The 288,358-nt window shown below is 26.5% G+C and overlaps 7 protein-coding genes, 2 long non-coding RNA genes and 1 pseudogene across 38 annotated transcripts; 4 read left to right on the top strand and 6 right to left on the bottom strand.

Annotated features, from left to right (window-relative positions):
• Positions 1 to 98: 98 nt before the first annotated feature.
• LOC114126462 (uncharacterized) lies at positions 99 to 108,172 on the bottom strand. 8 transcript variants are annotated; one of them, XR_007606296.1, is made up of 6 exons: positions 101,205 to 101,691; positions 100,934 to 101,115; positions 71,885 to 72,480; positions 71,729 to 71,796; positions 2,455 to 2,710; positions 99 to 1,414 (listed from the first exon to the last, which is right to left on the bottom strand). XR_007606296.1 is itself a non-coding variant. In XM_050207905.1 (3 exons), exon 3 carries the CDS (start codon positions 88,390 to 88,392, stop codon positions 86,290 to 86,292), a length of 2,103 nt encoding a protein of 700 aa, XP_050063862.1. In that variant the 5' UTR covers positions 88,393 to 88,732; positions 100,934 to 101,115; positions 101,205 to 101,493; the 3' UTR covers positions 81,045 to 86,289. The 8 variants fall into 8 exon arrangements, 1 of the variants encoding a protein (XP_050063862.1); XR_007606294.1 differs by lacking the exons at positions 71,729 to 71,796; positions 71,885 to 72,480 and adding an exon at positions 86,061 to 88,732 and having other exon boundaries at positions 1,000 to 1,414; positions 101,205 to 101,493; XR_007606297.1 differs by lacking the exons at positions 71,729 to 71,796; positions 71,885 to 72,480; positions 101,205 to 101,691 and adding an exon at positions 102,464 to 102,607.
• Positions 108,173 to 116,735: 8,563 nt separating this feature from the next.
• LOC114126450 (uncharacterized) lies at positions 116,736 to 119,811 on the bottom strand. The gene is made up of 2 exons (XM_027990402.2): positions 119,641 to 119,811; positions 116,736 to 119,320 (listed from the first exon to the last, which is right to left on the bottom strand). The coding sequence occupies exons 1-2, from the start codon at positions 119,800 to 119,802 to the stop codon at positions 117,029 to 117,031; spliced, it is 2,454 nt and encodes an 817-aa protein (XP_027846203.2). The 5' UTR covers positions 119,803 to 119,811; the 3' UTR covers positions 116,736 to 117,028.
• Positions 119,812 to 129,870: 10,059 nt separating this feature from the next.
• On the bottom strand, positions 129,871 to 131,920 carry LOC114126401 (uncharacterized). The gene is made up of 4 exons (XM_027990345.2): positions 131,537 to 131,920; positions 131,273 to 131,448; positions 131,144 to 131,191; positions 129,871 to 130,127 (listed from the first exon to the last, which is right to left on the bottom strand). Exons 1-4 carry the CDS (start codon positions 131,791 to 131,793, stop codon positions 129,958 to 129,960), a joined length of 651 nt encoding a protein of 216 aa, XP_027846146.1. The 5' UTR covers positions 131,794 to 131,920; the 3' UTR covers positions 129,871 to 129,957.
• A 1,820-nt stretch (positions 131,921 to 133,740) lies between these two features.
• On the top strand, positions 133,741 to 166,206 carry LOC114126471 (uncharacterized). 18 transcript variants are annotated; one of them, XM_050207889.1, is made up of 19 exons: positions 133,741 to 133,899; positions 135,960 to 136,116; positions 138,923 to 139,079; positions 142,441 to 142,597; positions 144,671 to 144,827; positions 148,172 to 148,328; positions 150,377 to 150,533; positions 156,880 to 157,039; positions 157,122 to 157,313; positions 162,852 to 162,959; positions 163,020 to 163,143; positions 163,206 to 163,341; positions 163,417 to 163,588; positions 163,651 to 163,905; positions 163,975 to 164,099; positions 164,181 to 164,341; positions 164,921 to 165,099; positions 165,194 to 165,350; positions 165,439 to 166,206. In XM_050207889.1, the coding sequence occupies exons 8-19, from the start codon at positions 156,902 to 156,904 to the stop codon at positions 165,687 to 165,689; spliced, it is 1,998 nt and encodes a 665-aa protein (XP_050063846.1). In that variant the 5' UTR covers positions 133,741 to 133,899; positions 135,960 to 136,116; positions 138,923 to 139,079; positions 142,441 to 142,597; positions 144,671 to 144,827; positions 148,172 to 148,328; positions 150,377 to 150,533; positions 156,880 to 156,901; the 3' UTR covers positions 165,690 to 166,206. The 18 variants fall into 18 exon arrangements, 16 of the variants coding, with proteins under 16 accessions (XP_050063846.1, XP_050063849.1, XP_050063850.1 ...); XM_050207892.1 differs by lacking the exon at positions 135,960 to 136,116; XM_050207893.1 differs by lacking the exon at positions 138,923 to 139,079.
• Positions 150,942 to 151,567, bottom strand: LOC114126469 (uncharacterized). Its single transcript, XM_027990424.2, has one exon. The coding sequence runs from the start codon at positions 151,560 to 151,562 to the stop codon at positions 150,942 to 150,944; it is 621 nt and encodes a 206-aa protein (XP_027846225.2). The 5' UTR covers positions 151,563 to 151,567.
• On the top strand, positions 166,055 to 171,236 carry LOC126548851 (mpv17-like protein 2; annotated as a pseudogene).
• A 3,233-nt stretch (positions 171,237 to 174,469) lies between these two features.
• Positions 174,470 to 176,238, top strand: LOC114126472 (uncharacterized). 2 transcript variants are annotated; one of them, XM_050206534.1, is made up of 5 exons: positions 174,470 to 174,705; positions 174,829 to 174,992; positions 175,060 to 175,289; positions 175,607 to 175,784; positions 175,890 to 176,238. In XM_050206534.1, exons 2-5 carry the CDS (start codon positions 174,917 to 174,919, stop codon positions 176,006 to 176,008), a joined length of 603 nt encoding a protein of 200 aa, XP_050062491.1. In that variant the 5' UTR covers positions 174,470 to 174,705; positions 174,829 to 174,916; the 3' UTR covers positions 176,009 to 176,238. The 2 variants fall into 2 exon arrangements, with proteins under 2 accessions (XP_050062491.1, XP_027846227.2); XM_027990426.2 differs by lacking the exon at positions 174,470 to 174,705 and having other exon boundaries at positions 174,808 to 174,992.
• Positions 176,239 to 177,598: 1,360 nt separating this feature from the next.
• LOC114126476 (uncharacterized) lies at positions 177,599 to 192,644 on the bottom strand. Of its 2 annotated transcripts, XR_007606356.1 has the most exons (4): positions 192,359 to 192,644; positions 187,058 to 187,146; positions 186,807 to 186,964; positions 177,599 to 177,613 (listed from the first exon to the last, which is right to left on the bottom strand). It is a non-coding gene; the product is annotated as an uncharacterized LOC114126476 (long non-coding RNA). The 2 variants fall into 2 exon arrangements; XR_003592595.2 differs by lacking the exon at positions 177,599 to 177,613 and having other exon boundaries at positions 182,847 to 186,964; positions 192,359 to 192,640.
• On the top strand, positions 188,551 to 285,401 carry LOC114126474 (glutamate decarboxylase). 4 transcript variants are annotated; one of them, XM_027990431.2, is made up of 11 exons: positions 188,551 to 188,671; positions 224,930 to 225,023; positions 251,712 to 251,948; positions 265,027 to 265,224; positions 265,394 to 265,512; positions 270,388 to 270,467; positions 271,452 to 271,691; positions 276,274 to 276,352; positions 278,663 to 278,812; positions 278,916 to 279,110; positions 280,422 to 285,401. In XM_027990431.2, exons 2-11 carry the CDS (start codon positions 224,951 to 224,953, stop codon positions 280,593 to 280,595), a joined length of 1,545 nt encoding a protein of 514 aa, XP_027846232.2. In that variant the 5' UTR covers positions 188,551 to 188,671; positions 224,930 to 224,950; the 3' UTR covers positions 280,596 to 285,401. The 4 variants fall into 4 exon arrangements, with proteins under 4 accessions (XP_027846232.2, XP_027846230.2, XP_027846229.2 ...); XM_027990429.2 differs by lacking the exon at positions 188,551 to 188,671 and adding an exon at positions 192,661 to 192,998; XM_027990428.2 differs by lacking the exon at positions 188,551 to 188,671 and adding an exon at positions 204,419 to 204,560.
• On the bottom strand, positions 208,368 to 218,044 carry LOC114126477 (uncharacterized). Its single transcript, XR_003592596.2, has 3 exons — positions 217,887 to 218,044; positions 212,561 to 212,639; positions 208,368 to 208,984 (listed from the first exon to the last, which is right to left on the bottom strand). It is a non-coding gene; the product is annotated as an uncharacterized LOC114126477 (long non-coding RNA).
• Positions 285,402 to 288,358: the final 2,957 nt, after the last annotated feature.

Below are 288,358 nucleotides of genomic sequence, written 5' to 3'. Positions count from 1 at the left end.
AATTGCATTGTATTCGACATAAAAATATAAATTGTATTATCAATAGGTAATTTAAATTGAATAAAAACAATTGTTTCATTATAGACGGAGTATGGAGATATTTAATATGATTCAATTTTGATAGCACCGATTTTATAAATATATTATATTATACAAATCGAATATGTAGTACCTAGGTATCTATAATGTCTGTACATTTATTTTTTAAAATTCATTTATAAACAAACATGTCTTTTAAAAATTGTACATTCATTAAATAAGTAAACCAAATTGTAAAAAAAAAAACTTTTAACAATGTTAATCATTCCTAAAGGTTTCACACTGCAATCGTTGGCCAACTACAGACCAACCAAATTATAATATGAATGCAGCCGAAACATTTTCTGTTGTGAGTTCAAACTGTATAACGAATTAATATAATATTATATATTTTCCTTGACGAAAACCATCGCGGATTTCATAAAGTAATTTAAACTTGGTATTCTTCGACTTTTCATTTCGTAACATTGTATTATAATAATGCGGTTGGAAAATGAATAGTAATATATTTTTTGAAACAAACCTTTTTCATATGGTAGATGTATAAACAACATTCCTCTTACAGTTTTTCTTTTTTAGTTTATTAAAACAATATTTTCCGGTACCTAAACTATGCTAAGCAAACTCTGAATAAAACAATCTAGGCTATTATTAACCAGTTTTTTTTTTCAGATCATTGTTTTTAATTTAATTTTTTGGATTCTGGATGAAATTTAAAATGTATTATTTTTTTATAAACACATTTTTATGCCATAGAACTACTTAGACACGTAATTGGACTCCTTAGTTTCATTGAACTTTAATGTGGCAAATTCATACCTAGATTGATTTTAATACGCCAATTGGTTAACTATGAATATAATAGATAATAATAATAAAACAATATTTTGAAAAAATGTATTGTTGAAAACAAATTTAATATCTAAAATTATATAAGTTAAAATAATTAAATTAAATTATAAAAATATATAATATGTACAAAATGACGTATTGTGTGTAACTACTAAAATAAACCGTGTATTTTGATTTGATTTTTATAATTATAAAAATTCTTCTAAAGCTGTTTTCATTTTTTAAACTAGGTATTGAAGCATAATGTCACGAGGTAATCAATATTTTGAACGTTTCTATGAAATTTTTATTCAATTATAACTTCAATGAGATAAAGCCGATTTACGTGGCCCGCGTACACGCCTATGCAGTGACGTAAATGAAATGGACAGGTAGGGAACATCATCGATCCGATATTTTCCCAGGTCATCGAAACCTAATTTTCCGAATTCCAATTCACTGACGTCCTAGTTCGTCGTTTTCCGATTTGGCGACTGCTAATTGAAATATTTTCAATTTTCCGATTCCCAATTCACAGAAATACCTGTTATACCCAAAAAAGATTATTATTATTAAACACAATAAGTCATAACAAAGTAACTAAATGTATCATAATATTTGTCAATATTAATAAGAAAAAAATTGAAGTACATTTATAATGTGCATAATTAACTAACTACTTGTAATATAATATTAAAAAAAAAATTTTGCTTGTATTTGTAAAGTGTTCGGTTATTTCCCGTACTCTATCAATTCGATGAATATAGTTATTTACTACTAGCATATTGTGATATTTTCAGATATAATTTTAAATCATTCTATTTTTGTATTTGTAGGCCGACTATAGGAATTTAAGACAATTTAGATTTATTGAAGTGGGTAAAACCATCGTCTCGAATAGAAATTTTTATGATAAATAATTGCTAAAATTCGGAAGGTTACAAATACCGACGGACATTCGAAAATTACACCATTGGAGACAAATTTTAAACAATACTTCTGTAATATGGAAATACTGAGCGTAGAAAATGTAAATTTCTAGTATTTTACAAGTAATTTTAACTAGGTACTTAAATTAATATTATTTATAGTACCCTATAATTCTTATACAAATTATAAGAAGTATTATATAATAAGACTCAAATTTCTTAAAAAAAAAATAATAAAATAATAAAATTTGTAGTTTATAAAAATATAATATCTATTTTTTATTTAAATTTATTTTATCAGTTAAAAAAAATATACCCTATTTACTATTTATTTATTTATTTTATGATATTTTAATTATTTATATACAATCTCTTAACTCTGTATCGACTTAAAATTAAAATATTCACAAAAACAAAGAAAGAAAATTTAAATAATTTAATACAATTTTCTCAAACAAATGCTTATTTTTATTTGTCATTTTCCGTTGAAATGTTTGTCTCTATTATATAACAATAAAAGTTTTATACTACAGATTAATGAAGATGCACAATTATTATGATAATAAAAATAATGAATTGTAGACTTTATAGAAACACAACGTCCATATTACTATATATTTATTATTATTATTAAAATTGTGTAGTCGCTACTCACTTGAGACTCTAGATGATAAGCTGGTCACTAAATTGATAAGGATAACCAATGAGCTCTGTAGACTGAGTCACAACTTTTTTTCAACGTTTCAATAAATTTGTTCCACAATCGTGTTATTTTTGGGTATAAAATTTTTCTTGGCTCATCTATTGGCAGTCCCCAATCGTGTTACAAAAATGATAAAGCCTCCAAAATTGTGTGTTTTACACGTTTAACTGGTAAATTCGGAAATTTAGGCATCGTTACTGTCCATAACCTGCAACCATAATCCATCGTCATTCGTCAGTAAAGATAAATTATAATATTTCCTTATCATATAACTATCGCTATTGTATACGAAAAATCAATATTTTTTTAATTATTGTTAATATTATATAATATATTTTATTTATAAAATATAATTACATTTTTGTTACCAACATGCACGTTTCTAAATTATTAATTTGATTACACCTCTCATTAATAGTGTCTATATTATAAAATGTTTTTAAAATATAAAATATAATCAATCAGATTACTGCTGGACAGTATATATTGCACTATAACTTAAAAATTAAAATTAACTATTGAATTTTTTGAATTTAGTGTATTATTAGGTACATAATATACTGGTTAATACTGGGTTGTTTTAATTTTTACTCATTTATTTTGTTATTGATGTTGGCAGTTGTATTTATGATTTTGGTATTAGATTGATATAATCTGATAATTGTTTAATAATATTATAAAAAAAAAGCACATTAAAATGATTGAAAACATAAAAATACGTGTGGTAACTTCTAGACAATTGCCAATGGAAATCATTTGATATTTCTATCAAAATCATAAATTATAGACAGTTATGGTGAAAAATCAAAATATTTAACATGGACCTGCCAAAGATCAAAATTTGAAAATTAAACATTAAAAAATTGAAAATTAAAATTAAACATTAAAATTATAACATTATTTAATATTGAATGTTGAGTACTTGTAAGTTATTGAACGATTTTCTTCTTAATAACTTTACCGTGCCATACAATTTGCATAAAACGGATCCGTTTCAAAACAAATCCAAAAAAGAAGATATAACTCTTCTGGAATCATTATGTATTAGATAGTATAGAAAGACCACACAAGTTTCAAGAATGTAATTACAAAATAAAATGTAAGATACAATATAAGTGTGTATATCGAAATGTCAATTATTGGCATGTAAAAATTAGTTTAAATAATAATTAATTTAGTTTGTAATAAAAACATTTTTATTTTCTCTTTATTATTACGTTGCTTAAAAAGCATTAGCTATTAATATTTTAATGTCAAGTAAATATTTATAATCTTAGACATTTGAGTATAATTTCTTAAATTTATAAGGCTTTGACGAAAATAACTAATAAATAATATCAATTTCCAAACATACTACATACAACTTGCAATATTTACGTATTACTTATAGTCATTTCTGATACCACCAATTTTTATCATCATTTCAGAACTTCAGGTATATTATAATTTGCTTTGTTTTAATTGCCTAAAATTATTTAGCTACATATTATAAATGAATATAAAATGCGCATGGTTGTACACCTCATAGACGATTTATTTCTCTAAATAACTAGTATTCGAATTTACTTTTATTGATAAAATGTAACATTTTTTTTTTTTTTTTGTATTAATAGTTTTATTTTAATTGGCTTGTGGTAATTGTAACCCAATATAGAACACGTACCAAAAGTGAAACAATGATTGAAGTTTAACGGCACTTAAAAATATGTTTGTTTACTTAATTGTTTAATAAAAATTTAATAAAAAAATAATAGTGTCGAAAGACTAATTCATATGTTTAAAAAATTCAGTTTTATTAATAAATTATAAAATGTCGAAAGTTTGGAACTCATTTCCAGGTATCTGGTGTATTATATTATGAGATAAATATGTACCATGAAAAAAATACTCAATACTACTTCATACTCTCAATATAATATTGAGAACAAAATGGCTGACATACAGTAATTGTTTTAAAAGTTAATTTTGTACGGTGAATTCAATCCAATCAAAACGAGACTGTATGAGTGCTCTCTGACGTGTTTCATTAAGAGTTATGATTAACTATCTTGATATTAAACAAATACACAAGTAACCATTGTTAAACTGGAACTACAGGAAGCGAGTAGAGAAGTTTTGTTGACAATTAAAATTGAGATAATTTATAAAATATTATGTTCTTTAATACTTGACGAACTCTTTTTGTCCGAGAAGCCAAAAATAAAAATAAAAATAATAAAAATGTATACGCAGATATAAAAGTGTTACTGGCACATAAAATTATTTTTTGAACTTAAGTATACGTCACTGGTACAGGTTTACCGGACTCTAAATATGGGTAAGAAGGCATCATTGAAAAATCTCGTAATATATGTGTTATATAATATGAAATTGTATGTACATAAAAACTTTAATTATATCTACCACACAGTTTTAAATTTTATGATAATATTGTGCAGTATTATAGGTATATTATTAGTGATTCTTTAAAATTAATATACACAAATTAGTGAAGCGGGCCAGTTTTAATAGCGTTGGTCAGATCTCTGTACTCGGCAGTACACTGTTTTGAGGGGGCCGAGGGGGTGCTTATGTTATATAATACCACGAACGCCATTATTGCAGAATTTGTGAAATGTTTCTGAACAAAAATTATATTCATCGTATCGTGTCTATGCAATTCTGTGCAATTCTCAAGACTTCAAGTACCCGGTTAGTAGAAACAAGTGCTTAAAAAAATAATTATATCTATGCATCTCGAGGTTTTTAAATGTTGTCGGAAATATAAATAATAAAATTCCTATAATTTTTTTCAATTTATTTTTAAAATGTATAAATATACGATTAAAACACAAAATGAATAATAAAATAAAAAGGAAATACTTTAAGAGATCGAGTCTGTTCATTTTTATGTTGAATAGGCTACCGTTCATGTAAATATCCAAACGATTTTTAATGAAATATAAAATAAAGAAATGTTAAATAATTTCATTTTAATAATAAAAAAAAAAAAATACTATGATTATCAAAAAAATAATCTTAATAATTTTTTTGAAAAGTATTTACACTAAAGTATTTGATTTTCAAATATAAAATATGTTCAAGACATACTTACCTAAACTTAAAATTATCTAACAAGTATACTATAAAAGTATTTAAATATGTTTACTTAAAAACTTTACAAAATTATGAATAACTGTCTATTTTTTTTACACGTATACCTACCTCACTGGTAATAATTAGTGATAAATTAATTTGTATTTTTAAGTATTAAAAACATTATGATCGTTTTAGATTTACGTTAAGAGGACACGATACACACATGCCCAGTCTTACTTACATTCAATATAACAAATTTTCATTTAATAGATCCTATTTATATGATGTTAATTTTAATATTAAAGTGAATTAACTTATAATTAAAGATAAAAATGAGTATGAGTCTTTTTTTTTTTTAATATTTTTAATTTTTAAACTAGGTATTAGTACGTAAAATATTAAGAAAATTCTCATATCAACTAGCTTAAAAATTAAAATATTTAAAAAATCAACTATTTATCACTGATATTGAACTTTAACTTCGACAACAGAGTATCAATTCACTTAATCGAATATAAGTAGTTAGGTACAAGTTTATTTTGTGGAAATATTTTTAAATAAATCTGAAAAAAAATTGTTTTTTTGAGGTAAATATTAAAAGCTTTTTAATATTTATTACGAAATTCCGACAAATACCCTTCGTAGTCCACACTCATAAAATACATTATACAATTATGTAATTTAATAAACATTATTATTTATTTTTATGCTATGATACGCCCAAAGTATGCTCTTGCTTCATGTCAATGGATTCGAAAAATCTAACGCCCATATTTTTATAACATGTAATATCCATAACAATAATATCATTTTACGCGATTATGAAATTCTAAACATTTTTGCTAAATTAACAACACTGAGTGTTTGAGATTAAAATGAATTGAAAAAAAAATAATAGTGACCAGAAACATTTAAAACATTACAAAGCGTTTAATCAGTTTAGTTATACAACAAAACGATATTATCTTTCTTCAGCAAGACACTAGTTTTATATACTCTTGTAGAACGTAATTATAACAATATGTAACATAAAGACCCGTAGGGTTAACATTCGTCAATTATACTTTTCTAAGAGGTAAACACTAATTTTCTTTAAAATTTTTAATGGTTTTGAATGTATTTTTTAAAATTCATATGTAATTATTGAAAACACATTTTTTTTTATTATTTTTCATCGTTTTTATATTTTAAATGTTTTATAAGGATTATATTAAAATGTTGAGCAAACCAAAATTTGTGGGGTAGTGAGTGGGGTATCGTTATAATCAAACGAATTTTTTATTAAAAAAAAAAAATAATATTTTCAAAAAAATGTAGACATCAAGAAAATTATTATTCTTACTTTATTAGAATAATCACTCTGTATACTTAATTGCGTATTTATTTATTTACTAACGTTACAGGTCTGAACACAAATAAAAAATCAATACAATAATGATGAACGCGTATTGATTAAAATATGTATAATATAAAATATAGAAAAATAATTAACATAAATAAAAATAAAGGTACACTATAACAATAGCAAGGTAATAATAAATAATATATAAATAAGAAAGAAAATGCAAAAATGAAACATGCTCAAAATCAGTTCCTTGTAAAAAAATAAATAAATTAAAGCTCAAAAGTAATGATTTCACTTGCTTTTTATGGGAATACAGGACTATTTGATAAGAAGTTAGATTCAGTTAAAAGAACAAAATAGGAAACTATAATAGAAATTATAGTGAGTGTAGTGATAGAACTTGAAAATTAATTTGAAATGATATAAAATGTGACACACGCGTGGCTAGGAATTTTCACGAATCTTACAACTCTTTACTTAAGATTCGGGAAAACCCTTTTTAGTTGATCACTACAGTTATTTTAAACAGTCGAACTTATTAATGGTTATTGAACAACGGTGCGTTTTTGCGCTTTTTTTGTACAGTGTCAAAAACAAACATAATGAAAATGTCGTTCATAATACTATTATGAAGCGTACAACGTCTAATAATCGTACCCGCAATAATTAATATCTACTCGTAAATCACAATAATATATTGGCAGACAGGCATTCGTTGCATAAATCACAATAATACAGTACAATAATATAGGTATACGGATTATTACGTTCAAGCAAAGATAATAATATTATCATTATGACATGAAAATACATAATAAATATTGTTATAACTGTATAGCCGGCTGTGAATTTGAAGAAAACGCGATTGTTTTTTTTATTTGTTTTATTTTTTTTGACTGTTGCATTATATATGGCTTTCACAGTACAAAGTCACTATCATAAATTATGTTTTATTATTATAACAGCAGTGTAGTACCTAGTACGATTTTGAGATTTTTATTTCAGCTTTTTCGAGATTTTCCTTGTTAGTTGTATCATTTTTCGTTTGTTTTCAAAGAATTTTACAGGAATTTTGTCACTCTATAGATGTCTGTAATTTCTATATCATGACCTTCATTGCGCAGTGTAGGGTGTAGCGTTCACGTGTTAGCCTACACGTTAATATTATAGCTAACGTGTGATATAATTTATGATGAATTTATATAATCAATGTAGTTGATTTTTACAAATATTATAACGATTGTTGTGCATAACATAATAATCGTTCAAACCCATTCAATTTTTTATTTCAAACCTACAGTACAATGGGGCTACCGTTAGATGTAGGTGAGGTTCTCAGGGCCCGATGGATTATAATTTTAACCGTAGCTGACAAGGAGCTTCGGCAAACTAATAATAACAGACACTGTTGAACTTGACACGGCATTTCGCGTATAGTAATAACTAATAGTGTTAACACAAGATATCATATTATATTATGTGTATAATATGTGCATACTGCAGATGTCTATGCGATAATAAGGGTTATTTCTTATTCGTCTATTAATGTTTATTGTTCGTAACGTTCGTGTCTCGTATTCGTGATCCATTACAGTATATAAAATCATATTTTTTATGCATTATTTTAAATTAATTTTATTGAGTCAATGGCATTATTTTGTTTACAGCACTACAGTTATAATACTAGTAGTTTTTAAAATTTCACAAAACTAGTGTCAAGTAAACATTGTCAATATCATGTTATTTTATTATTCGACATAATCATAGTATGTTTGACAATTTTTTAATGTTGATAATATATATTTTTATATTTTAAAGATAACAAAAAATATCCGTTTTGCAAAAAGTCATAATTTTATTGTTTTTATTATTTTACACAGAACACCAGTTGTTCATACAATACAGAATATTATAATATGTAGGTACAATATTAATTTTAAAATGACATTGAAATATTTCTTCCTTAAAAGTTAATACTCTGCGAGTAATATAATGCAAAACCACAGATATAATACTGTATCATACTACGAAGTTTAAATAATTTATACGGGCATATAGAATATTATAAACTGTAGAAATACGATTAATTGTATAAATTAAAGTGTTTAGTGTATATTATTCTAATGTATGTACAGTCGTAAGAATATAATACAAACATGAAACAATATTTTTTCTTCAAAAATAGTGATTACCCGAAATTGGATAATATGACATAAAATATTTTAAAATTAGTAATCATAAATACGTATGAAAAAAAATATACACACGAATATGAATATTATAATTCTTCAGTAATATAAATTTGAAAAATTGTAATATACTACAGTCGATTTAAAATTAATTATTTTAGAAACCAGAAACTCAAAGTCACAGCACCAACGCTTCAAACAAATATTATTATTACTGTTGTACGTATACTATTAGAATATTATTAGATTATTGTTTGATTTCATTTACTACCGTTTTCGAGTATTGGAAACCGCCTTTTAAATAACGCGATTGAAGGTCATAATAATATATAATATTAAATTCGATAAAAATAATTTTTGGGAAATCGATTAAATCAAACGATATTTTACAAAACCTTCCATTCAATTTTCTAATCTGAATTTTTTATTGGTACATACAATAACCACTATAGTAACTCCATTAAGCTCGTGAAATTTATATACTCTTACAATAATTTGCTATACGTTGTTCTATATTCATGCATTTTCACAAAATGTAGGACCTCTTATACTACGGATTTTTTTTTTTAGTTATTTTTACATACACAATTTTTTTCGAGTGAAACATGAAATCGATATTTGATAATAATAAAATTATTATGTAGGTACAAGTAACTAAAAATAATGTTGTTGACAGTGTGTTTTAAGTGTATTGCTTAATATTTACATGAAAGTGTCGTGTCATCAATGTAAATTATAACTCATGACGTTTACTGAAATTTAATTTTTATTGAACAGTTTTTACTAAGACAAATATTGATTAAATACAAAATATTACGTAGTTTCATAAAGGTTTTGCAATTGTGACATCGTTGTAAATTGTTCTACTGTCACATGAAGGCCTATCAAACGTAACAACATAATTTTCAAGGTTTGTTTATTTTATTTACTGAGACTATAATATTATACTATTTATACTTATAATAAACGAAATATTTATGAATTATGATCCAAATTAAAATAAAATATATATATATATATATATATATTTTTAATTTCAGTAGGTAGATCCTATCAATTTATATTTTCTATCGATACGTGAAACCACTGATGGACCACTTGAAACGTTTCAAGTTAAGACAAAATTACATATGGCATGCATTAATGCTGAAATTAAAGAAGTACCTACATAAATAAATAACTAATTTAATTAAATTCAACTTAATTGGTTAATTAAATACTCTATCATACAAAAGAGAGTCGGTGATGTAATATTTTATTATTTCTATTTCTAACATATTTATTAAAATATAATTGAATATGAATAATAGACCATTATAATAAATAGGTTCTTCATTTTAAATTATTCAAGTATATTTTTTTAATAGTTACTTACTCGGAACTAACCAATAATGATTTGTGATTGTGGAGCGATTGCGCTGAAATATTATAAGCTTTCCAATTACTATTATAAAAGTTACCGCTCAAGTCCAGATGGAAAATTAATATTTAAATATATACATTTTCAATACAATTAGTTATTTTCTTTTCTCATTACAGTAACAGTAAATCAACGAGTATTTCATCAATTTATTATAAAATATTAATTCCTCCATGTCTAACCTCGCCACTCTCGCAATTATCAGGAATCCATCCCCAGGAAAGCTTAAGAAGAATTGATGTCATCATGAGTTACTTAATGTTTAATGACTAAAACTTTAAATTAACAAAAAATATATCAGTTAATTGAGTGTCTATAATGTATTTTTAGTGAACATTTCATAAATAATTCAAAACTAAAATCAGAAATAATTACTTAACAAATTATAAATTAAACAAAAACGTTGGACTCCGAAAAAACAAAAAACAAACATGTTTTGTATAATAATATTTGTGTTTTAGTTAACTGAAAACGTAATTACAAAAAGAAAACACGATGAGTAAATATTTAACTTTATAGAACATAGGTATATATAATGTGTATATATATATATATTAATAGGTTTTAATTATGTCTTTGATAAAATGTATACAGCGCAACCGTTTCATGGAAAAGCGAATCGTTCAATTTTTCCCGTTTCATAAAATATCTTAAAATCTTTAGAATAACTACCTATTAAAATTGAAGCTGGAAATCCTTTTTACACAATTCTGAGGAATCGAATAAATAAAAACGGTAAATGAGAATTCGAGATAATAGTATATTTTTTGTCAAAGAAAATAAATTAATAATAACAATAAATGAACAAAACTGATGAAATTTTAATGTTAGATGTTATATTATAGTTAATAGAACTTCCAAAACTATTGGTCAAAAGTCAAAACTCAAAATATCAATTGGCTAAAAAGCATATTGACAGCAGAGTATAAGAACGATCTAGATACGGAAAATCGAGGGGCAGAATGATGTAGGTACATTATATTTTAGACTCTACCCATATCCATCAATCACGTTAAAAATAAATACTGTCATAACAGCCGCTGCGGCGATGTTTCATGTTAAAATACAATTTTTTTACTTTTTGTATAAATATAAGCAGTATATATTTTTAAACTATTATTAAAACGAATAATTATTATAATCCTCAATATGGGATCGAGTTAATGGCGCGTCAAACAATTTAAGAATAAGCCTTGAATTTGAAACAATACCTTTAGGTACATCATACTTATATAATATGTTTTTGCAGGGAAAAAAATTGCATAGGAAAAAAAACAGAAACCGGATGATTGGTTGTAAATGAGTGCGTATACGAATAATTTACTACAATAATATGTATATACTATATGAAATATAATAATTAATATTTGTATGTCCATGTAAATATGTGGTAATGCAATATTTTATTGGAATATAACTATAGTCCGTTAAAAATTATAATATTATGTGCTCGAGGTGCGGAGAAAAAAGTAAAATTTTCATTATAAAAAGAGGGTTGCGTAACATTTTAATGTAGATCCATGATTAGTTGTAACTAATTAACTACTGCAGATTCAATAATTGATTTTTGTAAATCAAAACTTTAGACTCGTAGACAGTGAGTCGTAGTATAAAACTAAAAAAATATTTTAATATTTAAAAAAAAAATTCAAGTTCAAATTTAAAAATTAATAATGATAAAAATATAAAAAGATAACACTGTATTGGATGTATTAAATTTAAATTCGACGATATACCAACTATTGTATAATAAAAATGATTCTGATGGCTTAAGTTTTTTTTAATCATGGTTACCAAAAAACTATTTTAATAATAATGTCGTATAATTTAAATTTAAACAAAATATACTTGTATATTTCTACCAATCGTTTTTTTATGTCTGCTGAAACATTAACTCTACCTAATATCCACCAAACATACAAAACTATATTTAATTTGCTATCAAAAACCTTCCTCGAAGTGAATGATCATAGTATTTTATTACTAATCAAAAAGTGTCAATTATAAAAATAAATAACAATTAAAAAATCAAATACACAAACCATTGTAAAGTCAATACATTATTCCTGTCTTTCAAAATGTAATATAATATGTTATAAATTCAAAATATTATTTACGAGCACTTCTAAAAAATTCATACGATGTATACTTCCTCTGTATTAAGTCAATTTGTGAAATAACAGATCATTTAAACGAAAACCCCGATCACGAAATAGTTATTAGAGTATAATATTATCCAATTAGAACATACTCCACGGCGGGCAATCTGTGTAGACCCCAGGCTAACACCATAATAATATATATAGGTAATCTTTTAATTAATAACGCGATAATTTATTAATGTTGTATTTTATAATATGCAATTACTCCGTTGTTTATAAATTTATTAAACACGCAAATTATACAATTATTTTAATAATCGGAAAATATTTTTTTATTGATAGGTATATTAAACTTAACGTCTAACAAATGTGCGCGCCCGATTACCTATATATTATGTATTATAATTGTATAAGACATTTTTAGAGGGCTTTTTGCACCGAGTGCTGATTATGGCAAGGATTATATTATTATTTTTATTTTTATTTTTTTTGCCTTTCAGGCCAACTTGAATTTATTTAATGTAATTTTAAAAGACCATTTTTAGTATAGGCTTATCATAATATATGTAAATTAAAAAGTCAAAATAAGAGTATAAGACGTTTTATGTTAAAATGTTAAATACATACAACCAAGCTTACGCAACTTAAAGATTGCTAACAATTAATATTTGTTTAGTTATTTGATATTTTAGTTTGGTTGCTATTAGTTACAATAATAATAATAATTAGCGCAAAAGAAATTATTATCCCTGAATGTGTTATTATTATTATTTATTATTTGTTTCCATGGGGATTGATGACTTAACACAATGTATCACATTGCCAATAAATTTCTGTAAAATAACAGCAAAGACTAGAGATAAGAGCTTAGTAAATTTAATTGGTAAATTTATGTAAGTTTTACCGATATTTTTTTTACACAGTAAATAGATGTGCCTTTCAAATTCAAACTTTGAAATTTTCAGTGCGAGTCGCCTTTGCAATGACCATCAACAAAGCACAAGTACAATCGCTAAAAGTGTGTGGACTGGATTTAGAAAATCCATGCTTCTCACATGGACAGCTGTATGTGGCATGCTCACCAGTTGGGAAACCTTCAGATTTATTTGTATACGCACCAGAAGGAAGAACAAAATATATTGTGTATCCAAAAGCACTTCAATAGATATCATTTAATTGAATACTTGAATTATTGTCAGATTTTACTCAATAAAACGAATAAAATTACATAATTATGTACTAAATTGAATATCGTTGTAAGATTATTATTTAGTATATTTTAACCGTTATATTATCCTCGATATGGATAAAAATATACTGCTAGCATAATCACAGGTAACGAATTTAACACACAGTTTGAGACATATAAGAGGTAGAATTTTTAAAGGGCCACGAAGTGCACGGGTTCAGCTTAAGTCATTAATAATTATATTAAATTATTATTAATTTATTAGTTAAAAGTCAATATAATGGATACTATAGAACGGTGTAATTAACAATATAAAATTATAGTATTGTATAATTTAAAAAATGGTAAAAGCATCAATTATTCAATTATTGCTATATAATAGATTTTTTTTTTTAACAACAACGTATAATTATCAAAATTATTTGAAGAAAAATCGTTATTTTTTTGTCTAAATGTACAATTTTCTAAAATTAAAATATCTATAAATGTGCACACCAATAACAAAATAATAGAATAATATTATATATAGTGTATAATACTGTAATAAGTCATCAGAACATATTTTCATTCAACAGTAGGTACAAGTTTAAGCTAATACGTATAATAAGGATTGGAAGTAAACAAAATATTAATATAGTCGTAAGTATTTAATGTATCTACTAAATAAAGGGCTTACAAATTATATTAATGGTTATTATTAAAATAGTAAAATAGTTTTTGCAATTGTATTAAATCATATTATAACTAAGTTGTTGAAAAAATAATAATCATTTTTGAAGTAATAAGTGTTTAACAATAAAAGAATCACCCTGAATATATATAGGTACTCGTATTTTACACACAGAATGACATTTTTAAATAAAAATTCCTTTAAATTTGCCGTAAGTACTTCTGATATTAAAATAAATTCCTTAATAGCAATATAAATATATCATATATAATATTGTTCTTAATAATATAGGCTGATTCGCCGCCTTTACTCAGAATTTTCGTTTTACGAATGTACCTAATTGAATTCTAATTTACAGACATATTATAATAACGACCCCAATCTACATCATAATATGTACAGTAGAGCGCTTATTTAATTTTCTAATTTTTTATTTTATCTTTGTACAAATATAATATTGCAACTTTTAATTTTTTTATCTTATTGTTTATCAAATGATATATCCAACTGTGAAAGTGTGAAATCATTCGTATAGCAGCTTAGTCTAGCGTAATATTATTCATGCCGTGAATACCTTTCGTGTAACGAAACGCTAAAATATCGTTTTAACCATATAGCTAGTACAGACACCTGATAATATTAGAACTTAATAAACTAAATAGCAAGCAACTTATAATATTTTGTATTGTTCAAATATGTCCCTCGCTAATATCTAATATATATATTATAATATATATAAACCAATAATAATAGTAGTTATATATAAAGCTTAAATAAAAATAAAAATCATAGAACCATATTATAAATTCTGGTAGGTAGTTATCATTTATTGTACACTTTGTACCTAGTTTATCACGTCACGCATTTTACGAGTAATTAAAACATAATACAATATATTGTTCATTTAGTTTTGTTATGGAGCTTTACTATGCCGATCTAGTTTGCCGTGCGCAATATTATATATTCGGTTAAAATGCGGTTAAATCGATCGAATGATAAATATAGGGATTATATTTTTTATACGTTTTATCGCATATAATATATATATACGATAGGTAGGCGTGGCTATTTTTAAAATCCACTAGTGCAGGCGTTCCAAACGGAAAATACAACATATTATGATACAGCTCGCGACAGCTCATTAAATAGTAATTATTATGGATAATCGTATGGGGTTTGTGACTGGAGCCTCAAATTACAGTCATATTACAGCCGTATTAGATAACACAATGTGTGTGTGGTTGGGTTAAGATAGCCATATTATTATATAGAAGTAAAGCCATGTGTCCATCTGTATTTGGCATTTTTTTTTTTTTTTGTGCAATTCGGTACACGATAAGGAAGGTTTTGTACGGTTGAGAATAACCGCATGTGCACTTCGGAGTGTATACGCACTATGTATACGTTAAATGTTAATGGCGGCGATGTTAACAAAAAAAAAAAAAAAACATATTTTTATTTTAATAGAATTTATACTGTTATTTAATAATAATATTATAATTGTATAGGAAATATTTGCCATGTACGTAAACCACGTCATTTATGTCAATCATTGTGATTGCAATATATATTATATTAGCGAAACAGATTTAGTCAAAAATGTGAGTTACACTAAATTGTGTTCTAATAATTACGTTGTATTACTGAGTTAATTATTTATTAAAATTGTTACTTGAACAACGAGTTATCAGTGATAATATAAAATAAAACAAAACAGAGAACGCGGAGCTATAAAGCGTACCTACCCTGTTTTAGATAAATCCACGTTATGGAGGTATTCAATTTAAATTCAATGATAAACTAATTACTCTGTTCAGCATCTATTTTTGAAAATAGTTGATTTTACTAGTTTTACATCTATAACATAATAATATATATAATTTATTATTTTAATTTCTGAACGGAGAGATAAATGTATTGATTTTACATTTATATGTATGTTTTTTATATTATGTATACGATACGAAATCAAAAAACGTTTTTATCATAAAAATTTCAAGAAATTCTAAGTACAAACGTACTTTTAAAAAAATAAAGGAAAACTAGAATTTTTACATGAATAAAATAAAATGTTTGAAAAAATCGATTTTTTTTTTTTTTTTAACTCGAGAACGAATATCCTAGATAATTAAAACGTTTACCCAATATTGATGTTATTATTCATCAAAATATTTTGACTGAATTGGAATTATTTATTGTAGGACTCTGAAAGTGGTTTTTATATCCATAAAGAAAATATATTAACAATGCGAAGGCCCAATTTTTTTTTATATATTTGAATTTTGAATTTTGTAGTTAAAAGTTCATATCAACTTTTATTTTTATGTCCAAGTTTTGAAAATTGAATATTCGTAATCAACTCATACTTAAGCTATAAAATATAATACAATAAATATATAAGGGCAATTATTTTTTATAGACATTTTAAGTTTAAATTTGGACGAAATTGTTTATTTAAACGATAAATATAATGATGCTAATTATTTTGTAATAATTTAAAAACATTATTTATGAGAACTTATAATATTTACGTATTTCTAATACTATTATGAATTTTACAAGACGAAATTACATTTTTAACTTATTTTATGATATTTTATTACCGATCTATTTAAACTATGAATCTATTTTTAAAGTTTTGAGGTGTTTACAGAAAGATAGTTTTAAATTTAGAGTTATAATATTTTTTTATAATATGGTATTATTGTATAATATTATAATACCTAGTTAAATGGTATGCTGGTACATTATCAAAGTAAAAACTATATCAATTTATCGTAATAATAATGTTTTATAGTTCTAAATTCACCAAGTGAGAAAAATGAACTTCAATCTAGTACCTATTTAAAATAAGCATACACGGCTATTATAATAAAGACGCGTGTAAATCAAGTTTTGTACAGAAACGTTTGACGACCAGCAACCGTTGGTAGACAAAATTTGTCTACATTATTTAATAATGTACTTTTTTTTTTTTAAAGTGAGTCTTTAGATTCAATATTGCAATGATGGTCAGTGCCCTCTGTATTATTATATAGATATAATATAACTATTATATATTAATAAAGGTAGTACAATGTATAAATGTATACTTGGTGCAATTTATTTTCTTAATAAATTGTACATCATATAACCACAAAAATAATCAAAAGTTCACGAATACATTAATATTAATTAAATTTTAAAATAAAAAATAAAATTTATTATTTGTTAAGGTATACTCTCGAGTAAATTACCATATTAATATTTTGTTCTATTATTAATAATTAATTTTTATTCGTTTGGTTTATTTTTATGCTTTGTCGAGTTACACCGTAAAACTAAGAACTAATTTAAATAATGTCTTGTAATTTTCTTTGATGTTTAAAGGAAAAGCAAATCAGACAGTAAAATTTGTTTTTATCCCCCGAAGGAGTAGCATATTATATACTGGCACGTGTATTATTTGGTATTTCGGTGCAGTTATTATATTATATGTTATAAAATTGAAAAGTCTGCGGAGAAACGTTGCGAGACGTTACTATTTACATAGCACAATTTCTTTTGAACATGTCTTAAGACATTAGTTCATAAGCAGATAAACATAAACGTATGTATAAAATAATAATATAATAAAGTAATAGGTATAAGTATTTATATGTATTATACAAATTTCACAAAAAACCGAAAACTCATATTTTCCTTGACGCGAAGATCATTGCGATTTATGTACGAATACAATCACGATAGTTGGCGAGACAGCACATACCATATAAATAATCACTATATTCGTTAATCAGTTTAAAAATATAAAAATAAATAAATTTTTAGTGTTTAATTTTATATTGATGTTATTCAATGTCAGCATTTATATTTGATCGGACAAAATACATAATTTTCGATTGCTGGCCACCATGTAATACATTTCATTGTTACTATTATTTATTATTACATGGCAAACTGACTACACAGTCAAATCTCGGTTACTTGAAGTCGAAGGAAAGGAGGGGGGGAAGAATTTGAGTTATTAAAAATGTTGAGATATCAAAACCATTCAAGTGTTATGTCATAATTTTTTTCAAATTCACGCGATACTGAGAATTTCGAAATACCAAGGTTCGAATGACGGCTGTATATCAAACTATTATGTAACGCATAATGTATATTATTACAATTTTACGACATAATTTGTGGGGTCCATATCGCGTTGTCTGTTATCTGTAAAACTCGACAAGCCTGATCGTCAACCATTTTTCTCCCAACATAAAATAATCGTATTCATTTTTCGACGTATCAGCCTTTATAATTTGTGATCAGTAAATTATGATTGAAAAAGAAAATCAAAAGATGCCCAAATATGTTCATCTTATTGTGATTAGTGACACATTGTTGTAGTAGAATATGATAAAAAAAAAATAATAATATTATTATGGCTGTTTGCAAATAATTTTCAAAGCAATCATTATTATAATATCTATACGGCATTATTTAAATGAGTTAATGCCTATTATAATACTAATCTAAGAATTAGGTACCTACTATATTTGTACTTAATATGTTCATCGACAGATTTTTGACAATATTTTATTCTTCTCAAAAATATCTATTATTTCAGATCTATTTGATTTATGATTTTGATAAACTATTTTATTAAAACTTCTTAGTTTTTTAAAGGTCTCTATAGACTCTCTATCAAGATTCAACAATTTAAAAAATAATCAACGTTTTCGACTCAACGTGTATCACAAATTGAAGTTAATATGGACCAGTTAGTACTTGGAAATTGGAATAATTATTTAAATTAAATGTTTTGAAAACAGTTACAATTTTAAGTTTATAAATTATAGTATTTTGTTATATAAGTACGATAAAATTCGATACGTACAATCTTTTGTACGATGAGCGATGGCTGATTATTATTACATATAATGACTATATTCGTCTGTATAAGTTATAAGACACGTGTCAGATGACAGACCACTGTTAATTTGCTGTATCGCCTGTATCGATAGAAATATTAAATACAATTTTCATTGTGAGGTATACTTCTAAAATTCTTCTTACTTTTTACATATACAAAAAAAAATTGATATTCAAGGTATTTTCTTTTTTTTTTTTTTAGGATGAAGTGAATTCATTTATTAATTTATTAATTTAACTTTGCATGATTTCGCCTATTTTGGAATTTTTATTTTTTATTGTACATTTTTGACATGAACCTATTTTTGAATGCTTTACGCGTTCATATTTTATGATTCCTATTATGATGAGTTGTATATTCACAGCACTGTTCATGATAATTAGAGATTACTATGCGAAGTACAAAGTCAATAATAATGTATCATTTTGATATAAATAGACTTTTTATTCTAAAAACCCGCATTGTTATTATCTGCTATGTTGGACAGTGCCTACATAGCGATTAAACCATATATTATATTTTTTGTAGTTTATGGTATACCTACGTATTATACACGCCCGAGTTCATTGCCTTTAATTTCATGCGTTTTTTTAAAATAAAATTTTACAAGTCAGTGAGCTTCAGTGTCGTTACGCTGATGGCCCCTGCACGGACTTTGCAGCACGGCCATTTTTTTCCATCGCACAAGGGTGGTCATTGTTATTATAAATTATAAACAACAAGTCAATGAGTTATACGTATATACAAGTTCAATGTACAGTTTAATTGTTTAAATTATTCAATACGTCTTGTGCATTTTTAAACTGGTTTCAATTTAATAAACACGAATATTTTTTTTGGTATCTGCATATTATTTTGAATATTTTTAGTGCCTATTGGAATGACTATATGTAAAAGTGCTTAAAATGCATACTCATACGCTGAACGTTTAAAGTACTTACAATTCAGGGCCTATGTAGTTAAAACACTTACAAATAATAATAGTCATAAACGGCAAAAGAAAGTATAATATAATAATATAGACGGAATAAAATAGTCACCTGTGGTTCATATGGGTATTATACGTTATATAGTTTCATATATAATATTACGTCTACTTAAATAGCGATTTTAATTTATAATATATTCGTTAACTGATGAACTATACACATTAGTTTATAATAATAATATAGTACCTATTTATATATTATGTTAGTTATTTTTCATCCGTAACGATAAATATAATAATGGCATACTCGTCTTATTGAAACTATGATTTTCATTCAACTTTAAAAGGTTTAGCGTGTTCTCGTTATACTCGTTGATGATTCTGGGCAGTGTCAGTCACTGCTATAATAATATTATTGTTTTCTCGTCATATTTTAGTGTATACACTTCATAGACTGCTTCTGTAGAGTCTAGAACGTGGATAAAAATTTAAAATTATTATTAGAAAAACAAAGACATAAATTCGATACAAAAAAAAAAAAACAGACGAACGCGGATAAACGATAGACAAAAATAATACGTTTTAATAAAATGTAAATCGTTGCATATGATATTATGCATTATATGACATTATTTTATTTTATTTCGAGTGACATTTATATTGCATTTTATAAACGACATTGTTCGCTGCGGGCTTCGTCACAACACCTGGAAACCTCATCGCAACTCACAATTTTATGATAATATAATAATATAATTTTTACGATAGTAAAATACATTTATACACAATGTAATACATTATAATGTGTATAGCAATAGCTGTTTCCCACAAACGTCAATGATATAATACGTATAATATAATATTTAAATACCGTATAGCCACAGGTATGGTTGATATGTAGATTGTAATATATTGCTGTCTGCGAATAAAATAATATTAATCGTCAATAGTTGTTTTATATTATTTTAAAAATTGTTTTCCCGTGCCGAGAACCAAGGCCGCTGCTTTATCGCGTCAGATAATGATATTTTATTTTAAAATAGGTACTTATTATACATACTATGATTTAATAAATTATAAGTAACGAATTCACACACGTTTTCGGCGATCATTGCGATAAATTTCCCAAACTGTAGAGCTGTATCTTGGTTGAAAAACACCGATATGACAAATACGATAATAATTATAAATTTTATATGCGTAATAGGCGGCCAATGCTTATTTCTTGTGTGTCTGAGGTATATATTACACAATGTGTAATGTATAACATAAATCATGGACAATACGAAAACAATAAAATGTATAATGACTATTATTATTTGTGAAAAACTGTTTTTTAATAATATGACGAGACAACAAATAGGTATCATAAATAATATTTTATAATATGTTAAGTTTTAATGTTTATTCGATGGTTATGGTATTTATTTATTGGTAAGTTATGAAATAATAGTTAAAGTTTAAGACAAAATTACGATATCCGATCATTTTTCATAGATAATAATATGTATATGTGCGTATAATATGCATTTCAATTATTCAAAAATACTAACCAGACTATATGGTTAGATTATATAATATGTATCATTTATATATATTATGGTGTATGGGTTAAAAAAAATATAGGTACTATACACTTATATATGATAATACTGTTTTATTTAAATAAATATATAGAGCATAAGCCCTAAAGCGTTTTTGTATAATACAATAACACACTAATACAGAATATGACCAAAAAAAAAAAATGGGATGTGTTTGTCGGCCCATTTTTCCATTATGTTTCATTGAATCTCAATTATACTTTAATACATCACAATATTGCTACTGGGTGATTGAAAATTCATAATATTATATGCAAAAGATTGAGGTCTCCACGAATAATGTTTTAAAATTATAACACAATAATGAACATCACTATATTCACGTTAAAATGTGTAATTTAATCCAAAATAGAACTTCAAACATCTACTAAAAAATAACAATGTTGTTCATATATTTTTTAGTTCCAGTGTGATCTATTTATATGAGGAACTTTATATTACATACTTTTTAATTACAAAGTAATTTGAAAATTTTTGTAATGTTGACAATTTTTTTAAAATTCAAACTTCGAGATCTTATATTTTGTTGTGGATTTACACTCAACTTTTTTTAAAACATTTTTTATTAATGAAAAGTTAAGAAGATTTTTGAAAAATAAACCTAAAAATTATACTATATTATAAAGAAAATTGTAGTATAAACATTTGATGAGTATCTCAAATTCTTAAGATAATGGTTAGGTTATTTTGATTGATTATTGATTTGTGGGCAACTTAAATGTTATGAATAATATCGCGATAGGTATAAATAAATGTAATTATTTATAATAATAATAATTATTATCAGTTTTAATAATAGTAACACCGCTAATTTTATTGTTTATTCTACATTATAATGTGATGCACTAAGTATCTAGTAATTTTATTATTATTTTTTTTTTATTTATAATTTTGTTATAAGTATCTTTACAGTATCCATGAAAAATAATTATGGCGAAATTAATGATAAAGTAAACCACTAATTTTCAAGGGTGTATCTGAGTTCTGTTTCAAATATAAAACATTAATTTAAAGATAAAGTATCTATTATAATATACTTTTATACTAAATAGAAATTTGAGTGTACTGTACTAGTAACAGCATATAATATTAGGTAATAAATAAAATGTATAACTTAATACTGTTGAAATTGATTTTAAAAATAATATATATTATTTATAATTATAAATATACATATAATACTGATTTCAGTTATCGTATCACTAAAATATAAGCTCCTGAGTTGTTATTTGTGCCTGTCCGTGTCCGATGAAATAATAATTTAATAAATCAAAAATGGATATAAAATGTATATTGAAAAAGGTAAAACTATAATTTATTATTGTTAAAAATTAATTTAAATTGTGTTTTCACAAAGAATTGAAAAGCAATATAAAACACTGGAAGTGTATTCAAAACAACGCAAAGCGCATATTATGTGAAAATCGGTATGATAACTAAATTTGTTAAAAATCGTAAATTATAATATATCAACGTTTTAATAATTAAGTGTGATGTATATGTATCTAGTTAAAATAAATAATAAAAAATATATTTAAGTAAAAATATTTTTACATCAGAAAAATATAGAAATAGTCTTTGAAAATTTAAACCACCACAACCATTATTGAACTATATATAAAATAATTTAAATCTTCAACAATTTAATGATAAATTAAAATTAAAATTCATGTTATTTGCGTGAAAAGCTAGCGAAACAATATTCCTCAAAGAACTTTTCAATTGTAATGTTAATACTGCTATTACCGTAAGGGTTTTAATTTATTCTTAAATATTATGAAATTATGAATAATATGAATTATGAATAATTAAACTATGAAAACGTACTAATATTTTAGTTTTAGTATATGTGAACAAAAAGGTTCTTAGGGTGGAACTCAGATGTAGCTCTCTTAAAGACGCTTCTTTTCTTAAAAGCGTTATTCCTCTAATTACGTTTAAATAATATTTAGATCCATACTTGTATAGGATATTCGAGATCAGATAACCGCGATATTATTCGCCGTTGGTCAATAAGTCTTAGGAAAACACAGCTATATTGGTCATTAATTTTCTTCGTGTCGTTCGACTGTTTCGAACGAATTGTTTTTGCATTGTCGTGCACCAATAATGAACAGAAATAGTTAGTTCCTGTTATACATAAAGTGATGATGTATAGTTAGACGAAATTATAGTGAATATAGATAGTTTATAGTATGCCGAATCATTTACTGCCCAATGAAACGCATTTTTGTTTGCCAAAGATTACGTGTAATAAGGTACGTAAGTATCAGGGTATAGTTATATCCACCATGATCCCGTGATGGCAATAATATACCACTTATATATTATTTATTATTCATTGCAAATTTTTCGGAGGTGAATAGACAGTTATTCGTAGGGTTCTATGGACTACGGCTGTTCTTTAAGATTAGAAAATAAGTGTTAAATAATAATTACCTTTTTTTTTCAAAAAAATCAACTCAGGTTAATAAAAACCTTCGTAAAAAAACCGACTTGTACAATACAATTTAACAAATATAATTGTATGATGCAGGTATGTATTGCATATTTATTTAATTAACGATTAGTATAAAATAATAGGATTGTTAATTTTACATATCTAATATGGTACATAATAATATTATGTACTACGATGTAAACCCAAAAACAATCTTTATTACTGGTGTTTTTTTTTTGTTCAATTAAAAAAAAAAATTTAAAAATAATAATAATCAACTTATACATATATTATTGTAATACAATATAATATCCTGAGTAATCACTCATAAAATGTATATATCCTAAATTTATCTCTTAAAAAATCTCGAAGTTTTAAATTAAAATTAAATTTTAATTATTTTTTTCTTTATGAAGAGTTAACACTCGGTATATATTTTGGACTATACTAGCAGTTGTTACCTGTTTATTTATTTTCCTCGAATTCCTGTAGGTTTTAGGAATTTATAACTAGTTGAAATTTTTCGTTTGATATTTGATTACGAGTTAAAACTTCGAAATAATAATAATTGTTTCGTACATAATGTTATGAACTGCCAAACATGGATAAAATATTTCTGTAGTTTCGGATAACTGTTTTCAATTTAAACGTTATTAAAATACCTACCTACCAAAGTGTCATAACATTTTCCAAAGTTCATTTACGATTTCCGGGAAAATACTTATTTTTATATTAAATTACGCGTTGGTAAAAAAAGCTGAGGCATAGACACAACTATTGATCTAAATTTCAGGGAGCGCTAAAATTGTTGATAGTCTGAAACTTAGATACAATAAGCTCCTGTTAGTAATGTTTAAATTGTATTATTTATACAAATATTTACTTTAAAATACATATTCGATTTTCCTGTTAACATATAAATACTATAAATTATAATATTATATCACATTAAATAATAACAAAAAGTAAAAATAAATACATCATGTTATGTACTTATGTAGGTACCTATACTAATATAATATATTATTAATTATTATTTAAATATTATTTTTCATGATTTTGTACTTTTTTACTGACTTTTTAAAATTATTCGTAATTAGATATTTCTAAACATTAACATAATTAATTAAAAAAATATTTACGTCAAACACAGAAAAACACAATGCAATTAAAATATAATACTAATGTAAACATTAAGAACTATAGCTTAAATTGTTGAAGGTATTTAAAAATTCAGTTCTTGCAGGTTTCCTCTTTCCCTAATTGAAATTATAACTGATGGAAACATTGTAACTAATAGTGTTTTACACACATTTTAGTATTAGCATTTTTCGCCACCACTAAACACATTTAAATGATTATATTGTAATCTGCTCCAAAACAAAAACAAAAAAGTCATGAATTTGAGTGGCCTTTAAACATTGATTTTTGTAATCTATACCACACTTTAAACTTCAATTATTAATTTGAAATTAGGTAATATTTTTATTTGAAGAATTAATTTTATAACTTTAAATTAAATTTATTTGTTTGAAATACAAAACATGTGAATAAAGTAACATGACGTAACTAACGAAAAAAAATTAACAGTAAAAGTTTTGATGGCTTAATGATTTTATCATCGACTAAAATATTACTTATTCATACACAAATTACATATTTAAAATACATATTGATCTCCTTAAAAAAATATGTATACTTAGTATTAACCATTTTAAAGTGGCACAAATTACAATTTTTATTTGTACACGCTTGCGCAGATTACAATATAACGCTCGATTATCTATAGTCTTATGCCGCGGTGGCACAAATTATAACCTTAACAATTAAATCGAATTACAAAAATTAATTTAGACGTGATGCAAATTGCATTAATTTTTTTATTTGTTTCGGATTTGATTTGAACACGCCTGGGGAGCGCACATCTAAATCTGGGGGGAAGTTCACACTCAGAGGTCGCACTAACTAAATTAATATTATTATTCTTTGATTTGGTGCACGGTTTATTTGGTTATTATAAAGATGAAAATATATAAAAATGCATTATTATTATTATTAGTACTAGTTGTAGTAATAGTTGTTGTAATGTATAGTAGTAACTGTTAATATTATTATTGTGCAGTATAGGTATATTATACTGTGCACACTCGCGTCGCGTTCAATTCAACACGGGCATGGCTAACAAACGATTTGTAAGTGTTAGAAAAAAAAAACGTGTCAAATCGCGTTTATACGGATGTAGCGCAGGCACACTATATAGGCGTATAAAATATATATACATTATACATACATAAATAATACAATATTATAGCATACTTGCAGTGTACATACATGTATTGTATGGTACTATAGCCTGTAATAAAATAAAATATATAATAACGTAGTAAAAAGCGTAACATCATAATAATAATATAATATGCGGGCGATTGCCAGCCGTCTCCTTATGATTTATTACGTCTGAATTGACACAGCACACGGCGAAACGTATGAAACAGCACTCCGGTGTTGTAGCACACACCACACAGAAACATTATAATAATATTGTACTTCATGATTATTATCATTATTTCACAGATATTACTTATAAACAGGCAATTTCGTGATAATAATTTATTATTATTATTATTACTGTCATTTGAAAACCCTAAACAGCACGCGGTTTGTCCTCGTCAATAAGTCATAAACGGTATAGTGGTATTTGGTAAAACGATTTTGGAAAATTCGTCATCCCGCTTTTAAGTTCTAATATTTTTTTTACCATGGTGTAATATATTATGGTAATAACAATTAATAATATTATTATGATTCGTACGACGAAGCTATAGACGATATAGGTATCTCCGTTGACTTGGCACCGCGAGCACTGCAGCTCGTGTTACTCTTAGTTGCTGTTGAGTGTGAAGTTGTAATAAACAGTGAAAATTGAAAGTAATTTTCACAAATAAGTTTTGAAAATTAATAATTTATGTATTTGGCTTATTTACCCTAGACCGTCCAATAAAAATTGAAATAGATTAATCCTAAACTTCCACTCATATACATAAAAATTAAAACATATATACGTAAAATAAATAATAAATATTAAATAGGTAATATTTTAATATACCTAAGTACTATTACAAATTATAATGAAATGAATTAATATAGTTTGCATTTGAAATATTACTTGAAGACCAACAATTTTGTTGCAACTCTTTAAACTCTATAAGCTCAAAAAGTGTTCTTAGATATCATTACTATTTCACATTTGTGATTACTGAAAATCAATTAAGTTTGATAAACTTTGTAGGGCATAGCGGGTTTCTGCCAAATTTATACCTTTCCTTTTCCCACCGTTTCACTTTTTTATCAGATGAAAATACTTATAGGATATCATATATATTCGATAATATTGAATAATTGTATAGCTGTTATAAACGAGAGGCGAATAAAATATTAATTAGACAAATAAATAGGTAAAAAATATAAAAGTTATTGAATTAATAGATCAATTTTCGATTTATGAATGATAAGTGATACAATTTTTGGTTAAAAGTAATAAGAATAAAAAATTGAATACAGTGTTAATATTTACTGACTGTCCTTTACATATAGCTATACAGAAATACATAGAAATTCGTTAATATTACGTTAATATATGTTAATTACGTATTTTTCCGTGCGCTATATAATGATAAATATTCTAGGAACCAACTAAAAAACTAATATTTATTATGTTTTTGACATAATGTCGATGTAACAAAAAAAATATATTACTATTTTTATTTCACATTAAATGTCACATTATTATTTATACTATTTTATTATTTATAAGTTATGTATATTGTATTTATATAATTTACTATATTTTATTAGCCATTTTTTTTAAAAACCAAATTCTATCCTAAAACAGAATTCAATTAATGATTTGGTGGAAAACTGGAAAAGCGAGAGGTATATTATTCGCGGAAACGGTTATAAAATGAAAAAAATAAATCATTTTTAACATCGTGGTAGGTAATGCATAAATTAAATTAAATAATATTTCTGTGAAACCTTATATATATTATGTAACAATAAATACGAATAGTAAATGGTTGTCAATTCAATCATTTTGGGACAAAAATTCGGTCTTGATAATAATAAAAAATAAATAAACAGTATTACGTTCAAAATACGTAAAATATAACAATTCATTTATTTATTTTTTGTTTATTGATTATGTATTATGATAAATATAAATTGAAGTGTATACATTATATTTTATTATATAGAATTTATGAAAAGAAACTAGTAACAGGGACATATTGTTGACTGTTGACACAACAAGCATAATAACTACTACTATAATAATAATAATAACAGAGGAAAAATGTAGAAACATTACACTGTTTTTGGAAGTTTGACAATGTAATATAATTTATTTTAACAGAATGTTTAAAATGAAGTTTAGCTTATCTATTTTTGCGTTTAAACCTATGTATTTGCCGCTCTTTGCTGCATTTCATGATGCGGGGAAGTATACATTAGCTACTAATGTATGCGTTATATTTTATTGACTATTAATAAACAAGCATAAGTTATGTTAAATTATTCAGTACGCACACTATATTAAACAAATTAGAATCAGCTATATAAATCAAAACAAATAAAATCGTAATCTATGGTGTACATATGACATATTGACATGATAAAATATTCGCGTTAATTATTCTTAACCATTAAACAAATGTATTTACGTGACGTATAATTGTAATTCAAGGACTAAAAATTGTTAATTTTATAATTTTATGTATCCAATAATAAATTATCAATGGTATGCTTTGGTAAATGATGCGTACAAATCTTGAATCTTGGTAACATATTGTATTCTGGAAATAATCTATTTCAAAAATATCTATTATATCCGATTTATTGTAAAAATAACTAATGGCTTTCTAGTTTGATTTCACATTGTTAATATAATTTTTAGATTATGCACTAGGCATTATAATTTTCGATTTTTTACATAATAAAAAAGTAATCAATATCACATGCAATAACAGTAAAAAGGTATACCTATACAATTTTCAAATATGTTTGTATATCAGAACAAACGATAAAACTATTATACATTTAAAAAACATGATATTGTTTACTATAGATTATGAAATGTTTGAAGAGGATGTATTTTAAGATAGATTTTTGCATTGAAAATTTGCAGCAAAAGCACTTTATTGAATATTCTCACAGTCATTATAGTATAGTTTAAAATAATTTAAATGTATTGTTTTTTTTTTAAGATGAATATAAATTTTAAAAAGTGTAGTCAATTGGGTACCACTCTTCTGTATATTAGATGCCGTATAGATCACTATAATTATACATAGGAGTATTTAATATGAATCCACTGATAGGTATCAATGTATATGAAAAACAATTCTAAACGGAGAAGATTTGTCAGCCTAGGATATTATATTTTTCAGTCGACGGTGAAAAAGTTGGTTTATATTTAAATCTCCTGAATACATAAAAATTTAAGTTCTTTTTTAATTATTGTAAGCCAAATTAATAGAAAATCTTCTATTAAATTTTAAATTTTTAGCTACTGATAAAAAATTTTTAAAAATTTTAATTACAAAATAATTTGCAAGTATTCATGATCTTGACGAATTTTTGTCAATTTTTGAACTTAAAATACTAATATAAAAAATTATTACTATGTATTCTTTTAACTTTTGAACCACTATAAAACTGATTTATGAAGAAATGTATTACATTTTCAAGTTTTTTGGGGTACCCAAATTTTTTTTATCGACACTTCTTTAGAAAAATCTAAAATTCTAGTTGTCTATAAATAACTCTTTGAAAATTTAATCGTGTATAGATAACGATAATATAAACATACAAAAATTTCAAGTATTTACAGTGATTAGTTTTTATTTTTACAATCATATACCTAAAAAAATAAATTTTGCCTAAAGATGGTTTTGCGTAAAAATTACTGTTTTTCAGTCACTTTTTATTTGTTTTCTCGATATTTTATAAAACTGTTGAAAATTCTTACATTTGACCTCTATATTGCGAAAAGAATATTCATTTTGACATCGGAAACCACCACTGAAGTTTAAAATTGAAGCATTATTTCGACAAGTTATACTGTACGCAGTCACAAAAAGAAAAAAAACACAAATCATTGTAAAATCAATACATTCATCACTTTGTTCAGAATCTAAAACTTGAATATTCCGATTAATAATTATTTGTTTTCAAATTTAAATAAAAAATAATTGGTCATTAACACCAATACTTTTATTTAATTTGGTTTTTGAACACTCTAATACATCCACATTCGAAATCCGAATAATGTTTCGGATGCAAAGTTCTAATTAATGATATATGTTTTTCATAATATGAAGAATCGTGTTTATTATAATTTATTTTTTATGTACATAATATAACATTATGTTCAACTCGAAAGTTAATCGTACCTATACATGTATAATAATGTTAGCCCTCTGGTTTGTTTTTAAAATGATAAGCAGATATGATGATATTAAAATTGTATACCTAATAAAATACAATATGTATTTTTATTATTTAAGTTAAATAGCTTATTAGTTTTTTTTTTTATATAGACTTTTCGTTCCAATTTAAAGAGAGATTAACATGAATATTCTATTTTAAATTCAGATTATTTTTGAGTGTTTACACTAAAAACAATTTTCAATTATTGATCGCCTGGATTCAAAAAGGTATCTTATGGTGTGTGCTGTTGGTAGTTATATTCATAATTTTAATTTTTGTTATAAGTACAGAGCAAATAAAATCAAATAGCTATTTCTAGAAATTGTCTTATCCTAATTTTTAATTGTGCAATTTTGTAAGGTCTCCAGGAAATAGCGTTTCTAGGTCATAGAAATTATGGAAGTACTTACAGTTAGTATTTATTTTAATTTAATTTCAATTTCACATTTGTAAATATTATATGTATATAATCATACGTGGTGTATGTAAAACCTAATATTATGTTATAACTCAACTTATTATAATTCAATTATATTACAGATTAAGATATAAATCAGGGTAATATATATATATATATTGAAGAATTATCTTGTATGCTGTACAGTGTACACAGACACAAAAAAAATTATAACACATATCATTGTAAAATCAATATATTCATCACTTGATTAAGAATCTAAAAATGCGAGTAACAATTGAATCGATACGTCAATACAATTTATTTTAGTCCTCTAAATCTATCTTAACAACTAAAATTATCGTTCATCTGACCGTAAGTGAGTAAATCAAAATATTAGTAAAAAAAACAATCATTAATTTTAAAATTTTAATTGAAAATAATACATCCATGTCTAATGAACATTTAATATAAAAATATTATTGAGTATTATAATTTATTTATTTGACATTAAAGTAGTTTGTAGCAGCGTGTCCGTTTTATAATTGGTATATACGTCATAAAACCTTAATAAAATAACGCCTACTTAAAGTAATAAGATTTATAATATTAGATCCTGTTCAAACATATTATGATTACATTTTAATTAATGCTATGTGGAAATTTGATTCTTTAAATTTATTTAGGTATTTAATAAAATGAAACAGTTATTCAACATCGAGTTTCACAATAATATAAAAATAAAAACAGAAGATATCAAATGTTACTACAGAAATAATATCCAATCAGTCTACTAATGAGTATCAGTATCATAAATATAATAGAGATAACTAGGTGTTAACTTGTCAGATTTTAAGGCCTAAATTAGTTCCTCAAACCTTACATTTTATATTATTGAATGCAGTGCGAAATGTGCTTACTCATGACAAATATGCGGTTAATATGTGCTTGTACCGATGGCAAGCTGAAAACCACACACGTTATGACAATTGCCTATCGAATACTCCTAGGAAAATGTATCACACTTTGTTTTAAGTTTCAACTCCGTCAATTGTAAAACTAAATGTTTATAACGATTTTTTTTTTATCATCGCTTTCATATTGATTTTACAAAGATCCGTGTATTTTTTTTTTTGTACGTGTACACGATAAGTAGTTGATAAAATGCTTTTATTTTCAAAAATGAGGGTAGTGTTGTGAGTATTAAATTGTATCTTGTTTGTACTTTAAACAGGTCTAAATAAAAAATGTCCAGTACTTCTTTTTAAATCACAACATAAAGAACGGATAAAATAAATATGCTTGAAAAAGCAATACAAAGCTCCTCATGAGTTGTTAACTTCCCAATTTAAAAAAAAAATAATCTAGGTATTGTCACAATATTTTACAAGATTTAAAACGAGGTTCTTTATAAGTTTTTTAACCTATTTATACAAAATTATACCAGGAAGACCAATCAATTTTTTATGAGTATTCGAAGTTAAAATATTTATTCATTCGTAAAATAATTATTCCTTTGAAACAATTTTTGATTTTTTGTTTTATTAAAAAAATTAATAACAGTAGATACTCGAAATTCTCTCCAATTGTCCATTCATACTATTTTCGTTATATGATAAAATTTAAAAAATAATATTTTAACTGTTTTTGGAGCTATTTATAGGCATAAAAAATTTTCAATATTTATTCTGTAAATGGCAATAAAAACTATTCACTGGGTCAAAATAGTCTTTTGTGCAGCGATGTCATCGCGTACACTATTCATTATAATTCTATCCGCGACTTATACGGACTACGTTGTTGGTCAAGTTTTTCCATGTCATACACCGAACACAATAAGTATACTATACTATTATTATGTGCTTCAATGCACTTTCAGAATGACCGTAGGAGTTACAGATGATGAAAGAGTGCAATACGTGGAGAGGGAAATTAACCAGTAGCGATCGATAGAAAATAAGGAGATAAATAGTATAATAATTTTTCGCTATACAGTATACAATATTATGTTAATCATTTATATTATTTAAAATATTATATAACACTAGGTATAAAATAAAAATACAAATAATGTAGATGGAATCGCTAAAATTTGTAATAATGTATTTGCAGGTATATTCACTTCCCATCATCATATATTTTAGTATACCTTCCAAACGACTTCTTTTACTCAAATTTTAATAAAATAATGTATGGGTGCTTGGTGCATACTAACATATTGTGTTTACCTGAAAATTAAGCTTTTCATGTTTCTATGAAATGCTTTATTAGTTATTTCTTAGGTACCCGGCGATCGGGCCATAAACAAATGACCAATTATATATAAAAATAATCGTTATATTTTTCTTCAAGGTTACTATATCGGTGCCTAACCTAATCATACCTTAAATTGGGCCACTCTTATGTATTATTTAGCTAAATAATAATACGAAATAGATTTTACATTAACAAAATTAATATTATGTTATACAGTGGAACCTTGATCCTCGATAACTCGAACCTCTTAAGTCGTATTTTCGATAATTCGCCCCCAACCGATTCAAGTTATCGAGGTTCCACTGTATAATATTATGTACCTAAATAATATGCATTATTGAATAATTTATTGTAGATTTATAACTCAATTTTAAATATTTTAGGTATACACAGCTAATGCACAGTATAAGTTAACTATATAATTATCTAAACGACGAAATTATATCATAAAATTGTCTAAAATTACATTTTAAAAATGACTATATTATAATAGTTGTAAACATAGTTAAGTGATAAAAATTGACAAATTTACAAATGGTTCATACAATCATATTTCATATTATAATTTCCTTTTACGTATCTATTTTGAAATTTTAACAGTCTTATTAACAATTAGTATAATTGTACGTGTTTAGCTTATTTTCAGTTAAAAATAGGTACATTTTGTATGTACATTTTTGCTAGGAACACTAGTATTCCCATAAAATACTTTTTAGAATAATAGTTTGATTTTTTTAGATAAAATAATGAATAACAAATTATTAATAATAAAAATAATAATTGTACAATATATTTTAATAATCAATAATCTTAAGTAGTTACCTACTATGTATTTAAAATTTAATAAAATCAAGAAAATGTTTTCCAGCCATGATGTAGATATGTGATCATTTTTTTAAATTTAAAACGCCTAGTGTTTTTACAGAATAAATTCTCTATTCTTTGTTACTATTTATTTTTTGAAATAATGTAATAAGATTTTCACAAAATTAAGTCTGAATTTTTTATCTTGTTCATATTTTTTTTATCTCAATAACTTTCTCGTGTTTTTTGATTTTTTATACTCCTGAAGTATATTATTTCTGCAGGAATTGGATTTGCAACGAAATTGTTAAATAATTATCGATGATTGGATAAGATATGTAAACAAAATTTTTTTAATGTATAAGAAAAGACTATATTCATACATAATTTAATAATTACAAATATAAATATTGGTTTTGTGACGAGTTATTAGTGTGTCGTAGTGGTAACTGTCACCTGTTTCTATAGCCAAATTTAGCATTCATAATTTTAGAATTTGATGGCCAGAATAAAACGATAGACCTTTTATAAAATATGTAATATTTGTGTTGCCTAATTATTAATTACCGTATTTCTGAACGGAAAATGTTCATTATTGTGAAGGACCAATATTTCCGACCGCTAAAATAAATAATTTACTCTAGAATGAACATGAAAAAATAACATGCTCAGTTATGAGCTCAATTATAATAGTATACCGTCTTAGGTATAACTTATCCCTTCAACTTTAAATAATCTATATAAATACCTACAACAGTTCGGGAAATACGAGAATAGAATATTATTTTGTGTCCAGCGGGACCGATCTGTTAAGGTATATCTAAAATATAAGTAACATATACAATGTATACACGTTTATGTATTATATACGTATTGTGTATTAGATTCGGTTGTAATCCAAAAACTATCGAGGGATTTACCTCAAAGGGGATTCTATGATTTTTTTTTCATTATATGTATAGTATAGAAAATGTTATATCCTGCAAGGAAATGGCCGATGGGACTGTCTGGGATTTTATTTATGGAATATTTTATAACTTCTCGGTAAAATCAATCACAAATGGCAGGAATAATGTGGGTACTTTAAACAGTACCTGTGTAGTAATTGGATAACGGAACTGTATCAAAGTCTCATAAAGTCATCACTAATACTGCACAACCAATACTAACCTGTTCCCATAGTAGAGGGGAGACAATTGAGTAATGTAATAAGTCTCACAAAGTTGTTTTCGTTTTTCTTAATACTCATAATTTTTTTTTATGTAACTCAACAATTTATTATAAACAACAATAATTATATTAATCTATACGAACAAATTAAATAATGAAATGTTACTATTAAATAGGCAATTAATAAACTGTTGTACCTATATATATAATATAATATATATGTACTTATTTATAAATACTATATTTCACTGTTTTAGGTATAATATGGTATTTATTTTAAAATGTATCCAAATACTAAAGTAGAAAAGTATTTTGTATTACTTATAAATTTTTATTGTTTTCAAAAAATATAACATAATAAATCAACAGACATATATTTCTATAAAAATCGTCAGGTTTCAAATGTATTTGCATATGCAATGATTCATTTATTAAAAAGTTTTGACTCTATCTAATAATATGTAATCAGTTTTACTACCAATCAAAAAAAATTTTAAATGTAACAAAATTATTTCTGCTATTTCAATTTTTCATTGTTTTCAATTAATAACAAATATTATAGGTGAAATAGTGAAATTCATTAAATAATTAAAATAATTAAATCTTTATCGTTAGATTTTATACTTAAATATCAAACAATAATCTCAATAAACATCATGGATAATATTATTATTAATCATAATATATTTTAAGTTAGGCAAGTTTTAAGTTAAAATTATTATAATTTAGGTAAATTATTGATGTTACGTAACTGTAAGACGGATGTGACAATATAGCGGGCGTGGCATATCCTTATAATTTTTATTTTTATTTTTTGTTTCAATTCGCTACTTGTTATCAACTGATAAGCTGTTAGTCATAACCAGAAACCACGAGGCGTGTCCTCAGCTATGGGTTGTATTTATCATCTACACTTTTATTTTCCGTGGTGGTCAAATTGATATGACACATGGTTATAACAAGACATATTAGATGTGCAATCGTAATTTAACAGATAAATCTAGCTATGGATTGCAATCTCAAAAATTGATTATTTTTTTATTTTTTAAATAAAAAAAAAAACAACTTGGAGAGAGAGTTACAACCCTCAAATTGGCAGAAATGATTGGCGATTACTCCACTAGAGACGTTCTCCTATATTATATTATATATCTCATATTATATAATATATATGCGATATATTAGTATAGAAAATTAAACTATTATATTGAAAAATAGAACTTAAATTTAGAATATCTAAATTTGACCACTGTGTGACAACTAGCTGTGTGGTTCTGTATCATAATAGTATACCACATTAATATTTTATCTTAATTTCTACGGACATTTTTGTTTTGTAATTTACCAGAAAAATGTGTAATCTCCTAGGTAAGATGACTGTGTAAAAAAAATTAAGGTAGGTATATATATAGTATTTTATGCTGAAAATCTGCAAGAAAAAATCATTTCATGATTAATAATATTTATAAATGCGTTTATTACCTAACCTTACTCTGATTAAAATATATAATAATATGTAGAATAGTAAAAATGTAACGAGAACCAAACATTGGCCAACTTTCCATAAACAAATCGACGTGCATTTTTAAAAAACAGGGGTGACGATCGGAGAGAAAAAAAATGTTATTTTAAATTATTTAACATCAACATTATAGGTAATATAATATATTGTCATCAGCACGGTGTTGCAAGTATATCCACGGTAAAAAAAAAAACCGTTTTAAAACCCCACTGACCCACCATTTTGCTGTCGTTTATTATTTTTTTGAAATACCTATACATATTATATAAGTACACCCGCCTATCTATAGTTATATATATATATATATATATATATGTACGCGTCTTGCATGCCGCATAAATAAAATCTACCGGAGCGTATAATATATTTTAAGAGGGTATCTGTGTTTTCGAAAGCATAATAATAATAATTATCATTATTTCCTACAGTTTATTATTATATAACTCGCGTGTGCATTCAGTCCACAGAAGCTCGAGTGTTAATATTCTTCTCGAGCCCTATTATTATAATATATTAAATATAATATAAGACTAGCCGATATACCTACAACGCTTGTACCTACGGCGCCGCGACGTTGTGACTCAGGCACTATCGTACACGACGCCGGAGATATGATATAGGTATGCATCAGCTCGTGTGTGTTGTAGGTTATAGGTATTATGCTAATATTATAACTATGAACGTACTTACGACGTCGTCGCCTAAGTGCGACACGGCGGTGAAATTGTATAACGTATAATCTAGTACTGCAGGTACTAGGAGGTAGATATAAACAATTTACCTTTATTATATATTGTGTACACTTGTAAATCGTAATTAATAACACGATAATAATTACGATATATATATATATTAATATCATTAACCCGTGATGTTTTCCACCCCTTATTGTATAATAACGCGAAGGTGTAAGTACACGATTACTGCGATGAGTGTCCGATATTTTGGGCGGTTTCGTGTAGGCGTCGTATTACCTGCAGCCCCCGTCCGCGTATCATTATTTTTAATATCGTATCGCTGTATTACACCTACCTCAAACGCGTGATGGACGTCAACAGGCCCGTCACGAATACGTTCGACGAGAAAAAAAAATATCCAATAATAATATACAGTAATGACGGTTTTCGTGAAAAACTTAACGCCGTGTGTGGAAAACCCCATTCATGTGTTTTTCCATTTTCGATTAGGTTCTAGAGGGAGAGGGGAAATACAACAAATCTGATATTCCGATTTGCTAACATTTGAAAAGTCGTTGTTGTACTATTACAATATCATACCATTATATACACATTTTATTTGTTTCTGTTTTTTTTCTCCGCCGTTATCGAAATATTTCAGGCAACAAATAACACGTTATATTAGATAATTTCTATAATAATCATATACGTCTAGACCGTACTAGAACTGTAACACAAGTTTAATTTGTAAGTGTATGATTTTTTTTTCGATTGAACGACAAAAAAAAAACAATTATATTTAATATAATATTGTATGGACTCTGTAATATTATATTATATCTCCCCTTTTTTTCTTTATATACAATTTATTATTAAACGATTCGCACAATATAGTTATTATTAATTCATATAAACTGATTTGGACCGTGTTATAAATATGACACACTTGTTATACAGCGTGTAGTCTTTTATAGAGCATATAAAATTACTAAATGGTAAAATATAACGATGACAGCTGCAGTAGTAGTAACAGAAATATATGGCCAGCGCGTAGCGTTTATAGAACCTTTGCAGGTTAACGCGAAACGCCCGATGCACAGAAAGTTAAATGTATTTTAGTATTCTCATAATATACGTAATATTTAAACTAACTAAACAAAAAAAAAGCTAACGGTTAAATTGTTTAAAACGCGGTTTTGATAATATAGTTTGTCATAGAAAACATTACGATTATTTTGTGCCGAGGTGTATGCACAGCGTTGCTCTCGTCATGATTTATTTGCTGGGGCTGAGTATTCTGTACGGTCATAATATCAGACAAAAGACCAATTTAATCCGTCATTTTCACCATGAAAAAATTGTCAGTTAGTTGCAGAACAAATTTATAAACGGTTTCAATAGAAAATCATTATGGCTCCATCTAAGCCCGCGGATTTAATACAGACTCACCCGATCCGATAGGTATTCAAAATAATTTCAATCAATTTATATTATTTAATAAAAAAATATAAATTAGAGATGTTGAGAGATTCATAAATAATTATAAAATTATAATAATTTTATAATAATTAATAATCTTTACTCGAAACGTTCAATATATGAATATAACATATTAACAAAAATTAAATTGTGTTTGACATAATATCCCTATGAATATGATTTTGGTCATACGCAAGTATCAAATATTTTTTTATTTTTTAAACACTCAAATATAATCATTAATCATTTATTCACAGACAGTCATATTATAATATACTATACACGTTAAAAAATATGAAACTTTAAGCTCCCGGTATCACCATTCACCGACTCGACTTATCTATACTGTGATCAGACGTCCAGCGTTAGTGGGGATTGTCCATATTTTGAAATTTTCGTCTCCTTTTTCAAATAGTTTACCTCTAGTCCAGAATTCACGAAAATACAATATTTTATTTTTTTTATTTAAATTCTATGTAAATAGCAATTATAACTATGAAGGTGCTCGTACTTAGGTACAATATGTTTTACAAAAATTAGAGTTCAAATTATATTTTAACATCTACTCTGTTATTCAGTAAATATTGGTTTTAAACAAAAGCAAAATGAAAATTAAGTTGGTAGTAATAACCGTTTTATAATTTTATTCAATAGGAAAGTCTAAAAATAATTCGTTAGGTTTAGAATCGTTCACACAAAGCTTTCTAAGTGTATAATATGCTTAATAAAATATTATGCTCTAAGGGAATATCGCATGTGGAGAGTGCGTATCGCCATAATTTTAACTGAATGCCAAACCACCACAACACTAAAACCAATTTACATCCTTCAGACTCACTCGCTGAAATACTGAACAACCGTCTTCAATAAATTTCAATCACCAAGAAATTTATTATAATTTCCACTCAACTACAACTAATGTATATAGAATTCGTTATTGTTTTTTTTTCGAGATTTTGAGATTGTTTGTTTAAGTATAATATAATGTTCGACCAGTATCGACGAGTGTTTAAAAATAATAATAAATATATATTATGTATACGTCTGTTATATTACACAGTTGTATTACACACGTCACACATCAAGGTACACATTATTATTTATTATATTGATACACGTGAGGTTTATAGTTTAAACACGCTGAACGACGTTCAAATTGTGTACGATCCGTCAATAAATGTGTGTAGGTTTGAGGTTTCTGTTTTACATATTATATTATATTATTATTACTATTGTCTGGATTATTGCCGTGAATAGACGTGCACTTCAACTTAATGTTTTCAATTGTTATTCGCTGAATACGATTTGTCAAACCTTACTATTTGCAGTGCGTTAGTACTCTGAGCGAATATCGTATTATAATATTGTATTGTACATTTATATTTATAGTCACGACAGTAGATACATACTCGAATAAAAATGAGACGAAGTAATCATTTTATATTATTATTATGTACGACTGCGGAGCGTCGTAAAATTTTACGATTTGTCTAAATACGAATTTGGAAATCGTATTTATATAATTTTTTTTCCTTTTACCTACAATAGTATCATGGACATTCTGGGCAAGAGGCCGTCGGGAATACCTCTGACCGTGTTCTGAAATTCAAGTTAAGTCGGGTAAAATGAATATTTTCTGAATAAACGTGCTTTGTGCACATACATACATACATACATACATAATATTATATATATATATATATATATAATACATTAATACTTGTAATAATGCTAAATGTAATTTTTACAATGTTTTTGAAGTTGGAAAATGTTTATAGTATTCATAAATGGTTGTAAAAATTTTAGAGTTCGTCGAGCTTCATATTAATAAGACTGTTAAGACTTAAGAATTATAAGGTATTATTCAAAGGGTATATTTTAATTAATTTCGTTTAAAATGTGAATAATATTATAAATATCAGAAAGTTAGTCTACCGTATATTAGATTTCAAGTGCACTTTGTCATCTTCATCATTGAGAAGTCTTTGAACGAATGTGTAAATGATAATTCAATTATGATAAATCATTGCAAAGGAAAAAATGATCCTGACTGATAACTGGAAATGGTGTGAACTTCTAAACTCATATTTTTATTATTTATTTAGCAATGAAATTATTTTTATATTTGTAGACGGTCTCTTAAACTATTTTTTGATAAAAATAGTACATAAATTGTATTATTATTAATTATTATTTTAGTACTAATTATAAACCATATTTTATATATTATTGTTATTAAATTATAAGTCAATGCCGACATACCGATACCGATGTACTGTAGGTACATAACTTGAGAATAGAAGATCTTGGTATAATTTAATAGCTTAAGTATAAATATTCTGACAGTTTTTTTGAAAATGTCGTTGTTTATATAAAATGGTAATCTAAGTAACCTAACAATGGAATGTTTCAATTTTCTATGATAAATCATTTTTGAGTAATAACAAAATAATGAAAATCGTTTGAACTTAAATTGTTACTATTTATTATGCGTTAAAATATTCAATATCATCAATATTTAAGTTAAAAACCTCCATAGATTTATATATTGTTGTTTTACACTAAACTACTTTTTATTTTAATAAAAAATGTATATATTATATTTTTTTTATTGATGTGAAAACAACTTATGAGAACTCTTATAATAAAACGTCGTAGTCAACATTTTTACAAGCAAATAAAAATTTAATCATAAAATTAAGTTGAAAAAAACTAAAAAAAAATTAGAATATTTTAAGTATTGATAAATAACGTAAAATACAAAATTTTTATAAAAAATATTGTATCATGTCTGGAAAATTAAAATATACATATTTGCAAAAAATGTCAAGTCTCTAAGGTTATTTAATTTAGATTTATAAAAAAAAAAAATCTAAATTGATTTTGTCAAAACTCTATTTTGTGTAACTATTCCCGTTTTCCATAACTTTTTTGATTTTTTCAGATTGAATAAAATACTGTATATACGAGTGTACGAGTAATAGATAAACAATACCGATAATATCTAATTTAATACCAGAAACCACACCATAAATTAAAGTTAAAAATTGAAGCATTTTTGCTAAAGTGACGTTTGATACATAACAATTAACCAAATTTAATATTTCACATGTTTATATTAGCTCTGCAGTATTCTTATTTTAAACATATATCTATGTCAAAATAAAATAAATATGAAAACTGTTGTCACGCACCTGTTGGATGTTGTATAACTGAAGTAGAAAAATTGTATAATAGATGTCATTCGTAGATATGCAATGTTAATAATCAGTTCGGAAAACATTTAAATAAATATTAAAATCATATGGAAATAACTTGTAATATAATATTATTATTATGCATATCTCTGCTAGACATCGTTGCATACACTTCGCAAAGTAAGATATGTACATAATATGTATATTGTATATAATTTAACATAATGTATTATGTAGATAATGATTTATAATTTTATTCATTATAGATTTTCATCTACAGCTTTTAGTTTTACACTATATTCAATTTTATTATGTTTGTTTAGAAAACATATTTTATTAATTAAATTTTTTTTATTTTGTTTTGAAGATCTGCCAAAAGTAAATAGGTTTTCATATAATCAATATACAAAATAACAATTGTTGTAATCAAATCTTTGAATAACTATAACCATTCCAAAATGTCTAGAAGTTTTTAAGAACATTGATTTTGTTAAAGAGTATCTACTAGTTTGACAAGACGAACTAATGAATACTTGAGTACTGCTGTCGTATTTTCTGATTTTTTTTACAAATATAAAATTATACCTTAAAGATATCTAATGATTATAAATTATAATTTACATTCACTCGTATAGGTATTATACAAAACGGCATTTTTACAAATTAATCAATAATACAAATTCATAAAATTATGCATTGAAAGTAATTAATTAAATTTAAAGAAGTCGTGTATCAAACAAGTGTTTTCATCTAACCAACAGAAAATGTATTAAATTATTTTGATATAAAGCTTGAAAAGTAGTATACCAAGTAAAAATCTTTAAATAATTTTATTCTTGTAACCATAATACTTAACTATTTTATATTTTTTACCAAAAAAATATTATGCATTTTCTGTATTAGTTAATTTTATTTTAATTGTGAAAATCTCAAAATAATTTTCATAATATTTTTACACTTTAAATTTTAATAATGAATAAATTAGTTTGTAATTATAAAATAAATTAATGAGTTTTTTTAAAACAGTTGTGCTGTAACATTTATGTTACCTATGTACACCGTTTTTCATTGTTGATAAAAATACGCTTTTAAAACTAATATAGGAAAAAATTCTTACATTTATATTAGAATTTATGATGTTTAACTTTAAATATATTTAATATTATATATGAGCTACAGTAGTGAAAAAAAAATGTGAACTTTGTATTATCTTAAAACTCAAAACGGTTTTCGAAATCAACATTTTACTATAAAACAAATAATATATCTCGTAATTCACTAAAAAACTAAAATCTGATTCAATGCAAATTTATGTTATATTATTTTAAACCTCAACATTTTTCATGTATGTTATGGTAATTTATTGAAACTTGTATATTTTAAGTAAGTTTATACACGCTAAAAAAAAAACTTACTGAATATTATTTTGTTATTTCCAAGTGTTTTGTATAATTTAAAATAATATTTCATTCATTAACTCTATATTTCTTGAACTTAACTTTTTTAACTATGTTTTTTTTTTTTTATCAAGTTACAGCAACTATGTAACTATTATACAATCTATAATGAAATAATCTCAAGAAATGTTAACATTTTACAAATAATTCATGCCGATTTTATTTATTATTATTTTGAATTTTTTATGATAAATTAAAATAAGTATCATATAATGGACTTTTTTACTAGTTATAATATCATATCAAATAATACTTTTCAACATCTTTTTTTTCTATATTTTATTAATTTTACAGTGGACCACATTCTTTTGTTATTTATTAGTAAATTACAATACCATTCACAACAATTTTCAACGTCCAATAGACATTTTTAATAAAAAAATATTAAACATATAAATAAGAATTATTATTTTAAACATATTGTAATATACGTGTTAGGTGAGGCTTAAAAAAGTATAAAAAAAAAATTGTCTACGTGATAATGAAATAAGAACACATATAAATCATGTATTATGAACACTTAAAGACAATATTAGCCAATGGTATCATTACGAAATTATTCTTATGTCAATAACAAACAATGAATTCAGACGAAAAGTTCATTTTTTTTTCATGGTTCTACAATGGCATATCTAGTAGATAAATATTAAACTCTTAGGCTTTAGACGCGGGCTGTTCGGTCGATGTGAAGTTATCTATATAACTACAATAGGTACAATAAGTGCATATTATTATATGCTATGGCAATATTGCAAGTATTTCTCCGTCGTATAATATTTATTTTATTGTAATAAAAGTATACAAAAACAATATTACATTTAATAAAGCATCATAATATAATAAGCTAATAATGTATTATTGTATACCGTCGTCATATGAATATTATGATAAAAATATTACCTGTATAGTGCATTTTATAATATAGGTAAATTACTATACTACCTACTATACCCTCAAGTATTAGTGTATATAATATTGACTTCGTGCACTGAAAAGATGAACTCGATTTCAGCGCGCACGTCTATAATAATATCATCTCGTAAAATATAAATTGTATTGCGGGTACGTATTTATACAGGATGAATTTCTTTATCTTTTTTTTTTATATTTAGCACACTTGACGCCTTATTTTCCATCTATCAATTCCAAAAAAAGAAAGAGAAATAACGTATTCGTATAAAACTTATAATCACGGCCTTCATATAGGTATAGTAATATTATTGCATGGGTACGAATATAATCGTTTATCGCCGTACGCGTTTTCATCTGCTTCGCTTACTTTCTTAATAAAATGTCGGTGTACCTATCTCAATATAAATACCAACAACCGTTTTCCAGTACGGCTTTTATGATTAAGTCAAAATTCCGTGCGTGCCTTGACAATAAAAACATTTTATAATTTGTTTTTTGTTTACTTCAACATAATCCTAGTACGTACATAAATATATTATTATGTGTTGTAAGTAAAAGCAAAAAAAGCAACTTTTATACACATATTATAAATACATTATATTAAAGCAAGCATATTATACTCGTAAGGCATGTATTAGGTTTGTGTGCACGTATTTAATATAAATATCAAACATATAATATTGTACGTGAAAATTTCTACAATAACAGTAATAATACGTAACATTTTACGCAACTATTAATATAATAGTATCATCTTGTCAATAACGTTAAGCTAATTCAAATAACTGTAACCGTAGGGCGTAGAGTGAATAGAATTTTAGTCCAATTAGGGGTTTTTACCTTAAGTAAACCAGTCCACCAGGGGGAAGGTTAGGTTAGTTGTCCTTATACCACCCATCACCCTTGACTTTACTAATAGCACCAATATTAATAATTCAAAAATTATTCGAAAAGTTTATTTCATTTTCTATTAAATTGATGAAATCATAATATTATGAAAAAACATTTACAAAACTTAAAAAGTTGATTCTAAAATTCAGAACGAAGCAAAATGTATGCATACAGTAATATTTTAATGTAATCACCTAGTTATAACTTAATTATTCACAAGCATTTTAACGAGTCAGAGAAGTTCTTAAAAAGTATCTTATGATTTATTTTAGTCTAGAAATAGATATAGATTATAATTTATAAGTGCAAGATGGTAAATATTTAAATTTGATAAGTTTTTTGTATTTTTTGATTGTCTAAAATGGAATTTATTTTTGTATTTATTATGTTTAAAATATTTCAATTTTATAACGAGATTGATAAATTGTTTATATTATACAAAGAGATTCACTAATCATGCTCACATTCATTCTCGTCTTTAATAAACAATTTATTCAAATCTCTATTTTTGGAATTTTTAAATTTACTTGACCATATTTTGTTTACTCGTTTGAATTTTGATTTTGATATGTCAAAATATTCATAAAAAGTATTCACTAACTAACAGTAAAAAAAGATCGGGGAGGGTGGTTAATTTGAAAAAAATTTCTTTCTACAAAAACACTTTTTAAATCTTAGAGCTAAAAATTTAAAAAAATTTAGGTACTTAGAAAGATATATTTAAAAAATTTGAAACCAGACTTTTAATAACTGCGTTATTAAAGAAAAAAAAGTGTGATCACGACATATGACGAATTATTCTGTAAATATTGTATAATATATAATATATAAATTACGAATATTTGAATTATTTTTTACGTATTATATGTTAATAAACAGTATTGATTTTACCAAGATATCTATATATTATTGAATTTATAAAATATGTGAGTATAAAAATAGTATTATGTGTTGAGTGCACATAATTATTTTACGTCAATATTATTTTTTTATGTGCATTGAAAACTCCATCAGTGGTCGTTAATTTTTTAAGAGAAGTCAAAAATTTCCGTTGAGAATTATTTTCCTGGACACCATGTTAGATTGTAATATAGTAACTACTTAGTGGCGCAACTGAAGGCCCGCAGACCCTGCATTGCGGGGGGGCATGGTAAATTGGGACCTATGGTTATAGAGTTATGCTTGGTATAACTATATTTTAAGGGGCCATTTTTTATTTTTGCAGGGGAGCTCACATTTTTTTGTTACGTCACTGTAACTACCGTTGATATCACGATACACCTGCGGTATCCTCCACCAAGGCAAGCGAAACGAAACGAGCATCCGACATACGTCATGCAACCCTTAAGTTTTTTTTTCGTTTTTTAGTTAACTGTCTAGTTTTTTCCAAAATGTAACAAAAACACTCATTTTTGAGTAGTCGATCTTTGAGTCGTACCCCGATCGACCTATTATAATTAATAAGTGCTTAATATCTATGCATATAGGACATACGAAGTGAAAATAATTATTCACGAACTTTCCTCCCCGTCGATCTAATAAAATAATTAATATACCTAATACCTATGTATATTATATACTACCTAGCATATCTAACCTAACCTAACTCGGGTAGTATATTATATCGTATGCAATAATAATATTAATAATATTTTTAAGTGAGTATTTTAACGGTACGGATGACGCCGCCGCCGCCGCCACAAAACTGATAATAATATAATAACACTGCAGACTGCAATAACGTTTTATATGCACGACGTAAGGTATAGGTGAGCGTGCAATATACATAATATATATATATATACTATATATATTATATATATTTGTGTGTAGGTATAAGTAGGTATAAGTTTTATTATCGTCGTGTGTAAGCAATACAGTCACGACGAAACCCTTTGGCTCGGTAAAATATTAATATCGCGTGTGGCAATGGGTGTGTGTGTGGTTGTGTGTAGGCATTATAATATGTATACAGTATAATATTGTGCTATAGTTATACCTTTATAATACCTATGTGGTAGACGATATACGCGAACTGTTAATATATATTATGATTATGCTGCGTCAATCGAACGGGTCTTCTGTTGAACGCCGCCGCCACAATCGTTAATCTATATAATATTTATATTTTCACATGAGCTTATAATAATAGACGTTTTGAAATTCCTGCATTTCTGCCAATAAACCGCGCACTCGGTATATATTATAGCTCTACGCCGACGCCGCGTGAATGTTTTAGCGTCGGCGGCGGTTTCGAGAGCGGATTTTTTGCGCGCTAAAAATCTTTTGGAAATCATGTTTTCGATACCGCCATACGTATAATTATTGTAATACGTACAATATATTATAATACATATAATATGGTTATAATATTATGTATACTGTGTGATGGAACAATTTTTTAAAACGTGTCATTTTAGTTTGGTCGTTTAATATTTTCATATTTATATTTTTTTTCCCACAACTATATAAATACCCACTACGATCTTCAACACTTACAGATAAGATGCCTCATCTTGGTAACTACCTATCGGTTTTTCGTTTGTTCAATACGCTCGTATAAAACTATATACACACCTACCTACGCGATATAAAATACGTCTTTCCGCACTGCTTTCCACTCTAAACCCGACGACATTGTGTAAACGAGAAAAAAACAGTAATTATTATTGATAAATTGAATTCTATACGTTTATTTCCACATTTACGAGCATCGCTGTACAAAAAGCGACCCCGTCGAGGTACTTTTTTATTCGTTTACCATTCGCCCACCACACGTAATCCTGTATTTTCCAGTTAGTGATATCATTGTTCGGTCGTTTCGATATTTTCAAATATACGCGACTTGTATTGTATAGTTTATTGAAAATAATGCTATATTTATATATTGTTTTTTACCTTTAGTCTTTACATAACATACTTAAAACGAAATTGGTCCCGTTTCGACAAGTACCTACGTCATACTCCGAGTTTCGTATTACCTATATAATAATAAATAATAATATAAGTATACGTGTATCGTGCATGTATACATTGTGTAAACTTGAGGTGTTTTCGTTAAAAATTGATGTATGTTATGTCGCTTATTATAATAAAACAATAGTATTTTTAACTACATATGTTTTTTTACAAAGTTAGTTAGGCTAAAATTAATATGCTTTGTACCATAGAACATAACAATGCGTAGTAGGTACCTATCTCTAAACAATTTATTTTTACATTTTTACATTAGTCACCAGTTAGACACATACGCCATACTCATTATGTAATCGCTAATATTATCCCATAACATTTATATGTAAAAAAAATTTAAAAATCATAACAGAACACTACACGGGAACGGTGATTTTAATAAATATTTTGATCCGGAGACTGAACAGTTAATTATTATTTAATATTTGTAAGATTTTTCGTGATAAAACATAATACTCACCATACTCATTTGGAAAATGAAAACGGTAAGTCTTAAAAACCTAAAAGAAAATCAATGTTATATTCGATTTAAACAAATTTAAATAGTTTAAACGGATGTAAAACAATTTCTTGACCAATAGTTCTCGAATCAAATTTAGAACAACACATGGCTTGTGCTTGTATTATGTATACATTACAAAGCATGTAATAAAAAAAATCTGGTACAGTACAGAGGCTGTGAGACTATAGTTGTGCTTAACTCGGCGAAATATATATAGCGTGTGTTCTGCTGTTATTCAATTTGAGACTAAAGATAATTATTGAAACGATAAAAACCAAAGAAGTGCTCTACTGTATAATAGGTATCAAGTATACCGTTAAGTAGTCCGTTGTAATGGAAGTGTTAAAATTGAATTTAACGATAAATCAATATTAACGTTGAATTTAATCATATATTTTGTATATTGATCTGATGTTATAGTAATATTAATCACTAATACAGTAAATTAAATGAATGTTTGCCAAAAATGAATTGAATTTTTCATTATTAAAATATTATTTCCTAATATAAAGTAATAATATTACTTCCTTGTTCGGTGTTGTAAGTTTGTGATCTAAGCTATTTGGCATAAATTAGTTTAATTATTTGGAAAATTTCAATTCCCTATAAATAATATTTTTTAAATAAAAACCAAAAATTAAAACCATTGTTTTTTATTTTAAAGTCCAAATTTGAACTTGAAATGACTATAAAAACAAATCGTGAATATTATCATGTATTTTTAATATTTTTTGGTTGTAAGAAAAACTTTTGAAAAAATTTATCAGAATTATTGAATTACCTACATTATCAAGTCTTCAGTATTCGAATTTAAAAATGTTATGAATCTTAAAAATTTGAGCTGTAAAATAATTTGCAAATTGTTGTGATTTTGCCATACTCTAAATGCTTATCAAAAATAAATGTAATTATATTATAAGTATAAAAATATTTTTTAATTGCTATGAAAACAACTTGTGATAATAACGTCATATTAACATTTCTATGTAATAGTACCTACTCATAAATAAAAATATTATACAGTTGATTAAAAAACAGAAACTGCCAACAACATTTAGTATCTGAGAAATTTACTTCAATAAAGTGTCTTCAGACCAAATATAATTCATCGCCCTGTTTAGAATTTTAAAATGAACAGAATTTGTTTTAAAGTTTGGGCTATACGGTTTCAATTTATTTAATGTATTATGCTCATAAAATTAATGTAAAAACTTAAAATAACATCTTCGTAGAATCTTAGTTAGACAATCATATTATATATAGATTACGATCGGAAAATAGGTTACGATGAACTTTATCTTCGACGGAAAGTTTTGCTATAAAAATAACTATATTAATAGAACCAATACACCTATACCTATTTTTTTTCTTCAAATTATCAAGTAAAAGTATAAATTTCAAGTACTATTATTAACAATGATTTCGAGTATGAAATTACACGAAAATAATGAATGAGTTAAATTTACTAATGACGGTGTGCTTAATTATTGTTCCATCATTTTCTTCAAGTCAGTAATTAGGTTTCCATATATTACTAATTCTGTAACCTTCTGTAATTCTATAGATGCATACTATTTTTCTGAAAATTTGAAAACAAAATAATAAGCATATAAAATAATTTAAACCTAACCGTGTTAGCACACTGAAAAATGAACTTAACTTTTTGAGAAAAATTATTTATAATTTAAAAACAATATTACATTGAATTATTCTCACTCATCTAAAAATGTAATGATATTAGAATGAAATAATAATAATAATATATTGTATGTTATAGTTTGTAATTGAATTTCTTCGAAAGAAATGTTTGAAGTTGTTTTTTTAACCGGGAAACTTAAATCAAATTTTTTCACACTTAAAAGGTCTCTTTTGGTGTATTTTGGAAATCCACGTCAAACGGCCCGTCGACTACATATTGTAATATTTTAATAACAATGATGACGACGAGTATTTCGGCGAGTACGACGACGAGTGATCTCTATCATCGCTTCGTGATCGAATATTAGAAAACGCGTGGAAAACAAACGTCGCGCAACCGTCTCGGCGGTGATAGAACGGTGGCAAACAATAATAATATTTAATCCGTCATATAATATAGTTCTGGTGGGAAAAAAAACTCGTACCCACAATAACCTCCACTGACTATTATTATTATTATTATTATATAGGTAGCAGGTATTCCTGTGGCTCGCCAACAAATTATTTCTGCAACGGTTGACGGCAGCATATAGGTAGGTATATTATATCGACGGCCTTAACGAACGTGCACCGGTCGTCCGGCAAATAATAAGTCTCATTTGAACGCCGCAACGAACCCACATGTGCAGCCTGCCCGCGGACGGGGCTGTCAGACGGCCGCAACAGGTTATATAAACAATAAGTTATAGGTACACGTAATATTGTATATTATTTGAACGAAACCTGAATAAAATAACGGGTGCTTTTCTTGCCGATCTCGTGATAATAGGCGTGACGACAGCACAAAGGAAACCGCGCACATGATCAACGTGATAGGTATATTTTGCTATTGTTTGGCGCTGCGAAGAAATATATACATAATATTAAATGGTAAATACAAAATGAAAAAAATAAAATTAATAATAATGATAATTAAACCGTAAGCACGTGTAACTTATTCGGTTTTTTTTTTTTTTTTGTAAAATGTCAAGTAGTTTGGAGACGAAACAATAATAATGATGATGATGATATTATTTTATAAACGAATATGGCCTCTGTAGCGAGCAACTGTCCGCTGTCGGTCCACTACAGTTCCCGTCGCTCCAAAGACCCGCGTACAGACGATTTCGTGTAATGTACGGTTTGTTTTTTTTTTTATGTTGACTAGACGTTCACGACAAATAAGTGAATTAAATGTGTGCGACTCGGATGAACGTTTACTTTGTGCACTATCTGCCGGCTGACGCTACCGAGCGTGAAAACTAAAAAATAAAAATAAAAAAGTCGTTGAAATGATGACATCCGCGAGGAGCCCCCCGGGAACACGAAAACAAACAACGCCCAACAACAAAAGTATCTTACAGATTTGCATAAAGATATCTATGTAATATAAATGTATATATAGATTAGGTACTTCAAAAACGTGAGAGAGTTAATAATCCGATATCAGCTCCTTTTATATATTATATTTGCGCTATACATAGAAATTGCAATTTCGTTATAGTGTACACAAATGTGCAAAGTTTCCACCGAATCGGAACGTAAATATTTAAACTATTGAATTTAAAAGATCGAGCTTAAAAAAAAAAGCAGAAAAAATGACTGTACTATTTACATAGAATACGCAAAGCGAATTGATTGAATTTTCTTATTATTAAATGTCTGTAGTTATTTAAACTTTTTTTTTATTATTATTCCTATTATCGTTAACTTTTATCATTATAAATAAATTGCGTCATAAGGATGCTCCTATAATAATAGAACGTGTAATACAATAAATAAATAAATAATAATAATATTCTAGCGAACAATAGTCATTTCTCATCCGTTTTCTCAGAATTTAATCAAAGTTAAATGATCATTATTTCACTTAATATTATGATAATAATAAAGTCGAAACGTCTTACGAAGTTTGGGAAAAACACTGGGAAAATAATATTATTTTAACTATAATTTGTTGCATATTATTATCATTTATAAATTATATTATACAGAACATCACTAAAAATTTTTTGAAATATTAAAATACTTACAAAATGTAGGTTAAATAAAAAATTAATATAGGAAAATATTAAAAATATTAATCATTACACCACCATAAAACGAATTCATAAACAAAAATAATGCTGAAGTTAATGCATTATAATATTATATATTATTTTTGATGTTCATTTTATAAAGAGCAAAGAACGCACAGTATAAGATACTGGCTATTTTACCACATTGACTGCCAAACCTATTTCAGTAATTAGGTCGCTGATGCTATCAGATAAAATTCATTTTGTAATTTTAACATAATTATAAACTGAGTTAATGTTAAATTATAATAGATTCATATTTAATATAGAGCTTATTGTTTCTTACGGTGGTTTTAATTTTATAGTCATGCACATAAGAACCTAATTTAAAGGTCCAGTTTAAACATTAAACACGAACACTGACAAAAGATTGAAATATTTTATGCCCCAAATTTCATATAATATTAAGCTGATTGAAAGGATACAACCAATATAATGATAATCATTGTTTAAATCATATTTTTATGTTATCACTGTTTTTTTTTACCAAAATATGTATATCGCTTTTTTTCAATATTTTTAACGAATATTAGCGATTTACTATTTTATATTAATCAATTTAAAGTATTACGCTATAGTTGCATTAATAGAGTAAGTAGGATACTAATTTTTCAATACAAAATATGTCTGTTTCACAGTTTTATCAACCGATTTTCTGATTTATTAACAACTATAAATAAAAAACACAATTATTTAATATACCATGAAAATTAAATAATACAGTGAAATTATTTAAAATGTTATTTAGTTTTAGAAAACCCACTGAGGTTTATATTATGTCTACGATAGTGTTATAATATCGATAATTCATTAGTTATAAAATTCATTTTTAGATTTTTAAGTTATTTTTTAATAGTCATCACAATCCCAGTCTTAACAATATACATACTTATGTTGTATAGAATATCTACACATTTTATGCCGTCATAAAAATATATATTATGGTTTATTTATACTCTATAACGTGGTGAACTTCAACATTGTCGGAGGCAAACATTTTTATACAATACTCGCCACCCGTAGCCCGCAACCTCGCTCAAAGTGCGATGTATAGAAATAGAATTTTGCTTACAATGACAATCTATGACAAAACCGAAAGGGTCCAACAAATAATATTATATTTTACCGATCTAGACGAACACGTCTTGTTTAAGTAAAATAAGTCTAATATCGAAAGAGAAAAACTGCAATCGTACTACCACATACATCACATTATATAGTTCAAGCAATTTCATACGCATGCGGCTTGATGACGTCTGCACGTGTAGCGGTTTGAAATATTATTAAAACAATTTTCGCTTAGCTACCCTAATATCAAATTTATTATATTTATGTGTGTGTATGATTTTCATACGTATCAAACAGCTGGTGCATAACTTGGCGCATGTATTCACAGCTATTTTTTGTAAAACGCTTTCTGGGCCGGTAGAAATCAAAACTAAATCACCAAAATGTGTTTTAAATCTGATTTTAAATAAGTATTACACATTTTGTTTTTACTTTTCAAATGTATATTTACTGTGATTCGACCATAATAATGACCAAGAGAAAATTGAACGAATAACAACAATAACAAAGTAATTTGTATACACAGCACAATGTCGTCGTTTCTATAATTAATTATACATATACGGAACACGAATTATAAGCTCATCTAATCGTAAAATCAAACATAATAACTAATAAGAAATAACGAAAGAGTACAATTTCTCTTTAAAATAGTTAAAAAATTACATTTCTAGTTGTTTATATTTTCCATCACCTACACACTACTACTATAATTCTTGCAGCTAACTATTAAGTATCTTGTACACTTGGCTTGGTAAAGATTTTAAAATAGCTTGCACGCGTTTTAGGCACCACAACGAGTAAAAAACTTAAATTACTCGCCCGCGGTACGATGTTATATTATATTCTGTTAAATATATTCTTATAAGTTAAAATTTCACGTGTAATTTTTAAACTAATATACTTATAAACGATCGATTGAATTTCAAGCGTGTGTGAATAGTTAAAGTTTTAAAAATAACATGCACTACGTGATAAAGTATAATTGGGAAAAAAATTTGTTAATAGGTATAAATATAATATAATATACTGCGAAATTCGCGATATTCTGACGTGATAAAATGTAGTAAACGAGCGTTGTGCGTGTCATTAACACCGGAGAATGACTTAAAAAGCTCTGGGACTTGACATTACGAAACAGAAATTTGCATTCGCATTTCACATCCATATAATATACGCTACAGTGTTGAGGAGACACGTGTAAGTGCGCGCGATAAACAGAGGTACCTATACGTGACTGATGCGAACGGTGCGCGTCGCATTATAATATTATTATCTATGTAGGTACGAGTATAATAATAATAATATATTATACGGCATGTTATAATACGAGTTTCTTTTCTATCCTCCCCTCGAGAAGAAAAAAAAACAAAACACTAAACTTTCATTAAAATAAGAGCTGCTGCAGTAGCGTTTCGTATACGTATTATTGTAAGTATACGTATGATACGCGTGTATTGTAAATAACGCACGCGATGATGGTTATTTTTAATAAATAAATACTAAACGATAATTGGTTTATAGCTCGCGGAGGAGTAGTACATCGCATCATATTATAATATATTATGCTGCTGTACCGCAAATACTGTGTACGCATAATGTACACTCGCACGAGCGTACTCCGCTAATGTGCGCACGTCATATTGTTTTGTATACGCGCGTGGACGTAAAAGCAGACCAGTCTTATAAGTCCAGACTTACAGTCGTAGAAACAGTGTGCAGTTGTACAGTTAACGTCCAGACTATGTGTTTTATCATATATGCGTATGTCTCGCCTCTGCGCAAGATTATTGTTGTCAGTATGCTGCGTATAGTGTATATACTCGCATAATTATATATTATGCACATTAGAAACATCACAAATCACATCAAATTCTAAAACGATTATACGGTGTGGAGTTCTATTAGTATGATTCCAGTAGAAGTATACTGAAAATTCGGTTTCGGCTACTGCGTAGGATTCATCAAAATATTGAAAATGTCCGTTTTCAAAAATTCGAAAATGTTGCCTCGATAATTTTTTATACAGGTCGGAATATAATTTATATGTACTTATAGAATATGATTAAAAAATAATAATAATATAAATCAAAACGATCAAACTCAAAGTTAAAAATTCTTAACATCATTTGGTGAATGCTGAATTTAGATTTATAGTCAAACAACAAATTTTATTTAAACAATAGAGTTTGGAAAAAGTATTTTTACCAATAAAATAAATTATTTGTAAAAAAATATTGTAGGTACCTATATTATAATAACCGTTTGGGTAATTATATTTTCAACTACAGCAAAAAAAAAGCTACAATAAATTTATTTTTAAGTTGCTTTTTTTCTGTTTGTCTTGTGAGTTTTTCATAATTGTCCGTAAAAAAGATTATTTATTATCTTAAAAATACATCTAAACTAATTTTATACTACAAAATTCCTTGCATCCAAATGCTGTGCTTTGTCAGCGTAAATAAAACATTAATTGCATCAACATTACTCATTAGAGTTGTATTATACAACAGTTTAGTCGACGGAAAAACGTTGCGTCTTAGATACTTATCTACAATAATATAAACATTTAACAATATAATGCATACGATAGTGATGATTGACTTCGCTGATTGGAAATAACTTCAATTTCAGTTCAACAAGATCAATAAATGATTGTAGGTATATGAAAAAAACAATTCCAAGGAAAGACATGGCTTATTTGAACTTGTTTTTTGATTAAACAAAATTGCACACATGATTTTTCGATATTTTAAAACTGCTGTAAGAAAAATTTTAAAAGTACATTTGTAGGTATTTAAATTTAAAATATTGGAATATTTTGAATAGGAAATTTGAAATTACTTATATATTTTCAAGATTTCGAACAAGTATAACTGCACAAATGCCATAATACCAAAAAAAAAAAACTAAATAATTTTGTAACATTATACACAATAAAAATGTTGTAAGGCAGTAGCTTAGGAAAAAATGACATTTTTTTTTCAATATATAATCCCATTTTTAGTCATAAGCCAATAGTATCATCAGATGACAACCTATGAATCGTTCAAATTGCTATGCACCGAATGCTATTATAGGTATACAGTGTATACTATTGAAATTATTATTTTTGTTATTACAGTGATTATTACGTCTGCGGCGACCGATTCGGCTAACAATTCGATCGGAATCCACCAGGGAAAAAAAGTTTATCCATAATAATAGTATGATATAAACAAATACAGGGTGAGCAATTCTGTTTTCCCATGATCCCATAAGGTCAACACCGTACGGAAAACACAGTTGCCCGTCTTGCGCATACGATCGTTTTTTAAGATTTACAACATGTTGTGGCTCGTGAAACGAAAATAATAATAAAATACCTAGTCGTGTTGTTGTATATTATTATTATATGGTCGTTTGCCGGCATCCGCAAGTCGACCGAACGGTTATCGAAATTTTTTATTTAACGCGTGAATGTACGACAAAATATTTAAAACAAAACACTTTAGCCACCGAATCCGTCGTACACCGCACAACAACAACAACAACAACAACAGCAAAAATAATATACCTATTATACATCCCTCGTCTCACCACACGAGGTACATATGTATATCTACATAATATAATAGTATATAATACGATACGCGCGTATCATAATTATTCTTATTCTACGTGCTCTTTTCGGTTTTTCGGGAATTATAAATAATTATTGTATGTGCGCAGAATAATATCAGCGTCACAGTATATTATGGTGTTGCAATATAATATAATACGAGTAGGTAGGTATATTATACGTTGGTCATAACCATGGGCCTGTGATTTAAAAACACTAAAACACCATGAAATATGCATGCACTTATGCACTCAAACGTAGGGAAAACGTGCATTGAAAGTATGCACCGAAAATTCCGAAATGTATTTGTTTTGTTGTAAATTAAATGCACCACTATTTTGTATACGGCTCGAATTATAGAAACCAATATGTTACGAGACAAAAATAAAATGATAATATTTTTTAAATACTTTATCATAAACAAAACTTGTTGTATTATTGAATCATCATACTATTATAAGTAATAAGTATTACAATAAATGATGGTATAAAACCAAAGACCTTCAAGAATATATATGTATAAAACGCAAAATTCTCAATTTCCGAAATAGTATTATGTAATGACTTTTTTATTTGAAATTAAACAATCTATACAATATATCTTGTACAATAATCTTAATTAATTACATGAAGATTCTTACTGAAGACTTGATAGGAGAACTGACGACACTCCTGGATATCAGCTATGGAGTTTAGATAAAGGAGCTTTTCGATGCACCATTTTGTTTTTAATCTTTTGAACGGTTTACCGGTAATTGGTTTGATTAGGATTTTTGCCAAAATATTTGAATGGTCAAAAAGTGAGTTGTGGTAACATGAACATGATTTGATACTAGTTTTAGACACTGTGCTTATTTTAAGGTCTTTGTATAACAGTGTTTGATTACCTACATAGAAGGAGACTTTTGTTATAAAACCAAATATTTTATTTTGAATTATTTGTGTTTTATTTAGGGTTGATATTTTGACAAAGGTTATGTTTGGATACCATTTACTATTTGGTTTCAAAAGAATTTTATAAAAATTTAATGTAATGCAGAGTTGAAGTTTTGATATTGTGATAAAAATATATTTTAGAATACGTAGTGGATGTTGAGTTTGATGTTATTTAATAGACTCGGTTTAATTAGTTTTCAAAATTTATTTCATGGTATTTTGTGTTTAATAAGATTAGAATTGTGATATTGTTGAATGTAATTTAGAGGCAAATTTATTGTTTGAGAGTAAAAATGAAATGGCTGGATTTACTTAAATTTATTTTAACTTTTTAGTTTTGACATCAAGTTTCTATACAATACAGGTGAGATTTTAATTAGTTAGATGCGGTGAATGTATTTTCATTAACTGAAAACAAAATCGTTAAAAGTTGTTCACGAAAAGTTTCTTCAAGTCTCAAATACCTTTAATTTATACTAAACATTTTGATTATTTTACTTTTAAATTAATTGTTTATAAATATTTATGATAATTCTATGTTTATATATGTTACCAAATATTTTGTACCTATATATTTCAAACTTACCTAATTAAAAAAAAAAAATTAAAATATTGTGAGTTCAAACGAATTTATGTTAAAAAAAAAGTTTTGAATTATTTATAATTTTATATTTAAATATAACTAAATTATTAAAGAAACGAAATGATTAAATATGCATTAAAAATTAAAATACATATATATCATATAATTACAGTGTTTCAAAGTTTTAATAATTTTTATATCTTTTTTTATTATTTGCATTTCAGTATTTCGATGTTGTTCTGATTATTGCTCATTAGTTATTAATAATTTATTAATCGTTTTCTATATTTCGACTTAATTTATTAAAACGGTGTAAAACTTTTCTTTTCTTGATAAATGTAAATTTTTAAATTCCTAATAATTTTCGATTTGTGCTTAAAATATTCATATAATAATTGTAATATTATGTAGTATTTACCTCGTATAGTTCACATCGTTACGGATATTATATAATTTAACAAATATTTTTAGTGATTTTTCAAATGTTTTTAAATTAATTTTAAATTTTTGATCGATTTTAAAGACCTGTATTATACACAAATAGTCGAGAAACATGAATAATTAATTAAAAAATATTCCATAGTGTAGTGGAATTATGTAATCAGATAATGTTAAATTTTCTCATAATCCGCTACATTTTCCTACATTTTTTTTTTTTTATTGATAATCATCGTTATTCACTGTTTATTGAAGTGGATTACTTGAAGGTAGAATATAACCTCTCTTTGTTAATTTCGAGACATATGCTGTCTTTTTTTTTAGAATGGTATGCATCTGTACTACGTATTTTCCATTACAAACCTCAGTTGGTTGAACACGAAATTTTTAATCTCGTGGGTTTGCGAACCAAGTTGGGAGCGAGTCGAGACGTACATCGTTATAGGTTTCAATTTGATTAAAAGGTGATGGTATTGAAAAGGATCTTATTAAACGTATACGGCGCAAACCCCGGTCTTCCGCCGTAGTTGGTCGTATGTTTGCGGAGGTCGTTTTCTCCTATGCTGTATCGATATAGTGGTCGATGTTGTTTTATGGTTCAGATAAGGACCGATTTTGCTACACCCGAGTTATTATATCGTACGAATGTAGGTCATCAATGTTATAAGTTTTATGCATACAATGTAGAAAAATTTTAAACAAGTCAGAATAATTATTAGCTCTAACTTGGAACAGCCGGTGACGTTTAGTGTACCTGTCAATATTCCATTAATTATTTCATAATATAGTTAACATTCACCAACTGCTCGAATAATATTGTAAATGAGCTACTGAATATAAAATATAATATAATATATCATATAATATATTAGCTATATACTATGTCTACATTCTACATGCGTTCTATGGCATGATATTATCTTACTATTAAAATACAATACCCATTTGTTTAAATAATAAATTCTATAAAACTTCCATGTACAATGCGCCTGTGAACATATTGTATATAATATAATTGATGTTGACGTGTTATGTAATAATCAATGTTTCGACTAAAGCATTTGGTTAATTTTTTTGTCTGACATAAAAACAGTTCTTTGGAAATTTATATCACGTTACGTCTCGTTACTACGATTTAAAACATGTAACATTTAAAAGCGCTTATTTTTGGCGTTAAAAGTCAGGGGCTGGGTTATTTTATGAAATACAAAAAAAAAATGTTTTCTTGTAAAACGAGTGTCTCGAGTATATCGGTTTTAGTCACACAGATCTACGATAAAGGCGCGCAACCTCCGAGTACTCCGGATATTACGGTGCATAACGACTGTTATTATATTGTATAGTAAATAGTTGTTGCTATTGCTCCTATCACCTAATCACAAAACAGTTTAATGTTTTCAAATGTAAAGATTAATATTTATTTTTCCAGGCAATATATTTAATTATCATTTCATAAATTACTAAAGGAGTATGTGATTTTATATAATTTATGTATTAACTTGTACATAGTGTTATAATACATCTTGTTACTGTTCGTATTTTCTTGAAAACAAATATGAACTTGTTGTTTTTGATATTTTAGGTTATTCGAGTAGATTTCATATTCCAATACTATGAAATTATACTAAATCAACTAGTTGTTATTATTTGTATGATTATTCAAGGCATTCATAATATTTGGAATGGAACTATTCCCTATTATCATAATTTATACGTCCGTATACAAATCGAAGAATATAATATAAAATCTATTTACCGAAGATAATTATTTTTAGAAATTCATTCTCCTTTAAAGTATAAATTAAATAATATAATTACTTGAAAATAAAATTGTTATAGGGTGTAACAAAAACATTTTTAAAAAAAGAATCCCATATTTTTTTTCCTTACTAGTGATTTCTTGCACAATTGTATAGCTAAAAAGTTACAGCTAGTTACATAATTAACCAGGTATATAGTACAGTAAACAACCCTCGAAACAAATATCAAAACATTTTAACTTAAAAGGAAATAAGAAGAAAAAAAATTGAATAATCAAGATAATAAAAAATATAATGGTGTACACTTGAGTGGAATTTTATTTTGTCCCAGGACGTCGATAAATTTGCTGTATCTGCAAGATTTGAGTTACCGAGACGTAGGCTGTTTAAATACAATCGATTTCCAAAAACACCGGTGTTTATCAAGAAAACACGTGTCACGAGAGTTAAAAAAAAATCACATTGTAAATGTTATTATTTTTAAAAAGTAGGTATATATTTTTTTTTTTTTTTAGTACGACCCTGCACAACGAACGAGAAATTTAATATCGTCCGAGTTCGCGGTGTGTGTTAGTCGTCGCGATTCAAACGGTCTAAAATTTATACCGCGCTCAGCACTTGATAAGAATAACACACGCTTATTGTGTATGGAAATTCTTTATCACCGTTAGTGTAAAATATTACATACCTATTAGTTATTATGATACAGGGAGATTCATTTAAAGATAATCACAGATTTACTAGAAAAATATACTAATAACAATAAATAACTTTGGGGAGGAGAAGTATACATCATAGATAATTTAAAAATTAGAAAAACTCAAATGTGCAATTAAATTGTTTTTAAATTACCTTAAACTATATGAAATATAATATATATATATACATATAAAATATTTCTAAAAACGTTAATATTTTTCTAGTTTATGAGTGTTTACTGCTAGTAATAATAATTGACCTGTTTGGATTTATAAATATTTTAATTGTTAACGCTTCCTCCAAGTCCAAATACGATCATGGCGTAATGCGTTTTATAATATTATCATATATACATATATAATACAGGTAGGGCTATGTGATTTATAAAATATGCATGTCTTATTCCAGACACGTTATATTATATTACAATAATCCGTACCTATATCACGGTTAATGTTTATACGATTATAGTCTTGTTAGCGATTACACAAGAGCGTAATTTGTTTTATTTTGGTACCTACCTACGTAGTTTTGAATGTTCTGAAACATTTTAGATGTATAATATATTTTATGCACGTCCAAAGAAAAAAGAAAAAACTATGTAAGTAATAAGTATATTATAATATGTCACAATATTATTTTGTTTTTTTTTTTTTTTAACATATGATCCATAAAATAAGCGTTTTATATATAATATATTTCATAAAAAACCTATATACCATATTATTATTAGTGTTTCATATTTAATAACATTACAAGTTATCACCAAATAAATTATTTGCTTATTTGTTCTAGGTATCTACCGCAAAATATAAACGAAAATACTTTTAAATTTTTATCGTAAAATTATAAAAGTGTGTTAAAATATAATAATAATGTCATCTCTTGTCTTCTTTGAATCTTATTTGTATGGTTATTTTTTTCTTTCAATTTTTACTTTTCTGACGTTTGACTATTACTGCTTTATATTTCAACAGTAACATGAATTATGTATCTCGTAATGTATGGAATATTTTGAAAATTTTATTTTATTTGACTTTCCAAAACATCGATCCTTTTGAAGCGCCTATTTCGAAAAAATTAATTTTATATATCAAAAAAAACTTTTTTCTCAATTGTTATTCTTTTTTTTTATAACTTACATACATTTTAATTCACAGAAACCGAATTTTTATGTTTGGTTAAATTATAAGTATTTTAAATAGGTATACAGAATAATCCTGAGCACTTCCAGTTCGAATTGACATAAGGGTTGCCCGAAAATTGTTGATCCACATACAGTCCATTCGTTTGAATTTTAAATGTTATAAGCTGTACCTTATTAATTAATTATTATATGTTTAAAGTACTATCGGAAAACTTAGAAAATCGTTTTGCTTAAAATAAAATTAAAAACTAAAAAAAAAAATTTTCTTATCAATGATTTATATTGATTTAATTATTTTATGAAAAAATAATATTTACAAAAACATTTATACTTTTTAGATAATGCGTGCTTGCTTTCTAAAGAACCGCCATGTATAATATTATATAGTCATTGCCTAATATATTATGCCTATATGCGCGGCGTACACACTCGTTTTTTCTCTGTCAATTACTACAATTTAGTACAGAATAGGTATTTTAAAAATATTGATTTGCAAATAATGTGCCCAATGAAGATATTAATTAGTGTTTCTAAAATGAAAAACCCCTTTACTATTATAAGTTATTTGGTGAATAATTTGTATAAACATGGTGATATATTAAAATCAAAATTCGAACAAATATCTTTTCAATAATTGGGGCTGTGATGGCTTGAACATTTTAGTAATTCATTTTAATCTGATAACATTTATGATTAGAAAAAATATATGAGTTTAATAAATACTAAATTTAATATTACATTCTAAGTTATATTTTTGTAAGACTTTTTTAAAAGGCTTTTATTCTTAGCACAAATATTTTAATAACTACCTACTCGTCCAAACATCATTATTAAATTTTAAAAAAGTATTCACTGAATAATTTATATTAAAAAGGTAGGCTCTCGTTTAAAAATAAGAGTAAGAATCGCCACAGAACACTCTTGAAGTAATAGGTATATTGTACAATTTAAAAATATGACCTTTCAGCTTTCAGTTTAGATTCAAATAATTAAAATGGTAATACCTATATTTACAATCATTAAAAATGGGGGTGAAAATGTTTGATAAATTACAACGTATAATGATATAAATTAATATTGTAAAAATTATTTATAATTATGCACAGAGGAACCTCAATAAGTCGGTCTGGGGGCGAAAAAAATTCAGTTATCGAAAATTCGTCTTATAGAGGTTCGAGTTATCGAGGTTCCATGTTATATGGTATGTTAATTTAGAAGTTAATTATTAAGGGAACAGCAGTCATTCGTGTTTTTTAGTGAGCGAAAGTTTAATAGGCGTTCGATCATATTTTGTTGCGCACTTGCTCATATGGAATATGAATGAATGCTTAATTTCAATATGCATAGATAAAATATCAATAAATAATATTAATATTATGGTCACTCTATTCAAGCCACTTGAAACAATATTGTTTGACAAAATTATAGGATATAGATTTTAATTTTGAACACGGATTTTGATTTATTAACAAGTTAACATGCATTCAATCAAATTTTAATACTCCAAAAACTGCTAATAAGTTTAATAAATACTTCAGTTGAATAAAATATAAGCGTTAAAAGTCATTTCGTTAATAAATAAAAATTTTCTTACATAATTAAAATCTGGGCGCCTAGTCGTAGTCCTACATTTTTTTGGGTGATTACTGTAAGTCTAATAATAGTACTATTTTTACAACGATTGCGCAGTCAGTTTAAACACAAACTGTATTTTAACAATAACCTTTTTTAAAAAGTATTGGTTTGTGGTGTATAGCTCACTTATTTGACAAATTTTATGTTTAAATAATTATTTTTTTTCCTACGTTATATACATAACGTATATAATATGATATTATATAGATAACTACGTATATACTGTAATATTTTATGTAGCTATTTATAAGATTACCTTACTTTCAATTAGATTGGTATTATTAAATTGAAAAAATCTTCGATAATTTATCAAAAGATGTATTATTCTAAATTATGGCGATAACTCGTAAAATATTCAACTCTTTTCGTAGAAATATTTGATAAATAACTAGTTGAGTTAAAGGTTTTAAAAAAAAAAAAAAAAATTGTTTGTTTGAATTCTATATTGGGATATATTCCTATTAATGTTAATAAAAAATGAGAGAATACATGTTTATGAATAATTCTATAAGTTTCTACCAAGTAAAAGAATGATCACCATAAGTACAATTAAATAAAACAAATTTATGTACCTACATAAATAGTCACATTGGGTCCATTTTTTAATCGTTTAACTAGTCCTTTGTTGTAAAAGTGTCATCGGCAAAATGATTATTATGGTAAAAATAATAGCTATATATTTATTGAATTCAATATTTAGATATGTGTTAGAAAATAGAAATTAATTTATTAAAAATTTAAACAAAAAATAAAACGTTTCGGAACTTATTATTTCAAATTATGTAAAAGATATAATTTGACGGAAAGGTGAAAGGTTTGATGGTGGAAACAGGTTATGCTCTTTGTGGAAAATTATATCACTATTTTTTATGTCATGATAATAATTGCAACAATTATATCGCAAATAATATTTCTCCGTTAACTATTATAATAGTTGTATAACTATTTCAATTACATCTGCAGATGATCGCCTAGTTATTATTTCAGTCGGTATAAAAAAAAAAAAAAAATTAATAATAATTATATATGCATAACACATATTATAATATATGTGTGTATACGTTCTAGACAGCGAATTCATAAGTAGTTATTAGTAATAAAAAATAAGATAAACTATCGTATTATTGAGATAGTAATAACGAGTGTGAAAAAAAAATGTTATAAGTAAGAATTAAGTAATGCGCGTGTCTTATTGCGATACAGTGATGTTGATCAGCTGATAAAGCAGTTTTAATGAGAACCATTTTAAATATTATAATATTATTCTGGCCTAAATCTGCAATTAACAAAAAGAAATGATAATAATAATAATTAATTTTAAGAATATTAATGCGTATACACTGCAGGTAAATATAATATTACAATACGCGATAATATAATAATTACCTTTTCAGCTATACAACCGCGGCGACATCGGCACGTCGACAATCACCACATTTTCGAAACTGTAAGTAGGTGTATATAAATTTATTGTATAGGTACGTCCTATCTAGGTATATATTATATTATATTCCGCAAACCGCGATTGCGAGTTGAACTCGCTGTGTAATTTTTTTACCGTTTTTTTTTTTTTCATTTTCATTTTCATCTCCGTCACCGTCTACGCTAAACTATTATTGAGAAACGGACTGCTATATTGGGGCGTGTATGTGTGTGTGCATGCAACTATAACGAATCCGTTCCGACGATATATTTTCGTGCCGTAAGTGCACAACTGCACTCTGCACACCGAACACTGCACACTATGTGTGCACATAGCTATATATATATATATATATGTATGCAAATTATATATTGTGTTTGAACCAAGACATAAATACGTATATATAATATTATATATACATGTTATCATCGTAAACAAAAGAATATCGTGATTTTTTCCAGAGTTATATATTATTATTATTGTGTTATATTGTGGTAGTGAATGTAATTATAACTTATATGGGTGCAGAAATCGTCCGTTATAATAATATTTTATATTGCATATTATTGCGTGTATACCTTGTCCGTTGCAGTCGTGTGCAGCTGCAGGTGCGAACAAGACAAGTCTAAACTGTGCCCAGAACCGCAAATCAAGCGGAAAAATCATTGTACGGTATAGAGGCAGGTACCTAAGGCGAAAAATATTTTCTGCCGCCACCGGAAAATACTCGTTTTTCTACAACAACTCCGCATTTCGAGTCTTGGAAGTCCAAATAGGTATATGGTTAGAGAGATTCTCATTTCGCCCATTTGTATATTATGCGATTTTACGACTAAAACTAATAATAAATGTATAGGTTGTGGGTAGCTATTAGCTACCTATGTAAGTAATATGTATATATTAAACAATGAAACGAGCAGGCACTTTGTGCTTGTGAAAAAAAAGGCTATTGTAACATACGAGTATACCTATTGACTATTGTACAGTTTTTAATTAAAAATATATTACCACGAGTATATTATTCTAATTATTGTTGTTAAAAGCATCGCTGGCTATTTACTTTTGAAATTGAATAATAGGTATACATTAATGCGGCAACCGTGTATTATAATTATGAATAAAAGCAGTACTTTGAATAACTATTATTATTCATATTATATTTGTACGTATATAACTAAATAAAAGTTACTCGTAAAATGCAATTGGCATCGCAGTAATCAAATGGATGTGTGTGTGCTTTTTTAAATTTAAATCATCGTTCAAAATACTAACCGTTATAAAATGATAAATTGATTAAAATCAAAAATAATAAAATATCAAAAAACCACAGTATATACTATATAATATGCTAAAAAATCACAGTATACACCTATCACAATAATATTGAAAAAATATTGATAAAATATATAATATTATTAAATTTATATTATACATATTATATACAGCCGTTACACGCGCAAATGATTGCTGTATAGTATTTCTTTATCTTTTTTTTTTCGACCGCCGTAAAGGGTGACGCCCAATATAATAATTTTTTTTATGACTCGGGACTCAGCATAACACATACCTAAATATTACACTTGAACTCGGCGCGTTCGAAAAAAAAAAATTACTATTTCAATCATAGCGTGATACCGCATAATAACCGAATTATTATTATCTGCGGGCCTTATATTATTATATTCGAGTGCCGGTAGAACATTGCCGCATGTGAATAATTTAATAACGATATTATATTATATTATGATAACTGCCGCCGCCGTCGCTCGGCGGGCAACAAGTCCGTTTTTACTATATATTCTCTCCGTGTGCGCGTGCGAGTATGATGCGTGCTCGCTCGTATGTATATATATAACAATATAATAATATCGTTATAATAGCTCGGCAACAGGCGTGCGTACGTATATATTATACCTACGAATATCACGGACGTGTGCGAATACGGCGTGTCGAAAACGGGTGGTTTTCGTCTCAGCGAAATTCCTAAAATCGCATATCGTTCGGCCGAGATTTATACACACAATAATAATATTATGCACACCGCCTAAATATTATAGGTATAATATTTGCGTACACGGTGATGTTAAATATACATCGTTTGGCTGAAATTTACCTTACCTAACGCATTTCCCCCGCACAATATTTCGTCAGTTTTACATTAACCTTCTCGTTTTTAGCGGTTTAGAACCCTCTCGCGGAAAGCTTATGTTTCTGTTAAAACACAATATTATTATTTATGATACCTATCGACGTGTTGTGTTGCGACGTATAACGCAATAACGCTGTTAATTATTTAAAATATTCCGCTAAAATTTTGAAATATCATAATCAATGGCCCGACAACGTACAAACGAGGATAATGCGTTCTTATAACTTTGAGTTTGGTAATATTCACTCACAGATGGTTGACAACACGAAATATCGGTTATACCGGCACTCGGCCCGGACAGCATAATAATATGTTCTTAAATAAAAAAATTCACCCAAATTATAATATTACGCTTTGCTCAGCTGAATCTCGGCTCATTAGTGAATTGTGCCCGCGAAGAGTCGTGACGATAAGGTTATTATATCAATTTAAAACACGACCGTCGCCGCCGACAATAACCTTATGGTTTTTTTTATTATCGCGCACGTCGTTATCGTACACGTCGTATTCGTGTGGGGCTAGCGTGTGTATTGGAATAGACCTATATATGATGTGTGTGTTATATACGAGCGTGTTGCATTACGAAAATTAAAATGTTCAAATACGAACATTGTGCATTTGTGCCTATCGGACGGATACGCGTAGTGCGGAGGTGGGGCTAGTCTGGTATTGGGGACAAGATTATATTATACTGTGGTGACAAAAGTAAATAATATGATCGCTGTTATCTGGCCACCGAAAGGGGAAAACAGAAATTAAGCGGATAATATATTATTGAGTGTTTTAATGGCCTATATACTATACAGGATTTTCGCCAATTTGTCTAGTGTTATTTTATTACATATTTTATATTATCTGTTCTGTAAAAGGTATAGTTTGAAAATTAAAATAAAACATATTTTGTGATCACACGGAGAGAACATAACTGATTGGAGTGTTTATAATATTTCGTCTGCAATCTATAATAATTGCACAACACATTATTATCGTATACTTTTTTATATGATAATGGTTTTACAAAGAAGTAATTTTATTTTTAATCAATGTTAAATTATTTAATAAGTTTAATAGTAAAAAAATATATTTACGTTAGGAGTTTATTAGTAGTACTTATAGTATATTGTTTTTATATGATCCACCCAGGTTAGACGTTGATCTGGCCATAAACCTAGATAACGATCTTCCAATCAGAAATTTATTACTTTCACTGACACTCGTAAAGGGCGCTACCTACCTTATACAGCTGGCTGTTTCCTCTTTTAGATTCTGAACGAAGTGATGAATGTATTGATTTTACAATGATGTGTGTTTTTTTTTTTTTTTTTTTTTTTTTTTTTTTTTTTTTTTTTTTTTGTGTCTGTGTACAGCATAACTAGTCGAAATAATGCTCCAATTTCAAACAATGGGGGTGGTTTCCGATGTAAAAGTGAATATCCTTGGTGCATTATAGAGGTAAAAAGTTAACATTTTCCAACAGTTTTCAAAAAAATCGAGAAAAACAAAAAAAAAATGACGGAAAAACGGCAATTTTTACGCAAAACCAGTTTTCGACCAAATCGATTTTTTTTTATGGTTGTAATTCAAAAACTAATTACTGAAAATACTTGAAATTTTCACCAATGTTAATGTCAGTGGTATCCGTATATAGTTAAATTTTCAAAAAATTTTGACTTTTTTTGAGTTATTTATAGACCACTGAAATTTTCTATTTTTTTGAGAAATTTTTTTTAAAGTGTCGATAAAAAATTTTTGGATGACCAAAAAGTTTTGAAAATTTAATACAAGGTTCCTTATGAGTTGTTTTTAATGTAGCTAAAAAAAATTAAAAATCGTTAGTCACAATTTTTTTTTATAAGCGTTTTTAGTTCAAATTTTTACGAAATCTGTCGAAAACGCGAAAATTTGCAAGTAATTTTGAAGTTGAAAAATCATAAAATTTTTTTCTTTTATAACTAAGTTTTGAAAATTTGGTACAAGGTTCTCCATACATTTTTCTTCAAATATCTGTAAAAAAAACTCTACCGGATTCAGACAAAAAATTTTTATGAGCGTTTAAAATTTAAATTTTTACCAAAACCGCGTTAAATAACAGTTTAGCCTCAAACGATTTTTGATATTTGTTATTATTCAAAAAGTATAAGTCGTAGATACTTGAAAATTTTACCAGTTATTAAGATTCGCGTTTTATTTACGTGATTTAAATTTCAAAATATTTTGACTTTTTTTGAGCTATTTATAGACAACTGAAATTTTCAATTTTTCTGAAAAAATATTTTTGAAGTGTCGATAAAATTTTTTTGGCCCTATCAAAATACTTGAAAATTTAATACAAAGTTCCTCATATGTTATTCTTATAGTGATTAAAAAATTATAAGAATACATAGGCACAATTTTTTTTTATTAGCATTTGAAGTTCAAATTTTGACAAAAATTCGTCAAAATTATGAATATTTGCGAAATATTTGAAGTTGAAAAATCATAAAATTTTTTGTGTTTATAACTAAGGATTAAAAATACAACACTAAGTTTTCCATAAGTTTACCTTCAAGTATCTATAGAGAAAAATCGAAGCATCATTATAGGAAAAATTTTAAGTGCGTTTGAATTTTAAATTTTAACGAAATAGCGTAACGATAACGATTTATCCTCAAACGATTTTAAATATTTGTTATTTTTCAAAAAGTATAAGTCGTAGATACTTGAAAATTTTACCAGTTATTAAGATTCGCGTTTTCTTTACGTGATTTAATTTTCAAAATATTTTTTAATATAAGCTGGTTTTTTTAAACCACCTTTTTCACCAACCACTAGAAATTATATCCTAGGCTGACAAATCATCTTCGTTCAGAATCGTTTTTCGTATACAATGATAATTATCATTGGATTCAAATTTAACACTCCTATAATATATAATAATGATCCATACGGCACCTAATGTACAGCAGAGCGGTACTCACTTGCCCACTTTTTTTTCTTTACTATATTCTCAGCTATATAATATAGGCGCATTACTAAAACAGGAAAAATATCACCTTAAACGGCTTAAATAACTAAATGGCATAACACTTTTTTTTTTTTGAAAATTTGCTTTGGCTTTACATTAAAAGGATGTTTTGCATTGTCAACGATAAACGAGTGGAAGGGGAGAAACACGAAACCTAATTTTCGTGACGGAAAAAAAAACATTAAGTGATAATTTATTATTATATCGCAGGGCATCGTAAGTAAATATCTAAGTGTATAAATAGAATAATATCAGCGTATATAGTGAAGGTGTAATATTATGCGTTGCTCTAGAGGTTCCCAAAACTTTGTTTTTCACGTACCTACTACTCGTTTTCATTACGGATCAGTCACGTATATCATTGTAGAGGACTAAAAATAGAACTGTGGAAAATGTCAATACTATTATATCAAAATGATAAAGCAGTAAAAAAAAAATACCTTCGTTTTTTAATTTATCTATGTTCGTGCGAGGTGTGTGTCGACGATTACGACTTCTTGATGTATACCTATAACGTGCAGATTCAGGATAAAAAAAAAACATTAAAAATAATGTACAATAATAACAGATAATAATTTATACGAAAAAAAAAATACCATTAGGTACTTAGGTCCACCACAAACATCAATGTATGAAAAAGAAATATATTTTTCGAACTATCATGTGGTTTTTGACGCACCATTATTATGAGGCCTTTCGTGTACCACGACTGGCGTCAGTTCGATCTTAAAATAGTCTCATATTTCAAAATAAATATTGAAGCAGCACTATGCAATTTAAATAACCAACAATCGTCTTTCCTTTAATTCGAAATGAAAAAATATTAAATAAAAGATGCTGCAAAAAGATTTTTAATATTTTCATCAAATTGAATTAATAATAAATTATTTAGGTACTAGTAATGTTCAAAAACTTTAAGAGGTAGATAAGGAGATTAAAAATTAAAATAAAAGTAGAAAAATATCAGTTTTAATATCTTTATTTTTAAAGCATCAATCAATTTCAACAAGAAGTTTGTAAAATATGAAGAGTAGAATGCAAATATACACGCTTGTTTCCCACAAATAATGTCCCTGAAACGTAGTCGCAGTTAACCGGATTATAGTCCGTTTGATTTGATCGCATGAATCTGGAAACAGAACGATGTGGATTCGTTATGTTCACTTGCTTGTCATCGGACTGCTCGAAATTGCTGTAGATTTTAAAACAATATTATACAGGTGATTATATTTTAACAATCAATTTTTTTTATTCAATACCCACTTAAAAAATAAAAATGTTTTAAAAAAGTTTTATTTCTATATTTTTTAAGTTTTTACTTTTTAAATAATCGTATAGATTTTTTGTTACATAGGTATTCCAAAGCAGAAATTATTTCTGAGAATTTCAAAGTATAAAAATCGATATTCAAACGAATATATGTATATTGTTTTATAATATTGTTCGCAAACACATAATTTTTATTATTGGAAATAAAATTATAAAATGATCCTGAGTCATGAGTAAAGGGTGACATTATAGAAACACCGGTATAATTTAAGCATAACATGCTACGCTGGTTAAAATAAATTTCCCGGTGCCCACACACGGCAAGCCAACACCGCAGTGACGTCGAACCCGTATGATAATATTTCAGTCAAATTAGAGTTCCGACTGTACGTGTTAGTTTGATTCGAGGTGAGTTTATAACTCTCTGTTTCTGTGACATTAACACAGTTTAAACAATTAAACTATTATGTCGATTTTACCATTATACTGAAGTCTTTCTTGTTCAAAACTGTCAAAACTTCAAAAACTTGATTTTGAGGTTTTTACAATTTAATTTTGTTTAACATTTTCAACCTTTTGATTAAATTGGGAAATAAAAGTCTAAAGCAACTCTTTCATTAGTGAATTTTGATGATTAAATAATTATAATTAATAGTACATTTATTATTATTATTACCATTATTATTACCATTTATTATTATTAATATTATATTGATTTTGATAAAAAAAATTAAAAATAAATATTATTCAAACGACGATGATCTCTCATACAAGCTAATTAATATGATACAAACACTTTGAATAAGGCGATGAAAAATATTAATCAAACGTTTTTCATTTTTCACGAAAAGTAAGTCAATAATATAGAGTTACAGCAATAATTTTGAATTATGTTGACGTGTATTTTATTATTTAGAAATAAAAGTGACTAGAAACAATATTGTTAGTAGCTAAAATATGTTATCACAATAATGTGCTAGTGCTACACGTGGGTTTTAGTTATTAAACAAATTGCCAGTTTTTAATTTATTTATTTTACATAATACCTTTATCGTGATGTTGATAATACGAAATTTATAATATTAAAATATAAAAATCATTTTTTACTCTTATGTTATATACCTAATGAAAAGATACTATAATATTGTTAACCTATAAATTACATTTAATGTATTATTTTTTAAGTATTGGATAGCTTATTAAATTACTGATAATGGCAATCGGTAATAATATTCATAGTATTTTTGTACTATTGTATCTATTTTACACCATGTTTGTAAAGTAATTAAATTTACGTTTTAAAATTTAAAATCTATATACCTACTTACAATTTTATTATACTTACTATGTTAGAAGACCGATAGAAGTAATAAATGAATGGGCAATAAGAGTTATTTTTAAAGTAGTTACTTTAAGAAATAATAAATATATAATATACCTATTTGGCTATTGATAGAAAATATGTACCTATTCTTTACAATACGACTTGTGTATATTTTAATATTATCATTAAAATTAAAATAAATTATCTTGAGATGTTTTAAAAAAATAAATAATAATAATTACAAATATGTCTCGGCATAGATATAGAAACTAAAAAAAATCTTTGTTTAACTCTTTTCAAATAGTTGGTATGGTACCGATAATAGGTACTTAGATTTTTTTTTTAGTCTCACGATCTGCAGTTAACAATTAATTTAATAGATTTATTATTATATCACGGACGTTCAAGTTAAGTGCATTGATAATTGATATTTGAATAAATAAAGGACAATACACTCGTTATGGTTATATTTATTATTTAGATTAAATTATGCAAATTATTATATGGACGTTAATAGTTAATCTTTAGGTACGAGCATTATGACGATCCCGTAGGCGCGTGTAACTTAGATACGCCAACAGCTTTAAAAGTATAACACATAATATGATATTACATTTGTTTTAAAATTATGTCTTCACAGTGGCATTTATATGGCAATTTCAAAAATACAATCCAGGCCAGTCCGCAAAACACCCACTTCCACACTGCGGGTGTTTGTGTAAAAATACCATAGATCGTTTCCGGTCTACGTCCGCACACGCAAAACGTGGTAAACATTTATTATCGATGAATCGAAAACCACGACGAACGGAAATATCGTTTCCTGCTTGTGCTACTGCACTGGCGGCATCGATGGTTGATTTCCACCGAGAATAGCACCGCGCGTGCATTAACATATATACACGTTAACGCGATGACGTATATAGTTACCTTTGCTATACGAAAAATTCACAAATTGACTTGAACGTATTGCGCCTTATGCAAATTAGGGTTGCCACACGTCGCATAGTAGTTTTCATCTGTGTCTCTCTCGTGCATAACAATGTAACAAGGCCATACATCATTTTTGATAACGGTGGTGTTTAGAGCTAATTTTAGATTTTAGATACCTGGGTGCTGATTGTTATGTTAAAATGAAAAGAAAAAAAACAATATTTTTTTTTTTTTAGAAAACCTCGTATACGTTATAATGTTACAATAGCAGATATAATACTATGATAAGAAAAACGTTCCGAGATAAATCGTTTCATTTCGTTTTTACAATTCGTGTATTATTATTTATTATATTATTGTGTAGTTCAAAAATTTCCGAAAATGTGCGTGACATATACGAGCGTATTACATGATGTTATAATAATATTACTGTATTGAAATGCGTATATTGAAAGAATAAAGATATTTTTTTTATAAAATAAGATAATAATAATATGTCATATTGACCGTTTATTGGTCGGATATTGATATACCTAGCGGTACTATTACGTAATCCACGACATAAAAAAAACTTAATTTAAACAAAACAGTTAAGTTAAATTAATTATTTAAATCGTGTATAAAATAATATTAAGATATTAGATGATCCAGATGTGATATTAAATCGCAATATGCGCACACAAATGGTATAATAAGTGACGCCAGGACGATCGGTAGATCAGACAATCGTGTTTCGTATCGGCTAAAAACGGCGTGGCCAGCTTCAGCAACAGCTCATTGCTCCGGATAAAGGTCATCATAAAGTCGGGACTTTCGCCTTTTCGTCGGTCGCTCCGTCCGCTAACCTCCTCCGTCGTTCTCACAACGTGTGAGCTGTGCACAGTTCGCAGCAAAGTCCGACAACGGTTCACCGCGACAGTGCAGCTTGCAGTCGAACGTCGTCGTTTTAACGTTAAAATTCGAAACGCATAATATTCTCATACGCACCGAGCACCACGGCCGAATCGTAAATTCGTAAAATATCACGAGTAGATATCATACAAAAAGATACATATGGTTATTACGACGGAGCTTTGGGTATATAACCGTCAGCCCCGCGATGCACACTCCCGCCGATCGCGATGAGTATGTGATGGAATGCCGGTAAAATCGATATGATAAGGTATGATATGGTATGCGTTGGAAAATGCAATTTAATGATTAAATAAGTACCTACTCGGCAAAAAAACGATACGTAGGTTATATTAAAAATAAATCATCGTTTTTATATTGCAATAAATTGCATACCTCGTATCATCATTATAATATACCATAACCTACGTCCGTGTTCGTTAACGAATTATAATTGTATTATACTATTATCATTTATCGGACTTGCACGTTCTAGTGCATACCTATGTGCATATTATCGTCACGGGTGTCTATCATATAGATATAATATTATCACCATGATATAAAGATGGATTTTAATAGTATCAGCGCCCTATGGTAGCACGCTAAAAGTTCGAATCCCGTCTGAATTGTACGGTTCCGCTCAATGCAGATGATTATACTATACTATCTAACATTATTATAAAATTAATTTAATGTATTATTTGTATGTATTATAATATACGTTTCCTACTTTGTAAGACTGCAGGATTAAGTTTGATGAAAATTTGTTTAACATCACTGATGACGCATACGTGTATACTGTGTATAGATACAAAGTTCTGAATTGGATTAGAGCTTATTTTTTCAAATAGTCTAAGAAGTTGTTATATTTTTATATTTTATACTCAAAATTAACAAAACATTATAATATATGACCTACTTAAATTGGCATAGTGCAATAATCATATAAAAATTGTACTTCATTTTAATTATTTTTTTTTTTACAAATTGAATTAAGATTAATTTTAGGAATTTATCCAAATTAATTGGTACAAACTATGTAGTATTAATTTATTTCTGCATATAATATGCATATTAGATATTAGTGGAAAAACTATATGTTTAAAAAAAATTTAAGTAACGGGCGCCTCATTCACTTTTTGGAGGGTTAGATATATGCAATTTAATTGAAACTTTGAAAAAAATTTAGATCTTAAATCATATATATAATGTAAGTATATTTATACCTACTAATTCAAGCTAACTTACAACTGGTTCCATGTTCGTACGAATTTTGAGTGATTACGGTACAATATTATATTATAAAAAAAAAAACGGTTTCGTGGAAAAAAATTATAGCACATATTACAATAACTAATAAGCTACGGTCATAATAAAAAATCTAAATGTATTCACAATATTTTTTGTACCGTGTAATTTTTATTGTGTTTGATATAATTTATACAAAAAGTTATTATTTTTTTAAAATCAGTTATTTGTATGTTGTTCAAACTTAAAAAAAACTTTTATTTTTAAATAATGATTATATATAGAACAAAACAATAAAAACGCTTCGATAAATATTTCGTATATTTCCTGTACCGCGAATTTAGTTTCTCGACTAGGTATAATGAAATAATATAATATGACGAATTTAATATTTAGTTATTTTCACGTTCGCGTTAAACGGTTTTTGCAAAGAATTTGTCGGCGTAAGTATGGCGTCTATTACAATCGATTTGGTTATTATATTTGAACCATTGCTGCGGTTCGGCACAATTATTATAATGTTCTGTTTAACGCATATTTGATAGAGATTAACGATCTAGGTATATAAGCTCGCTGTAGATAATAATTAACATTATATCGGTCGTTGCCCGTTAATTTAATTTACCTATATACCTGATTACACATATATTATAATATAATATATTCGAGATTATAATAAAACGCGTATTAGGACAACATAATATGCAATAAGTTCTCAGAAATGTTCTCGGTGATAAGTGATATTATATTATTTTAATCAAATATTCAAATATGTGCATCGATAGCAAAAACGAAAAAAAATAAAAAAAAAAATACGAAAAAATCAAGACGCATATACGTATATAGGTAGGTACGTGCACAGTGATAAAACTTTGAACGCGTTTGCGATATTATTATAATGTTATATTATACGCTTATATACATATATGTGAGCAGATAGTTAATACGTAATATTATAATATAATATTAATATTATCTGTAGAGAAATATTTTACGGTTAGTTCCTAGTCATATTTTGCATTATACCTATACACACGTATATATTATGTGCTTACGACGATTTGTCGGAAAATCGGCTGAGAGAGAGACGGTTCTGAGCCCTAATTATTGCAGTCGTATAAAATATAAAATATTTTATTTTTTTATTATCGGTACGTTATATAAAATATAAATAATAATAATATATACCTTCGATGGCTGTTCGCGGTGTAGATACTTATCTGTGGCTACACATAAAAGGCAGTGTGTGTGTGTGTATATATGAGTATGTGTGTATGTGTGTGTGCAACTCGTCGTCCCGTTGTTCTGTGGTCGGAGGTCAGTGATCGGCCCATTCGTCGTCGTCTCGGTCGTCGTCGTCGTCGCCGCGATACCACAACGATATAATAGTAATAATAATAAATAACAATTACCAGCAACTAGACGGATTAAAATTCTGAATCCGAGGCCGAATAGTAGCGTGAAAACCGACTTTTCCTACTTTACGGATGTCGAATGTACGACTCGTATAGTCTTACGATACCTATTATAATAATGTGAGTTATATACGACGTTAGCACGAAGTTGGCACTAAATTGTTAGAAACGTTAAAGACAGTGTTTTTTTTTGTTTTTAATTTTTTTTTTTTTTTAACTCGATCATCACACTTATAGTTAGCAGTATCTATTGAAATGACTAAGAGTTTTCCAGTTAATTATAAAAAAAACTAAAACAAAACAATATGACAAATTAAAATCATATTTCATATTTATACGTATACCTATCTGTAACGTGTATAGTCAAAAATTAATTAATTAATTCGTTTTTCTTCAATTACGTTGTATAGAATGTTTTTAAACAAAAAAAATAAAATAAAATAAAAATTATTCTTCGATTTAATATTTTAGTTGACTTAAACGTACACTTTCCTAAACCTACTATAGCTATAATTATTATAAGAGTTATAATTAAGAAGAAATAATGTGATGCATTATCATTGAAATGTATAGTTGTTATTAAAAAAAAAAAAAAACTGAAAGTTGTACAATTACAAAATGTTAATAAATTATTGACTTATAATATAAACTGACTCCTTCTTAACTGAGTTGTATTCTCTATTTATTAACTTTTTAAACTTTTAGAGTTAAATACATTGTCTGCAGATAACTATTAACTATTTAAGTGACTCGAGTTATTATTTTTTTTCTTTAACTTGTCTCATCTGGTTAATATTATGACGTATTATGTCACACTGCTTACAAATCATAACGTTTCAAACAGCTGGAAGTTTATCGCTTATCTTGCAAGTATACGTACTTGAGTAATGTACCTTCATGAATAGGTTTATTGTAATATCAAAAATATTGTATACATTGTTTTTCCAGATGATCCGTGCGAGGCAGCGCTGACGATGTTTTGGTAAAGACCAAAACCTAATTACAAAAACCCGGTCCTGGATATTAACCGTTTTTATTTGAGCCTTATCCTTCTTTTATATTTTTCCAAAATAATAATCGGATGCAGTATTTTTAAAACAATCGGGTACAGGAAACAGAAGTGGAACCAAAAAGAGAAAAGGTCCCTGTAATGTATCTGTTAAATTATCAATAATCGATAGCTGATGTGTAAATAATGTAGTGATTAAAATGTCGGTGTCATAACCGCGTACATTTGGTGTTTCCTACAAGTGTAATAAGTGTATACGTGTGTTCTTATTTTGCAATCTAAATTTCTAAGTCTTGTGTGTATCGCCTCTATAATTAGCTCATTAAATAATTTATATTATAAAACTTATATAATTAACGAAAAATACTTATTTTTTGACTTTTCCTGACTAAATTGTGTATTTCTTCTAGTCCTGATAATATGTTCGCAAGTAACTTTGAATAATATTAAATGGAATGTTTTTTTCTTTTAATCTTTACAATTGAAACACAATAAATAATGTTTTCAACAACTTTCAGGGTGTTTTTTTCTAACGGAAGTAAAATGATACCTAGGATAGGGTTTTTGCATATTCCGTGTCTTCTCCAATAATATTATTGTCCGTTGTAGGTTTTATGATATTATTATTTTTATTATTAATTTATAGTTTTCTCTGATATCCTTAAATATTTATTTATTTTTTTATTATTAATTTATAGTTTTCTCTGATATCCTTAAATATTTATTTATTTTTTTATTATTCCAAATTTTGGAATATATTTTGTTCAGGTTAATCAATATTTACCTTTGCAAAACCTGTAGAGTTTAGTTATTCATATCCGTTAGACCTGTAGCAAAGCTCACACAACCCTTCTCTCTGTAGCGAGCGGGGTACACTGCAATTATACACACGGTATAATATTATTAGATCTATTGCGCGCACACACATAATATGTACCATACGCGTATAGGTACCTATAGACCTCACCACGACCGGTGGCTGCGTGAACGCGGTATCTAGTAGATATTATAGGTAGGTATACTAGGAACGAAACACGAAATCGCGGCGTATATTATGATAATCAATTCGTCGTGACCGTTCGTCTTGTCGCGAGCTAGCTAGCTGATGCCGCGGTCGCCCGTTGCCTATTTGTATGCGATAAAGACGAAGGCGGGTGACCGTCGCATGCGACGCGTATATTATTATAATAACATAATATATAGGTATATTATTATATACCGTATCGTAATGCAGGACACGAGTTGCCCGTTGTCGTATGTAGGTAGTTAGGTACTAGGTACCTATATACTGACGTGGTTAGGTATATAAACGCAGTTAATAATATACAAAATGTGTACCCCGCGTGTACGCTCCGCGCGCGTGCTGTCGGGTCGTGTGCGTCGTCGTATAGGTATATTATATAAACACTGTTATTATTATCATCATCGGTGCTGATAATACGATGACAATGTAATATGCCTACATGGTTGTGGGTAGTCTTGCTACGTATATATATATATATATATACATTGTCCGCAGGTTGTGTCGATACCACGCCGTGTATGACATTGTGATTGTGCACGTACACGGCGATATCGTAAACGGCGATCGTGTGCTTTGCTGCTGCTGAAATTTGGTTTCAATGAATTTTCGGGAGAGATTCAAGTACAAAAACATCAACACATTATTTCGATTCGATAACATTAATAGTATATAATTTACATAAATTTTTTTCTCGCAAATAATTGATTATATAGGTAGTTTAAAATTAATTGAACATAAGTATACTTATATCGATCAGAGAGAAATGAGAATGTGTGTATAAGAGAGAGAGACAGAGAGACAGAGAGACAGAGAGAGAATGAGAGAGAATGAGAGAGAATGAGAGAATGAAAAAGAGAGAACGTTATAATTTTTTATATAAATTAATTATAATAATAATAATAATAATAATAAAAACGCGTATAATAGGTTTATGACACTTCAAAAATTATAAAACTTAAATTACACAAAAAAATATTTTATATTAAATAAAAACATTCTAAGTAGTAAAAATTATATTTGCATCGATGTTTTGAATAATATTTATGACTAGAGATAGATATCAGCAGTAGCCAGTAATAATAATATGGACCGGTGCTTACAATCCGGTGCTAACCAATGCCAATATTTAGTCTTAGAAACATATTATATTTTGATATTTGAGAGACTTAAAAAATTATAATAATTAATAGTGATATTGAAAAAAAATCCATTGATAGTTACATATTATAGTAATATAGTTATCTATATAGTTAGATTTTTGAGAAATCATTACGTTTAATTTATATACTTAAAATAACATTGTAATATAATAAACACATAATTAACACAGTTGAAAATTTAAATATATTTTAATCACAACATTTTATCATATTACCATCATAAATAACACAAACCAACACCATAAGCATGCGCATCGCGGTAATGCGAATTGAATCAAGCACTTGAAGATCTAAAACTATAGCAGCATGAAATTAATGAATTTTATGTGGAAATAAATATATTTTGTAATTTAATGCGATGCAAGAGTTATTAATATAATACAATTTATATGAGAGAGACTTGTAAAATTTGTTCTTTATATTTTCACAGTGGCGTATTTAAGGGGAGCTAAAGGGGCCAATTTTCCAAGGCAGAAATTTGGGGGGGGCAGTAAATTTAACTGAAAGCTTATTTTTTTTTATCATAGGTTTATAATGTTTCACTATTTTATAAATAGGTAAGAAAATAAATTAATACATTTTAAGATTTGCTTTGATTATTTTGTTGTCATGGGTCTACTGAAAGTACCTATACGATATTCAACATTCTAGGGTACTGGGTAGATTTTTAATTTTCATACTGCATGATACTATATTAGGTACCATATTACATGTGTTGTAAATTTTTTTTATGGGTAAGAAAAATTGTTAATATAAAAAATTGATGAAGAGAAAACTAGAAGAGAACATAAAAAAAATGTTCACCCAGGGCAGCAAAATCCTAAATACGCCATTGCATTTCCTCTGAGCCTTATAATTGTTCGGTGACTGTATATAATAGACCATAATAAGTAGGCATATAATATTATAACGATTAACATTAACGATCCATCGACGTGTCTGCGCATGCTCGTGGTGTAAAAATCCATACAACAGATAATTACAACTTAATGACATCATTATTTGTGTTTAAAATAATATTATGATCTTCCTATAAAATATTTCTCTTGAATAGAATAACACGTCCATAATAATTAATATAATAATAAATATAGGTATCTGTATACAGTACGTGAATAATATTAATTAAAAACATCCAATGTAACATATATAATATTATTTATAATAATCAAAAAGATTCACGCAATCGAAATTTTTCGAGTCGGGGAGACGGAGTGGTCCTACGCCAGTTCACTGCAAGAGGAATATAGTACCGGGTACACATTCCGATTGAGGTTTAATCAAATCGCAAAAGAATAAATAATGCATTAAATCTCAACGTTGGACCGATCCGCGATGTACGACAAACGACGAACGACAAGTTCGGTAAGTATAGGTACTTACTATACGTCTTATAACATTCGGTCGGCGTTTCGCGCTTTACCATAATATAGTAGGTAAATATAAAGTTTCTTAAAACCGTAATTACGAGATCGTCGTCATGATTATAATCGGAACAGAGAATTCGCGGTCGCTGTAGCGGCATAAACAGCCGTTCTGTTTATAATATTTTTATTACGAGTACATTTCGTCCGAACATAAATATTTTTTTTTTTGTAATGTCCACGGCGTTTAAGTGAAACGATAATAATTAATCTTATACGGTTCGCGACGACGACTCTTTGAGACAGTGTCTGTTTCATTATAATGGCCGGCACATCCTCTAGTGGGCTATATTATTATTATCACGAACTACGACCGAAGTCTTTCCGCGCGACGATTGTGGGAGGGGACGTCGATTTTCCGAAACGCCCGCGATTCCCGCCGCCGAAGGTTCCGTGATGTGTACAATAATCGTATTTCAAACGCGTTATGTACACGAATCGTGCAAATTGAATTTATTCACGAATTAAACTTTCGCGTTTTACATCGGGTTATATAATATCGCGAAAAACGCCACAATACATTTCGTACGATCCGTATTTCGAGGCGATAACGTCGGTGTCAATAGACAATAATGACAACGGTATATTATATTGTAGTTTGACGTCGTCGAGACTTGCTACCGCCGCCGAGGGAAAAACGATTTTAAAATTATTATCGAATTTCGATGAGTCGCGCGTGTACGTGAGCAAGTAAATGTCTGGCCTGATTGCGGACGTCAAAAATAACGGTTCTTATGATAATAATTATAATAATATTAATAATAACATAATAATAATATAATTATACACATAATTCCATATTATCAGAAAACAATTAATATCGCCTACGTGGGCGTACGCACTATTTAACGTTCTACGTATAATATTATGCAATAGGCTTAAAACAATAATATTTTAATAATATATTAAAATTTAGTACAGAACCACACACAATTAATTACAATAATATAGGATAATATTATTATTATGAATGTATTTGTACTTGATTATATTTGAGTATATTTGGTAAATATTATATTTATTATCATTAATTTTAAAGTTTTTAATTATTATTTACAAATGCGTTGCGCCTTCTTTCCTTGGTAGATCACAACGATTTATCATAAAATATGAGGAATAAAAAGTTAACAATTATAATAATACTATTTACACGTAATAATTATGACAAAGGTAATTTTAAAATCAGATTATAATATGAAATTATTTGCATCATAACATTCATACATGAGATAAATGACTATAATACATCATCATACATAAATTATATCATTCTGAAATAATTAAATAATTAAATTATACCAAAAAAAAAATTATTTAGCACATAAAGATGACACTTCTGTTGATGTCAATAAAAATAAAATAAAAAGGTTTATATATTTAAATTATATTGTAATAATTTTGTGCGTTCCATAATATACAATAGATATGTATATAAAATATTTTTTTTTATATCTGAATTAGACGCTTAATGATACGATTTCATAATATATTATAATAGTATAATACGAGGAATAAAAATAAATACCTATATAGGTATATTAATTATTAAACGACTATAATAATTTAATTTAGATACTCAGATGTACACGAATAATTAATTATTAGGATATATATTATAATTATATTACAACACAACATAATATTAGTTATGCGTGTCTAAAGTTCAATAAACAACTTATATTATCGAATTACATACTAATTTAGAAATTTTAACGCATTTTACGAAAATAAAAATAATAATAATAATAAAAATAATAATATGTTCACACCTGTTCATTCTATACTATACGTCTATTATACTATCATATTTAAATAGGCTTGATTATGCTACTTGGAAATAGTCAAAAGAAAAATGTGAACCGAACTTACTCTTAAAAATTTGTAATGACTTTTGTGACGATGACACGTCTCGCAATGTAGTGGCGGGTTAGTGCTGTATACTTTTAGGGTATTATCAATGGTTTCGGAAAGTGAAAGATTGCGCAATAAATTAAGTAGAAAAGAGAAAATAAAGAACAGAAGATTTTAACACGTAGTGCTACTGGAACAGATATGGCAACCTTTAATGAAAAAGGAGGAAAATATCAGATGAAAGAACTATACACGAAAAAAAAGAAATAAATGGATTGGCTGTATATGTATACCGAGACAAATGGTGATGGATTGTTTGAATCAGTTTTGCAACAATGTTTGTGTTATATATGTGTCCCAAATAATGGACCAAGAATACGATTCGTACGAATATAAATCAACAAAAAAAATAATAAATAACAGAGAAGAGTTGATAATTTGGTAATTGAAGCTGAAACCCGTATTGGAATTGAGAAGCAGATTAATAATTAAAATAGCGCCATAATAAGAATGTAAGATTATTTTGATTAAAAATATTTAGCTACTAACACTAGTCCAGGGCTTGAAATCGAAATTAAATTTTCCGATTTTAATTTAATTTTCACTTACTGATAAGTATTAGATTTCTTCTGGTTTGAAAATATTGATTTTACATCGTTACGATATCGATTCATTGATTTCCAATTTGCAATTATTAAATTTTAAATATGATTTTTTTTTCAATTCAAAACAATAGTATCACTTACATTTTTACAATTTTAATTTTGATATCTACGAGCCACACTTGCGAGATTGTCATTGGTACGTTCAATACGTACGGCCGTGAAACGGGGCTGAGAAAATGGAATATTAGTTATTTATACTCATTATACCTACCGATGGACGTTGCTATATAAAATTGGCCTGCTGTTGACTATTGCTAAAATGTTAAACTTTTTTTTATACATTTTTTATCAATTTTTATATAAAAATGAAATATAATATCCTAAAACAATTATTATATATAGTTTGATATGAATTCTTAATAATAAATTTTTTATTTCGATATAAATATTGAATAATATTATCATTAAAATATTCAATTATTTGGAAGATTTTTAACGTTTTTTTAATATTGTTTAAAATCGATTTCAAGCCCTAAATTAAGTATATAATATAATATATTTTTAAAATATACTAACAATAATATAATATTATTATAGGATAAAATACTTAACTTACTATATATTATATATATACACACACATACAATATACACGGAACAATACACGGAACGAATATATACGTCTGTACACTTGCCGGAGTAATCGTCGGAGACTGCAGCTGCAGCTGTAATACACGTGTGTGTGTTTGTGTGTGTGTGTGTGTACGTGTGTGTGTGTGAGTGTGTGTGTTCGCATGCTCGTAGATATATATTATAATATTATAATACACCTCAACAACATTTTGGTCATAAGCACAAGATTCTTCGAAAAATGTTTTTCTTCTTTGGCAGGGCCGTGATGTAATACTGGTGGCATCGGCGGCGATCTCTGGACTCGGACGCAGCGGCTGCGGAGACGTTCACATTGCCCCGGTTGTTCTTTATCCCGCCCCAGTCGACGCACTTGCAACCTTGCACGCTGTAGTTGCCTCGACATCTGGCCGCACACTCTAGCGGCTCGTCCGCCATGTGGCACGGTGGGCAAGGGCTGCACAGGCAACACAGCAGCCAACGCAATCGGCACTTCATTGACGACGTAGAGTCGGCGTCCTCGTCGAGATAGGCGCCGTTGATCTGTTTGGCCGTGGCGGCGGCGTCGGCGAGTGCTGTTTTGGAGGGTGCTGTTTTGGCGAGTGCTGTTTTGGCGGGTGCTGTTTGCTTGATTACTGTTTTGGCGGGTACTGTTATTTCGGGTGCAGCTGCGACGGATGCTGTTTCCTTGATTGCTGTTTTGACGGTTACTGTTTTGGCTGTGGGTGCTGTTTTGGTGATTGCTGTTTTGGTGGGTGCTGTTTTTTCGGGTGCAGCTGCGGCGGATGCTGTTTTAGTGGGTCCTGTTTCCTTGATTGCTGTTTCGGCGGTTGCTGTTTTAGTGATTGCTGTTTTGGTGATTGCTATTTTGGTGGGTGCTGTTTTTTCGGGTGCAGCTGCGGCGGATGCTGTTTTAGTGGGTCCTGTTTCCTTGATTGCTGTTTCGGCGGTTGCTGTTTCAGTGATTGCTGTTTTGGCGGGTGCTGTTTTTTCGGGTGCAGCTGCAGCAGATGCTGTTTTAGTGGGTGCTGTTTCCTTGATTGTTGTTTCGGCGGTCGCTGTTTTGGCCACAGGTGCTGTTTCCTTGATTGCTGTTTCGGCGGTTGCTGTTTTGGCCACGGTTGCTGTTTTTGCAAATGCTGTTTCGATAGTTGCCGTTTTGGTGGGTGTCATTTTAACGGGTGCTGTTTCGGTAGTTACTGTTTTGGCGGGTGCTGTTTGCTTGATTACTGTTTTGGCGGGTGCTGTTTGCTTGATTACTGTTTTGGCGGGTGGAGCTGCAGCGGATGCTATTTTGATGGGTGCCGTTTTGGCGGCTGTTGTTTTGGCGGGTATAGCTCCAGCGGATACTGTTTTTGCGGGTGCAACTGCGGTGGATGCTGTTTTGGCTGTTGCTCTTTTGGCGGGCGCAGCTGCGGCGGATGTTTTTTTGGTGGGTGCTTCTTTGGCTATTTTGGTGGCCCGGTCCCTAGCGGCGTTCGCAGATTTACACCTAGGCGTCTTCTCGAGGAACGGCAGGCACGCAATGGTCGCATCTATAAACTCCTTGTCGCACAGCGCCCGCACGTCTAGCTTTCCAAACACGCGTAAACCCGGATGCTTGCACTGCATCTGGCACGTGCTGCACCGGCACTTATAGCACACGGCGCACGAGTCTAGTTGCTCACTCAATTCGGGCTTCCACGGCACGTACGGCGGGAACTCCTTGATGATGCCTTTGCCAGGCCGGGGCGGTGGTTCGTCCGACCATTTCATGACCGACAGGTTGTTGCTACAGGAAGGCTGACAATCGTTGCAGATTAATCTTACCGATGACGGGGTGAACTCTTTGTTGTCAGCGATGAGTGAGGAGAATAAGGCGGCTACCTTTTGCCGCTGCTTTTTCTGCTTCTTTTGCTGCTTCTGTTGCTGTTTCTGTTGCTGTTTCTGTTGCTGCTTCTGTTGCTGCTTCTGTTGCTGCTTCTGTTGCTCCTTCTGTTGTTGCTTCTGTTGTTGCTTCCGATTCTGCTGCATCTGTATCGAGGCGGCGCCGTCCACGAACGGCGTCTCCACGTACGCGTTGTCGACGCGCTGGTGCGCCGGGCGAGGCTTGTCGAGCGATACGGGGCGTTTTTCGCGCACCGCGTTTCGTCTCCGGTGTTTGTACTGGAAGTTAAACACCCTCAACGCTATAGGACTGTTGGGCGGAGACGACGACGACTGTTTTCCAACCTGCTGGATGCCGTTTCGCGAACACCTGTCCGACACGTACGTCCGTTCGCAGGTGATCGTTTCTTTTTTCGATCCTTTCTTTTTCTCCGGGTTCTTGTCTTTGGCCATGTTTGGCTGGGCTCACAGCAGTGAGTCGCGCCACGTCATGGTGGCCGCACTTTTCCGGTGGTGCATCGTCGGCTGCAGTCGCGGCCGGGCGACGGCGTGCTGCACTGTGCTGCAGTGGTGCAGTGTGATCGCTGACTCTTTCTGTCTGTCTCTCTGTCTCTCTCTACGTATGGCGTACCGCGATGTGCATACAATATTCGTATATGTGTATTTGCGTGTGTGTGTGTGTGTGTGTGTGTGTGTGTGTGTGTGTGTGTGCAGGGTTCTACCTGCGACGTGCTTGCCACCGCTGCCGGTGCCTGGGGTGGTGGGGGGAGGGAAGTCGAGTCACAGCCAATATCTGTCGGCAAAAAAAACAAAACCAAACATGTTTTCTATAATATATATATTATTATTATTATCATTATCGATTTTTTATTTTGTAATTTTTTTTTTTTTTTTTGTACACCATTCGTGACCTGGCGCACACGGCGTTTTCTTATAATATATTATTATACTATTTAAGTACATTATTATAAACGCTATATTATAAGTGTACCATAATCGGAATCGACCACGCATGCTCGGTGAAAATTGTTATTTTCTAATATTATCAAGATTGTTAACGATGTTATAATCGCAGCTTAGAGTAAATACCGTATCATATAGTATATTCACATTTTTTGGTGTATTTAACAAATTATTATATATAATATACACAGCTCGTGTTACACGTACACACAAAGTGTTACCGGCGTCACGTTTAAATATTATATTATTACCCATTCTCTTTGATATATCTGTTATACTAACATACATTTTTCAAATATTTTATTATTTTTCTATTGTATGGCTAGCAAAAACAGGGTTTTTCAAAAATAGAAATGATCAAAAAATGTCAGTCGTTTTCCCCTTTTGTCTGTCTTCTGTGCACGAAACAAGGTGTTTAAGACTTAACACGAGTTGTCTAAGACAACCGTTTATTATTATAATGTATCTATATAGGTGTAACGTTAATGCTATATATCTTTGATCTTTTCACACGCGCGCGCCCAGAATATCATAATAAATTTACTGCAGTGACGCAGCATCCAACAACTATTGATAGATATATATATAGGTATATTACTCTTGTGTAACTACAGACTTACTGCAAACACTCCTACATGAGTGTCAAGTACACGTATACTTATTTACAGTGATTCATTCTTTATTAATATACTTATTACTTAAATTCTAACTTTTGCAATTTTTTATTACACACGTTATACCATATTTTATAAAATGATTAATTTTTATTTTATCTCCTTATGTGTAACTATACTATTTAAAGTATGATATATTGTCACACATTTCTAGTACTTAAATAATAACCAACGTTTGTTTTTTTTTTGTAAATCGTTAGTTGTATGACTTAAAACCCATGAAAGAACAAGTACCTGTAATGGCTGAAACTTTTACCTACTTAGGAATTAAATTTTAATCTCTAGTATAACATAAAATACAAAATATATATAGGTAATATTTATTCGAATATGCATTTAGGTACTTATCATATATTTACTAATTAATAAACTTTTAATATTATTAGATTAATATTAGTTAAGCACTAGTGCTAAGATTTATTATGCATTTATTTTTTGAAATAAGAAAATCATTAGATAGGTTATTACCAATAATTTCTGAATCGTGAACGTCAATTATCTTCTAATTTTAAATTAAATTTAATGAAAAAACCAGTTAGTTTTTATTTTAGTTAGCCTTATACTTTAAAATTATAAATTTGCAAATTTACTAAAAATATTATTCGTGAAACACAAAATCGATGATTTTATTAAATTGAAATTAGCAGTGATCATGTGGCATTCGGCCTTTGCATTACTTTTGCTTGAATAAACCATAAAACAAGTATTGATCATTTTTATAATTAAAATATGCCAAAAAATAAATAAATAAATTGAAGCGATAACATTTTTGGATATTATTTGAAAAAATCAATGCGTTTAACCCGAACCAAATTATTACAAAATATTTTTATTAAATCATAACCTTTGTACTATGTTTAAATCTATATAATATTATTATGTAAAAGAAGTTTTATTTCCAAAAGACACTTATTCCCAAATGATGTACTCGTATAGATTCGTATTAAATGCATTATTTAAACGATCGAAGGAAAATGGTGGGTGCATACTGAAGAAATTGCCCTGTACACATGTTTAAATTTAAATGATTTTTTATTTAAGGATCTCCATTCACCACAGTACAAAAATTGAAAAATTGCTACAAAAAATTACTATGAAATGTGTTATTATCCGCCCGCGAAACATTTTAATAGTATACCTACCTAATACAAGTTAAAACCAATTACGTCCGGATTCCTAATTCACGATTTATGATATCATAACGATCGGTGAAATTAATATTATTGCTATTATACGTAAAATCGATAGTACAGCGTTCCGATAAATATACGTTAAGAACTTGGCGTATTCCATAATGTATGCATAAAAATATATTAACTACAAGTTTGATTACATTAATATTTAATTCGACATAACACTGAGATCTGTGAACGTTTCCTAAATAAATATAATATACGCATGTAAATAATACACAATTAATAATATAAAGGTAGATAGAGAAAAAAGAAAAAAACCAATATTTAGGTGAGCAAAATTTATATTTTACTGGATGTGTGAGGGCTGGGTTACTGGTTGATTGGACGGTTTTTTTTTTATTTGTTATCAAAGTATATAAACGTTTGTGTAAGGCTATACAACTATAAAGGGTTTCATGTTCATGTTATTATTACAATACAATTGGCAAAAGGCTATACATATACCTACTGTTTTTGTGTAAAAGATCAAAGACGTTTTGAATGGCGAATTCAGTTGCGTGGTAGCATGCGAGTGATAAGGACAAAATTATTCTAATGAATTTACACCGCGGAGTGCAATGAATTATTACTTAATCGGTTTTCATAAAGTATTGGCGATGCGAATGCGATATTATCATAATACGGCAATGACGTTACAAGTATATGTATAACCATCGCCGTGCATCGGCACCCTCGGTAAATTTACGTCGAACACTCTGTGTAGGTACCTATATAGTTTACCTAACATTCGATAACATTATATAGTTATATAATCATTATCTTATCTGCATATTTTATTGTGTTGTTACAAACGAAATAGACATGTCAAACATATTATAGCATATTATATTACTCTACACGTCCATATATTATTATTATTACAACGTGTTAAATGGGTATATGAGGTATATTGGTATTATCGTATATTATAAACTTGTATAAATAAAACAGAGCGCTCAGATTCGAGTGGTATTTTTTTTCTGTAAGCACACAACGTACAAATAACTGGTGTAGGCATTACAAATATTTTTTTTTATCTCTAATGCAGTGTGTATATGGTTTTAAATCTTTGTTGGTTTTAGTACAAGAGGGCTTAATGTTCCCAGATAAAAATTAAACCCAATCGTTCGCTTTTTCAGCGGACAGACATTGGACGCGTATTCGGAATCGCGAGTACACCGATATTGTGATAAAACATTAGGTAAATAGGTAGGTACACTTATATACATCAGCTAATGATACGCCTATATATAGTCTCAAACTATATTATACCCACTCAAATCGGTCGTGTTTTTGAATATAAACGTACATAATGTAATGATAAAATGATTCGAAGATAATAGAAATCAATATTAATCTATTAGTATTTTAAAATGTGTAAAAGTCCTCTGAGTAGTTATCATAATAAGTACTAGAATAAAATAAATCGCATCATAATAATATATTTTATATTTTGTGTGTGGCTAAACAATAAACATAGTCGTAGCTCTCGTTTAATGCATACAACTGTCATTGAATAATAATATCCTCAGTAAATAACGCTTGATAATTTGGAAACTATGGTTACCCAGGTACTCATTTGAACTTTGATTTCTATATAAATTCAAGCTAACATGAAAATAATCTGCTTTACAATTTACATTAAAATGGGAGATTCTCTTCAAATAACCACCATAATATGAATCTCTTAGAAATTTGTCGTCAATGCAACTGAACATCAATACAGAATTGACAATAACATAATAATATGTTGAGTACGTTCACATAGATATTAATAGATATATTATTATTACAATGTTCAAGAGAAGTTTAAAATAAAACTCGAAATTGAGATTTTAAATCCATACATAGTATTTTTATTTATATATTTATCTCCGTTATTTTACTAAAAATGTCTGACATTTGTATTAAATGTTCATCTATTATAACTTACAGTTATTCAAATTTCACTTTAAAATTCTACTAATAATTTGACGAAGTAATGGGAACACATTCAGAAATTCAACTTGAGTTATATATAAACTTTTAAATAATTAAGAAAACTTTATTTTATTATAAATATGTCTGTTTAACGCGAAGCTAAAAATATACACAAATAATAAACTTACTTGAATATTCAAAAAGTTATGTTTTGATTGGGTTTCACTACTATATATACATAAATAGGTACGAATATCGTGGTAATTAAATTTTATATTATGCAGTCTTAACTATATTATAAAACGAATTCGATGAATTTTAAATTTAAGAGTTTTATAAAGGCTAAAAAAAGTTTGTGCATTATAATTTATAACTACACTCCTAATTTCAATTCAATTAAAGCAACTTAATTAAATAGTTCAATCTTGTTTAAAATGTTATGTTCTGTTAAAGCAGCATTTTATTATAAATGAATATAAGATCATTATAACGTAATACACATTACAGGTGCCAATTCGATTTGAATATTATAAACCACACACTATAAGCATTATCGCTATTGAAAAGTAAATCATTTGATAATAACATTTTCGACGTGGTTGAACATTATTAAAAAATTTAAATATCATAAGTATTAAAAACATTCATTTTAATGTTTAAGATAATTACATTTTTACATTTATCTAATAAGTAATAACTTAAAAAAACAATAATAATAGTAAGATTGTTCCTCAGAATAGTCATTATGTATACATATTTATTTTCAGTTCTCAAACATTAGCCAAACAACGAATACTTTATAAATTATATAAGTATGAAGATAAACATTTTATTCGTTAAAAAAATATTTAATACTCCTAAATAATAGACATTGAAATAAAATGAATATACAAGGAGAATGAATTTTATGACAATTTTTACTACAATATTTATTTCATGTAGGTACCAAAATTTTAATTCCGAGATAAAAATTGAAACATACCTAACATGTTTTTTTGTATTTATGTAAATACTTAAGACAGTATTTTTTTAATATTTTGAATTATGATAACCATCGCTTCTACAAAATATAACATTAACATCTGTTTGTTTTACCTAAAAAACCGACATCTAGCTTATAGTATGTAATAACTTACCTGAAACGGAAAACACGTGAGAATTTTTTTAATTTTAGCTTGCAAAGCAAAAATAAAATTGTCATGTCAAATTATTGATAAACATCTTTATTAATCAATGTTAATTTGCAACGTCGACTATCCCCCTCGCCCTCTGATATAAAAATTTCGTCAACGATCACTATAATAATATAATGAATAATAAGTAACGTCAATTAAAGTGACAAATGAATTTTTGAAAATATAATTGTTGTTCTCATAAAAAACATATTATAATATAATTTTATGTACGAAAATTAAATTTACTAAATTTAATATGGTTTTTATACTTTTAAAATGCAAATATATTATTAATTATTGTATACATAATATATAATATTTTTGATAGAAGAATTATTAAAAAAAAAAAATTAGTTTTCTAGTATACTATTCAATGAAATAAAAAATACCGATTTAATCTAATAGTTAATAACATTTCTCTATATAGCTTGTATTAATTTTTGAATTTAAGTTCATGATAATAATTAATAATTATGTAACAATATGCATAGTTCAATATAAAAAAAAAATTGTCAATAAAAATGTTCTAGGTCCATACCAATCAAATCATCAAATTATATTTTGAATCAAACAGATGTCCACTGACAAATTATTTTACTTTTAACGTTTATCCAAAGAAATCATTATTCATGGGTATATTTTTTTGATTTAATAAAAATAAATGAAATATAAAATAATAACATTTTTGTTGTGATAAAAAATAAAGAACATAAACAAAAATTTAAAAAGCAAATTATTACAGAAGGTAAATATTAATTGTGAGGTTAATTGAAATAATGATAAATTTAATTATTATAATTTATGGATTATTAGCTTGATCAAAGTAACAAATGTTAACATTTAAATGATAACAATAAAATAAGATAACTATATTTTAAATTTATATTGTATAGTTATTGTACTTAATATACCTGTCCACAAAAAACACGAAATATTAATTTTATTATTTTTCGAAACGTGTTGAAATGGTAAATGACAGTTTATTATATTATTTTAATGAATTATGCGAAGGTGAAAATTAATCATCGCAATGATATTTTAGTTTTGTACCTAGGTAATTAACCTTTCAGTTTTATTTTATGGCATCGTGTTATATACTTATATAATATTATCTAGTTATTAGATTACTGAAAAAAAGAATTATATGTTGCATCAAGTTATTAAATTACTAACATATACCTACAGTGAATTTAAAAATGAAAAAAAATTTTAATTATCTAAAAACACATAATGCAAACAGACACTCTGACACTGATGTATTATATGAATTTAAAACGCCATGATAATATACCAACGTATAATATTATTGTAGTGAACAGTTAATGGTTTAAATAGGATGTATACTTGAACTTTCAGTGCGAATCATAATAAGACTGTAGACAGCAGATACCTACGCGTAGGTATTGGGGACGAATATAATGAATAATGTTATTTATACGAATCGCAGGAAACGATTTTGACTCTTCTCCGTAGTATTGAAATTTTTATGGGTAAAATCGATGATCAATATCACGTGAAAGCGAACACACGGCTGCTATATAGGTATGTATTACCTATCTAATAATAATATACAATATAATATATTAATCGTGGTACGATACATTTAATATCGACGTCTGCCGCTCGGTAATAATGTTCCTGCGATAGGTACATCTATATTTCGAATAAGTAAATATAAGAAGGATTTTGCTTATTCGCTGTACCTTAGGTTATGAGCGATCACTTTTAATTTGCCTGGAAGGGTTTCGAATTAATAAATTGTCAGAGCTGGTTGCATTGAAATATTACCTACACGATTTCATAATCGTGTAGTCACGAGTGCAGCATAATTTGCCTAGCATAGATAGGTTTAAATATTTTAGTTGTTGTACCTACACGGTTTAATGCGTTTATAACCATAGCCAACAAATTCTTTATTAAAGAATGATTCTTATTCTTGTAATAGTATGACGAATAACATTATGATAAATGGTAAAACATTTGAAATATCACATTGATTATCGATATCCTTCCGGTATAATAATACACAAATTATATTATATTATACATATTACACATGGTAATATTTCATGGGTACACCTACTTAATTAGCTTATCGCCCCCCTCCTCTCAGGAATTACTTTTAATTTGATTAAATACCGTTCATAATTTAACTATATAGGTACCTATACCATTAAATCTTCACTTTAATCTAATTAATTACCTAGTTATTAGTGTGATAAAAAATAAAAAAACAATAATCAGTAAATATTAAAACGTAGCTATAAACTATAGTAAAATTGTATTCGAATGTCGTAAGGTATCTACTTAAAAGAAATAATATAAATTGTTTCAAGAAAATGGTGAGAAATCAATAATATATTTAAATTGTTTGAAATTTTTATCGTAAGATCGTAGGTAGGTATGCAAATTAAAACAATATCTAAACAATGATTAATTAGAAAGTAATTATGAAGTATACCAAAATATTATTTTCTATAAAACATAAAAATAAAGACATTTAAAAAATAGTATAGGTATAAAAATGAACTGTATTTTGTAGTATTATATTATTTCATATTTGCTATTAGATTAGGTATTTTGCACACATCTTGTCACAGGTGTGTGAAAAGGTATTTTTATTTCACTCTAAATAATTAAGTAATTATTGATTGATTGAGAAACAAGTAATATAAATTTATCAGTAATATTATAAGTTAATTTCACATCAATTATAACTAATATAACTTATATTTGTTTAAGTTTTACATTATTATTATTGTTCGTTTTTCAGAATATAGTAAGATCTCAGATACCTACATCTATATTTTTAAAAATAATAAGTAATTAAACATAAAAACATATCACTGTGCAGTCATCTTATTTAAGTTAGTCATAATAAGAATAATTTGAATTTGTATGAAGCTTTAAAAACATCTAATCTAGGTTAAAATTACACAATTACGAATAAATACAAATTAATTTTCTTAATAAAATAAAATAATTTTATAAAACAAAATCGTTGCCTTTAAAATAATCGTAAATATTAAAATTATTACAGTGATCACCTATAAAAATTGTATTAAAATGTTTACCTGTTGGAGAAATCTAACTGAAAATACGTCATGCAAATAACAAATAATATATGTCCTATATTATTATGTTATAATTAAAATTATTATTTAATATAATCAATAGTGGACAATAACTACGAAGTATGAATGTTTTATGGTTTTAATAACTTCAATGAATACATGCAACATTTTACTTTTCACCGTTATTTAAAAATAAGAACTATTATTACGTATACATATTTTAAATACAATGCAGGTAAAGTACTTGGATGATTCTATATTTTGTTTAAATTTATATGAAGTTTATTTCATTTTAAATACCTGCAAATATTAATTATATTATCATATAGACTATGTTAAGCATAAAGAGCAAGCATAATTTAATTTGCTATAAATCACCATTCTGTAATATTTATACTGTAAGCAATTATATAATTCAACTTTGTAAATAAAACAACAAATCTTTACAAATCTTTTAAAAATAAACGAATATATACATTTTAGAAAATATATCACAAAAATTATTTTTAACGGTATTACCGTACCACAAAGTTGCAGCTAGAGAAACATTTTAATGCAATATGTGGATAATAATTCCGAAACTTAAATAAAATTATATTAATATTCTCAATAAATACATCCTACATTTGAGCGTAACACCTTTTGCTCAAAAATGTCATTTCTGATTGGTTCGTGTTTAATTAATTTTTTTTTGTTCCTTCTAGGAACAAAATAATAGGTAGAATAATATTGTTATACGAAAAGGGAACTTGGAAAATAAGGAGTATACACTATACACCCTAGCTTGATTGAAGTAGTAACAACGTAAAACATGCCTAATCCAAATTTACTATACTATAATATGTAATTATATTTGTAAATAATTTCTTAACTCGATAACCAGTTTAAAATATTTTGAAAAATATTGAGAATAATAATATAGTGGTTATTTGTAGTTGGGTTAGGTATTATCAAAATTATGTACGAAGAGCAATTATATATTTTGTTTTATTGCATAACACAAAAAAAAAAGAAAATATGAAAATGAACAACAGAATACCAAAATCAATTAAAAACTCGATGGTTAAAAAATAATTTAACAATTGAAACGGGTTGACGCTTTACGGAATCCTATATTTGAAGGTTATATCTATGTGCAGGAACCCAAGAATTGTCAGTTGAATTACCGAAAGTGAATGAAGTACGAAGAAGTTCTCTATATATTAGAAGATAAGCCATTCTGTACAACTGTTTTCGTGATATTTTAACGTACGTTTTTATGAGTTATATAGTTAGCAAACTGTAGTTGTGCGCCTCAAAGTATCTAAAAAACGAAGCCAATTTTATTCTCTCTCATATTTTATTGTACGAATTTATTTTATAATTATATTTCATGACAAAAAATATCAAAAATAAAATGTACAGACATTATACAACAATAGATTTAGACGTTAATGACAGGTGAGAGGACAAGTGCGAATGACAGATACCGGGATTCACCGTGTAAAACGAGTTAAACAAATGTTTTTATCTGTACAATTTGATGCTGTAAAAACAAACGGAATTTCACTACCTATTGCAGTAAAACAATGATTGTCTCGACGATACGTTGTGTCGAACGATGTTGTTGAACGATGTTGTTGAACGATGTCGTTGTTGTAAACGATACACAATAAATATCATAACATTCATAACAATAACAGCATAACATACTTTTAAAGTCAAATCGAATTTTGATGACAATGTAATAATTTTAGTTTGCTTGCACTGAGTGCCTGAAATATATTCGAACTTTATTGAACATAGCTGCAGTAATTGCAGTTTTCAATAATATTACAAGCTTGTGTTTCGGTGGTGATAATAGTATTATTATCCTTAAAGGTATACCGTCGACACGGTGATGGTTGCAATTTTTTTACGTGCTCCCGAAGACTGGTTTTCATAACACTATTATTATTTTTTTTAGTATTTCGACAGCTAGATATCTATAGGTATACAATATGGTGTATACGTGTCTAGCCGGAGTGGTGCGTACACATTTTTAATATGTGATCGTGGTATGGTTGGTTAGGTTAGGTCAGTGTTGGCTTGATGAGCGGTCGTTGAGCCAGGTACATCGAAATAATAAAATTAAAAGTATATAGATGGAAGAGGAGAGAGAATAAAAACCAGAAAATAAAAGTGGACACGTCACGACGTCATTATTATTAGTATTGTTACGAAACAACCGACGGCATGCGGTGAACAGTAAGTATAGTAATGTAATATTATGTAGGTATACGCGAGGTACGCGCACTCAATATTTTTTCAGTCGATTATTACAATATTGTTATTCGAATAAATGCTTGACTGTAACGCGTCAAAACAAAAGTTTTGTCGTCGGCAGAAACCACATGATTATATAATAATATTAAATAATAATACTTAATAGCTAAGTATACCCGATATCGTATATCATTATTTAAATATTCAAACCGTGCGGCAGAATGTTGAGGCGATTCGTACGGAAATGTAACAATACAACTTATGTTTATAAGTTTATAACAATAATCAAAGGGCCAAAGATCGTCGATGCCGCCGTCGCCAACAAAACGATTAGCAAGTCGTGGGAAATCAATTTTTTTCGTTCAATTGAGCCGATCGCATTGTACGCTGTCTCACGTTTGTATAAAAATATTGGAAATTATCATACTAATAGGTATATTGATTTCGTGTAAGAAAAATTGTGTACTAGTCGCGTGTCGTGTCGCGTATTCGGGAAAAATATCCATATCGACAAATGGTTTTGAGTGCGATACGTAATGTAAGTGCACGATGTAGAAAAGTTTTTTAAATGTTTGAAGCGCTCAAAAAATAAAAATAAGAATTCCAATTTTTTATAATTATATGTACTTCAAAAATGTACAGACCAACCACCTATACTGAATTTAATGTTTAAATGTTTATGACTTATGCAATTGTTAAAAATTTTACGGTAAAAACTGGTGAAGTGATCAATTTCCTAAATTTCTTGAATTTTTAGAAAATATAATAGGCATATCTAAAAGATATGAACATTTTAACGGTTAACATTTGGTTGGAATTCAGAATCTCTAGAATTATTGTTTTCCGAATTAAAACGAAATAATAATCGTGCTGTCAATACTGTCATCAAAATCCAAATGTAGGTGTAACAAATATAAAAAAAAACATCGATAAGTACAACGAGAAACCAGAAAACACCAAAAAAATACAATATAACGTGATAAGCATTAAGTAGTTTTTATTCTTAGGGTAATATACGACAATCGTTTACAGTCATGATAACCGGCTAACTTGGATTGCGTGCCCGAATACAGTCTACATAACATTTATAATAATATGTATATGCGATTCCCTCCAACGGTTTGTGTCGTACCACGGTAGGTCGTATGAAGTGCAAATGTATAATAAAAGTCAAGTGGCCATACGCCGTCGGGACACGTGACGTAACTAAACGTCGAAATAACTCAGTAGTTGTAAGGGTTACTGCAGCACAGCGATGGATTCGTATAACATAATGATATTTTATTTACCCATTGGCTTCAGTTAGGTTACATAAAAAGATTTTATTGCTGCAGCAATTTTACATTGTAGGAGCGGTATAGTCGGCACGAGAAATAATTAAACCCGTCACAAAATGATAAATTCCGAAAAAAAAACACGGTAACGTCAGTCGTTAAAGTTTACAATTACTTACTGCCGGCATTATTGCCAAGGAAAAAATTATTATACCTATAAGGAAAAGTATATCTACCACAATATTGGTATATACTGCCAAGCTATACTATTATTATTATTATTATTACGGTGTTACGCTCAACGTATAGTATGTATGTATTATAATCGAACAGTATTAATATAATGATATAAAAGTAGTGTAAAACTTATAGTAAACTATTAAAATTATTATTATTATGATTATGTACTTTTGGTATTATTCATACACACTTACAACAGTAACACATATACTTATGTATTAAAGGTGTGTGTGCATGTGCAGCGTCAACACTTACGATGATTACATGATCCGACGTTTCCCGGAGGAAGCGAGCCGTAGCGGTGCAGCGGACGTGCTGCGGAAAACGATGTCGGGCAGACGTTTTTCCGAATGCATTTTCGATGGCCGGTCAATCTCTTCAAATGTCACGGTTGGAAGGGTTAAACAAACAAAAAAAAATCGTCCTCACTCGCGGATCTAACGCGATCAACAGCAACAACAACAATAACAATAATATTATTAATCATCCATCATTATATTATTATTATTATATACGTCATCTTTACCGTCGTCCTCTCGCTGCGAATATTATTCGTTTTTCAACCGCCGTCTCAATGGCGTGATAGTGGTAAACGTTGAAGGAAGACTTTTTTCGGGGGGGGGGGGGGCAGATAGTGCCAGATTGACGAAATTTTTTTTTCGAAAGAAAGAGAGTTTGGGGAGAAAACTCGTCGAAACAGTAGCCGAGGACGGCGCGCGCGTGAGGGGGTCGCGTGTTTCGCGGACGTCAACGCCGAAAACAGCGGCGGACGTGCGCGCTCGGTATATTTCCACTGGCAACTGGCGTCTGACGGGGCCCGACCGACCGGTGCCGCCGTCGACGCTGCTGCCCACTACACACGCGTAATACACATTATTATATTATAATATTATACATGTAGGTACACAATACGGTATTGTAATAGTATAATATAATATTATATTATGTTATTATTTCCTCTATTATTACGATAGGTACATATGATATCCATACAGTGCGCGTGCGACGACTAAGTACTATAATATTATGTATGCGTCGTCGTAAATTTATGTTATGCACCGCACGAATGTATTATTATATTTAACGTTAAAATATTTTATTATATGATAGTATTGTATACGGTAATAATAATATATTATAATAATGTGTCGTGTCGCGTCAACTTATACACCTATGGTCAGGTACATATGATATTATAATGTGTCCCGAGTGTGTCACACGCGAGTATTTTGTTGAATATAATAATATATTATCGTCGAATCCTATAGTAAGTAATTGCGGTCTTGTAAGTTTTCCGAATTCCGACTTAAGATTTTTTTTCATTTCATACTAATATGTCGTATCGAAAACTTCGAATTTCTCTCATCGAAACCGGTGAGCGGTGTTTGAGAAAAGAGATTTATCATACGCCGCGGTATTATAATGTGTCGACTGCTCAGGGTCGAAAAATGTCGACATTTTTTGAACACGGTGCACGGACGGGACCTACAACAGAGGACGTCTGTAAAGCGATGCCGCGGACAGCGCGCGAGGTTGGTCGCAGCGGTCGGCGCGAGAGGACGACGGTCCGAGAGAGCGATGCGGTAAACGGGAATTTTTTTTCGCGCACACAAAATTTGTCAAATATCGTGTTATATCATAATATATTATAATATAATATATATATATATAATTAAGAGTATATATAAGAGACGTATACTAATTATTTACGAATTTAAATAATATAAAATTTGTTTACTATCGATATTTTTACAATTTAATATTTATAATAATAATAATCATTACCTGCGGCCCACGGCGGTGCCGGTATACGTGTACATATAATAATATGACGTGCGTGATGTTGACGTGACGAGCGCGAGACGGACGGACCGCGCGGACGAGTTGTGTCGACGGGACCGAACTGGACGATAGAGCCGACCGCCGCTGGCGCCCGCGTTTGTCGCCGCCGCCGCCGCCTCCTGCGGGGGCGGCCACCGCCGCTCGCGCGACGCGCGCACTGCGCAACCGCGACGCCGCCTCTTTCGCTCGGCCGGTTATCAATTTCGACAGCGACGGCGGCGGTTCAAGCTCGCCGGGATCAACCGTGTTTTATTATGTTTGTGCGCGTTTGTGTTTGTATATTTGTTTTTGTCTGTGAGCTCGCACGCACACGCGCCCGCCCGCCCGATTCGTCGGCGTTTTAGACGGTTTAAAAACATTTTTTATTTTATTCGAATTTTTCGTTTTCTATCGGTTTTGCGGGGTCTACTACTCGGCGCAAGTCTTAACTTGTTTTTTTTTTTTTACCCTCCACCTTTTGTCCCACGATAGTGCACACGTCACTATCAATATAATATTCGTATCCGGACAGTCGCTAAATAAACTATATACCTCATATTATTATTATTATTATTATTATTGTTGTTGTTGTTATTTGCGTTGCTGTTGATATGGGAAAAATCGAAAAATTATAATGTTTTAATGCATACTAAAATCAAATATTTTTGTCGCATGCAAAATTGTTAAACTGCATTGTCGTAATAAAAGCATCGCCAAAGTGATATTCCTAAAAGACTAATAATGAGCTGTAATGTGTTTATCCTTGGAACATCCCGTCCATCGGTAAAGCATATAAATGTAATAACGCATAGTGTATGCTATCTTTTTCTCGCCCTCGACGACAAAATAATGTTATCAGAAACGCGTTGTTATAAAGCATTTGTCGGTAAATTCTAATGATTGTTTGACATAATCCTGAACAAACTAGTATTTTTCCATCTGCTCATATGCACACTTATATAAATATAATATCTATATAAATTGTAAAACGTATTGATAATATTTTAGACCTTATATAAACTGTACGAATTTACCATGTATACTTCGAAAAAGCTATGCCGTCTATTATACAATATACGAAAAAAAGTATCTCCAATATTAAATATAATAAGTATCTTGCATAATATGATATTATGTCTTGTTGATTTCTTTAGCATTAAGCCCTAATTATACTAAGAATTATTAATACAATGAAAGATCTTTCTTTTTGTATATTTTGTAAACTCGTCATAAATCAAAATTTTAAAAATATATTTATTTTTTCGTGAACATTTTCAAGTTTTTACTTTATTTTGAAAAACAATTTAAAACATAAATTTCATACTCCAAAGCAGAATAATTTTCTGAGAATTAAACATAATATAAAAGCCAATTTCGAACGAATAGTTTATTATAGTTATTTGCATTTAAAGTTTTGTGAATGGAGTGGCACAGTGGTTAGTAGTACCCAACAAAATGTTGGTCCACTAGTTCGCTTATCGACACGTATTATAAATTATATTCATTGGAAATTTGACTTTTATATACTTATAATATTAAATATAATATTACAGGTATAATAGTTAAAATTATATTTACGTATTTTTTAAGTTTTCAACAAAATATTTTACTTTTAAACATGAAATCGGTAAGATGTAAGTTATCATAAAAAAAAAAAAAATTAAATAATTATATAATAAAAATTATACATTTTTGCGTTTTGTAATGACTTTAAATAATATAAAAATAAATATTTACAAAGTTAAAGTATTTTCATATAATGAATGTTTACTCTTAAAGTAATTACCTAAATAATATATTATAATATTATACACAAGTTAATGATATTTGTATTTTATAAATAAATTAGGAGCACTTATAAAATATTATACAAATTTAAAAATACGTTTAAAAATAAAATACTGCGTAAAAAACCACAGATAATGTCTTTACTTTTAAGTTTGATTATATTTCATTCCACTTCTGTATATTAAACCTATGCCAATTAAATAATACAAAATTGGTTCTGCTGAACGCAAATTTTGTATGTTGTACGTTTTATGATGGAAACAACACAATATGCCGGTATGACGTCATATATTTTAATAATAATAGTTTTAAATAAATTATATTGTACATAAAAAAAATTTATTTCAACTTTGAAATTATTTCTACGAATTTTATTTTATAGTAAAGCATTTTATTAAAAATTAAAATTAAATATTCTATAATTTGGTGACAGTAAAAAATAAAATAATTTTTAAATTGTTTTCAATATTAAATTTTATAAAATTATCATAATTTTTTTAAAACATAAGCACTTCAGAATAATTTTATTATTCAGATCGCTTAAATTATGAGATTATATTAAACAAAAATATAAAAAATAAAGACCAATTATAAAAAAAAAAAAAAAAACAGTTTTATTTTTAAAAATGTCTACTAATAGTAACTAAATTGATAAATGTCTTTATTTACTTTGTTCAAGTGTAGTTACTTAATATTATATTAGTATAGCTAACTTTATAAAATATAACATAGCTTTTTTTAAATGTATTTACAATTAAAAATATATTATAAATATACTATTTTAATATTAAATAATATATTTTATTATAAAGTATTTAATTACTTTCTATTGGTAGTTATTTATTTATTTATATATACATTATGTAACTATTGAAAAATGACGTCTTAATAAATTTATAAAAAAAATGTAATTAATTTTAATTTCAAAGGATAAAAAAATAATTAAAAATAATAATAATTAATAATTATTCTAGATTAAATTGAAGAGAGTTAACTATTATTATTGTTTTTTTTTTCATTAATATTAAATATAAACACCTATTTAAATACGCCCCCTAACAACAAAATGTAATTTAAATTATTTAATGCATTTTATCATAGTACCTTATTATAATTAAGATATTATACATTTTGGACTCACATCTAAGTAGTTTCAACAGTTAAGACAAATAAAGACTGTTCGACCCTTATATAACATTGCATGTACAAAATATCGTGTGGGTTTAATGTTAGCAGAAGAAAATAGATTTGCAGTTATGGAAAACCATACGAAATAGTCAACAATTATTTGGGATGATGAAATACTATATTTAATTGCGTATAGTTACAAATTAATACTTTTAGCAGATTTATAATAAATTATTAATATGCGTTTAACACTATAGATATTTTAATGTTATGTTGATTTAATAGGAAATTTGAAGTAATAAAAGACCAAAACTTTCATAACAATATAACTAAAAATTTTTAGTAATAATATATTTTATTGTATAACATATTGTTTGCTAAATATGTCAACACTAAAAAATACAATATATAGGAAGTAGGCACACCAGGAAAGAATAGAGAATAAAACATGTTTGACCAATAATTTTATTACACTGGCCTCGAGTAGAAATTAAACCCTAAAATAATACACTTTCTACAATAGTTAACTAAATAAATTTAGACAATTTAGATATTAAAATAAAAGAATAATTTAAATAATTATAAATAGCTATAAATAAAAAAAATTATTTAATTTTGCATTATGGTTTTTAAATAAATTGGTATCAACTCACTAGCTAATGATTATCAACTAATTTCCAGTAATCAACTTTTCTAAAGTATTGTATACCCACAGCTTAATCCACCGAGCATACTCATCTTCTTTTATTTTTTAATAATACAATAAATTATCCAAACTTTGATTTTATGAATATTTAAATATATATTCAAAGAATATATTATAAGAAATAAGGTGGTAAAAATATAAAACTATGAATGTTCACGGTGTATTCTCATCTTTCACTGTAGAAATCACACCATGTCTAATGGCCAACGCTCCATTCAATTTTTATATTTTACTTTATGCATATAACAGAAAATAATACAGTCTTTGACCAGCTATTTTTCTTTCATACATAATACAATATTTACCTACGTGCACATCACCGCACATTTATTTAATTATTTATCTGTCACATACAAAAAATGAATGGACTTTCAGTTTTTTTTTTAAGTTTTTTCTTGGAAACTGAAATCGGTTTTTCAAGTAATAAAATAATATAATTTAGTAAAATAAAATTTTTTTTTTGCAATCTTTAATTTAGTTGAGGGAAAAATTATTATAAAAGATATATTCATGGTAAATATTTTTTGATGGTCAAAGACTATAATTTTTTTGTAACGTGTACAGTGTACACAGTGGATTATAAATATTTAAGAGGCGGAATGCATAGTATGATTACCATTTATTACGACGAAAAATGAAAACACACGCTGTGACTCAAAAATGTACTTTTATGAAATGAAATATATTATTTTATATTAAATTAAGTACTTATTATACTCGAAGAATTTGTATAAGTTATTAAATGTTTATATAATAATACAATTATGAATAATACTATAAAGTTAGGTACTATAATTTTAAAATTATTAAAGTTCCCATTTTAAACCAATTGGGTATCATACATTTTATTCTTAATAGACAGATTTTAATAGCTTAGAAAATACCTATGTGTATATTATTTGTGTAACTACATAAGCTTTTTTTATAATAAAAAATCAGCCTTATACATTTTAGTGAAAACAAGTGGTATTTATTTAAAAAAATAAAAGTTTATACTACCACAAACTTCTCATTAAATTATTTAAAAATATAATTATTATAAAACACTGTCTTAAAACAAAGTTAAAAATTTTAATAGTTAGAATATAGTTTAATATAGGTACAATTAAACAGAAAATTAGGGATAGCTACTTGATAATTTACACAATAGGCACTCGTAATAAATCAGAAATAATTTCGTGTTATACTATATACCTACAATATCAATGCTATTCTACTTCAGTTATTTGTATTTAACGTAATAATTATTATCTCTACAAAGTACCTATTATTAATAACTAATTTTAAAAATTATTATTATAATAATAATTAATAAGTTAATTGATATTTAAATTTTACCTAGATATTATTATAAGCGTACTACAAATGACTGATATCATTTAAATGGAGTATATTTTTTAAAAACATTTTTAAATTCCATAATTATTATTGTTTATTCTTTCCCTCCATTATTTCCTCCATATAATTATAATACAAATATATTATATTATTTAATATATTTTTTTTTTTTTTTAATTTGACCAATATCATACAAATTAATTAATTAATATTATTTTAATTCAGCTTCTAGATGAAAAAAAATTATATTTAAATTATATTTGCATTTAGTATGTATTTGAACCATTCATAAAGTTAATTTTATTAAATCACTTATTGCTAACGAAAAAAAAAATACTAAAGAAGATTTTATTATTAATACTACCTAACTATAGCAATTAGTAATTATATATACTAACCTATGTGTTTTTATTATCTAATGTAATGTATTATAATATTCTGGTACCTACCTTATTAATTAAATATTTATCGAAGTAGGTAGTTGATTAAATCTATCCCGGTGAATGGCCCTTTGTAGTCAGCAGCATTGTACTTTGCGTGTAGTGTGTTCTGTAGTCTGTAACGATAATGCAAATAATAAAAATAAATAATAATGGCGAAAATATAACTCATCGAAAAAATTTTGTCTTACAAAGTCGAACAACGACGACCGCGGTGGAATAATCAGCGTTAAGCTACAGACCAGAGCAGAGTGAGTTCGGCCGTCCCAGACTAGGGGTTTTAAGGGTACAACAAGTCGTAGCTGATATCCGTAAGGCGCGTACGGCGTCATGCGCAAACGCGCAATCTACAAATAATATTATTATTTCGTGCGAACTATAATTTATCATAACGTTTATATATATATATATATATATAAATATATGCATGTGTGTGTGTGTGTACAAATTATCACATAAACGATTAAAAGAAAAAACTGTTTTGAGCGCGTTTTTAGTTTGAACAATAACGCTGGGACAAAAATACAAAATTATTATTAATCGTACAAATAATATATATATATATATATGTGTGTATGTGTGTGTGTGTGTGTGTGTGTGTGTGTGTGTGTGTGTGTGTGTGTGTGTGTGTATTTTATAAAATTGATATTGTCTTTATCGTACCTATCTTAAAAATTTTAAATAAACGCATTAATACTAATGAGTTAATACCATACAGGGTGATTTGAAAGAAAATAAATACGGTACATAATATACGCTCGGATGTAATATTATATTATAGTAAGATATATTTCTAATGTTCAAGGTGTAATATTTATTATTATAGCACCGTCATTTTACACGATTCCGACAGTCATATTAGTATAAAAAAAACAATCAGGTAATACAGGAAATCGAGAAAGGATTTCGAAACCGTCCTTTGACATATTTTCATGTACACATAATATTACAAAAATAATAATAACCTAGATTAAAATTCTTTTGGGAATTGAAAAAAAACTACAATAAATAATTTGCATGGGAACTTTAAGTTTTGAAATCTGTTTGTTTGATTTGTACGAGTTGCTTGTCCTATAATTGGTATAAACAATTATTACCTATTACTAATATTAACAACGTACTAACCATAATGATATTTAATCATTATTTAAAAACTTGTGAGAAAATATACACTCCTTACAAAGATTTTTTGTATGTTTTATATATTTTAGTTTTTTTTTTTTTTTAATTTTTAACTCAAATTAATTCTATTTACACCTATTATATTTCATAAAATAACTAATATACACGTGACTGACAAGATGTATAGAAATTTATATTATATTTATAGATACGTTATATTTTTAATATTTTACATTTCTAATCTTCATATTTGGTATGTTTCTGTGCCTAAAAAAAGTAATAATAGAGTATCAAACTATAAAGTAGCCACAGCCCACAGATAAAAAGAAAACATTATCTCACTGTCAGATTAAATATAATTTTATAGTTTAATTTTGTATTTTATTCGTGACAAAAACAATGAATCATATTCGTTCGATATAATGTTTTTTTTTTTTTTTTTTAATGTGTATTTTAAATCGAGAAGACGTCCATATTTTATAACAAAAATAATATTTTAAAAAAAATAATGTAAATTGAAGTAATTCAGCTGTTGTTTTTATATTATTAGGAAACAGAAACTACTCAGCTCAAAAGTTCATCGTTTACCAGTAAATAATAATATGCTTTGGTTTAAAAAGGTGTTGGTTGATATTAAGTTGCTAGAGCGTTTCAGGTTTCGTTGATAGACTTTATTTAGGTACAATGTATTATGTATAAAGTTTTTTTGATATCGTATTATTCGACCTATGAACGTATAACCTAACTAAGTTTTTTTATTTAAATTACACTAGATAGGTATGTTAATACATAGAAAATGTGTTTTTTGCTTAGAAAAGCATGTTCATAAATAAAAATAAAAATCGCATTTATCAGATAAATAGATTTAGAATTTATCATTATTGGTGGTATTTCACAATCAGCAGGACAAAATATAACACTGATATGAAATAGTGGTATAAAATTATTACCTATTATATGTTTTAATTATAGTATAGAATATATTATATAAGGTAATGATTAATTGATAACTATTTTTTTAATGCGATGCACCTCTTATAATAGAAGTGAACAATTCTCCTAACTTGATGTACATACGTGTTCTTAAACTATAATATATATAAATACGTTTTCATAGTGTTTTTTGAAAATATGTTACTTTAGATTAATTATTGTTAGTATTTGTATCCGTATTCTCAAGTTAAAACTGAATTATATATTAGGTATATTATTAAGCAGTTTCATAATAATATTTATGTAGGGCTAGAAAAATTACAAACAAAATGTTATGAAAATTAAATATTTGAGTTTACATTTTAAATGTAAAAACATAAATTATATTGGCTGGTTATCATAATATTATACAAATAAATAACAGGTATTAAAATATAACAAAATATTATAAATTCGATAAAATAAGTTTCATTATTTATCCACTAAAAAAAAATACAATTGACTCGACAATACTAATATTATTATGTAGATATTGTCACATTAGAAGATTTATTCTATTTGCCATTCACGATTTGGCCCCTCTGTAAATTCACAGGATATGCAACTATACACTCTGTTATACTTCTTTTGCGCTATATAGATTGTAGGATTCCAGGATAAATGCATAATTTTCAACGGATAGGTACCTAACTATTTTGTTATTTTTTATGTTGTCATTGTTTGTTATTGATTTAGATATTTATTATGATCTATGTTAAATAGAACATGTATTTTATTATAATATATGTAGTAAATTTAATTTCGTTTAATTTTAATTCGTTCTTACATTAAAATATATAGTTATACTTTTTAGGAAAATTAAAAAATATTAATTGTTATTTTGTACTTAGGTAATTAAATATGTTAAACTGTAGGTTAGTAACTTAAATTCATATTTGATCATTTTTCATTGTGATTTTTAATTTAAATAAGGAATAATGAGTTAAAAAATAATTTTTACTAAACAAAAATTTTTCTTATAGCTACATCGATACTTGCAAAGGCATTTATTGAGAAAATTCAAGTACTTAGGATTTAATTAATCAAACATTCAAATAGCATAAACACTGTCGAATTCGAGAAAAAAAATAACTTTTTATTTTATGTACTAAGATTAAATAAAAGTTTATTAAGCTAAAAATGATTTTGTAGTTTACATCTGTTTCGCTGTTTAACTTCGCAGTTTTTTTTAAATTTACAAAGAAATTTCAAAAAATATCTGAATTTTTAATTAATTGAAAAACTACATCATTTAAGTGTAATCCTAATCATTAAAAAAAGTTAACCTACTCAAATTTTTTTATAAACCTCAATATATGAAAAAACTTCATACGTACATAATAGTTTCAAACGACATTATTAAGTCATCCTATGTTTCTATGAAATAAATAAATACATTTATGGAACCACTTCATTACCTAATGAAATTTAATTAGAGCTTATTGATTACAAATCACAAAATAATGGGTTATTCAATATATTATAATATGATATAATATCTATATTTGTATTATGAGTAATTAATATTTCAGTTCAATGCTGCAGCTTACGAGTTTTTCATCTATACCTACTTTTTCTATTAATTTATAAACGTAAATGACGTTTATAGAAATAATATTTATTACCAAAATTTCAAAGCTGAAACTAAATCTGTCACTATGGTAAGGATATTTCAATGGTTTTTGTTATACCAATCCAAAGTAGATACTTATCACGCAAACAACAAACAGAAACAATAAAATAAAAATTAACCCCTTTCCCTTTACAAAATTGTATTTTGAATTTTAATAATGAATTATCGATTTGACGTATTATGATTTATATTATTATGAAAAGTTTTATTAGTATTATACTGGCTATTAGATATAATATATATAGAGGATAATTGTACATTACCAAAGACGTAGAAGTGTTTTAGATTCAAACTTCATATCTTATTAAAAGTTATAATAACTAAATTACAAAGAAAAATTAAAATTCTTTTAAAAAATAAAAAAAAAAAAAAGGTAAAAACCTATATTGATGGTATCAACATAATTATTCAGCAAAGTTGGTCAAACTTAGAGGTAAAAAAATTACCTTGAAACTAATATATACACCAAATATCTAAGTGTTAAATTATAATTATAAACCGAATAAATTAATAAACGTTTGAATTAGTTTTACATTGATAATAATATTAATATGTTTTTTCTTGTCTGTCATTACGTTTTAGAACAGAAAACACATGATTTCATCACTAACAGTGGTTTCTCATAAAGACTTTGATGTAGGTGGTACTTTCAAACTTTAAAGAAAAGATATAATATAATATATATATTATATATAATATATATAATATATATAATAAGATATTAAATAATATTGAGAAAATAACTAACAAAAACAGTATAAAACACTAATAAGAATGTTGATAATTAGGCAAATACTTCATTCCTTTCAGTTAGGATGAATAGTGTTGATGAATGTTGACTTTAAGTTCTCGACAAATATATATCATATCATTTTCAATATATGATAAACTATTTAAAATATATTTTTTTTTTTTATGAGGAATTTATTGACAATTTAAATATTATACTTTTTTATTTTTTTAGTTAAAATTCTAAAAATGTTATGCAAGGTTCCCAAGTTATTAACTACTATTAATTGGTCCAAAACCACATAAACACAATTTATTTTTTGGGTTTTAAAAGTTCAAATTTTTAATATATTATTAACTTAACAATAGATTTTTCGTCTTACAATTTTAGTTATTTTATTTTAATTCAAAAATAATATTAATTTTAGAGACTTAAAACGTCTTTTCAACACGTAGATCATTGATTTAAAATACAATACATTATTTAAAATAGGTACTGAATCTTATTTTAAGCTGTTTAGTGTTTGTACTATGAATCTATTAATACTATTGTCAAGTATATGTATTTTTAAGTGAATAATAATAATATATAAGTAATTTTTTTTTTAAATTTTTAGATCTTTTTACATTTTATCATTTTTTTCCATGTTGTATTTCCTTAATACCTTATGTCCTAAAATAAAAATATTAAATACTTTCTTCGTCGGTTAATGGTTATAAACTACTTATTCATTTGTATACACTTATATAAAAAAAATTCACAAAATAATATATTAATAGCTTTACATTTTTATATTATGAACTTTAAAATTTTAAATTTTTTTTTTTTTTTTAAATGTTTTATATTATGACACAATTACAAACTATTTTGTTTTTATATTGAGTATAGTTTACAAGTTAGACATACGCAGGTAACATTTTTAATGCTTTTAGGCCATTAAAATCCCAACCAATTAATAATAAACATGTAACATAATTTATTCGACTATTTTGTCAAAATTTTTTTGATAATACGTTGTTTCTAATTTAAGAATAAGTTATACTTATAATAATATACTGTTATTTCTTAGTAAACATCATCAGAAATATAGACACACACCGCGTTTGCCTGTATATGTAATTTTTGGATTTTTATTAGACATATCAGTGGTGATTTTGTAGTGGTTATAATTTCTTTTAATACGTAAATATTAAAAAACGGAAATTATATTATAACTAGGGCTCGAAAGTTGATAAATTTTGCATATTTTTTTTTTTTTGGAACTTTTTAGACGATGCTCTCCTGGCCACAAATCTGTTTCATTAACATGTGAATCTGAATAATTAATTTTTATTTTCTATTTTTTTTGCATTTATTGTAGTTTATATGACTTTTTAAGTCATTTTTTGACATTTTTAGGTCATTTTCCCACATTTTTAGTTATTTTTACTGATTTTACATTAGTTCACTTCTTATCGTTTCTTGTCGACCATTATGCCGATAACTTAAAGCTTAGAAATTACGACAAACAAATATTTGTAAATTTTTTATTTCCTTATTTTAAGGATATTTTTTGCCATTTTTATGTCATTTTTTTTTTTAGGTCTTCAACTTCCAAGCCCTAATTATAACATTTATTAATATTGTAAAAGGTTTAATATTTTATAATAATAAAACTCCCATCACGATGTTGTACAAAAACTTCTATTGAATTATATTGAACTGTATTCATTGACTAGGTACACTCAAATAATAAATAATAATTATATTCTTATACATAGCAAAGCAAATTGGCTGATTTTTTTTAAATTTATGATTTTGTTTACTTATAGGTATACGTACCGTTGAATAAAAGTAACAAGTTACTATACGATTGTCATGAATGTGAAAGTTTGATGTTAATTTATTTATAAAGATGTAGCTATACAACAACGATATCTTTGTGCTTCCATATGGTACCGACAATTAAATAAGCAATTTCGCGAAAAATATTTCACCTGGTGGTCTATCGAAAAAATACCATCCGGTTTGTCAATCTACTCGAGATGGCGCACGGACGTTCGTGCATTTATCGAATTACTGACGGAATTTGTCCATATAGATAGCGTCATACACTTCTTATAGCAATTAATTTTCGCAGAAATTGAATATCAAATGACATTTATTATTTTTAATGATTTTTTTTGTATATTTCACTACAAGTTTTTAATTTGTTGTTGTTTTTATCTATATCTACCAGCTATCTATATATTTATATATATATTACATAATATATATTAATATAGCTATAATATACATGATTATAATAATTATTAGTTATTACATAGGTGATAATAATGTATAATTTCGACAAATAGTTTGACATGCAGTAAGAGACACGTGGTTCGAGAGAGTAAAAAACTTTAAATATTCAGTGGGGGAATTAAGTGTATCGGGCAATACTTAACGATAAGAAAATACTTAACAGAATAACCACAGTTAATAAATGCGTCTTTGTATTAAAGACAAACAAGTACCTATCAGTTAGAAGTAAATTAACTTTATATAATGTAATGATACACCCGAAAGCGCTATATGCCTGTAAATCTGGGTCACAACAAACACAGACGTACAAAATCTAACGAGATTTGATAGAAAGGTGTTACGACAAATATTTGTCCCCTATAGAAATTAAACACGGTAGAGTATGATTTTAGCGTAATAATAGATACGATGAAAAACAAAAAGGTAGGCAAATCAGGGCACGAATAACGAGTGTCGAGTCAAGAACAGACAATCACCAAGTTACAAAATAATTACCGGAGAGCAAAAGACACTATCTAAGTTGTCAGAGACGACGATGGATCAACAGAGTTTATAAAGACCTTACCACGCTAGGTATTATGAATGGTGAAAAACTAGCTGCCAAAAAAGCTAGATGGTAAGGAGTGAAGGTTGCGGCGAAGGACCTAAATGGTTATTATTAAACTAAATAAAAGTTATATTATAATTTAATTTTTTTATTGAATAAGTGTGATTATAATAAGTGATATACCTAAGTACTTAAGCAAAAGTGCAACAGGTTGGTAGCTGGCAGTTACCTCGAAATATGGTGTTAATATTTAAATGTTAGTCTTTAATTAAAACTAATTGAAACAAAACGTATGGCCTCTCACGAATATTATAATATTTCAGTAGGATGTATTAAATATTAATTATTATATAAATGTGAACAATGCACTTAAATTATATAACTACCTAATAATGTTCACACGATAGGTAATATTATTACACTAAATATTACCAACACTGAATAAATTTAAATTTAGCTGCAGATTTATTATATAAATTAGGAAGCAAACAAAATATAAAGCTCGGTAGCTCATATTATAATATACATTCGGATTTCTCCTTAACACACGGTGACGTAACCTATACTTAAAGTAGCAATTCATTTATGAATCCATAATTGCATTTGTTCACAAATAAACGTCGTAATTAATTTCTCACACCGTAAAAAATGAATTTACATTGTTTTATAAAATATACATCAAAGGAGTGTTGTAAAAAAATAAAATTAGTTTACTTATACCACAATATGATGGTTTATTGATATAATTTCATATTAGTTATCGTATTAAATATGAAAATATATTATGATGTAAGCGCCATTCGATTATAACAATTGTACATTGAATTTAAAAATGTTGTATTTGAATAGTTATTAATTACATCAATTATTCATACAAAAATATTTATATTCGACATAGTACCCAATCGTATAAACCTATAACTTGTGTATTATATTTCAAAATCATCCATTTCAAATGCATGATAAAAAAAAATGTAACGTTTCTTAATTAAAATATTGAGTAAATTAGCCAAAATTAAGTACTTACATTGAAATTGAAACTTAAAACCGGTAAAATTGTAACGTCAATAATGTAGATAAATGAATTTATTATTATGGTATTATGTGAGGTGATTATACATTATATAATATTATTTAAACACAATTATCATAATTAAGTACCTATATTAAACATTATTATTTTTTCTTTCGTACCTAATAACTGTTATGTTATAACTAAGTATATACTAACTTTTATCAAAATTACGTAAATATATTGTAATTATATTTAAATAAAAAATAAAAATAATTGTTACATCAAAAGAAATATAAATATGGACACGTGTTTATAGATTATTTTTTTCAATATTTTAGAAAGATTAATTTACTTACATGTATTTTATTATTATATTATATATTAATATAATTCAATTTATTCATTATCCCAATAACAGTTTCCAATTCTTCTGAAGTATCTTTATTGTTTGAAAGTATAATTAATATTTTTTTATTCAGTCATTTTATTTTTACACAAAAACTTAATATAAAAATAAAATATATCAAAACTGAATTATTTATAGGTACAAATATTTATTATATTATTTGCATTACAATAAAGGTAAGTATAAATATCGTCTTATAATTACAAACATAGTTTAACAGGTATAATACAATATTAATGATTGGCATTATTATTTTAGCATTTATAAATAATGGAAAAAATATAGGTACATATTCTCCAAAAAATAAAACTAACAGCAATTAAATGCATTAAATAAAAACAAAAAAAAAAATAATAATAAAATATACATGTTTATCATTAAGTCATACTCATCACAGTCTGTCTAAAATAATACGTTCTTACTATATAGTTTTATAATTTCCCGCGTTACTTGAGTATTGTATAAGTAACGGAGGTTTATAGGACGAGTTGACAGCGGACGATTCACGTTTGCTGTTAAGTGAAATCGAATTCGAGTCACCGTAAAAGTTGTCGGTACTAAGTTTGTAGTCATTATAAGGATTGGCGGCAATCGGAGTACCGGGTGTGGTGTAAGAACTACTCTGAATTGAATTGGAATCGGTATACGAGTTTGCGGAAATTGAATTCGAGTTGGTGTAAGTCACACTCGGAATTGAGTTGGTGTCTAGATTCGATGGATTTGGACCACCAGTAGGGTTAGCTGGAGGCACTCCGCGGTCGGTTCCAATAGAAGATATCGGGGCAGCTGGTGGTGCACTAGTCGAACCGGCAAACTCACCGTTCGAGTTACTGGTTAAAGAATAAGATATGCTAGGAACGGAATAGTAATTGGGAACGTTGCTCGGTGCACTATTCGAACCACCGGAAACTGGAGCAGGGGCTGTGTAATAGACATTCGTGTGGGTCTGATCGGGTTTAGCGTTAGAACCGGCCGTAAGGAAATCATTGGTATTCCCGGGGAGTGGTACGGCGTTCGAGACCTGTTTGAAGACCTGATTTTGGTTGGAAATACCGGCAGTGGGAACCGACGGCAAGCCGAAATTGTTAACAAGATAGTTGTTATTATTTTTATTGCTGTCGGCGGGTGGATAGGAGGATGCCGGAGATGATGGAATGTTTGCATTTTGTCGGTAATCGACCGACGACTCGGGCGCGGTGTACGGTGGTGGTCTCAATTCCAAAACTAAATCTGGTACGGATCCAGCGTTAGAAGTATTGGGTGGACCCGCTGAACTACTAGCTGCGGGTTGTTGGTATGTGGAAATTCGGAAATCTCCGCTAGTGGCTGGATATGACTGTTGCGATGGCTTAGATACGGTAGCCACATACGGCTGTTGCAATGGCGCAGATATTGTATTCGTATACGACTGTTGTTGAAATATAGATGCAGAAGCCGGATATGTCTGTCGCTGTGGTGCAGAATCAACGACCGGATATGATTGTTGCTGTGGAGCAGATGCGATGGCTGAAAATGACTGTTGAAGTGGGACAGAACTAGCAGAAGAATACGATTGTTGTAGAGGTACAGATACAGAAGTTGGATACGACTGTTGCTGTTGTGCAGGTTCGGCGGCTGGATACGATTGTTGCTGTAATACAGATGCAGAAGCCGGATATGACTGTCGTTGTGGTGCAGAATCGACGACCGGATATGATTGTTGCTGTGGAGCAGATGCGATGGCTGAAAATGACTGTTGAAGTGGGACAGAACTAGCAGAAGAATACGATTGTTGTAGAGGTACAGATACAGAAGTTGGATACGACTGTTGCTGTTGTGCAGGTTCGGCGGCTGGATACGACTGTTGCTGTTGTACAGATACAGAAGCTGGATATGACTGTTGTAGTGGTGCAGATATTGCAGTCACATATGACTGTTGCCGTGGAGCAGATACGGTGGCTGCGTATGACTGTTGAAGTGGCACAGATATTGAAGCCGGGTATGACTGTTGTTGTGGTACAAATGTGGAAGCTGAATATGACTGTGGCAAAGGACCAGATGCGGTAGACGGGTATGATTGTTGAAATGGCACAGATATTGCAGGCGTGTACAACTGTTTTTGTGTTTCAAATGCGGTGGCTGCAGGATATGATTGTTGCGGTGAAACAAATGAGTTAGGGGCGGAATTAAGCGACTGAACTGGAACTCGCTGCTCATTGGGTCTAGTTTGTTGCACTGGAACTGCTCGTTGAGCAGTCGGTTTCACGGACTCGGTGGCAGGAAGTCTGTAGGAGCTGGATTGATAAAGACCGGCATTACCGACCTTTGGATCGTACTTTACCGGAAGCGATGATGGTGAACCGGAACCAAGTGTGGTTTTGAACTGAAGTTGATTAAGCGTAGACTCAGAAAATGGATAACCGATCGAATCGAACCCGGAACCAAATGTAGTAGCGGCGTATGGATGGGACAAGTGCAGTAAACCACTGGCTACATCGTCGAACCCGAAGCCTGCTGCGGTGGTCGGGAAACCGGAAGCATAACCGAAATCTGGCAACGCTGCAGACGGATTAAAACCACCAAAGTTCGTCGCCAGCGCAGAAGTCAAGTCCACGTTTGACTCGACAGGACTCCGTTTGTACTGGTGGTAGACGTAAGCACCGACCGGCGACGGTGCTGCATCCGCGGGCCGACCTGGTGCAGCGGTCAGCACCAATCCCACGACGACGCACATCTACAAGAAAACAAAAATTATAGGTATAAAGCATAAAACGTTTTTACCAAAGTGACATATGTAATATATTAATATCACAATCGTCTATATAAATTCTCGTTTTGCAGGCAAAATTTTAAAATGACAGGAAAAGAATAAAATTCGATTGGAAATTATATTATACTACACAATATCGCTTCTAATAACGCCTTGGGTGGATATCGTATTTTATTACATGTTAATATTGAATTATTATTTATTATAATACAACGACAACGGAAATTGTTACATTCGGGTGTGTAGATCGATATTATTACTATTATAATAATAAATATATTTACCTTTAAACACTCCATGGTGAAAATGCGCATAATATTTTGATGTTCGTGGACTGTAGTTATAGACTGATAGCCGGCTGCCGAAACGCTCACCGTTTTATAATATTTTGTAACCAGTAAAGCAGATTCCCATCGATCCTGCTTCCCACCCGATGCCATCGCCATAAAGCGATGGCATTATAATAAGTTTATACGATTTTTTTTTTGTCGTTTGTCGTTATACTTTCTCCGTATACTTACTACTTACTACACACTGTCCAGTGCCCACATAATATTATTACATATATATATATATATATATATATTATACTATATGGCCATATGGGTATTAATATTAATAATATTATGTACATTCGCATAATAATATAATTATAAGACGCTATTCCGGTTTCGCGTACAATATTATATGCCATCAATAATATTATTATTATTATGTATTTGTAAGTAAACGATGGTTTTAGACTCCAATGTTATTGTAATAGTCTTAACGGCGTGTGTCGGCGTTTTCGTAATACGTGATGACGATCTCACACACATATCTATTATTATAATACAGGGTGATTCTCTCACCATGAGTTTACTATTTATTTATTTATTTATTTTTTTTTTTTAACAATGAATTAATTTAAATTTTGATTCGTGAGATTTTTAATACACTATTATTTTAAAAATAATGTGAATTTTTGTACTGCTCAAATGATATATAACTAGTTTATATTTTTGAAATGAAAACTTCCTTTTTATTGTAAATTATTAAGAGAATAATTATAGGTCTGTGATAATGGATTTGGAAGACATGGAGGTAGCTCAAAAATTAGGAAATTTTAACAATTTATAAAAATCTATTTATATTTATAGTTTATAAAATATCAATATACCTAGTCAAAGTATAATAATAATATTAAATCTAATATTTCATCTATTTTATATTTTTGTTAAACCATTTTTAATGATGTATATCCTTTTGTATAAATATTTTAATGACCCACTGTTTAATAAAACTACTCGTTCGAATTTTGAATAAGATACATCAAACATTTCAAAAAGGTTTTTTTTTTTATTATTTAAAATACCTATATAAAAGGGTATATTTAGGGTATTACTAAGATATTATTTAATACTATATTCGTTTTAAAAACAGAAATTTGGTCTCCATAGATTACTCTTAATATAGTACAAAAAATCTCTAGAATTTAAAAATATGATGTTTATGTATACAATACATGTTTAAAATTCCAAAAATCACAATTTAAATAAAATTCATTATTAACTTTGAAAAAAAAATATGGATACGGAATGGTCACGGTAGGTGATTCGCTCTGTATATCGTTATGTATCATACATTCATACGTCGATGCCGACCGTACCTGTACATTCGCATATATAGTATTGAAGATGCGAGACCAGTTTTCGCAGGCGCTTCTTCACTTCTAACAGCGTGTTGTACTCTATGACGGCGTGTAAAAGAAATCAACGCATGTCACCCACATCGATTCATCTCTGGTTCGGTAATCGACCGAGTGGATGTTGTATTATTATTTTATATTATTACGTATTGTGTAACCGCAATCGAAAACCGTCTCTTTGCATCCGGTTTATTCGGTTTGTTCGCGTTCACGATAATATTATACCAACGGAGGTTGATTTGCATTGCTATATGCGTTACGTATAAGGTTTTGAATTTTAAATAGGTAGTATTCAATGCAAGCTGTTTAGGTGCGGATTCTGATACAGATGATTATAGACTATATTATAGTACCTATATTGATTAGCAAACATAGTAAACATTGACAACAATGAATGAATTATCATCGTCAATAGTCGCGGTTCGTGAATTACCTTTTCGATAATTTTAAAGTATATAATTTTATCGGTTTTTGCCGATTCTTCATCAGTAATACTGCTATAATTTTATGAATATATTTATAATTCTATCGAAAAATATCGAGTAAAAAATGGGTAGGTATCTATTAAATAATTCATATACAGAGCAATATTTTATCAATCAACACTCATTATTTTAAAATCTGCTATTAATGTTTTTGAAAATATTTTTTTACATAATTTCCAGTTAAAATAAAAAACAATTTTTTTTATAAAATTATGTTTTTAATATTTATTATTGTTATATTTCTAAAGTTTTTACTTTTTAAACTTACGCATCTTTGATTAATTTTTAAAGTATTCAGATGTATATAAAAATAAAATTCAAACAAGTAAATTATGAGTTATAAGTATTTTTAGTATTGATGAGCGGAATGTTGATCTCCTACTTTGCTTTCTTAAACTTTAAATACTTATAACTTATAAGTTATAACTCATAAACTACTCATCCGAATTTCGATTTTAATGTACAGAAATGCTCCGAAAAATATTCTGTTTCAAAATATTAAATTTTTAAAAAAAAATTAAGTAAAGTAAAAATACACAAGACCTAAATCAAACTCAAAGTGTCATCACTACCCTACTCGTGTTCTTTTCTTCTTAACTTATACATATTATACTCGTTTTTATTATGTCTATATATGTGATAAAGATTGTATATTTTTCTTCTTCTAAATTAATAAAAATTAATATTAAATTAATAATGTATGTCATAATACAAAAAAGTAAAAAATTTAAAAAATATATAGATTAAAAATATTTTTTTTAAATGTCAATAGATTTTTAAAAAGTGAGTGGTATTCGAAAAAGAATCGTTCAGTATAATAAAACATGAAACATTTTAGGTTCTAAACGGAGTAATGAATTTTACAATGATATGTGTGACATTTTAAATTTAAATTTTGACAAATTATACAATATACATTATACATAGGTACTTGAACTATGAATGACGATGACCATCTTCACTCAATATCATTTTTCATATACAATTATGTACCTTGAATTTAAATTTAACACTTCCATCTCAATGACTCACTTGATGCTTATACTATACAGTAGAGCGGCCCCCAATTACCCACTTTCTTACTTTATTTTACTTTTAAAATGTCTTATCTTGTTGTGAGATATGTCTTTATGAGTTAGGGCAATATAAGATTATGCGTAGTTACGTTTAAGTAGTTTTATAAAGAAGTATACAGTAATTTCTACATTTATGTTTACAACATCTTTGTTCCATGCCTACAATAAACATATTTTTAAAAACGTTCTCTGACACTAAGTATACTACTAGAATTCATGAGATAGGTATTATTAAAACACGTTTTTTTAAAAAAAAAATTTTTTTTTTATAGATGAAATATTTCAAAAACATACATTTCATGACATTTTTAAACCCTATAATAAATTACGTATTATTATATTTATAACAACATAATAATATATAACTTGTATTATACATTTAATTTCATAGTTTGAATCAAAATACACTTCTAACAATATTGACGTATATCATATCAGTTATTTAACTAATTAAGAGTATTATAGAGTACTTATAATTAACCATATTATACCTATTATACAGCAACCATTTATATGTAAAAAGCTGATAGCGATAGTTTCATTAATTTACAAACATTGAGAGTGGACAATGTACACATAATGTTATAAAATAACGTGCACACACCTTAAATTTTTAAAATATAGAATGTCGTAAAAAGCATACGATATAATATACTTATCGATATAATGATTGTTTGTTGGTAGATTTATAATAGGTGTATATAGGTACACCCATATTATAATCTTTTAATCGGCTAAACTCTCAAAGCATGTTATGTCCGTAATTTTTTTTTCCAATTAAAATATTAAATATTTGGTAAAGGAAATATAATTTTACAACCCGTGTGACCTGATCACATACGCGTTACGAAAAACATACAATTTGCTAATGTACAGTAATATACTTACTAATATGGTAAATTACGCTTAACATAATATCCATGGTAAAATATAATAACAAATATTTGAATTTAATATATGTGTGTTATAAATAGACATTATGATTAAAATAAACAAGGATAACCTACACATAAAACTGTATTACCTACATTAAAATATTATATATCGCTGAAATTCGTTGTGTAATTGCTAAAGTTCGGGTTCGTCTACAAACATCCATTATGCCTTATTTACTGTTGAACCAACTTTGTCTATTTAATTCTATTTGCCTGCGAATAAAACACGATATAATTTATATTTTGTTTATTTGTATAGGTATACTTCTTACGTGTAGGACGTGTAGGTATACTATTAATATAATATATATATTGAGGTCTGAAAGGATTCATGTTTTCGACGATTATATTTAAAATATATTGAACGAATTCTCAGATTGCGTATGTTATATTCGTACATAGGAATCGCCTACAACAACAATCAATCACTGTGCCAGACGGGGATATTTAAAGTTAAAGGTATAATATAAGTGAAATTATTAACAAAAGAGTTGATGTAAAACACGATATATAAGGTTTTTTGTCGGCAATCCGTCTTCTGATATTTTTAACTTGATAAGTAGGTACTGTTTTTGTATTATATTTTTATTTTTGAATTCGAGCCTTAATAATGATATAAGAAATATTATTATTATTTTATTCACTTGACAACGTTGAAGCGCTCATTCTGATGATACGTGTTAGGTTTTATAGGATATTTAGTCGTTCCGTCGTATAAATGTATAATATAATATACCTACATATAATATGGTTGAATGACAAATAATCTAAACTACTCAGTCTAGAGTGAAAGGGGATTTAACCATAGTTAATACTGTCAGGAGTGGTTTTTTTTTTTATAGGATACATTATTAATTCTATAACATCACCAAATATATGTGTGTGTCGCATAACGACGTTTTATTAACACAATAATTTTTTATTGCAATAGCAGCGTAGAAAAACGTTCATCTCGAAATAAATTTTTATCAAATATGACATCATGTTGTATTGTTTGATTTGTACTTGTTCTTAGATTGTCCAACGGCTAACAACATTAAATGCGTTATTATATTAATTATCATCAATCAATGGACGTCAAATTATAACACCAGAAATAATTTTGTCGTCGATCACAATGAATCTCCGCCACCGTGATACTGTCACAATCTGCTTTTGTAAAATCATCGTCAACAACAGTCAACACTGCTTATTTCAGTTATTTTTAATGCTTATTGTTAAAAATAATGTAATTATCATACTATTATATCTAACCGGTAACAACAGCCTATTGGCAATTGTTAGTAGGTTAAACTACAAGTATACGTATTAAATATAAATATAACATCGTTATTGTTAAAAATATTTTTTAAATTTATTCAAAAATACCTAGTGTTTGAAATGTATTTAAATACAAATAAACTAATATGTATTGTTATAAAAAATAAATAAAAACAATTTTAAATACTACTTTAATAAGTATACGTGCGCCTATGATAACTCGTCAAAATCGGAACTATTATCTTGGTTATATTTTTCGATATATGTAATATTATTATATTAATGTATATGACTATATGAATATATTTTTCTATGATGACTTTTTTTCTAAAGACGACTGCAAACAAAATCCCCCACCGCCACCGCCACCACCACCACTCGAGTGATCATAACATATGATACATATACTATGATCATAACACTAAAAGTACCTATACTTGAGCTTTTTTTAGTATTTAATTTAACTATTAATAATTTATTGTAGTTGTTATTTTTTTTCTAATCACTCAATTAAAATGTTTTTGAATCATTTAAAAAAAGTATTAGAAGATTCTTAACAAGTGCCTATATATTATATGACATGTTATTTTATATTTATGACCAACCGGTAAGTAATCCTTATATTATGTTTAAAACTATAAACACATTATTATTATAATATTATTATCCGTAAAAAGTCACATATACGTTATGCGTTATTGCGCAAGCCACTAAACATGGTAGCTTTGTGCAGCTGATGTCGACGCCGACGGTGTTATTTTATAATATACTCACTCCGTGATATAATAATATTTATTTATATTATTATGTTCCTATATACGGACACTATGTTGGCTTTTCATTCTAACGCTCTGTACTACGTATGTGACGTACATTATACATATTTTATACTAACCGGCCAATTATGCGGTGTTTTATAGTCGAACGAACCGCCGCACCGCGTTAGGTACGTCCAATATAATATACGGAATAATGCGCGTGTCTGAATATATGCCGAGACGTGTGCGTATATACCATAAGTACATGGCTTTATACAGCCGGACCGATTAATATTAATAAAAAATTATTCGCGCTCGCGACGGCTTCGTTAAGAGAGAGAGAGAGAGAGTGAGAAGGAACGAGAAGGACAGTAATATCAAGTGTGGGAAAGAGAGAGAGAGAGAGATGCGAGAAGTGAGAACTATAAGTCTATAACGCTTTCTCGTTTATGTAATACACGAGATGATCGGTATTTAAACAAATATGTATATCGGTAGCCGCAATTAGGAAGAGGGACACTTATGAAGAGGAGCATACGACCACCGATCAATAACACTTAAAGTTCACCACCCATTTTATGCGTTAAAATAAACTAGGTAAAGATGTTATAAAATTTAGATAAAAAAAGTTATTTTGTACCATCCATGTTATGTACAATGCCATCGTAGCAATATTATCGATACGTAAATTAGCGACAATCTCGATCAATATGAAAAACGAGGAGTGGGCATCATCAGAATAAATAATTTAAAACATCGTAAATAAAAAATAAATACTCGATTGAATCTAATAGATTTTAATAAAAAATCGGGAACAGATTTAACACCTTCTAATAAATTCAACTTAACGTGTTTTAGGTACCAAAAATAAATTTTACCGATTGTCTTTATATACATTGGTAAATTAGCAATTTAGTTTTCTTCGAAAATTAGAACAATTAAATAACGCACAACTTGAAAATGAAGCAATTAAATTTGTCAATATTTACCAAAATGACATAAATGAAACTTTTGGAAACAAACTTATTCAATTTATAAAATTTTATTTGGTTTTTAAAAATAAAACCAATGAATTTAACAATTTCAGCCAGAAACGTTTAATGTATAAAATATTAAATAACAAAAAATTAAAATATTGTTTTCCTAAAATTGAAATAGTTCTTAACATTTATCATGTTCTTATGATAACAAACGGCAGTATTAATAATCATTCTTTAATACAATTTAAAATACATCAAAAATATATTGCGCACTTTTATAGACGGGGAGATAGATTTAATCAGTTTATATTGTTTATAAGAATGAGCACAAAGTGTGATAGTTTAAGAAAATTCGATTTTCTAAATGTAATTAATGACTTTATGAATATACATATTCAAGACATTTGATTTTATTCACATTACTTAAAAGTTAATATTTTTATTTTCATTTTTATTATTAGGTACCTAATTGAAAATTTACTAATAATTTTTAAGCAATTGATATTTTATGTAATGAAACTCGATTTGCATGTTTTATATTTTATTAAATTAAATTAAATATATATCTAATGAAAAATATAAAATGTTATTTATTAATCAAAAAATAGTTTGTCCTGTTTATTTAATGTGAGACATTAAAATATAATCCACTTCTGTTGGTGTATATTCAGTTACAACAAAATGCTTTTATTTAATTTGAAGGATAATATAGACAATGCAGCACTACATTATATTTACTTTACAAAAAAAAAAATAAATAAATAATAATTACATTTTTTAATATTTTTATCACAGTTATTTTTTAACATATTATTTTAATAAAACCGTATATTTTTGATTTCATATTCAAAAGCAACTAAATAGATACATAGAAGGTATGCATATTAGGTGATATAAAATATTAAAATTTAATTTAATTTTAATATACTAATATGAATGTAACATAATATAAATACATTAAATAATTGTGACTAGTAATTAAGTCACTGTAACTAATAGCTTTTGCTGCCAAATCGTAATAAAAGTCAATAAAAAAAATATATAATTTAAATGATAACAAGCTAACAAACAGTGCTTTTACATAAATATAAAACAATGTAATAACATACATCTAGGAAACAGGCGGAATGACGTATAATATGATAATATAGGCATATTATAATTCGGCGATAGGAGTCATAGGACCACAATGATAAAAACAACAATTGAAAAATGTTGACAATTTCTTCGTGATTTAATTTTTTCGTGCGTTGCGGAAAGTTCTACGAAATTAATGTTGATGGATCAAAAACTTACTGAGCAATTCTATTGGGTCAATTTCAAATTATTCGATAATTGAGTAAAGGAATCGATATTCGTTATTGTATAGAAGTCAATATGGGTCAATTTGATGCTACAAACTTCGTGTCGATCGAAAAATGAAAACTTCAAACGCTATTGAAAAAAAAAAAAAAAAGTTCAAATAATTATAGTATTTTTGACTATAATAATATTCATAACCATAATTTATGAATGTAATATTCAATGGACTCCAACAAATATTTAATATTGCCGTTATGAAGTTTCACTTAAATAACTATTTATTATTATTATTATTATTATTATTATTTATTTGAAAACTTAATATTAAATTTAGCTTCAGGTTTTATTGTTGATACAATTTTCGAGTATAAAGAATAGTGTTAACGGAAAAACAGTATTAATTATTTAATTCTAAACACGAAATATTGTAAATCCATCGACATCGTCTGTAACAATAACAATATAATAATAATAATATTAACAACACTATAATAATATTATATTTAACTAAATTCACTGGCGTTCGAAAATGCAACTGCCATCTACTAGTAACGAGAAGTCGTGTTTAATTTACATTTGTTAGATAGCCATTCACTAGAGAGCGCTGCGCATTTCACTATTTCTTTAAAAAAAAAAAATACAATTTACGTCACATAATATTATCATTACGACTTGAGAAATATTATTACGTTTTTAAAATATTAAAAATTATTTTTTGACGCAACCTTGTATACATAAACGTGTATACAAGTACACGTTTGTACTAAACGTTTAGTCAATAATTTATTTATTATTAAGTATTACATAATTACCTATACGGCTATATCTAATTAAAATTATAACGGAGCTAATCATTTACCTAACAGTTATAAACAATAAGTAATAACTAAAACAATGGATGCAAATATATTATAATATTTTGTAGTGTATGAATGTAGGTACACGTAAACAACCATTTTATTAAAATTAAAGTTTAATTTTTTTAATATCCAATACTCTTGATAAAATTTCATAAACATACCCAATATTATATTTATTTAATTAAATAATTATTAACCTACCAACCTAATATGTGAAATCTAAAGTTCGCGAAAAATTTAAAAACGTTATAATCGTTATATAATAGTTTTGTGTACTTACCAACTTATATTTTATTTTTGTTTCGCAGACCATATTATTGACAAGAAATAATTTTATAATTACTCATAAACTATTCATTAATCTTTACTATAAAATAAACATACCTAATAAAATAAATTAAACCAGTATAAACTGTATTTAAAAATCTTATTTTTAATAATATAATCTGAATTCTGAATATTTATTAGCATTTACTTAACATGAAAAATAAATTTCAAAATATTTAGAATTTTGTGCTGATTATAGGTTATTCTACATTTTTGAAAATCGTTTTAATTCATTTTCAATCTACCTACCTGTATAATATAATCTAAATTGTATACCTAATATATTACGTATAATCTTTATTTTTGGGTAAAAAAGCTTGGTAATAATTTAATAAAAAAAGATTTCTCATAAACTGATCATATTATAAGTGAATTAAAAAATATCAAAATTACAAAATAGGTTGTATCCACAATTCAAATATAACCACAACCATATTATACAATTATACAGGTACTTACCTAGTTTCAACTAAATTGTACTAATGTTTATATATATGTTAATGTATACCTGTAGGTATTAGCTTTTTATTCCTTCAGATAAAATGTCTTATACAAATGATTCAATACTGCTACAGCAGCATGAATAAATACAAATTTAATATTTTAGTTTTGATAGTAGCACTTGCGGCAGACCTCAGTATAATTATTAGGTACTAGCCACTTTTTTTTATTATTAATTTAAAAAAAAATTTTTCTTTTCTATTGAACTTGCAGATGATGATCTGATGAAAAACAATATAAATAATAATGTTAACCTTAGAGAAGATCACATTGTTAATTTTGCAAGAAAGATATAAGCTGATTAGTAATTCTTTTGCCAATTTACAATGAGAATAAACATTGATAAAATATAATAATAATCGTACTTTATTTAAATTTAATTTTATATAATAAAACAAATTATGAATAGCAAAAATAAAAATAAAAATATTTACATTTGCACTTTTTTTTTGAGAAGTTCTATCTCCAATTTTAATTTTTCCTCTTCCAAAATAACGTTCCTTTTCTTTATTTCGTTAATTTCAACCTCCTGCTCTAAGCATTTTATCTGCATTGCCATAAGCTTGTCTTTGTGCTGCAATAAATTTGTTGTTTTTCTTCCTGAAAACATACAATACATGAAGTTTCATAATAATAACCTTGCAAAATTAGTATGGTGATGACTGATGACCTAAAACAATTACAAAAAAGTTGGTACTACCCTATGCTGTACAGTAGTTATCGAACATATTGTTGTAAGGGGTATGTAATATTCAATGGTGGGAATTAACTTGTCAATTTTAATTTTTCAACTGTAGTGTGCCACGTTTGAGCAACAGTAATGATGTAGTGTTTGAGGTAGTAATTAGAAAATAAAAGATTGACAAAATATTTCTGAGTGTTTTTTTATTGTGAAAATGTTCTAAGTCCTAAGTCCAAATAATTAAATAATATATATATCAAATATCAGAGCACGTAGCACAACTTAACTAGTTAGTAATTTATGTTTTTGACTTATTAATTTATTCAGTTAAATTTTATATTGTTTTAACTTGGCTTCTTATAGTTAATTATCATTATTTGACAGTTAAGTTAATTTTAATCTTTTTATGTATAGATGTAGCCTATAAGTTTCTAGTAACAATGTAGTAAGTATTATAATAATAATTTTAAATTTTATGTTTACACAGTGCTAAGCGTCTTGGTAAATATTTGTACAAATCAAAATACAAGTGCAATGTACCAATGTATGACATGAATATTATGACTTGAAAAAAATATTATATTTTATTTTATTATTATTTTTTTTAACTGAGTTAAGTTAATTTTATTTTCTATCTTAATTTTTAACTTATTTAGTTAATTTTTTTTTTTTTTTTTTTTTTTGTTAACTTTTAACTTTAACTGAAGGCAATTCAATTGAATTAACTTAACTAGCCACAGTTAATTATTTTCATTAATTTTCCCAGTGTTCATCATTAGTAATATTTGAATTCAATGATAAATAATTATAAACAAAAAACGATTCTAAACAGAGACATTGTGCCATAGAAATTATATTATATTATATTACATAATATTTTCAAAAAAATACTGAGCTAATTAAATTATTACTATTGTATGTATTATGATCTTACCAGTTACAAAATATGAATCATCATCATCTTCAATCATTGCAAAATTGTCTGAAAAATTAGTATAGGTACATTAGTATAGGTATATTTGAAGCTGGAGGCAAATACAAGATATGTTAAACATTGTCTTACCATATACTTCATTGGTAACATCACAAACTGAAGGCATGTCATCAGCTTCAATGTCACAGTCAAAATGTGAAGACATGCCTTCAACAGAGAGTTGCATTATGTCCTTCACCTTTTCTTCGACTTCATTAAGAGCCAGAGAATCATTTTTTCCACCGTCTGTCTTCAAATGTTCTAGTCTTGAATTAAACAAAATAAAATTATCAATATTGATTCAATAATGAAAAGAGTATGAATCATCGGAAATGAAATATAGATCACACTTACTTAATCAAAACACTTTTTTGCTGCACAACTTTTTTAATATTTTTGTACTTCCACTGAAGTTGTCCTACAGTGCGTGGAACTAATAACGATCGGCTATTAAATTCCGAAGATAGTTTTGCCCAACAAGCTTCTTTTTCCTTCCACATCAGAGAGCCAGTTTTTTTATTTTCAATTATATTTTTGTGGGTGGTTACTAACTCCACAAGCAATTCTTCTTCCTGTCTACTAAAGTTGATGTTCCTCGACCTCTTCATCATTTGTATTATGTATTATATGTTTAAAAAAATAAAATTATCCGTGAACAAATTACTAAGCACAAATGATTAATGAATTTAAAAAAAAGAACCTCAATTATCAGGCTTATCAAATATCAATGTAATCAGTGAAAAATAAATGTTATCATTAACTTACAAGCCTCTACAACTAGCCAATTTATGGCCCATTTGTAAGCTAATCTCATAGGGCATAGGTAATAAAATGGTCAAATATGCATAATATGCAGCTATAAATTTGTACCTATCTTTATGAAGCAAATTTTTATATTACTTAGCTGTGTTTTTAATAATTATTTAAAAATATGCAAACTCCTAGCCGCCCTAATTATGAATTACAGATCTAGAAATAGTAGAAATCATAAAAGTATTTTATGTTCTCAGAGAGAAATTCGTCTGTCACCCATACTATTGAATTCATCTATTACTACATTTAAATCTACCTCTAATACCATTTTTTGTTCTGTGAAAAGCCATGGTTAAATATATATATATATATTTATTTTTATATATCTGTGCATAATGCATAGCATTTTAATATTTTTTTTAAAGTTTCAGTTCAATTATTAAATCTTCTTCCGAAACCTTGGAAAATTTTGATAATATTTTATCATATTTTATATTATAATACTAGTCAAAATAACTATGAAAAATCACGGGTTGTGCCTGGGCACACCCTGTGCGTACGCCTTTGTAGGTATATAAAATGGAAAACATTTAACTATAATTTTAAAGACGATTGAAAAATAGAAAAAAAAATAGATTTTAGGTAGTATGCTATTTGTCCTACCGTGTCGGATGGGTTATATGTTTTGGCGGAATTACATATATCGTACATATATCCCACCGTACCGGAAAAAAATATAACTGATAAACATCAACAATAAAATCGTATTGGCATATATTATATCTTTAACATTGACTATTCTTATGTACCTACTGGCTACTGACTTCTATTGTTTAGTCTTATATATAAATACTACCACCAACGTATACTATACAATTGCAATATTCGTAGGTGACGAGTTCCGATAAGCAACGAGACGGTGCACACCCATTTTGTCGTCGAGCCGATCTAAGATCTAACAACCGACTTTTTCATCTCAAGTAGTTCATTGTATTAACTTAATATATTGACGAAGTGTAATTTACAAATGTAATATTGAAATAATATAATATTTTTTAAACAGTGTGAATTAATATCAAGAAATTATTTTAATTTAATTTTAATAATTGGTTTGATCCTTTCTAATATATTATATGTATATAGGTATTGATCATTCAGTAGACTCAGTAAAAGGAAACGGTTCCAGAATTCAACAAACGAGCTCTTTAACAATATAATTGTATAGGTACCCAGCACCCACTGAGATAGATAAGAATATACCACATTAGTCATTACCGCAGATAGGTAGGTATATACTAATTTATTATAAATCTATTATCTGTTGAATATATTCTTCATAAATATCACGGGACCGAAAAAAATATAAAAGACTGAACACGAGATGAATATTGTGGTTACAAAATGTATTACAACAGACGGTGTTCGGGGGGGGGGGGAGGGGATATTTTCCTTTTAGCATTACTAGCGCCGACTTTTTTTTTTGTAGTAGTAGTAGATACTTATGAAACAAAATGCGTTGATGCGGTGATCTAGTTCCAAAAGTATCCAATAAGACGGCACTAGTAATGCTAAAAGGAAAATATCACACCGAACACCGCCTATTGTACCTATTACATTTTGTGGTCAACCCCACACACCCTCCAACCATGCTGTGTCCAGTCCAGCTGTATGAAGGCTTAAAGATAATCTATAATCATTGGTCCTAAATATTTTGGTCCGTGATAATAATATACTGATAAACGGATAACTGATAATGATAATAACAGATAAATATTTTTATTTTAAATAAAAAACCGACACAGTAAATGGTTGGGTTTACAATTTAATTAAGTTTATATTGAAAGCCTATAATACATTTCAAAACGTTATCTCCATTATCTTTTGCGAATTGCCAGTCAAAGTATTGAATAACGCATGAGCGACCGCGGATTATTGTTGTGAAACAAAGGTGAAATAAATTAATGGTAAGACAATTTAAATGTGTACATTTATTGTTTTGTAAGAGTCAGACAAATGGTAGTAATCTATTGCGGTCGTTGATAATGATTCTAATATAATATACTCGCAGCATCCCGATAAATACCAGATAAATACCAACATCAACTTAGAAAGAAACCCAGAAACTACAGCCGTAACCGCGCGAAAACTATCGTGTATAATGCGGAGTAATCTTTTTACGCAAGTTTTGATCTGAAAAAATAAGTGAAGTAAAAATTGAACAAACAATAAGGGACTTAGGTATTTTTAATTTAACAGCACAACTAAGGAGTATGTAAGATCCGCTATTAAATTAACTGTAGGGACATTAATGAACACAAATGAATCATTTTCCGTTTTAAATAGTGAAAGGAAACAGCTAGGTAATACCAGGAAAACCAAATTAACAGGAAAAAAAAGGGGAAATAACCTATTAAGCGCCCATCCACAAGTACACCATAAGCTTAGCTTTAACCATTTTTTACATTACGTTATACAAAAAATTTCCTTATTAAAATTTAAAAAACATATTTATATGATAACATAATTATTGTAATAAATTATGGTATAGAAATACATAGTGTATTTAACATTAACTTTTGAACTGCCCATAAATCATACAATTTAAATATCACACACTTGGTACTTCAATCATTAGAATCGAAATTCAATTTTTAGGTATGAATTATATTACTAAACACATAATATATTAATTTGAGACTTTACAAAATTGAAAAACCTTAGTTTTGTTTAAAAATATGTTAATAAACAATTTCAAATTTAATAATTGTAAATAATAAATTCAGTATTAAACTCACAAATTTGAATCAATTGCCATTAGAACTAGCATTTCATGGAAACTAATGATAGTGTTACATAACAAATAATATGTATAATGACATTTTTAAAAATTGAATAACATTATTTTTCATTAAACTTATATGGGAATGATCAATTTAAAATTATATTTTTGTTAATAATTAATTCAGTATTCAACTCACACATGAAAACTATATGCATTAAAATAAGAATTTAATGGAGACTAATGATTATAGTACTTTATAAATAATATTTTTACATGAGATTTTTAATACATGCAAAATCTTATTTTTAAACATAATAATGTATTGATAGTAATTTTCAATTTTTATTTAGCTATTATATAACACAGTATTTATCAAACAAATTTGAAATAATTGACATTATAATGAAAATATTATGGAAACTAAAAATGATTTTACCACGTACATAATATGTTCATAATATTAGCAAAAATAAAAAAAAAAATTCTTATAATTAATAAAGTTATACAAAAGTATATTGTTAAAATTTTTATTTTGCTGATAAAAAATTCAGTATTGATCTCACTCATTAAAAAACATACAATGAGAATAACATAAAAATAGAAAATAAATAAAATAATACATAAGAAATCAAATTTTTTTATGAGATTCTTAAAAATTGATAAATCATAATCAAGCAATAATCCTATGTAATAATTGTTTAGCTATAAATGTAGAACACAGTATTCAATTCAAACGATTAATGAAATTGCACATCTGCAACAGATATAATGGAAATGAGAGATAATATTATAACCTCATACTTGACATGATGTACTGAAACTCTTAAAAAAAAAATTCCTTATATTTCATCAAAGTTCTGTGTAAGAATACTGTTAGAATTATTAAATAGCTAACAAAAAAATCAGTATTTCTCTTACTCTTTTGAAACACATACCAATAAAATTAGATATAAATGTTGAAAAAATATAACATTACATGAGAAAAATTATGTTTATATATAAATTCTTAAAAATTGAAAAACAATATTTTAATTTAAAATTAAATGAAATATACTGTTAAAATTGTTATACTCCTAATAAAAAAACTCAGTATTCATATTACACTTTTTTAATACATGCCAATACAATAGGATATTAATGTAGAATAAATATAATATTGCATGACAAATAGTATGTTTATAAGAGATACTTAAAAATTGCTAAATCATAATCATATATTAATTTTATGTTATATTTGTTTAGCTATTACTAAAGAACACAGGATTTATCTCAAACGATTGATATTATTGCCATTTGAATCACAAAATAATAGATATGATCGATGATATTATTACCTCGTGCTTGACATATTGTTATGAATCTTTTGAAAATTAAATAAATTATATCATCAAAATTTTGTGTAAGTATACAGTTAGAACTATTATATTACTAATAAAAAGATGTGTATTCATCTGACAATTTTGAAACAAATGTCAATAGAGTAAGATATAAATGGTGAATACATACAACATTACTTGGTGAATATTATGTTTATATATAATTATTAAAAAATTGATAAACAATATTTTTATTTAAGAATAAATGTAAATGTAAATGTACCGGTAATATTTTTATACTGCTAATATGAAACTCAGTACTCATCTGACACTTTTGAAAACCATACCAATAGAATTAGATATAAATGTTGAACAAGTATAATATTACATAGGTTATTTTTTGTTTGTATATTATTTTTAAAAATTAAAAAACTATATTTTTATTTAAGAATAAATGTAAATGTAAATGTACTGGTAACATTTTTATACTGCTTATATGAAACTCAGTATTCATCTGACATTTTTGTAAAACATACCAATAGAATAAGATATAAATGTTATTAAATATAATATTACATAGGTTATACTTCGTTTGTATATTAATTTTAAAAATTGAAAAACTTTTTTTTTAGTTATGATTAAATGTAAATATACTGTTGAACATTTTATGCTGCTAATATAATACTCAGTACTCATCTGACACTTTTGAAAAACATACCAATAGAATTAGATATAAATGTTGAACAAGTATAATATTACATAGGTTATTTTTTGTTTGTATATTATTTTTAAAAGTTGAAAAACTATATTTTTATTTAAGATTAAATGTTAATGTAAATGTACTGTTAACATTTTTATACTGCTTATATGAAACTCAGTATTCATCTGACATTTTTGTAAAACATACCAATAGAATAAGATATAAATGTTATTAAATATAATATTAAATAGGTAATACTTCATTTGTATATTAATTTTAAAAATTATAAAACTATATTTTTATTTAAGAATAAATGTAAATGTAAATGTACCGGTAATATTTTTATACTGCTAATATGAAACTCAGTACTCATCTGACACTTTTGAAAACCATACGAATAGAATTAAATATAAATGTTGAACAAGTATAATATTACATAGGTTATTTTTTGTTTGTATATTATTTTTAAAAGTTGAAAAACTATATTTTTATTTAAATATAAATGTAAATGTAAATGTACCGGTAATATTTTTATACTGCTAATATGAAACTCAGTACTCATCTGACACTTTTGAAAACCATACCAATAGAATTAGATATAAATGTTGAACAAGTATAATATTACATAGGTTATACTTCATTGTATATTAATTTTAAAAATTGAAAAACTTTTTTTTTAGTTATGATTAAATGTAAATATCCTGTTAAACGTTTTATACTGCTAATATGAAACTCAGTACTCATCTGACACTTTTGAAAACCATACCAATAGAATAAGATATAAATGTTATTAAATATAATATTAAATAGGTAATACTTCATTTGTATATTAATTTTAAAAATTATAAAACTATATTTTTATTTAAGAATAAATGTAAATGTAAATGTACTGGTAATATTTTTATACTGCTAATATGAAACTCAGTACTCATCTGACACTTTTGAAAACCATACCAATAGAATTAGATATAAATGTTGAACAAGTATAATATTACATAGGTTATACTTCGTTTGTATATTAATTTTAAAAATTGAAAAACTTTTTTTTTAGTTAAGATTAAATGTAAATATACTGTTAAACGTTTTATACTGCTAATATGAAACTCAGTACTCATCTGACACTTTTGAAAACCATACCAATAGAATAAGATATAAATGTTATTAAATATAATATTAAATAGGTAATACTTCATTTGTATATTAATTTTAAAAATTATAAAACTATATTTTTATTTAAGAATAAATGTAAATGTAAATGTACTGGTAATATTTTTATACTGCTAATATGAAACTCAGTACTCATCTGACACTTTTGAAAACCATACCAATAGAATTAGATATAAATGTTGAACAAGTATAATATTACATAGGTTATACTTCGTTTGTATATTAATTTTAAAAATTGAAAAACTTTTTTTAGTTAAGATTAAATGTAAATATACTGTTAAACGTTTTATACTGCTAATATGAAACTCAGTACTCATCTGACACTTTTGAAAAACATACCAATAGAATTAGATATAAATGTTGAATAAGTATAATATTACATAGGTTATTTTCTGTTTGTATGTTATCTTTAAAAGTTGAAAAACTATATTTTTATTTAAGATTAAATGTTAATGTAAATGTACTGTTAACATTTTTATACTGCTTATATGAAACTCAGTATTCATCTGACACTTTAGTAAAACATACCAATAGAATAAGATATAAATGTTATTAAATATAATATTACATAGGTTATACTTCGTTTGTATATTAATTTTAAAAATTGAAAAACTTTTTTTTTAGTTAAGATTAAATGTAAATATACTGTTAAACGTTTTATACTGCTAATATGAAACTCAGTACTCATCTGACACTTTTGAAAAACATACCAATAGAATTAGATATAAATGTTGAATAAGTATAATATTACATAGGTTATACTTTGTTTGTATATTATTTTTAAAAAATATAAAACTATATTTTTATTTAAGAATAAATGTAAATGTAAATGTACTTTTAACATTTTTATACTGCCAATATGAAACTCAGTATTCACCTGCCACTTTTGAAAAACATAGCAATAGAATTAGATACAAATTTTGAATAAATATAATATTACATGACAAATAGTATGTTTATAAGAGATACATAAAAATTGCTAAATCATAATCATATATTAATTTTATGTTATATTTGTTTAGCTATTACTAAAGAACACAGGATTTATCTCAAACGATTGATATTATTGCCATTTGAATCACAAAATAATAGATATGATCGATGATATTATAACCTCGTGGTTGACATATTGTTATGAATCTTTTGAAAAATAAATAAATTATATCATCAAAGTTTTGTGTAAGTATACAGTTAGAACTATTATATTTCTAATAAAAAGATGTGTATTCATCTGACAATTTTGAAACAAATGTCAATAGAGTAAGATATAAATGGTGAATACATATAACATTACTTGGTGAATATTATGTTTATATATATATTATAAAAAATTGATAAACAATATTTTTTATTTAAGAATAAATGTAAATGTAAATGTACTGGTAACATTTTTATACTGCCTATATGAAACTCAGTATTCATCTGACACTTTTGAAAACCATACCAATAGAATTAGATATAAATGTTGAACAAGTATAATATTACATAGGTTATTTTTTGTTTGTATATTATTTTTAAAAGTTGAAAAACTATATTTTGATTTAAGATTAAATGTTAATGTAAATGTACTGTTAACATTTTTATACTGCTTATATGAAACTCAGTATTCATCTGACACTTTAGTAAAACATACCAATAGAATAAGATATAAATGTTATTAAATAATATATTACATAGGTTATACTTCGTTTGCATATTAATTTTAAAAATTGAAAAACTTTTTTTTTAGTTATGATTAAATGTAAATATACTGTTGAACGTTGTATGCTGCTAATATAATACTCAGTACTCATCTGACACTTTTGAAAAACATACCAATAGAATTAGATATAAATGTTGAACAAGTATAATATTACATAGGTTATTTTTTGTTTGTATATTATTTTTAAAAGTTGAAAAACTATATTTTTATTTAAGATTAAATGTTAATGTAAATGTACTGTTAACATTTTTATACTGCTTATATGAAACTCAGTATTCATCTGACATTTTTGTAAAACATACCAATAGAATAAGATATAAATGTTATTAAATATAATATTAAATAGGTAATACTTCATTTGTATATTAATTTTAAAAATTATAAAAATATATTTTTATTTAAGAATAAATGTAAATGTAAATGTACCGGTAATATTTTTATACTGCTAATATGAAACTCAGTATTCATCTGACACTTTTGAAAACCATACCAATAGAATTAGATATAAATGTTGAATAAGTATAATATTACATATGTTATACTTTGTTTGTATATTATTTTTAAAATTAAAAAACTATATTTTTATTTAAGAATAAATGTAAATGAATGTACCGGTAATATTTTTATACTGCTAATATGAAACTCAGTACTCATCTGACACTTGAAAAAACATGCCAATAGAATTAAATATAAATGTTGAACAAGTATAATATTACATAGGTTATTTTTTGTTTGTATATTATTTTTAAAAGTTGAAAAACTATATTTTTATTTAAGAATAAATGTAAATGTAAATGTACTGGTAACATTTTTATACTGCTTATATGAAACTCAGTATTCATCTGACATTTTTGTAAAACATACCAATACAATAAGATATAAATGTTATTAAATATAATATTAAATAGGTAATACTTCATTTGTATATTAATTTTAAAAATTATAAAACTATATTTTTATTTAAGAATAAATGTAAATGTAAATGTACCGGTAATATTTTTATACTGCTAATATGAAACTCAGTACATCTGACACTTTTGAAAACCATACCAATAGAATAGAATAAATGTTATTAAATATAATATTAAATAGGTAATACTTCATTGTATATTAATTTTAAAAATTATAAAACTATATTTTTATTTAAGAATAAATGTAAATGTAAATGTACTGGTATATATTTTATACTGCTAATATGAAACTCAGTACTCATCTGACACTTTTGAAAACCATACCAATAGAATTAGATATAAATGTTGAACAAGTATAATATTACATAGGTTATACTTCGTTTGTATATTAATTTTAAAAATTGAAAAACTTTTTTTAGTTAAGATTAAATGTAAATATACTGTTAAACGTTTTATACTGCTAATATGAAACTTAGTACTCATCTGACACTTTTGAAAAACATACCAATAGAATTAGATATAAATGTTGAATAAGTATAATATTACATAGGTTATTTTCTGTTTGTATGTTATCTTTAAAAGTTGAAAAACTATATTTTTATTTAAGATTAAATGTTAATGTAAATGTACTGTTAACATTTTTATACTGCTTATATGAAACTCAGTATTCATCTGACACTTTAGTAAAACATACCAATAGAATAAGATATAAATGTTATTAAATATAATATTACATAGGTTATACTTCGTTTGTATATTAATTTTAAAAATTGAAAAACTTTTTTTTTAGTTATGATTAAATGTAAATATACTGTTGAACGTTTTATACTGCTTATATGAAACTCAGTATTCATCTGACATTTTTGTAAAACATACCAATAGAATAAGATATAAATGTTATTAAATATAATATTAAATAGGTAATCCTTCATTTGTATATTAATTTTAAAAATTATAAAACTATATTTTTATTTAAGAATAAATGTAAATGTAAATGTACCGGTAATATTTTTATACTGCTAATATGAAACTCAGTATTCATCTGACACTTTTAAAAACCATACGAATAGAATTAAATATAAATGTTGAACAAGTATAATATTACATAGGTTATACTTCATTTGTATATTAATTTTAAAAATTGAAAAACTTTTTTTTTAGTTATGATTAAATGTAAATATACTGTTGAACGTTTTATACTGCTTATATGAAACTCAGTATTCATCTGACATTTTTGTAAAACATACCAATAGAATAAGATATAAATGTTATTAAATATAATATTAAATAGGTAATCCTTCATTTGTATATTAATTTTAAAAATTATAAAACTATATTTTTATTTAAGAATAAATGTAAATGTAAATGTACCGGTAATATTTTTATACTGCTAATATGAAACTCAGTATTCATCTGACACTTTAGAAAACCATACCAATAGAATTAGATATAAATGTTGAACAAGTATAATATTACATAGGTTATACTTCGTTTGTATATTAATTTTAAAAATTGAAAAACTTTTTTTTTAGTTAAGATTAAATGTAAATATACTGTTAAACGTTTTATACTGCTAATATGAAACTCAGTACTCATCTGACACTTTTGAAAAACATACCAATAGAATTAGATATATGTTGAATAAGTATAATATTACATAGGTTATACTTTGTTTGTATATTATTTTAAAAAATATAAAACTATATTTTTATTTAAGAATAAATGTAAATGTAAATGTACTTTTAACATTTTTATACTGCCAATATGAAACTCAGTACTCATCTGACACTTTTGAAAAACATAGCAATAGAATTAGATACAAATTTTGAATAAATATAATATTACATGACAAATAGTATGTTTATAAGAGATACATAAAAATTGCTAAATCATAATCATATATTAATTTTATGTTATATTTGTTTAGCTATTACTAAAGAACACAGGATTTATCTCAAACGATTGATATTATTGCCATTTGAATCACAAAATAATAGATATGATCGATGATATTATAACCTCGTGGTTGACATATTGTTATGAATCTTTTGAAAAATAAATAAATTATATCATCAAAGTTTTGTGTAAGTATACAGTTAGAACTATTATATTTCTAATAAAAAGATGTGTATTCATCTGACAATTTTGAAACAAATGTCAATAGAGTAAGATATAAATGGTGAATACATATAACATTACTTGGTGAATATTATGTTTATATATAATTATTAAAAAATTGATAAACAATATTTTTATTTAAGAATAAATGTAAATGTAAATGTACTGGTAACATTTTTATACTGCCTATATGAAACTCAGTATTCATCTGACACTTTTGAAAACCATACCAATAGAATTAGATATAAATGTTGAACAAGTATAATATTACATAGGTTATTTTTTGTTTGTATATTATTTTTAAAAGTTGAAAAACTATATTTTGATTTAAGATTAAATGTTAATGTAAATGTACTGTTAACATTTTTATACTGCTTATATGAAACTCAGTATTCATCTGACACTTTAGTAAAACATACCAATAGAATAAGATATAAATGTTATTAAATATAATATTACATAGGTTATACTTCGTTTGCATATTAATTTTAAAAATTGAAAAACTTTTTTTTTAGTTATGATTAAATGTAAATATACTGTTGAACGTTGTATGCTGCTAATATAATACTCAGTACTCATCTGACACTTTTGAAAAACATACCAATAGAATTAGATATAAATGTTGAACAAGTATAATATTACATAGGTTATTTTTTGTTTGTATATTATTTTTAAAAGTTGAAAAACTATATTTTTATTTAAGATTAAATGTTAATGTAAATGTACTGTTAACATTTTTATACTGCTTATATGAAACTCAGTATTCATTCATCTGACATTTTTGTAAAACATACCAATAGAATAAGATATAAATGTTATTAAATATAATATTAAATAGGTAATACTTCATTTGTATATTAATTTTAAAAATTATAAAACTATATTTTTATTTAAGAATAAATGTAAATGTAAATGTACCGGTAATATTTTTATACTGCTAATATGAAACTCAGTATTCATCTGACACTTTTGAAAACCATACCAATAGAATTAGATATAAATGTTGAATAAGTATAATATTACATATGTTATACTTTGTTTGTATATTATTTTTAAAAATTAAAAAACTATATTTTTATTTAAGAATAAATGTAAATGTAAATGTACCGGTAATATTTTTATACTGCTAATATGAAACTCAGTACTCATCTGACACTTTTAAAAAACATGCCACTAGAATTAAATATAAATGTTGAACAAGTATAATATTACATAGGTTATTTTTTGTTTGTATATTATTTTTAAAAGTTGAAAAACTATATTTTTATTTAAGAATAAATGTAAATGTAAATGTACTGGTAACATTTTTATACTGCTTATATGAAACTCAGTATTCATCTGACATTTTTGTAAAACATACCAATAGAATAAGATATAAATGTTATTAATATAATATTAAATAGGTAATACTTCATTTGTATATTAATTTTAAAAATTATAAAACTATATTTTTATTTAAGAATAAATGTAAATGTAAATGTACCGTAATATTTTTATACTGCTAATATGAAACTCAGTACTCATCTGACACTTTTGAAAACCATACCAATAGAATTAGATATAAATGTTGAACAAGTATAATATTACATAGGTTATACTTCGTTTGTATATTAATTTTAAAAATTGAAAAACTTTTTTTTTAGTTAAGATTAAATGTAAATATACTGTTAAACGTTTTATACTGCTAATATGAAACTCAGTACTCATCTGACACTTTTGAAAACCATACCAATAGAATAGATATAAATGTTATTAAATATAATATTAAATAGGTAATACTTCATTTGTATATTAATTTTAAAAATTATAAAACTATATTTTTATTTAAGAATAAATGTAAATGTAAATGTACTGGTAATATTTTTATACTGCTAATATGAAACTCAGTACTCATCTGACACTTTTGAAAACCATACCAATAGAATTAGATATAAATGTTGAATAAATATAATATTACATGACAAATAGTATGTTTATAAGAGATACATAAAAATTGCTAAATCATAATCATATATTAATTTTATGTTATATTTGTTTAGCTATTACTAAAGAACACAGGATTTATCTCAAACGATTGATATTATTGCCATTTGAATCACAAAATAATAGATATGATCGATGATATTATAACCTCGTGGTTGACATATTGTTATGAATCTTTTGAAAAATAAATAAATTATATCATCAAAGTTTTGTGTAAGTATACAGTTAGAACTATTATATTTCTAATAAAAAGATGTGTATTCATCTGACAATTTTGAAACAAATGTCAATAGAGTAAGATATAAATGGTGAATACATATAACATTACTTGGTGAATATTATGTTTATATATAATTATTAAAAAATTGATAAACAATATTTTTATTTAAGAATAAATGTAAATGTAAATGTACTGGTAACATTTTTATACTGCCTATATGAAACTCAGTATTCATCTGACACTTTTGAAAACCATACCAATAGAATTAGATATAAATGTTGAACAAGTATAATATTACATAGGTTATTTTTTGTTTGTATATTATTTTTAAAAGTTGAAAAACTATATTTTGATTTAAGAATTAATGTTAATGTAAATGTACTGTTAACATTTTTATACTGCTTATATGAAACTCAGTATTCATCTGACACTTTAGTAAAACATACCAATAGAATAAGATATAAATGTTATTAAATATAATATTACATAGGTTATACTTCGTTTGCATATTAATTTTAAAAATTGAAAAACTTTTTTTTTAGTTATGATTAAATGTAAATATACTGTTGAACGTTGTATGCTGCTAATATAATACTCAGTACTCATCTGACACTTTTGAAAAACATACCAATAGAATTAGATATAAATGTTGAACAAGTATAATATTACATAGGTTATTTTTTGTTTGTATATTATTTTTAAAAGTTGAAAAACTATATTTTTATTTAAGAATAAATGTAAATGTAAATGTACTGGTAACATTTTTATACTGCTTATATGAAACTCAGTATTCATCTGACATTTTTGTAAAACATACCAATAGAATAAGATATAAATGTTATTAAATATAATATTAAATAGGTAATACTTCATTTGTATATTAATTTTAAAAATTATAAAACTATATTTTTATTTAAGAATAAATGTAAATGTAAATGTACCGGTAATATTTTTATACTGCTAATATGAAACTCAGTACTCATCTGACACTTTTGAAAACCATACCAATAGAATTAGATATAAATGTTGAACAAGTATAATATTACATAGGTTATACTTCGTTTGTATATTAATTTTAAAAATTGAAAAACTTTTTTTTTTAGTTAAGATTAAATGTAAATATACTGTTAAACGTTTTTATACTGCTAATATGAAACTCAGTACTATCTGACACTTTTGAAAACCATACCATAGAATAAGATATAAATGTTATTAAATATAATATTAAATAGGTAATACTTCATTTGTATATAATTTTAAAAATTATAAAACTATATTTTTATTTAAGAATAAATGTAAATGTAAATGTACTGGTAATATTTTTATACTGCTAATATGAAACTCAGTACTCATCTGACACTTTTGAAAAAACCATACAATAGAATTAGATATAAATGTTGAATAAATATAATATTACATGACAAATAGTATGTTTATAAGAGATACATAAAAATTGCTAAATCATAATCATATATTAATTTTATGTTATATTTGTTTAGCTATTACTAAAGAACACAGGATTTATCTCAAACGATTGATATTATTGCCATTTGAATCACAAAATAATAGATATGATCGATGATATTATTAACCTCGTGGTTGACATATATGTTATGAATCTTTTGAAAAATAAATAAATTATATCATCAAAGTTTTGTGTAAGTATACAGTTAGAACTATTATATTTCTAATAAAAAGATGTGTATTCATCTGACAATTTGAAAACAAATGTCAATAGAGTAAGATATAAATGGTGAATACATATAACATTACTTGGTGAATATTATGTTTATATATAATTATTAAAAAATTGATAAACAATATTTTTATTTAGAATAAATGTAAATGTAAATGTACTGGTAACATTTTTATACTGCCTATATGAAACTCAGTACTCATCTGACACTTTTGAAAACCATACCAATAGAATTAGATATAAATGTTGAACAAGTATAATATTACATAGGTTATTTTTTGTTTGTATATTATTTTTAAAAGTTGAAAAACTATATTTTGATTTAAGAATTAATGTTAATGTAAATGTACTGTTAACATTTTTATACTGCTTATATGAAACTCAGTATTCATCTGACACTTTAGTAAAACATACCAATAGAATAAGATATAAATGTTATTAAATATAATATTACATAGGTTATACTTCGTTTGCATATTAATTTTAAAAATTGAAAAACTTTTTTTTTAGTTATGATTAAATGTAAATATACTGTTGAACGTTGTATGCTGCTAATATAATACTCAGTACTCATCTGACACTTTTGAAAACCATACCAATAGAATAGATATAAATGTTATTAAATATAATATTAAATAGGTAATACTTCATTTGTATATTAATTTTAAAAATTTAAAAACTATATTTTTATTTAGAATAAATGTAAATGTAAATGTACTGGTAATATTTTTATACTGCTAATATGAAACTCAGTACTCATCTGACACTTTTGAAAAACATACCAATAGAATTAGATATAAATGTTGAACAAGTATAATATACATAGGTTATACTTCGTTTGTATATTAATTTTAAAAATTGAAAAACTTTTTTTTTAGTTATGATTAAATGTAAATATACTGTTGAACGTTTTATACTGCTAATATAATACTCAGTACTCATCTGACACTTTTGAAAAACATACCAATAGAATTAGATATAAATGTTGAACAAGTATAATATTACATAGGTTATTTTTTGTTTGTATATTATTTTTAAAAGTTGAAAAACTATATTTTTATTTAAGAATAAATGTAAATGTACTGGTAACATTTTTATACTGCTTATATGAAACTCAGTATTCATCTGACACTTTTGTAAAACATACCAATAGAATAAGATATAAATGTTATTAAATATATTATTAAATATTTAATACTTCATTTGTATATTAATTTTAAAAATCATAAAACTATATTTTTATTTATGAATAAATGTAAATGTAAATGTACTGGTAATATTTTTATACTGCTAATATGAAACTCAGTACTCATCTGACACTTTTGAAAACCATACCAATAGAATTAGATATAAATGTTGAACAAGTATAATATTACATAGGTTATACTTCGTTTGTATATTAATTTTAAAAATTGAAAAACTTTTTTTTTAGTTAAGATTAAATGTAAATATACTGTTAAACGTTTTATACTGCTAATATGAAACTCAGTATTCACCTGCCACTTTTGAAAAACATAGCAATAGAATTAGATACAAATTTTGAATAAATATAATATTACATGACAAATAGTATGTTTATAAGAGATACATAAAAATTGCTAAATCATAATCATATATTAATTTTATGTTATATTTGTTTAGCTATTACTAAAGAACACAGGATTTATCTCAAACGATTGATATTATTGCCATTTGAATCACAAAATAATAGATATGATCGATGATATTATAACCTCGTGGTTGACATATTGTTATGAATCTTTTGAAAAATAAATAAATTATATCATCAAAGTTTTGTGTAAGTATACAGTTCGAACTATTATATTTCTAATAAAAAGATGTGTATTCATCTGACAATTTTGAAACAAATGTCAATAGAGTAAGATATAAATGGTGAATACATATAACATTACTTGGTGAATATTATGTTTATATATAATTATTAAAAAATTGATAAACAATATTTTTATTTAAGAATTAATGTAAATGTAAATGTACTGGTAACATTTTTATACTGCCTATATGAAACTCAGTATTCATCTGACACTTTTGAAAACCATACCAATAGAATAAGATATAAATGTTATTAAATATAATATTAAATAGGTAATACTTCATTTGTATATTAATTTTAAAAATTATAAAACTATATTTTTATTTAAGAATAAATGTAAATGTAAATGTACTGGTAATATTTTTATACTGCTAATATGAAACTCAGTACTCATCTGACACTTTTGAAAACCATACCAATAGAATTAGATATAAATGTTGAACAAGTATAATATTACATAGGTTATACTTCGTTTGTATATTAATTTTAAAAATTGAAAAACTTTTTTTTTAGTTATGATTAAATGTAAATATACTGTTGAACGTTGTATGCTGCTAATATAATACTCAGTACTCATCTGACACTTTTGAAAAACATACCAATAGAATTAGATATAAATGTTGAACAAGTATAATATTACATAGGTTATTTTTTGTTTGTATATTATTTTTAAAAGTTGAAAAACTATATTTTTATTTAAGAATAAATGTAAATGTACTGGTAACATTTTTATACTGCTTATATGAAACTCAGTATTCATCTGACACTTTTGTAAAACATACCAATAGAATAAGATATAAATGTTATTAAATATATTATTAAATATTTAATACTTCATTTGCATATTAATTTTAAAAATTGAAAAACTTTTTTTTTAGTTATGATTAAATGTAAATATACTGTTGAACGTTGTATGCTGCTAATATAATACTCAGTACTCATCTGACACTTTTGAAAACCATACCAATAGAATAAGATATAAATGTTATTAAATATAATATTAAATAGGTAATACTTCATTTGTATATTAATTTTAAAAATTATAAAACTATATTTTTATTTAAGAATAAATGTAAATGTAAATGTACTGGTAATATTTTTATACTGCTAATATGAAACTCAGTACTCATCTGACACTTTTGAAAACCATACCAATAGAATTAGATATAAATGTTGAACAAGTATAATATTACATAGGTTATACTTCGTTTGTATATTAATTTTAAAAATTGAAAAACTTTTTTTTTAGTTATGATTAAATGTAAATATACTGTTGAACGTTGTATGCTGCTAATATAATACTCAGTACTCATCTGACACTTTTGAAAAACATACCAATAGAATTAGATATAAATGTTGAACAAGTATAATATTACATAGGTTATTTTTTGTTTGTATATTATTTTTAAAAGTTGAAAAACTATATTTTTATTTAAGAATAAATGTAAATGTACTGGTAACATTTTTATACTGCTTATATGAAACTCAGTATTCATCTGACACTTTTGTAAAACATACCAATAGAATAAGATATAAATGTTATTAAATATATTATTAAATATTTAATACTTCATTTGTATATTAATTTTAAAAATCATAAAACTATATTTTTATTTATGAATAAATGTAAATGTAAATGTACTGGTAATATTTTTATACTGCTAATATGAAACTCAGTACTCATCTGACACTTTTGAAAACCATACCAATAGAATTAGATATAAATGTTGAACAAGTATAATATTACATAGGTTATACTTCGTTTGTATATTAATTTTAAAAATTGAAAAACTTTTTTTTTAGTTAAGATTAAATGTAAATATACTGTTAACATTTTTATACTGCCAATATGAAACTCAGTATTCATCTGCCACTTTTGAAAAACATACCAATAGAATTAGATATAAATTTTGAATAAATATAATAATACATGGCAAATAGTATGTTTATAAGAGATACTTAAAAATTGCTAAATCATAATCATATATTAATTTTATGTTATATTTGTTTAGCTATTACTAATGAACACAGGATTTATCTCAAACGATTGATACTATTGTCATTTGAATCACAAAATAATAGATAGGATCGATGATATTATTACCTCGTGCTTGACATATTGTTATGAATCTTTTGAAAAATAAATAAATTATATCATCTAAGTTTTGTGTAAGTATACAGTTAGAACTATTATATTACTAATAAAAAGATGTGTATTTATCTGACACTTTTTTACTACTTGCCAATACAATAGGATATAAATGTTGAATAAATATCATATTACATAGGTAGTACTTTGTTGGTATATAATTTTATTTTAGTATTTCAAAAGTTACATTGGTACAACAGTAAACCACAAACATGAGAAAAATTATAAAACTTTAGATAATGCTAATTATAACATTAAAATAATCGCTCATCAGTATATACACAATTAATAAATGCATCAATTTACTTATTGTATGATTTTAATATTAATTAAACATTTACAATGTAAGTTATTATTATAATTAATGTATTTAATATGTAAAATTTAAACAATTTTTTATCAACTTTATCATTATAATTTTCTTACAATCATACATTATTGTCATTTGAAATTTCATTTGGAAAAAATTCTGAGTAATACGCTGTGATCGATGATGTTACAGATGATTTCTGTATTGATCGATTAATAGAATTTGAGTTTATAATGTTGTAAAGGAATTGCATTGTTTGAATTCTAAAACTAAATTTCTGATCTGAAGTCAACGATCTTACTGTTGGAAGTATTGAGTATAAAAATTCCAAGTCATCATCTTCTTCTTCAAACGTTTTTTTCATATTATTATGGTTTTTCAAGAATTCAGCTAATGATTCTTCCACATTGAACTTATGCTTATTTTTTTTTCTTTTACTTAAAGAAGAAGAATTCTTTACAACTTCATGGTATCTTATTTTGTCATCAGTATAACTTGACAAATTTTGCTCAGCTTTAGGTTCATTGATATTGTGCGATTTTGCCTCAGATATAGTAATATGGAAATCTTCAAAACTTGAAGTAGTGTTTCTTAATTCTCTGTTTTTTTTTGGAAAGGACAATTGTTCCATATTGACATGTAACTTTGGTTTTTTGGCAGCTGAGTAAGTTCTTAAGCTTTTTTCTTGTTTTTTGAAATGTCCCACTTGATTTTCACAAATTATATGCCATCTAGCCATTATGTCTTGCACTGAAAAAATGTATTAAAAATTATACATTTTACTTGTATTCAATATATATAAACATTTAATCTATTTTTATCATAATTTAACAATAAAAAATTTAATTTATTTAATTTATTTGTATAGTTATATTCAAGTGTATACAAATGAATAAACGTTGTATTTGTACTTTTGTAATTTTTTCTTAATTCTTATTTTATTTTCATAGACAGCTAGCTTCAGGCTGCGGTTTACACGAGCTATATTACAATTGTTTATAGGAAAAACTACTGTATGTCAAGTAATTAGAGCAGTTTGTCAAAATATTTAAATATTTTAAAGATTAAAATTATGATTGTTTTGATATCAAAATCAAAACAAGCCAAAATTAAATTTTAAACCAGATTTAACTACCTGGGCTCAGTTAATAGAAATACATCTGTGACGTAAAATCTGAAAGAAGTCATTCTTTGTTTATGAATTATAAACATTTTTAAGGATGTCCACTTTTTATAGTCAATGGCTAAAAAGAGTGTCTTCATAAATACATAACACATATTTATTATATTATGATAATGCTTTATTTTCGCATTACTACACAAATTTTTTCAATTTTACAAAGGAACAAAGGACAATAAATTACCATGGCAGTTTAAAAAAATATAACTAAATGATAACCTTAATTGTTTTTTTTTTATTATTATATAACTTATTTAATTTTTAATTTGATAGTTAAAGATTAAAGTATATTATTTTAAGTCTGAATAATGTTATTTATATAGGTAGGTATATATTTGTTGTTGTTAAATACCAAGAAAAAATTATAAATATTATCATTTTTTTTACTTAATATGTAAATAATATGTTTATATGTAAGAAATATATCCTACATTCTTACAAATATTAACTCATTTAATGTAATATACAATTTTAGTAATAAAATATACTTTAGGATCAGGGTTCGTGACTTGAAATACTAAAAAATATTAAATATCCGAGTATGCGATTATATGGGACCCAATAAACTTAAAAATATACACTTAAAATGTTAAAAAGGATTTTTAAGGCACAAAACAATTTTGTTAGGTATTAAACATTTTTTTATTATTACAAATTTATAAATCGATTAATATTATATAGGTATCTAGTCATCATAAATAATGAATTAATACTGAAAAATCTCTTACAATCGGTTTTTAAATTTTCTAAAAAATAACATTCATGTACCTATATAATATAATATTATAATATTTAGACAAATATTTAATAACAATTTGTTGTTGAATCACACAATTAATTAGATTATTTTCTTCAATTTCCAAACGATAACGAATGAAGCCTATAAATAAGTAGGTAGGTACTCATATCCGATGTCTTTCAATAAACTAACTCGGAAAACTACATTATTTCGATCCTTTCAAATCACTTTGGTTGAGTAAATCACGTTAATGTTAATGTGCAACATTTACCTACACCACAAATAATATTACTATATATCTACTCAAAACAAATTTTTGTAATTAATCGTTTAACATATTAATTAATACATTTTGAAGAATAAAATTATCCATCATTTTTTAAAAATTGTTGAATACTATACGTCAATATAGCAACAAAAAAAAAAAATTAAAAATATGCAAAACATGTAAAATAAAATGTTTGAATTCTCCGTACCATTAAACGTATTTGTATATCACTCTGACATGTTTTACTACATTTATGACGGATATGCAAATGCTATAAGTCCCAAATACTGTTTATGATAGCAGATAAAAGTAATGTTTTATTGCTTTAATTAAATTATTTAATGAGCTAAAAAAAACAATATCCATGGTATCTAACCAATCATGGTGTTTTCAAAAAAAAAAAAAAATATATAAGAATTTAAATTTTACTCACAAATTATTTTTTGTTGTTCTTCATTTTTATTTCTAATCAAATTAATCAAATATGACACCACTTTAATCCATGCCAAATTTTTTTTCATTTTATCTTTGTAGTCTTCGTCAACTGTTTTCACCATAGATTCGTTTTTTTGCAACACACTTAATTCATTATCTGCTTTAATACATGGCATTATATTTTTCTTAAGTTTGTCAATATTTCTCTTCGTAGAGCCTAAATCAACGAATTTATTTTATATTTTAGTATTATACCTATATATTATAATAATATATAAATTGTTAATATGTACCGCTTTTTGTAGCTCCGGCTGGAATATTCGGCACAATCGCCAGCGGGGCAATTTTTATATTATCGGTCGGTATTACATCAACGTGAGCTGCGTCACATAGGTCGTTACACACAACGTTATTTTCAGTGTCGTCCCACATAGCATTATTCGGAGTATCATTTTTAGATTCATTTAAATCTGCATTCATGAACACTATATCAGTGTATTAAAATTTGTTTATTAAAATAAATATTATATCTAAATTAATGTGAATAATACGTACGATAAACTTCTTTCCCTGAATGAAATGCTTTTGTGTGCCTGCTTAGATTATCTTTTCGCGTGAACAGTTTGTCGCATAAACTACACTTAAAACCGAAACCATCGTGCATTTTTAAATGTCTATTCAAATTACAGCGTCGAGAAAATGATGCGATACATTTATCGCAGTTAAACATTTTGAGATTATGTTAAATAAAAATACACAACACACGGCATAAAATGGTAATAAAATAAATTAAATGTTATGGGGTAGTGCCCACACTTGAATTATAGTCTAAGTGTTACTAACGTATTCGCGTGAGAATGGTCATCGACATGTTATGTATTATTTTCCATTAAGTACCTACCTACGTCTAAATGATTGTTAGCGTACCGATAGACTGAATTTGTCCTCGCTGTGTATCCGGGGTCTTTGTCGAGTATTACTAAAAGAAGGTTTTTTCAGCAAATTATATATAATGTATAGGGGATGTTTAAATCGAATGGCCACATGCGTATAGAAAATTACAAAAGATGATCACACTTAACACGTGTAAGCAATAATTCACATGTATACATAATACACATAGTTTTGTTTAATAAACTGCACGTGACTTCTGACTATCTATACAATATATATTATATTATAGAATATTTCGGTCAGTGCACACATTTATACACTACTGAGACATATATTATATATATATCGGTATGTTTACCATTTTAAATTTAGGACGTCTTACATGTCTTATGTATAATGTATAATTATTTAGTAGCAATTTTTTTTCAAATTTTCTTATAAACATTAGGGAATTTTTACATAACATAGGGATTTTTTGACTACAGCTTCCTTTAATAGTGTATACTCCATAACGATAAATTTTTAAAATATTATTATTATACATCGGAACTAACATATGTATACCACTGTCATTATAAATTATAATATTATTTATCGTATAAATGTTTTTCTCCGTTTGTCACATTTATATATCTAATATATAATATAGTTAATATAGATATATTCATGGGAGTATGTTGAGGGGGAGATAGGACACTTTGCTCCTCCTCTGCAGGACAAAAATATTATGAACTTGTATAAATTTCAAAAATAAGAATATAAATATAACATTTCTAAAATATTTAAACTACTTATTAATGTATTTTTGATTTTTTATGCTATTTATCTATAAATATAGAAAAATAATATGTTTAGCTTAAAAGCTTAAAAAATGAGTACAGCATTCACAGAACTTATTAGGTACCTACCTACTTATTCTTATATAGAAGTATAAATTTATCATTTGTCAATATAGGTATATAGGTAGATAGGTACTTGATAAGATAAATAATTAAAAATTAGAGCAAACACTTAAAAGTTTAGTGAATTTATTTATCTCATTTACTTAGTTCAATGCAAGGAAAAGTAAAGCAAAAAATTGCTTTAACCATTTTCATGATTATTATTTGAATCTTTGTATGCTTTTCTTAAACTAGATTCACTTTTCTTTAACTGGATTTCAAAATTTCTGATGTCAAAGTTATAATTTAAAATACATTCGATAACGTCACAAATTCATTTTGTGTGGTTTTGTGTGAACGAAAAGAATATATGCGGAAACGTGTAATGTAGAATTGTGAATTATCGTACCAACTATTATAGGCAGACAAGTAATCTCGGCTCAGAATCGTTTTACCTAACTAAAAGTTGACCTCTTTTAGAAACTGTAAAAGCATAATAATATATGACAATGGCATTATTGTTGTATTAATATCCAGCGCGACGGTAGTGGCGCGAAGATAAGTAAAAAAAAATAGCGGAGTAGCTACTAACGCAGAGTATACATTTGCTTACCTCAAATTCTAAATTGTAATTTTTGGCCCGCAAGGCACATGCACACGGCCCGCTCGGCCACATCACAAAAAAATAAAAATTATATTTATATTATTATATTAAAATAATAAATTAATATGTAAATATTAAATGATAGTTGAAAATTTATTGATTGATCACGTCTTTATAATCACAATACAACCGTTGTATGATTATTACTAGTAACCACAAATTTTACTGATTTATTTTGTACATATCTATTGTGTTGCTTTAAATTGTTTATTGTTTTTACTTAATTTGACTGTTGAAGTTTCAATTTGTATTAAATTTAGATATTTATAGGTTTTTTACTGTTCACTGCTTGTATTATGTCATTTTACTTTATTTTAATTGTGTTAATTATTATTATATACATTCCTACGAGTTCTCATTACAATAATTTTTGATGTCGAAAATACGTAAATTTGGGAAATGCATTGGGAAGTTTTATGTTTTAATATTGGTACACCTGCATTTGAGTTCGGCACCGATTAATGTGTTTATTCCATGATAATTCCATGAAAATAATTCGGCCTATTGTCTCGGTGCCGAAGTGTACTGTACTTGCCCCTATATATATATATAACCTAACCTATGGTAAAGGAATGTTCACAATCTATAGTCTGTACGGTTACCTTGGTGTTCGAGAAACTTCACTGTAGAGGGCGTGAACGTAAAGGCGTAAAGCGTTGTTTTACAGTATGAGTTGATGCCTCGTTCTTGTTACTCTCACTTTTTGGCTTTTGCTGAGTTGTTGATTCTTGACATTCTACTCACAAGTTCGAAAGTAAACATAATCAAGTCGAAATTTACTGGTTAATCCGACCACAACACGGATTCTGTTCTGTGATCAGGTGTGGTGTTAGTGATACGATACCAATTTGTTTCGCAGTCGAAAATTTAAACAGGTAGTTTACAGCGTTTGTACTGATACTGATGTACCTTGATAGAAAATGCCAAAATAATCATATATAACATTTTTTTATTACACTTTCATTGGATTAATTTTTTTCATTTTTATTTATCAGTTTCAAGTTTCTCTTGACCATTATGGATGACTCTGCTCTTGGAGTAAATTCACTTTATAATCTAACAGTACAACAGATATGTCAATCCATGGACGAAAATACACTGGTATATGTGATGAAGTCGTTTCACCCAGCGATAAGTTTAGATATAGTGTGGAAGGTAGGACATTTTTTTTTATAAGAAATTGTATTTTATTAAAAGTACTAGCTACCTATCAATGCTAAATTAAATTTTTTCTTAGATGCTGCATGTAAACGATGACAGTCAAAATTTTGAGTATAAACATACATTGCCATATGAACATAAGAACTATTCACAGACGACTTTGTCAATGGACCGAGGATATAGACTTGCTACATCGAGTCCTGACGTTGAAACCATTCCTAATGAGCAATTGCATAAAAGTCTATTGAAATTTGCAGAAAACCAACAAGTATTGTTAATAGATTTTTCTTAGTAAACTAAGTTATTTGCAGATAGGTATTTGGTACATGTAAAAATCATAAAAACTTAATATAAGAATATTTATAAATATATAATTTAAATAGAAACAAATTTAACTTTTAAGAACTATACCCCATTAGGAATTTTCTAATTTTCATTGATTAATACCATCCACAGATAAATAAAGCCGACTTGGAAATGATTTTGAGGTTGACAAAATAGTCAAATTTCTCTTATCTAAAAGGTGAATATTTACATTTTCACAACAGTATAAATACAGATATCATTGTTATCAATTTATCATATTATGCATTATTAGTTCTGACTTTCTAAGTTCATGATTTTTATAAATTACTAAAGTCTGAAATTTATAATATAAACTTTAAACTTATCTTATTCAACAGTTGTATAAATTATTAATAAGTACCTACCTAATTTATAAAGTATCAATTTTTATGTAAATATTACATTTATAAAAATTTGTTTATATAAATTTATTGGCTATAACATTTTTAAATAACAATAATTTAAAAACCAATTATTGGTATAATAATTAGTCAACAATTTTATATACCTTTATTATTTAAAAAAATACTATATTCCTAATTTATTTACATTGTTGAAAGTAAGATATAATTGAATAGGTAGGTAGATATATTTTAATATTTAAGTATAGATAAAATTGTTTTGGCAGTTCAAACAATCAATCAAATATAATATATTTATTAATATTTGAAGATAATAAATATATATATTATAATAATATGTATAATACAAAATAATTTTTAACTATTAAAACAAGATTAATAATCATAAAATTCATAAATATCTAGTATAATAATAACTATAAAAATATTTAAAGCAAATTAAAACTAAACTAGTATATTATCTAGTTTAATAATAATACAAATATTTAAAAAAAAAAAAAAAAAAGTGGTATAAAACTAAATCGTAGTTTACTTATTGAATGTATCATGAGTTCAAGGTCTGAACTTTTAGTCAAACTTATGAGCTGCAGATTTTATCATACCATAATATGTTTAGAGTTGAAACAAGTAAATTCCAGCCGTTATTTATTTTCTTTTATATTTAATTAAATTATTTTTTCTTCCTTTTTGTCTTGCATTATTATGTTATAATATGACGTTACATAATTTTTTTTTATATTTTTAGTTTATTTTTACTATGAACTCAGATCAACCGAATTTAAGAATGTGTATATTGGACAAGCTTTAAATTTGTTTATTAAACATGTTTATCTTTGTTGTATTTCTTGTCTGTTATAGCAAACTATATTATTATTATTATTATTAAATTAACTAAAATAATAATATAATTTATGATTATAATTATACTTTTAATTATTATAATATATCTATAATAGTTTTGTTTCCCGCCATAACATCACGGTTTACCATTTTATCATAAAATATATTTTGTAAATATTCTCCTCTTAGGTAATTAGATAAGAGAATTTTGCCCATTTTTTAGGCTTCATAATTTTTATATTGTAGGGATAAGGAGTTGTCTATCTAGTATTGTTATATATCTATGACATCATTATAAAAATCTAGCAATCTTTGGTAGTTTCGAAACATCGCTGATTAAATGATGACCTATATATTCAATGCATGCATAGTAAGTGGTACCATAATATTCTAAATAATATAATGGTGAATCAAAATTTTGTCTAAAATAAGCAGAGATCTCCATGTCTGGGGAGGTAAATTGTAAATTTTTAGTTTTTACATACTATATTTATACTACACCTATACCTACCTATAATATTTTTGACTCTTTTCTCATAGTATTACAATATAAACACCTGTAACATTTTATGTAAATATGTAAACATCTAAAAACTTCTGTTACTTACTATAAAATATATCAACTGTTTAGTTAAATGAATGCTAGGATATAAAGCAAACCATTATTGTTATTTGAAACTGTAATACAGTGCTTATATACCCATTCAAATTGAATAGGTGTGAAAAAAAATAATTAAATAATTATTACTAAAAAATTATTTAAATTGGAAAACGTTTCTATTATTACAAATAGGTAATTAATGAAAAAGTGCAAAAATAAAATAAATAATAAAATACAGTGAATTATAAAGTTTCTTTTACAGTTCCATATGCCTACCTACTAGTTTTAATTTTTTTAAAGTTTCAATCACGTCTTCAATATTAATATAGTAGACAAATTTCTGTTCAATACTCATAGCTAACAATGCTTGCGAACGGTCTTGAAACATTGAGCTTCTAAGTTTTGTTTTGATGAAATTCAACTTAAAAAAATGTCTCTCACACGAACAACTTACAACTGAGATAGTTTTTAATTCTTTTACAACTTTGTATGTATTTTTAAATATGATATCTCTTTCAGAATCAACCCACCACTTTATTCAATCTTCACATTATGGTTTAATGTTTTAATATAAATTACTGTTGGTGTAAAACCCTCCTACAAGTCACTGGGGAAGCAGTTGACCACCCTGCTATCCCCGTACACACACCTATGATAACAAAACTGTAGTATGTAAAATGATGAGAATATTTTATTTAAGTAAAAAGATTTTTAAAGATTCTTGAGTGAAGCCAGGATTTATTATTATCATTATCTTAATGCTTTGTGCATGTGATAATAGCGTGTAAAATTCTTTATTAACAAATTTATAAGCCTTACACGAATATAAGTGTCAAAATAAATTAGTAAAGTGATGTACAGTAGGCTTTATATTTATCATAGGTAATTAAACCTTTATACGTACTTTATTTTACTAACATTTTGTTACAAATTTTCAAGTTATTTTTCTTTGCCTGCAGTAACGTTAAAAATGTAATAATTATCACTTTAAAAATAACCAAAAGAATCACTAATAACCAGGTTACTAGCCATGATGAATGAAAAACTTACATTTTAACTTACAATTAACATAAAATTATGTAATATTAATAATAATATTATACTAGTATTATGATTTAAATAAGGTATTGTGGATTAATTTAACGGTATAAGATAGAAGATAATGTAACTTGAATTTTATTTGATAGATGGCATCTCTAAAATAATGATTAATGATTATAAATTAAAATAATGTAAGTTGTTAAATTACAATTAGTTGGTCTATCCTCTTTTTGAGAGATTTTTATTACTTATTTTTCAGTATTATTATTATTTTATTAAAAAATAACCATTTATTACAATTTAAAAATAAATATCATATAATTTCTATGGTTTATCTACCTCTTATAAGCAAAGCTTGTGTTGAAGGTAGAGAGTATTTTGGTGAATTTTAATATTTTACATTTTACTGATAAGTAATATTATTTATTTAAATATATATCTACTAAGAAAAAATAAATTTAACAATAAGAATAGAGAAAAAAATAAGAAGAAAAATATAAGAACAGCATTTTTGAAATTTGAATATATAGAACATACTATAGATAAGATAATATGTTTTATAAAGTTACAAGTATTTTAAAGCTCACAGAATAATGATTGACTTATATATCTATTAACATTAATTTTAGTATTAGTTCTTAAGTATTTTTTTACATTTAAATTTAAAGAGTTGAATGTTTTTGGTCCTAGATAGTTAATGAATTTTTGGCCAATATTTTTTTTTTTTTTGCATAATCGATTTTTATATCATAATATGATAAAATAAAATAATATTAAATATATAATATAAAATATATATAATAATATATAATATTATATTATGCTATGTTTTCACGCTTGTGAAGTATATCATCCAGTGGGGAATAATTTTTTAATGTAAAACATGTAGCAAATTTTTTATACAAAAGATTTATTGGTAAAACATTAAGTTCTATATAATTATCTTTTGTGGATCCGGATTTAAAACAAGGAAATTGCTGCTTAACTTAATAAACCTTTCATAGGAATTTTAAATTTAATTTAATATTGCTTAAAATTTGTTTTTTTTTTGTTTCAAATCAAAGTAATAATTTTAGTTTAATATTCAATTATTATTTAATTCATTTTAAATATTCAAAAATAATTATCTTAAAATCATACAATCATAAATTTTAGTTTTCATTCATAGAATTATTTCATATAACTAGTTGAATCAGGCGCGTACACAAGGGGGGTTCTAGGGGTATATACTTATCAGTGTATAACACCAAAAACCCCACAATAATAATATTAAAATGAGTTTTTTTAATGTTTTACAAATTTTCTTTAAAATCTAAAATTTAAGAAAAATGTCCCCACATTGTACAAAAACTACAAAAAATGATCTGAAATATAAAAAAAAAACTAAAGAGTATCTACACTACATGCAGATACATTGGTACATGTATATGTCTTGTTTCTATTGAATATAATTGACATAAGAATGTCAATGTCAATTTAGTATTAGAATAAAAAAAAAAAATAAAAAATAGTAAAAATAAAAAAAAATAAAAATAGTTAAAAATAGTTAGATTAAACTAATAATATAATAATATATTATTTTTTTTTTGTTATTATTTTTTTATACATTTTTACATAGCAACCGGTTGCTATAACAACCAGTTGCTATAAACAATCGCCGTCTCAAATGGTAACATTCTTGGTGTCGGACAAATTAACAGAATGACCCCCAGCCATAAGACATACACATGTCAAAATGACTTAAAATAAATGAAAAATGACGTTAAAAAATAAAAAAATGCATTTATAGCCAAAAATGCCTAAAAAAAGCAAAATAAAATTATAAAATTCTGTATAAAGGGGGCATTGTATAGAATCAAAGAAAAAAAAATGCAAAAGTCATCAACATTCTAACTCTGATTGTTACGTTGGAATGGTAATCTGTTTGAAATACATATATTTATTGGGCAATGGCTAATGTTAAGTCGGAAACATAATATGCGATCGTCAACATTTGAACGTCAAATTAACAAAAAAATTCACTAAATAAAGAAAATTATAACAATAATTTTAATAAAAGTGAAATATTTAAATTTTACTTTTGACCCACTCCCCTTTCCAGTGGGTACTAACTTTATGCTAATTGCTATCAATAAAGATGTTGAAATTAGAGATTAAATCATTTTTAGTATCGCTGTTAACAAAAACATAAAAATCATTATAAAATCATTACATCATCATCTCTCTATTCATAATTTAAAATTATATTTTAATACATTGTAGATACATGCTTGTGAAATATGCTAACTTTAATCCTTAAATATAAGTTTAACAAACTTACATAATTGCAATTTTTTTTCTAATTAAGATTTATTTTTTATTTTATTTTTGTTACAAAGCTAAACAAGATTTGAATTGTTTTTTTTTTTTTACAAAACTTAGTAAGTAAAATTCAAATACACATTAATTTTATTAGTTATATTAGAAAATGTATGCAATCAATGAAGTTTATTGTTATGAACACTGTTGTTTTATATTTTTTTTTTAACACATGAACTATGAAATAACATTTAAAAAATAAATTTTAAGATCAAAATGTACTAAGTATTCATTGAAAATGTTTATTTTATTTTTTTAGACTAAATTTATTGATAATTTCAATTTTTCTGATCACTTTGACTTGGAATTGTTATTTAAATTTATGGAAGTCACTATTTCTCGAGGACAACTGTTTACAATATTCCAGGTAATTATAGATTTCACAACTTTAATCAAAAATATTATTCTTAAAAAATGTGTTTTTTAGATTTGTGTACAAATAAAAGGATTACAATTTCCAAAGAATTTATCACAAGAATGGATACAAATTGAAATTGATGATAATGATCAGAAAATAATTTTTCGTCATATTGAACAAGGTCTTAAACTAGGTTTGTACAATAAGGTTTTTTTTATTATTGAAAATCTATTGAAATTGTAATGCATATAACAGGAATTTTTCTTGGTGATGCCGGTTGGCTGAATGAGTCTGCTCAAGTCTTATCACATACACATAAAATAATGAATACAAAATGGGAATGTTTTGATCAAAATTTAAAACTGCTCAAAAATATACAATGCTTGACCAAGTTAATGAAAATCTTTAACCGAAAATTGCTTACATTAAAATAATAGTTGATTAAATGAAATAATGTTTTTCATAGGTGGTTATTTGTGTTATCCAAGATCCAAAACTTCATTGAAGCAAAGAAAGTTTTTAAACTTATGTTATTCACTCTTAGTGTCTTTGAAAACATGAAAGAAAAATCATTGTGTATAGCAAATTCATATGTGGCTGTTTCACAGTACTTCTATCTATTAATGGAATTTGATGAGGTTTGTTACTTTTTCAGGGTCATATAATTTTTTTTATTCTTATAAAATGTATGATTATTTAGGCTTGGTCATGGGCAGTAAAAGCTACCGATGAACTTGGAGATAACAGTAGCACTGTATTAAAAATGTCAGTCATAAGTCATGCAATTAAGATTTCTTCCATTTTAAAAAAATTTGATACAGCGAAAAGGTTAAAAAATCAATTGGACACATACGATAAACAAATTTCTCAGCTCATTCATATTAATATGTTATCAAATGAAGCAATCTTCTTATCAAAAGAAAAAAAACCAATAGAAAGTAGTAAACGTTCCTATGTAAGAATTTTTTATAGTCATCTTTGATAAAAGAAAACTATTAATTAAATTGGCTTTATTAAATTTTAGATGGCAATAGACTCTACACGAAATTTATTTGGTTATTACAATTTGAATACTGCAATTATTTTGTCTGAATTTGCATATTCTCGGTTTTTATGTTTTAAATCAGCGACATACTATACACAATCCATGTAAGACATACTAAATTATATAAATATTATAATAATATAATAATAAATTTAACCTTAATTTAAAAATTATGGCTACTCTAGGCAGAGCTTACAACAAGCCATATATATCATGGAAAAAATTGGTTTACCAATTAAAAATGTGTTATTTTTGAATACTATTCGAATAAAAGCATTAATTATAGAAAAAACAGTATCTTACATGAGCAGAGAACCATTTGCTCAAAATAATGGTTTGGGACCAAGTTAGTATATTTATTTATTTGTTGATTAGTTATTATTTATGTATTACTCTCTGATATTTATACAATAAAAAACTGAAAACAATATTCAAAATATTTAAAACTACTGGCCAATTCATGTATTATTAATGTTAACAAATTTTCCTATTAAGCTTCAAATGAAAATGATTTAGTCAAGACTTTCTTTATACTCGTTCAAACAAACATCCATTTTTTTTTTTATTATTATTAACTTCCTTCATTGTCGTAAATAAAGAACTGTATTTATACATATTAATCATGTCTAGTAAAAAATAACTAGGTATTGTCTGTAGAGTTGAGTTAATCCTTTCAAAAAAAAAAATATTTAAAAAAATTCATTAATAACAATTAACAACAAATAACAATTAAGGCTGAATTATTAATATATGCTATTGTCAATTACAATTTATTGATAGACCCGTTTCATTTTTATTATTTTTGAAAGTATGTATATTTTTAACACAGATACTTTTAAATAGTTAATTAAGTATTATGTAGATTGTTTAAATATGTTAATTGTGTTTATGATGGCATTAAGAAAATAAAATTACATTATTTCAGTGAATAACGGAGAAAGACAAAGTGATTTAGCAAAATGGAGAGATAATATATTAGATGATGCTGAGATGCTCCATAAAAAAATTTTACATTATACTTCAAATGTTGCACCTAAATTCATGCTTGCAGCAAAATCATACACTAATCTTGGTAGTATTTCTAAAATGCAGAAAAGGTATAAGGTAATGTTTATATTTGTTTTATTTTAAAATAATTAATTTTTAAATTATGTATATTAAATTACACTATAGTAACAATAATTATTTATATATATAGAGATCTGAATTAATGTATTTAAAAGCTATTGGACTCAAAGAAACAATATTGAATGAAAAATGCGAAGAACTTGCTCAAATTTATAGTGACGTGTACTCAAATAGCTCAAATAAAACAAAGATGAACATCGAACATGTAATAAAATCATCAGAAATTTGTAAGTTATATTAAAGTAATTCAAAATTTAGTTGTATTAAGCTATCAAATTATCAAATTATACAAGGAAAATAATTATTTTAATATAGTTTTAACCTTCTATGGTTATCATTACAAAGAGGTTCAGAATGATTTGGAAGTATTGAAAAGAGTTAGTAAAAAACTAAAGAAAATTGATGATTTTAATGAATATAATACTGTTATGGACAACTCCTTTGCTTCACGAACAGCTGGTTTATGTTACATGTTCGGTTTAATTGATGATGAACTTGTAGAATTTAGTTTAAGTATGGAAGCAATTAAATCAATATTAAATACTAACTATAATCTTGATTTGTAATTAATTTAAATGTAAGAATAATTTTAAAATCATTAATTAAGAGAAAATTATATCTGCCTGTTAAGTCTCCATCTTATTAATGTATATCATACTAAAATTTCAGCAGTTACAATTTTGTGTGTGCTTAACTTCAATATTACAATGAGATGACTAAGTTAAACATATTATTTTAAAATGCTCATAACTTGCTTTAAAATTATAATATTAATAAATTCATATGAGATGCCCTATATAATATTTTTCCTTTAAGTTTGATAACAGGTAAATATAAATTGTAATATTAAAGCTAACAACATGAGTGTGATGAACATTTGAGTGAACACAAATTTTCTACTTCATACATTAGTACGACAGAAACGATACTCATGGGTAAAGCATTTTCTAAATAAATAGTAATACAGATTTGTGTTAACACATTTATACAATCAGTTGATTGTACTAAATTTTTTTTATAACTATTATTTTATAACCAAATCAATGTACTTTTGTAATTACTTAAAGACAAAGATATATTTTATCCTGTATCCTTATGAATGATATTATTTAAAATAACTCATGAATTACTAATTTCTTGCTTGTATTACATATAATTTTTTAATTATTTATTCTTCAGAATTAAAAATGTTTAGTGGTATAAAAAATTTGATTTGGTTTATTTTCTCGAAATCAAATTTCAGTTTGCACTTAAATATAAAAGAAAAAGTTTTTATTTAAAAAAACTTAATTAAGTATAAACTTAATCTAATTTCCTATTTATTAAATAAGATCCTTGTGCAAACTAAAATAATTTTACAATTTTTTAAAATAATTGTGTTTATAAAAAAACTCGTATTATAGCTTATTATATATGGGTTCTAGCCATTCTAGGTCAGGTGCAGATTACTCAATTTTTTTTTAAACCATACACCTAATTATGAATATCGATTCATTCTGACATTTATGATTATAAATTTATGTTAAATATATATGAAGAGAAAACTGTCCTTAACTCATTTCAGTTTCTAGAAACATGTTAGAGAATTTAAGGAGCCTCTGTCTTTTTGTAGGTTAGAACAAAAACATAACTAGGTAGTTCCATTAGTCTAATGACGTAAACCAAAATCAATTATAAAATCATATTTGAATTCTTAATAAAGTCTTTTTTGTATCCCTATATCACCTTTTTTTCTATTTCTTTTCATTAACTTATACATTTCTTTATAGAATGGTAAAAATAAAAATAATGGATTATTAACAATTTTAATTTAAAATTTAATTATCAAACATTTGAAGAACATTAATAGATACATTTTTTATTCCATTTTAAACATGTATAATAAATCATTTTTATAATTTTACTGATGAAACTCACTATGATTTAGAAATATATTAAATTTAAATAATTTGTATAGATACTTTATAGATGTGTTGTATGCTATTCATATTCAAATAACTATTTACAATCCATCACATAAACATTGTTTATCTCATTGTCTAATTAAAAAAAAATTGTTTTTTAAAAAAAAAAAACCAGGTTTCATAAATAGAGTTTCAAAACCTATTCTACTATTTATTTTAATAAAGTTTTCCTATATTCATTCTATGAATATGCTAAACTCTACTAAATTTTTTTTTCTCAACCATACTATATATCTCTAATAGGAAATAGATGAAAATAAGTCTTTTCATACTTCTTCTTGAGACCAATGTCCCTATTATACATTTTTCTCCAGAATATATTTATATATATATTACCCTTAACTCATTGGTAGATACATATTTCAATAGTCTATATAGCATATCAGCTTACTGTTTATAGTACTGTATGTATTCTATTACTTTTTTTTCTTATAAAGTATGTTTAAAACTTAATCTAGTTAATGAAGTAATTATAATAATTGAAAATGATATTGTTAAAAATGTTAAGACTTTATATAAATAAAATAATCTTAAAAAGAATATATTTAATTTATAAGATAGCTTTGTGTGTAATGTATAAGATTTAGGTATAAAAAAGAATCAGCTGCTTTTTTTAATATTATTAATTTTTTATTGAATTGACTACTAAGGCAATAGTTGTCAATCTTTTTGGGTCCACGGCCCCTTTTGTTTTTGAAATAAAATGCACAGCTCCTATATGAACATTTAAAATAAACAAATTTATATTATTTTATGATTTTAATCTAACTTGATTTAATGATAAATATGTAATTATTACTAATAGGAAAAATTTTCTTTTGAAATTTCTTTTTTTACAATTAAAAAATTACTATAATAATAATAGTTTTAATATTTAATGGGATGGCTGTGCTTGTTTTTCTTGCATAATATTATCAAATTGTGGTGTAAATTTTGAAAGCTTGATTCTTATTTCCTTTTCGGTATTCAGTCTTCCTCTATATTCATATGCCAATATGTATTGGTGTGCATTCTTAGCGGTCTCAAAAATATATAACAGAAACTATATTATATTACAGTTTCATTTTTAGTTTCTACAGTGACTTTATTGCTTACTCAGTGGTTCCTTAAAGTTCTCATTTTAATACATTATTATTCCTCATATTCATTTATAATTTACCTTCAATTTTTTATAATTGTATTAAGCTTTTATTATTTATTGATGATATTTAAATGCATAATTGTTATTATCCTTATTTCTCATTGTTTTTATTTGTGAATAGATGGAATATATTTAAATTAATTAAAAAAGAAAGCTTCCTATTTATAGGAATGTATATTCTTCGATTTCATATTCAGTTAGTCTTATCATATGTGAAATTAGGCTTAAAGTTGCCAACATAGTGTTTATTTATGATCTCATTAATTATGATATGTATTGATTTTCCTGAATTATTATTTCGAGTTGAATTTCTTATTTAAATTAATTTAATGAAATTACCGTTACAACTATTTGTAGGTACCCAAATATAAAACAATTTAGTAGCTGAAACTTTTTTCCCTAGACCCTTATTTTTAGCTAATTGTATGTATATTGATATTTTTAATATAATATCTCGAGATGAATTATAAATATAAGAATTTTATTTAATCAATTTTATGTTCTACTTCTAATTCTTAAGTTCATATATTTTATATTTTTTATTTTGAAATCATTTTTGTTCTTTATTTTAAAATAGTTGCTGATTACTTTTTATCTACACATGATTATTTATTTACTAATTGTATTTTTATGTTTTTTATGTTATTATTAATCAAAAGGACATTATGTTCTTTCATTAATTATTATTTGTGTTGTATAAATAAATCTATAATAATTATACTCTTAAACATTGTCTTTTGGTGAATAAATAAATAATAATAATTACATATGCAGTAAGGATTTTGATAAAATAATTTTATTTCCTCTTTAGATCCTGTGAATGATCATATTTGGATGTACACTTAATAGTATTTGACTTTATAAATGTAATGATATTATATACACAGTAATGTAATTTTAATAAAAAAAAAATATGGGACTTAAGTAAAAAAAAATGTTTTAACTATATCAAAATAATTAAATATTTAAGCCTTTATGCAAATTAAATATAAACAGATTTTTCTTTAATAAGGTTGGTTTGGGGAATTTCTCTTATAGTAATTTTACTAAGTCAGCTATGTTATTATACTTGGGCATATTAATTTTATAAATTATTCTAAATTATACTAGTATTTATGTCAATCACATAATTCATAATAGATAATCTATGTCAATTATTACTCATTATTATAATCTTTGCTGATTATAACTAGAAATTGGACAGATTGTATAGATAACTATCTGCTGTACAGTAGGTGCCGAGTGTAAATACCTTGTCATTGATTAAGTCCATGTAATATTGTAATGTACCTATGAATAAATGTGTTCATAAATTAGAATTCAATAATAAATAATTGCATACCAAAAACAATAATTGAAGATGATTTACCAGCGTATATTACTAAGTATATTATATATTTTTATGATATATTTATATTAATATTAAAGTAATTTATTTTACTATTTATAATGGTAAGTAAAATTAAGTTTTTTTGAACATTTACTATTAATAATTACTATAAATAGTATTATTTTTATATTATTGATTCGATTCCAAATAAATGCCCACAATTCAGAAAAAATATTTTCCGAATTGTTACTTTTTGATCAGTTGTTTGCGCAGCCGGTACTCGGTAATATCATTGGGAACACACATTGTAGGTGCACATAATGTGTGGTTTCGTAAATATAACAATTCGACCTCAATGCGAAAAACTTAAAGTGCCCTTCTTAATTTCGGAATAAATCTCAAAGAAAAATGTAGGTGAGTTTATAATGCTAATATGTTATGATGTATTTAAAAGTCAATTAAAACAATTTAAATTTTACTTTACGACTACGAGCTTTTAAACTCGCAATGTTATCTATAATTTGCGTAACGTCCACAAGTTCTGTTTTGTTTATCATTATTATTTTTTAAATTTCTACACAAATACTTTTTGTTAATGACGAAAAAAACATCATTCAGGGAGGCACCCGCCCCCTAAATTTAGGACCCTATGCAGCCACATCCTTGCATTCCTGTATTTACGCCACTGATAATTTGCACAGCGCTGACAACGTTTAGATAAGATGATACAATTTAATCAATAGATTACAGCCAGCTTACCAACAAGTATAAATTGTAATCGGAAGTCAGAACAGTAGTGAACTAGTGAATAACAAAAACTTGGAAAACTATAAACGTTTAACTGTTCGGGTAATTAAAATCTTTAGCAAATGAGACATTGATCAAACCAAATATAACGCTCCGAAAATTAACAGTACCAACTACCAAATCAATTGTAGAATACAAACCACTATAACCTAGAACAATCACCAAAAATGGCATATTTTAAATGGTACAGATATTGCAGCAACACATCCAATACCTACGGACCAATTTCGTTCAAACAGATGTATAACCAGTAAAACATTGTATAAATAAAAGTATTATAAATTTACAATCATTAATTATAATAACATGTTACGTTAGGTCTTTTGTTTGGTTTTGGCGATTTCATGGCTCAAAGTGCAGTTGAAAAGTGCAAACCAGATGAAATTGATTGGTTACGTACTGTGCGCTATGTATCTATTAGGTGTGCTGTGGGCCCAACACTTAGCATGTGGTACAAGACTTTGGATGAATTAGGAACTAAAAAAACAATACCATTAGTGACTAAAAAAAATATTAGTCGACCAATTGATTGCATCACCAATTATAAACGGACTCTAATGATTATGAGCAGAGTGTTTAGTGGTGATGGATGGCCACAAACACAAAATAAACTAGAAGACAAGTGAAAGTTATGCTTATTAGTTATTTGGTAATAATATTAAGTACATTTTTTTCTCTTTTTAAATAATACCTTGTATGTTATTTACAATTTTTTTTATAGATTTGGCCAGCGGTACGAACATTCAATATTTCAATTTCACCATTGTTCCTCAACAATACAGGGTTTTAACGGTACAAATAGCATAATTAGCTTGGAATATATACATTTTCATATATGAGTATTGATGGTGGAAAATCAGAACAAACATAATATTTTTTATAAAATGACAATGCATTTAGGCAAGTTTAGTTTTGTTTAAAAGTTGAAACATTTTAATCAAATTTTTAATACTATTTAATAAACAATAATAATAATATCATTTTTGTCATTATTTATTTATTGTTGTGTTAATAACAAGTTTCCTGTGCATCTTTTTATCACTTAAGTTTTGTTTTATAAAACCAAGATAAAACCATAGACCTTATAAAGTTCAAAATGTGTCTGGTTGAGTTTTAAAATTAATTGTATTCTTAATAGTATATACCACTGGTACATACTGGTACTACTGGTGATCGATATGTTGCTATCCAGACTGATTAAAATATTATTAAGTACTATAATTACTTTTCACTTTGCAAGAAGTCATATAAATTGAATATAAAATGTAGATTTTGTTGAACGAGATATCTAAATTCTTAAAAGCTATTGACTGGTGGTTGCATTTGAAATATTTCAATTTGTACATTAGCAACAAATTAGCCTTGCTTCTAAAATTTTTTTTTAAAGCTCCATGAAATTTTCAAACACACAAGAACAGTAGTCAAGTGGTCCAAATTGGTTATAGTCATCACTCAACTGGATAATTGCATGTAAATTATAAGACAAAAATTCTTGTTCAAAACCATTTGTTCTTACGCCGTAAGAAAATATTAACATAATATTATCCACTATAATATAGGTAATATGTGTATAATAATAATAATAATAATAATAATAATAATAAACAATAATTGTGTATGTATATATAAACTTAGTCCAATTTTAAGATGTTTTTTATTTACTTTTTTTGTTTGTTCTACATTTAGGACGGAATCATTTTCCTTTAGGATTGGTAGTTAATTTGACGCATTGGAAATGGAAACTTGGTTATAATAGATAATACGTAAAGTTAAAAATTATAGGCTTTTCCACATAGATAATCTAGAATAAATAAATCATTGTAATCAATGCAATTTTTTTTAATTCCCTTAGCCCTATCTTGGTATTTTTTTTTCTGAGGTTCTATGCCAGGTATGTACTGTTCAATTTGTAGTCGATTTATGCTTTCTTCTTTCTTCAAAGCTTCAATAAAACGCCATATTGATGGATGTTTTCCACTTATGATTGACGTAAAACAGTTATGCCAACCTTCAACGGAATTATTTGTTGTAGCTGTATCTTGTTCTATTCTTAAAAAACAATTCCACATGTCAATTCCAATTTTTGGTTGTTTTCGTTTTCTTCTCCTGTCTATTTACTTAACCAGGTATTTTCATAATAGTTTAAAAATTGCTCTAATATTTCTTCATTTTCTGTATAATAATTACTTTCAATTAAAATATTATATGAACTTATTACATCATCCTTAGGTACAAATGCTAAAGCTAGTAACATTCTTATTTGCAATGCAAATTCAGGGTCTTCACTGTATTTTTTTTTTTTGTATGCCAAATTCCTGAACATATGCCTACACATGACGCATACGCTGTGTTGAGAACCCTTTTAGATTAGTAAGCATATAAAACAATAGAATAGTAATGTAAGCATTTTTTTTGTAAGCAACCGAACTGTGTAATACTGTGTTTTAAAATACTTTCCTAAATTAATTAAATAATAAAAGTATTCTTTTTTAATATACAGAATTTTCGTGTTGTGAATGAATAAATCCGTAAGATACGAACTCTTTTTCTTTACAATACGTGTACTAATAGGACTTAACCGAAACCGTATATAACAACTGGTACAAATGAAAAAACACCCATTTACTTTAGTACTAGAAAATTCTGTTTTAATTGCATTAATAGAAGCTTTTTCATGACGCAATATCGTCAATATCGCAATAGATTGCGGATGCGTTGCGCCGTACCGTTATAATCCTGTATAGTATCCTATACGTGACTAGATAATGTGAATCGTTCCATTTATCAGTGATTTGATATATTTATTGGGGTTTTAGGGTTTAGTACATGCGTGCGACAACTTTACCGTTATTTATTTTATTGCATGAAAATAATACGTTTACAATTATGATGTGTGAAAGCGAGCATATCATTACATCCGACTTACGCTTTTTTTGTGTTGTGCCCTCACAACACCACTCATGGTTGAGTGTCAGCGTGATACAATAATTGAGATGTTAGAGAGAAAAATATTTTTGAAGTTAAGTCAAAAGTTGAAGTTAAAAGTTCAAAAGTTGGAATATAATGCAACAGGGTAATGTTTTTTTATTTCATACAAAATTTAAGGGTCAATGATTATACGATTAATAAGAATAATAAGAAAAATAATAATAATAGAATTATTTCTTATAATAATAAGAATTTATATTAAATGTTAATTCAATAATATCCATAGGATTCTCATCCATGTATATAATATTATCTATGATAAAAACGAATATGAAATCAAGATATTACATATCTTTCATCCACGATAATGATATAAACCGTTTTCGTTTTTACCATGGACTATAAGATATAACATCTATTGTCTTTTTACTTTTTAGTTGTATGAGATAGATAATTTATTTTTATAGACATTTGAGCAAATATCTCAGCGATTATGAATGAAAATAAATCATTATTTATAATTCCATCGTATTTGGCTATGTAAAAATGAAATATTTTGCCCTTCGATGGTGGGGGTAATGTCAAATGCAACGGCTCGTTTTTACGGCCGAGTCCATGGTTAAAATACACAGGGTTATTGCATATATACACCCCTTCTCTTTCAAATATTTGATGATAAAAACAAAAATGGCAGTGTAAAGGGAGTCAATATAATAATAATAATAACAATAATTAAGTATATATTATGCCGGCTAATTTTTAGGCCAGCCACGGACTAAGATATAATGGACTGGCATCGAATTGGCTGGGGGAGTAGGAGGGACCGAGCATCAAATGTTATGAAAAATAAAATCCGAATGATTCCAACGCCATCTACATTTTTTTTTTTATATTATTTTAGTATACAAAAGTATATAAATTATATAGAGAGCGCTAAAATCATTCGGATTTTTTTAACCCCCTGCACTCCTCGCTCGCGTAAAATTTTCGGCTCACAGATATTGCACTCGATACCAGTCCATTATATCTTAGTTCATGAGGCCAGCGTATTTTTCATGATAAGAAATATTGTAATTTGTGATATCCCTTTACGTAGCCATATTTTGGTATCTGATGATAACAATTTTTGACGATATGCAATAACCTGTATTTTTCAACCATGGTCGAGTTCGCGCTCCAGCATATCTCATCTATCTCAGTGGTTTACGTAAATAATTGTAACATCGTTTGGTTTATGACGAAATAGATCTATTTTGTCATGGTTTAATTATTCAGTTTTTCGTGTTATTATCATCAACTTCTTACGTTTTGACTGTTTTGAGAGCACGAGCAATACATTTCATTATTTACTCGATAACATTTGTACACAACAGCCGCGTTCAACCGTACGAGGAATTCGCGATACTCTACAGGTTTGATAACAGTCTCCTCAAAGCATTAACTAACATTAAATTATATAACACAAGACCATTGCGATTTGAGTTGCATTCTACCGATTCCTCCGTTATCATAGAACCAAATCGTATTGCTTACAGAGTACCAAAAGTATTATTCCAATTTAAAGGCGATTTGCTGTATGTATATCTACCTTTCCTAGCCCGTTCTCACGTGTCTTTTAGCAGTATGGAAAGTTTTACACAGAACAATTTGAAGGATTCGGGATCCAGTATTATTTTACTCAAAGATAACATGGATAATGGTAGGTACCTGAATGACTTAATATGCCTGTATAATATTTATACTTTTGTATATTACTTACTTTTCAGATACAAATGAGTATGTTGATACATCTGTTAACAGTATTTGGCAATGTATGAAAAGAATAGATACAAATTTGGACTATTTTGCAAAAATATTTAATGTCGAACAATCTCCTGAAAGAAAACCAACAAAAATGGACGATGATGAATTTTTATATTTATTTCCATTGACAGAAGTAGACGATGTTTTTGACCTAGAATCAAGGCTATTAGATGATTGTTTTAAGAAAAAGTTTGTAAGTTATTAAACATTTTTTTTTTTATTGTTATAATTATCACATACCTAGGACACTACTCAAAATATTTCCCAAAGTTAGCACAGGGCGTTATGATTGTTTGAAATACTTAATATATTTTTAATTTTAATTTTAAATTTATAGTGGTACTAAGTCTTTCTCATTAAATCAATAAGCTTTGTTTTCTTACTAAAATAGCTATTGTTTATATTTAATTAAAACATAAAAAAAATAATAAGCTAACCAAGTTAATATTATTAAAAATGTGTAACATATTGTGAGCATTTATTTTATTGGAAAATATTTATTGTTCACAGATTGCATATATTACACCTAAATCTAATCTTAAATGTTTGTGTAAATCAGATCAAAAATACTTTGTTAGAACACTTTTACGTAGATTGTTTACGTATAGTTTAGCAAGTCGCTATTCTTGGTGTGGATTTGGAGGAAATTTTCAAATTAGAAATTTAACACTTGTTCAAGTTATTTTTGGTAAGTATCTCGGTGGTTTAAGATTAAGTCATAACCTAATCACATATTAAAAAATTATTTGTTACAAGTATATTTATTGTTATATTTAAATACACTTTTTTTTAGATATAACAAAAAGCAAATTCAAAACTGTTTCAAAGGAGTTTGTTAATTTAATAATCAAAGAATGGATCAGATATACCAAACAACGCCGTGCTCGTCTGAAAAAAATGAACTCTTCCTAAATTCTTACTACTAAATAGTACTTAATTATTTTTAAGGTATTTTATTTTTCTGAATAATAAGTGCATAAATTAATTAAGAAATGATAATAAGTTGTAAATTAAATTTATGAATTATTTTACTGATGCTATTAGTATAAGTAAATTAGAACAATCATAAAATGTCTGCCATGAACATTGTTTACTTTTTAGTAACTTTACTTGTATATGTAATCTTTATTTTTATCAGTGATCTACCAACAAATTTTATTTTATTTTTTATTTTTATGAACATTTAGTATAATAGATAATTTACTAATAAATATAAAATATACTCTTGAAGTAAAACCGTTTCTAAACTATAATGAAATAATTATTATCTCTTATTAAATTAACAAATAATACATTAGATTAGTTTAGATAATTGAATTAGTTTATGAATTATTGAATTATTTTACTCATGATTGTTAGCAATGTTAGTATTATTGATTATTATAATAAACAAAGTATAATAATGCATAATACTTGTATATCATAACTTTTTATGATTTTGCCCTTAATAATGAGTTATAATTTTAATTTTTGTGTATTTTTTTATGATATCACATTCTTACTTCCTAAAAAGTCAAATATAAATAATATATATATATATATATATATTATATATGATTAGATCACTAAGTTGTAATTAGTGATGGGAATAAAAATAATAAAAATAAATAACAGTATTTATACATTTATTAAAATTATATTAACAATATCAATAAATTGTGTGATACAATACATCAAAAAGTACATTAATTAATAATAATGTCAAATATCAACACTAGTAGCTATACAAACATTATTATAGTATCATCTAAGTTAACATTTTGTATTGGTATTAACTTTTGTTAAAAGCTGAGAGTAATGAATAATTTTTTATCAGTATTATAGTTTTGACTGTTGTATTGATAATAAACTTTGTACAAATAATATATCATTAAATTATGTATATAACCACTTCAATAAATGTAAATCATAATTCATTCAAATGAATCACATTCGGTAATTTGACTATTTATATTTTGATTATTATCATCACTAGTTGTAATAATTCATATTCTATTGTTATGTTAATAGGGTATACAATAACAATAATTTAAGTGTTTTCAAAAAACTGTAAGCTGTTAACAGCCACTATTAAAATAAGACATGTTAACTGGAATATAATTATACTAGGGATTTTATCCCTCGCTTGTTAATATCCCAGCGTTTATTTATATTAAATGGCCTGTTATCCAATAAAATTTACAAAAATAACATGTTACTTCCATTATAAAGTTTCAATTTTAGACTAGCTATTATCTCTGTGTGTAAGACTATTGCTCATTGTGGACTTTGTTACAGTCACATTGAGTTTACAGTCATTCCCAGTTTATTAGCTATAGGATTGTAGTAAGCTATTTAATTTTGTATTTTGTTATTTAAATTAATTAAGTAACTGTCTATATTATAATTAAAACATCAAGTGTTTTAATTAACAATCACTTACTTTTCTCACCACTAACTCAAGCTCAACCAGGAACGTGCTATGTTGTAACGGTCCCAGTGTCCTGGCGATCACTATAACTGTCTTGTTTCTGAATACTAAAAAAATATTGTGATGTGTAAATAATAATAGTAACATTATGTTACAAGTATAATAATGCGTAATTACTAATAATTAATTGTTTTAATTTCTAACTTGATATCATTATAACAATTAGATGCTTGAAGAGAAACTTTATCATATTAATAAAAATCATTATATTAACCTCCACAATAATCTTGTCCATCTATCTCTGTCAAATGTTCGACTACCACATTTCTGTCCCACAAAGTTGTATGTATACTGTATAATTTCAGTTTTTTCCTTTTTTATTTATTAATTTTGGATTTTCATGCATGACCACATCATCTAGTTCTCTTGGTTTTTAGGAATATAGGATAATGTATTTAGTTTTCTTAAAAGCTTATACAAGACATTATTTATTTTTTTTTTTGAATGTTAAAACTTAGAAGTTCCATCTTATACACTGGGTTTCAAATATACACACATCAATATACCAATCACATTTTCAACAAACTAAGTAAGTAATAAATAACGATAGTAAAGTTTAGTTTAATTCACATTAATTTTTAACTATTGAATGGTAGGTATGTTATTATTAAATACAATCAAAATAGGTACAAAAAAAAAAATTTGTAGCTCAAGTTAGAAAACATAAAAACAATGTTTTGAGTTGAATTTGTGTAATAATATACCGTGATGGTCAAATTTTAGAATGAAAGTAATAATAAAATAATAATACCTATTTTATAATTTATTCATATAATATTTTAATATTATTATATCTTTATAATTTGCGCTGTATGTCTATATGATATAATATTATATAAGTACAGCCATATTGTTTATTTAGAGACTAAATAATTAAAAATTTAATATAATTTCAACTCTGGTGAAATTAGCAGTGGCGGCTCGTGTGCTTTGAAAGTGGGAGGGCGATATAAAATTGCTTATTTATGGAAAGTATCGAACACAAATAATATAAATAATAGTTTATTAATTAAATCCATTTAATAGGTACATATAAATTATTATACATATTATTTAGTTATTATGTCACGACCGCACAAAGTAAATAATAAACACACGCAAGTTCGAAATCCGTACACATATCAGCCGATTAAAATCATCGCCCCGGCGCGGCGGCAGTATTATTATTGTGTTCCCCCTTCTTAGTTTTTGTATTCCGATCATAGTTATAACGAGCGACTTTTAAAAATGCCCAAGCATCGCATTCGCTGCTTGCAGGTGCCGGAAAATTGTTATTGGTTATCGATTCTCAGAAGCTACAAACGCTACAGTGTTGAATAATTTATTTTTAAATTCCCATTATCTGATAATGTTTTCATAATATTTATTAATGTAAATATAGGAAACAGAACTTTTATTTTTGAGTTGTTGACAAAATAAATTTGAAATTTGATATTAAACTTATAAATTAGTAATAAATGATAGGTAATTTTAGAAGGGGGGCGATCGCCCCATCGTCCCATCTACGTGCCGCCACTGGAAATTAGGTATGGAAATATTTCTCTTGATGATTCAATCAATCATTTAAATAATTTCCATTTAAAAATATCTAGTACCTATTTGCTAGGATACCAATAACTCTTTTTTTTTCTTTTGTGGTACCGAGATATAATAAGGTTAGTATTTTTAAAATCAAACTAAATTAACCATTGCATAGCAAGTAGGTACTTAAGAGACAATTTTAACAATGGTATATATTACAATTATTGTATTTATTACACATAAATAAATTATATTTTTGTTAAATTTTTTTACAAGAATAATCAACTTTAATTAATTATATTTATTTTACAAATTGCTTTTTACTTTTTGTCATAATTGTATCTAAGTATATTCCTTATCAATTAGGACATATGTAACTTTACCTAGTCTAACCGCTTTGACGAATGAGTCCAATAAGTGGCGACCACTGTATATAGTATTTTCAATATACGTGTGTATCCTTAGAGGTACGCGGATCACAGTTTGAGAAACGTTGCTTGATATGAAACTTTTTTATTATGAAATTTGTTAATGCGAAAAATAAAAGCGGTCAAAGTTACTTTTCTAAATTGTCACTAAATGGCAGTTACATACTAACGCAATTGTGTTACACATTATCTTATTTTGAAAAATACATAATTGTAATATTAAAGATGTACGTCTTTGAAATTACTCGATATCTAATTATTGAAAATGTTATATTTATTTTTCATTGTGTTATTGATATTATTAAATAATTTAATATTTACGGTTATTAGTGTTATTTTATTTGGTAAGTATATTTTTCAATCATGTTTCAATAGCATATAGCATATTATAGGTAGGTACTTTTATTTAATATAGATATATATCAAGATAATTTGTTTAGATAATCTTCAATTCTCAACACTGGTATGGCATTGTTGCTTAGCATTTAAACATTTTTCAAAACCAAATTCCAATTTAATTGTTATTTGTTAGTAACATTTAACACTTAGGTACCTTCAATGTTTTAGTAACTATATCTAGAATATTTAGCTATGATACCTACTTCTATAGTAATATTATTTTATTACTAAAATATATGTATGGATTATATTATTTATTAATAGTACAAAGGTAACTTATTCGTGTACCTAATTAGTGATAAAAATCAAAAATATTTTTATATTAATTTAGTTAATTATTTTTTTTCAGTCAATTTTCACACAATATGCGTGTATAAGCTATATGGTGGTAGATTACGACTTTTGCCTTTTAAACGTTTACATCAATATTTTATAATTCTGTCTGCTTTCTTGTACCAAAAAACTCCCCACAAAGCCACATAGCCCTCCCCTCGATCCAACCCTGATTACAGTTGTCTCATAATTCATTGCAAATATTTTATCGGGCAGATAATAATCGGTTTTATTATGATGTTATCGGCCGACAGTCGAGTCGCGACAATGCCAAATATCAAACATACCGACGGCGTAAAATTACATTTATTGCTTATCGTTGCTATCCATTGAAATAGTTATATTATTTGTCTGTAATCCATATTTTCTAAATAACAATTTAGTTAACGATGTAGTACGTGTACATTCGCCAATTAAATTTCATGGTATATTATTACTGTTATTATTGTATAATAATTTACCTAATATTGTAATTTTATAATCTAAAATCTAAATTTACTGTAATAACTAGATAATTTTTTTTATTTTCATACTTCTAATATTGTAATTTTTAATAAAAAATAATTGTAATAACTAAATATTTATTTTTATTTTTGTACTGCTATTTTTAAAATATAAAGATTTGAAAAGGATTTTTTTCACTGAACCTCATGATTTACCTATTATTTTAATCTTTAGGATTCCAATAGAAATTACTTGCCGACCCCTGGTATAGTACCTAATACCATATCACTATATTACCTATTATTGCAGAGTACATTTTTCAATAATTAATATTTTTTCTTAAACATTAAAATACATTAGAAAACTATTGTTTTCGCAGTTAAACAAGTTTTCCTATCCTAAATAATTGCAGTCTACGGCAACTGACTCCTTTGCCTCCGGATAAAGTATTTAAAATTTTAAAATAATTTTAGTATAGGTACTAAATTATACCAATGTTAAAACATATTAGATCGTTTGTATTTTTATATAGATTCTCTACATAAAAATTTTGTTTTATTTTCTTATCTAAAATGATTTAATTAAATTAGATATATTAAATAAGAAAATAAAAATAAATAATTTCATTAGGTATTAAAAAGTACTCTGAATAAAGGTCTTACTTTTTAGGATAGGGAATTAAATAATTTTGAGAAACAGTATTATTAAAGTGTTCCGAATTCTGTAATCGGAATACTACTAAGGCTGATAATATGTCATAGGTATCAAATAAATAATACATAATAATCATCAGTGTTAGAAAAAAAATAAATTTTTCATTTGACAAAACAAATGTTTTATTTATTTATTTTTAAATGTTTTTATTTTTCATAACGTTTTAAACAATTTGTATTTAAAAAAAAAAAATGTATTTCAATGCTTTGTTTTAAGTATTATCATTGATTATACTTAGTGATTATACCTCATTCTTGAATATTCTGCACCGTGGCCACCAAGGTCGTATATAACATGATTTACTAACAAAATGTAAATTTTATAAAACAAATTAGGATACAATTTTATGTTTTTTAAAAACATTTTTAACGTTTTTTGTATAAAATGTTTTAAACACATATTAAAATAATTTGTTTAAAACACATTCTAACTCTGACAACAATATACCACACTTTTAAAAATCAATAACTGTCAAGTAAAAACCTATTTTATAGAAAATCGATAATATGTTTGCGACGTTTTTAAAGTGTTTCTTATTTAATCGCTTTTATTTCAACGTGTTCATACTTTCATAGTATTGAAGTACTTACTCATATTATGAAAATCGAATATGGCATGTGCACACCTGTAATGATTTTCATTACCTAGCAGTAGAATATATTTTGCTAATAATATGTATAGTCTCTGACAATCCGACCTTTATTAGAAACCATATTATAGAAAAAAACCGACTTAGATCATAGGCTGAAAGTATTATTAAATTGTAACTATATCTAATTTAGTGCTGGCGTAGGTAATCATTATATAATAAGATGACTCCGGCTATAGAAAAGCTATGGGCGATTGTATAGGGAGTGTTAGAAAATTTATGAATAGAGCATTGTTGTACCTATCATGTATAATATTTAAATGTAAACATTATTGATATTAAAGCTATTAACTAGGTTGAGTAAACATGTATATAATATTAAGGCTTATGCTTAATTAGTAAGTTTTTGTAGATGTAGCATAGTTTAAACTAGGTTAAATAACAATAGTATATACTATATAAGTTATAGGAATAGACGATTTACCTATGGTCTTTCAGGGGTGGTCACTTGATGCGGTCACCTGTAACACTGTTGGACAAAACAGTGAATAAATTGTTAAACTTTAATTATTATTGTGCAATTTAAATAGTGTAAGTCTAAACTCTAAAGCGATCTGCGTATACCTACGACAGCATGTACTTATAAAATCTAGCTTGTCTTTTTTTTACTAATAATTTAGTCTTAGGGGAAAGTATAGGGATTTCTTGGAATGACAAAAGCAGGATGATACATACTAATATGTACTTGGACGTGGGAAATTGTACAACAATATAAATTAGACATCTGACTATTTAAGTCGTATAGGATAATGAACAATAGTAAACAAACCATCTAAAATATTGAACCATAGATAATAATACTAGTATTTCATTTATTTAATCGATAATATTATTATAATAATTGTATCTGTAATACTCATAGACCTTTTACTCATAGACCGGCTCTCTTCACGTTTTCACCGTGTCATGATAGGTTTTCGGTTTCTGAGTTACTCTGATACAGTACAAAAATTATCGTATAAATAGGGATGGGTAACCTATTTACTACGGATATCATTGCGCTATGTCAGCTTGCAACTATTAATGTATTTAGTATACGATGGACCGGTCTATGAGTAAAAGATCTATGGTAATACTATAAGCAGAATATAATATTGTTTGTATAGTATATTGTATAGGTTTATTACAGCATAATGATTGATGACGTTAAACATTTAATTGGTTTCTATAGTATAATAATAATATGATGTATTACTACAGTTATGCATATAACTGTATAAGAAAGAAAAATAAGTTTGTAAGTACATATAAGCATAATATTATATTTCTTCTAACAGAACTTACTATCGACACGATGAATTAACTTAGAAGGTACTATTATTGTAATAAATAAATAGAATTTGTTTTAAAACAATTGAACAAATCAACACTTAGAAACATAATATAGTTAGTTTGATGTATTATTAATATCATACATGTATATATATATTAGTATAACTACGTGACTGGGTATTGTATGAATGTAATGTGTGATGTTATTTAAAGAACTCATTTACATTTTCCTGATTTATTTAATATTATTACTTTATTTTTAGATGTTACTTATATTGTTACATGTTATATTCAAGATCACGTCGTGTATTTTTAGAATTTTTCTTAAATTGAAGTATTGAACAAAAGGTTCAAAAATAAATTAGTAATTGTTTAATAATTGTAATTATAGGACCTGGATTAGTATGCTTAAAATGCGTAAATTATAAATACATTATAAGTCATTATTGAGTTTATAAATATATATTTTTATAAAATTATACAAAAATTTAACTTAAGATTTTCAAGTTTAACACTTCTACGATTATCAGATTATTTCGTTGCATATTTTTGTACTTAAAAACTTTTCTTACATAATGACATAACGTAGTACAATATTAGTGTATACTGCTGTTTAAAGTAGAACAAATTTTAAAAATAGGCAATTTATATGCAATTATTTAGAAATATGAATATTTATACAAGTATAAATTTTAGCGCTCAACAATTTAGTTTTAAGTAGGTATATTTTATACATAAAAATTTGCAATTTTCTTACAAATCCAAGCCCTCATTATTATTATATAGGTATTTATTAGCTTTGATCACATCTACGAATTTTATGAATTTACCATATTTAATGATTTTATTCAGAAATCATATTAATTATAATACAAATTATTTTATTCTAAATAAAATATTACATATTGGTTATTTTAAACATATCTAGATACTGCAGTCATAATATATTTATACTTTTTAACATGATTTTGTATTTAAGCATTGATTATTAATTTATACAAATAGTCATGTTAATTTAAAATTCTACCTACTATTTTTTTAAAAGCATTATTGGTTGAATAAAATTTATAAATAACATAATTATTTTAAATTAGTATCTAGGTATTATCTTATTATTGAAAACAACTATTTATTTATACAAATTTTTCCCTATCAACAATATTTTCATTAATGAAATTAAAAAATCATAATAGGTAGGTATTATGTTAGGTTTTTTATTTTTTTTTTTAATAGATTTGTATGGCATTCAATTCATTGCCTCGAATATCATTACTTATCGTGATCATTATTTATCATCATACAAACACCAGTCATTAATCGATACAATAATATTTATTAATTGTGAACGCACAAACCACAAATTTTAAATTTTAACACTGTGTGCTTAACAATATTATGTTCAATTATTAAGTAAGTTTTTACAATGAAATAAATAAAATTATCTATTATCTATGTCATATAGATTTACATTCATCATATACAAGGTACCTATAAATGGCAATAGAATATTATTATTTTCAAATTACATAATAATATAACTGAGAATGGTATACTTAATACTTTAAACGTTTCTGGAAGCTTCTACAAGCATTAAGATTTGAGATATGCCAGGGAAGAATGTAATGGATATTTTGAAGATCCCTTCGTCTCGAATTTTTTTCATGAGGGTGCCCTAAATAAATGGAGTTTGTGGGATAAGATGAAAAAATTGAGTTTAAATCACTTGTGCCAGATGATATAATAAAATAATGGAATATAGGTGCATATCGGCGTGCATAGTTAGAAATTATAATTATTATTGTAAATCTGTGGCAAAAGTTTTTGATTTTACTATAAAAAATATTGCGATTTTATTTTCTATTTATTTTACAACTTTTATGTAGTTTTTGTGGAATCTTATGTAAATTTTTATCAATCATTGTTTTATAAAAATACTTTTTATCACCTACATACTGTTGTTTACCAAAACACCGTTACGATTAATTAGTTGAGATAATTATTAAGGTTCATTTTTCTATATTATGTTTAGTTTAAAATTATTATTTTTTTTTTAAATACATTTCAAAAATTATTTTTCATTTTTTATCTTTATTTTTTTTTTAATGTACCTATTTTGAAATAGGCATTTAAAAATATTGGTTTTTAGAAATTTACTAGTTAATCTTTAAATTTGATGTGAATAAATGTTCTAAAATGTGAATTGTGAAGTATGATATTTTTCAAAAGGTCCATACACTATTTGGGATTTTAAATTAAATTTTTTTGTATTGAATATTATACTCACAGCTCGGCAAAGGTTGTTTTAAAACGTGGGAGTATCATGAACTATTATGCGAATTTCAGATTAAAATTGTGATTTTATTTTAAACATTTTATTTTACTTATTACCAAACATAATAGTAATATACGGCTCAAATATAATGACAATATGCATTATACCTATATTGATAATCGTAATAATAATAATTATAAAATATACAATGACAACTACCTATATCTAAAACATAAAAATTAATAATATTGATGATAAAAATAATAATAATAATAATAATAATAATATGTCTGGCACGTGGACCTAATGTATTTTTTATTGTCAAACGTCACTCCCGGTTCAAAGGGCCAGTATTTATTAAATAAAATAATTTATATTAATTATCATTAGTTATTTTAAATTTAAAAAATAATAACGATACTATAATAACCTACTTAAACCACCCTATAATGTAAAAGACTTAAAAATAAATTATTATAATTAAACATTACAGTCATTATACTATCGAGTAAACATAATACAATTATTAGGTATATTATATTGTACCGTACACACGCGTGAATAATACTTAACGTTACCAGTGTACATACGTTACAGTACACTTAATCTAGCAATAATATTATTATCAATAAGACAATATTAATTTAATGGAAGACATTGTGATTTCATTGCTTTTGTATAAAACAATAAAATATTATATCAATTATACTTATGTTAAAATAATAACAATAATATTAATAACTTATTAGTACCTATACTCAATACGTTTTCGTATTACTAAAAACGTAGTGTTATTTACAATATTACTTACGTTTATAAACTTATGTGGTAATTTAACAGTTTTAAGTGGGGTAACACAAGATCAGTCTTCGTAAATCAATCTTACGTACTAAAAGAAAAGTCGATCGGCGTATTGCTTGATTTTTTTTTTTGAGGGGGGGATTTTCTTATTAAGACGCCCGACCGACCTTTTTTGTCTTACACTTATCTTAAAGTTAGTCATATGTTTCATCGTTTTGTTATTCTTGGTTGAATACTATAATGTTGTGAGAACAAACAAAAACTACTATTACAGCTTTTAAAACTATAAGTAGCGTTAAATTGAAACGAAATGATAATGCACACGTGCCCAAGATATAAATAATATTATATGGCTGTGTATTTTTTTTTAAACTTTTTAAATAAAAATTTTTCACAATTCAGATTACCTATCATGTTTCGGAACGAAAAATAAACTATAGCCATGAACGCGATACGGATAGATAGTAGCTGAGTAGTTGAGATCGGCGGATCCGACGACCGTTTGTGCGACCGACTTCGATTGACTTTAATTTGCCGATTTTACCATCAGTCTACGCGTAGCTTCCTATGCAAATATATAATAGATTAATACAATTATTGCATTATGTTTTATCGTTAATCGTTGTTCGAATAATCTAATGTATTAATTTTGTCTCACCAACGTGACTCCGAGTCGAGCTTGAGTGCGGGTGAATTGGATGAAAGGCGTTTGCATTTCTGAGGTCTCAATAGTTTCTATTTTGTTATCTAAAAATAAAACAAATCAATATTATCATTACCTACTCAATTGCAGTTATAAATATTAATTGAAAAAATAATCTTTATTTTTTTTTTTTTTTTAATAATGTAATAATGAGTAATAAACATTATTACTCACACATGTTTTTATTTTGAATTCAGCGTTGATATTTGGATTTTCAACTATTAGTACTATTATTTTGATATTCATTTTACCATTCACCCATCTTCAATTTGAAATAAAATCTTAGATATGTCTTGGAAAAGCGTTTAAGGCAAGGATAAAACTATGGATTTATTAACTTTTCATTTGTAATAATGGAATATAGATACAATATTATAATACAAGAAAAGTCTACTTAAGTCTTAAACAGACGGGATATAAAATTCATTTTCAAAAATGTTTTTGGTTTTGACGGATCTCTTCAAAATCTGTACTTCAAATGGTTATACCAAAAGTTATGCCTACCTACTTATATATAACATTAATATAAATATATACGTTTTAACTGCAGTAAAAATAAACGAAAAAACACTCAAACACTAAATTTATTGTATTTTTATATGTATTAATCCTAATTATATTATCATTTATCATCAATAATTTGCTTTTATTATCACGCATTTACATCATATAACGAATAGTTAATAATATAAAATATGTATATAAACATTTATACAACTTGAAAGAACATGTCATAATAATAAGTTGAAATATTTTAAGCATGATAAATAAAATAAACTTGTGACTTATCAGGAACCTACTAATAAATATTAAAGCTTTTTGAATGTAAAATATAATTTTTATGAAAGTAAATTGAAATAAATTAGACAATTTTAAATGCCTAGAAAAAAAGTCTAAATATTTTGAACATTTTATCATATTATTGACAATTATAATTTATTGCATATAAATTTATTTAATAAAATTTCAAGTCTGTTCAGTTGCTCATCTTATTCCTTTCTGAATTACAACAACAATATTCAACTGATTTGTTAGAAAACTTTTAGTAGGTATTACATATTCTCTTAATCTCGTCTTTCCACAAGTTAGTTTTTCTTAATTATTAAGAATATTACTATTATAAATACTTTTGTAAAAGAAATTTTTTATTGTTGACCTCTCCCTCTCTTCAAAATTTTAATGAATTCAGAAAAAGTATAGTTTAATATTTTTATGTAATTTAAGTTAAATATTTTAAACATTCACCAAGGTTATTTATATAAATCATTGTTGATATATATATATATAGTGTTATAGATAAGATTGACCTAGTCCGTGATCATGAATCAAACAGTTTTATCTTTTATTATTTATTGTATCCCATTATTAAGAACCTATCCATTACCGATCAAAACGAAAATTATTATGAACATAATATTATATACGATTGCACATATTATACCAAATAGTAGTATACTTGCATATTCTATATACCTAGTTACGTAAAAGAATTAAGCACTGTTTATTTCGACCAACTTCACTATACGTTCAGTGAACAACATCAAAACATTTAGAATACAATACTGCCACGTAAGTTTAATAATTTTTATTACATTTTTTTTTTAGTAAATTAAAATAATATACCTATATATATATTATATTTTTTATACAATATAATAGCATATTAAATAAAATTAATTGTTTTTACGTGGTTACTTAGAGGCTCTATAACTGTAGACATTTTTAATTTTGTTTTAATTATTTACTAAAATGAATTAAATACGAATTCCATAAAAAAGTATCTAAAATGAAAAGGCAAGTAACAAAACGAATGTTTTCTTATCAAATAAAAATAAATTGCCAAAAGTCATTGACAGTCATTGAGTTACAAAACGCATTTTTGAGTACAATTTTTTTTCGTTTTCGGGATTTTACTAATACCTCAATTAGTGGCCCATTCATTTAAATTCTAGTATATGTATATGATATATTATTTGAGGTTTATACGCATCTATTATAGAGACCATCAAACTGTACAATATGGGTAACGTTATATATTTTATGGTAAAGTATTAGCTCCCTCACGTGTTAAACAGATCCATTAAAAGCTTAAGCCACGCGCGCAAGATGTTATTTGGAGGGGCCAAATCTAAAATTAACCCCAACCTTAATTTAATACTACGTCAAGTGCGAACCCCTTGTTAAAAAGTTTCCATAGCTATAAAATCCACTTAGCGGTCTCACCTAAAATTCGATTTAGCAATACGCAAACAAAGTAAAAAAAAAAACGAAATACGCGTAAAACGAATAATAATTGCGATATCCGGTGAATAATTTAAAACCCCGATATAGTAGTAGTAACTAATTATTTTAAATTGATTGGGTGCTAATTTTTATATAAAATGAACGAATAATAATATGCTAGATAATATAAAATAATATAATAATATAATATTGACAATAATAGAAATCAATATCCGTTGATTAATGTGTCCCGTGGGAATGTGTTGCAATAAACTGCTTATAATAGCAAGCAGACGGGAATATTGTTATTTATTACCAGAATTTCATACCTATTTAAATTTAATCAATCGCTCATATTTTAGTTTGGGACACATACCTAGTAAATTTAAACGTCCGTATATATGTATATCGATTTAATTTTTAATGCGTAATCAATTTTGTATATTTCTATTATATATGTACCTATATTATGTAGGTTTATAACAATTATATTACATTATCATTTTGCTGTGGGAGAATTTTATTAAAATCGTTCGAAAAAAATACATCATATTTTAGTATATAATACCATACATAGTGAAATTAAATTATAAATATTTTATTATGTTCAGCACATTTTTTACCTTTATAAATATAAGTACCTACTGAGTAAGTAGATTTTATAATAATAATAATAATATAATATGTACATTGTACATTGTACAATGTACATTCAGCACGTTATATAACGTTTATATCATATAATATAATATGATACATATTATCAAACAAATGTCTATACTTTTTAATATACATATAATGTAATATAATATATTATATAAGAATAAGTACCTACGTCTTACATAAATGCTATTGAACATCCAATATACATTATAATGGAAAATATAAAACCAATTTTTTTCATAAGATACTTGCACACAGATGTAAGCAATAGTTTAAATCTTATTTATTTTATCTATTATTGTCATTATATATTTATATCCAAATTTATATTAAGTATAAACATGCTATATTACTATATCATTTATTAATATAATATATACTATACAGGTAATTAATTATTTTAATATTTAGTCATACTATTTATTACTTATATAAAACCGGCAGTCAAAAAATGCACTTAATCTGCTGTACCGCATATTTGGTTTTGCATAATCTGAATATTTTGATATTTATGTACCTATTGCATCATGCTCGTTCGATAAATTCACAAATTTACTTATTATATAATAATAATAATAGTAACTTACTATAATGAAATAATCAAATCGTCGAAAGCGTTATTCTTGTTTTAGACTATAAGTTAAATAACGTAACTTTATATAGATTCTGTCAACAGTAATTTTCAAATAAATATTTATTAATAATCTTTCGTTTTTTAATACACTATAGAACTCTCTATGGATATAATTTTATGAAATTATTGAATTTAAGTAGGTATACTTATATTTTAAGCACTATATAAAACTATACAACTCTAACTATATAATGAACTTCTATCGTGACAACGTATCTCGGATTACAGATTAGAATTACCTAGGTGTATTACACAATGAAACAATGTAGGTAACATCGCTAGTATCAATAGTAATGTCTCAACCTAATTAAATTTCATAAAACATTGAAATCTTTCGAAAAGAAAACGAAGATTGGTTTTTTTGACAAAAATATCTCTTTATGCAGAGTTAAATAAATTATTTAGAGCCTTGGTTTGGTATGTGGACAGTATTTTATAGGCACGATTAATTTGTATAGGTTTTTTTTACGCATATGTACTAAGAATAATGAATATGATCAATTTATTATTGACGTGGATACAATTTGAAAATACAGTTAATTAACAAACAATGTAAATGATAATTACATGAATTCATAAAATAATTTTTAATTAATATAGCTTTGATTTATTTGTATATGAATTGTATATTACAAGAGTAATCTAATTTACCCATAAATATGTTTTGGGAAACCGTTTCTCGCTAAAAAAGAACAATTTATACAGGCAACAATCACAGACCATAGTTATAAGATATCAAAAACTGTATAGGTACATGATACAAAGATAATATTTTCTGTGTCGTTGTGTATTTATTTCTTGACATCATTAATATAAAAAGTTTTAGAAGTACCTATAAAAGTAACGGATTTATAAATATTAAATAATTGTAATAATTGATTTAATTAAATCGACAAACTAAAAATGATATGATATAGAATATATTGTTTTTTTGTATTAATACGTATGTTATTCGGGATAAATTTCCAAATTACACAAAGTAGTTTCTTAGCTGAGTTAAATACGACTGCTATCATCTTAGTGTTTTGTTTCACGGGAAATCATCGTTTATTTTTTTTATGTATAATTTTGTAATAATTATAGATATAACAACTATTTATGATGATACCTATGTCCTATAATGACATAAGACATCACTTGCAAGCTTCTTTGAATTAGTATTCAATATTTAAATTATTTTTTTCGAAATGTCATTGAAATTGTCGAATAAAAAGACCTTTACAAAATGGCCGGATGGCTCTAAATCGGCACTATAATAATAGTATAGATTATTTAAGAGCTTATTTTCTCCTTACTATCCTCATAATTGACATTATTATTGCATTTATGCCTTATATATTTAATATAGGTACAACGTAATAATTACTATATTACATTAACCTAACCTAACTATAAAAACGCTTTTTCTAAAACTGACGATCGAAATCACACCACCTCCTTCACTAATAGTAGGTTCTTAGCATGTGACAAGCATACGGCATACCTAACTAAAATACAAAACATACTAAAATCCTAATCATCAAAAATACTAAACGATGGTCCAACACGTATTATACATTCATTTTAATGTATAATTATACTCGAAGACTTTTAACACGCACGTTACGATGAAGATATTATTAGGTACCTACATATAGTTAAATGTCATAAATGTAAATAGGTATGAAGTATTACTATAAAAATAAAAAATAATCAGTCTTGTGATCGACGATCATAATAATATTTATAGTACTTACATTTTTTCATTCCAAAATATTATCCGGCACGTTCACGGCGTGATGCTATTGCGGCTAAATCTTCCAGTCTGTCGTGAGCGTTTTCGACGGACGACCATTGTAATTAAAGTTGTTAAATTATGATTGCGGTTATGTGATGAAGATAGTTGAGAGAGGGTGAAGGCGAAGAAAGTGGAAATTTAAATAAAAAATTAACGGAAGGCTGCATCGCGGCGGCGGCAGACGCCGCGTGGCTAGGAACGACGAACGTGCTGTAGCGGTGGACGCCGGCTGCAGACTCGGCAGAAAATGATAGCGAGCGGAGGGCCGGCGGAAGCAGTGGCGGGCAAAATCACGGCGATGGGAAGTCCAGAGGGGGCTGGGCCCACGTTTCCGTGACGACGACACCGGGTGGGCGGTGACTTTGGGCGGCGGCAAGTCGCAAGTTGTCCGGGAACTTAGACCGGCGGGAGGACGAACGGAGCGCCAAACTTCCATTGCTTCATTCTGGCCGACGGGGGACTTCCCGCGCGGAGCCGCCCGCAGAAGTTTGCGGGACGGGCGGACGACGAGCAACGAACGATCGCGGAGGAGGCGACGAATACGCCGACGGCGACGACGACAACCAAGACGGCCTACAGCACCACCACTACGGCGGATGGTAAGAATCAGGAAGTTTGGAAATATAATATACATGTAGTTTGGGTATCTATTCTGTCGAGTAGGAAAAAAATTTTCGACGATAAAGGGAAAAGTCACTCGAAAGTCTACCCATACCCTCTTCCCGGTGAACTTTTTCCATCGTGTCATGATATAATATTATGCGAAACGATTTTTTTTTTAACAGCCTCGGTGCAGGTTTTTTTTATTAAGCGTCAAAATTTTGGGTAATTTCTAGTCATGTTGCGTATTGTGGGCGTGTGGAGTTTGACAACACACCATCACGAGAAGAGAAAATTAAATTATTTCAACAGCCGAAAGCAACTAAACTGGAAAAAAGATCATGCTTTATCGAATAATAGGGTTTTAATCATTTTTATTTTATTTCAAAGAAGACGACTTTATTTGTGTCACATTAGACTCTGATTTTTAAATGAATTTATGAACTTCAAAATAATGTCAGAAAATTAAAAATATATATGTTATATACATACGCGCTACAAAATATATACGATACACGAGTACCTATATAGGCGAATATTCTGCTTCCGTGAGCCGTTTCATGCTCTATATATGAAATTTTATTTGATTTAGTCTTCATAATAATTATTTAAAACCATTTTAGAAAATACAATACATATATTAATTTATATTAAATATGTTTGCTGCATTACATATTGTGATATTTATAAAATTTGAAGAATTTAGTAGGGTACGCATTGAAAATTAAAGGGGCCAAAGCCCACTTCGTTGACTACATAATTATTTTTTTTTACGAAATTAAACTTATCTGCATACTTTTTTGTATATCATATGTTGTCCATAATATCAAGCACATATCAAGGGGTGTTCATGTTTGGACTACCGAAACTTTTAAAAATTAAAAATTAAGGGTTTGTACTCGTAATTAAATAATCATATAAAAAAATAAAAACAAAAATTGTATTCAAAATTATTTAGATCCCTACCCCTAATTTAAAATCCTGAAAACGTGCCAGTACAATGTATTATAAGAATTTGAATTTATTTCTAAAGGGATCTATATATATTACAATTTATCTTAAAATAAATTAGTAAATAAAAATACTATTAAAAAAAAAAATTGACGATAAAAACTAATAAATCTAAAATTTATGAGAAAAAAATTACTATACTTTATTCATGTTAATTATAGATTTATATGGTTTATTGTGGAAGATATTATATAGATAGAACTATAGACATTAATAAACTTACTAATTCTAAATATTTTAATAATAGAATCATTGAAATTTTCATTTCTAAACATTTTTGTTCATAGTTTATGAATACTTTTTATATTTTTAAGGGCTTGCTTTAAATCTTTCTTTTTCAAGTTTCTAATATTAATTGCCAAAAATCTTATAATGCAATTTTGATCACGTTGTTACTTAATATATATAATATTATAAGCTCAGAAATTTTTATCTTAATTATTAATCATATTTATGTTCATCTTTACAATCAACACAATAAAAATTCTATAAATATTCTAAAATTGATTTAAAGATTAGTTTTAAATTCATTGATTAAATAATTAGTTTTCATAACAAGTTAGAGTTAATGAATTTTTATTAAAATTACGTTCATATCCTATTTATATATTTTGGCCATCTTAATATGAAATTATATAAATAAGAATTGAATTATGTCTTATAGAGTGGAAGTATAATACATTAATACATTATTCAATAGGTTCATTATTTCACAGTATACTACAACATTTAAAAAGTGATATTCATAAGAAAAAAGGATACCAAATTTCTTAGATATCATTCACTACGTTTGTAAATAGTATCAGTATGGTTAAGTTTAATACAAAAATAAGATTAAGTTGATATCCTTTATACAATAAATGTTTAGTACCTATATCTAGTAATTGATTATAGATCACTGTAATGTATGTGTTAAATTATAAAATTCAAAATCCACATTTACTTTTCATTTAAATTGCATACGAAAAACGATTCTGAGTGAAGACAGTCTGTTAGAGTATATTATATGATTTTGCTATTAAAGTAATTAACTTTAATATTAGTGCTCGTAATACGGTTGGTTAAATTAATTTTTGACGAAAATATTGCAATTCAAATTATCATTATTGTATGTATAAAATATAACAATATATTTACGTAATACGTTGACACTTTGTTTATTTGACAGTTTTAAGGACCCAGGAATAATATTTTTGAATTACAACAAAATAATTAAAATTTTAATTCATAATTTAAAATATTTTATTTCGTCTAAATTTATATTATTTATATTATACTGTCTATAAAAAAGTGGTAATGTATTGGAAATATTTTGATTACAACATGAAATACTTTGACTTATGAGTTATAACTTACAAGAAACATAATGCATTCATTTTTTAAAATTTTTAGATGGGGTTTTATAAATTTACAATTATTGATAAAAAATCAATTCATATTTGAAATTTTATCATGAGTCAAAAATACTAATACAAACATTTGATGAAATTTGGGTAAAAATTCCTATTTTCTCCTCTCTTTTTTTTTATTTTTCCAATCATCAAGAAAATCTAATAATTTTTATTGCTCTAAATGATAATGATAAACAATAAAAAGCATCTTTGTAAAATCAATAAATATATATTTAATTATCATTATTAACATCATATTTTAAGTCAACATTGAAACCAACAAACATAATATAGTAGAACACTAGAGCGGTCATGAAATAGACTTGTAGTATAATGTATAAATAGTTTATAATAAATTACTCTTAATGTTTCGAACGTTTCATTATATATTGTAGAAAATATAATACTATATACGTAATGAAATAAGTTTCAAGTTTTTTTCGATTATCATTTTTTTTTAATTACAACAAAACTAAAATCGTTAAAGGAAAGTTTTTCGTTTAAATAATTATCTAATTGCGTTCAAATTTCTGTAAAAATACTGTACATAACATGGATTTTTGATATTTTATAACTACTATAAAGGTAATGCAAATTATTATAAATATAAATCTTACCTATATAATAATATAAAGAAAATGATAATTTTAGTATTAATTATTGAAATATTTTTAGTTTTAGTTTTTTTTTTTGATTATATAAATTGATTATAATAGTATTCATAGTTTAGAGAGGAATAGTGAACCAACACTTTTCTAGGCAAGGCAACAAGGGAAACCTTTATTGTGCTGTTTCACATAATATTAAAAACCAATTTTCACATTCCATGTCAGGCTTGTTAATTTTTTACCAAATAAAAGAGCCGTTTTTACATTGTTACAAATTTATAAGGTGTTTAGGAGCTCATTTGTAAATTGGAAGTTCATACTGTTTTCATAAACAAGCTATTGTCCCATGGACACGGAGTACAAAATATAGAATATTATTCCTAATACCCAGCGTAAATTATTTAACAAGTTCTTAAAAGCCCCAATAATGATGAATATTGCCGGACTCACGGTTCATAATTCACAAATCGGCCTGTATAATAACGTAATATTGTTCTATGTTAAATAATATTATAGTGTAATACTATCGGCGGAGTTGCAAAATCTATAGTATATTTTTCTGGCCATTTCCACAATGGATAAAAAATAAATGATCAATGCACTATAAAAACAAATACTAAAACATGCTTACCCGTGTAATAACGTTCGTTTATACCATATAATAATATATAATATTATATTACATTTGTACCTACAGTGCAATGTGAACGATTTTTATTGTAGCTTTATTTTTCATAGAATCGTATGGATCGTAATATCGTATAATAAATTCTTTATTACTATTGGATCGTTGCGCGCATTCGTACATTCGGTGTGTAACGGCTAATATGTGTATACAGAGTAGACTATAGTTAACAATCGCACTATTTCCACGCCCTATAACCCATATAATTCGCGTTGTTCTGTAGGATTATCTTCCAGAGCATACGCGTTTTATATTTTTTTCAAATATTGCGAATGGCTTAAAATAATTGTTCATGTTATAATTACTTTTTTTTATTACTCGTAATTTTTGACTGCATGTAAACTACGACAAAATTAAATAGTAATTTAATTAAAAATAATAATAATATAATAAATAAATATTATATAAACTGTGCAGGTAAAACTAACTAAGTACATTAAGCTACATAACTGCGATCATTTTTTTTTTTTAAGCAAAATAACACTATATGAATTGCAACAATTTATTTAAAAAAAGAAATTTACTTATAATAATGTGTTATCAACCATTAATTTTGCAATAAAAATGCAAATATAGTAGATTAACATGATACACTAATGATCATTACAAAACTATAAAATACACGAGTTTACTTTAATTGTTAAGTTTAAACACAAATACATAGACATGGTACAAAAATTTCAACTAACATTCAACACTAAAATTATCAAAAGTACCAATAATTTAAATTAATTATTTATATTTATATAATGTGTCCAATCAAATAGTTTTGAACCATAGATAGTTCCATATTTTTAATTATGACACTTAATTAATTACAATTATCGCGGTAGTACCTATTACTTAACAATATGTGCCATATCGGTTTTATCGAAATTTAATAATATAGGTATATTTTTAATTTTTTTTTTTTTTTTTGTCACAGTTTACATATTATAGTTTTTTTGAAAAAGGTTAATTTTGTCAAAATTAATTATCTTCTTCATTTTTTCGGATAGACTAAGAGATGTTCAAAAGTTCTATGATATATATTGCTGCCTTTTAAAGTCAAAAAAGTCTAATATTTCTAATAAGTAAAAAAAATAATGTATACTTTCTATAAATACGTTTTGAATTTGTTCAATAGTTTTTTAAAGCGTAAAATTAAACAGATGACAACACCTTTGACTGGTTTTAAAGTGATAAAAATACATTATTAAAAATATATGATTATTTTTAATCGTTTTCTCAAAATTTAATATCACGACACATAATTATTGGAATAAAAAATGTAAAAACAACCATACCTATGATGTTTGTAGGCATATACGTCCGTCGTCCAGTTAATATTTTAATAATATATGTTACGAATTAAAATATATAGGTCAAACAATTTTGACGTAGATTATAAACATTTTACAAAGAGCCACTTTAGGTTACCTACATGTATATCATAAACAAGCGTTTAAAAGTACCAAGCTTAGTACATTGTTGGCTTGACATGAGTGCACTCCAAGGACTATGTTGTAGTATAGGTGCTTATTGTTAAATAGCACTTTGACAAAATTTACTGGGTAATAACTATAGGTGTACTTTACCATGCTATTCTCTTATTTACGCAAATACCTATAACACTAGTAGGTAATACTGTATAATAATGTAAAATTATGTCAAGTTTAAATCATATTATTATTGTATTTGAATTGAATACTATGAAGTGTTTTCATATGTGTGTATTTCAATATATGCAGATGAATTTATGATGAAATATAATTTATTCAACGAATAATTTTACAAGTAGTACTAGCTAAAAAGAAATAATCAAAAACATTAAATAATCATTATTTGGAGATTTCTGATCATGAGATTCAGTAAAAACAGTCAAAAATAAATTTGATTATTGTATAAAATAAATATACACATAATGAAGTCTAAAAACCAATACAATACATAGAAAATAAATATGTGATACCACAGGAAAATATCTGTTGATAATACGAAATAACATTAAAATAAAAAAAATAGAATTTCAAGTATATGAATTGCACAATAATTTATAATGTATAGATTACAAGATGTCAGATTAAAAATTCATTATGAGATCACATTTTTTTATCTAAACGAGGACACTGAAATTTTCTTGATAATAAATATTTATATATAGACATTACTCATTTGTTTGTAAATGAGTATTATTGAAAGTTAAATAGCTGCAAATTATAATTGCACCAGAAATTTTATATTTTAATTTAACATTAAAATATATACTATTATTATTATTACTGTAATATATTGCGTGTTTATAATTTAAAATATAAACAATTTGGGTAGTGGGTACCTATACAATTTAATGCTATATGATATAAGAATAAGCTCTAGAAACCATAAAACTACAGTCAATTGACTGTACAAAATATTTTAATAAAATCAATATATTATTCAGTACATGAATACAACAAAATTAGTTTGGTTCCGATCCGATTGAATAACAATATGTTACTTAGGTCGAATTTCGTGTTCATTTTTTTTTTAAAGCGCATGATCTGTATATAAAGTAGATAATAATATGATCATTTACGTTACATAAAAATAGTATAGAGCGTATGCTCAATAGTAGACTTGAGTACTTGACAGACCACGGTCGTCCATTGAGAAAATTTAACTGGGTGATACAGAAAATATAAAAATTAGTTCAAAATTTCCAGGTTCTTTATACATTTTTATTAGGTACTGAAATTTAAAAAAAATATAAGCTTAAGTCCACAAAAGCATTTGAAGTGCAAATTTTTTCAAAATCAAGATTTATTATATAGTTAAAAATATATAAAATTTTCAATTTTTATAGCTCAAACATAGAATTTTTTTATAAGAATTCTCATTAGTAACTACTTAAAAGTTCTTACTGAAACCCAAAATACTATAATAAATTGAATATCATAATTTTTTTTATTCAATGGTTTTAATTATTTTGTGATGACTTCAAATATTTACGTATACTATTATTTACACTCAACTATGTACATAATGACATTTTAAATATTTCAAATAAGCTATATTGCCTATTTATAGTTTATACCACATTACTATAGTTAACAACAGTGTAAGATAAATGATAATACCTACACCTTAATCTGTACTTATTAGAGCATCAGTTTAATATCACTTTATTCAGAATCATTTTTTGTATGCAATAGTTTATAATTAAATTAAAATGTAGGTATTTTATTTATTACAGTAACCTACTCGATGACAACTAGTGACTAAATTCGACTTGTACTCCTTTACAATAGAATGGTTCTCTACTTTCCTCCTTTTTAAAATTATAGTACCAACAAATATATACTATATTTTATGGAGATAATTAAGTTATTAAAAATACTCATAAACAATATTTTTTGTTTTATAATATGTAAATACCATATAGGTAGTTACTTTTTCGATTGAAAAGTAAAATAATTTAATTAACATTTTGTTTGATTGATTCGTATAATTTATGCTAATTTATAATTTGAATTTAACGACATAAATAATTCATAATATGGCCAATATAGGTCATGGTTGGTAAATTGATCCAAAGAACAAGAGCCTTTGGACTCTGGTAATTTGTCTTTCTGTCTAGGTTGTCCCTACAAAAAAAAGGAACAACGGATATGTATTACAAAATATGTATAGGTAGTCGATACAGTACAACTACACATTAGCCTGGAGTATAAGTGCAACAAGTAAGAATAGAGATTTTGACATACATTATACTGGCTGAATAATATATAATTTCATATCATGTGCTAAGTTATAAATTTAAAATACTTATTTTAAACATATTATATATAATGCATAATAATAATGCATGAGAAAAAGATAGTTTTGTTAGTTAAACATATTCAAATACTCAACAGCACGTACTTTAAACCATCCGTATTTTGTTTATAATTATATTGATTGTATCATTATGACGGTTTAGACGTATAACCATCAGATTTCGGTTCGTGGTTGACGCGTTACACGTTATGTTAATGTATCATACACGATATGTATGGGTAACCAATGGCGGAAAACGAATCATTTTTATACGTATAAGCAATAGTCGATTAATTTTTTAAATAAAAACATTGAGGCGTTGAGGCGAAGGCGCCTACAAGTGTAATTAAGTTTCATATATAAATAAATAATAAATATAGGTATATATATTTTATACGATGAGGGAGGACACCCTTGGGAATTTAACCCCTGTGTATCTTCCTTCCTCAAATATTCATATTAATAGGAATATTTCAAGGCCATTAGAGCAGCACATTAAAAACCTACAAATATATTTGAATTTTTAGTTACTCTTGATAGAAATATTATTATCATAAAATTGTAATCTAAATAAAGTATTGTCTATGTATAGTTTAGATTGTTCACATTGCCCACAATACAGAGTCAAAAGTGGTGCATTATGGTGTTGTATGGTCACGGATTTATTCTCATTTATACTATTATTATGTTATTCTGTGGCATAGTTAAGCGATAATGGTTTTATGGTCACATTATTCTCTTTTAGTTGCTTTATCTCGCAGAGAAAAAACTACATTGGTTACCATTTGATCGTCTTGTCATATCAAGATCGATGCCATGATACCATAATAGAGCGAACCAGTAACTTACTAAAAATAAGGGATGCGGAAGATGTCCCTAAGGCCTTCTATTTCGCATTATTTTTATTTTTTTTTTTATGTAAATAACAATCAATCTTCCGAAACCAAAATTTCTGTTAGCTCATATCACCCATCATATTTGACCTATCACCAGTTTATCTAACAGTATTGATTTTGAAAAATTAAAGATATTATAACAGTGCTATATTATAATAAAATTTATTTTTCACTTTAAGCTATTAAGTCATTTTAATAACATTATAATATTATAATATAATATAATGAATTAAATGTTTTTTGTAATAGTTAGTTCAACCATCTAATAGTATAATAATCATTCAATTACTTAATATCATAAACTATTAATAAAAATAGATGATGATACGTCGTCTCCGATCATAATATTCTTTTATTTTTGTAAACAATGATTCATTATAAAACTAAAATTTAACACAAGTTAAATATTATTGATGTCATTAACTACATGATTGATTTACTTAATAACAAGGTACACCGTATACTCGAATCTTACAGTATACGGCTGAGCAGTCTTCCCTAGTTATTTTTATAATAAAATTCTACATTGCATAATTTTTTAAAATTAAAAAAAGCGTGGTCAAGTGGGTACCGGTCTGCTGTATATTAGATGCGTGTAGATCACTATTATATCTATAGGAGCGAAGGAGAATTAAATTTGAATGCAATGATAGGTATCATTGTTTACGAAAAAAGATTCTGAATGGAGATGATTCATCAGCCTAGGATATAATATATAATACATAAAATATATAACACATTACTTCTTTTAAAATTATTTTAAGCCAAACTTATGGAAAATCGTGGGTTAAATTTCCAACTTTTAGCTATTTAAACAAACATTTTTATAAATAAATTATAAATACAAAATAATTTGTAAATATTCATAATACTGACGAATTTTGTCAATATTTGAAATTTAAATGCTAATAAAAAAAAACTGTGTATATTCTTATAATTTTTGAATCACTATAAGACTAACTTATGAAGAATTTCGTATAAAATTTTCAAGTATTTTAACTTAGCAAAACAATTTTAATCGATATTTAAGAGATAAAAACGAATATTTCAAATACCTATAAATAACTTTAAATTAAGCAAAATATTTTGAAAATTAAATCATGTAAAGTAAATGCCAATCTAAATAATTAGTGGAATTTTCAAGTATCTGACTTATATTTTTGAATACTAACAAATATTGAAAATCGTTTTTGGATAAATCGTTATCGTTACTCAATTTCGTAGAAATTCAAAATTCAGACTCACATCATAACATTTTTTCCTATAATGACGCTTCGAGTTTTCTTTATAGCTATTTAAAAAAATTTATGAAAATCTTAATGTTGAATTTATTAACCTTAGATATATAAAATATATATAAACAAAAAAAATTATGAATTTTCAACTACAAAATTACTTGTAAATTTTCACGATTTCGTAAAAATTTAAACTTTAAACGCTTATATAAAAAAAAAATTGTGCTTATGTATTTTTATAATTTCTGAATTACTATAAGACTAACTTATGAAGAACTGTGATTAAATTTTCAAGTTTTTTTGGTACTCAAAATTTTTTTATCGACATTTCAAAAAACGATAGATATTTACATTGAAAAATTGAAAATTGTAGTTGTCTATATATAACTCAAAATAAACCAGGATATTTTGAACATTTAACTGTATATTGATAATACTAATATTAACATTTGGTGAAAATGTAAAGTATTTATAGTGATAAGTTTTTGAGTTACAACAATATAAAAAAAAATCATTCAAAACAAAAATATCCCTCGATTTGCTATGCAGCACTACCTAAAGTAGGTCACAGCTGGGCTATAAGATGATGCCTATAATAATTTTGCTAACAACGGCCAAAAATTTAAAATTATTTTATAATATTATATTGCTACTGCGTGCGCAAGATATTTAAAATCGTGAACTTATTAGGCTGTAACTTTAAGACTAATGATTTCCGAAAAAAACTTTTTGCACCGTCATTTTTATAACGTTAAAATATATAGGTTTCCGAAAAAAAAATATTGAAATTTCGAGGGGGTGCTAAACTAGATTTATACCAAGGATTTATGTGTTTTTTAATAATACGTACTTACAATAATGAATTCGAAAATATTTTTGTTGAAGTCTTGTTTGTTTTGTGACAGTATGGGTGTGAGGTGTCAAATTATTTGAATGCTACGTACAAAAAATTACCCTTTTTTCAAGCATGCCATATGAAAAATATTAAATATTATTATATACGATACGATATAAAAAAAATTATTGTAATTTTATTATATAATTATTAATTAATGTATTAATATAAAAATAGGTATACACAATATAAATATGTAATAGAAATATTTAAATTTTTTGTGTGGCCTTAAAATTTTTTCGCGTACTACTTCGAGCACTCGTGCCATGGATTTGTCATTCTTGGTTTATAAGATAGTGGGCATGGAAAATAAAACATATGATAACATAATTGTAACCGTGGTTAATGTGATAATAATGATATATTGATATCAATATACGAGTAGCGAGTTGGTATTTATGTTGACAAAATATGTTTATGCTATGCAGTGTAAAGTTTTTAACTTGACTATAATATTTACCAATTTGGTGAATATTTAAATAGTTATTATTATTTTTTTTATGAAATCATTTTGTATTTTGTATTTTTAGTACCTATTAATTGTCACAAAGCATAACATATTTATCAGATATCAATCATTTCTTATTTGTTGTAAATCCATACCAATATAGCCGAAATAGTGCAAGATCAATATACTTAATAGAATGAAATAAAAAACACCTCGAACACCATGAATACATTATACTTTCATAATAAAGAATTTAATAGTATTAATTAATTGTTTTGTACAAGGGGACTAGTTAAAATTAACTCTTGGTAATATGAAAACTAATTATCTTAATCAATTTTAGACTATTGTATACAATTTTTACGTTGACTAATGAAATTAATATAAATATGAGTAATAATTAAGATAAGATAACTGTAATTTTTCAATATATATATTATAAAAGTGTTAAAAAATATATTATTATTATTTCAAAATTTTTTTTGTAAAAACTTATAATATTAAGTACAGCAAATTGTGTTTTTATTTCATTATATTTTGTTATATATTAACATTTTAGTGTTCAATTTATAAGTGTTAAAGCAATCGCATTACAATATGAATACTGATAATACGGTAAGTTATAATAGTTTTATAGTTTTTAAATCTGTACTGTAAAGTCAATGATGCTGATCAATTTAAATATGTGATTAGTTTTTATAAATTAATAATGAAATACTTATTTTTTTAAATTGTGCTTGGACGCAATTCCTCCCAAAATTCACAATATTACGTATTATTATTAATAAATAAATTGTGTTTATATTCGTAACATTTAAAAATGAGAACTTTATAGGGTTTAAATAATCTCTTTGAGTTTTTGTCTTTTTTATAATTTTGTGTTTATAGTTCTTCACATAATTGTAACAAGTTTTAAATAAAACGTTACAACTTTTTTACACTATGTGTAAATGTTTGAAATCGTTGTGGAATACTTTATATTCAAAACAAAGTGAGAGATTTATTAGTTTTGCAACTATGTTTTTTTATATTTTTTACGGAGGCTTTTGAGGGTAGTAAAAAAATTTAAAAATATCCTATACGTTTCATGCTATAATGAAATCTGAAATAAGTTTTTTGTAAAATTATGGCCTTATGTTTAAAATTTGAACCCAAAAACATTAATTTTCATACTATTGTTTTTACGTTTGTAAACAACTCTTATAAAAATAATTTATTTCAACCGTAACAGTATCTACAATAAACATCAAGCCATCAACATACATGCGTTACACATTCATATTTTAGACATTTACGTTGTAACATTTATATAAACTAAATTAAATAAATTATTAATTTATTAAATAAACTTAAGTTAAAAACAATTATGTTTTCTGTTATAATTACGAATTCATAATAAAGGAGTTGAGTTCAATTAAAAGTATAATTTTATGATAAGTTCTAAAAATAATATTATTTAAAATTTATAATGACGTCTTCTAAACTATATTACAAATTACTTACATCATCATAGTCTTATAATTTTATATTCCGCTATAAATATCGATCATTAATGATCAATAATTTTATTGCTTAATAATTGTGCCATATTATTATTGAAATAGTGTTCATGTAGTAGGTACGTAAAGTGTTTGTTATAAGCACCACTTATACAATATTTAACTATTTTTGTTGTCTATTAAAGCCATTAATATTTCACTTGATGCTAAGAAACCATTTAAACTTGGTAATATTTGAGACGTTGTATAATATATTATTTGGGTAGCTGACCACGAGAATAGCGCATTGACTAATCTGCTATTATAAATAAAACCATAACGAACAGCGTATATAGTTGACGACCGTTTACCCAAGTGTGAATTGTATTTGCGCTCCATTTAATTATCACTCTGGTAATTCGGTCATACCTATATTGGGACATGGAATATAAGGATTGCAATTTTAAATTCGCGTAATTTCAAGCTCCGTATAATATATGTATATCTTCGGTTGTATTCTTACGAAGTATTTTATATTTTATTTACGAACCATTTATTTGCCTTGTGAGAAATATCGGAATATATACATGCAATGGTTACAATACGATAAAAATATGTATAATTTACGTGTCGTTTAATCGAAACTTTGAGAATTTTTTTGTTTAATTTTAACGAAGAAAAAATATTTTATCAATGTATTCATAAGTTTTAATATTTGGTATTAATGTCCACAGTTAAAATACGGACAGATAATCGAATAGCGAATTTTATATTTTTGGCATACTTATACTATAGTATTTAGAAGTCTTTAATTAATTGGATAAATATTGAAATAAAAAATAGAATCATAGGTACATATTTTAATTTTTTTTAAAAATGTATGCCCATTGCCCATGTATGTAAAAAATGTATATATGAACAATAAACAATGTTCATCAAAATAAGCACGTGTAATAAATTATAATGCTCAACATACAATAATCAATCAAATATAAAATCAAAATATTTTTAAGTTCCAACTTCCAACACAATAATAGTATTCAATTAAAACACGTGTAGGTATTGTTGAAAATTGAAATTGCTTAAATAATTATATATATATTTCATATACCTATATTGGCTTTTAAAAATGATCTTTTATTTAGACCGATGATATATATGATATTATCATTTTGTTCAAACTTCCATACAATATATTTTTTTTAACAAATGTTTCATGTTTTCATTGAATGTGTGCTCAATAATATTATATTGAATAACAATAATTCACAACTTTCATTATCAAGCTAGCAATAGGATTTTTGAGATGCGGTTGTAAAGCAAAATATACAACTAAAAAATGCAAGTGCTACCCATCAAATATATTATGTAACGGTATAAGGTGTCAGCTAGTACATCGTGTACAAATAAATAATATTTTTTTAACAAATAATTATTTTAAAAATAATGAAATACCTACATATTTTGTATAAACAATTTAAATAACTATCAGTAATTTTTATTTGCGTTTATTATTATTTTTACTAATTCAATTTGTATATTCTAAGATATACACAACGTGTTCAGTAAAAACCCGAATAAAATTATGATAATCAGCATTTACGAAATACAAACAGTTAATCTTAGCATAAATTAGTAAAACCTAGTTTTACTTAGTAATCAGGCTTTTACGATAACATTTATATTTTATATTAATACAATAAATGAATATGAAATAATGATAAAATTCCCAAAATATTGAGATAAAATATATTTGTACTTACTTAAATCAAATTAATATGGATTAAGTAATATAACAAAAATGCGAAAATAGAAATATGTCATTTTGAATTTTTACAGTTGTTTTATAGAGCTCATAATAAATAAATATTTGTCCGACGCTCTGTTATAACATTCGCTTTTTAACTTCTCATACTATAGATAATAATAATAATTTATGTGAAATCCCGACTATATAAAGAGTAAAATATATTTTCATATATACTTTTACCCATTGAACTACAATTCATTTTCTCGCGTATAAGACGTAACATTCCCATAACATGCATACTTTAATACTTTTCAACATAGTATTAAAGTCTTATCAAAGGAAAATAAATTTTCTACTTCATAATCAAAAATGTCTCTACTTAATATAATTATTTACTATATATTTGAGCTTATACTTTTAAAGATATTATCATACTACATAAAAACTCGACAAAATTAGAATTCTATGAAAATGATCTTTTTCATTACAATTGGGTTTTAAACTTTATAAACCATGATTGAAATTAAACTAAAAGTTTTCTATAACAGAATATTACTGAGAAGATGTTATCATTTTTTAAATCTTTTTTTCACTATCACCGCAATTGTAAGGTGACAGCCGATAAGCCATCAAAAAACAAATCAATACGATTCATAACTTGAGCCAAATAGATAATATTTTACATTGACTGTTCAATTGTTCATATATTTCATATCACAAAATACTAAGTTTTTGTTAAAATTGGTAACTTTTATTTTTATTTATTTTTGTACAGACATAACATTTCTTAGAAGTCTAAAATACTAAATAAATTGTAAACATCCTAAAACATTTGAAATAACTATAGGTGAGGTATATATTATACTAGCTGATCCCGTACACTTCGTTGAAAAATAAAAAGTGACAACTCTATAATAATAAGTGAAAACTGTTGAAATCTGTTAAAAATAAACTCAAGTTTGTTGTTCGAATGAATCAGTATTAATATAATACCTATTCATGAAATACATGGAATGGAATATCTATATAATATGAATGTATTTTATGTACATAGATATTCATGAATATGTCATGAAACATTTTCATAAGACACAATCACTTTATAAATTATTTGAAAAAAAAATTCAAATGCATCATATTCAATTAAAAATTGAGATTTAATTCGAGACATTTCAACAAAATAGTGCCTAATTTCACTGTTTGTAAAATACGTTTAATACCGATTCCAAAGAAATTTTTTTTCATTTAATGGTTTTAAATTTTAATCTATTTAAAGATATCTAACAAATAAGTATTTTTTTTAAAACATATATGTGTGATAAAAATATTTAGTTCTCTACAAATACGTATTTTTCATCTTTTGAAAATAAGTGAACTTTGTGAAATAATTTGTCCTTTGTTTTTATAAGTGTCGCCATTTTGAGACGGTTTTTTTTGGTAAATATAATAAAAACAATAAAGTTGTTTGTATTAAAATTGTATTAAAATCATTAAATATTTTATTCTATAAAAATTTTTATGATTATAACTAGATAATTATAAAATATAATTAATAGATTCTTGTATTGTATTTTATAAAATATTAACAATTAATCAAATTCATATTTTATTGTTATACAAAAACTAACTTCTTTCAATGAATAATAATAAAAAAAAAGAATTTCATTAAATATTAAAGATTTTTCTTCGTTGATACAAACGATTATAAAATATTTGATGTTTCAAGTTTCCACGAACGAGTTTTGATGTTAATGACTTGCCATTTAAACTTTTTAATAAGTTTTTTTCTTGTGTATATGAAAATATTAAATCTGCAACATTAAAGGGTATACGAGTCGTGGACTATTATATAATTACAATGATAAGTATCATTGCTGAATAATAAATATTCCAGACTTAGACGAATGACATTTAATTTGTTCATTTAATGGTTAATATTACATAGTATTATGTAATAATAATAAATGAATAACGTTGTTATATTATTTTTGCCATTAATCATTATGTTTCCTATTAATACTTTAACAATTTAATCCAACTATAATTACTATTGCATACAAATATATAAAGCTTATTATTATATTAGTAGGAATGATATCTATTCTTTGCTTTAGTGCAGAATACATCTTTTGCTGTCTTGGAGTAAGAATTTAATATATTAATTTTAATATTTCAATAAAGTTTAACTGGTGGTTAACATTCATATATACATATATAGTATGTATATAAAATACGAATATACAATAATAATTTAATTCAAATTACTTAAAATAATTAAAATACTAAAAGTTAATGTTAAAATAAGTAATTCAATTTTTAATTGTTTTTACTTACTTAGAAAATGTTTTAACTTTTTTAAGTAAATACTATTTTACTTTTAATCTTGTAATATACTTAGCTTCTTACAAATAATATTGTTTTTATCGTTTTTGTGATTTAAATATATAATTTGATTTAAATATTGTTATTTTTTCTTATAATAATATAATATAAATATTTTTAACCAAAGCAAACAAAGTATTGAAGCAATTATATCTTTTGTACCTGATATAGTTAAATCGAATATCATAATATAATAATCATACATTTAAAAACAATCAACGAAATAGATTTTATGAGTTTAGTTATAAAACTAAATTTTACTAAATTGGAAATTAAAACAAAATATTACGATTTTTCATTAAATAATATTGTACCTCATTCAAAAAATATTACTTGCAATAGGTATTTGAACCTTTCAGTTATTATCTAATTTATAATTTTTTTTACAAACCTGTTTAAACTAATTCATGACAAGTCACTATACTAGGTATATTATTTACGATTATTTTTGTTTTTTGATAAAATTCGTCCAACCTCAATTGAGTTAAGAAATTATTAATGGTGATAATAATTATAATTTATATGTAATGTGTTTTATTAAATTACAAGTTATCCTTTTAAAAAGAGGTAATAATTAACTTTTATTCTTCACTTAGAACGTTAGAACAATAAAGCCAATTTATTCAAATATTTGTATAGAATTTAAATCCTCGATTATCCCAAGAAGGCGGTTTTTTGTTCAAGATATTAGAACTAAAATCAGAATCATTAAATAAATGTAATGAGTTCACGATTTTAACCACTAATGTAGATAAAAAAAATGGTTATTAGTCATTAAAATTACGTTATGTTGTTTAAATAGTAATGTTTTGGAATCTGTGACTACATTGTGCAAGCGGCTCTAATTACGGCTGAATAGTGGTCAACTGCTTTGCATTCTATGAAAAATTCTGAAATCACCTATATTATATTATACCCTTGGGTCGGAGTCATGTGTAGGTTAAATTTATTTACCCAAAGTGCCGTATTCTGACGAGATAATAATCAAAAACGTCAAATCAGGTACCTATATTAACTCGGGAAATTGGTAGTTTTGAGTTGGTACGAGACCAGACTCAATTCAAACTAGTGTACTACAGAAAGTTAAATTTAGGACATTGATATAAATGTAAACATTTTGCCGTATAATCAGTGATTGTAGATTTATTACAAAATATACTTGATTAAAATTGAGTGAAATTTCATACGTGATTTTTTTTTTTTTTTTTATCAAACATTTGTATCGCATATAACATTCTGCAGATATTTATTGATGAAAAAAGTTTCCCAATGATTTCATGTTATGTTTGAATTTTTGTAGTTCTTACTGATACTATAAAAAAAATCTAAACTGTTTTAAAATATTCATTAATTAAATACAATAAATATGTTTAGTACTATGCAATTATTCCACTGTCTTGAATAACATGTCTTTAAAACATTGGGAAACCAATAAGCTGTTTTTTAGGTACCTATTCCACATTTCAACTGTGTACAATATGTATATGTTTTACAAAAATTTCATAAAGGAGAAATAAATAACATGAAATACTTATACCTAATTAGAAAAAGTATAAATAAATTTAATATAATGGAATTTTATTGAATTATAAGGTGTCGATAGTATTGTATAAACTATAAACAATAATTCAACAATATTATAGTTTCGAAGTCTTGATAAGATGAATTTATTTTTAACCTAAATACGACGCTTGGTCACTAAGCATGAATCGTTTAATTGGTTTGAATATCCTTTTGGAAATTGGGTGATATCGGGTTTAAAAGTGGAGAAAATTACATAAAATAATATAATCAATGTAATAAATGTAATAAAATAATCTACCTTAGCATCATATTATTATTATTATCATCATCATCATCACCATCATAGAGTTTCATCGTTTCTATAATAGCACTGGTTTAACACAAAGTGTGATTTATATATATATACATATTAAATGTACGCGACTGCATCCCTTCACTTTTGGGGTGCAAAGGGGATGTATTTCGATTAACGTAAAATTTCGTGTTCAGAGGAATCGTCATCGTAAAGTCGTAAGTATTTAATACTTCCTCTCCAACTCAAAAACATTTCTTCCCGTGTGTATACATACACTCATACTTTGCGATCCACTCGCGTTCACCCGTGCATGTATATCAGTATAATATGTGTGTGTGTGTGTGTGTGTGTGTGTGTGTGTGTGTGTGTGTGTGCGCGCGCACGAACGCGTATTATGTCTCGTCGGGACCGTTTTGTAGGCGGATCCGAAAAATGAGGTCAAACATCACTGACCCGCCTTCGCGCCCTCTTCTACAACCCTAGAAACCAGGAGGGATAAGGGATCCGTACGCCCGAGGAATCCCGAACCATAGGCTATCGATTATGTTTTTAAGTACGTGCCGTCCAAAAGTCCCCTTATCCTGGAGAGAACTTAGCGCCACCGTCACTGCAGCCGTGACACGCGAGGATAGTCGGAAATTCGATATTTCCCTTTTAGGTCAACCGCGTTTGCACGAAAATCTCGAAATACGTTTTAAGAATAATAGAACGCTCATACATAATATTATAATTCATAATATCGTGTATACTACCGCATGTGAGGTATAATATTATATTAGGTATCGTAACGTTAAGCTAACTCATTATTATTAAGTACTAGGACCGAAACTACGATCAAATAAAAACATATAATACCTACATTTGCAACGAGTAATATTTTGTTTATTATAATTTATGTTTTAATATAGGTAGGTAATATTTTTCAATTTACGTCGCATTATTTATTAATTATTAATAAATAATAATAATATAATATAAGACTGGATTTTTTTAGAATATTGTAAAACAAAACTTTAAGTTGGAAGGTTAAATTATACAACAACAATTATATAAAATATGATTATTTGCATTTTTTTAAACTAAATTTTTAGAAGTTGTACTTTAATTTACAAACACTTTTAGGTTCTATAGTTTATTATATTCACAGTCTTATTAATTATTGATTTTCTCTGAGTTTATTTTATACCAAAGCACGTTTCGGGCTCCTCCTGTGAATCCTTCGAGTTCCGAGAATTTCATGTCACCTTATCGGGATTGCACAGCGTCTGTAAACATTCACTTATGTTATTATAAACGTGAGTCTGCCATACTTTAGTGTAATAATATTGACAAGTTTGTTTACGGCCGACTATTCGCAAAATAATACGATATCATTAAAACCTACTTAAAAATTTAAGTATACATATTTTTGAGGGTTTTCACAAAAAAAATGCTGTAGGTATTTGTTAGTATAGTTTGCTTTGCTTTTGTTTTTTTAAATGGAAATTGGATTGTATTAATAAATATACCATGATCACATTTCATGGAATCTGACAGTTCACTTTGGATTTTAACAATAAAAGAAAATACAAAAAAAATTAAAATATAGTAAAAAATACATTTACTTAAAATAAACGTGTGGCTTCTTTAATTCAATTTTTTTGACTTGTCCCAGACCATTCTTAAATTATCTCCATTGTTATATATATATATAATGTAATTTGCAAGAATTCTTACTCCCTTGCTTTCTAATAAGTACCTAAACACTTTATATTCAGTCTTGAGATTTTATGTACTAAAATTAGTAATATTCTAGAAATCTTAGAAATTAATATTAATCCATAGAAATTTATAATTTATATATAAAAAATGATAAAAATGACCCTAGTATAATAAATATTAGTTCCAATATTACATAATATAATTTAACTACGAGTATGTTACACTTGTATAAGATACAGAGACAACACATGTGGGTATAATAGCGTCCTCTTAAGAGGATGTTGCTTCCGTATGTATTTGTTTATGTATTATAGACATAAGAATTAAATTATAGCAAATTTCTGTTTAGTAGAATCTATTTTGTGTTGTTAGTTTTAATATTATCTACATTCTACAATAAGTAGTAAATTAACCTATTATGGAATTTAAAGGTAAAAGTATTATCTCATTTTTCTCTCTCTTTTTTATTTAAAAGTAAGTTAATACTTATTATTAGTTATCACTATAAGTATTTAGAATAACTTAAATTATAATAAAAAAAAATCCATTGAGGAAATTCAGATGAATAGATAATATAGGTACGCCCTTGGGTATTTTAAATTGTATAATAGATCAATTTACCATAATATTATTATAACTAACAACATAAAATTGATTCGGTTGAAAGCTATTTTGCTATTTTGTTTGTTTGAAAAACAAAGACAATACATGCAGACATTGTGTCCTCTTAATATATACTAATAAAGCCGAAATAAAAATTATATTGTTTCTTTATTTCCAATCGGAATCACAATATTACTAAAATTTAGACACATCAAAAATATTGAATATGACAATATGTTGTTCAATGCATATTCAATATGTTATTGGTGCTTGCTCATCTATATTTTTACTGTTTTTTAAATAACATTATTTTTTCAAAAATCTATCTTTTAAAGGCTATCTTTTAAATTTAACGCGAAGTAGACGGTAAACTTTAGTTGTACGAAATATTTCAACCTTAACAGACTAAAACCTTAATTATTAAAGCTTATAGTTTAGATGTTGTCGGTCCTTGAATTAATTACAAACATAAATACATCAAGGATCATTGATGTGTTTCAATTTCTGACATAATTAATCAAGACTTAAGAGTTAACTAAATAGAGAAAACTCTTTGTAATGTAACCAATGGGATACCAACTCATGGTTTTAATAAATAAATATTATAATCTAGTTATAGATAAAACCTTGACGATCATATGATTTTATACTTATTTGTTATTTTAAAACTATTTCTATGTAATGCATAGGCGACTATGTAGAAGACGCAAATCTTTTATCACATTTATAAGTTTTTGACTCTTTAATTATCAATATTAACTCAATAAAATGGGCTATATTATAAGTATTATTATTATATAGTCTATGCATCTATAACTAAACAATTTAAATGCAGCAATGTCATAGGAAAGGTTAGAATGCACCAATAACCCTAAAATTAGTTGTTTTAACATTTAAAAATAATTCAAGTGAAATACATGTATTATATATTATATCATGCATAATATGGGTATTTATATCAGTAGGTTTTTGTAAATTATTTTTATATTTATAAAAAACGAATGGAAAATTAGCAAATCATTGTAAAAATACATTAAAATATCATATCAAAAATCATTCCACTTTCAAAAGAACTTAACTATGGTACCTATATTCTAACTATACACTACTTACTACAGTGTAGTAGCAGTGTATAATGTACCTATACATAAATACATACATTATACACATGAATATAAGGCTAAAATATCTGTTTAAAATATTATACATTAAAATACTTTATAAAAAATTATAAAAGTAAACGTATTAAATATTTTAACTATAGGTAGGTAAGCTTAAGCTGCGTGTACCAAACTGATTTTCACGAGATATTATTTAGGTATCAACCAGTGATGCATTATTTATATTAAACTTTAAGAGATTATTAATTAAATACTTAAGTATTAAGATAGCCTATAGGTATTGTAAATTTTATTATTATAAATTTTAATTTAAACTGGTTAAACTAATTAATATGGTTATTATTAAAATAATTGTATTTTAACGCAAATAAAATCACACGTTGACATAAAAATATTAAACCAACAGCGCAGTCACTCTGTACACAATATTTACGTATTATGTATATTTACTATTAAATAAATATGAACATAAGGGTGATGAATGTTTTGTAAATTCAGTGTGCGAATGTTATCATGATCAATTTCTAAAAACTGTATTATTAAATCCTATAGGATAGATAGTTAAACTAACAACGAAACAACAATTTAAAACGTAATTTAATATTTTTATACAAAAGTATAAAGCAAACGAATACGTTAGAATATCATTGCAGTGCGCAAAAACAAAACTATTAATATATCGGAGAGTCTTTGAAAATTTCCCAAGCGTTAATCTCCCAAGTCTCGACACCAATGGTTAACACGCTTCATATCATAAAAAAAATACTGAATGAGTTATTTTGAAAAAATATCTTCATCAATAATCGTATAAAAATCCATTAAAAAATGTTTTTTAATAAATTAATGTCAGGGGAATTTCAAATCTTTTCATCCTTTCATTTCTGCAGTTTTTCCTCACTATTTTTCACTGTAACTCGAGGCATATTTATGCATTTTATTTTCATTTGGAGTTCTATAATGGAAAATTTATTTTGAAACATAAATTGTAAAATATGTACATTACTACCCATTAGCAGAAAATAATAACTTCAGTATTTTGTTTTTAGATTCAAATATATTACTCAATTAATAATATTTTATTAGATATATTAAAAATAAACCAATGAACGAACATTTAAAATTCAAATAAAATATCTATAATATGTTACTTAAAAAAATAACCAATTGTTATCATAGATAATCCAATATAAAGGTTTTATAAACAGGGATATTTTTTAAACTTTAAAAAAAATACTTTTTATAAGTTAGATCATTTTTTTTTTACAAATTGTCCATGCTATCAAAGCAATCCGGAGTTATACTAGACCTAAATTTTAAAACAAGTGAAAAAAAATTGTTTTATGCTATGATAATTTTTAAAATACTTTAGGACCTTCAATTAAGATTTAAAAAAATACAATGGTCATCAATAAAGAAATACCTATGTTAATTATATAATACAGCCATTTATTTTATAAAATAATGTTGATTATCGATAATGATTATAGAATTGTTGACGGTTTGAAAAAAAATAAAAAAATCCGTAAACAGAATACTATTTAATTTTTTATACGCTTGTAACTTGTAACAAATTTGAACCACGCACGTGTTTAACTTTTGAGTTAATCTAATTAAAAATCTGTCCAGCTGAGCTTTTAAACAATGCTAGCTTGATAATAGTTTGGTTAAAAATCTTAAAAGTATAATATGCTATTTTTATCTTCATTTAATAAATCTAGAGAATAACGTTAAATAATATTTACGTATGTTTAAACAACATATACTAGACGCTATTGAACATGGGTTTTCCATGTCTTTAAAAACAATTTAAACACATAATTAAATTGTCTTCAAATGTTATTCTATTTATTCCTTAGTATACTATATTTAACATTTTTTTCATTTTTTTTTTCTTCTAACATTTTTTTTATTTTAAAATAAAATTAGGTATACATAACTTTTATTCTATATATTATGTCTTAAGGTTTTTTTTAAAGTTAATTAAATTTATCTAACAAAACAGTTAAAATATATTTATCTGGAACTAATAATACTATAAATGAAAATTATCAAATTTGGATGTATTAATTGATTAAGGCTCGTTTCACATGGACGCGTACGATGCCTATCAAAACGCGACACTTTTGTATTCACATGTACGCGTACCAAACGAAAGAATTATTTATCAATGATAAAATTATGTTTTTCTTAAGTTAATCATTATCTTATAAATACAGATTAATGACATTGTGCATATAATTATGTTTTATATACTCTGAGTACGGGATCGAATTCCATCACTTCTAATAAATTGTAACAATCGGAACATTATAGGCGTATATTATCAAAAATACAAATACAATTTGACACATCGTTTTTTGTTTTGATTAAAATATTTAGTTACTGTGAAATAGTACTGTATTATTATTTATAGGACCGATCAGTAAAAATGTGAAAATATTGATAAACTTTCTAATTATAAATTTATGACATGTCCATTTTATTACACATACTAGAAACATATAGCAATATGCTTATACAGTTATACCTAGTTGTTCGTGTTAAGTGTGCTTTTATTTCTTTTTTTACAAAATGTTGTCTTACACATAGTTATATACAGTTTGAGAAAGTACACCAGCTATGACCGAAGATCCATTTAATGTAAGACACTCGTTATTTTAAAAACTATTAATGGTTTTTAAAATGTGTTTTCCACATAATTTTGAGTGGTTAAAAAGAAAAATCTCGTTTTGTAAATGCTAACGCCTAAAGTTATGCAAAAGAAATATTTTCCATAAGACTATTATTATTATGGAAAATAGTTCTTCTTAAAGGTTCATTATTTATACATAGATGAGTACATTTTTCCAAAAAATACCTGAAATTGGTATTTTGTAATTTATGCAGTGCACTATGACATGTTTGAAGCAATCAAAATTCAAAGCTAAAAAAAATTATTTGACAAAATGATGAATATTTTTTTAAAATTCAGAATTTTTGAGTTAAAATGACTTTACGTGTTGATCGATTTACAATTTTTGTTCTACTACGGCTATAACAATATACTTAAAAACAATTTAACTATTATTTAAGGTCTTAAAACCTTACCTGCTTTGTTACAAAGTTAAATCCATTTTCGAAGTGATGGTAATTTTTAACATGGAAATTTTAGCATTATTAAGTAATAAACTCAAACAATGTTATATAAAATAGACACATTTTTATAATACGTTGACTATTGTTGAATGTACACTTCTTACTAACAGTCTGACGACTGTCAGTCTGTTTTGTAGTATGTTAGACAAAGTAGATAAGATAAAAATATATGATATGAAAACCAGCATGTAACGAATTAGGTTCCTATCCATTAATAATAATCTACACTCGACAGAAACATAATATAAAATATTATATTATTTTGAAGAATATTTTCAATTTCTGTGTTGTGGAAATTTATATATAGTAGCTCTATAGCAAAATAAAATAAATGTTGTAATATGCAAAATAGTACGTTTTTATGAAAAATATAATATTGCACCCAAAATATGCAAAAAAAAAATTTGGAATTTCATTTATTTAAGTATGATTGATGAAAATTAATTAATTTAATTACATGTAATTACCTAGGTATAAAAATATGAAACTCTATTGTATGCAAAATCCGGTCTTTAATAATGAGTGTCTTATATTAAACGTATTGCCTTGTAATTAGGTACTAATTATATAATAAGATATTATGTATTAATTTAGTATTATGTATAGTTAAAGTGTAATAACTAATTTTCCTAACGATATATGGCATCCGTGTTACATCATTTTTGAAATGTGACTTACCGCTTAAGCCAAACGGCATGTATAATAGTAATAAATAATAATATATAATACAGTTGGAGACGTTTGCAAGGGTGACAGAGGTTTATTGGATGAGTACACAATTCAATATAAAATATACATAATATATAGGCCACCTGATCGGGTAATATGTGATGTGTGGTATAGAGAGGGGTGGTTGAGAGGCCTTCACGTTCAGGAAACGGACGGGAGTTGAGGAGAAAAATCGCTTAGTGTCACGACGTCGAAGTCTACTATTGCCAATTCTTTAAAAAGTTTTGTTAAAAAATGTTAATACGTGCCAAGAAGCGAATAGCCAGCCGTTGCCAGATCACGCCTTTACGATAGCCCCCCTCTTCAAAGGTCCCACTATCCGCATCCAACCCTTTCAGACCGTATACGGTACGGTATTTGCAACAAATAAATTATATTCGCTGTTGCTGCAAGTCCCCGCCGTCAGTGCGTCGTTATAATATATTGTTATTGTTATTGGCGCGAATGCTGTCATCGGAGGAAAAAAATACATATTATAAAGGTACGCTATATACGTTATATGTATAACGCTACGTGACATATAGCTTGTGTGAAACTGAATTTTACTTATTCGGAGGACACGCGTTCGTTAGATTAATCATGCGTTCATTCGGGTACCTACGGGAACTGCGGCCTCATGGTAAACGAGTCCGGAAAACGGCTACGGAATAACGATTTAAGTCATATTGGCCGATACAATAATAATTTTCTATTAGGTCTCAGATTTATTCACAACGGAAGATTGAAAAAGTTATCCATTATATTTATAAAAATAAACAAAAACTATAAATAACAATCTTTTTTTACGATGCTTATTATCACGGCGTAACATTTCATAAATAAAATTAAAAATATTACTAAACTCATGCGTATAGAGCATCAATACAAAAACAATAAATAATTGGGCGTTTCAGATTTATTCAGCTATAAAATACGTAGAAAATATTCTGACAATTTATTGTTTAGCATGGCCTGTGAAGTGTTAAATCGAGATAATTTAGTTTATCACCAATTTTATTCATTTACTATACACACAGCAGGCAGTTCGTTTTAATTATTTCGATATCAAAGTAATATGAATTAAAATAGACACATATAGGTAGATAAAAAGTAAAATTATTTATTTTAAGTTCTATTAACAAAGAAATTCTTTAGAAGTAAAAACTATGTTGATGTGATTTTCTTGCTATACTTATAACTTTGCCTATATTAATTGTTTTGATTATTTAAACATTTAAATGTATAGGTATTATTATTTAATTATTACTAGTAAATACTAAAAATAACATTAAAATAAGACGTTGTTTTTATTTTTCGTTAAAAAACGTATGTGATCTATGTGAACATCATTGTTCAAAAATCATAGTATAAAAGTAAATAATATTAACCGAATTGACAATATAAAATAACTAATAATAAGAAAAATTTAATACTTACTAGAGTGCGGATTTATATGCATTAAAAACCAACCAAATATGTGCTAAAAGATAAAATATGAAAGTAAATTTATAAAATAAGCCCTTAAAATAAAAATAAAATAACATCGAAATATGCAAAAATATGCATTAAAAAGTGCACATAAAGTTTCATTTTTTAAATCGTTGTGTCATGAAACAAATTTTGTGTTCACTTAGTATTTCATACGATCAACCAAAGTAAAAATGCAAATGCATACAAATCCGCGCTATAGTTATGACTTTACCTAGAATTTGTATAAAAATGTTACTGAGGTATGAGAAAATGATGAAATCGAGCATTATGTGCAGTGACTCTTTGTAGTAATCAAGGTAAAAAAAAGTCTACATTGTCCGACCACTATACATAATGACCAAATAATAAGAATGTGGACAAAAAAATTATTATATTATAATTTTAATTTATAACCATTCTTATATTATACCACCTCAATAGTTATATTAAAATGGCAATGGACTATGAAGTTTTTATTAAGTTTTATTTTGTTTTTAAACGAACTGCTATAGTGGCATTCGGGGTTGCAGAATTTCAAAAAACGTATTGCTTTTCTAAGCCTTATTTTTATTTAACTTAAAACCTTAACTTTATTAATCTGTATAAACCACTTCATTGCAAAAATAATTTTGATTTCTATCCTTGTGCAATTGATTGTTGTGTAATTTGGTTGTAATTATTTCAGTTTCATATGGACTATAATGTATCGTAAAGAAAAAAGTTATAAACAAACAAAACACTATATTTATAATTTTTAAAATTATTTACCAAGGTAGCACTCAATGAACACATCGAAAATCAAATTTAGCCCAATTAAAATCTGAAATTCATAATGATGTTTCTTTTATTTTCTAACACAAAATCAATTTTCACCAATCACCAGTATTCTTTATTATCGTATCATTTTCTTTTCTGTCTTCATAGTTTGTAATATCATAATTTTTCATTTATGATTTTAACCAAAGATAGTATGGTTGCGATTCTTTATATTTTAAAATAGATACCTATTGTAAAGAATACTTTTTGTTCAATCCAAGATTTATTTTTTGAAAACAAACTATAACTATAACTTGTGATTATAACCACATATTTCACGTTATTATGTTGTTGTGTGCCTATATCAGAGTTCAAATTCAAAGTGTTATTTTAAATTAAAGTTACAACTTAAGAACGAATAATGTGTTTATTATGTATAAATGAAGTACATGTAATTGATACAGAAGTGGCTGATTGTTGTGAAGGTGCTCAGGTATCTGCGGCTATGGTACATCTACCGTTGCTGCTGTCTGGGCTCCATATATTATATGGTTTAACTCTTTGTTACATCAACCCGCAGTTTTCTGGGCAGAAACCAGGTATCCTTGTACTTATTATTGCAAATGAGTATCCACATTTGATAATGTACTACAAATTACAATACTACATTATAATTTCAATGTGAAAATACGTTGTTGAGAAGTATAAGTTACCACACTCGACACTCGTAAATGCATTCTAATTGCAATGCAATGAGATTCATAATTTGTGCATCTACTATCTCGTACCACGATCACTAGTAGCATGTGCAACTTCCTGACACGTGTCATGGTCATGCTAACCTAACCTTGATATCTCGTAGCCCACAACTATTTCTGTGTGCTAGTCAGGAGACTTAGAAGTTCACGGCTGATGTACAATGGTTTTACCTCACGTCCAGTTGGCTGCATGTTGTCTACAGTATCACGATCTGTATATAGTTCGTTTTTTGCACATTGATTCTGTGAAATTAAGTGGCCTGCAATTTATTATCATAATATTAGCATCAAAATGTCTAATTGAATATTAACTTTTAGCCATTAGGTACGGGAATAGTCATAGAAAAATAGGTAGCTAATTAGAGTGACAAATTTCGAATTCACCAATCACCAATGAAAAAAATAAACTAAATTTTGTCTTATGAATAACCTGGTAAAATCATAATTAATCCAACGCTAAATTTAACGTTAAATTAAACTTTTACAATCAATTCTTATGATGAAAGATTTCAGCAAATGCATCATGACAAAGTTACTTTGATTTTCAAGTTTTTATGTGATATAAGTAATTTAAAAAATCATATGTACTTTAGAAAATGGTGATATTAGTAATGCAGATATAGTGATACAACAAAAATGATGAATGAGTTAGTATAGCAGTGTATATTTATTATTGAATATCTGTTAATTATTGAACTGCAATAGTATCTTAAAATGGAAATATTAAAATTGTTATCAAACGTATCTGAAGCATTTTGTATTTTAACTATGTTTACATCGTTCATACCATGCGAACTTGGTACTTAGTAACTTTAGTATTATTTCTACGAAAAGAAAAATTATGAAAAATCTTGAGTTAAAATTTAAAAGTATATTGACTGATTTTGGGTACGAAAGGTTAACTGACCTATTTTGCTTTCAAAATAAATTTCACTTTGTATACCGGTTTTGGATATTGTAGTTATATTAATTCTATATTTTAATGTATATAATGATAATTATAATGTCGATTATAAATATAACTCGAATTTTTTTTATTATATTTTTTCTGAATACTTAATTTTTATACTTTTCTCTAATGCCTAAATAATTTAACTGAGCAGTGTAAATTAATAGTATAGGTATTCAATAATATACCTACTATTATATAGTAATTCACCAATTGCAGAAATTCTCAAACCATATTATTTTTCTATTATATTTAGTTATTTTGAAATTTTTCGGTTTATATAATTAATATTCGACAACAGGGTGTAATCGTACATTAATTCGTTCGCTGCTTCACCCTTTTTTTCATCCCACGCCTTTTATAAGTTATAACATTATATGTATAAAATAATTTGAAGTCCGCATTAGTGACAAAATATGTTTTATAATAATATTATTAAATGAATTCTCCACCGATAAATTATACCAGGGCGCTGGTTTCGTGTTTTTATTTCGGTCGCTCGGTGCGGACGTGGGTGTAGGTATATAGGCCTGCGAGTACAATACGCAAAGGGTGGGCGAAAAAAAAAATTGTCCCACTGCTCGAGTTTTGCGTTCTGCCTACGTACTAATCGATATCGTATTAGTCTGTATAATACTATATCTATACACATACACCGCCGTTGCCGCCGTGATTAGAGCGGACGAAAAGGGGGTAAACGTGACTGGTGACTGGCCGGAGGGGGGACTTTTCGAGGGGGGGATTCTGTGTGGGACGAAGGGGTTGAAGGCGGACTCGCGCCCGTGGGAAGGCGGTTGGCGTATGCGCGCGCGCGGCCCGCACGCCTACGCTTGGCCTCAGTAGGTCTGACGAGGACGGCTGTGACCGGGACCACGCGGGGGGATACCGTGGACGCGACGTGCCCTGTTTTCTCTCGGGCGAAATCCATTCCGACGGCATTCGCTCGTCTGCAGCCGACTGCCGTCTTCGAGCGCACTCCACTGTCTCGCACCGTCGCCACTGCGTCACTTCCATAAGTCTTGATCATCGTCTAGCCACCAACGACACGACTTACTGCCGTCTCTGCAGCGAAATACGCTTCCGAATAATCCGGTAAATACGCGACTCATCGTCGTCGGCGGCAGGAAAACGGTCTACCGCTGCAACGACCGTATTATAGTTATTAATTTATTATTAATATCATAAATATTATTATTATTATTATTATTATGTAATAATATAATTCATACTATATTATAGTTAGTGACGATAATAGTCGTTTCAAATAAATTGTACCGTCTGTCCACCGAGTTTTCAGTGCCGTCATTTCACATTTTGTTAAATAAGTGAACGAAATAATTAGTATCAACACACAAATAAATGTGTCGCTTAGTGCTTTTAACATTTTCGTTTCCGATTTAAGGGACAAACTTCTCATATTGATCGAAAAATTATCATCAGTACAGATAGATATCTGTTTTTAGACACTCATTATCTATTGTTGTTTTTTTAAGTATAACATGACGTAGCAATAGATAAATTAGGTATATAATTAATGCATGATATAATAATTAATATATTATGTTTCATAGTTATAATAATAACAGCAATCGATAATCACTACCAATAGGTATCGTTTGTATATGAAGCCTATAATATGTAATAATATATGTAACAGTGAAATTAATCTATATTATGTAAAATTAAAAAATTAACAATATATTTGTTTACATTAATGCTAATTAGCATTATATAAATCCCAATCTTACCAACAACGTGATAAAATTTCCAACACGTTAACCTACCCTCTTTTTAGTCCTTCTACCGTCCCAAATGATGCAACTGACAATGATACGAGCACATAATGCATTTTATTATTTTCCATATATTTAAACTTTAAATCTAAGTTTATTTTCCTGGTGAATGCTGTAACGAACTGTTATAGTTAATATTATTTATTTGTTTTTGTTATAGTATTGTTTATTATGAGTTATTTGATTTATCTCATATTGTAAGTTTTATTTGATTTTTATTGGCAATAATTTAAGTATAAATTAGGTACCTTTCACTGCAAACTATACATCTCATCGAGTCTTTCTGCGCCACGATGACGTGTATTTATACATAAACCTTTGCAGGCACACGTTAAACGCAATGAAAATGTATAATATAATATTATAACTTTATTATGTTATTTAAGTGCACTATACACTCTATGCAATCATTTCCCTTCTTACATATGCCACTAGCGACTCTCTTATGCATCTTGCTTTATCGCACACAACGCACAAATTACCAAGTTAAATGATTAGCGAATTTCGTAATATGATTATGAATATTTTAAAACCTGTTTTTTCTTTTTTAACTGTTTTCAGATACAGCCAACCACCGTCGTGATGAATTCTAAGCCCGATGGACAGCAGTCCAAGTATCAGCTGTCAAAGGATACAGCTGGACTTCGTTCAACAGGTAAGGATTGATTATAATTATAATTTACATGATATCTGGGGTAAGTGGTAAACTTGGTTTTCGGGAAAATAACTCTTTGTAAGCATTGAATTTGTATCGATATAACAAATTGAAGTATTGTATAGTTAAGGCAATAATACTATGATTGGTATAATAGTATGGATATAATGATTATTTATTTACCTAGGCCATGTATGAAAATAAATAATACCAATATTTGCCAAATAGTATTTGTTAATTGAGATATTATTTTAACAATAACAAAAAAAAAACTTTTAAACCCTAAGTTATGTGCAACCTATAACCTAATACAGTTGACTCTCAGTAACTCGAACCTTAATAACTCGAAATTCTCCTTATCTCGAATAAATATAATTCCCCTTCAAATAACAATAATATTTAGGGCCGTTCTTACAATGTTCGGTTAGTGCCTGACAGCGCTAACTGAAAGAATTTATCATAAGTTAACCGATAGAATTCTACCAGTTAGTCTTAACCGACACTTAACCGGACATTGTAAGCACGGCACTTAATGTTAAAATAATCTTGTTAACTCGAAAATTAATTAAACAAGATTTCGATTTTTCGAATTTTCTTATCCAAATTTAGAACTAAATACATGCAGTACTATATGTATAAGACGATATTGTCTCCGATATATTGGACGATATAAAGATAAAGAAGAAGTTGAAGACCCGCAAATAGAGCCCTGTACCGTCACAAGTAAAAAAGAGACACTTGCTTTAGAAAAATTAAGTAAATATATTGAAACCAATGAAGGTGTGGAAGATTTATTTAAACCACTCGATTATTTAAAAAATAGAATAGAGAACAATATTTTAAATAAAAATAAACAATAACCTTTGGACAAATTATTTAAAAATAATAATATGTAAGTATGTATATTTTTTTATTTCTTTAATTTAAACTTTTTTTTTAAATACATTTTTTGATAACTCAAAATTTTTAATAAATCGAATTTTTTTTTCTCCACGAACTTCGTGTTCTGGACAGTACACACTTTATATTATACATTTCAATATTATTACGATTTATCTTTCGAAAATGTTCACGTAGTTATTAAAACAGTAGGTACAGGAACGGTGTACTTTACTTATTTTATATTATTTTTAATATAGGTACCTACATAATAAAATTACGTCCTAAGAAATCTAAGTAATAACTTAATGTTATTGCTTTGTAGATAGCAAACAAAATTTTATAAATTCTTTTCCAGTTGTGTTTTCTTAAGATGTTTTAAATAATTAAACAATACTTTTTCATATTATATAATAATAATTATACTAATATAGTTTTAGAAGTTGTACTATAACTCATTATACTTTATTGGATATTATTATTTATATTAATATTAAAGTGGTGTTAAATAGGCATGAAAAGTATTTCTGTTTGTATTTTATTCTAAAATAATAATATAATGCTCTATGACTAAAACTATTATTTTAGGTAGAATGTAAATATAATAAACTCACTAATTATAATTGATAATGAATTATTAAAAAGCAATAATTAATTATGTATGCAGTCTAGTAAAGTTATGTTTTATAATATAAAGGTACATATACCTATATTTAAATATTGTATTTAAATATATAATGATAATTTGAAGGGAAATATAACATATAATATTATATAAGTACCATATACTTTATTCTTACCTATTTTATTAAATCTTACTTAATATACAGTTCAGAATCAATATTAAGTATTAACCGAGTGAAATAATTTTTTGTATTGAAAAAGTATAGTAATAATAAATTATAATATCACAATAGAATACTATTAGAACCATTTATAAATTTAATATGAAAGTATGATTTATGTTTGGTAATAGAATTGATACGTCATGCATTATTAGTGTACTTTTGTGAATGCCGTTGTATTATGGTTTCGACGAAGAATTCTATTTCAAAACAGCCTTTACCAATAATAAGCTTTCATTCTATGTGTACAATATGATCGATATGTGTAATGTGTGTAATGTGTTTTGCATATTATTACGTATTATTCGCACATCCTCTAAGTTTTTCATTTATTTAATCTATACATTTCTAAACTTTTTAATAACTACTTAAATTGTATAACTTATTGACATCTATTCATAGGTTGAATTATTTAAAAACCATTGATCCTTAGTTTTATATTCATTATTTGAATTTACATCCAAACATATTAATTTATCTATCGAGCTGCGTTGTTTAAAATTTGCCATCTGAAAATTTTACATAGCTTACTTTTCAGAAGGTACATAATACTTGAAATTTCAACAATAATTCAAATTTTAAATACTAAAATGAATGGCATAAATGTAAGTACCTATAGAATATAACATTTGTAAAATAGGTAATTAATCACAATATAGGTACTGAGTTTTAGTATTGAAGGATTTAAATCTAATTTTATTTGTATTACCGACTGTTTTTAATTTCCATTTAAGTATCTATCAAGTAATAACAATACATTTTCAATATAATTGTTTAGACCCATCTTGAATAAAATCCTGTTTTAACAATGGTAGGTACCTACTAAGATATGTTTAATATCTTTGTAAATTTATTTCAATATGAGATTGATACTGACAGCTTACTTCAGTACTGTTCAATTCATACAATTTTAATTATGATTTCGAATTATAAAAATATACTCCGATATATTAGTCGAATTGAATTGTTTCGAATTTGTGTGAAGATGAAAAAACTTCAAATACAAAGTCCTCAATACTTTTTGTTGTTGTATACCTAATTTATATTATTATTAACTTTAAAATTTTTTAAATGATTTAGATACTCATATTCTCCTGCTCAGTTGTTTATCTTACACTCTTAATAATATGCATTAAAAGTTTAATGTAGATTAATTATATATTTTAAGCAAATACATTTTTCAGTATGCAATATTATATAGGTTTAAAGTAATAAAATGTATATACTGAGTGTCTGTGTTTCACCAAAATAATATTAGTGTTACAATTTCCATATTTTTTCTAACCTCTCTTGCTGACTTAATCGACAAAATATTACCGTATGAAAATAAAACATAAATAAACCAAAGTGAAGTCTCGTACATGATATGAAAAAGCAAAGGCAATGTACACGAGATTAGGTCAGAAGCTTACACGCTCATCATGTATGTGTTACATGTACACAAATATCTTGATGTTCAATATTGTGCTCAGCATAATTTCGAGCAATGTCTCATTTCGTAGGTATCTCAGCAACGATTACCGTAATAGTTCTGCTTTTTCTGGAAAATCCGATTTATATTTTATTTAGATGCTTGCGCAGTTTTGTCTATGTACGTACAATATTTGAAAAATAGTTCACAGAAAAGATGAATGTCCGAGGGCTTCGTCAATATCTGAACAAGTCTTATTCGAGTTATTAAATTTTCTTATTAAAACCGAATTTATATTATTTAATATCGTAAAAATTAAATTAAATAATTATTATTTGACATTGTTACGAATTTATGTGAATTTTTCCGTGAAAACGATTTTGTGGAAGAATTATCTTTTTTTTAATTTAACAACCATGGTACAAGTCCAATTAATGTTTTGGAATTCTCATAATTAATGTCCTAATATAGTTTAAATTAAACAAAGAATGTTGTATTGGTATCCCTCAACAATTATTATTCAAAAACGTGAACTAGTCTAGTTTTTACAGTGATCTTCGCCTTGTTATTTATGTGACAGTCAGTGAATTATAGCTTAGTTTAATAGAAATAGAAACATTGAGTACAAGCATATATATTATTATTTACATAAACGGATATAGCCTAATGTGGATTCCAAAGTAAAGAATTATAGACAAATCATAATAAATTTCTCTATCATAAAATAATACATTAATTAATATTTCAACCAACTAGTATTCCCCAACTTCGCTACTCCAATGATTTTCAATACCACCATCAAAAACAGGATTAGGTACTCAGGTATTACCAGTGTATTGTATTATTTTATTACAATTTTAGATATTAAATACGTAAACTTATACGTTATTACATTGTATTAGATTAATCTAGCGTTAATAGTTATAACTTATAAGTTTCTAGAATCTGTATAATATAACTCGGAAAACTTTATTAATAATATCAGTCAAACAACTTAGTTCTCAAAATCGGAACGTGTAGTGAGAATCCTCAACCAAATATTCCTTAATCGGATAAGATTAGATATAAATAAGTGCCTACTATACACATCGAATCGATGGGCAACTGTTTCGAAAAAGAATGAAAGGTGTGTTTCAATATGTATAATTTTTTTTTTAAATTATATGTTTCAAAAAAAAACCACAATAATTGTGGTAATAATTAAACAATTATAGTTTACGAAATTATTTAAAACAATAGTAATAATTGTAATAATTTTTATTTTTAACTTATATAATATAATTCAGGTATCTAGTTCGTTTTTATTAAAAATCTATTAAGAAAAAAAAATTTTTTTAACGAAAATTCGTTAAACTTTATTTGTTAAATAAACGGTTGCATTTGTTTTTACGAATTAATGAATATATTTACAATATTACCTAGCGAAATGTTCAGAGAATACCAATCGAAAAAAACAATATGTATAATATAATTAGATACTTAATATAACTTAGTACTTACAATAACAATACAAAAGTACTAAAGAAAAGAAAGTATCCAACATTTTATAATCATCATAGTACATTTTAAATTAAATAAAATTACTGAAATTTAACTATCGATTTTCTGTATTTTTATAGTTTACTTGCCTAATCAGTCGGCATTCTCTAGTCACGCCTAACAACCGTATTTTCGCATTAATTAAACACGTACTGTATAAACGTATAGTTGACTTAAAGTACATTTCCTTTGAATTTTAAATGAGCTACTATAGAAAAAATCATTTACACTGGTCATTAATACAATAATTATTAATTATTAATTATTGTCGTCGATTATTTTAAATGTTTAAACTCCAAAAATGCCTTAGTACGGTAGGGTAATCACACTGCAATTACACGAAACAATAATTATCATGAATTATGATATTATTAAGCTATCGCTGTAACTGAATATTATAGTGTTATAATATTAAAAAGTAAATATTATAAAAGTTATCATAATATTATAATAAATTTGTTTTACAGTGTTTTTTTGAAAGTGTTATAGTAATAACTAATAAGTAATATACTAATATATTAGTATACTTATTTGTATGGATTGTTTTTCTTGCGTAACGCGTGTAGGACCCATCTCGGATCCCCAAACTGCAGTAGCTAGTAGGCGAAGTGTATATATATATATAATAATATCGAAAAGATTATGCAGTTGACGACCAGATTGCAAGTCTTGTTTATCAATGACGAAAATTACGAGGGTGGTCTGTACACCCGAGGGTTGTGTGTAGGAGATTCGTGGGCCGCGTGTGCATATAAATATGACTTTTTTCTCCTTTCCCCAACAACGTATAAGATAAAAAACCTAACCTATGTGCACCGTAAGTGAAATGTTTATGGCGCGTGCACCAAACCGAAGTGTATGTATAGTATCTTTTCTTATTCTTTTGCATTTTTTTTTATTATTATTATTATCATCCAGTCTCTCTCTCTCTCTCTTTTTTCGCGTTTATCTTTTCCCATCAATCTTGCACAAATCCTCGTCGATGAGGGTTACCGGCGAGTAATTTATTAGACTATCAAAACCAAAACCTCTTTTATAGTGCGAAAACACTCGCGTCCCAAAGTCCCTGGTGTGGTCCCATCAGCCTCTACACCGCCCCCGTCCGGAGGATTATTGCCAGGTCTTGCCGCATATACAACCAACCCCTCTTTTATATTAATATGACTACTTACTGCAGGCTTAATGTGTCTTTTATTTACACGCCATGATTAATTGATTTTTTAGGCGCTATCGACGTGCCGTTTGAACCACGAATAACAAATGACACGTGCTCTTGCCACAAAATACCGACAGCCATTATTTTATTTTATCGTACGACTGCGTCCTACTGATGTCATATCGTTTATATAATAATGTAGTTGTACCCAAACACCCATATTTTTCGTGACGTAGGTACATAACTCTCTGGCCCCGTATGATTGTCCTCTAACAACATTATTTGCAGTGTATGTAAACACAATTTACAATTTATTATAAATGGTACCCAGTTATTGTTGCTGCGTTCAAATAGTTTTTCGCTAATTTTTTTGAAATGAATATTGCGCATGATGTACACAGACATAAATATTATGAACTAATATAGCAACATAATATAATATGTATATGCGTGCGCAGACTCCGATTTCGAGGGCAGCATAAAGATAATTCGGCCCGTTTCCTAGATTTACCATGAAATCAGGCTCATATAATTTCACTTTTAGATTCTGAACGGAATGATGAATGTACTGATTTTACAATAATGTGCACATATTTATAATATATTTATGTATTTTTTTGTATGTGTACACCATGACTTGTTGAAATAATGCTAAATAATTTAAAACTTCTGGAGTGTATTCCGATAAAATTGAATATCTTTGATGCATTATAAAAGTCAAAAGTAGTAAAAATCGGGAACAACCACAAAAAAGTAACGAAAAACGGGAATTTTTATACAATAGTAATTAAAACTAATCACTGCAAATATACTTGAAATTTTCACAAAATGTTTGTATTAGTATTATAAATACATGGATAAATATTCAAAATATTCTGGATTTTTTTAAGCTATTTATAGACAATTCAAGTTATTTTCTAAACATTTTTGAAATGTCGAAAAAAAATTGGATGCTTAAAAATAGTTGATAATTTAATATAAGGTCTCTTATAAGTTGTTCTTATTGTAAATCAAAAAAATCGAAAATCGTTAGTCACAATTTTTTTTATAGGTGTTTAAAGTTTGAAGTTTTTCGCAATATGTAAAAATCGCGAAAATTTACAAATAAAATTGTGATTGAAAAATCATTTATATCTAAGATTAAAAAATTTAACACACAGTTTTCTAGAAGTTTTCCTTCGAATAACTATAGAGGAAATTTAATCATCATAGTAGGAAAAAATGTTATGTGAGCGTCTGAATTTTCAATTTGTATGAAATCACGTGACGATAACGATTAACGATTTATTCTCAAATGATTTTAAATATTTTTCAAAAAGCATAAGTTGTAGATACTTGAAACTTTCGACAATTATTTAGATTAGTATTATCTTTACATTATTTAATTTTCAAAATATTTTGCTTAATTTAAGGCTTATAAGTATTTGAAATATATGTTTTTTTTTTAATTTCTTTTTTATAAATGTCGATAAAATTTTTTAGCCAAGTCAAAGTATTTGAAAATTTAATATAAAGTTCCTCATGCGTTAGTATTTTAGTTATTCAAAAATTATAAGAATACACAGGAACATTTTTTTTTGTTAGCTTTTGAAGTTTAAATAATGACGAAATTCGTCAAAATCATGAATATTTGCAAATTATTTTGTAGTTAAAAATGTATCAAACATTTTTTATAAGAAGTTGGGAATGATCACCTTTTTTTATTTTGAAAATCAACATTTAAATGGTATTGGTTAGTTATTTTTTGGTAAAGATTTATTAAATGATATGAACATTTCAAAATCTCAAATTTATTTGTAGATTTGTTTACGAAAATATAATAACTATTAAAATTTAAAATTATTGTTCGCCATAAATACATTATTACCTATTAGATTTATATATTACAACTGTAATTCTATAATTAATAACTGTTTCTTATTATAATGTACATAATTTGTGTAAATATATAGCTTTATGAAGATAAAACTTATCGAGGCCTAAAGTTAAATATTTTAACGGCTTTGGTAATCAGAAAAAAGTTAAGGAGCAGCATATGCTGTCTTTGTTGCCCCCGTGCGCACGCCTAAGTATATAATGTGTATTATATAGGTATTGCCTATAGAGTCCCCTGAGTGACAAAATATGTCAAGTAAATTTTACTCGTAAGCGAAACAGAATTACATAAATTACTCGTACACGGGTAATGCCATAAATTACTGTTTTATTTTGATGGGTTGACATTGGTTTCGAAATAGATTTATCACTCAAACTTCGTACTTATAACACAATAGATGCTGATGGATGTATATTATAGTCTTTGAAAATTAATAATAGTTTAGTTAAACATATAATATACGATTTATACATTTTACAATATTGGATACGTCTTGAACAAAACACGTAGTGTAATGCAAAACTCTCTTGGCATTCGCCTATGGTCCTAAATGTGTCTACGTTGCATTCCAGTCTATAAATCAATTTAACGGTAGTCCTTCAGGAAATTCCGCATTGCAATGAATCGATGACAGCTAGATATCCGGAAATTCAATTCCTTTGCCGAGGACAAACACTGAACCGAGAGAATCGCTAAACCACCGCGGCTGACAATCGTAACAGTCGCATTTCTGAATTGTTGGTATACAGTCTAAAGTAAACAACAATATTATTTTCACAGGGTATTTCACACACGAATTTGTAATGTGTCGGTCGTTCTAAATTTGAAATTATATACTGATGTTATTAAACTGCAGCGACCAACGCTATTATTTATCTCCGGCGTGGCAGTCTAAATCGAATAAATCGACGATTTAGCTACGGTATGCAATGTGCATTTCGTTGAAAGTTTCAAGTTTAATCGTCCAATAATAGTGGACCATTGTGAATGTTTACGTTGTTTATTATTATTATGATTCGTCTTCGTTTCCATTTCGATGATATGGTAACATTCCAGTTCAACAATAAATGCACTAATTTTATAATATTTTGAAAACATCCCTTTTTCGCCAACGGTTATGTCTTTTGTTTAAAATATTTTTCGTATATTGAAAAAAAGATAAAATAGAATCCCAATACTGGTGATTTTAGTTCATTCCTACCATTTTTACTTAGTTTGTAGTTCGATAATTACTTAAGTGTTTATTACAATGAATTGTAAAAATTAAATCTGACAAGATTGTTGTTGTTTGAATAACTATTTGAATTAATAAATTATTACTTCTGAGACAAACCTGAATACTATATTATATATATACAAAATTAAATTTTTTATTTACAGTTTAATATAATTTAGTTTTTCCAAATAATGACAGACACAAAAATTAAAATTAAGTACACATAATTGTAAAATTAATATAATCATAGCTATATAGACTATTTAAATTACCTAATGTGTAAAACATATTAACTAAAACTTTAATACTTTTCGAGAAAAAAACAATTTTAAGTATTTACATTTAATAAAACGTTGAGTTAAAATGATGGTCATATTCTAATATTCTACCAATAATTCACAATACATTTATGAACTGTAATATTTCTCATGCTTTTTTGGTGCATTCTGTGCGCTTATCTTTTTTATGAAGGTCATTTCATGCTTTAAAATATTATCAGAGTATTCATTATAGAACTACATTAAATAGATGATTTATGATTGGAATTGTCTATGTGCGATAATATACTATGTTAAAATTATTGTGTTTTTGTTATTTTTCGTTAATCTTAACTAATGAGGTCATTTGTTAGTTATTAAAACTCATACCTCATGAGTAATCTTAACTTTTTTCTACAGTATTTTAGTAAAAAAATATTACTTAATTGCAATTTACAAAATCTTTAAAACTTATATTTATGTTTTGACTTTTTCAACGTTGATAATATCAAGTGAAAGTAAAAAATATTCATGAGAAAACAAGGTTTTCTACAAGTTTTCAAGTTTACATCGATAAATAAGATTTAACTGTCGTAAAATAATTAAATGATTTTTTCATCAAACTATAGTAATATTGTACAACAGCTATACTGAGAAGAGATATCTTCCCACTACTATTTTATTTTATCACACATTTTTCATCCCTCGACTTATTGTTTCTAAAACTATCCTTCTGCAAATTTTTAATTTTAAATCAAATTTTGGAAAAAAAAATACCAATGGTTGAATCAACTATTAAGTACATTAGAAAAAATATTCAACAAAATAATAATAATTATAGGTAATAGATTAACATGTTAGTAGGTTCTTTAAAAACATTTTATATATTGATACTTAATCAATTGAGAATTAATTTATAGTTATAAATATCAAACATCAAATTTAAAAAATGGTGTCTATGTAAATAATGGGTCAATAATGGATATTTTAAATTTGAATTCAATGATAAATTATTGTTACTACACATAAAACGATTCTAAGCGGGGGTCCGTCAGCCTACATCTATTATCTATATATATATTATGTATATATCACTATTTCATCAAAAATAAAATTTTCATAATATTATGTCTTTGTTTGATACCTATTGCTATTGTATTTTCTTCTTTACTAATAGTATTTTAGTAGATTTATTGTATTCGTTGTATGTAAATTTTGTGATTGACTTAATTTTTTCTAAAAACATTGCATTTATAAATATTATTGACATTTAATTATTATAATAATATAATATATTTATATTATTTTTACTAACTTTTGAGTCAATATTGTAAAACAATGTAAATAAGTCCGTGGTATAAAAAAAACTAAAAAGTACTATTTATAAATTAATCTACATTTATACATCTATACATTAATCCTGTTTCTAAAATTACATTGTGTATAATAAAATTCATAATGTACTTAATATATAATATTTTTAATTCTTCCATAAAAATTTCACATTTTTTCTTAATTTTTTTTTTTCGTTTTTCCCGATCATTAAAGTAATGGCATTTTTATTTTTAGTCTCCCTAAACTTTTAATATTAATACATATTGAAGTTAAATGTTTATAAAAAATATTTTAAGAATATAACACAGCATAAATCAATAACATTATTTTTCATTTCATTCCTTATAACCGTCAAATAATAATAAATATTAAAATTAAAATAATTATATAATACTTTCTTTTTATTATCTTTTCATAGTTTTATTCTTTTGATCTGGGTTTGAGTTGTACTAAATATATATATATCTTATACTACTAAAAATTTAGGACATTCCAATTGTATTCCCTATATCTTATTTAAGATGTACGATGTACCTATAACTTCTGGTTCGCTTTGTGTAGTGGTGAATGTAGTGGTCGGTTTTGGCGAATTGCATAGTATGTAGATGATCCAAATTATTTTGGGACGAAAAATCGTATTTTTGACAGACACCAGACCGTTTTTTATTATTATATTATTTTAATATATCTTGAGTGCGATTCACAGCGTCAGCGTTTAGATAAAACACAAATTAATTCAACGCAAATTTACTACTATTAAGTATAATGGTGTATGTTTATTATCTTATTACCTACATTAAGAATAATCTATAATCTATATGTCACTTAAATTGTGACGATGTGATCTTAAAGTTTATCAAAACTAAATGTTTATGTATAATATTGAACTGCAGATGATTCAAAATTTTTGAATGATGTATATACCTATCAATAAGTAACTAATTCTGTATTTAAATACTTCATTTGTGTCACTAAAAAGTAATAATTACAAATCTCAAAATCTACGATGCGATAGTGTAATGTTTTGACTCAATAGTTTTGATCCAATTTTGGCCTTAGATCGTTCAACCATTAATAACATATTATGCTTAAATGAAAATTTAGTTAATGATTTTTCTTCTCTATATGATTTGGTGACTAACTAGTTGGCTCGGATATTACACGTCCATTAACATTATTTCATCGTTAGATGCCAGGCGGCTGGCGGCTGGCAGCTGGTATAGCTGCAACATGTATACATGTTGATGAGCTGATGTGTACAATGTACATAATATTAATTTGTAATAAGTAAATAATACAAAATCGACCACCATGAACTCTTTAGCCAAATCAGTTTTAATGTAGCAAGAGTTAATTCCAATCTTCCATGTATATAATGTATGTATAATATATACATAAGTATATTCTAAATTGATTTATTATTATCACGAATAAAATGATAATAAAATATTAAAATGTGTTATGAAAAATATTATTTTCTTATTTTGTGGTAAAATAATTAGTTAAATCCTCTTACGACTGCGGTCCGGTTATAATTTTTTCACTGAATTCTATGCTTCATTATTCATTATTGAAATATATTTGTTGTTCACTAATTTGTGAATGATGAAAATGATGATGCTATGGTGACTGGCGCGTATAATACAAAATATGAAACGATAATAATAATATTATGTTATGGAGATCGACGAGAATGTCACACAGAGGTAACGAATTTTGATTGACGTGCGCGTTTTATCTGCTCGCTTGCAGGTTATATAATAATATTATTAAAAACTCGGCCTCCTATATAGTGTATGCAAACAAAAGTAGTAAAGTCGTTTTATACTTACCTCTTCTTCTCCGGGTAACGCCAGCAGATTACTTTCTCGATGTCTGAGAAAAAATTATACCAAACCTAATGCATATTATTATATTATGATGATAAATATTATATTACTTCCCGGACTTACTTTTCATTAAGATCGTGTTACGATAAAGACGTATGAACGGGTTGAATGCAATAATTGAAAATAATTTGAATACCATCACACATGTGTCTTTCATATGGTGATTTATATTTCAACATTAAAACAATTTATTTTTAATTTAGTCATGATTTATCATGTAAGTATCTTCAGTATACTTAAATATACTTACGTAACATATATTTTTAAGGATATATAGTATATGCCCGGACTACTGACCGAAATTTAGGCGAATTTTAAAGGGAATTATTATTTTTTTTTTAAAGAATACAATTTAAAAAATAGAACAATTTGCACTACTTCCTCCCAATAATAAATTATTTAAATATTGTTGTTTTTTCATCATAAATATATTATTTATTGTTAAATAAATGTAAGTAGTAGATACATACCTATTGCAATTAATAATCAGACATAATATTTTTCCTAGAAAATTTGACGTTTTAGTTTATATAATAAAATATTTTCATTTCTTAGTTTTGGTGGATTTGGCCAGGTACAAAAACTGTTGATATTAAAAATGACTAAAAAATAATCCAATTTATAACGATTTATTTTAAAACAACAATAATAATATATCTACATCATATTATTATTCCAATATACTAATTAATAAAACTGGTCAAATATGAATATTTTTTGAGGAGGCTAATCTCTTGTTAACTCTACAAAGGCCCAATTCACCAAGACCAAGTACAGTAGGTACTAATTAGTTTTTCAATACATTAATTATATTATATAATATAGGTATGTATTATTATTATTTTATTTATTATACGTTGAAAATTATTTAATTCATTTAAATTACACTCAACATTTAAAATATATACATATAATTCTTTTCACAAGAGACATTATAATAAAATTATTATACAATTCTCAAATTCTTAGTATAATATTATGAATAAAATAACAATGTCATCGTAACCGACGTGTAATATATTATGTAGTTTATACTAGTAAATCTTGGCATTTACGTTAAAAAGCATAGGTATTTTTTTATAACATAATATAAACATACTATACAAACATAATAAGTACCAACCTATATATAAATATTTTCTCTTAGAATTAAATAAATTACAGTACGAGTAACTAATCAAAAAATTCTTAGAATGTCTGATATATTCTTCTGTTAAGTGATGCTACTGTATTATATTACATTTTAAAAACATTGTTGGAAATAATTTTTAGTAATCAGCTAATATGAAAGTATGAAAATATGATATTTTCCTGATTTTCCTTGAAAAAAAAATATTAAAAATTCAATTTTTAGAATTGTTATAACAGATAACAGTAATAAAGTTGGTAATTTTACTAAAAGTATAACAGAACTAAACCACTGGAAATTATATCCTAGGCTGACAAATCATTTTCGTTCAGAATCATTTTTCGTATACAATGACACCTACCATTGGATTCAAATTTAATCCATCCATTATAGTGACCTACTATACAGCAGAGCGCTACTCACTTAACCACTATTTTTTTTTAATTAAATAAATTTTAAAATTGTTTTTATTAACTTAAAAAAAGATTAAATACTACCTATTAAATATAATATTATAAAACCATTCTAAGTAAATAAATAAACATAATTGATATATTTGAAAATAATCAGAATGTAATATTATGTATTTTTTTTTTAATAATGCATATTATTATAAATGTATTATCATAAAAAACATGAAATTATGGGTTAAAAACTTCATTAATTAATTTAATAGAATATTTAAAATTTATATTAATAATAATACCATAGTAGCTAATTGTAGAACAGAATCAAATCTAAAAATGTAAGACACAACTAAGAAGTATCTCAGAGATAACTTACCAATAACATTTATACATATATATTTTTTTTTGAAGAAGAAGAAGGGACGCGTAATTAATAATTATATTATCTCTTGGCCAATTTATTTTTAGCCTTCTAGCGAGATTTCGTCTGTAAAGTACATATTATGAAAACCTTTTTTTGTTTGTTTATTACTAAAGGTATTTTAAATGGTTTATATTTTCATGCTCACAAAAAATGTCATTTAAGAAATTACTAAACAAACAATGAACAATAGAGTCAGTAGTCAGCTCTTATAGTTACGATTATTCTGTTATATATTATGATCACATAATAATATAGTGTTACCTATAATATTATCATATAGGTGTAGGTACTAATACTATAAATAAACTTTATTTTTAGATTTAAATTATAAATACATCTAAATTCTAAATAAAAACCTATGAAAATATTATTTTTTAAATTGTTATAACGAACATAAATTCCAATAAAAATTTCATTATATCATTGTATTAAGAAGGCGTAATTTTTAAATTCTAAAAAAAAATCGATAATCGTTATTAGTATTATATGTGTACCAACGAAAATCTCGATAATACCATGTTAGTTTTAGTTATTTTTTTCACTATTTTCTTGACAAAATCGTTTTGGTGCACATCTGACGCGATGATGTGATATCACAAAATAATGAAAAAAGTTTTTGACAAGAATAATATCCAATCATAACACCACAGTGGCCTTTTTATATTTTGTTTTTCTTTTGACGTTTCATGTCAACGCGTTATGTCTCGCTTGCGCCAAGTGTCTATACACGTGATAAAAAACACTTTCCCACTAAAATTAAGTGACATAAATAAAATCTCTGTGTATTGTTCAATTTACGTAAGTATACACATCAATAACACAACGCGTGCTAACCTAAACAATTAGACGCTAAAATATTATATACCTAGAAAAATATTATAATTATCTCATCAATTAATTTTCTTTTTTTATTTAAATAGAGAAATATACAACGTGTATTCATGTATTATACGATGAGTAAAATGTAAGGTTACATAACATAACTTAGATACTTAGGTGTTCGTTTATCACCATAAGGTTCAACATTTTTATATATAACATAATAATATCGTTTTTATACAACACCAAATTTTTTATAAATCGACCATTTAACATAACAATTCATTTTGAATCAGTGACAAAATTCGTTGTTAATTTTTTAAATTCACCATTTTTTATCAACCAATTTTACAGTAAACATTTTATCATGAATCATGATTTTGAGTTTGACATACATACCCATACGTATTAGGTACGTAGTATACCGTGATGTCAGCTGCAGCAGTCGTTTTCGGAATTCGCATGTGTATGATGCTCATCATTTATAATATAAGCTATTAAAGCTATATTTAGCTATTAAAATGTTGGAACTTCTATTTTATTTTCCAGCATATCATTTTATTTTTGTTATAAAATCAAATATATGCAATATATCTCACTCATAAAAATCTAATATACAGCATAAAATTATAATGAAAACTCGAAGAAAACTTTTATTTTTTAATAAATATATAGTTAGCATGATCGAATATTAAATCTAGTTCATTTGTTGATTGAATTTCTTTAAAAGGCGATTTGACAAGCTTGTTATTTTTAATAATATTAATTAATTGCACATACGTAATATCTATTACCTATTCATCCTGTTTTATCGAATCTCTTATCTAATTTTTTCGTAACTATAAATAAACAAATAAATACTACATTATAATTTATAATAAATTATACATTATGTGTAACAATGACTGTTAGCCAGTTTAAGATAAGAGGATTCTAAATTTCCATATGTGTACTAAAAATCGACTTTTAAACATTTTTAATCGTAACATTTCTTAAGTGACAGATTTAAATCCATAATTCATTCAGATTTTAATGGTTACATAAATATTCCAAAGTATAAACAATAAATGAAAATAGTCGATTTACATGTATGTAGATTATAATTACTAAAAAGAAAAATATCCTGAATTAATACAAGTTTCAAGTTTGACTTATTGTAAAAAAAGATTTTTTAAAAACAACACGTGATTGAGGAAATATTGACAATTATTTAATAATTTTGAAGATTCCAAATTCATTTGTCATAATATTATATAAATGTGACATAACTTACAGTATGCGTCTAAAATAATAAAATGCTTTTATTGGTAAATTGACCGTTCTCAACAACCAGAATCTTTTCAATCCTATCAGAGGGAACAATAGTATATTTTTAGACTTTAGAAATATATTATAATAAGTTTCATTTTGTATGTCCTTCATTGCAATTAACTTCGTTAGAAAGTCGTATTATTTTTTAAAAACATAATATTATGTAGCTATGTGTACAATATTATTATATACATACAATATTATAGTTTGGTTGGATCTCATGGGTAATCATCCTGCTACATATTACATGTCGAAATCCTTTTGCAAGAGACGTGATCTTTACGAATTACACATAATATTATACGATCACCGAATGGGAAGAATGTCTAAATTTCTCTCTTCTTTGGTGTTTCGGCGTGCACGTATTGTTGCAAACACGCCGTCCCTTCAGCCGATCGCCACCCTCGCTTGAGCACAAAACGGAGTGCAGCGGCGGCCCCGGACATTTTGCAAATAAGGGTAAAAAATAAACACACGCACGCTGCACATGTATATATATAAATAATAGTGTACTCCGTACGAATGAACGAGAAACGCGCGAAGGGGTGAAAAATTACTTTTCGCTGTTCAGCAACAGATGTTCCACATCCGCGAGCGAAAGCGAGCGCTCGTCCTGTCCCCAGCCTTATGCATTCCGAACCGCAGTTGTTTTGATGGGGAAGAAAGAAAAAAATGTATATATAAAATCTCTTTTGTTATCCCTCCGGGTTATTGCAAATTCCTGAACACGCGTTAAGCTCTTTAATTAAAATGCCTGCCGTTCTTGGGCTTTGCAATATATATATATGGCACCACCGTCCACCCGTCTAACCATATCTGTATAGTGTATACGTATTTCACATAAAACAGCCCTCAGTTTGCTATAGTGGTATATTGCTGTATCGATATAGTGTAATAGTGTTACAGACCATCGTCCGTCACGCAACGCGCGGCAGTGGCGATACGAACAAACGCCACTTCTGATGCCTACAATATAGTCGAACATTTAACAGTTTTATCAAAAATTCTAAATAGGCGGTTAACTAAATATTTTTTATTATAATAAAATGTTATAGCTTGTAATACTTTAATTTAAATATGTATAGTATTGATAAAATTATTATACAAATTTATGTCACTGATTAATGATTGTGTCTTTAATCACAACTTAAAAATTACAAATTGTTGACATTTTTTTTTTTTTTTTGATTTGAGTAAGGAGCTTTTTTTTTAATTTTAAACTTGTTGTAATTGTAATATTTTACAGTGTTTAATTTGAGAAATATTAGATATAATAATAAATTAAGTCATCATTCATAATGTAAAACATTTTCAACTTCATATCTATAATAACAATATTAAATTACGTACCTGTATAGACACTTTATTTTAATATTTAAAAAAAAATTCAAAGATAAGAATATAACAATTTACAAGTGATTGGCGCCATTTGTTAAAAACTTTTTATAATATTTTAAAACTTGTTCTGTTATTTGATTTCCGGCCTAGGTCGAGCTTGGGTAAAAAATCACAATCTTATGAGTTATAATCATCTACTTTATAAAATATGTATGATTATAGGCCTTAGCTTTAGAATCAAAATTAATTTCTCAAACCATATTATTGTAAGATTATAAACATTTTATATTTAAAAATCCAAGGATTTTTTTTTAAAAAACGGTTTAATTGCATTTATAAAAGCAAAACCATTCAGTTTTATCAGTTTTATAAGGTTATTATGAAAAATCTCAGTTTTTTTAATGTGTGTGTTAATGTATTTTTCAATACATAATAATGCTATAAAACTATTTCTTATTAAGTATTCAGTGCACAAATATCGTTTAAACTTCCTAAAAAGATATCAGGTGACTAATTCTGAATAATATATTACTTTTTGGGTAGTGAAAATAGTACGATTGAATTATTGAAAGCCTTCAGTATACATACAAAAAAAAAAACCAGAAAAATAAAATTTGGAACTAGAACTTAATTTGTTGTAATTTTTTCAAAATTTTAACTTAAAAAAAAAATATTGTGCAATGTATTTTAAATATTTTTAAATTATCAAAAGAACAATTTATGCTTAAGAATATTTATCAACACTTCATAAAATTAGGAAGCTTAAATATTATTTTGAAAAATAGTAAATTACTTAACATTTTTACTATTAATACTCTTTTAATTAAATTAATAACACTAAAATCATTTGATTTACGAGTGAACAATCAATGTTTTTTTATGTTATAAGAAATTCAATCACTTATAAAAAAATTTAAATTCTTTATATATTCCATTAGAACTAACTTTAAGACTTTGTATTACATTTTTAAGCTTTTTGATCGAACATTTCCATTGATAGGTATTGATAGAAAAACATTTAAAAATAAATTGGACATTTCAAACTTCTACAAATAGCTTTGAAATATTCAAAATATTTAAAAAAAATACATGCCGTCTATAAAAAATTCTAACATAAATATTTTGTAAAATCGTCAAGCATTTAGTTATTGATAATTTATGAATTATAAAAAACAAAAAAATTAATTTTGTCGACTTCTGGGTTTGTGTAAAAATTCCTGTTAAGTATCTGTTATTATTCGACTTTGTTTTACATTCGTTTTTATTGTCAAACACTGCAGTGTCATTATATTGTATAGTGTGAGCTGCTACTACATACCTACTGCAACTAACCTACCAACTGAAACTATGTCACAACTACCGGGCGATAATATATTACGCGACTGCAGACTCTAGAGGGGTTTCAGGAATTTCCGGTGTGGCGTGTTGTAAAAACAGGAGTCGGTTCCTGTGGATATGATACACCGTCCCGAGTCGTCAGTGTACGAACTCCATACATACACACACGTATAAAATATTGGAATAATAATATATCATCCAGATAACGATGGCAACGAGCCTGCGGTCGGTATGTGTATATTGTAGGTATAATAAAAGTGGGTACTTAACTTTATTCGAAACGAGAGTAAAAAAAATGGTACGTCATACATACAAGTTCGACTGATACCGACATAAATAATAGGATATTCATGATAATAATATAATAGGTATATATTACGATTAACGTTCGTGGTTAAGGGTATTCTAAAATACTCATTTAATCATTGAATTGTGTTTGTTTTTCTATTGTACGATATTCTAAATGTTGATCATATTATATGTTTATCATAAGTTAATTTTAATTTTTTGTAGTTAGCTACATAAAAAATACATACATTTTTTCTCTATTTTTTGTTATGATTAATTTTTTTTTTTTTTTGATTATAATTTCAGCAATAATTATATTTTGATTTCTAATAGAAAATAAATGTTTAAAAATGTTAATACCTACTCAATTATTGCATGTAGTCTTATCTATATTGCAATTTATAACTTAATGAGTGTTTGAAGTTTAAAAAGAATAATGTTTGATAGATCGAAAAAAAATTTACTCCACTATTCCGCCCAATTTAAAATGTGTCAACTAATAATACATTTTTGGTTAAATGTTTAATATTCAGATTAGGTAGGTATACGCATTTTTGAAATTCCATATGACTATTTAAATATAAGCTAACTTAAGCTTATTAAAAAAATATATACGTATATATTTACTTATTTATTATCATTTATCATCCATCGACCATCAGGCCTGATTCTAACGACCGAATATGAGTTATTAATAAATCATAATTTATTATCCATTGGATATTTTGATTTTATTATAATAATTATTGTTAACTATAAATATGGAATTCAATATTATATTATAATTGTAATAAAGCTAAAAATTAAAAATACCCATTTAATCTATTTTAATTCTTAATATAAAACGTTTATTTTGTACCTAATATATTATTCTGGAATATATTAGACCATTACGGGTGACTTTTGAGTATGTAAAATAAATGTATATTGTTATTTAAAAAAAATGTCATGACTCATGAATCATGATACACGTACATTCCAGAGGAATATTTATGTATAGTTGACCATGTTGAACACGGGTACAATAAATACAAAGTTTACTATGGGTAAAAAAACATGCTGGCGCGAGTTGTAAAAATTTGTTTTATATAAAACATACAATAATGTTATGTTATTGCATAATATATATCAAACATGTAATTAATTCTTTGCGTATCGCATGTTAACATTTTTTTTGAATTTAATTAAAATTATTCTCACTAAATTATCGAACATCATAATCGTTGTTTTTCAAATACAACAATTTATTACATTTTTCATATCGGTATCAAACTTTTAACAATAATAGCCAATAGGTATAAATAATATATTATAATATCAGGGCTCGACATTACAATAGGTACATTCAATACCTACAAAATCAATCACAGGCTCACAGCTGACGGTGAATCATATCCATTTTGTTGTACACCACAAATATTGGCCAAATGAGTATTTATTCAATCATAAATTAAAATATAATTGTCATGATACATTTGAAGAACTTTTACATATCATTTAAATTATTTCCCGTTAAATTTTCCTCAAGTTATCGTCAAAGTTATATTACACTATTTAGTTTCTACAAATAATTATGAATTTATAACAAAAATAAATACCATAGGGCATAGGTTAAATAATGGTATAGAAGAATAGGTACCTATAATATGTTTAATTTCGTATAATGGGAAGGTTAAAATATTCTTCTTATATATTCTAAAACTCATTATTGGATCCCCTAAGTTAAGTAAATAATATTGAAGTATTTAAAATGTTAACAGATAAACTTTTGTGCCCGATTATACCTTCTATATAATATATTAATGTATTGTGGGTGTTCACAACATCCTCAATTATTGTAGGTACCTACCTATACACTGTATATACAGTCTTTATACTGTTGAAATACAATAAGCTCCTTTTTCTAACCAAAGCTATATAATATAAGTATACATATATTATATTATTACATCCCTCAACCGCACTTGTGGTCGCTACGTCGAGTCAAGTACCTACGCACGCACATATAATAATAATATTCTTCCATCGCGCATCACCGCCGCGAGTGTATGATAAATATACGTAGGTACTTGCGAGCGTCTCGACCGGCAGTGTGCGTGCCAGTGCTCTGTGGAGGTGTGGTTGCAGTGGCGTGGAGGGGCGGTGGTGGAGGTTGTTAAATTCAGCCCGTATATAACACTAAACAATCGGCTGCGTGATTTATAGTGGTGGGACGCGGGGCGGACGGCCGAGCAGCGCTCGCGCGCGCGCCCGCGCTCGTGTCGCAGAAGTGGCATTTACGGGCGGCGGTTACCATAAAGGGCCCATTGGTTGCAGCTGACGTTACAAACAGGCGGCCGTCATTAATAAAATCTCGCCCCCCCCCCCCCAGCACCGCCGCCCAATCGCCCGTGTACCGTTACCCGCGCGCGCCGCGGCGAGAGGCTAATTAATTCTGCCTTTTGGCACAGGTGGCTGACGGGTTGACTCGGCTCATTGTTTCCCCAAATAATTCGCGTATATATGGTTAAACTTCCACCGCGCCACCGCGGGCGAAGAGATTGATGGTCCGCGGCGGCGTTTTTGGCGACCGACGACCACCTCGAAAATACGACAATAATATTATTATTATAACATTATTATAGCCAAAAGGTAATACGAATAACATCGACAAATGATTTTATTTTGTTTTTTTTTTTTTGTTTTTGTCCTTTCGCAATGATATTCGGTAGTTTGTTGCTCAGTTTGTGGTACGGGTCGTTTTTCGAGGAGAGTTTCAAACGGACGTACAGTAATGTCTAGTAAACACATGCGGAATTTATTTACCGTGTGTCCATTAGAATTTACAAATAGTTATATTATATTATAGATGCCTGCTATAACGATCACCAAATTTTCAAAATAAATCTATCTTTTAAATTTATAGTTTTATTTAGTATAGGTACTATTGACAAAATAAATGACAATTGCCAATTCAAACACTTCAAACCGTATTGCAATTAAATCATAATACCTTTTGAAAATATTTCAGAAAATGATCTACTGACTACTATATTTATAGCAATATATAAATTCATCGTTCAGTGATGACCTATGAGCGTCGGTAGTCGTGGCTTTATGCACACAATGCGACTCCCTATCTTTACACCACTGCTTTTTTTCGGTATTTAAATTTGGGAAAGTATTGATCTTTAGAAATTGGATTCGGTGGCACTGCAGATGGCGACAAATATAGTTACTGTATACATTACCGCCACAGTACCTACCATAATTGTGAACATTTTTCTTTTTTTGATTATAGATGAAGTAATATTTTTGTATAAATGTTAAAAAAATAGAGTAGATACTGTCTTAGTCTTATATCAAAGTTTATATTTGTAGGTGGTGGTAACTAATAGTGATGGTAAAATGAATAACTAATAAGTAGTAATAACTCATTCTGTCCCTACACAATAAAAATTTAATATTAATTTGATATAATTGCTTATAATATTTCTTCTAAATATGTAGGTATATAATTATGCACTTATCCTAGAGAAACTTGAAAATTAACACAATATATTATAAAATAAATATAATATTTTACTATTTTAGTTCAACTACTTTAATCAATTCGCTACATTGGTATTTCTATGTAATATCATGCAGTTTGTGGTATTATTGTTTTTATATTTTTATATTGTGACTAACATCTCGTTAGGTCACTATGGATTTATTATACAAAAATGTTTTAGTAAATTTTGTTTTTGAATTCTGATTAGATCTAATAATGCAGATTATTAGTTTTTCAACAATTTCTGATTTTATTTTTATTATTTATTAATAGGTATAAGATTAATGTATTCTTTTTATTTCTTTTCTTTATTAAAAACAATTTTTGGAGTAAAAGGAATGAAAAAAATGATCAAAAAGTTTCAAACACTCTAAAAACTTAGTAAACTTAGAACTTTGAAACTGATAAAAACTTGAAATGTTCATTTTTAGATTTCATAAATAGATTTTTTCAGCGTGCTTAGAATAATTTGACGGTTCTCGAAGAAATATGAATTCCACCCATTCCATCAATTTCTGAATGCGTTAAATTATTTATATATTTTTTTTTACAGTATCTTATATTTGTCCAAGTCCGAAAGTATGATACATAATGATGTACAATCTTTGATACTATTACAATGTATATTTTATAATAAATGATAATATTATATTAGTAATTAAAAATATTATTATATTTCATAAGAAATACATAAAAGTATGAAACTTACAACTTATCTATATGGAAATAACGTCATTTTAATATAATTTCAATTATTCAAGTTTAAAGTGTTTACTTTTATGATATTTTTTAAATTCTTTTTATGCTTTTTTGTATATTAAATTCTTTGAAACATTGTAGGTGCCAGGTGGTAATTTATAAAAACAATTGTTTTTTTTTTCAATCTTAGAAAAATATAACCAGCGCAAACACAATTACCAAGTATTTTAATTTTTATATAAGAGAAAAAAAGCATATATGTTTTTGAAAGATCTATTCTATCTAAAAGAATGAATAAAAATTAATTTTTTCGAAATTTTATGGAAGAAATTATTTTTTAAATGGCATTTTTTCTTAAAATAATATTTTTAAATTCTTATTTTGGCGTAAGTCGTGAGGCTTATGATACTATACATATTTTTCTTATGTATTAAAATTGAATAAATTAATTTTTTTCATATAGGTCTATGAACTACTTTAATTTTTTTAGCTAGGTATGTGTTAAAGATTGTGCACAACAGAAAAAAAATATTGATGTTAAATTTCTTCATTTAACATTTACGAATCAAATGATAGTTGTTAAATTCATTTTATTAATTATGTGCCATGTGCTGTATAGTATGCATAATTAAATTTCATCATGATATGTGTAATTATTGTAGTAGGTATAATAATAAATATGTGTAATAGCCAAAATATTATAAGAGGTATTAAACCATTGTATTAAAATACCTTTACAAACGATTCTAATGATTCTATAATACATTTAATTAGCCAAACACCTATGCTTTCTGTTCAAATTATTTATAATTTTGGTTGCACTCTCATTTTCGAAATATTTTTAAAGAAAACCATAATATTATTTCATACGACCGCATAAAACTCTACGCAGAAATTTGTCGCCATAACTAGAAAATTAAAACAACACAATGTCCATTCTACTGGAATAAAGTGGCGGCTAATTATATTACTTGTGTTGGCATTATCTTTTAACAAATTTATAGTTAAATTATCCATAAAAGCAAAGAAAAAGCTCAATTAACTTCACTGCATCTATATGTATAATGTATATATTATACCAAGATAATGTAAACGAAAAAATATGTACGGTGGAAAATTTTTTAAAGCTGCTTAATTATCTTTTTCATAAAGGTCTTTTCAGTCGAATATCATAATTTTTTATTTAAAATTAGTTTTTTAGTAAAAACAAAATTACACACGTACATAAGCAAACATTTAGGTGTATGCAAATAACTGTGTAATTTAATTGTCAACGCAGTATTTACAAACACTGTTTTGTTCAAATGATATATAATTTGTATTCAAGCAATGATTTTGGTACCCTGACAGGTAACACAACACGAATATGATAAATATTTATGAATCTTCTCCATTATTATACAATACAAAATTCAGACCGACAAATTAATATTGTCTAGTTCAGTTGTTAAATTAACATTCAAATAGGGAATCCGTGATCGTACCCATAACTACAGTCTGCAGGTGTCGTTGACAATTATTTTATTCTATATTAATTATTAATATAATATAACTACTTTAGAGCTTAGATTTTTTCGAATTCGATTTAACTATAATAATTAAGAAAATTTTATATATTTTTAGCATTACTACACAACTATTTTGAAAAAAAAATCTCTATATTAAACAGTTTATTGTGAAATAAAATTATAACCGTATAAATTAATACAAATAAATTGCTTAACTATAAATATATACCTAACTCTAAAAACGAATAATAAATTGAAATCTATAAACCATATTCACAATTCTTGATTATAATCCTTCGCCGGGTTGTAGTTGATAATACAATGGAAAAACCCTTCGTTTCAAGTGAAAAACTATTCGGTCAGGTTATGATGCTTTTGGTGCACATACAATGCAATATCTAAATAACTTAATAAATATTACATACGCGTATCGAAATCTATTGAAACGCATTCTACCTTACTTGTATGGGTTATTTCCGATTATCAACAATAACTTAGTCATCGGTGGTCGGTTTTGATTCAATTAGACTTTTGAAAGAAGAAAAAAATAGTAATAATAATAAAAAAAAAACCCGTTACATGTTTTCCGCAACAAATGGGGGATGAAAGATTCCTATTTTACGGTTGGTCACACATTTTAATATCCGGCGTACGTCGTTGATTTTCGCTCGACACAATACCGGCAAAAATGACATGGATTATTGGATTTAGACCCATAAGCCCTGCCCAAAGTGAGTTCTATTGTATCGCCGTTCTTGGTAAAATAATGGTTTATGAAAATCCAATGATGTTTCCGTTGTAGTATACGTCATGTTTTAATAGAGGCGACGGAAAATAACAACGACATATAATAATAATATAAGCCATAAATAATACGATTTATTAACAATTTGATTTGAACTATGGCATTATTTAAATACCATAAATATCGATATAGTTGATTCAAAATTAAAAAATAATTGATAATAGAATTACTTAACATTTTTTACATTCCAAAGAAAATTAGTAAGCTACTGTGGCTGTATAAATCATATTAAAATTTTTGAATAATATTATTGTTTTATAATATAAACACACATAATTTAGTTCATAATAACAATATATTTATAAAATTAAATGAAAGACACAAAAGTCCATTAAAAAAATATTTTATCGAAGGAATATTTAGATCACTTTAGGATAAAAACTTTTTAATTAAAATTTTTAGTTTGACCATAACAATATAAAAATGTAAATGCAAATATCTAATAATCTGTATAATATTTAAAGTTACTTAAATAATGTATATAACAATATCATTTTTTTTTTTAATCGATTAAGTAATTAGTAAGTTTATAATCTGTATAATGTGTGTATCATATTTTATGACATATTATTTTTTCAAACTTCTTAGCAAGTAAAGATCAGTTGAAATTGTACTATAAAATATTATTTTTTTTTTTTTTAAATTTTTTTTTTTAAGATTTACAAATGTGTACCATTTTTTTTTCAGATTTATTACCTCATAATTTGTCCGGACAGGCACAAACCAGAGAGTTTCTTTTAAAAGTCGTTGATATCTTAGTAGATTACATTGATGACGTTAATGATAGAAACGAAAAAGTATTGCATTTTAAGCACCCCGAAGAGATGTTACGACTGCTACAATTGGATATTCCCAACGAAGGTGTGCCATTACAAAATTTAATCGACGATTGCAGTCTAACACTCAAGCATCAAGTAAAAACAGGTAACAAAATTTGTTTCACTTTTATTGCTTCAGTATTTAAACGAGGTTACACAGTTGTACTGGTTGTAGTACTAGAAATTTAAAATTGCATAGTCAAACGTGTATTGCTATTTATATATAACATTTTATTATTAAACATTACATTTATACATTATAATATATTGTATTTAATAAAACATGTATGATGTATATTATGGTTTTATGAAGAAACACATGTTTCCGATGTGTCATATTATTTGGTTTCGAACTCTGTTGAGGGATGGGGTGTGATGATTTTGATGACAAAAACACCCTTGATATTAGTGTTTTGAGAACAAGTGGTACTCTACCCATCATATTGTGACCGGTGTACGTGACAGCTTTTAACGCACGAAAGAGCAATCGATTTTCAACAAATATCACTAAACACTTTCAAACGTATAGTACTTGATGAGATTGTTTGATTGTACATTATACTGATCCATTATTTAACAATAACACTTTCATAAGTATATAAAGGAACTGTAGTAGTAGGTACTATAAACAGTCTAAACACTAAATCTGCTATTTTAATTTAAATATTAAATATATTATGTCATAATATTATAATTCTTATCATTAATTCATATCTACTAATTGCACATACAATATAATAAATAAATAATACCTACTGCTACGGATATTTATGCAACGTCAAAAAGTTAAAATTCTGTTATCAAGAGGTTTCGGGAATATTTATAGGTACTTATATCAGACGCAGTATAGACGTTGATCTTTTTTATAGAAAATAGTCATTTTCGAAAAGTATTGATGTTTTTGAAAATATTTTAGTTATATTTAGTTAATTTGTTATAAGTATTTAAATTATAAAGTTTAAATGAGTGGTTCAACATTCTTCGAAGTTTTCCTGTACCTGCACTCATTCTTTCTCTCTATTCGTAAGATCACTAAAAACTTTAATTACTACATTGTGTACTTTATACTATTATTTTATGAAGATATTTTAGTTATGTCACTAATGCTAATATTTAGCTATACCTTAAAATGTAGGTATTCCTTAACTTAATACAACATTTTATTGATAGTTGAGACTTTGAAATTACAGAATTTAACGGTGTTTTCAGAATAATATGTTAAACTTTATAAGCATCTAACTATCTAAGTACGTTACTTTTGATCAAAGCACAAATAAAATACAGCACATTATATATATCTATACCCATAAATACTTAGTACCAAACTATTACCTAACATATATATTTACACATATTTTCATATAATATATGAAATTTGTTATTAAATTGAACAAATATCTTAGCACTTATTTTTTAATATAATTTTTATAATTCAATATCTTACAGAATACATATTATTAATAATTTTATTTGTTTTTATACTAATATTAAGATTCATATTTTATATTTTTGTGTATATTAAATTTCTATATTTTAATGAATTAAAATTCACAACACAAAAATGTTTTCTACATCGTTCGTAGTCATATTGTTGTTGTGAATAACAATATTGTAAGTAACCCCATGCTTTAAAGATATTTTGTAATAAATATTTATATTAGTAACTATGTAAAGTATTTTAATATATTTTTCTGTCATAAAAATATCAAAATTGGTTAAAGTTTCACGTCGTAATCCACCTCTTGAACCAGACTGTCTCAACTCAAAATTGTTAAGTTTATTTATAAAAAAAAAATTAACTCTATTTCATACAATAATATTTCTCATTAGATAAAATTTTTCAATTTGCCACTAAAAAAAATATATCAGTTTTGAATTATTCAACTTTTAGTTTATTTTCAAAGCAACGACAGTATGTTTTTTAATTTATCCAATAAATCACCGAAATCAAAATTTAAGAATATCTTATTTCAATCTATTGTTTGGTATTCTCGCGCTAAATAAAAAGTAATTTTTCATGTTTTATGTATAGTGAATAGCAGTAATATAACATATTAACATTTAAATATTTTAAACGTGGTAGTAGGTATCGAATTTTGTAAATTCTGATATTGCAGCTCAGCAGCTGTAATATGAAATACGCCAGTCTTGAATTCACTTAAAAACTGCAAAAGGCTAAAATTTTAACTTTTAGATTTTAGAGACTATTTTATAATACATAAAGAAGTTATATTATATAGCATGTTAAAAGGTATTCAAGTGTTTTAAAACATTGCATATGCATTTTCAAATGCATAGGTAAAGAACTCTTTAATACATCTTAGTTTTAAATGTCATATCTTTTATTCTCGAAGCTATATACTTTTTGTGTTATGTCAGTCTCATTCTATAAGTGTCATTTATTATTGTATTAAATTATTATAAATTATAATAACATTATATCTTGTATTATTATTAACACATAACAGGTGAATATAAATATCGTGAGATATAAATAATTTAAAATCAGTCAATATATTTTTAAAATGTCATCGTGTGTAGGAAATGGTAGAAATGATATAGGTAATTAAATATTATACATTTATGTTATGTTAAGAAGATTCAATTCTCTACTACTAATATTAATATTTTTTTAACTACAAAAAATAACTAAAATAAGAAAAATCAATCATAAATTGCTTTATTGAATATTATTCCTTTTTAAATCACAATATCCATATTTTTCTTTCGATAATTAATAATTAATTTCGAGTTCGATAAATATTCCCGTTTTTAATATTCAAATGAATAGTTTTTGAGTTATTAAAATGTATAAAATCACTGAGGTCTGTGGATAATAGTTCCTAAAATGATTTTACAATAATTTAAAATATATATAATACTTAATTTAGTTGATATTTATTATAATCAAGACAGTTTTTCCAAATATCATAAAATATTAATTACTATAATTATCATAATAATATTTTCTAAGCCTATAATTTTTCATTAATCTATTATTCTTAGTATATAAATTATAAAGTTATTAAAATATATCAACATTTTCAAAAGAATCGCCTGTTAGAAAATTTAAAAAAGTAAAGTATTTCAAAATATAGCCCTTTAGTATACATATAAATTCAGAAATTCGATTCATTTACATAAAGAAATAATTAGAGATGAACATGCTTGATATATAATATATTTAATATTAATATAGGTACTTATGTTTTATAAATATAATAACATATGTTGCCGTCCGTTGCAGTAGGTATAGTTGTCGACAATAATCATAATATTATAATATATTATTATTATGATGCGACGACGCAATGTACCCGTGGTTATAACGAGCATAATAATATATTAGTAAAAATCTTCACCACGGCAGGCTGTTGTACGTATTTACTTGGGGTGAAATCGTTTTTGAATAGTCGCGGAGATCGGTTGGAGGGGTGCAGCTATCATCACTGACGTCTGTCGTGTGCCCGCAACGTGAGCGTGTTCGGTGACATCCGTCGTGCCGCGATGTTTTCATTATCATAATCTTGAATCGGATTAATTTCCTGGTACGTCGCGTTTCCGACCGCTCCTCGACATTACCCGTCCTCATAATGACGTCTGGGACAATTATGATAATAATTAAAAACAAACTGCAGTATATACAACTAGAGATGCATAAAATAATAGTGCACGCGTAAAGTCTCCGAATTGCGAACGCGATTTCCCATTTGCGGTTCATTGTTATGCGCCACAAAAATCTGAATTAAAAATCCATCAGAAACTCGCATGGTATAAAATCTGTTCATGTATAATATTACATAATATAAACATAACTTTAATATATTATTATATTATGCAGTACGTACTATTCGTAAACACCCTTATACCTATTATGTGTAGAGGACGTATCTAGGAATATCTGAAAATTATATACATTTAAATATTATGTGAGATCTTCATACACTTTATGTAATAAAGGTACGTAATATAATACAGCAACGGGGTAGGTAATTCATAATTCGTGCGTGTAACTGACAACACTAGTTTTCTTACTATCTAAGACAATTACTGTCTTCTTGAAAAAAATATATGATTATTTAATAGTACAGTGGTGTTTTACTGCAATTTTTTTTCATGATCGAATTAATTATGGTTTTAAAATTTATCTTTATCATTAATAATATATTATATTTTAAAATAAAATTTGTATTTTGTAAAAGATGTTTGATAAATTATAAATTACTGTCGTATTTGAGTGACTTAATTCTTTCAGTCGACGTTGTGTGACCTGGCACACATTGTATGACAAAATAATTTGATTATTATTTATTTTTTAGACCCCTATTTATATCTATTATATTGTTAAATTAATATTAGTATGCTTATTTTTAGACCCAGCTATGAAGTCCATTTATAAGTATATTTAAAGACTGCACAGTAAAATAATAATCGTATGAATATTTTTCATAGTTAAATCAGGACGTTTGGTCTTTACAAAATACAAGAATTATATTTTCAATGATATAAATTTCAAATCTATTTAACTATAACAGTATGATACACATATATTTATAGAGTGTACGCGTATTTACCGGTTCAAATCTCGGTCACGTCTATGTATTATAATAACAGCTACGATTCTTTTCAATTTATGTAAATATTATCCAAGCAGAAAATTCTACACAATATAATATCATCCATCATTGTGCGTTTCAAGATAAAAAATAAATACATTCCCATCGCTCTTTACAGTATTCTTTTAAACAATTTTGTTGTAAGTAACTTGAGATATTTCCTTTTTTTTCAAAAGAATGAATCCGATTGTATTTTATACCGGACCTTTTCTTTGACTTTTTACCTTCATTATAAACATTTATGGATCTTGATCTAAACTTCTATATTGTTATTTTTACATAATATTAAATTGCGCGTTACTTTCATTCATAAAGGTATTATTATATAACTTTCAAGTCAACAGTGCTGATATGTGCAATGTGCCAATATGTTTCTCCCGGACAAACTTTTTTCTCGAAAATAATCTTAGTAGTTTGGATACCCGTAAAAATAAGGTAAAATAAAAACCTTAACATTACGTCTGACATCCGCACCCGTTATTATATTTTTAAAATACCAAAGTAATTTATTTTATTTTATTAAAGTAATATTTTTATGTTTAGAAATTAGGATAATAATAGTAAAATAATTTTTTTAATTTTTAATATAAATTTAAATTAAAAACATTTAAAAGTGGATAAGTATAGAAAACCACTCTGCTGTACAGTAAATTTAAAATGTACTTCAAAATAAATTGGTTGGGTTATTATACCTATATATATATATAATAGATGTATCGAACTTGGATTTAATGATATTATCATGTACAAAAAATGATTCTGAGCAGAGATTATCTAACTTTGTAGTAACTACGGTCAATAGTTAACAATAATTTATTTTAATAAAAGTACCTATTATAATTTTAACAAACATTCGCATATTTTTTTTCCCTCGCCTATTATTAAGCATGACGTAAAGTATCTAGTTAAGTTATTAATATAATATATGTCTTAAAATTTAAATGTTATAATGAGTAACAAATAATTGATGATTAATTTATATTTTGTATTTATTTGCATTTTTTTTTTTTTATTCGATTCATACTAAGTAAAAGTGGTTAAATAAAATACACAAGATTTTATTTGGCTTTTATATTTCATATATTTTTAATTCAATGCCGTCACTGTTACATTTTTAATTATAGTTGTACATAGATTTTTTTTTTATTTTACTTTAATAATTTTATAAGTTAGAGGGTTTTGAATTAATTTTTATATACAACTAATAACTACCTATACAGACGTAATAGTAGATTATATATTAAACTTAAAGATTAAAAAAAAAATTAGAAGCACTTCTTAAAATGTATTTTTAAAAAAAAGTTCGTTTAATAGCTACCAAATCTTAACTGTATAGTAATAATAAATCATTAATCATTTCATACTTGCATAAGAAAAACAATTATGAGTAAAATTCATTTTAATCAAAAATATTTGATTTTGAAGAGTACGGTTGGTTTAATAATCGTCTTCTAAAACCTTTTCATAGTACGAATTTTAGTAGAATCAAGATTCAAAGTGTTACATTTTTAATTTGTATAGGAGTTAAAATTTCTGTAAAACCAATAACTTATCTCTTGTTTAAATTTAAAAACTAATATTGTACCGTTCATGTCAAATATCCATCCTCAATCCTATCATAATAATTTGTACTTGTTCATTATTTCAGTGTTAATATATTTTAGTGTATAATAACGATACTTGCATAATTAGTAATTACCCATCTGGTATTCGATGATAAGAGTAAACCCACTTAAATAATTTATACTATTTACATTAATATTCATATAACAATCCATCATAATTTTGTTTAAACAAATCAACTTATTTCTGTTTTGTCATAAAACAACAACTATTGTGAAATATAGGTATAATATGGTATATAATATATATATATATATATATATCAGTATTGGCCGTATTATAAATTATAATATATAAAAAAAAACACACACACAGCGACAGCACTCGATTAATTTATTATTTTACACACAACGCAGTTGGATTCAATTAAGATAAGTGTTCAATATATTTGAATATATTTGTAAATTATTGTTCTCTATTAATGATCACAATCTGATCATTTTTATTTCTCAAATTAATTGAGGACCATAGTATTGTATCTTCCCACTCAAACAGCCGAAATTCACTTAGTTTTATAAGCTACTGATACTAATGAGTACCTACTAGACAATTATGTAAATAATAACAAAATATAAATTATATATAATATGTTTATATCCTTAAAACTTAAATGAAAAGCTAGAGCCAGGCTCAGGATCAAAATTTAAAATAGGCCAGGTAACCTTTTAATAGGAATTTTTAATATATTTTATTTTTTATTTATTTCGTGTTCTCGTAAGTAGATACTAATAATAATAACCATCTATAGTTAAATAATATCGAAAATTTACTTTTTAATATCATTAAATATTCAATCCGATGATACATGGATATGATTTATATCATGATATTTTGAGAATACGTTTTTCAGTTCCTCGTATATTTATTTACAATAAGTTATAACACGTTGTTATCTAGACGATTGTGATAATACTATAATTTTCACTTGATACCGGCGTTAATTTTGGAACAGAATTGTAAAATTAATGCGTTTTATGCGTATTAAAAATGCATAAGTACCTACTGTGCCGCCAAAAACAAAATTTAAAACTAACATTTCGCGGTCACTCGTATTCTCACCGGTCAACCGTTACACATAAATTCGGTAGGATAGGTAGGTAGGTAGGTACTATGAACTATTAAATTATATTGTTTTCTGCAGGGAATATCTACTATATAATATTGGCGAAATATTTAAAATTTCCACGTGAGTAGTAAACACAAGTCTTAAACGAAGAATAAAAACGGACTCGCATATTATATATATATACACAGTACAATCGTGCGTATACGTCTCCCTCCCTCGCGCAATCGTAACAGCACTACGCGGACGTGCGATTCTGGCGCGGGCGGTAGCGTCGCGTTTTAGGGCGGCGGGAGTAATGTGCCGTGTGATTGTGCGCCGCCGCCGCCGCGGGATTACGACGCGCGAGCGGTTTTACCCGCATGATGTGTGCTCGGTGCGCACGCCCTCCGCGGAATCCGCCCGGGCGCGAGCGACTTGTACGATACGTGCGCGCTACCGTCCGACCGCCGTCGTCCGCCCGGCCAGAAGCGAAAAGGGCCATTAGTCCACCGGCCCGGAAAAATGATCGCGAGCGATTTTCCCCGACGATTGTCCGCTGCAACCGACGGGTCACGTCAAAGGCCGCTCTCACAGTCCGCTGCCGATGACGGTTCGTCCGTTTCTCCGCGATCCGCGACAATCTTGTACACTCACTCTCCCCCGCATCGTCGCAATAAGATCGGTGGTTTTATCGTTTGGACCGCGCGCAAAGCAGGAGATGAAGTCTAAATGACGTTTTTTCGATTCCGCCTATCGATACGAGTTTTTTTTCTGCAGATTTACATTAATATTTAAAAATTAAAATATATATATATGTATATATATATACGTATACAATCGATTTTAATCCCTTGCGTAAGGTATATAATATGTACATTTGCGTATTTTAAGTTTAATTTCATTGTGCGATAACATACTATAGTGGCTAGTATAGTATATAGAGTTTATAGTACATAATGTTTAGTTTAATTAAAAAAAAAAAAAAGAACTATATTTAATAAGATTAATATTTATTATTATTCATATGATACCAATACAAAAATGTTAATTAAAAGTCTAATGGACAAAATGTATTAAAATTTACATGAATATTGAAATAAAATAGTATATTTTAAGTCCTTTTCGATTTTCTTATCGTCGAAATAATTTTTTTTTTTAGAAATTACGGATTAACCATTTTTATAAAAACATACCAATATCTACAAAGATTTAAAAATCAAGTAACAGAAAAATGCACTAACACTATAGGCATAATAACATGTGTCATAAACTATGAATAGCTAGTTAGGTAGTCGATAAATTATAAAATTATATAAACAATGAACGCGACTGTTCATTATTGTGGTCTCTTTTAAAACGATAAAAATATTTTTTTTCATATAGTTACCTGATATAATATGCATTATAATAAGTCTTACAACTATAGCATTTAGTTAATTATCTAATTGATGAATAAATTAATTGTTCCCACTAATCACTAAAGGTATTATAATATGTACGTTCGTAATATATATTAATTATACTAGTCAGTTCTAGTAATTAAGTCCTTTGCACAAAATGTAACAATTCGAAAAAAATACAAAATAAATCCTTCGAAAACGTTTGTTTAGGAAACAGAACTTAAGAATTATAGAGCAGGCACATGAAACCAATATATTATTCTCCTTGAATGCAAAAAAATAAAACAAAAAAAATCATATAAAAGAAAAAATACAACATCTCAGCAATATATCATAAACTACGAGTTTAATAATATATATAATACTCGTATGATTTTCAAAGCAATTTTCTACAAATTTAAAACTACATAAAATGTTATTGCAAGTAAACTTTTTATAGATTTTAAACTGTTGAGTTTAAACATATACTTATGTTTACGAAAAATTGTAGTATTTTTTTACGATTGGACATACATATTTAAACACACTAATAATAATTTCTTATAACATAAATCAAGACATACGATATTTATGATTTATAGATAATCTTTTTTTCGAATACATTTTTGGGTAGCAATTAAAGTTTTGTGTAATTAATCGATTAGTTAGTAAGGAAATAGATTTATTAGGAAAACTACGTAGTAACTACGAATAACCTAGTAAAATATTGATACTAAAACTCTTATTCATAACGAAATGATTCCCGTTTCGCCATGCAAACAGGACAAAATCTTATCTCAAATGATGAAATTTATAGTTGCTTTCGTAGTCTTTTGATTATAATTGTAAAACGTCCCAACCAATTGTAGGTTTCTACTTATCGTTATTTACTGTTATTCATCAGTCATTAATCTTTATAATAGTAATACGAACAGTACCATTGCTTTATATCTACAAGACGAGATAACGAATAATAAAAAAAAAAAATATATAGCTAGTATTTTTTTATGAAAATTATTTTACTTCATAACTTTTTATTGTATTTATATATCTGTGGAAATCGGAAAGAATGTTGTCAAAAAAATATACGCTTCAATGCTGGTCCATTTCTTATCTAAAAAAAGAGTACGCTTTTCCTAGTATCTCGTCGTTATGAGTCTTAGCACTTATTGTCGGTTTTGTAAACGTACATAAATGATAATATTATTATCGTATACTGGAAACTTTTCTAAGAAATAAAACAATAAAAAAAATAAAAAAAATACGTATAAAAACTATTATTATGTACAAAATAATTTCCTAGAAACTTTTTAATTCATTTCCAGTACAACAGTTTTCAGAAGCTTTTTAAATTTAAAACCAAACTTTTTGGATTAATAGTATTCAAAAAGATGAGATATACACGTTATAGTATAAGATATAAAAATTAATTTAATTTTATAAACTTATAAAACAAAAAAACCATTTCTGTAATATTATATTATCATGTTTTCTATACATTATAGCTTAAATAATTAGCATAATTTAAATTAACCATAATAATATAGTATTGTAAATTATTAAATTTAGTAACTATATATGAGTAAACTCTTCTACAAAATAAATGGTTATTAAATTAAATGTTTATCAAATAAATACAAAATTATAGAAAAAAAAATTTGCACATATTAAAATCATTTTATTAATTGACTACCGTTTTTAATTTTTATTTATGAAGAAAGCCTTCATACTATTATATTTTATTTTGAAAACATAATGTAAATAAAAATAAAATTGTCCATATTTATATATATTTATACATCAGTCTTTAAAAAATAAATTTATTTTAGTAATTTATTTAACAATAATATTATGAAGATGGTTCAATATTTTGAAGGAAAAATTAATTTATATTTGATTTTCTACAATCATTAATTATTATGCATGTATTACTTACATTTTTTATTGAAAATATTTTTCAACTTCTTAGACCCAATTTTCTTGAAAATGTTTTTCAATACATAAAAGTAGTATGCTTATAGCACACCAAATCGAAGCATGAAATTAAAATAACGCTTAAGATATGGAAAATCAAATGGTAAAGCTACGTTTTGGTGAAAATAAAATATCTAAGTTATATATTGTATAGGTAGTGGTGGTAAGAGAGTGATGACTATTCAGTGTGACGGACGTTGACTTATCGCCCAGAGAGAGGCTACGAAATGAACGACTGTTCACGGGTTGCGTAAAAAATATATATATATATATATAAAACATAAACACATTGTATACACACGCCAACACTACCTGCAGCGGTGACGGTGTATATCCGATTTATTTTCCGGTCACATCGGAAGTATATATGTCTTACAAAAGAATCTGAACGGGGGAGGGCGATCCGTCGGAAGGGATCGTATGTGTATATACTGTTTATACTTTTCGGTAAAAACGTACGTACGAAGGAGGAAATGTGTGTGTGAGCGAGGATGGGCTATTAAGTGGTCTCAGGGGTGAGTGGTGGTTTGAAGGTTCTTGGTATATATATTATTGTTTTTCATATACACATATATATAAACAGGCGCGATGAAAGTTTCGGCACGCGCTCCGGTGCATGATTGATGAGAACTGGCGTTCAGTGTTAATGACGTCTAACAAGCTGCTATTCAAACCGCTCGCTCTTATCGGCAAACCTCTTTGGTGGGGTGGAGGGATCAGTGGAGTGGTACGAAGAGTGGTTGAGTCTGCCGGTCGAGTGGGGTCTGTGGCTGTGTATATAATATAATATACGGCTATCGCTGTACGTCGTGTCGCCGTCACGTGTGCCGAAGAGATTCAATGAAACAATATTATGTATATATATTTTTTTTTACGTTATTTATACACACCAAACGTGCACACTCCCGGACGCACCTCCCCCCCGACACTTCGCACTCGTATACCAATCAAAACCAGTGCAGCAGGGTGGATCCGGTACTGCGAGGGGATGTTAGCAAAAAAATGCGATGATATTCGACGATAACCGCGCAAATATAGATCGATCGAGTCACGACGACTTTGCAACCGTTGCTAGCTCCAATCTCTATATTATAATGTATAATAATATATTATTATTGTATATACTAGGTACCTATTATTATTATAAACAGCGGTTGTTATCGACGCGTGCCGTCAACTTTACTGGTTCCGGCCCGCCGGGAACGCGCATTTCCTCGAGATAGTACGGTCAGCGCCGCCGCACGTCGTCGTTTCCTTAACAAACTTTATACACAATATTATAAATAATATATAGGCGCACTGACTGAAAGTTCAGCGTTATACTCACCCGATGATATCGTATCGCATATTATTATTATAGTATACGTACAATAATAAACGGGGGTTTTTTTTTTGTTATTTTTTTTGGTTCCCCGAAAAAAAATCGCATTGTCGCTATGTATATATAATATAATATGTTTGGTTCGTAGAGGGGATGTTTTTTTTTATATAATATCCCAATCACCCCGAATATATATATATATATATATTGTATATATTATATACATCGATATAAAGGGGACAATCGAAATTGAAAGCCGTCGTGAGAAGAAAAAAAAATTATTTAAGGGATGCGCGTGTTTAATTAGTTTGGTGAAACGTCCTGATCCTGTACGAAGTAATCTCCGTGCTTCATTTGTAAATACTTTCTTTTGTAGGGGAGGGAGGTCGTCAAGAATTTGTATACACAGTGCATTATTCGAGCTTTCACCGTAGCTGGCATTTCAGATGAGAGTCGTGGATATCTGCCTGTTATAATATAAGAATAAAGTTAATAGACTTTATCCGGAATTCGTAAAATATTAACAGAAAAAAAAAATAATCAAAACTGTTTTTATAAAGTTCTATTATGTGCGATGCAAGTGAAAAAAATATACATACTATTAATATTATATACGTATTTATACACTATAAATACCAATTTATTGTATATGTTATGAATGTGAGTGCCGACATGGCTTAATAAAATAAGTAAGAATATAGTATCAGATAGATACATAAAAACCATGTATTGTGTTATTACGTATTTAAAAAAGTTATATATTATAAAATTAAAAAAAAAACTCACATCTGTATTTTAATATAATATTCAAACAATATTTTAAGGAGTTAATATATTTTATAATTTTTGTTATAATTTGTTTAAAAAAACAATCATACCTATTATTATCTCAAAAATAAAAAAATAATGCTTATAATAATATAATAGGTACTTTATGTAGGTATCTCGTTTTTTTCCTTTTAAGAAAATAACTATATTATAGTATCAATTAATCACTGTTAATATATAAATGTGTGTTTCATACTAAAAATTCGAATGTGCAGCCTATTAGAGCATTATAATATATAAAAATAATATAACCTACCTACATTGTTTTAGGACTAAGATTTCTCACATTATACATAGTGACACACTCATAATAAAACTATAAATTATATTATAAAAACTAATTATTATATACACCGTGCATTACATATAACTATACATTAATTGTTTTTATATTGCAGGACATCCAAGATTTTTCAACCAGCTTTCATGCGGTCTAGACATCGTGTCCATGGCTGGCGAATGGCTGACGGCGACGGCTAACACGAACATGTTCACCTACGAAATCGCTCCAGTATTTATTCTCATGGAAAACGTGGTGTTAACCAAGATGAGAGAAATCATTGGGTGGAAGACCGGCGACTCAATTTTTGCTCCAGGTACATTAATAATGACATTATAAAACATATATGATTAACAATAATATTATTCATCACTGCGATGTTTAATGCTGAGAAATTGCGTAATTTACCTACCCAGGTGGAAATTATTTTTTTCTTTGTATAATTATTAATTCAATTAAACATTGTGATCATGTTTTCTCGGCAGGTGGATCAATATCGAATATGTACGCGTTTTTGGCCGCCCGTCATAAAATGTTCCCAGGATACAAGGAACAAGGACTCCACTCGATCAAAGGACAACTGGTCATGTACACATCAAACCAAGTGAGAGCCCACAACCCGTTTCATACCATATTATACAATTATAATATAAATTATACAATGTTTTATAAACGTTTTCGGACAGCTGCTTTCTATCGCGCGTGTCACGATTTTTAAAAACGTATAGGGTGGGAGTAACTAGGGTAAGTCGTTTCGACACTGATTGAATAGGTACCTAACGTTGAGCCCGTTTACACTGACGCGAGCGGACAGTTTTGGTTGACATGACGTGTGGCAGACAAATGAGAGGATTAGATTACGATGGACATAAACCTATATATTATTATAACGTGCACTAGTACATATATTATTTTACCACCTATAGGCCCGCCCCTCTCAGAATAGCGTGTAGATAATACGCTTATTGTCAATAAATCGCCAGTTCGTTTAATGCGAAACTCGCAATAGTGCGTAAACTGTATTATTTACCTAAAATGAATAAAGCTAAACGCTTACATTATTATAGAGGTGTATACGATATATCACCGAAATTTGTTGAAGCAATGATCCGGGCTTGTTATACAGATTTCGATAATATTTAATAAAACACTGAAAGACTACCCGTAACTACAATGTAATACTTTTATGAGACTATATACATTTCAGCGAGTAGATTACAATTTTAAATGTATACCTTAAAAAATAGCCTTAAACAATAGCCAACTGTAAGTAGAAATTACAAATAACAGTGTATCAATTTTTAATTATTTCATATTATTTTTTTTTTATATAGAAAATAATAGGTATTTCTTCGATGTCTTGTTGTGAATGTACAATTTTTTATTAACTACAATTTATAATAAATATTTATTCGTTCTTATTAATTATTTAAGCCTCTGAGGCGCTTGTTGTATAACTTTAAAGTAAGGAATAAATTAGAACTTTTGAAACATTTTTCTTTGTATCAATTAATATTCTTATTTTGTACACATATTCGACACGATTAATTACTTTTTTCAGGATTTGTATGCTCCCTTTCTTTTTTGATGTATGACCCTTACTGTACATTTCAATAGCAACTATAATATTATTATATTATATCGAACTTGTGGTCTTATGTTCAACACAAGTAATATAATTACAATGTCAAATGATAATAAAATATAATAAACGCAATTAATCTAGTGGTGATGTTAGGGGAGTAGTTACAGAAATCAATAGAGAATCTCTTTAAATTAAAATAAAATGTATTTATAAATACTTTTGTACGCTGTTATACATTTGTTATGACTTATTATTATTTTTGTCTTTTTCCCATGTAGTTTGATTCATTAATCCAATTGATAAAATATATATTTAAGTCAAATTAATTGTCATAATATTACTCTTATATAGTCAGAATATTATATGTGAAAATAATATTATTATTATGAGTATTAACATACGCAGTTATTATAATATATCTATTATCTATACTATCTTTTGTTTTCAATAATTGTTAAGGAGGATCTTATTATTAATCATTTGAAAAAAACTCTGACGTTTGTATAACAGTACAAACGCCAATATTAATTTGAACGAGGGTAGGCGCGCATATTTATATTTTAATAACACATCGCTCGACTTATACAAAACAATCGACGGTCTCTGTGATGCACATGCATGTGGTGCAGCGAACTAGAAATTAAACTTCGCGCACTCGTCTACCGAAATGAACAATATGTGCATAAACTGTGTAAGTGTGAGTGTGTTATACTTCCGCCCTAAGCCCTGCAATGCCACGCGCATTACCATTGAAAGGGTGTATTTTTATTTTCCGATTTTTTTTTTTTTTAATTTAAAATAACACAAATACCAGACGCACCGACCGCATATAAATACAACTATACAAGTAGTGACTATTCGGTTGTGCAACATTAGTTTTAATACGCGAAATTCGATACGTTGATGATAATTTATAATAAAGGTATATTACGTATAGATACAGTATAGTATAAGTGTTATAATTGGTCTTAAGAAGTATAATATAAGGCGATTTTCGACTTCTTCACCATTTCAACTTAGATAATATGCTTATAAAGGTAATTAAAAAATATAATTTATTATTATGTTAAATAATATCGGATTTTATAATTGAAAATTCCTATTTTTTCCCGTTCAATATAAATATAGTAAAGTATAATAAATCCGTAAACTCGTGTATATTTATGTGAAAATAATAAGTGAGACAAATATTTTAGTATAATATTACACTCTTCTTTAGTTTGATAGCAGTCAAATAATTCGATTTTTAAAATTAAAAAAAAAAACAATTTTTTAAATATTTTCAGTTACACGAGAATTAAAAAAAAAATGTTAATATATCTGTTCAATAAATAAATAAATTACTTAAAAATACGTTAGTTTTTTTGGTGAGCTTTGATTATTTCCCTATATTCATGATACATAGAAACGAGATACCTGGATTGTAGAAAATTTTTTACCATAATATTATAACAGTCGGTGCCTTTTTTTACAGCGTAAACTATAGTATTGAACAAATTTAATTAGTATAATATATAGGTAGCATTCTGTGAGATAAAAGGTTTGATTTTTATTTAAATACTTAAATCAACATAAAATAGAGACTATTAAAGTATTTAATTTAATTCCACTCGCGTGTTAAATAAAAAAAAAAACTTAAATTAAATCTTACAACTAGTAGGTATTGTCAAATTCTGAGAAAGATATAAATTTAATCATACAATTGGAATTTCGAAAATTGAACTTAATAGGCTTGACTTAAGCTCTAACGTAAATTGTTCATAGTCAAAAGTTATTTATTTTAACAGAATATCTTTTTTATCTTTTTTATCTTTTTTTATATTGACAAAAAATAAAACTATATTTATTAAAATGTATTAATTTAAAATTATATATGCAATCTTAATAAACATTAATCATAAAAGTTTTTTCTCGACTGCAGTAGGTATAACGAATGTTGATTTATTAATATTAGTTTACAGTTTATCATTTTCGCGCTTGCACAATATTACAGTCTATTTTATTCGGTTTTAACTAGGATAATATACTCTTGCCCTAAAGTAATTTTTATTCATTACAAAATATACGACCGCAATGCCGAATCGTGTATGTATTATAATATATATAAGTCACGTATCTATATATATATATATATATATATATTATATTATTGACGAGCACTTTTTTCGTTCAGCCTAAAGCCTTAAATCTATATATATTAAGCAGACGGTTTTTTTCATATTCTTACAGCCTTACGGTTATATACAGTACAAGGGTGCGCCAGCGCCATTTACCGCTCTTGCGATTTCCGTCTACCCGAACAAATCGAAACGTTGAGACGTATATACAAGACCGTGACAAGAGAACGGCTCCAGATGTTGCTGTACCAAAGCACTCTGAATTTTGATTCGCTCGAGTAACGCGATGGGTTTTCGCTCACAACAACAATAATAATAATAATAATGTGTATAACAGAGACTAAAACAAATCTATTGTTTTCTACGTATTATATTATAATATGTAGAGGTATTTGCTGCAGTAGTCCTGCAGGTTACAATAGACATCGTTAACCGACAAGAGCTTTTTGTGGTGTGTGTGTGTGTACATGTGTGAGAGAGAGAGAAAACCCATTAAAACGTTTTACATCAATTATACATTTATAACTATTTTGTATTTTATGTTAATTATAGTTTGTACGTACCTGTGGTGTGTATATGTGCTACTTTCCCAATAAGAGAAGTACTATATTATACACAGACCCGTGTTAATGAGTGAGTGACAAATAGGATATTTTCTCAGGGGCGCTCATCAATAATCTCTTTATTTAATAAACTATAATATAAGAGTTATCTGTTTTACACTTATAACTCTATCTTAAAACTCCGTTTGAGCAAAATTTTTTTGTAAAAGAATTTTGGTGTTTTAATTATCATATAACATGCTCATAATTGTTTATGATTTAGTACTACATCATTGGTACGGTAATATTTTCCTCCAATCGACAAAATTTTTAATTTCTTACAAAAACGTACAGATTATACTGAATTATTTTTAAACAGATGGTTGAACGGATAGCAATTATTAGTAGTTACACAAATCAAATAGGATGTATTGCAATATTATACTAGTTATTCACATACTGCTATAACCATTTGTTTGAATATTTATATAAATTCTAACGACCCACACATATTACTCACCGTATATTTTATTAAAACACGAACTTCTATGAAATATATTTTACTTACATAAAAATTAACTTCGATAATGTTATAACTGTTATTCAAAACTGACTAAATCCAAAGAATGTTCAAATGTTTATGTCAAAAACTGACTGATGATTTCACTGAGATTTGCCTGATTTTCCTTTCACGCCATAGGTACCTATTTTTATTATTTCGATACTTACATATAATTGATAGTTACTTTTTGTTGCTTATTTTTAAATGAAATATTACGATCTTTTTTTAACAGAAATTATTTCTATGTACAAATATTTATCGTTATATTTTTGGTAAAGAATTGATACGTGTAATGGAAATTAAGAGATCTTATTTTGAGTGTTCTGTGCCTTAATGATATAAGTAAATATATTCTCTGCAAAACCATTTTAACTAACATTAGGTGATATCAAGAAATACCTTTAGGTATTAAAAATTTGTACATTATATTATTATTATTATCGAACTTATTACTTTTTATCATACACAGGAAGAATACAAAATTGTTTCCATCATTAAAAAATATTCTGGTAGACACTAGGTATACATTCAAAGTATTTCTAATTTTTTCTTTGTAAAATTAAAATACAAATAATTGGAATTTCAGTTACACAAAATTAAAATATTTTATAACTAGAAAAATTATGACATCAAGTATTAGATATCTACTATATTTATAAACTTTTTTTTTCAGTCGCATTATTCGGTTAAGAGTTGTGCATCAGTATGCGGACTAGGAACCGAAAATTGTGTCGAAGTACCTAGCGACGAAAGGTAAAATTTATTTTCTTCTTCAAACTTTGTACATTTTAATCGATTTACATTTATTTTTTAATGCTTTAGATTTTCAAAAAAATGTTTAAATTAAAATAAAATATAAAATACTCGACTTTTAGGAATTTTTAAATCCTAAAAAAAAAATAACTAACTTAAAAATATTAACTGTATAATTGGCATTCGTTATATATAACCTACCATAACATTTTGCTGTATTTAGGTATTAATAATTAATAATTTGAATTTAACAAAAAACATTTTTTAAAAGGTTAAAACCGCCTAACTTAAATTATTGTACTACTGATTGTATAAATAATGAGTTGCATAGGACTCTTTCTGTTAAAAATGTCTTGATGTGTATATCAATTTGTCAACTAAGGTTATTATATCCAAAGCCAGTAAAATCACAATAATAATTTAATATCATACTCGAATAATTCAAATATAATTTTTTTTTTTTTTTTTTATTATAAAATATGGTGATTTGTATAAACATAAATCCTCCTACTTTTATATCTTCAAGAGCTATACCCATCACGTGGGACCACAATGTAATGTAATTGTAGGGGTGAAACTTCACCCCACATGAATGTGTATATTAAAAATGCTTAGCTCCCTCAGAACATATTGCTGTGTTGCGTTCATAAAATACGAACATAAAATACAATTTTCTAACTTCCGCTTAGATTGCAGATCCGTGTAATCCGTTGGACCAACATACATACTATCGAAATATTGTGTTTTTAAAATGTATATAAAATATAAATGTACTTAAATTTATAATAAATCCATTTGTATTTTAAAAGTAGTTTAAAGTTTAAGTTTTCACGTATTTAAACTTAAGTAGAAATATACAAACATAACTGATGCACATATCTGCTTAATGAAATATAGTATAATAAGCCGTTAGGTTAGGATTAATGTTTGTTTTCTATTTTTTATTAAATATAAATTTTATGACCAACACTGAGTATAATATAGGGGCCGCATGATACCTTCTGAGCTGGAGCGCCTCATATTGGAAAGAAAATCCAAAGGCCACATACCGTTTTTCGTCTCTGCCACTGCAGGCACGACTGTTCTTGGTGCATTTGATCCAATCAACGACATTGCGGACATTTGCGAAAAATATAAGCTGTGGCTTCACATTGATGCTGCCTGGGGTGGAGGACTGCTTCTATCTCGCAAGTACCGATATCCCCGTCTGGCTGGCATCGAACGGTAAGTATTTAGTATTGTATCACTATATAATATTAAATTCCCATCGATATTTTTTCATCAAAACTATAATAGTATACATGTACAACCAAATAAAGTTATAGTATTATTATGATACCGTTAGACATGGTATAGGTATTTATTGGCACTTAAGGTTCTACGATCGTTTTAATAATTAATATAAAATCGAATTTTTATTTATAATATTCCTGAAATATCAGCGAAAAAATATATTTTATTAAAATATATATAATAACAACCAAAACTTGAATTGATGTTATTTAATACGTAACATTGTAACAATTGTATAATAATATTACATGCTTACGAATATTATGATTCAATGAATTTATAATAATTATCGGTACTCATCATTGTTTACAAAAAATCTTAAAGATAAGTCTAATAATCTTTTGTAGTTTCGTATTTTTAATATCATTATTACTTAATGGAATTACTTCCTTTAAATTAGTTATATAATTATTATGTATGACACTATGACTTATAGTTAGATTATCTTTAAAAAAAAATATACCTATTAATTATTATTAACAACAGCAATAGTAATTTATCCACACTGACCACACTAGATAATCTTAAAAATTACGAACCTAAGTGCCTACAAGCAATAAACAAATATGAAATAAGCAGCAGTCAGTACGTGACGATATAGGTAGATATAAAACGGTAAGATTCAGTGTTTTGATTAATTCAGTTTTTTCTCCAGCACATCGTACTTGCAATTAATAATTATTATAGTCAGCACTTTGCTTTTATTTATACCTACTTGCACCTGTAATTTGTTGTAATTAGATTCTTTTTACTAAACGTTTCTGTCATCGACGGTCAGTTTTGTCAGGGTCCTTGAAAACCCGTGATAAAACTGCGAGTTTGTATAAAATACAAATTGTTATGGATTTTTTGAAACACAATGATTTGCGACATAATATGCTAATAAAGTGACGGGTGGTTTTTTTATTATTATTATTATTATTTAGTAAGAGGTGTAGGTTGGTGGTCGGTTTAGCGGACGATAATTAGATTTTGAGCCAGCACGTGTCGTGTGGGCAGACGATGATAAACGGAGCCGAACCAAAGGGTTTTATGTGTAAACACAGTGCAAACTGCACGATAAACACATTCCCGGAGGACTCACTATCGTACGATTCAATATGTATGTGTCTCTGGGTGAGCTCTACATACGTTGTGTGTGTGTGTGTGTGTGTGAATCTACTACCGCTAATATCACGTACTGCAGCTATTATATTATACAACACACACGCTGTTACAGCGAAACCCGTGTGCCCGCAACAGTGGCCGCATCTCCCCTACACGCTCGCATCCCTTCGAAGCGCTTAATTGAATTTTAATGTCCGTTCATTAATCAAACGTCTACCGTCTGCCCCGAACACACGACCCTAACCCCGCTGTAAACAATATTGCTTAAAAAAAAAATTAGATTTCCATTCCCGGCCCCAATCAGTTCGACGTAATCCTTTCGCGCGATCCTGCAGCGGTTTCGTCCATTCGTATATTTTTCTACTGGACCATTATATTATGTACATTGTACATAGAACACGAAGATGAATATTACGCTAAAATAAAATACGTTAAGTGCTATCATTATTACTTTAATATTGTTATTGTATTAATAACAAAATGATCATCGTACGTATTTTATCAGTACACTGATACACATGAATTTATGACGTATAATTTATATTTTCTAAGATGTCCTAAACTTCGCTTTATTTTTAGATTAAAATTTTGACTATTATTACTAATATCTATTAAAAGCATTAGCATTAATTAATTTTTATTTCTCTAACAACAACTACTTATTGAAACATTTTGTATTAAATTTTTGTTGTTATTACTATTGGTTTTATACTTAAATAACATGTTAAGAACAATTACAATCTATATGTATTCAGTTTCAATTATTATACTCGCTGTATAACGATTATTCCTCTTTATCTTTTCAAAATTAACTATTAATACTATGACTATAGGGTGAATTGCCTACAGTCGGTCTAGGAGCTTAAGTCCCTTCAATAAATCCTTTAACATGACAGTTGTCCCGACCAACGGTAGTTCACACATAAACGTGACAACTCGTCTAGTATATGACCATACATTAAACATGTTTATTAATTTATTAATGAATATACTCTAGGAAGCCTTAATTATAAATACGCATAATATGCCAACTGGTTTGCCTATGACCAAAGACCGAATACTGTAATAATACTATCAGAAAAAAAACATTGTTCAGTTTGCATACAATACAATTATTAGTTTAATGTTTTGTATACTTTTAATTACCAGATTCAATACCAGCTAGATAAACTAGTTGTTTTATAATTACCAATTCTATGAAATGATTTACATCGACAATTAAATTTCAAACATTTTAGCCCATAAAATAATAAATATTTAGATACTGTAAAATTTACGTAGATAATATCAATAAAAAACAATTGTATGGCAAACACAGATCGCGAAAATTAAATGCAAGTTGCTCATTTGCACCTCGTAATTTACGAGATTCCAAAAATCTAAACCATAATAATTATTTAATAACAACACATTATAATATTAAATAAACAGAGTCTACGTCTTCAAAGTTACGTCGGTGCTTATCACGGTTAAATTGAGGAGTAGAGGCGTCGTCGACAACTTTTAAAACTAATTAACTGTTTTTCCGCTAGAAGCAGCACACGATGGCTAGTGAATTCGTAAAAGTCTTAAAAAATACGAATGAACCATTGCGATTATTCTTTCAGTCTTTCCAGAATAATTTTAGAGTAAAAACATCACAAAAACCTAAAATAATAATATTCTGAAGATAACCTGATATCCGTTTTTGAATAATTAAAGCATTTTTTAATAAATTGAATACACAAAAAAACCATTTATTTTATTTTTTCTAAATAACTGTAACTTTTCTGGTTTAAAACAGATATAAGGTTGTTTTTTTAAAATATTGTTTACTTTAAAAGTTGTTATTAGTGGTTTTTCTATAAAACTAGCTATCATTATTTTTCACGCGGATGTTTTTACACCACAAAATTGATGACGTCCTCTTAAACGCCTTCGAGCATCAAAAGGTGTATGAACGTTTGACGGTATTATACGTATTATGGACGAAAGTAACGCTATTTAATATAACACTGAATATTATACAAGGCGATTCTTTATGTACTCACATTTCCCTTCACTCCTCTTTTTTGTTAATATAATAATTTACTTAGTCGCTCAGATTATTATATGAATTGGGGACAATTCGGATTTTTTCTGCTAATATCGCCCAAGTGCCGGCTTATGGTTGTAGTGTGGAGTGAAAGGAACGCGAGCGTTTTACTGCAGGTCGTATACTGCAGAAGGTAACTCACCCGCAGTCGGAGCGAACATTATCGAAGCGGGCTCTGCAGTCGCGTGCTCTTGTTATAGTTTTTCGCGCGGAATGGATGCGAATTAGCCGTGGGTCCAAATCCGGGATTATCCGGAGTACCGCGAATGTCTGGCTTTAAATGTGAACTAAGCTCGTCCGCCTCACATTAATGCGTTCAAATCGTAAATATCCGACCGGGTCCTAATCCACCGCGCCGCCACTCTACCATCACCTCGACGCAACCCCCGCAAAAGGATCGTAGGTCCTTTTATATGCGTTTTTGTTAGTAGTTTTATTTTTTTCCCTTCTCTCCCTATTTCCCCGACACAATTTTTCATCGTTTGTGCAAACATTTTGTTTACCGACGGAATTATCCTCGGCACAACGCCCCATTTCTAGGGAAGTCCTTACCTACGTTTACTTATTAATTTCCAACCGCAATATATAATCACACGTGTTCCGTCATTTAAACTGCAGTTACGGACATTTTCATTATTTACTTTTGATGTTCATCAAATTAACCTTTTTCAATAATAATAATAATTACATCGATACCTATGTTTTGTAATAAATTTATTTAGACATTTTTATTTCCCATTCTCGGTTAAGACTTCACTTTTTTCACAGTTCCACTATTATAGTTTATAGATATTGAATTACTTGTAGCATGCTTTTATATACATATCATACACATTCAAAAACTACACATTGGCTCGCAATTTTATCGACGCTTAAAAATGATAAAAAAAATATTCTATTGACATCTTGTTTTATAATAAATATAAATTATAGGGATAGGAAGTTAATGACTAAAAAAAATTTAGTAATGACCTAAATAATTATTTAATGATCTAAAAATATGACATAATTTACTTTAATTATTTATTAATTCAATTTAAAATTAATAATTATACAATTAACTATATGAAACAAACATTGCCACATAATTTAATTGAAATTTAATTTTTGCAATACATTTTAAATTGTTCTTAAAAAGTAATATATAAAGTACTTTATTTATGACATAGTTCAAATTAATAAATATTACTTATTTAGATTATAGTAAAACGTATTATTGCGTAGGAAAATGTATCTAAAACGTTAAAAAAAATGAAAAATGTTATTAACTTCCAAGCCCCTATAGATAATATATAACATTAAGAATATTTAGTTTTTCTTCTTTTATTTAAGGGCTAACTCAGTGACTTGGAATCCACACAAACTTATGGGCACCCTACTCCAGTGCTCCACAATACATTTTCGAGAGAATGTGAGTATTAAAACATTAATAATCGTTAATAGTTAATCCTAATAAATTGTATAATGTTATACAGATAAAAATTATAGTAATAATTAATAGTATCTATATATTATATGAGCTTAATTTAAATTTTAAACTGTACAACGTGTTTGATACTCAACCGTTTATATCTATGATAAAATATACTTATTATTTTTATATGCTTTGTATAATATAATATAGGTATTAATATTATTGTTAGTTTTAACATTTTACCAAAAAAATCAATACCCGGTTAACTAAAGAAATTTACATTAAATTATTATCACTTAATCATTAGTAAATTATATAAAAAGTATCATAGTATTATTTTTTCATGTTTATGTTGTAATATAATATTTTTATTTTTATTTCTTAACCAACTATTTAATAACACCTTATGATGCGATATATTATATTTTGTACATCGATTATACTCATATATTAAACAATATTGTTTTGGTATTTCTTAGATTTATCGACAGTTTTAAAATTAACAACTTGAATTTTTATATAATTTAGACAAAGCTGAAATTCTATAAAAATAAAAATAAATTATCTAAATATTTTTACACAGACATTAAATAATAAGATAGTATTTAGAACATACAATATTCATATTGTTTAATTACACAGGGACTAACAAAATTCCAAGCCTTAGCTTATTACACCAAATAACTATTAGAAGTAAATGGAAATTCAATTTGTTTAATGTTTAAATGTAAATATGTAAAAGAGTAAGAGTTTTTTTTATCATACCTACAATTTAAGTTAATTAAAAAAATATCTTTGTCTTTTGCTAAAATCGACTATATATATACTACGAGTATATACTTTATTGAGTCACGTAGTTGTCTTGAGTTTATTATTTTATGTATACAAAATACCAATATGATGGATTTAAATTTAATTTTATGTAGGTATAGTAAATAATAATATTTTCATACTTATGGTTAAAACTTTCATCTTCCTACCTATGAGTATTATGTTTTCATTTCAAAACCACCTATAAATAATTTTATAAACTTTACTACGTAACTGCACCTGCTTATGGGATTTAACATTTAAATTTCTGCTAATGCTATTGTAAACTTTTATGATAATTTATTTATTATTGTTAAAATTATGGTATGAATAATATACTTATACACAACTAGTAGATACTATACATAATGCATGTGTACATTTTCAACCTCTTTTTCATTTATATATACCTACAATGTATTGTTTATTTATTTTCAACATAGACTAAATATTTATTTATTTTACCAAGCAAATTTTTAGTAAAAATATCTACAACTTATAATAATACAATCAAATACGACTGTTTTTTAAATCTAAAAAATAACTGTATTTTTTGTTTCAAACATGTAGCCTTGTGATCGCACACAGTAATACGGACAACCGACTTTTAAATCATTTTAGTCATTGAAAAACTTTAGGCCACCCTAGTAGACAGGTCTTTTATTAAACAAGTTTGAGATTATGATTATTTAATAACAAAAAACTTTTTTGACAACGTTAGATTATCCGACATTTATCAAACTTTTTGGTAACCAAAAATAGCTTAGTCATTTTTGAAATCGAATTAACAAAAAACACTTATAAATCACTTTGGTTATAACATTCAATTGACGCAACTATGTGGAATACATATAAAATCATTGATTATTATAAATAAAATTTTCTACTAATATTATAGTATAGGATTATCCCAAATGTTTAAATAAATAAACTATTACTCGCGCAAATACACAAGTGTGAGTTTAAGATGACGCCACACCTACATGTGTTGTCTCCTTCTTACATACCTACCTACAACATAGCAAATTTTTGTTCAGCGGAATAAATTTTATACTGTTAGCTTTAATAATAGGGTAAATTTACCTATTATCAAACTTAAAGATAATAATATTATTTAGGACATTTCATGGGTTTTTATTGATATTTTAATTTTTAAATGAGTTATAGTTATGTGAAATATTTAAATTTTAAAATGCTCGTAACTCATTTCAAAATTAAAATATCAATCAATGCCTGTATAATGCCTAGATAATATTATTATCTTTAAGTTTAATAATAGATAAATTTACTCTATTATTAAAGGTAACAGCATAAAATTGATTTCGCTGAATGAAAATTTGCTATGTTGTATGTATGTAAGACAAAGACAGCACAAAAGGGTGGAACTTCCTCTTAATAAAAAAAAAAATTCCTACACGTTATCCCTTATAAAATGACATTGTGTATGAGAGAACTGATAATAATCATAATAAAATGTCTCATATAATAATATTTCAGGGAATTTTGATCAGCTGCAACCAAATGAGCGCGGAATACTTATTCATGCAAGACAAACTGTACGACGTTCAATACGACACAGGCGACAAAGTTATACAGTGTGGTCGTCACAACGACGTGTTCAAGCTTTGGCTTCAATGGCGCGCCAAGGTATTATATACTAATGTTCGATTTTTATCGGAAAATTGTACCGTTCTTTTCAGGTTTACCTAATTCCGATGTAATTTTTTTCACTCTACTATGTCATGTTCAGGGTACCGAAGGTTTCGAAAAACACATGGATCACTTGATGGAACTCAGTGAATATATGGTGGAGAAAATTAAAGCATCGCCAGACAAATATTATTTACTCCTTGAACCGGAAATGGTGAACGTCAGTTTTTGGTACGTTCCGAAGCGCTTGCGAAACATTCCACATTCTCCGAAACGAGCGGAAAGCCTTGGCAAGGTATAAATTTCTTAATTACATTCCAACAACATTAAGTTTAAAAAATATATATGCCTATAATATGAAATACTCGCTGCGTATGTATTACCAGATCAAACAACAACTTTAAATTTACGATAATTTTTCGTTCACATACGTATCTACTCATTGACGCAGATTTGCTATAAGTTATAATTGGCCCGAGAACTTAAAAATCATAATATAGATAACGGATTTTAGCTAAACATATCGCAGTTTAAAGTTTGGATTAATAACTTTTGGAATTAAAAAACGAATACACCGGAAATATGCCTGTATACAGGGTGATTTTTATATTTTTATAATAATATTTATTTAAAACCATTGATTGTGATCTTCTTTAAAATCAAAATTCAATCAGTTCCACAAACAAATACAATACCATCAGTTAATCCTCATTACTTATGCAGGGCACGATTATTATTATTTATTAGAATAATACATAGTAAGATACTTAAATTGCAATGAATTTAAATATGTACATTAGGTTTCAAACGTGTTGCCCCTTTTATTATTTTTACTGTGTAAACAATAATTCCGATAAGCTTGTTTAAACATATCATAACAAATCACTAAGTCCCTTTACATCACGAGGTCTCCCCTTTATACTCCCTAAAAATAATTATGCAATAATTCCGTCGTAGCTATAGAATTACCTCCATTAAGAGTTAAAATTGCTTCTCACCTTATATTACTTGAATTTTCTAAAATATGTTTTAATAAATATACGAATAGGTAAATACGACTTGTATGTACTTCAATAATATCTGACTAACTCGTTAATTTTTCAGTTTTCTAATTACATTTTAAACAATTATTATATTTGTCATCAATAACAAAATAAACTGATATATTTTATATTCATGTTTTACAAATAAACACTTATTTGAATATTTTAACTATCGATAGGTACATAATACTAAGTTTTAGATACTAAATCTTTATATTTTCAACTATAATATTCATAAACATACAATCGAAACATGATCCTACACAAAGGCTCATTTGCCTCACAATATGGTGAAAATTTAGTCAATAATATACTTTATAACAACTGATGCTATATTCAATATAGATAATATAAAATGTATTTATTTATTCAATATAAACGGACGTGAGTCCTAAAAATTGATCATTTCAAATGAATAAATTCTGACTAGGTATTTAAAATTGCAGTTTGTCAACCTATACCTGCAGGGCTGTAGAATATAAAACTTTAAAAGTATCATCGCACGGCTATATATAATACATTAATACTTAACCGTCTACCTTACGACAAAATATGTGTTACAGATCACGCCTATTCTGAAGGCCAAAATGATGGAAGCCGGCACGCTGATGGTAGGGTATCAGCCACTAAACGAGATACCGAACTTTTTCCGGAACATTATATCCAGCGCCGCGGTCACCAAGGAAGACGTTGACTTTTTGCTGTCCGAACTTGATCGCTTGGGACAAGACCTCTAAATCAGGAGGAAAAGAAACGATTAATGATAAATTTCGCTAGTCTCTATAATATATTTAGTTATTTTATTGTGTTATGATTTTGTAGACGCTATGATCACGATTCCCGGTCAATGGCTATATTCTTGCCACGCGCCGTCAATAATAATAATAATAATAATAAGTAGCCTATGCTGCGTTTATAATACAGATAATCGCATAATAATTAATAATTTTTAATTTTAAATATATACCTATATATTATAATAGGTGATAAGCGTTATTCCAAATCTTCCTGAATTATTATTATTATTGTTGATGTTGTTATTGTTGTTGTTGTTTAGTTGTAGAAAAATAAAATATATAGTGTGCATATTATTATAGATACTGTATAATATATTATAATATGCGTCGACCGTACGTTATATTATATTACAAATTTACAATATTATTTTTGCTTTTCAAACATCGACTCTTCGTCGGTTGCGAGTATTTATTATGTTCCTCTCCGTATTTAAGACCCTCGGGTATTTTTGTGATAATGGGAATCCACCAATAATTTCCTTAAGGACGTGTATTCTAACAACAGTAATAATAATAGGCTGCTGAAATTGGCCATTTCTGTTCAACGATCACACGCTAGTATAATATCGTTTAAAAGTCTTAGATATAGAATTCGTTTGATTGTATAGTTTTATTCGAATAAATCCCACCCTTTAAAATCAAGAGGATTGGTAATGTGTTAACTGTTTAAATTTATCCAGAGTTTTTATTTTTAACCTACAACAAATACCAACCTTCCGATAACTTTACTGTTCCATCGATAACCGTTTGATCGTATAATGGTAATAATAAAATTTACCTATCTATCACGGTTTAATACACTTTATATACTTAATCACATTAAGCGTGAACAACATTCGAAACAGAAAATTGGTGACAGTTTAAGTCATGGGCGTAGATAGGAAATATTTTCTGAGGGGGTTTTGGTCTAGATATACATTAAATTTAATTCATAATATATATTTTAAAATTGTTTGACCTTTAATTTCGGGGGGTATTTGAACACTCAAAACACCCCCCTTACCTACGCCCATGGTAAAGTAATATTATTGATTACGATTTATCTAAACTGTTGTACGTGATTTTTTTCGGTTCGGGTGCGTTTACGTCTTATAGACAGATATACATTTTTGTTTGCATGCTTTAAAAAACACCATAATATAAAAAATCAACAAATGTTTGTACATTTTTTAATACACTTTTTTATCTTTAGATACACCATTGTTTTTCTGCACTGTTTTATTCGCACATTTGCACAAGAGTTTTTCATTCGCACTGTTGCACTTCAAAATATTATGCACTTTTGTCTTTCACAATTTAAACTTTATTTACTTTTATAAGCATGTATATATAATACATATAATATAATAATAATATAATTATGGACGTCTAACTGAGTGGACACTACACGAATGACACAAAGTCGTCGAATTTTCTAAGTTTAATATTTAATATACTACTATATACATATATGACTATTAAAAACACGAAAAGTGTTAAAATCTGTTACAAAAATCTTCTTTTTATAACTTTCACGTACTTAATGTTTAAAAAAAAATAGACGTCCTTAAATATATATCGTATTATTATATTATTTGACATGAATATACATGACTATTTTGAATTTTCACACTTTATATATACTATAATAGCACCATAGTGTAGTCACTTCAAATGCACTTTTAACTTTTCGCACTTTTTATTACTTCATAATTATTGCACATTTTTATATATTGATTCAATATTCTATTTAAAATAATATTCAATATTATGATGTTTATTACTATATGGGCACACTCATTTTAGCGTGCGATAAGTATTATAAAAAATATAATAATATTGTTACATAATCACTTTATCATTAACAACTTGAAAAAAATGTTTTCTTTATAACTAGACATATTATTATTGCCATTATACGATCTAGCTGAATGTTTTTGAACACCTTCCAACACTTCTCCATTAATCATTATAATATATTACAATATCTATTGTTCATCTCGTAAAACTTTCTCTTTTATCGACACTTCACCCTCTTGCCTTACACTTTGGCGCCCTTCAGTAGACCATTCACGTTTTCCAAGTCATTCATCAAATCTTGAGTACCTATAAAGCACTAATCGCAAAGAACTTTACGGTCGTTTTTTCCCTACAGCGTGCGTCTACGATACAATATTATTTTATTCAACGAACTTGAATGAAGACATATTCTTGGAACCTAACATCCGCATCTCTAAAGTCACTGAACCACCGTCTGTTGTGTTAAGTAGTTAACGTTTTTTTAAAAATAAATTTATCTAATTGAACTGCAAGTTATAGGCAGCTGTATTTTTGTCCACATTTTGTCGTCGATCATACACCCACATTGTATAATTATAATCTCAGCTACAACTTAATGTAGTTCAGCACTTAAAAATAAAATAAGTGGCCGGAGGAGTTTAGGGAGACAATATGGGCTCAAAATTAACTCACTTAAACGTTTCAACTCAGCTATTGTTCGATTTGATACCAGACGATATACGAGCGGAAAAATAAAGTTTTTTCTCAAATACCATTCAGAGTCAAAAACCATCCACTTAATCCATACTACAACATTATGAAATACTTTTATTTTGTACGTAAATTTCAATAAATCTAATGGTTCACCTGATTTAAGAAATGTAAAGCCGTATAGGTAATATCATATAATTATAGGCACCAGTTATACTTACAACTTTGAACTTGCAGTATTTAATGTGTTATCGTTTCCACTGATTTCAGTGTACTATTATTTTCCTTTAATAATAATATTATTATAATATATTTTGATTTTATGTTATTTATTTAAAATGTATTATGCCTAAATTATAACCGTTATATTATTATATTTGAGCCGATATCGATTTTTTTGTGTGGAGTGTCAGCGCGCATCGTTTGCGTAATTACATAATATATTTATATATTATTATCTACGTTGTATTTTATTCATATTTATAGTATAATATTCGGAAATATAAATTATAATAATATATAGTAGACATTAAATAGGCATTTAGTAAAAAAAAAGTGTATAAATGCTAAAATAAAACTTTGTTTCTCCGGCCTCGAAATAAAACATAAATACTGTAGAAATATGATATTTACAATGATCAAAATCGATCACACAATAATAACATTATGAACTACCTAATTCATTATTATAGAAATATTTATATTAGGTACCAACTTTATATTTTTCAACAACTGCCCTTCTAAACCACCAGTCAATTGAAACGGAAAATAAACTTTTAATCGCCCGTGTGTTGTACTAATAATTTTATCAGAATGATGTTTATGACATTTAACAGATATAATATAATAATATAATTACAATATAATATCCTGTATTATTTATTATATTATTAGTATTATATATATTGTAATTACATAAGACATTATCCCGTTTTCTAGTGTCCGGCATAATCACGACGTGTTTAAGAAAATACAATAATAATATTATTCACAACAATATAATTATGATTTATTTTAATAATAACATAGCAATCTTAATAACGAGTCAACGTGAACTAATAAATATGTCGTAATTCGAGTAGTATTACTAAATAATGTTTTTTTTTTTTTAAAAAAAATACTACTACTTACTTATTAGATATTTTGATGTTATGTACACTATTTTATTTTTGTTTTATAGTCGTTATAAAATATTATTATTAAATAAATATTTATATATATAAACGTACAATATAAACACAGCACGACTCGTGCTTATATATTATACATTATTATTATTATTATAGCTAGTCATATTCTATTATATACATACTTACTGTTAAAATTTAAAAAAAACGTAATGTGTTAAATATTATTAATAATTATTTTATTGTTGATCATGTTACCTATATATATTATATTATATTACACGATATTATAATATATTATTAAACCTATATATTATATAATACTCCCCCATATCTAATATATTACCGTTTTTATTGATAGCGGGTCGATGGCTTAGTTGATAGTGCACACTATGCACACTTTATCATTTTGTTAGCTTTTTCAATAATTTAATTGTTTTTTAATCGCATTAAATAAAATATTAAAATCTCTGTATTTTGTGATACAGGTTTATTTATACTTTAAAATTGTAATTAATTCCATAAAAAAAATATATATATATATATTATATTTTCTAATAGCAATAAAACATCGTTCGATGTTCCTGAATGATTTTATACTTTAATTAATATTAATTGATTTGTAATAATATGCCTGCTCTAAGTCATCGATATAGACTATTGTAGTGTGTAATTTTTCCAAGTGTCTTTAACACCGATAAAATGTTTGTTAATTTTTTTTCTGATCTCTTATTGCTATTATACAATAAGATGGCAATAATTTTGAATATTACCACTATACCTATACAGCATGCGTTTAAGTTACTATTATTATTATTATTATTATTATGTTTGTAAATGTATCAATGGCTATTCGAGTAAAGTGGTTATTCCAATCACTGTACTCGAACTCATAGCCAATAACATTCATATCCAACGGTTTTTTTTCTTTTGTCATGTTAAATACAATATATTATATGTTACCCGCCTAAGAATAAAATATTATTACCAGAGCATATTCGTTGATATATACATAAATAAATGTAGGGTCTTGGTTTAAGCCTGATGAATATTTAATACCAGTTTGTTGATTTGTTTTAAAACTGTTTCATGTAGAAAAAGTATATATATAATTAATATAAAATATAACCTAATATATAATACAATATTACTACCGCCTGCTTTATTTTACAATAAATTATTATATGAAATGTGTCGATGTGTGAAAATAGATATTATATAACCTATTTAATATCTATTCTCCAGTTCTCCATGAGCTAAGTCTATTAATTAATAAAATTGTTGAGATCTGGCCAAAGAACAATTATGTTTATTCAGTCTATTGTCCGAGTCGATAGAATAGTTTGTTTACATAAGGACGTAAGAATTTATAGCCACAGATATTATAATACAGGCATTTGTGTGAGTGTGACTATATATACAATAATTAAGATAAATAATATGATAAGATTCTGATTATGACATTCATTTTAGACATTGACTACAAAGAGTGGCTATCATTACAAATTTTTAAGAACATTATAGTTATTATTATAAATAATAATATTAAATTGATGTGATAATTCAATCTATATCTTTGAACCATATTTTAAAGACACGGAAAATATTTGAAAAATCCGAAGCCATATAATATACTCGTACTCGTATGAATTTAAAATTAATATAGAAATCCGTTCGAATAAAAGGTAATCTAACTATATAAATGTAAAATAAAAATCTTTGTACGAGGTATACTTTTTTCATCAGCCGTTATCAATTATAAGTTATTAAGTATTCTATTAAGCCTATTAAGTATTTAATTAGAAATTTAGAAATTCATATTTTAGTGAGTAGTTGATGTAGTAACAGTACAAAACTTTTTCATTGTTTTTGGTTAACACTATTGAAACTTTATGAGTTGTTGGTTTATGGTCCAGAATGAAAAGGAAATCTAAATTGGGTTGTTTTTTTAAAAAAAAAGTAAAATATTTTTTAAAAAAATACTGCTCTTAAATAGTCAACAAAAAAGCAACGGGACAGCTATGTAATGTTGATATGTCGGAAATATTATCTATACACCAAATCAAAAAATCAAAAATATTATTTATCTACACGCGTTACGCTCAACGTTAGCATTAGGCAACCAAATTTAACACGAATGAATTTTGTACCGATGACAAAGTACCGAGTAAAACGAGTGTACACGCCCGAAAGAAGGAGGTATACTCGAAGGATTATTCGAAAAATTCGAAACTATATTAAATAATTTAATAAAAATGTTTATGAAGTGTAAAGGTTTTGGGTCGGCAATTATACATGCACGCCCGAATCGGTATGAATACGCAACCTTTTTGACACACGAAGAAGACGCATTAGAGTCAATTCGCAATTCGGCCTGGTGCAATGACTACAATGTACAAATAATAATATCGGGAAGATCTTAAAACCAACTTAATCTATTTAAGACTGACACATTAGAATCGGCTCACTGTCGATGACCTGGGCTGAAGCCTTTCACACACCCCCTGAAGGTGCTGGCGGACTTACGCGATGACAAAACAGGCGTCAGTCCCGATATTGGGTACGAGCAAAACGATGGCAAGGACCAAAGAATATGATGAAAACTCGTGCAGGTTGTTGCTGACCGTTTATTGACGTTCGTAACAAATAATCATAATAAATTGATAAGTGCGTGTCCGCACTAACTCACTATAATATTTGCTTAGCTATATTAGCACAAATTGAGTACATGAATACATGAATACTCTTGGATTGCTGTATTAATATGAATAAAACACCCTGACATAAAATTATATAAACGATTAGTACATGTTTATTATTGAAACTACAGTGTGTAAACTGATACCTGAAATACACGTCGTGTATAGTGAGACAATCGTTCACCATATATATATAAATAAAAATTATTTTATACTATACGTAACAAATAAAAGATTGGTTTGTGCAGTAATCTCAAAAATATAAAAATATATAAAATGTAGCTATAGTACGATATTACGACTACGACAATGATAGAACAATTATAATTATGAGCGGAATCGATAAAACATTAAAACCCCTTAATTATTATTATTATAATAATAAAGAGCATTGGCCGCCAACAGATAATTCAACATTATATTTTACTATAATATGAACATTGAAAAATTACCTGTTTTAAATATATTTTACTGTTCCACTCAACATTTACTAGATTGGTACTAAGAGGTAAGTATCTACTAAAATATTTGGTTTATTTCTGTTTTTAGAAGAAAAAATATCAGAAAAAAATCATATTTGTAAAACCAGATTCCTTACTTCGTTCAAAATCTAAAAAACAAAACTATAAATATTTGATAGATTTTAATAAGTAGTTTTATCCTTAAAAAGAAAAATATATATACTCAATTTATATAACTGTATTGAAAACTAAAAATGAAACAGAAAACAAAATCCATAGGTTAGATAGTCATAATAAGGTAAGGAAAATATCCTCAAATTCTTATGGTACACAATATAATAGTGTTTACATGATAGGTATATGCACACCTATATAAAATATTTTAGGTTCATAATAGTTAATACTTGTTATAATTTATAAAATAATTGTATCCATACATATTTAAATTAAAATGTCTATACAAATAAATAAGAAACAATTTATAAATTTATATTATAATAATTACAATAATTATTAAGTATGTACCGTACGGTCACAAAATTACTTTGATTGTTGATATTAACTCTTAGTTTTAATTATTTAGTTATATTAACTATCAAGTATTATGTCATAAACATATTTTAATCAGCAAAATCAAATTAAATGTTTTTTTACTACAAGCATCCTACTCAAGTGGTAACAATGTGTACTAGTCGAACTTAACGCGTAGATATCACATTAGCACAACAGCTCCTTGTTCGGTGAACTGACGATAGCTTACCTATATAATCAATGGCACAGCCAGGAGAAATCAACCCATCTCCCGTGTCAAAAAAAAAGTAAGAGAACCTATACTAAGTCAATAAGTGTGTACTGTGAAAAATAATTAGAAATAATAATATAGTTCACAAATAGGTATCATTATTCGGCTAATCAAAAATTTATTATTCAATTAGCGTACAACTCGG

Source organism: Aphis gossypii, chromosome X, assembly GCF_020184175.1.
Source record: "Aphis gossypii isolate Hap1 chromosome X, ASM2018417v2, whole genome shotgun sequence".
Lineage (NCBI taxonomy): Eukaryota > Metazoa > Arthropoda > Insecta > Hemiptera > Aphididae > Aphis > Aphis gossypii.
Note: the sequence above shows the minus strand (reverse complement) of the source record. Positions and strands in the feature narration are given on the sequence as shown.

Excerpts from the sequence above, each read along its gene's own strand:
- LOC114126462 (XM_050207905.1), bottom strand. The coding sequence starts at position 88,392 with ATGGCCAAAGACAAGAACCCGGAGAAAAAGAAAGGATCGAAAAAAGAA.
- LOC114126450 (XM_027990402.2), bottom strand. The coding sequence starts at position 119,802 with ATGGCGATGGCATCGGGTGGGAAGCAGGATCGATGGGAATCTGCTTTA. Across the intron at positions 119,321-119,640 it reads TCACCATGGAGTGTTTAAAG|ATGTGCGTCGTCGTGGGATT; the intron begins GTAAATATATTT and ends GTTTTCTTGTAG.
- LOC114126401 (XM_027990345.2), bottom strand. The coding sequence starts at position 131,793 with ATGATGAAGAGGTCGAGGAACATCAACTTTAGTAGACAGGAAGAAGAA. Across the intron at positions 131,449-131,536 it reads CAAAAAAGTGTTTTGATTAA|ACTAGAACATTTGAAGACAG; the intron begins GTAAGTGTGATC and ends GTTTAATTCAAG. Across the intron at positions 131,192-131,272 it reads TGTTACCAATGAAGTATATG|ACAATTTTGCAATGATTGAA; the intron begins GTAAGACAATGT and ends CTAATTTTTCAG.
- LOC114126469 (XM_027990424.2), bottom strand. The coding sequence starts at position 151,562 with ATGGCTAGATGGCATATAATTTGTGAAAATCAAGTGGGACATTTCAAA.
- LOC114126471 (XM_050207902.1), top strand. The coding sequence starts at position 156,902 with ATGGATGACTCTGCTCTTGGAGTAAATTCACTTTATAATCTAACAGTA. Across the intron at positions 157,314-162,851 it reads AATTTGCAGAAAACCAACAA|ACTAAATTTATTGATAATTT; the intron begins GTATTGTTAATA and ends TTATTTTTTTAG. Across the intron at positions 165,351-165,438 it reads AATAAAATCATCAGAAATTT|TTTTAACCTTCTATGGTTAT; the intron begins GTAAGTTATATT and ends ATTTTAATATAG.
- LOC114126472 (XM_050206534.1), top strand. The coding sequence starts at position 174,917 with ATGGAAAGTTTTACACAGAACAATTTGAAGGATTCGGGATCCAGTATT. Across the intron at positions 174,993-175,059 it reads CAAAGATAACATGGATAATG|ATACAAATGAGTATGTTGAT; the intron begins GTAGGTACCTGA and ends CTTACTTTTCAG. Across the intron at positions 175,785-175,889 it reads ACTTGTTCAAGTTATTTTTG|ATATAACAAAAAGCAAATTC; the intron begins GTAAGTATCTCG and ends ACTTTTTTTTAG.
- LOC114126474 (XM_027990428.2), top strand. Across the intron at positions 225,024-251,711 it reads AGCTGGACTTCGTTCAACAG|ATTTATTACCTCATAATTTG; the intron begins GTAAGGATTGAT and ends TTTTTTTTTCAG. Across the intron at positions 251,949-265,026 it reads CAAGCATCAAGTAAAAACAG|GACATCCAAGATTTTTCAAC; the intron begins GTAACAAAATTT and ends TTTATATTGCAG.